The following is a 288,358-nucleotide window of genomic DNA, read 5'->3' on the forward strand; positions in this document are numbered from 1 at the left end:
TCAAAAGTGCTGATGAGAGAAGCATCAAGTTGATGAAGTTGATGAACCAGACTGTTTTTAATGTTTTTTGCACCCCCCTTTCTTCACAATTTGGAGTGCCTAATCATATCACCAACAAAGACTGTGCTCTCCTCTGAAACACGTGATGTCACGCTGCTGCATGCCATAGCCCACTCAATTTATTTTTGTTGAACTCACTCTATTTTTGCTAGCCAGGCATCGCGGATATGTGTGCTTGCGGATTTAGCGCCTGGTGTAAAAGCTCTATCTGCGGATAAGCCCACAATAAATTCAGAGAGGGACCCAGCTGATCCTCCCATCAATGATTTGATATGGCCAATCATGATTGTGGGGGGTAGGGAGTTCAGAACTGGTGTGCTAGCAGCCAGTGTCCAACTTACATCATTGTTGTTAAGAACATGATTGGATTGGAGTGTTAAGCTGCAATACCATGGCTCTAAATTTTTTCCTTGTAACATTTATGAACTAAAATGACATGCAAGTAATGGAAATTAAGCTTCACACTCAATGCCATTTTATGCCTAGCCACTAAGGTGCTTACAAAACTTTGTACAAGGAAATAGCTGGAATTTTAGCTAAAGGTATAAAGTTGATTGGATTTTGTATTGGTTTACACATTTCAGTACAACTGCAGCTCTTCTTTAATAAAGACCTGGTTAAGTAGCTCCACGGACAGCAAATATGGAGGCACTTTCAGGAAGTCAGTATCAGGAGGCGGTGTTTACCGACTGCCGTGTCAACCAATGAAAATCCTTCCCAAAACTCCAAAGTAGCCCCGGGGTTTTCTGTTGAGCAACTTGGGATAATCATCGCACAGTGGTATTTCTGTCAGGGAAGAGGACCACGGGGAACGAAGCGAGGTTATGATTTCTGCCATCGACGTGTGCGGGAGCGAGGTGCGGCAGCTAATAACCGCACGCTCCGTTCTGTCAGGCCTGTCGGCCGGCGGCAGTTCGCGGATGGATGTGAAAATGAAGACGCCGATCAGAGCATCGAGAGAGGCAACCTGGGATACGGCGGATCCCTCCGGGGATAATTAAGGCCTGAAAGTCCTATCGTTGGATGTAAAAATGCAACCATTCCTCACATACTTTACCGCAGTTACGTTAGCGCTACGCTGCAATTGGGTGCCATTCACTGACAGCAATTAAACATTTTAACCCTAGGGGGTCCATACAGCAACGACATACGTACTGTGCTTTAAGGGTGGAGGACAGAGCGTGTCGAGTTTCTTGGGACATAGGACAACATGCTTAACATTTGTTTGTGTTGGGAAACGTACACACAAACCTGACAAGGCTGCATACTGCATACCTGTTTTGGGGAGGAAATCTGGGTAGTTGTCTGAACATATTAATTTCTACTCAGATAATTTTTTTTACAGTTTACGCACACTGGATTGAGCTCCGGGAATTCATTAAGGTGTGTTTGCAGAGCCAGCCATTTATTTTCTGTTTGTTTACTTCCACGCATTTCCTTCAGGACACCACTCTGCTTTAATTGATGCACAAATATCTATTTATCAGGCTTCAGAAGTGGGAGGCCACACATATTAATTGAAAAGGAACTATGGCGGTATGTATGGCAGGCAAGGTGAATGGCTTAAACTCTTGGCCGGTACCAGTCATGTATTTTATGTATTTTAATAAAGCATGGAATTAGTGCTAGGGAGGGAAATTCGCAACAAATACAAGGTGAGACTTTCAGTGAGTAGCAGAGCATGACGTAATTAGAAATAAGAGTGAAATTAGGCTTTAGATATTTCAACAGGCAGAGAGAAGTAAATGTACTTAATCGTGTTGATTTTTAAATTTCCTTAGGCGGGTTGGTTCCTGTTTAATTAGATTTTTTTTTTCTTCTGTATTTATTTATTTATTTTTACACTGGTCCCAACAATTCCATGATGCGCGTGTTATCTAACACATTCACGTTTTCCTGATTAAAGTCTTTCTGGCTAATTATCCACTTTTGCAAGCTTGTTGTGAATTAATTTGTCTAACATCTGCCAGAGTTCTACTGATATGTCATCACTGCTCTGGTATGGCTGAATCTCCCAGTCAGCTCCCAGTGTGAACTGGGCTGCAGACAAACTTCTATGGATACAATAGTTTGCAGTTGACACCTGTTTTAATATTTAATTGTTCTAAACAGTCTTTACACTTAATGGATCATAAATGCATTGGTAGTTATATCCCATGTATCTGACCCATTGACAAGAAACGTGGAGTAAACTAAAGAACAAAAAGAAAATGTTGTTCTCAATTAAAATGTGGTCCAACGCTTACCTTGCATTTAAAAAATATAATACAAATTCTGTTTTAATTTTTACTTTTGTTATTTGGAAAGTTCTTGGAACATCTTTTACTAGAAGTTCTAAAAATTATTATTATTATTATTATTATTATTAGTCCTGTCTCAGACATACAAATTGAATCAACATATTATTATTAGTCCTGTCTCAGATGTACAAATGTAATCAAATAAATTATTATTTCTTTAATATTTTATTAATATAGCATGTCTGAGCATTTGACAATGTTGAAAATTATTTCTTGATTTTTTAAATATGAAACTGAAAGCTTTAATTAATTTATTTTAGTTAATGACGAGGGCCAGTACTGTAGACCTGCAAAGGTTTGGTGTGTTGACTCTGGACACGGTGGCTGTAGAAAAAAATGCTGAGGTCTTCAACTTCTAACGACCAATAGCGGTGCAGCGTCAGTTCGACTGAAGCCAACTGTCAGCCAGAGAGCAGGGAGGCTTATCGCCACGGTAACAGGAGTCTGGCGGGAAAGGGTATGCGTGATAGATATGGGATATGGTGGCTCTAGCTACCCTATCGATCGGTGATTACAGGTAGTCCAGCCCTCGCTGTTTATGGGGGGGGCCTTGATCTCTTGTTCCCTCTTCTTCTCTCCACCTCTTTAGGCCTTTCTGTCTGTACCACAATCACACTCTCTTAATTACTCTGTCCCTGTGAAACTATATCGCTTCTTCTCCCATGTTCCTCTTTCTCGCTCACTCGCTCCCCCGTTTCCTGGCACTCGCTGTATTGCTCCTTCCGTTACTTCCATCTTCCCCTAATCTGTCTTCCACTTTTTTCTTTCTCTCTCCCACCCTCTGCTTTATCCTTTTCATCACTGTCCATCTCTCGTCTCTTTTGTCCTCGACTCTCCACATCCCTTAATTTCTCTTTCCCCACACTCACCCAATTTTCCTTTCCTTTCTCTCTTCTCTATGCATCTCTCTCTTTTTTTTTTACTCACAATTCCTCTCTTGCTGTTTTTTTTTTTCTTGGTCCATGCTTCACACCTCTATCACACCCCTTTCTTCTACTTCTCTTAAAATCAGTGTCATTCCATGTGCAGCATTATTTCTGTCCTTCTCACCATCTTCTCCACTCTGTCTACCTCTCTTACACTGTGCTATTGCAGTACCTCTGGTCTTATTGCCCACCCCCCCCCCCCCCCCCCCCCCGCCCCACACACACACACACGCACAAACACACCTCAGTATGCAATATTAATATCTCGTCTTTGACTTCACTCCCTGCCCATCTCCCTCTCTGGTGCATTAGTTCAGAAATCACTGACATTACACCCATTATGAAAAATGGATGATGCTATCAAAGGGGTGAGAGCTGAATTGGCTGGCTTTCCAATTCACCTGAAGTTGTTTCTCTGCCTTGGGGGGAAATAAATAAATAAATAAACAAATAAATAAATAAATAAATAAATTGGCCTGGCCAATCCTCCCAGACAGGAGGCCAGCGTAACAAGGTAATAATTTTGCTCATGTAAATACCATTTGGCACTGCCATAGGCTTACAGACTTTAATTCAATCAATGAATCTCAAGCACCGCTTTGAAAATATCGATTCCTTCAATAGATCCCTGCGCGCATACATTTCATTAAAGCCACTAAGGATCTCTCCAGATTCACTCCAGCCAGCAGGTCGGGATTCTGCCGAAGATTTTGTACACTGCGCCGCAGAAAACGCGGCCTTGACGAGGAATTAAAGCCGCCATATCGCGGCCTGCTGAAAACTCCCATCACGCACTGACGCTCACTGCATATGCACAGATATACCCGATGCATTTCGCATACCTCCAACATTGTGTTGTGAGCTGAAATTCTGCGTTTATTTGCCTATGTATTTTCACCACCAGGTGATCCAGCGTTCCATAAACGCAAAACGCTGCAGCGCTCGGTGGCGAGGTCACGTGACGCAACGGGCTCGCTGAAGAGAGCCCGGGCCTTGAACTGGAGTAAGTGGTATGGTAAAAGGGTCATGATCAGATCCTATTGATTTTCGACACGGCGGACTTGTAAAGTGCTCCCTTTACGTATGATTCTCTGCTGGGTGTTCGCCAAGCACAGCAAGCAGAAGAGGTACTGATCCCACCTCAGCGTCCTCCCCCTGCCCCATATGGAAATTCATTAGCAACACATTGCTGTACAGCTTGCACGACTAACTGGGCTTCAGCTTACTGAAGATTGCTACAGTGTACAGTAGATGGTTGGTATAAAGACAGGTTCTTTCAAGGCCTTTCATGGTGTTTATAATCCTCATTCAGGATACGAGTGTCTGATGAAAAGATGCGATGTAAATGACATTGTGGTAAAGCATGGTGGACTCAGGTGTGTGTGTGGGTGTGCATGTGAGCATGTGTGCGTGTGTGCGACTGTGTATGTGTCTCTGTGTTAGAACTTCACAATGTATGTAAGGTGATGTTTAGCCAACCCCGGTATATATGACACCTTGTATGCACATTCACACTAATTTATAATACAATATAGCTCATCAAAGGGTTGTGAATGGAATTTAAGTGCTATATCACCATCATACTTTCAGCTATAGAAATGTTGCCATTGCCACAATTGGATGAAAAATTATAATCAAAAATACTCTGATGCCCTTCAAGTGTATATTCAAAGAATGGAATGATAGACTATTTATCCACTGACTTAAGGACCTTTGCCATTCTTTCTGAGAAGCAACCTGCTTTTCATTGCACCTTATTTAACCTCAGCCTTCACCAAGATCATGATGTTACGTACGTGTCAGGAATATACTTTCAGAGTAGCATTATACCGAGTTTGTGTATTTTCAGTCATGTTCACCGTGAAATCTCGGGAATTCTGTACAATCAAGAAATCTTCTGTGCTGTCATGTGACCGGTTCACCCCTAAATGCATTTTCTGGGCATTACAATAACATCATGACACAACTAATTCAAAAGTAGCACTATTCCCTCATTTTCATTATGGCTATGGACAGAAAAATACAATGTATTTATCTATTGTGAATTTCAACTCATTTCAAAAAGGAAAAAGTTTTTTAATGTAGTATCAGGTTCTTGGAATTCAAACGATGAGACAGATGGCTGAAGCCTGAGTCTTCAGAGACTTGGCAGCAAGCACTGCAGACCCGAAGTGAATAATTAGGGCTCAGGACTTAATTGTGAGAAGCACTGTGATTTATCCCTTTTCTCAGACATCAACATGTCTGTGTGTCTCTGTCCCTGCCATTGTTTCCTACTGATGTGGAGTCAGTCATCCACAACCATGTTCAGAGGTGAGGTCCTTCAATTAAAACAGTGGTTGACTTGTCTGCTGAGACTTCCATGCTAAAAGTAAAGACTTAAACGATGACTTAATTGTATTATGCCCAGTATTGCCCTAATTGGATAATAATAATAATAATAATAATAATAACAACTGAAAAGTTTGATTATTCCATTGGCTGACAGATGGCTAAGTCATTCACTATGCAGCCTTTTTGTCCTGGTTTGACTGATGCTTTGTTGCTGTGGTTCCAAAATCATACGCACTTTAGTTCCATCAACTGAAGAGCGTCAGATGACATTTTTAAACAAAGGGTTACGTGAAAATGCAACATTGTCATTTTGGTCACAGCCAAAAATGACCCTTATCCAGGCTAGCAGAGAATAGCACAAGCCATTTTTGAGCCCAAAAGATCTTTGGGTCAACATCAGCTACTCTGTATACCCACATGTTCAGTCCCAATTCTCAGTACAGAGAATATTTGCATGTGATATATATATATATATATATATATATAAACTCACAATTGTTCAGTAAATGACATATGAGGAGTTTTTTGTTATTCATGAAAAGGAAATAACATCAGATAAGTGCAAAGTAAAATTCTTATCTTTCAGCAGGATTAACACAAAGAGTAGCTGTGGCTCGAGAAGATAAGATCACTCACTTGAAAGATGTGAGCGAAAATGAATTCCACTAAGCCTCGTCTTTGTGTGGCAACAAGGTGAGGGACAGACTTAAAACCCCATCAGAATTTAAGACAAAAGATTTCAGTGAAATCAAATACTTTCTCTTCAGTAACATGTGTCCCCTTGAGTCACCTTTTGTGTATTTTTATTAAATGGTTCAGTTAGCATAATTGCATTATAGAATATAGTATATTATTATTATTATTATGTTTCCATGGAGACATACATACCTCAAATGATCTGGAAAATAACTTCAGTCTGTTTTAACTAACTAAGTAACTAACGTCTATAAACAGGTCGTAACATGTAATAACTACCTTACATATCATCTCTTCAAATTTCTTTTGTGAGCCTAAATTCTTAACCCAGATATATGGGTAATATATAACAAGCAGACATTTCTCATTTTTCTGCCGTTCATTTGGGTTCATAACCTCTATAAAAAGCGTCCGCCTCTAACTGCCAATGTTCTCACGGCTACCGCATGTGGCGCCGCGAGATACAACATAAGAGCATAAGAAAATAACCGTTTTGTTTTGTCACCAACTGAATCTCGCGATGCGCGAGTAACGGCAGTGGATTCAAACAAGGCCTGGCACAGTTATATTCTTCAGCAGTTAACAGCCTCACATTCTATCCATCTACGCGGGCCACAACAAAACGAAGGTCACGGGGGAGGGGAAAGCCACGTCTGAAGGAGAACGGCGGATTCCCGTCTCATGTTCTTTTCACGTTTGACCTCCGAATTCAAAAAGTCAATTACATATTACAGATAAGAATAATTGTGTCAAAGGTTGTACTTTTACTCAGTGATAAAAAGAGCAAAAAGGGCAAATAGTTGACATACAGCTACTGTAACAAGCTGACAGTTCCAGTTATTGTAATGTAGCTGAAAAAGAAAATCTTCTTTAGCAGCCACTGAAGCCCTTCGGCAACTGCTGGATGGAATGTATTTATTTATTTCCGTGCTTGTTTTTCACATAGGATTTATGTGTATCGCATATTATGTACGGATGAAATAAAGCCCAAAATTCTCACATACTTTGATAAATAGATGGGAATTCAGGGAGATGGTATGTTCTCTATGTGTTTATGAATCCATAGGTAAAATATTGTTGAATGCTCGACACAAAAATAAATAAAGGAATAAATAATACATGTTAAATCTCTCATGCAAATACAAAATGCAAGCATTATCCCACAATCTATCGGCCTATATTTTCAGTTTATTTATAGTAGTACATGTATTCTATCTGTGGAGTACCATCAGAAGGGGTTTTTCACATAATGTGAAATAATGTTTTTCTTGTCATCGGTCTAATCAAGTCTACCTCTGCTGTCTTGCAGGTGAAATGTAGTACAGTAGTTATTCAGTAACAAGACCATTATCTTCCAAATTGCTACAGTATATGTACAGTGGATGAAGGTGTATCCAAAGCAATTGTTGAAGACACTCAAGAACGTACCTGTAAATCCTTGGAATGCACAGGCTTGATGGCAGCCCTTCCTGAAAGTGTTCCCGGGGCGATTCAGTTGACGCGTAAACAAATGATGGAGATCTGGTCATTTTCACACACTCTGCTCAAGGGTGTCTTCAGCGCCAAAGAAGACCACGCCCCAGCAGTATTTATAAAAATATATTTCACAAAGTAGGAAACAATACAGGGGTATCTTTGAGTACAATACAGAGAGTAAATAATGAAACATACATAAGTTTATAAGCGTCAAAAGCACAGTAGAAAATATGAATTGCAGATAAGACTACTTCATATATACCGTTGAGTCTACAGAGAACTGCAATATACTGTATTGGTACAAATTGAGTATGCACGAAGCTGTAGTGCCTTTCAAGATTCTCATGTGCAATAGCCTACGTGCATAGACAAACCTAATGCCTAAAAGAAAAGCTAAGAAAGTTAGCAGTTATCCTATGTACATGTATTTTAGTCTAATATTATACAGTATAGCACAATAAGCATGTCTGTATCTTTTTCATGGGCTAAGATTACCAGTTTGATAATTGAATCTTCAGTGTTCAGTGGTCCAATATTCATACAAACTAGATTTTTCCAGCTATTGTGCTTCAATGATCATTCTATATATACAGACTGTATGCAATAACCCCTCGCCCCCTCCCCAAAAAAAAAAAAAACCCACACACTTAAATTCTTAACTTAATAATATTCTTATATTCATAACTTAATAGTTTGTCCCTTCTTCATATGAGATCACCTGGACATCTAGGTTAGCTTCAGTATAACAGCGAGCTTGGTGAAAAACGTTCATAGAATGAAACAAGATAACACCCATTTCATACCTGTTACACAAAACCAGCAAATTACATTATAAAATGATGGCCACACTACCGAAGAAACAGCATTTCCTTTTAAGAAAAAGAAAAAAGAAAATCAGTATCTGATGTTTGCTTTTGTAAAAAGGCCTCGTTTTACCTAGAATTGTCTTTACATCCTACGGTCTGTTATAGGCTAATCTTCTTTCAGTGTGCAGCACACACTCGATAATAGAACAGGTGAATATAAAGAATTGTATAAAGCAGGCCAACAGGCTCATCCAGTTTATATAATAAATGTAGCCACTGGGTATCAAAGAGTATCAGAACTAATGCTTCTTAAAGCCAATAGAGAAATCGATTTATCTTTGTGTGTTCATACTTACATTCAATACTGCAATGAAGATCACATATTGCTGTTTTCTGGTTGATATAGTTCATGATCTTATTGTTTAGCATCTTCTTTCTGATTGGTTGGACAATGGTCTACTCTCGATTGGCGTCCTCCAGCGTCTGAGCAAGCCGGCACCCACACGGCACCAGTGAGCGTCCTCCATCTTGGCTCCTCGCGCGACAACCAAGAATCCAAATCTTCATGCTCCAGGCGGTCACAGTGAATGACAAAACACCTCAAATACTGCTAGACACTCACAGATTCTAATTCACACCACAAGAATCATAGACCTCCTAAATAGAGACATTGTTTAGTTTGGCTCAAAATTACAATGCATTTGATGTGGTTGGTGATGGTCGCTAGACTGTCCTCTATGAAGTTGTTTTTTTTTTTTTTTTTTCTTTTTGTTGGTTTTGTTTTGCTCATTTATATATTTCTTGATCAGGTCCCCCTCCATTTTTTTTAAAAATGGCGGTTTATAACTGTCTACAATGTCTGTCTATAACCCTAACAAAACACACACACACATGTATGCAGATGATGTCAAAAGGGCTTCCGCTAGATCCTCGGTCAGGTCTCTTTGTCGCTCTCCCCCACTGAGTAAAGCTCCCCCAGTCTTCTGAAGCGCGGGCCCCACTCTCTGAGGTAGTCAAAGTTTTGGTCTGACTCAGAGGAGGCCGTCTCCAGGGAGCTGAGCGAGCCGGCGATGGAGCCCCGCCCCTCGTAGCCGTAGATCTGGATGGAGTCGTAGGGCGGCGCCGTGGGGTCGTTGTCCGCCTCGTGGAGCCGCACGTTGATGAACTCGTCCACGTCCACGCCGTTGGGGCCCGAGTTCTGGCCCTGCCGGGGCATGAACTGCAGGTCCGGCTTGATGTCCTTCCGCGGCAGGTAGCCGTTGATGCCGTCGGGGTTCTGCAGCGTGGCGATGTCGAAGGCCTCCGTGTCCTCCTCGCCCCCGCCCTCGTCGTCGTAGCGGATGATGTTCTCGCGGACGTCCTCGTCGTCCTTGATTATCAGCGGCTCGTTTTTGTGTCTCCGGAGCGTCACGAAAAGAACGACGATGACTGCGTGGGGGAGGTAACGACAAAATGACAACGTTAGCCATGCGCCTGGATATCACAGCTACTTCAAAGCAGCACATACAATACTGCATTACTGATTCTTTAACTTACTGTGTAATGACAAACAGCAATGATACTGCAGTATATATCCTGGGCAGAAATAAACTAAATAAACTAGGCTTATCACATTTGACTGCCGGAAATTGTTTTATTTTTAACCTCAATTTTGTTCTCCATTAAGATAAAGCAAACAAAAAACTCTCTAGCTCTTTAACTTTTCAAGCGCAATTTTTTTTGTTCTGTTTTTTATAGATTTCCCATTTGTGTAGCTGTACAAGTGTAACATAATATACATGATCTGTATTTGTCTACGAGTTTTATCCTAAGTAATCATGGTATTTAATTATTTATATACCACTAATACATTGGTTATAACGGTTGCCGACATAAACTAATTAAAGATACCTAAAATCTACCACATGCTGTATAAGACGGCATTCCGAGACATAAAAATTGAGTGGTGACGTACCTAAGAGTAAGATTATGCAGGCCAGTATTGCAATCAATGCTCCCATGCTCAGTCCGATCGGCAGGACATAGGCCTCGACATTGCAGGACTGGACGATTCCCTCCCGACTGCAGCCGCACACGCGGATGGTGAGCGTGTTGGTGCTGCTCATTGGCGGGTTCCCGTTGTCCGTGACGATGATAGGCAGGTAGTACATCTCCTGCTTCTGCCGCCGGAAGGTATCGTGTTTGGCCAGGATGCTGATTGAGTTGTCTGCGGTGGGAAACGGGACAGGAACAGGAAGTCAGGGCTGAAACAGGCAATCATGTGTGACTGTAATCATGGGGATCCTGGGGAATCAGGGCTCTCCTTTTTATTTCTACTGACAGTTCCGTGGTTGCCTGGCAATCCATTTACTTTGTAGAAATAATGACCTCACAGATACTGTACAAGGGAAAATGGCATATATAGAGCACACTAGATAGATGTTCTTTGTCAGCCTACGATTAGAAAAGAATAATTGCAGGTGCATCCAGATTTGATGCTAAGCTTCTTTTTTTTAAAATGGCAAATGTGTCATCGATGGCTTTGTATCCAAGTCTCTTGGTGATAGCCTTTCAGAACACTGCTCCCAGGGTTTATGATGTGTGGGGTAAGTTAAAGTTAAGAAACGGAGGATATGCCATACTGTCACTCGACGTCTGACAGCTGGGTGACACCCTACATTTACTGTCTCATATAGCGCTGTAACCGCTTTGTTTTCCGACAGCTTACATTTTCCAGTCCAGATGCACACAATGCAGAGGCAACGCCAAGCTTGGTGAAGCTACAGGCTACCTATAGTCACTGTACAAACCCTTTTCCGTCATATTCTGTAAAATATGTTAAATCTCTCTAACAAAATTCATATAGGCCTTCAGGGTGGTCAGCTGATCACTGGTTGAATGTTTATGTTCTCATAAAAAAACTACAGCCAGTAATATTATTAGTATGTTGTATTAAAATTCATAGAGTATGCACCGTGTTCATCACTATCAGCTAACAAAAAGCTTCAGTGATTCTGTAATCACTCTGGGCTACAACTCATAAATGAATTCAGATTTTAAAGATGACAAACTAAATGCTATATTAAAATGCTTGGAGAAAAAAAATATTCTAGCTGGTACTCAAATGAAAAAAAGTTATGCTTTTGGTCGTGTGTTGAATAAATCAAATTTCATATCATAGTCTGTATCGAGGGCACCCATCCAAGAAAGAAAATAGAAAGAAAATTAAAAAGAACCTCTAAAGTGTAGAAATAATGTTTTTCCTTCTAAACTGGTCTTAGAACATGACTCATTTGGAAATGCCATTGTTCAGTAAATGCGTAAATAAATAAATAAATAAAATGATTTGCAAGCCTGCAGAAAGAGTTCCCCAGTAATCTGACATGGGTGAATAATCAAACCCATTAAAACGTGGCAACCCTTTTTTACACCGTGCTTTCTAATGGGTTTGGGATTGGAAAGGTGGTGTGTCCTGCTGAATTACTATTCATTGGTGCATTGACACTGGAAGTGATTCTTCGCCATGCCATTGGTGAATGTGGTTGGGAGTCATGAGGGAAGAGGAACAGTCGACAACAGCGTCTCCCGCGGCGACGGGGTTTCTGACAGCAGGGCTTCCCCTGCCTCATTTTCATCAGTGACTCCTGATTGGTCACTTGCGCTGTGCTTATACCCAGGCGGTGCATGAAATACAGTCCTCCAGCTCAGGGTCTGCGCAGCTCAACTGGTGGACCGCAGACCAAATAGAGCAATCAGCGCTTTTCTGTACTCTCCTGAACTCAAAGAGTGTGCGGCAGTGATGGGACAGGCCAGACATATAACTGAAACTATAAGTGGGAAATTTAACCTGAAACAATGTGACAGAAAATTGGTTTCAGGATAAATAAATAGATAAAATAAGTGAGGGTGAGTTTTTACATATTTTGCACAGCTTCTGCACTTCAGTGTGTTTTCTCATATCCCATAAACCCCCTCAGCTCTATCCGTTACAATGCAGACACAAGCTACAAAACAACCATAATCACAAGCAATGTTTTATGACAAGCTATTAAGCTCTAGAGATGCATTGCGGCATTTCTATAAACGTAACAGAAGGAACCAAATGTACTGAAAGAAGAAGGCCAGCTGTTAAAGTGCCACAGGCGCTGAAATGGCTCTTATTAGACGCTCCGTGTTCATTACCATTCTCCTTGTGCCCACTCCTCGACACACTTTCAAATTTTGCAGTCCCACGTGGTCCTACGCAACTGACAAATGGAGACTTCATTTGGAAATACGTTCCTGGAAGTCTTGATCTTTGCATGGGCGTGCGCCACATCTCTCTCTCGCTCTCTCTCTCTCTCTCTCTGTCTCTTTGAGGAGTATATTGAGGGGCGGAGAGGAGAAGGAAGAGGGAAAATGGCATTGAAGAAGCTATTAACCCCGAAATGAGTTGAATCGGACGGCCGGCAAAGTGGATAATTGGGTAAAGGTAAATTTAATACGCGAGCGAGAGACGCGGGACGTCTCCGATGTGCCCTCCAACCAAATGTCATTTTTTTTACAGCCTATAAATGTTGATTAGAATAAGCGAGCTCGCCACAGCCTGTGCAAATAAAGGACACCGTTGACGATGGATATTTTACCGGAGCGAATATCAATAAAACAAAGTACGAACAGGCTTTTATTTGCACTCGTAAGCATCCTAATGAATGAAAGGTAAACATTTCCAGGCGCATGGAGCAGTTATTTGCATAAGCTCCGAGCTGATTTATCGTAAATAAGCGAAGCCCTGTTTTTGTTATTCCACGCCCTCAGCGATCGAGGAGGCACATTGTCTGCCGCAGCCTGGCTTCTAAAGGGATGCGAGTCACAGGAACAATGACATTCGCCGCCGCAATGACAGCCTTCATAAGTTATAAACTCTGCAGCGCACCGACTGCCTATTTCGACTTAAAAGAAAAGTCCCACGAATAGTTTATTTCACTGTTCAGTGGTTTACGCAGAGATCCCTGCCCGGTGGGAAACATTTATTAGAGGGAGTGTGAGAGAGGGAGAGAGAGAGAGAGAGGAAGAGAGAAGAAAGAGGTTTTGAGAATTAAAAGCACAAAGCGCCAAATGGAAAAATCTGGATTCCTCGCGCAGCTCGAAGCGGTGCTTCGCTGCGACGTGCTGGCAGCGGGTCACCCGCCTCCCAGAGTGAGCACAACTGAAGTGGTCATCAGAAACAGCCCACCTCACAGGTCTAACCCCGGCCCCTGAGTGGCTCACAGAAGCATAAATGCTGAAAGCTCAACATTTGTTTTTCCCCACATTTTCAAGGTTTTCAGTAAGAGTCCACACAGTAGCGATAGCTCCATTTTAGGTGTACATCTCTGCATTGGCGCTGACAGTGGTGCACTACTAACTCATTGCCTCTCCGGATAAAAACAAACCCAATTGAACTATTTTTTCAATTTGTTTCAGGCGGGGTTTGAACAACAATAATGAGAGCCTTTTAGTGTGCACAGCATATCTATTTGTTTTGCTCAATCATTTGAAATAATTGATTATAACCACAGATTAGCCTGTAATAAAGCAGTAAAACACACATTTGGATAATTATGTACATTGAACTTTGAATAAGATATAACAAAAATCATAGAGAAGTGGTGGACAAAATAGATTTGGATATGGATGCCATCAGTACTTCGTCTGTTTAGTATTCTTTGGAGCTGGAATGCCCGAGAAGAATACAAGCAAAGTGTGTACAGTACATTAGAGAATGCTATGCTAAATATAATGTGCACACTAAAGCATTAATGCTCTGAGATTTGGTTTGGGACTCAGTCCAACACTGAACAGAGACATTTCCCTCACATAACAAAGGGTAACTACACACAAGAATGAGTGCCTTGCTAAGAAAAACACTCTCTAGTGGTACAATTTATATGTTGGCAAGGAACAACAAGAGAGGTATGGCTCGAAGCATTACTACTCAAAACATATTGCACTAGACTGTTACATCTGTTACTAATGAGCCTTTATATTTAATATTTACAGAGCTATTAAACAGTAATGACAAAATTCAAACCTTACCTTGTATGGTAATATGAATTATATGGATGGATATTTTCATGTCAACCAAAAGAGCTATTGATTTTTGCCCTTTTACAGACTTCCTTCTGCTTTTGTGCAAATGGGCTAAATCTCAGGCCAAAAAGGACAAATTAGCTGTCAGTGGGCAGCATGTGCTGATTGCTGAGCATGGAAAACTCTGCTTCTGGTAACAGAGATCTGTGTGTGTGTGTACAGATATGTGTGTGTGTGTTTGTGTGCTTGCATGTGTGTGTGTGTGTGTGTGTGTGTGTGTGTGTCTGTGAGTGCACGTGTGCGCACTTGCTTACAACGCTACGGGCATTAGGAGGTGGTTACACAACAGACAGACAATGCAAGACTAGAAAAGCTAGCAGAGATGACCCAGAGCATGTGCTGGGTGTCTTTGTGGCCAATTCTGCAGCACGAGAAAAAACTGCTTCCACATCATGAACCATATAACGACATCATTAGCGGATTATTTTTTTTGCTAAATCAAGCCTTATCCTTTGTTGGAAAGTGAAGCCTTTTGTGGACCTCTGAAATGTCATCTAACCAGCTAGCCCTGGTCAAAATGTCCTCCACAATCATTTTAAATCTGTGAAGATTTTTCTGCAGCATTTAAGGAAGTGAAAGGTCATACAGTATGTTCGCACTCTGTCACAACATGAGGGTAAGAAATGTGTATGCTCAAAAATGTACCTTGCTTAAGTTCAAGCACAGTTCTAGGATAGCACTTTCCCTTGTGGGACATAAACATCTATAATAGCTGTAGTTAAAAAGGTTTAGTTAATAAATATTCTTGGTGTGAAGTCAGCCTGTGCCTTTTCCCTCTCCCCCCTTACAACATGTGCAATTGCCACCTCGTATTTCCTCATACTTTGTGTGCAAATTTGCTGTTAAGGCTTCGCATTTTCATATCTGTCAGATGTCAGATGGAAAAGATAAAGTTCCCTTTGTGCTTTTCACTGGCTTGGTAGGAAGGAAGAAGAGATCTGAATTTAGGAATTTGCTAAAGAAAATAAATAAATAATCATAAATCATATATATATATATATATATATATATATATACATATAAGATAAATATAATAAAATAAATATATTATTCATGCCAGAACAGATGTGTGTGGATGAAAAATCTTCACCCTGAGCCCTTTTAAAAGACAGTGTAACACCAGACTCTGTGAGAGTGACTTGGGTGGGGGTGGGGGGCAGGTAGTCCACTACACAAATCACTGCATTTTACAGACAAATTTAGAGCCATCTGTTCCTCTGCACCGACTCGTGATGTCACCGTACAAGCAGCACTCATTGTTTCCCAGGAAAAAGAGAAGGTTTGTATCTTGTTCATTCCCTTTCTCAAAACAATACTGCAGTGAAGACTAGTTAATGTCCACTGCACACTGGTCAAGCTATTTGATTAGAAAAGAAAAAAAAAAGTATCACTTAAGTCTGCTTGCTATGAGGCTAGCATTAGGCTTTGTTCATTTGGTCGATTTTGATTCTTTTTTGGATGTTTTTGCACTTTGTGGTTTACCTCATGGGACGGACCTTACCTCCATTGTTTTTAATGGTAAAGTTTGGGTTGTTTAACATTTCAGGCACCAGACTGTAGAGGAAAGAGTGTCCATTTTGCGGGTCATCCCTGTCGACGGCGCTGACGGTCTGAATCACCTGTTTGTGGAAAAGGCAAAGACACAGGGTCACCGAGGGCTGAGAGGACATTACTATGTTTCTCCATCCTTCCGAAACCCACAGAGTCATTGGTCTACGTACAATGAGACTCCTTCCACGTTCGTTTCTGAAATTAAAAACCCTCCTCCTGTGGGAGTCCCCTTTTCAGCAGTTTTGTTTTCTCCGTTCATTTAAATACCCTTCGGGCAAAGTACTTGGCAACAATTTGTAACCGACATTCAGGTCAAAGTTCCGATTCAGCAAATTGTGTTTAAATATTCCTATTGTGCCGTGCCTCGTGAATGAGCTGAATGGGACCTGAGGGACCTGTCTAAGCACGTCCCAAAGATGCTATTTAGCCAGACATTGTTCCTCCAGGATGCCTTGGAAATATGAATAGTTCTGATCATTTCTGACTCTTTTTATTTCGTGCCTTTCTCTTGCCTCCGTCAGCGGGGACCGGTCCTCTTTGGGTAAATAAACGGGGCGCGATTCGCTGCGGCTTGTCCATACTGATGTGTGCATGCCACTAACAGTCGCCGAACGATTTCCCACCTACCTGTCCAGGCTTCCCGTTCTCGCAAAGGAAGGCTTCAAATTCCGTCGCAAACTCCGGAGCGTTGTCATTGATGTCCAGCACTCGGATGGCAATGATAGCCCGCGAGATCTGACTGTGATTTTCTGTTTAAAAGAGGAAGAAGAAGAAAAAAAGATTGTAATAAATTTAAACATAAGTAAGTTGATCGTTACTACTTGTACTACTACCACTGTTACTTTGTCCATGTTCTTTTCCTTGATGCCTGGTGTTGACGGTGAACCAGGTGAGAAACCACACCATCATCACTGAGTTGTTGTGGTTTTTAATTAATGCAAAAATCTGTGTCACCAAAAGAAAAATGCATACAACACATGAGAGAATGAATGAATGAATGAATGAATGAAACAAAAATCTACATCAAATCTACATCAAGATAGAGGATGATTTTATAGTACTTATTTTTGATAATACTTTGATTATTTTTGATAATAGTACTTGATGATACTTATACCAACTTTATTGTTCTGTTTTTTTTCACCCAGTAAATGACCCTTTAATCAGAGACATGGTCACTAACTTTATGACCCATTATCTATTCATTTGGACAAATAAGTATTGAGGAGAGACAGAGGAGTTATAGGGGGCTGCATTGAGCTGTTAATCATTGGCTCACATGATCCATTAACTGTCCTCTTTATTGGAAAACACTATGATTGGCTAACGTAATTTAGAGGTTCATGAAGCCCGGATTTCTCATCCCTAGAAAGATTTGACATTGATTTATTCTGCTCCATGTGTTCTGTCACTGACATAGGACCAACGCCTAGGTTAATGAGGTTAATGACCATATATGACATAAACTGGTCAGTCAGCTATACTGGTTTACTTTCTCTTTTTTTCTATAACAAATAAAAATATACCGGCAAGCAGTAATTACGGGAGCCAAGAACTCACAGCCCCAAATGCCCAAAAGCCAGTGCAATTATGTGCAAGCCCATAATGTATTATATTGATTTTTGATGACCACATTTGGTATCCTTCAATGCTTGGGTAAATATATTGCGATCATATTGCATCATGTTACTTTTGAACATGGGAATTTTAAGAATGTAATTGTAGTTTATGGTTAAAGATAATCATTTTGCGTAGCTATTTTTTTCCACTTCTATCATTGCAATGCCCTGTATAAAACTAAAGTACTATTTCTGCCTGAAATGCATTGCACAGTATTACAGACCAAATCCATTGCAGCCACAAACCCAATGTTTTTGATTAAATTGAATTTGCTTTAGGGCCTTTGTTTGTGGAAATAGTTTGTTTAAATGTCCTTTAAACTCTTGCTGTGGTAATAGTAATTTGACACTGATTAATGCAAAGATGAGTGGGCCTCTCAAAACATCCCTTGGTGTCATTATAACATATGAATAGACAAGACGTCACTTGGAATTCATAGTGAAGAGTGAAGGTGGGAAACCTTGAGCCTTAAGAAATTAAGGTGCGTGTGTGTGCGTGTGCCTGAGTCAGTGGATTGGAGAGACAGAAAGAGAGAGATAGAGAGAGAAAGGGCGAGAGAGGGAGAGAGAGAGAGAGGGAGGGAGAGAGTGATAGAGAGACAGAATAGGATAGAGAGCCAGAGAGAGTTATAGAGAGAGGGAGAGTGATAGAGAGGGGGTAGAGAGAGAGAGGAGGGGAGAGTGAGAGAGAGAAAGAGAGAGGGGGTGAGAGAGAGAGAGAGGCAGAGGGAGAGAGAGAGGGAAAGAGAGCCAGAGAGAGTGATAGAGAGAGGGAGAGTGAGAGAGAGGGGGGTAGAGAGAGAGAGGAGGGGAGAGTGAGAGAGAGAAAGAGAGAGGGGGTGAGAGAGAGAGAGAGACACTGCAGCACTTCAATCACTGCCTGCCTCGGTGCAGAGCGCCTTTCATTCTGCTGCAGCGCGGAAGTCAATCTGATTAGTCAGATGTCATCTGGGGGGCAAGCAGCGGAACACGGTGGCATCTGAGTGGCGAAATCATGATCGAGCGCTACGGGGGAATGCAATTCTTCCCCTTTTACGACACAGAGCCTTCCTTCCCCCCCCCCCCCCCGTTCAATCCAGAAGCCGAGGAACAAGGGCAAACAAGGGCATATTTATTTTAGCAGATTTCTATTAGGTGCGCCGAGCGACGCCGCTATCGCCGGTCGCAGGCACTTTGCCAAAGGGCATCAAAACAAAAGCGGGGAAAACGCGCGCGGCCGGAACGCGACGTGACAAACACGATATTCAGAGAGCGAGGTGAGCAGCCGAGAGCCTTTCCTTATCGAGCCCACCAGCTCCTCTCGCCGCCGCGGAGAGAAAAAACACGCGCCGCAGAGACGCCGCGGCGCGGCGAGCGTTTCGCCTCGCTTTAATTGTATGTGACAATGACAGCACTTCCCCTGATTTACAGAAAACAAGGTTAGCAAATTTCTTTACACGAGCATTGACTGAAAACGGTAATTTCGGCATTATCCCCCCGTGCGATCCTCAGACACAATGGGAATGCAAATGGCGTTTTTACATATCTATAGCGGGCTCCAAAGATTACGCTCAAGCCGCTCAGACCCTCGCATCTTTTTCATCTTCTGTGAACACTGAAATCGCTGCAATTGACTCTGCTGTGGGGGTTTATTAAAGACACATTAATGTACTTAAAGTTCCATGAATTTAACTGCTGAGCTGTTTGCCTCAATTAAAATTCATAGGATTAATGTATTTTCCACATCATTCACCCGAGAAATATTTGTATGCAAAAAAAAAAAAAATACTATTTCACAAAAAGATTCCTAGAATATATGGGCTAGAAATAGGAACAAGTGCTGATTTGGAAATGGTATTGCATGTGCTGGAGAAAGGTCATTTGATCTATGGTGGGACCAAGAGAGACATGCAGGCATAGTTGTGTTTAAATAAAAAGGTGAGCACAAAAAGATGAAACTCACACTCTTTCTGGTGAATAATTCAGCAAGGAAATACAGTTTGTATGCATATAATGCCATTTTCTTAACTAAACGGGGGTTCAAAAATTGGGGAAATAAGAGAAACAAAGGAACGCTGGACAAAAGCGATACTTACTGACTTCTGTGGCTGTCACTGTGATGTTGTGCCACATCTCAGTCTCCCTGTCCAGTGGTTTTGCCAGTGTTATCTTTCCATCTTCAACATTAATATTAAACTGCCTCTCCAGGTCTGTGTGCCGATCAATGAAATACCTGAAAAAAGAGGGGGAAAAAAAGTTTCTTTATCGTGTGTGAATTGTTCATTTGAAATTCAACCGAATAAAATCAAGCCTTTAAGGCCCGTCTTGGGAATGCCTTATTCATCAAGTGGCCCCTGCGGATGAAAATTTGTTAATGCCATGGGAACCCAATAATTATCACCTGGGGATTAATTACCTGCTTCACATTCACAGGAGAGCACATGAAATCGCTGTCAGCTTTTAGAAACACCAATTTGTCTTACGGAAAAGTGGTGTGGACGAGAACCTGTTGACTCCATACACAGGTGGGCTGCCTATAATGAAATACTCACACATAAGCCAAAGTATAGTGCCAACTACAACTCTAAAACAATGCGCATATGGCGGTAGAACAACCAGGGGTGTGGCAGGGGTATCAAACTCCTGGTGGCCACCTTTGTATGCTGGCCGCAATTGTAATCTCTGAATTGTAATAAATCTATAACTGTAAAAAAAATAATAATAATAATCGTTTATTGTAGGATCATTTACATTCTTAAGCCCACATTATGTCAGAAATGGCTATGAGCATATTGTGAAAAATGTCATCTAAGGTCAACTGAAGGAAAAAGAAATTAAGTAAAATCAATGTAAATGGAAATGAGCCAAACCTGAATAGTGTTGATAAGGGGAAAAAAAGGGTAAGGAAGACCTTAAGCTCATGCTTTCAACAACCTTAACTGATGAAGAGATTGACTGCAACAAAAAACAGCACACACAGTGGGCCTAAGAGAACCCCTTCTCTGTGTATCGCTCCAGTTTATTCCTCTAACAATGCACCTGGCTTTCGCCGTTCACTCAGAACGGCAGTGCTCTGGGAGGGTATGGATGCGCAAAGCTGTAATTAAGAGAATTACTCGCTAGCCTAGATTCTGAAGGGGAGCGGTGCGTTGAGCAATGAGGCTTTTGTGCACAAAAGAAGGCGACGAAAAGATGAAGATAATGAAGATGAAGGAAGGTGAGAAGTTCCCGCTTCACTTTCATACAGTGAAACACACCTCGCTGTTCATATCAGTTCCATTTTTACAGGAAAAAATAAACAAATAAATAAATAAATAAGGAGTATATATTTTATATTTACTGGCTGACATGTAAACAGATCAGATCATTCACAATTACAAACTGTTTATATGAATGCATTTGTGTGTGTGTGTGTGTGTGTGTGTGTGTAGTCTGCCTTATATTGCCTCTTTATTCCTTTCTGTTTTCTCTGGTGTTTTGGATGAAGCTAAAAGCTTCCTCCACAGATGGAACGAGAAACAACCTTTCACAAAACCAAGTAAGAGACCCAGATGGATTACCTGTAGTACTCTTTCTCACATGAAACTGACAGAAGTAGAACAGCACAGTTTCAAACCTGCTCACTAAGCACCAGCCAACCCAGTGTTGATTTTCACAAGAACTTGCCTTGGCAACACTACAAAAATATGCATTACATTTTAGATAAAAACACAAGTTAGCAGTGGACAGACAGGGGTTGAAAGGTTTTATTTTGTGTTTTGAATGTTATTTGTCCTCAGTAGCCACAAAAGCGTATCGCATACATAGTCCCATGACCACACCACTACCAGGGAGAGTCCTGCTGGGAAATAACTTCTGGACCTTAGAGAACAGAGGAAAACATTTCATCGAGTAGAAACACAGACCCTAATGAACGTTTTTGGTCTGCAAGGAACAGAGGGGAATGAAATCCTTGAACTTGTCACGTGGGAGAAGGAAGTTGCCCGTGATCTGGAGGTGTTGGTACTGACACAACGCCCTCTGCCCTCCTGGGGCACTGCCCGGTACGCTAAGGCCACAGGTGGTGGAGAGAAAACCGAAATTGGTGTCACATGCAAACACGTCTCCAGATTCGCTCTCTGTTCACCATCTTCACCATCAAACACCGGACCGATTTCAGCGTGCAATGTAACCATAGTCAATTTACACACGGCGTTGTGGCTGTGAGCTTCAACAGACAATGTGACATGCTAATGGGAGGGTCAACAGACGCCACCTGCAGTCATTTATAAACTGATACATATTTCAGACTATAATTGAATTTAAAATAACACGAGCCTACTGAGAATGAAATAGCCAAACCAACAGAATATCTTGTACCCCCATCAGAAAATAATGAAGAAGAAAAAAGTAAGGTATATAGCGTATATAGCCCTGAGAGCAGACAGAGAAGCCACAGTCACCCAGCTGGCTGAGAGGAATAAGAGGCCGGTGATAAAAACGTGTTGCCGTTTTATCGCCGGGGCTTTGATGGGGCTCGGGGCTTTCAGACAAACACCTGCCTTTGATGTGCTTCCCGGGCAGAACACAGGAAGCTCTCCCGTCCCCCGTTTGCGCTGTTTCCGTGACGCAACACCTCCCAAAAGAGAACGCGGTCGCGGCGCTCGTGTTCTTTCCTGCCGCTGAGGGGGTCAAGGCACGGTCATGGCTTTAGGTTCGCAAAGTGTGACACTGCAAGAGGGTACGCTACAGGAAGAGGCAGTTCTGCTTTACTGCTTTATAACTATGCGGGTGAAGGCTACATCCATCCATTATCTATATCCACCGATCCTAGGGGTGCTAGAGCCTATCCCTGCGAGCATTGGGCAAGAGGCAGGAATACATCCTGGACAGGCTGCCAATCCATCGCAGGGCTCTCACACCATTCACTCACACACCCCATGGCTAATTTAGAGTCTTTAACCTATCAGCATACAGAAAGGCCCAGGCTGGATTCTTACTGTGAGGCAACAGTGCTACCCACTGCACCATGTGCTGCCCTTGAAGGCATCAGTGAAGAAAAATAATAATAAGTAAAAACAAGTCCCTATTAGTACTGCTCTGTATTTGGAGGCTTTGAGGTCAGCTGACATAGGCTATTTGGAACTGCAATGGGTGGTACAACCAATAATAATAATAATAATAATAATAATAATAATACGGTATTTATTGTTTTATTGTAAAAAGTTGTCCTGCTATCACATATATTTAATAAATATACTACCTAAAGACCATTTATAGAGGTTATCAACCTTTCATGACCTGACTTATCCTCCTCCTCCTTTCCCCCTTTCCCCTGGTTCGTCCTCCTTATGTAAGCTGCCTCCGTGACTAAATGTTTCACAGGGAAACAACACGAATTTCACAATGTCGCTTTCCTGTTACATACCCTTCGCAGACACCCTCATTTACAAGACCCCGATGTGTCACTTGCAACATGTCTGCCGTCGTGACAAATGCTCGCAGTCTGGGACGCTCTATCACGGACGATTAACTGACAGCACCTTTCGCCTAGGAGAAGGCTGGGTCTGAGAGCCTCGCTTCCGCCCCAGACTAAGCAGAAGCAAAGTGCTCTCTCTAATGCCAAAAGTCATGCATGAGTTGACCGCCCGTGCAGGAAGAACACTGAGAGGTTGCGCTGAGCCGCGTTACAGGAAGACCACCTGAAATTACACTCGGCTGAGCGCGCGAACTAGAGCCGGAGGGCAAAGAGGGAGCGGGAGAGGGAGAGAGACAGAGAAAAAGAGAGAGATAGAGAGAGCGTGTGTGTGTGTGTGTGTGAGAGAGAGAGAGAGATAGAGAGAGATAGAGAAAAAGAGAGAGAGAGAGCGTGTGTGTGTGTGTGAGAGAGAGAGAGAGATAGATAGAGAGAGATAGAGTGTGAGTGTGTGTGTGTGAGAGAGAGAGAGAGGGATAGATAGATAGAGATAGTGTGTGTGTGCGTGTCTGTGTGAGAGAGAGAAATAGATAGAGAGAGATAGAGTGTGAGTGTGTGTGTGAGAGATAGAGAAATAGATAGAGAGAGATAGAGTGTGTGTGTGTGAGAGAGAGAGAGAGAAAGAAGGCAAGAGAGAGAGTGCAGAGAGAAAGAGAAGAGAGAGAGTGAGATGGGGGAGCAGGGGGGCAGCGCAGAGAATGGGAATTTTAAGGCTGAAGAATATCAGACCTTGTGTAGAGCTCTAAGTGGCTCTATGGCTCTAAGTCTTCCCATCACTGCTGCAGACAGTCCATTCACCCACAGAGTAAGCACAATTACAGCCATCATCATGGAAAAACAAACTGCCTGACTGCCATCAGGAGATCTGCCACTTCTCTCTGCTGTGGGTCTACAAGCCACAAAAACACAGACATACTGAAGGCTCAATTGGAAGCCTGCAGGTTTTATTTATTTTATTTTTTCATGTATTTTTTCAGCAAGAACAATCATTTCTAAATCTTAACTATAGTAGAATACAGAATAGTAGAGAAAAAAACTTAAGACTGTGGTATCTCAAACCAAGTCACAAACTGTTATGAGCTCCACAATTCAATGTGGTAGCTAATAGCTGTTAATAGATCAAATCACTTTGATTACCAGCATAACATGTACATTAACATTGCGCAATTCAAATGTACCACAACCCATTTTGAGGCTGCTTTTGATAACAATAATACGGATCAACGTCACATTTATCTGTTATTTTTTTTGCTTCTCTTGTCAAATGTAAAATGGGTGGCTGCCTGTTGAAACTGACAGAACGGCATGCAGTTATTAATATCAGACAGCGCATGGTAATCACGTTCAAGGAGGGGGGTAATGGATGTCCCTTAAGTAGGAACGCTGCGTTCTGTGGTGGGACAATTTATCAGTACCGGGAAAGCGGGCAAAATGGCAGGAAAATGTCAGGTGGCGTCAGAGCCATTAGCTTCAAAGTCGCCGCGTCCCGTAAGCGGAACCCCTCTTTCCACTGGACGCCGGCAGACGCGGGTGTAATGTGACATTAACCACTTTACTGTGCACAATCTATGCCACTATTTCCTTGCTTAAAATGTCATCGTGAAAAGGAAAAAAAATAATAAATCTCCTCACTGCCTCTAAGCAGCCTCTCTGACGCTCTGCCTAATGCTGTTTGCCCATAGGCCCTACCTGGCCTTACCCACACTGTGGCTGTAAAGGCCTGGGTGTAACGTTTTTAGGTGTTTCATGGTTTCTGGGTATGCAATTTTCCATTGATATCTGTACAGTACGTACAGTATTAAGGATTAATGGGGGAATCGTTATGTATTCTTGTAAAGACTTACTAGAGCTTTATGCTCTGACATTTCATTTTAGCGATGACACAGTTCATTGCTTTTTGTGGGTAAGTCTTCAAACATAAATTTGATTATAATGACAACCTCTTTTGGTGTCCTTTATTTATTTATTTATTTATTTATTTATTTATTTATTTAGCTAGTTAGTTATTTATTCCACAGCAGGCATCATATAACATGAGAAATATAATTGACACTAAATTGCAATGTACTTCTCGTAAAATCCACTGTCGAAAGCGCCCGCTGTGCGACAATGCGATTGTAAATAATACGAAACAATGGCTGATTGACTGAAAAATGTCAATTGTCAAATGACAAATGAAGACCGTGACACGGCATCCATCACGAAATCTGAGTGATCTCGGAGAGCTGGCCCTTTCGAGTGAGGGAAAGAGACCAGCGTCGACGTGCCACGAAAGGAGGCGGTTCGGTTCTTCAAAGCAGCTGAGCAGAACATTTTAGCATTCCGGATGAAATAAGGAACACAGTGGTGACACGTGGGCCAGCTGCACACATGGCACACAGACTATTTCAGGGATCTATCATCTGCAGAGAGCAGGAAAAATGCTAATATTTGTAACTCCTGAGACAAAAAAAAGAGAACTTTTTTAGGTATACAGGCTACATAAAATGGACCTCGGCCATCATATCTGCTTCCTCTGTCACTGCAGAATTACAGAGCTTGTTTTCCCCAGAATACACAGAGTCACTGGAGACTTAATAAAATATCAGAGTGGATGCAGAGAAATTGCTAGCATGACCTACACGCAAGGTGCCCTTCTATTTCATTATTTTTTTAAAATGGGTATAAGCGATACCCATATCGCTTATACCCATTACAGCTCACCTATAAGTGAGCTGTAACAGTCAAACTCAACATCAGATTATTATTATTATTATTAGTATTATTATTATTATTATTATTATTATTAATGGGTTCAACAGAATAAAAATCATCATTAAAAACCATTCAACCATAGCTTGAACTTAAGCCTGAGAAACTGATTAGATGTACACGACATGAACAATTAACAATAGTCACTGGTGAAGAGAAAAGTGTTTTGCATTCAGAAACTGACGTGGCAGATTGCAAGAGAATGTAACCTTCTGGGCCATCTATATGCAAATAAGTGCATACTTACAAAGACATGTCAGATGATACTTTGCACAGGGCTGTGAAATGCTGTGAACTATCTCTAATTAGCATGTAATAGCATCACTGTGGTGATAATAGCAATATTGTACTAAACTGAACAAACAAAAAAACATGCATTTCCTTGAACTGAGGTTATTCCACCAGGCATCAGTAAAAGAAAAAAAACAGATTCCAAGGTTTACGCTTGATTTAATGAAGACAGGACAACCAAGGTGAAGCGTCACAGCAGGATCGTGGGTAATAAAATAAAAACGACGTCTCACCTGACTTGACTTCCTGTGATGTCTGGGTCACGGGCGTCCACCTGCCCGATGACAGTGTTGACGGTGGCGTTCTCGTGCACGTCCAGCGTGTAGGTGGACCTGGAGAAGACGGGGGGCTCGTCGCAGTCCTCCACCGTGACCTTCACCGTCGCCGTGTCCTTGAACTGGCCGACGCTGTCCAGCTGCGCGTTGGGCCTGATATTGGTCGCCTCCACCTTCAGCGCGTAGAACTTCTGCGTCTCGAAGTCCAGCCGCTGCGGAAAGTGACGGAGACAAATTTGTTTCACTAACGACCGTCTCGGGGAGAGAGAGAGCAATGGGACGTGATGTTGACAGATGGTGGTGTTTTGGGAATTTTAGGAGCCAAAAGCCACCCTCCCACACTGTAGAGCGGAGAAAAGTGGAGAAAACTTCTAGAGGAAAAATTGGAGCAAAATAAACCTGTTATTTAGTGGAAAGAATATGTGTCGTCCATGATTAATGCTTTATTCATTTGTACACGCAGCAAACACCTGTTCTGAGTTGGAGACATTCCCAAAATTTTAATCTAACAGGGTTGTCAGAAACCTGTTGGACACCAAAAAATAAATAAAAAATAAATTGTGTAAAATGTAATTTATATATTTCTTTTTTTTTGGAAATAATGTTTTTTGGCATGCACTTCATGCCAGTTTCAAAACAAACAACAAAAAGAAACTTGGGAGAAAGAAACTGTCACATCATTATCGTTATGAATAACATCTGCAGTATTTAAAGACAAAGAAAATTTTTTTATTACTGCACCACCATTCACAACTGGTGCCAGAGAATGGCAGTAGGGGTTCTATGGTGGTTCTACAGCACTCTTTGCTTATTATTCTCCACATGTTCAAGCGTCTATTTTACCCACAGTCTTCCAGACCTGCATTCCCTATTCCATGATTCCGGAATAGTGGGTCAAATCACTTCTGTGCTCCATGACCTGGATTTATTGGAAAGGCAAAATGGGTCTTCTCGCAGGAATAAAGTAGCTAAGCTTTGGGAGCTAAGCTTTTTTTTTTTTTTTGGAGTACAAAGGAGAGATGTCAGCTGGAACAGGGTTTGTGGGAAGAAAAAGGGCAAAACTGAATGTATAAATAAATACAGGGTCCCACGGGCCGGTCCGAGCCCGAGTCGGGCTTGGGCACAGCTGTGGCTGGGGGAGCAGCTGGGCGTTGGTACTGAAGGGGCAGTTTTGATGTTTCCTCGCCTGGCACCATGGCACTAACGGTGGCAAAAGTCCTCCTACCGCTTCTGCCACAGTCTGGGAAGCTATTCAGTGTTTATTATTATTATTTTTTTATTTCTCTGTCTCTCTCTCTCTCTCTCTCTCTCTTTCTCTTCTTTTTCTTTAATAATATTAACTTCCTAGCACCCAGAGTGCAGCAAACAGCTGGACGTTGGTAGGGAGCGCGGCTAGCTAAAGTGCAGAGGGAAAATACTTTCGGCTCAGGGTGACTCAATAAAGCCAAGGCTTTCTGAGGTACAGAGGTGGCAGCTGGGATGCCTTTAAGCTCTCTGACATCATTAAATAAAAGATCCTAGCAACTCTGCACAGGTACAACCAGGAATCTATTAGGATCCCAGCAAAAAAAAAAAGTAAATAAATAAATAAATAAACAAGCGCAAATCCGCAATAGCTGCGACCACACATGCGCATACATCCAGGTGTGCATGCATCCACGCACACACCCTCACACAAACATGTGACCTCTTCTTTGGCTCATGACCAACCTTTCCACAAAATCTTGTGCAAATCTGTGAAGCCATTTGTGAGTTAAGCCATTTGTAAGTTTTTATGATAGGCCACGTCCATCGCCACGCCCCCTCTTTGTCAATCGGCCTGAAAGTTACTCAGCTCTGCCTTTGGTCATGACCAACCTCCATGCCAAATTTCAGCCTCCTGGGGCGAAAACTGTGGCCGCTACAGGGTGGGACACTTTTGTGGACCAACCGACCAACCGGCAGACAGAGCTATATAGCTGCGGTCACAGCTAATAATAAATAAATAAACCCTTAAAAGTTCTCTCGCATGTGATCGTGAATTCTCAGTACTGTTGTGCAGATATGCATTGCGCAGAGCAGGACTGTTTCATAAATGTAGCTTTTACACAGGGTGACTGCACCCGTTGTTAGAGCCTATTGCCACACAGAGTATTCTCTCACTCTCCCTCCAGTCCGATTGCTACAGTAAGACGTGAAATGGCACTTTGTCCTTGCATTTGCAAATAAGCATTCAACCCCCTTCCCCTCTCTACCCTCAGAAAATAGGTTATTACGAACGACTCACTGCTAGTCATGACCACCATTTTTCAGCATTGTGGAAAAAAGGCCAGCTGGGGGACTGTCTCGCGTTCATTCGGGGAGCTCAACCTGAACAGCCCTTGAACCTCGCGAATGCACTGATCCGCGGTTTGCTTGTCATATCGACGGGGTACATTCTAAATGAAGAGCCGGCCCATAGTTGTGCTTTCCGTTAACCTGACGCTCAAACGCTGAGAGCAACCGGTCTGGCAGCACCATCCTCTGCCAGATCTCTCCTGAATGCCCCACATCTGACATGGGCTGTGGGGTGGCGGGTAGTACTGAGAAAAGGGTATTCATTTTAGCCAAATGGAAACACAGAGACCGAGAGATTGTTGATTCTCTCCTATTAACTCAAACAACAGTGCTTGTGGTTATGAGCTAATCGAGCTCATTGAGAATTCCAGTTATGAAGGAATTGTCCCAAAATCTTTCACGTCTAATGAATCTCTTTATTTAAACGTTAGATGCATATATTTCATTTCAAGAACGAAACACCTGTACTTTTCAGACTATTGAAAGAGCCTACATACAACAGCATTGTTTCTTTCCTTTATATCGCACAGTCAGCTGCTCATGTGTGAAAATAATTTCTCTTGGCTATTTTCCTTCATTGTACTTGTACATTGTATGGGCTGAGCATGTGTGCAAGAGTCCTTTTCTGTGATTATGCAATCCAATTTCACAGCAGCCTATGGTGTGGTATTCACCATGTGTGTGTGCGTGTGTGCATGTGTGTGACTGTGTGCGTGAGTGTGGATGCGTGCCTGCATGCGTGTGCGTGCATCTGTGTGTGTGTGCGTGTGCGTGCATGTGTGTGTGAGTGTGTGTTTGCCTGTACCGTATGTGTGTGTGTGTGTGCTGAAGGGGCTCTTGATTCACATTACAGGACATCCAAAACCAGCTGGCTTTCTGGGATCCTGAAGGGTCACACAAACTCAGTAAGGGGGTACCAAAGCATGCCCACAGTAAAAGCCAATATGTGACAATGCATATCACAGTACAGCTGGATGTCACTGGTAGCTGAGAAGATCAACACACAACTGCATTACCCAAAACAAACAGACAAATCAGAAACAAATATCAAAACATATTAAAAACTCTGAACACAGTGGCATTTCATAAAACAATTGAAAAAAAAAAAGAAATCACAATGACATTTGACAAAAAAGACAACTCAGAAAACAAATTTTAACAAAGTAAATTGGAAAAAAGAAAAGAAACACAATGACATTTCACAAAACGCAACAGTAAAAGAGAAACCGGAAAAAAAGGTAGGTACAAGCACTGTCATTGCTGATTGGATGTCTATGGTGTCACTCTGGGATAAAGGAAGTTGAGACGGCCCCTTCTTTAATACAGCTCACACCACCCTACAGGTTCAATCCTCACACGAATTCTCAGCTCCTCAGAAATTAGAGTCGGGACCGATGTGGTGGAACAGGAAGAACTGTTTTCAATTAGTTTCTTCTCACTCTAGGAGATTCAGGTAATTGATCTCAGGCCTGGCCTGGGACCCCAAGGAAAAGTAAAATTGTTTCTGGGCTCCATTTAAATCCAGTGTTCAGAGATTAATAATGTTACAAATGCAAACTGGGGTAAACATCAGTTATGTTTTTCAGAGCAGGCTGACATTTACCAACTTAAGGTTCATTGGCCTTGGAAAGGTCAAAACACCAAAGAGGTGTAAATCCCTTTAAATTTTTCTTTCAACAAGTATATTGGATTCCACTATTCCGTAATGGACTAAATTAAAGTTTAATCTCAGTTTAATCTTAAACCGTTCGGTGTGCTTTCAAGTGTTATTCTCAAATTGATACATTGGTTACCCTGAAATGTTGTTTTCCAAGTACTTCAGCTAGAAAAACTCTGGTTAGAGAATGCTAATTATATTAAGTTTATGCTTTTCAGTTTTAAAGTATTTGTGTATACTTTCTTCTTAATCATGATTTATTGGCTTTGTTAAAGTGTTCATTCTACTTTCTGCTTTTCCACCCTCTTTATGTGTCCTTACTTTGCTATGCACATGGCTCTTTCACATCAGGTTTGATCAAGGAAAGGTGCTATGCTGTGCTTTGACTGTTCATTATACAGTGCCTTTCGTGTTGAGGTTGTCAGCCCAGTGTGATTTGTCATAATTCATAGGTGGATAATGATGATGAATGGTATGTTATGGCGTGTTCCTACAGTGCCTATAGCATAAGGTGAATTTTTTAGAGCACGGTTACACTCATGCTTTATATTCTTCCCTACACAACTCATGAGGCATTAGGATTTTACAGATTAATTCTGGGGCTCGCTTACATCAGTCTGCAGTACGTGATGCACAGGGACATGGTTACAAGAAGTTACGGTCAACTATAAATATTTTTTTAGGTACTGAAGTGGCAAATGCAAATTCACATTGACTCTGAATCTCCGGGGTACTTAAAACCCATGTGGTTGACTGCTGCTCCCGGAGGGCCACATAGGTAATTGCAGCCAGACAAATATTCTCCTGAGTCAACCAATTATTTTATACAGAACCAACTTAACTTCCAGTCCCAGTTCTGTGAATGTTTGCGGTTCAATTAATGGAAGCCAAAACTGGGTCTTGATAACAATAAATGTATCACTCTTAAGCATCTAACTCTCATACATTCCTTGTATAAATAAATAAATAAATAAATAAATAAATAAATACACTTGTCCTGGACACACCACACCAATTTAAGATTCAAGGGACATACAGTACAGTATATTTTGGCATGATAACTGTCCCAGGGTAAATGTAATCCAAAAGCCATTTCACTAAAGTCGAGAATGTCTGTATCTTACCTACAAAAAAGAAAAGAAAAAAAGACTTATGGCCGCCATAAAATAAGTTTTTTGGGATTATTGGTTTCTTATTGTACAATTCCCAGTGAGCTTATGTGTTGGTCTTCTGCCTTTAAGTGCAGCCACGCAACTTTGGAAAATCAATAATGCGTTTTTCTGAACATAACAATAGTTTCCCTCGTATCAGACCAGGGCTTGAAAAGACAGTCACCCACCTTCTTTAGCCGAAGGATTCCTTCCTGTGTCTGGGGATCAGTGGTTATCTCAAAAAAATCCCTCTCGTTCCCTTCAATGATGCTGTACGTGGAGCGGCCATTTTCTCCTACATCCCTGTCATTTGCCTTCACTTTCCCTCCCGGTTTTCCGACGCCCAGATCCTCCGGTATTGTAAATTCGTACAAATCTGACAGACAGAGAAAACAAACCGATTAGCACCATGATACTGCCAAAACCTTTACCATGTTGGATGGAGATTCAGTGATATTCAGTGGCTCAGGTATACTAAAAGGAACCTTTTAGCACCTCAGAGATCAAACATGCAGGTCTTTCTCTGTGATAAACAGAGCGGCTCTAGTTATATTGCTTGATATGCCATCCTTACATATTTGTACAATACTCAACATGGAATTCATGTGGATCACAGCTGCAACTTATTTCAAATAAACTGTTACATTAACTGTGAAATGCTATTTCAAGTGTTAATTTGGCTGTTATCTGTTATTCATTTACATCATGTATTTAGGGTGCAAAGCTTAAGGATATTAATAACAAAAACCTCTTTCATGTCAAATGTTTGCATTTGCCTCTAAATGCAGGGAAATAAATGAATCCGTCCTAATAAATGTTTGCTCCCCATCTCAATCATATCACCTACTCTAAGAGTATGAATTAGGCTCTTTGAGAAAAGGTGTGAACCTTTATCAATCTGCCCAGTGGTGAGTACATGATGTTTGAAGTATAGCTGACATATACAGGTCTGTAGCAGTTTTCAGTGCTCTATGCTGGTACACCTTGATGGTCCATTGTAGTAGTCAGACAGACATTATGCCATGGTTAATTTGCAGGTTGGGGGTTGCTATTATAAAAAGTCATCAAACTTCGGCAACTTGGCTACTTTCTTCAGTCTATTTTTTATCATCTCTTCTGAGATCCACTTTTTTGTTCATAAGGCATTTTGATTAGTTTTGAAGCTACGACTTCTCTTTGTCATCTTCTTCACTTGATAACAAGCTAATGTTCAAATTTCACTGCCAAAACTGTCTAGCAGTTACATTATGTATCCTTACATGATAAAAAAAAAAAAAATAGACACATGATATTGGACAACATAACCAGGTATATTTCACAGAAATCTGTGCATTTCAGAAGACACTTCTACTGCCAAAGAAAGTACCAGAGATGGTTTATTTGTGTTTGGAATACATTATCTGCATAAATTTGACATTTATAAATAAAATGAGTAACCATGGATTGGATATGTTTATTGAAACAATGGGATATAATACACATGCCTGGAAGGGCTTGGATATAAAGTTCTTTTTGTGTTTGGTCGAGGGCCAGTAAAAGTAATTGCATTTGGCTCTAATATTTCTGAAGTTTGAGGGTGACAGACTTAACCACAACCACCCAAAATAATGCTCTAACTCAGTTCAGACCACAAACCACAGCACTGTGTGAAGCTATGTGCATTTCCTGGTTTTAAAGAAGAAGTTGGTGCTCCTCATTGCTGGCGGTGACAGTTGAAATGACACATGTGACAATGCAAGAATGCAGCTTACTTTTTGAAAATTTGGGCGGGTTGTCATTGATGTCTGTTAGCGTGATGGTGACGGTCGTTGTCCCCGACAGCCCTCCCATGTGACCCCCCATGTCCTTGGCTTGAATGACGACCAGGTACTCTTCCCTCATTTCTCGGTCCATCGCCTGCAGGGCTACCTTGATGTCCGCTAAAATAGAATCACAAACATATTTGAATGAAAGATTTATTGTAATGCTTCATTTTGGGGGGATTTTTTCCCCTAAGACATCAAACATTCAGTAAAACAAAACAAAGAAACATGAAAAAGACAAATTGCTGCAGTAAAAAGTAATAAATACTAATTTAACATTGTGTACTGATACCTTGCTCTGAGTAGCTATGTATGCCAGTGTTATAAAACTATTTCTTTCTCTATTGCTTCTGGATATTGGGGTACAGATGCATTGAGATAAATGTTTCACATTCTAAGTACAGGGGGTGTCCATCATCTGAGAACTATTTTATAAGCTTTAATAATGACTCTCTGTGTGTAGATATTTGTTTAACACTTAACTCCACATATCTTGCCTGCAGCATAGTGTATTTATTTTCTGTGTAATGTTGACATGCCTATATCACAACAAGATACAAAAATTTTATTTGCTCTCAGTAAAAATATTTCACTGATTATAACACAGGGACACAGCATATCATCAATTATATCAGCTATTTCCTGTTTTGAAAGCAACATTTGATCATATCGAACCTGTCAATTTAAAATAATTTGTAGCAATAGCAGATAATTCATGACTTTGATGATTTTGTTCCCTTTCTCTAAATAGTCCCTGCCCTACCTCAAAGCTTATCGCTTACTCTTATCGCAACAGCAACTTTTTTCCAGCAATCACTTTCCCACCCATAAATTTAGGCAAATATTTCATGCTAATCTTGTATAATATAACACTGATTACAGGCCTAGCAGCTACATAGCACCTTATTTATCTGCACTGCAATTACAAAGCTAAATTACCTTGTGGCCTGCTGAGGAGGAACGGGCCAGAGACTTTAGGATTTATTCCACGGCCAGATCCAATACATTCTACAATGTATTCTAGTAGCCGTCCAGTCTGAATATACTGCCCTGATTCATATTGGCAGAAGAGGAGCTTTTACAATCAGCGCCGCCACAGATTTTTGGTGAGGGCCAATATATCATTTTTATTTTTGGCTGCAGTTCTGCTTTAAACAGTACATACAGTACAGCAGCACAGTGTAAATTCATAAGCTAGTTGGAAATGTAATCCACAGTGCTACTGGATTGATATAAGAATCATCTCGAGAGGAATTAGTAAAAACAAAAAAACTTCAGATTAAAGTGTTGCAATGGTGTGTCCAATATGATTAATTTTGGAGGTATGATTTGACAACAGAGCTTCACCACCTAATTGCATTTCAGACTGAATACAAGGAAGCCTGCAAGTTAATTGAATAAATAAGCAAGCCTTTTCTATATGAAAGGTTAGCTGGGCACAATGACAGATCCCTTAATAGCCCTAGCCGTATTTATAGTGAGACAATTGTGCAGCAACAGCGTTAAAAAAAGAAAAAGGCCCAGATCCAGGATAAAAACCCGAGCCCTGTGTGACCCGTTCATTTTCATTCATCTCTCCAGTTCCGTGGGCACTGCCTCCTCTCCTGCAGGTGGGCTCGGCATCAATAATTCACTTTAGACTGGGGCCCGAGGCTCTCTGAGGAGCGGCGCTCGCCCCCCCCCCCCCCCCGCTTTAAAAAGGCCCTGTTGTTTCTGTCGGGTTCGCGGAATGTTAACGTCGCGGGGAACAGGCCCGAGCCCCCAGTCGCTGCCGCGTGCAGACCGCGTGCTCTTTTAGAGGCGCGCGCCGCGCCGCGCCGCCAAGATGGGGTATTTCCCATCTGCCATTGGGAAACCGCGGTTACGGGAATCTACAGAACAAAGCCGAGAGCGGAGGGATGGAAAGAGGAAAAGCACCGCCGCCCTGCTCTTCTCAACGCCGCGCCCGTAACTTGAATAAATTATACGGAGGAAACCAAATAAGTGCGGTTAATTTCTTGCATAGTTGGACACATCACAGATTCCAAGGGTTGTTTTCTCCTTACCTGCTATTGTTCATTACCACTCATTAAAACATCTGGCTTACTCGAATGAGCCATCTGCTTACGCTCAATAATCATGCAAAGTATGATCTCAGGTTTCTAAATGAGAAACTGTTAACGATTAAATTATTATAATATTTCTTTTCATTTCCAAGTGTTTACACATCAGAACGTCGCGTAGATTGGGCATCATTATGAAGATGTGCGGAACCCCAAAACAAAACTAACTAAAACGATTTCTTTTCATCTTATTTATTGTTGCTCGCTCACCGAATCGCGATCGTCCCATTCTCTGATTTTCATCTCATTTATTATTAATGTAACAGCACCGCTATTTTGTTCATGTTCCTCGCCAATGCGCATCTACTGTAACAACTATTCTGAAAATGCAATTAGAAGGAAGAAAATCCACGGTTAAAATAAAACCGGTTGACAGTTGGACCTGCCTCCCACATACGTCTAGGCAGAGTGGGCATCTCACACAACTGTAAGCCCGGTCATTTCAAAGAATAACTCATTTCAAGGTATGTTTGAGATGACCGCACTTAAAAAATTTTTGGGACACCCACTCTGTCCAGACCTATGTGGGAGACAGGTCAAAGAGAAGATAAGGCACACATCTCAAGCGGATTTTCTTTCTGTGTTTTGATGTATAGACATACTGCAAAGTGCTAGTAATGCTCAGAGTGAAGGCATGCCCCCCACAGGAAGTGACATCACTCCATGGAATGAAAAAATTCTCTATAGGTTTCTGTTATTGGGAAGTTGTACCTTTTGGCTGTAGCTAGTTAAATTTAGCAGGGTAATTACATTTTAATTTTGTTTTTCAAAAATAAACTATAATGACCTTTTCTTCCTCTCGTACAAAAAATTATAATTGGGGGTTTAAATGTCTCTGATTTCCCAAAAACTAACTGTAAGGATGAGCACTTTATTAAAAGCAGAACACGATCTTATTCACTATCAAAAGGCTCCAGCTTGCAGACACAGTGTGCCATTTACCGCTGTTGGGGTCGATGGAGAAATAAGGCTGTCCTTCCAAAATGCTGTACACCAGCCTTGCGCTGTTCCCGTACACCGGGTCATCCGCGTCCGTCGCTGTCACCTTGGTGACTGATGTGCCTGCGGACAGAGGAGGCAAGGTGAACGTCAATAAAACTCCGTGGGCCAATCGCGCGGTCCTGCAGACAACAACAACAACAACAACAACAACAAAAAAACAACCAAAAAATTTTTTAAAAGAATAAAAATAAAAAACACCAAACCACCTGAAATGGCATCATTTAAACTTGCATTTAAATGATATTTTTCTGTTACTAATTATGAAATTCGTACATTAATTTCGGCAGTTTGCATGCGACAAACGGCGACGCGGTGTCTTTGCGCGCGGATCTTGACCTAACCTGAATTAATGACCCCTTCAGCCTGCTCATTATCTGTGGTGGTTCAGCTGCCTGTGGAGCTGAGATAAGGTGGGGGGGGGGGGGGGGGTGGGATTTACGGGCCCGTACAGTGCACTTATGAGACTCCGCGCTCGCCATCCCTCTTCAGCGCCGAATTTCATGGCCCCGCGAACACGTTTAGAAAACTTAATGTTACGGTCCGATGGCGGGGCGCCCTGCCGACCCGATACGCTGGCTAAAAACAATACGGGGTTCCCTTTTACCTCCAGGGAGTGGGTCAGAGCATGCTTAAGTTCCAGTCACACCTTTGTAATTGCATTCTTTTGGAGAATTCAACAGCACCTGACTGCGTTCTCTCCTATCTGGTAGACCATTCCATTGTTACAAAATGAGATTTTATTTACCACAGATCATTTAAATGCATCCATATTGTATTTTCTGTTTTTCATTTTTTAGCCTTGCAGAAATCAGTTTCTATACAGTATGAAAATCTCTTACCTGTATAGCTTCACAGATTTAATTCATGATATATTATTCATATTATGCATTATCCATTATTAATCTGTGTGGTTCTGTCTTACTGGTTCTTGCCTCATCTGTATATTTGCTGCCGACCAGCCTTTTCCTCTGACCCCTTGACTCTATGTGTGTATGGAGGGACTTTTTTATACACTGCATTCAGCAGTCATAAATCAAACAAGGGAATACATTACCCTGCCAATGTGTTTGTAAAACAACTCCAGATTATTCGTTCTTTTCTTTTTTTTTTTGCTTCATGGTTGCCCTCCAGAAATGCATGGAGATTTCTTCACAGATAAAACCTACATTTGTCAGGAGGCACAAAGAAATGAATCACACTTTCATTTGGCTCTGGCACGCGCACGCACATAAACACACACACGCACACATGCACACACATGCACACACACACACACACACACACACGTGTACACACACAAACACACGCACACACAGCTCGACATTCAAGCATGCCTGCACTCACATAATTATTAAGTTGGTTTTTTCCAGACAAATAACAACAGCAGACCATAAAATAAAATAAAATAAAAATAATTTCTGCTATTTGTAAGCAATCTTTGTTTCCCAATGGGAGACAAAATAAGCTTACTGGAGCCGACAGTATAAATGGCATTGTGGCTGTTTTGTGAATGATGCTTTTAGGTGTGCTGACAGCGCTGCTAAGTGCCTGTTGGATTCGACAGGCCAGAGACCCAGCTGTACATGCCTGGAATCATCTATTAAGGAGCTATGTGAGACTCGGCCTGCTGTTGAGAGCCAAGAGTCAACCAGGATTCCTCTCAGGAGAGTAATTTTAAGTCTGATTGACCCAGGGCTTTGAAGTAGGTGGGGACCTGCTCCCCCCTCCACATGTGACCTTATTCAGTTGAATGTAGTCATCCTGAGGGAGAGTTGGGTGGGCTGTGCCTGTGTACAGACTTAAAAACGGACTCTGGGTGTACCCAAAATTGGGGCACTGTGAGGAGCCTGTAGGTGGACACCATCAAAGCAGAGGATGCTGGGAAGGAAAGCAACACATCTCCTTTGTTTGCTTCCTGGTTTAGACAACACGACAGCCCTACCACGAGAGGTAAACATTGCCCGGCTCCCAGCAAACACGGCTTTACACAGCCTTCATCAGGTACAATTTGTGGGTTTCAGCAGGTGAAGCAGATGTGTAAATAGACAAGGCATCTCCCGGAAGGTCTGACATGAATCGGAAAGCAAAGGGATGCAGTCGTGGCAAATACATATCCTGCAGCGTTATTGCAGAGTGACAGAAAAGTACTTTGTGTAAAGAGATGGGCTTGCAACTGAAAATAGGCTTAGAGGATGCTGGTGTTGTTTTCATTCAGCTTCGCAAAGTTATACACTATATCTAACAGCTTCGGGAAATAACCAGCCGTATTAATCATTAGTAGATATGCTATTATCATGTTGTAAGGTGTTGTGTCAAATGTAAGTTTCTCTGGATAATTGCGGCTGTTAAGAAAGGACATAATGTTAGAAATTGCATATTGCACAAATTTCACATTAAATAGAAGCGTCATCCTAACAGTATCCCAGGGTTCCACACGCATAGAGTAGCTTGGTAACAGTATTCTCACAAATATATGTTTTTTTTTTTTTTTTTTTTTTTCTAAAGTCCTTCTAGGGTCAAGTGCTGATCAATACCGACCGCACTGTCCTCTTTCTAACAAAACAGCCCAGCTCCCGTTCTGCCCACGGTCTCATCGAACAGACCACAGGCACCAAAGCAGTCTGACCCCAAAAACCCGGTTTAGTATCACAGCCTTATTATTTCTGACTGAAAGACCCTCAAACGGTCCTCCGAGATGCGCGTTTGTGAGCAATTCATATGCCTGCAGACTGCCCGCAGAAACTCAGCTCTGATGCAACCGTGACTTCTGAGCCATTTGTTGCGGGCTGCCGAACGTGCCCACAGGTACGGTGCGATCTAACGTTCACCGTTTCTTCTGAGTGTGTGTGTGTGTGTGTGTGTGTGTTTGTTGTGGAGAGGGCAGGGAGGTGGTTAGCTGCTGGAGTGCTTTTGGGCCTTTTACTCGCCTCAGAAGATGCAGTGGAACACACATTCCTTTGAACGCACAGGTACTGAGAGTTCCACACCACGTTTTTCCTGTAAATGAACGACCTTTCTATTAAAGTAAAGATCGTGAAGATACGCTTCTAAGGAAGGTATTTCTACCCCTCGCTATAAACCAAAGGTCTGCTGTGAAAATAAATAAATACATAAAAAGAGATTTTTATTTATTTATTTTTAACCACCCAGACGAAATGACTCACGCTCATAGAAACCACTAGACAGTGCCGCGTTGGACATTGTGCCCGAAAATAGAAGTGCTAAGAGAAGCACTTTGTAGACAGGAAATATACTCAAGCCAGTGGATTAAACCACATCCCACTTTTCAGAAGTGGATCGCAATTTACTTATTTATTTAGCTACACATTCATGGATTTATTTATTGATTCATGTATGTATTAGTTGGGATATGGATAATGTACAACTGAAGATAAAAAAATAAAAATAAATAAATAATAAAAAATCCAGTCTGCTATCTTCAAGTGTCCCTTGCGCAGGGCACACGTCCTGATTGCAACAATAATACACAAAGTTTAAAAATAATAAGCATAGGCATTAGCTGTCAAGTGGCCGACCGGGGCCATGGCGGACAGATAGTGCTACCCGTGTCCCCTTATGAATTCCGTACAAAATATTGCCTTCTAGGTGAAATAATCTTCAAAATCAAACTGACCTCTCTCATGCCCTAGTCATGTGAAACATACAGAGAAGAGTTCCAACACCAAATCTTCAATCCTCGATCAGAGCTGCAATGCTAAGTGGGGGATACAGTCAGTGTATGGTAGAAGTGCCACAGTCTTCTGCGAATCCCACTGAACATAAAGGGCTGAACATGTTTGCGAGTGCAACATAGACAGGAAGGTTTTAAGAGTATGTATGTGCTGTCACAGGCCAATATGCCCTGACCATAGCATTGCTCAAACTCTGTGCTTTTCCAGTCTGTAGAACACATAGGGATTCTACTGTTTGATAAACAGCAAATGTGCATACAGCAGATGGTATGTACATCACTGAACTGTTGCGAACTGCATCAATGATTGCTTAGTTAGTTTCAACTTCTTTGAACTTCTTACAACTGGTTCTTTGTTCAAGTTCTTTGAGACTATAGATTTAAGTTTATAAGCCTGGGTGTCCGGATTAAGCCCACTTCAGTCAATATTTGTTTGGTGCTGCTGCTAATTAGGCTATATGTTCAAGTTGTTCACGATTCATTTTGAGTTAATATACATGAAGGAGAGGACATTAGAAGCTGTATTATTCACTGGAGAATCATTCAATTGTAAATTGAGTATAACATTATGTTCACATTTGAATTATATTTTTTTTTTAAACAAATGCCTAAAGAGTGCTACAATTCTTCAAATCAAGTAACTAATTTAGTTGTTTGAAGCAAAACAATTTTATTACATGTGTAATAAAATTGTAATAAAAAACTATTATTACAATGATTGCAAGGTTTTTTGACAGGTTTTATGCTAGGACAGAAAATGACCCCAGTGGGTCCTTTGTGTGAACTAGGTCAGTAACCTCAGATAGAGACAAGTACTAATGGTCACTGCATGGTTTAATTATTTAAACTCCGCCTCAGTCCCACTATTGAGAGCCTATTAATACTTTCACAAACCATTTGACACAGTAGGGAACTTAACCTCTGAAAGCTGGCCTAACTATGGAACAGCGGGTAAACAAAAATTACCGAGCTGTAAAGCCAAGGCAAAACCATAAGAGGAGAGAAAGTGATCAGAAAAGTAGGCTAGCCTAATTGTAGCCTGAATCACAGTGGGACAGTACAGGGTGGGAAGAACCGCACGTCAGCAAGCGAACAACTGGAAAATCTAACATTTGTGTCTTCGTTTAAAAAGTGATTCGTCTTTGGTTTCAACTGATTGTTAGCCGCTTATCAAATAAGCAGCTAAGAACGTACTTCGTAGGCAGATCCATGATTTTCAGGGGTGTGTGAGTACATCATTACCTCATGAATACTTAAAATATAATTTATAAAGTAATGATGTCATTCCACGTGCATGCTTGCTGAATTGGAATACCAAAATCATTCCTTGCTTTCATGTGATGTCCTGTAGAGAGGATTTGTTATATGACATGCAGCATAATGGCTAGCAGTTGATTGTGGTCTAGGTAAGCGGTAGTAGGCATGTGTTCCTCAGATGTGGAGAATGTACTTGAAAAGTCACACGGGTAAAACCTTGAAATACAGGAATGCATCAATAGGAGGGCCAATGAAGTCGGAGAACTGTTGAGAGGAACAGGCCCCCCATTTCAGTCTCTCCGCTCTTAGAGGTGAAATCTCCTTTTCTGAGAATCTCTCTCCTGCCCGCGACTGCCTCATATCAATAAAGATGAGCTTGGCCCCCTTCAATATAGTCCAGGACCGTCCGCAAGTGTCTCTGCTGCCAGGGCAACAGAGCACTCAGAATGCTTGATACGGCACTCTGGGAAACTTGACCGAGCGGCTTGATTTGATGCTTGTCGCACAGACCTGGCGGCGGCTTTTACATCAACGCGTGCGCTCCGGGAGGTGAGGGTGGGGGGGGGAGAGAGCGATTGGCTTAAAACCAGGAGGCGAAGCGGATTTCAGTCCGGCCGCGAAACACAGGAGGACCCCCCGGGCGCCCCCCCACCGCCCCCCCTCCCCCCCCCCTCTCCAGCGAGGCCATGTTCATTTGAGCAATGCTTAGGAGGTGCTTTTCAAGGGTGTCTGAACGCTGCGAGCCAGGGTGTTAAGCCTCATGCCAAATGAGGTCTAATGAGATTTGTCTTTCAGTTTTGCCCCCGTTTCAAACCGCTCCCTCATTCCAAAAAACAGCCTTCTGCTCTGCTTACAAAACAGCTCACTGTAAGTGTCACCACACAGTATATACAGGCAGTTAATCATGTGAAGTCAAGCCTCAGAGGGCAAAAAAAGCATCGAAACGCAATAAAAAACACACGTCTTTTCCTAAGATTTCAGTGCTGAATTTATATGAATTTTTTTTGAAGAACACTCTTAGAGTATCACTGTTTTCTGAAATAAGAGATGAATCAGAATATACACTCACACTGAGGGATGAAAAAATTTCCCAGGACTGCAATGTTATTGAAGTTATTGGATTTGTAATTATGACTCCTCACCCCTAGCACTACACTGAACAACCTTTTCCCCTTGAAATGTTACTAGGAACTGAGAGGGGAAAAAAAAAAAAAAACATTGTGCTCAGCTGCCAAATACAAGACACAAACAAATGTATTTAGTCCCTTAGAGCTGAGATCTTTGCAGAGCTTGGCTAGGACATTCCGCGCGCCTGTAATGTCAACGAGGACATGCACTGCGCCGCAGAAGCGCGTCCTGCGTATCTGTTCCGACACAGCTGGCGCAGATCTTCACAGAGGAGACGGGAGGCGGTGGGAGACGGAGGAACGAGCGGCGTCTTCACGCCGAGAACGAGCCCCCGTTCCTCTAAGACCGAAGCCTCGGGAACGCGGAGCAGCCGCGTCGGCACGGCAACGCGTCGGCACGGCGACGTGTGCGCAGGGCTCGTTAAGGGGAGCCGAGGCCGTTAGCGTGCCCACGAGCGTGTGATGCTGCGCTCGCATTGATTCCGAGGCCTCGTGGCAGTGCAGGCTGGGGTCCCTACCCTACAATGAGGCTCTGCCTTGTATGCATGCCTTGCAGATGAGATCTGAGATCTCCCCGTATACAGTAAATACCGCTGGCACAAAGCAATACTTCCATATTATAGCAAAGGCTGAAGCATTTTTGATATATCCTTGATATATCAGCCAAAGCACACACAGTAAAATGTTCAGTGTTAAAGCAACTCTTGCAGAGTACATATTGTCCCTAGTGGATTCAAATTTACTCTGTTAGAGTTTAATTAACACTGGTGATTTTACTGTGCTCACACGTGCACCGATACGCACACGCAAACACAAACACACATACACACACACAACCACACATGCACACACATGAATACATTCATGTAAATAGTTTGTAAATGTGAATGAGTCAGTCAGTAAATATAAAATCTTCACATCTTATTTATTTACCTATAAAAAAATGTAACTGCACACACACACACACACACACACACACACAGGACTATTTCTGTGTTGTGACCAGTACCACAGTCTGTAGAACACTCCTGCTCATACCTCCTTCACCTGCTGTAAACCAATTATGATCAGCATCCTGGGGTCTCCCCATCATCCAGTCGTTTCATCACAACATTACATCAGATCATGTTCAAAGTGCAGTCAATTCAACCCCTGCTGTCCAGAGAGTGTACACAGTCAGACACCACATTCGCACAGGTATTGATCACAATGACTGTGTATTGATTGGTATTACTGCAATCCTCCCTGCCAGCACAATTAAAATCACAGCCTCTTTTCAGCAGTATTAGTATTCATATATTCTTCTTCCCAAAAAATGCAACACCATAAATCCCACCAGCTGAATAACAATAACCATAGATATTGTCAGAGCATTGCCAGTGTTGAAGTTGTTGAGATAGCAACCAGACAGCCAATCAGGGAAGACACAGCAGCTGGCAATCACCAGTCCACCCCTGTCGCAGGCTGCTGTGCCATGTGTTCCATTCAGCCTGTGCACATGCATCAACAGGTCATTTGGAAAGAAAGAAAAAAATGCAAATCAAAAAGAGACAGTTATTAACTGTTCTTTATCTTAAAGAGGAACTTGTTTTCTATCATTGATTATGTGTAATGCACTATATTCCCAAATAGTCTGGAAGGTATCACCTGTAGTTCTCTTAACACAGGCATCAAAATGTGGGTTTAAATAGCAAGTGAGATAAATGCAGGCATACCAGTGAAAGAACTTGCAGAGAAATGTATCGTATTTAAAAGAACTTTGTTGACACTCCCTGAACGTCACTTCTGTAATACGGCCTCGGAGGCCTAAGACTGGATCACACGCCATATTAAGGACATCGCTGCTGACGCCTGCCCAACCTCCTCCCTCCCTTCGACTGTGAGCAAAAGCAAAAAGTGGAGAGAAAGAGGGAAAGAGGAGGAGGAGAAGGGGAACCAGAATCTACTGACACCAGAGGTTGAAAGTGTCTTTTTTTACAGTTAAGCTTAAATTTCTGTTGTCCAGAAATTTTCCCTCCAGAATTTTCTCCAGACCTCAAAGAGGATTATATTTTATTTTTTCCAGTATGTTAGACTAAGGGTCCATGGGAATTTATTCAGCTTAAGAATGAAAATAGTGTGAAGTGGATGAAAAGTGCCTTCCTGTGATAGTCTGCAGTGACATGAAAATCACTCCCACAAGCTGGAGATGGAGAGGGCACTGCATTGACTGTGAAGTGCAAGGGAGTGTCACAAAAGTGCCCGCAGTGTCACTTTTATGTTGCAATTAATGCTCTTTGATAATACAGAAGAGGAAACCTTGGCTTGAGTGAAAAAATAAAAAAATAAAAAATAAAAAAATAAATAAATACAATAAATAGAGGGGAAATTGGGGGGGGGGGGGTTGACAGATTACAAAAGCATACATAGGGCCTTGACAAGCCTTTTACAGGAAACATGAAGAAAAACAATTAAAAGTCTCTTTTCTTCAATCCTGATGGGTTCCTGAGAAGCCGCTGTTTCCGAGTGTTGTATCATTGATTCATTTTAATTAGTTCCCCGGCAATGTGTGGCCGTGGTAGTTTTGTTGAAGAATTGCAGACTACGCAAGGCTCTTTGTGCTCTTAAGTGCTTTCCAGAAGACTGTTAAAAATTGAGAATATGAGGCATTACACGCTAATGAGTATCCTTATATGATATATATAGAGTGTATCGTATGCACGTGGTCATCATCTAGAAATATCACTGTCTGGGTAGGACTCCTATAACAGGGATATTATGGCACATGTATAGATTATTTCTGCTAAATTACCATCTTTATTGCGATGGAATCCTACGCATGCAAAAATTGGTCCTTGACTAATTAATCTTAGGAGCAGTCACCACAACTAGAGCTAAAATGATGCTTCACACTGTCAAATCTAAACACAGGAACACTTACCTAATTAATACTTTCACAAGAGTACAGTCAGACCACATGACTCAATTTATTCACACCCTAAACAATTATTCCAGAGCACGATGACTAAAGGATGCAGTAAAGCAATAAATTGGAGCCATTTGCACAATTATTTCACGTCCACAATCATCCCCTTCAGTTCTGACTGCTCCTCAGCTATTTTTTCCCTTCGATTACTGCATAATGTTGCTAAAATAAGAATAAATGCCATATAAGGGGGGACAATTAATCATGTGTAAACACAGAATGAAAGTTGCATTCCAAGCAACTTTCATTTTTTGTAGTTAGAAGTATTTGTCAAGAAAATAGATTGTACCGCAGTTGTGGTTCCAGTTTTGTATATGGGGGTACCCGGAAGATATAAAAGGCCTGATGACTACAGTTACGACCACAATGTAACAAGAGGGTTGCTGGTTTGAATCCTAGATAAGGTGATTTTGCTGTACCCATTAATGAGGTATTTTGCTTCTGTAAAATATACTCAGCCATATGGATTCAGCACATAATTCAATATGTTCAGTATGTTCCACTCATTGTCAGAGAGTTGTATTCCTCTCCAGTGGCACCAAAAACACAACACAGCAGCCTTATCAAATTGAAATTGAACTGAATTTAATAGAGCAGTTTTTGACTGCTACTGATTGAATTGCAGTACTTTTTCCAAAATTACGTTAAGTATGAATTCATCATAGTTTGGTGAATCTTGTGCTTTTAGTTTTTTGTTTCTTGTTCCGTATGACTCAAATTTCAATACTAGTTGGCTTGAGCCACCAGACAAAATGAAGAAGGCAAAAAAAAAAAATCACTTCTTTTTGGTTCTTTTTTTTTTTTTTTTTGCAACAAAGTAGGATTTACAGTGCCCCTACTCTATAAAGGCAACCTGCTTAAAATGTCAAATACTGCAAAGCCATTCACCGTCACTATCCACCACTATCAATAGTGTTTGTCAATAGGAAACACTTCTGCAGGAAAATGTGCTGTTCTACTTATTTACCATTTATTTATTTTTTGGTATTTTCAGACTGAGTCACCAGCCTAAGCCTGTTGTACTTAGAAATAAGTCTGAGAGCTTTTGCTTTGAAACTGATGTCGATGGCTCTTTTGCATATGAATAAGCACTGAATACGCGACATCGTCATAAAAAACCACCAGAAGGGCCCACAAACACGGGTTTCCACGGAGCGTTAATGTGCGTTCTGATGGGCACTGGAGTGGCGGAGACCAGAGGCCCAGGAGACAGAAGGGTTAACGGGTTTCCTGAGAGTGTTTCAAAGGTAAGAGCAAACACGGCATACGTGACTAGCGACTGAATGCGTCAGCTGGGGCTAGCGAGGCCTCCTGGGACCCGCCGTCAGACAATCCATCACTGGAGACGCGCACGCGCCCGTACGCGAGCTTGCGCACACACACACCTGCGAGCTTGCGCACACACACACCTGCGAGCTTGCGCACACACACACACGCGAGCTTGGGCACACACACATACGCGAGCTTGCACACACACACACGCGCGCACTCGCACACGTCTGCACATGCCTCATACGGGCAGACATACGGGCACGTGCGCACAAACACCTAAATGGACACAGAGCCATGGACACACACACATTACATTACAGGCATTCAGCAGACGCTCTTATCCAGAGCGACTTACACAACATTTTACATAGCACTTGCATTGAAGCATATACCGCAGCAATGCAGGTTATCTACCTTGCCCAAGGGTTTGATAGCAGTGTCTTCCCTGGGAATTGAACCTGTGACCTTTAGGTTATAAGACCAGCTCCTTACCCATTATACTACACTGCCATCCATTCATATACAGAAGGAGAAGAAGAAGAAGAAGAAGAAGAAGAAGAAACCTGTTACCTACAGTCCTCTATACATTCTGATCTGAGGCAGAACTCAAAGCCTTCTTCCCAAAGATAAACATCAATCTCAGCATACATGCACAGGTCAAAAGTCAAGGTCTCTCACACACACAAAAACACACACACACACACACACACACACAGACAACAGAAAAAAAGTGCTGATACTAAATATGACTTCTGACCGAATACTGACCATTCGATTTTCATCATCTTAATTATCGCCATGCCATTTTTATCATCACTGCTGTTATTGTGAGGGTGACATTCGATCACAGCACGGGGCAGAGATAAAGGGACAACATCACCTACTTGTACCAGCACTTCAGCTGAACCGCACAAAAGTTTGGGCTAATGGGACCGATATCTACTCGAGGGCAAGGGGCATCCTTTTCAAGAGATTTATCATTGGATCTGCTCGACACATCTGTGTTCCTTTCTCAAACGACCTTGCTTAATGGGATTTCATCCTCACTTTTTCCCCCTTCTGTAGGTGCTGTTTCTCAGTCCTCTGCCTCTATGATAAATGTTTCTGCATTTCCGTGCACAATCTACCACTAGGGCATACAACACATGAATCTTCCATTTCGACCCAGCTGGACACACTGACAGGAGATGCAACATCCCTAAGTTCACCCAGTTCAGTATCAAGTCATCATTTCTTACGTTATTTGTGTGTGTGTGTGTGTGTGTGTGTGTGTGTGTGCGTAGGTGTGTGTATGTGTGTGTGTGTGCATGTGTGTGTGTGAGTGTGTTTGTTTCCACAAAGAGCAAATGCATATTTCCTTTGCTTAATTTCCTTAGTTTTCCCTTCCCGATTACTGTTTAGTTTACGCACACTGGTTAGAATACGGATTTTAAAAAATACATTAAAAATAAATGAAAAGACACCATTTGCCACTGGTAGAAATCAGTGCTCTTCATTTGGGATGGAGATTCAGAGTATCCCGGGGGAATACACAGCTACACTATGCAACTCTCACCATTAATAATGCAGTACAAGCTAAAGCACACACAAATGAAAACACTGCAGCCAAGAGCCAGAGAAACTGAATGAATGAATTCATGCACTATGAAATACACACACACACACACGCACGCACACACACATACATGCAGACATGCACACATGCGCGCACACACACACACACACCCACATGCACACACACACACGCACACACACACACACAATCTCTATCTCTATCTCTCTCATAGGAATGACCACAGAAAAAGAATAATGCAGATCAGGGGTCTCAGCTATATGACACCTGATTCTACTTATCACGGTCTTGATTGAGGACCATGAGTAGTTCATTAGTTTAATCTGGTGACTTGAGATCTTGAGATGAGTGCTGGGCTAAAACGAAAACCTGCACCCCGCACTGGCCCTTTTCGAATAAGATTGGAGGCCCCTGATATAGATAGATTGATAGATTGAGAGAGAGACAGAGTGAGAGAGAGAGAGAGAGAGAGAGAGAGAGAGAGAGAGAGAGAGAGAGAGAGAGAGAGAGAGAGAGAGAGAGAGAGAGAGAGAGAGAGAGGGAGAGAGAGAGAACAAAAAAAATAAAAAAATCACTGACACCGCATTAAATATCCACAGCTCTCTGGCTGCATAATTAATAGATGAGGCAAACACGATTTCCGAAAGGAGGCCTGGGAGAGAGAATCCAGCCGTCCCGCGGGATAAAAATAAGCTTTGGCTACGGAGGAGTACCGACTGGAGCGCCAGGCGAAGGCCCTCGCTGAGTTCCTCTGCTCCATCACTCTCCACAGACTGAGCTCCCCTTCCTGTCTCTCACAGCCCCGCTGTCACACGCCTTGTAAAAGCCAATCTGTGACTCATCTGCTTCGGTTTACGCCGCCGACCGCGCTCCTCTTCTCCGATGCACAGTTAACTTGCGCCGCGTAATACGAGGCTCGTAACGCCATGACATTAAAACGGACCATCAAGTAAAATAAAAATAAAAATGAGACCCGATGAATCAGACCCAATCAAAAAACAGGTTCTGGATAATTATGAAACGAAGGTGTCCTCTACACTGTCTGTACCTGGCTCGCGAGCTTTGGTTATAAAATTATATTGCGCCATATTTTTTTTACGTGTGCATGTCAAACCCGGACTTTGCCTGTGCCAACTACGGCCAGCAGGCGCACGCTTGGCTGGGCATAATTTGACACAGATCTCCCTGCACAGGGAGGGATTTCACTTGTTGGGATGACTGTGTCTCATTGCTCTCTAGCGTCCCCTTCAGGTCAATCGGGCCCCCACATTGTGCCTTTCTGGTACACAGACTTCCACTTATTGAAATTACAATGTAAATTCCAAACATGCACATCTTACACATCAACACAGTGGTCGATATAAAGATTAATATCACCCGGTATGTATACCTTACGATGGGAATAACAGCGTGGGTAAGAAGTTTGGTTTTCCCCAAACTATATATAGTAATTAGAAAGTATGGATGAATCAATAGTGCTTTTGACAGAAATGGCCTTGAGAAGGGTATTAATTCATTTAACATTTATCATCATGCCAAATTGCATCCATCACCCATGATTTAAGATGACTAGACAATGTGAAGACATGATAGAGAGAAAGCTTTTCTTCAAGGCCACACAAGCAAAAAAGAGATGAAGGATCATTTAAAATGTTCTGAAATACAATAACATAAAATAGACTTTCAGCATAAAATATATATTTTACAATATTAATAACAAACAATCATTGCAGAATCAGTTGGAAAACAATATTTGCCATGATGAAATTTAATTTCAGCACAAAAGAACATTAAAATTGTATCAACAGGACTTCAACACCATTTCTCACTGCATTCACTGCTAGAACAGCCATTTGGGAGAATCAAACCCAGATTAATATTAAAGAAAAATAATCAGAATACATATCAGAGAACAATGAGAAAATAATTAATTTAAAAAAAAAGAAATATCTGCCATTTATGGTTAAAACACCCTGAAATCAGAATAGGGAAAAAACATACTGCAATTGCAAGGGTACAAAAATATTCCATATCCTGTGATGGTCAAACATACCTCATAAATTAAAGATTAAATCATTTTGATTTGTGGCTTAAAACGCAAAATGCAAATTTGAGTCGAAAACACCAATAATCTACAGCTCCTGGAGTTATAAATATATGGCAAGTTTGTATATATCACATGTGGTACCATTCACCATGAACCCCCCCCCCCCCCCCCCCCCCCCCCCCCCCCCCCCATTGTCAGAGGGAGGTAACCACTACACCCGCCCCAATATCGACTGTCCTGTCAAGGCATATCAAACTCAGCACTCCAACAATCACCATGTCCCATCAGCCCATTAACAAAGGCCAAGCCTATTTACACTCACTCATTACTTTAAGAGCCTCCAGGAGGAGAGAGAGAGAGAGAGAGAGAGAGAGAGAGAGAGAGAGAGAGAAAACCCAAGTGATTCTGCAAGTTCTCTTTTATCACTTATTTTCCATTTCTGTTTCTCCCAGCAGACGACTGTTTTGTCTTTCATTACAATGTGGTCTCTAACAATCTCCCAGCATAGAACAGAACAAATGTCCCGGCCTTATTCCCATGACAACTTCTTCAAAAGGAGACAAACTGGGCTATTAAGAGGTGTAACAAAAACTACATCGCACCCAAAAATGAGGCTTTATGGTTCAGTAGCATTGGTTAGGCTGTCCCAACAATGGCTTCAGGTTAAATTCCCTAGGGCTATAAAAACTGAGGACTTTAAAAACTGAACCGGCTGCTTCTCTGCTTCATGTACCGCGTTAAAAGAAATCAGGATGCTATTCCAGACCTCTGGGCCTTTCTGAGCGGCTCGGTGCCACAGGAATCTGACTAAGGGCCAAGCTTATGAGTCATCAAACATGGACACAAAAGGCCCGGCGAGGCTACACAAAGCTTACGCAAAAATCAATGACGCGCTTCGACAGCTGAAGATGCATGTGTCATCGCTGTGCCATGAGTGCCTTTTTTACAAAAGAGGCCTTTTGTTTCTCTCAAAATAGGGGTGAATATTGACAGTACCTGGATTGTTCTTCCCACACCGAGCAGGAGCGCACCTTTATTTTGGTCCAGTGTCACTACAGGGACAAAAACTGCTTTCAATAATTGTTTTGTTTTTTTTTCTAGCATTTGCCCTTAACTTTAAAGCATTAAAATATCCATTTACTCCAGATGTATGAGTGGATTACCTTTTCTGAATATTCACACCCCTCCCTATAGTCTGAGGGGAATGTTCTTCATCCTAGATCAACACAGCATTCACTTCTTCTCATTTAATATCATTTAAGTTTCTAAAAATAAAATTTCTGGTGATTCATGGAAATTATCGAATGCGTTGCATACACGGTGCACAGTTTGAAATCCTATTCATTACGAGCAGAACGGGTCTCATCAATGAGAGAGTTTCATCAGTGCGGTTACCAAGCTCACCAAGCACGAGGAATCCAAATGAACTAGCGAGAATTCATGAATGCCACTTCAGTTGCATTTCGGGACTCTAATTTAATGAGGGCGGCCATGTGTCTGTTTGCACAGGCCTTGATATTGCAGCGGGACTACTGGTGTTTGGAGGAGAGGGTGGAGGAATAAGGTGCCATCTGTCTCTTCTCCGGTTTATCACCTGGCTCTCCGGCGAAGCAGGCACACCAAGAGGCCCCCAGTGGCCATCTCGTCAGGGTTCGAGTCGGCAAACACGTTTTTTTTTTTTTTTTTTTTTTACCCTTCTGTGTAACAATTATTGTCGTTCACACCTCTTTCGCAGGTAGGGGACGGATTACTCCACTCCAATTACATGAAACATAATCTCGAGCAGACTTAGTTATTTCAACAACTTCGCAATCCCCTCGCGGGCACCGGAAAGCCGCGAGTGCCGCCGAGCTCGCATATGGATCGGGAAACCTGATGGGGAAATTTTGTGCACGTCTCGGCCTTAAAGTCAAAGACTCCATTAGTGGGAAAACAGAGGCAGTAATCCTATGGGATTTGCCCAATCCATGCAAATGATCCATAATTCCCTTTGTGCTTGAAATTCCGACTGAAAGTAACAAATTTAAATCAATTTCGGCAAAAGAATACGTGGAATAATCTCATGAACGCACAATATATAGCTTACACTTTTTCTGCAGAGTCAAGATTTCAATAATAACAATAATTTAAGAATTGAAAATTTGAATGTTTGGAGGTCATAGCCTGGTTGCAAAACTAATGTAAATCTATATTTATAGGCTTATTAGGGATAAAAATGGAAATTGCTTGGAAACTTAATAGGGACTGATGGTGAAAGACGATAAGTTGTGATATATAGTTTACACTCTGTACCTGTTCCGTGGCTTTTGTGCATTTGGTGATGAAAAACAAACACAATAAATAAATAAATAAATATTACCACTATGTTTTCCTTTATGCATTACTGCAGTTTTATCTTATCCATAGATAGATAGAAATACATACAAAATCTCATCCATGTAGATAGAAATACATACAAAATGGCTAGGCCAGGGGAAGACGGGGAACCCCCCCCCCCCCCACACACACACACACACACACGCGCACACTTACACACACACACAGACAAATGCATGGAGACATACTAAATAGGTTCGTGCAGCCAACACTGTTATAATTAATTATAGTTGCAATGAGACACTGTCAGGAAATTTTTCATTAACGTCAGCTTCGATTGCACATTTAGCAAACACTTCCCCAGGGTGAAACTGGGAATTTAACTACAATGGTGTATTCATCCTCCAGGTTACAAACAGGACATGCAAACAGTTCTTCACCTACAAATCTTTTACAACATGTGAATTCCCTTGCGGGTCCGTTTGCGTAAACAGTTGCCTGAGGCCAACCTCTGAAGAGCTCAGCTCACCTTTAAAAAAAAGAGCTTCCTCCTCCCATGTTACTTAAGACTTCAAACTCCAGAATGCATCTCTGCTTCCACATCTCTGACCATCCTCTCAGTCTCTGCGTGGGTGTGTACAAAGCCCTCATTACTACTGCCACATTTAACCTGAGGACATCCGCTGAACGAGAGCACGGGCTGGTTTAATGTGAGTTAATCACAGCAGTTAAAGATCTTTGAGTTGTGTGTGTGTGTGTGTGTGTGTGTGTGTGTGCGTGTGTGAGCATGCCTGCATGTGCATGAGTGTGTGCGTGCGTGCGTGCGTGCGTGCGTGCGTGCGTGCGTGCGAGCGTGTTCATGTGTGTACAGTACGTGCTGAAGGGAGGGAGATGGGCCAGAGCTCGGTGGCGCGCCCGATCCGCGCTCATCACGCTGGTTCTCATAGCCGCTCTCCATAATTAGGTGTGGGTGTCGTACATCGGACTCTTTCTGCCTCCACTGACCTTGCATGAATCCCGACGAGTTAAAGAAAAGGCAAAAGAGCTGAAAAGCAGCTCCCTGGGAAGTCTGTGTATGACTGGAGAAAAAAGGGCCACAAGACAAAAGCCCTTTGAACAAATGAGAAAGCTCACAATCTGCCCGGTGATACTGAGTGCCCAGAATGCAGACATGGTGATGAGCTCATTCCCTTTTCATGGCACTTTTCTGCAAGTACTTCAGCATGGCACAGTACTTCAGCATGGTACTTAACCTGAATTGCCTCTGTGTATATCTGACTATGCAAATGAATAGTATGCAAAAATGTGAGCTGCATATTTAAATAAAATAAAAAAAATATTTGAAAAATGTCAACTGAATCCATGAGTCAGTGCTTAAAAAAAGTATGAGAACTCTTGTTTTTTGAGTTTGTTAAATATTTGATCTCAATTTGGAATGCCTCATTTGTGTGTTCATGCCTAATTTGTGTGTGTCAAAACCTTTTCCGGCATTTTATGGAGAGTTCAGACAAGCACATGATCTCCTTGGAAACATGCTGTGATGTCAAGCCAATGCTTCTCTTTATTCCGCAGGACAGCTGCTCAGCTCGCAGAGTCAGAGGGAAGACATTTTGTTTGTGACTGCGGTCGCCCAGACAACCAGAAAAATGGCTGGTGCAAAATGAAAAATGGATGTCCACTGTCAGAAATAAAGGTACTGTGGAGGTAAGTTTGTGCTCTTTAAGAAACAGATGTCCCATATGTACCTTAAAAGTACAATATTGTTCTATTTGGGTACTAATAAGCACCTTTTACAAGCAAAAACAGTACAAATCAATTTGCCTATGTATGCTGGTTAGGGGTAATTTTACCACCCCATATAACAAGAGTTTGCACCTTTATAGACACTTTTTCATACTTTTTTTTTGCCCAGACACACACTAGGACAGTCCCTTAATAGGATGAGTCACCCATCGATGGTTTTACTGAGATTCTTTTATATCATCTTATTTATTTTCATATTGACAACAATGCATTCTTCTTTCTTTATGAGAGTCATTACTGGAATCACTTTTCCATGTTTAAAAAAAGAAATGTAATTTTCTCAGTTATATTTCGTCCGCTCTCTACTCTCATATCGTTTAAACTCCATTGTAAGACTTTTGTGATGTGAGCATCACAAAAAGCATGTTTGTGTTTTGTTTTATTATTTCAAAGGACCCTTGATTTCATCCATGGCTGTCTCCCACATAACATAAATACTTAACAAGATCAAAACAAGCCTTCCAGAATGTCTCTCAAACAAACAAGGGAACATTGCTTAATGTTTAATTAATCAGCAGCGACAAAAGAAAATAACGATCACAAAACCAACTGACTTCCGTGAAAGAGAATAGACACGGCTGCTAATCCCGATTTGCCCTCAAAGACCGTTTTTTTCCCCCTTCAGCTCAGTGCCGGCAATTTCCTTCACTTTGCTGTCAAAACCCCGGGATAAGTATTGTGAGCATTTCAATTCAGCGCACAACGGCTGGAGAAAAAAAAAAAGAAGCAAAACTTTTGCTCCAAACCACTGGAGGATAAAGGCTTCAAACCTCTGCTGGATAATGGACTATCTAAGTGTTTCTAAATATTAATTCTTAGACAATGCAGACTTCTCGCTCATGGAGGACTGATATTATAACGGAAGGAAGGAATACACACACACACACACACACACACATGCGTACGCACGCACATACACACACACACGCATGGATGTACACAGTTTGCCGTGGACAGTTGGGAGCAAGTTGGGGGAACTAAATTGTTCTTTAAGCGGACGTGTAGGCTATTCTCCAGCGATTACGGAGAATTCTCCTCATAGGTCAGGACCTATGAAAATTACCGGTGGAAATGAGCGCGCCCGTTCTGCATTTCTATGTGAGCTGCATTCCAAGTAAACGATCATGTGCAACCCCTTCGCATGCGCGGATGCGCGGCGCAGATGTGCCGCTGCATTAGCAGCGCAAAATGAGATCACGCTCGCGGGTCATTTTCAGGATATTTATGGGTTTGTGCAGAAAGGGGTTTTGTGCCAAAAGGGGTTTGTGCAGAAAGGAGTTTGTGCAGACAGTGGTTTGTTCAGAAAGGGGGTTTGTGCAGAAATGGGTTTGTGCAGAAAGGGGTTTTGTGCAGAAATGGGTTTGTGCAGAAAGGGGTTTGTGCAGAAATGGGTTTGTGCAGAAATGGGTTTGTGCAGAAATGGGTTTGTGCAGAAAGGGGGTTTTGTGCAGAAAGGGGTTTGTGCAGAAAGGGGTTTGTGCAGAAAGGGGTTTTGTGCAGAAAGGGGTTTTATGCAGAAAGGGGTTTGTGTAGAAATGGGTTTGTGCAGAAAGGGGTTTGTGCAGAAAGGGGTTTTGTGCAGAAATGGGTTTGTGCAGAAAGGGGTTTGTGCAGAAAGGGGTTTGTGCAGAAAGGGGTTTTGTGCAGAAAGGAGTTTTGTGCAGAAAGGAGTTTTGTGCAGAAAGGGGTTTTGTGCAGAAAGGAGTTTTGTGCAGAAAGGGGTTTGTGCAGAAATGGGTTTGTGCAGAAAGGGGTTAAGTGCAGAAAAATGTTTTGTGCAGAAAGGGGGCTTGGCTTACCCACTGCGGACATCTCGGGCACCGTGGCGTGGTAGGGGCCGTTGTTGAACTCGGGCGCGTTGTCGTTGATGTCCTGCACCTTGATGGTGAACTCGGAGGGCGGCTCCAGGGGCTCGTTGGTGTCCCGGTTGATGACCTGCGCCGTGAGCGTGTACTCGGCCTTCTCCTCCCGGTCCAGCCGCTTCATGGCGTGGATGTCGCCCGTCTTCTCGTTGATGGCGAAGATGGTGCCCGCGCCCTCGCCCGCCAGCACGTACTTGATGTTCTTTCCGCCCACGTCCAGGTCCGTGTGGAGCTGAGAAGGAGAGAGACAGAATGGAGTCAGCGGAGACGAACCGTGACCGGAAAAGGCGACGGGCGAAACGCCGGTGGGCGCAACAAAAAAAAAAAAAAAACGAAAAAAAATCCACTTTAATCCAGGACACGGAGCAGAGGGGCTTCAATTTAGGGGGAACCGTGAGGGAAAGTAAGATGTGCTCATTTGGCGGCATGGCTAAATTGCCAGCGCGCACAGCTAAATGCTGAAGACGGAGAGGCAGCCGGGGGGGTAGGGGGGGGTAGGGGGGGGGTGGGGGGCGGGGGGCGGTCGGTGCTGCGTATCCCAGCCCCTGCCATTTCCGCCATAATCTCTCGGTGGCGGGAGCCCGGACAGAACGTCCGCTCTGGTGATGCGTTTCCTTTTCTGTTGCCGCTGACGGCTCGGCCGCGGTCGTCCGGCCGCGCCTCGGCTCTGGGTTGGGCGGGGGTCACCGCGCTGGCGCGGGCTCCGGTGGCCTTGAAACCAGCCAGTTAGCCGGCGCCACGACGCCCCGCGGGCTCGGCTGTCATCAACAGACGCCCGCTCCCGCAAAATGGACGCCTGCCACGCCACAAAGTGGGTCAAGTCGGCAGAACTCCAGTAATGGCTTAACCCTTTTTTTTTGGGGGGGGGGGGCTATTGCCAAGGTATGGGCGGGGTTACCACTCTTGCGTTATCACCCCAGGGGCCAAAACCCCCAAAGAGAATGCAAGACAGAAATAACAATGTCAAAACAAAACCTATATATACATATATATATAAATATATATAGACAACAAGATAGAGAGAGAGAGCAAAATTGCGAGATGTGTTTCGACTGACACAACTCGTTATTTTGGCACATCTACCCGCCAGAAGTCATTACCCTACTTGACAAGCTCGGCGAATGTGCCAGGGTGAGTGAAAGGGACCGGCGTTGACTGTCACCTGCCACTTCCCCTCATGCTGTCAGACATTTACATCATGTATCACCTGCCCAGGGTTCGGGGGAGGCGGGACAGGGAAGCTCTCGTCAACCCAGAGAACTTTGTGGAAAATAAATAAATAACTAAACAAACAAATAAATAAATAAATATATAAGTAAATTGAATTACCTCGGTGAAAAGCTTGGAGAACAACCTGTACTTTTTTTGTGCTTATCCATATTGCAATCAGCAGAACTGGAGAGAAACTTTATTTCTTATTTTTTGTTTATTTATTTATTTGTCTGTGTGGGTACTGAGGGCTTTTCACTCAGTTATCACTAGCTCATTTACCCCGCAATTATCATTAGCTATGTGTTTCCAATTGGAGTTTGAAATGTGCTGCAGGGAAAGCTATTTAGTTGGGCATGCCAGGCACACCCACAAGCACAAGCCACTGGCCTTTACGAGTCGGATATATAAATGCTGGGTTTTATTTCCTTCTGGAGTGACTCTGGGTTCTTCTAAATTAGCCACTCAATCCCCAAGGTAAGGGGTATCTCGGCTGGAAAAATAACAGAGAAACTCTCTCTTCAAATGCAACGCGGCTCAGAAGCTGCTCTTGTTTTTTTTGTTTTTTTGTTTTTTTTGTACGCTAACAATTAGTCGATCCAGGTACGTTATATATATATATATTTTTGCATTCTGCATTGTGACACGGAACACGTTTAGGGACTTCAGTGGCGGAGCGTGTACAAGCCTCTCTGAAGGAGCCCGGTCCTCAGAAGGCATTGTGGGATGATGTGTGCCTCGCACGCCTGCAGTTCATGCGTACGCCGTCTCGGAGGTGCTGTTCACAGACACTGACAAAGCACATTCTCTTTAAATTGTCGCGCCTTGCACTTTTGTTTTCCTAATTGTGCCATCATTCCACATGAAAGATCTCCCTCATTAATATTGCCATTTCACAGCATCTACATTCTGTGAATCCTCCTAAATGAGCCCAAATTAATGGCGTCGGAGTCTCCGTGTTCATGTGTGAGCGTGCGTGTGTGTGTGCGTGTGTGTGCATACACGTGTGTGGGTGTGTGCGCACGTATGTGTGTTTGTGTGTGAATGTGTGTGTCTCTGTGTGGTGGGGGAGGTCTGCGTTTGTGTGTGTGTGTGTATGTGTGTATGTTTGACTGCATGGCTGTCCATTGCTTCAGCTGCCAGTTTTTAACTCATCCTTTGATTGTCTGAGGATAAAGGCATGCACTTTTAACTTGACTTTTATATGCGCTTGCCTAATAACAGTAATGAACAAAAGGTCAAGTGAGGATCCGAAGAGCAGACATCGTTTCAGAATTGGACATTGGCTAAGTAATATATCAGATTATTTGTGCACTCTGTGCTGTGCTCAAATTATCTCTTGCTAAATATACTGACAGATCAGAACATTGCATAAAATTGTGTAATTTCCTGTGTTCAGCATGGACTAATCTTTCTTCCCGATATGGCAACTCGAGGCCTGTCTCATCACTGCATCGTAAAGAACAAAACAAGGAAAAACCCCTACCTATCATTAAGAGGTAGTGAGGATGGCAGGAACATAGGAACTGACCATCTGGTTGTTCCATACAATCTTTAATGAATTCCTCTCTGTGTCTCTCTCTCTGTCTTTCTCTCTCTCCCTCTCAAACTCTCTGTGATTACATGGCTAATTGGAGGTTGTCCCTTAGTCCCTTAGTTCTCCTTGCCACAGAAGCGTTTGGATTTGGACTGGGCCACAACAGGCGCATCAGTGCATGGACAAATTTCTTGAATGGGACACGGCCTAAATGAGGCCCCCCGGTGGTCAGATAAAGAACACAGGGTGGACCCAAGAGCAGTCTGGGTTAACTGCCTGTTCTAGAGTTGTGAGGGTAATTGAACCCCTCACACAGCACTGGTATCCACTGCAAACAGAAAACATGTGTGTGGTCACATCATTGCATGCCGAATTACACACTAGCATTGTGTGTTTCTCCTCACATGAAGACACGGCCTAGTCACAGCAGAGTGACGTAACCTTCCACATGTATGTGCAACTTATGAATATCACAAAGGAAAAATATGTAATTTAGCCTTCGTGACATCTGCGGTGTATTCAATGCAGAAACTGCTGGGTGGTATAGAAAAAAACTTCTTGGTATAGCAAAGCAAGGTAGCTAAGAGAATCAATGAGAGCATGGGAGCATGGAGAGGCTTTTATACGTATATATATATATATATATATATATATGTGTGTGTGTGTATATATATGTATATACATACATACATACTGTATATATATATATATATATATATATATATATATATATGGTGTAGTGTCAGAACGCGAAACATGGGTACAAGTGTGACCAAGAGGGTCACAAGTATGGGCCTTGCTATCGGCGGAAAGACACTCGCTGCCTCCTGCAGTTCATTAGCACTGCAGAAGTAAATCTGAAGGAGGAGGCCTAAATCAGGTTGCGTGTCGCTCCCAAGATTGCACTTGGCCGCCTCGGAGAGCCTCTCCCCGAAAGATGAAACGGGCGCTGTAGTGCCACGCGCACCTCCATCCCGTGACGCATCGCCGCGAACCGGGCGGCGTTACGGGCCCCTCCGGAGCCATGCGTCACCGCCCGCCCCGCTCCGGAGGAAGCGCCGGCGTCGGCCTAATGAGGGACGCCTCGTTCCACAGCCCTCGGCCGCACGCCAAAGCCGCGCGCGGAATTCTACCCAACATTTACCGATAGGCTTCCTGTATGGGAAAAGCTTTGGTCCAGGTAAAAAAATAAATAAATAAAAGTGTATTAGCTGGATTCAATCATTTGTTCTCAACTTCTATTTACAGATAAAGTCTTTACTTTTCCTGTTCGGCTTGTATATGTTCTTCACGGACACAGCAGTCACCAAAGTGCCAATTTTGTTTGTGAGAAGAAAAAAAAAAAAAAAAAATATTTACCATGTGAGTCCGAGCTAAAAACAAACATGGATTGAACGAAGGGCCAATGGGGGGAAAGGATCGAATACGAACCCCACGGCTTGCCATCAGTGTTCACAACAGACTGGAAGAAACAGAAAGGAGCCTTGCATTGTTTTCTGACTCATCTGTAGACTGGCTATCGATATCACACCTGTCTGCAACACGGCTGGGGAACTGAAGGGTAGGAAAGGCCAGGGGGGTGGGGGGGGTGGGGGTGGGGGGGGGTGCGGGGGTCGGGTGGGGGAAGGAAAGATGAAGACGGGCTGGAGGCGCAGACGAGACAGCACCAGGGTCAGATCAAACGCTAAATTAAACAACGGAGGACGCCAAGCCGTCCTTCAGCGAGCTGAACGCCAGACGGCGGGGAGCTCGAATGCACAGCCAGTTCACTACCAGTTCATTCGCCGGCAGTGTCATTGAGTCGCACGACCATAAAACTAATGCCAGCGCTAACACGGACGCTCAGCGCGCACCCTCATAGGATTTCGCTGCTTCCGTCTCAGATCCAGCTCCGCCTGGACTGCGGGCACTGGTGCGTGAGGGAGCATTTATTTTTTTGCTTCCTCTTGTTATTTCTGTGTGGAGAGCAAAAAAAAAAACAAAAAAAAAAACAACAGAATTGTATACATGTTCATGCCCATCAAATCAGGCACCAGAGAAGAAAGTCACACAGCTTGTCATCGTAGGAGAACTCGTAAGCAGGCACACAGCATGTTTCCTGGATATTTGCGAGGAGAGAGATGCAAATGCCAGTGTTGGCATCGTTTCTTTAACTATGACAGCTCTAACCTTGTCAGGAGCTTTTAACATGTCGCCCATTGGCTGGTGTCACGGCAACAACGCCCCGTGCCACAACATTCCGCAATGTGTCGACTTAGCGGCCTAAATGGAAAATATTGTCTGCAATTTCATCAAACCAAAAACAACGCATTCTGAGTGCGCTCGCTTTGTTGACTGCGGCTGGCGAAAAAATCTATTTCCACATAAATATTTCAGCAGGTAATACAGCACCATGTAAGAGCGTATACAACATTTTGTGTTACTCTACATTATGCAATAATAGTTTGAATGTTCGAGGCAGATGGCACTTTGTACGACACACGATATTCTCTGTTATTCTTGGAAGCACAATTTTCTTCCCAGATCCTCCACAGAGAACATGATTTTAGACTCCAATATATGGTTTAGGTTTCATGTTCCTGCATTTCATATTCACATTATGAATGCATCAGCAATCTGCAGAAAGGAAACAAGGACTTTGAAAAAAAATATATGTATGCGAAAGCTCACACTGATGATTTCCTACTGTCATTTCAAATCCTCCATCTGCAGTGAGAATGACAGGATCACAGTGGATTTGACACAAAACAATGTCATTGGACATGAAAAAGCACAGAGGATAGGGACTCAGTTTCACTGTCTGGGGTTGTTATTCAAAATAGTAATGCAAATGTGTATATGTGGCTTTGTATGTCTTGCTTTGAATTCAAAGATTTGCCAAGGAACACACCTATTTTACAGTTATTGCAGAGTAGCACAGTAGGTAAGGAACTGGCCTTTCATTCAGAGACTGCAGGTTTGAATCACGTATGGGGTCTCGTTAGACCCTTAAGCAGGTTGTTTTGAAACTGATTCAATAAAATATGTCATTAAAAATGGATACCAATGGATGTGCCAAACAAGAAAGCTGGGTAAGTTGCTCTGGATAAGGGTGGCTGTAAAGAAAATAATAATAATCAGAGAAAACAATTAAAGTTTCAAAATGTTAATGGTAGCTGTTTAAGTTAGCAAACTAAATACATTTTCAAACTTACAGCCAGCTAGCTAGCACATCAAAATCATTCAAAATATATAGTTATACATATAAATGTTATAGTTGGTAAATAAGCATTTAGCCTATGTAGATAATGTTAGCTGTTCATTCAACCAATAGAGCAGACTATTACCCAGATATATATCTATGAATGTCAGTTAAGCAGCAAGAAAATATTATGTAGCTATAGTAAGCAGTCTCGCTCTTAGTATCCCTACACAAGAATGAGTTCTCTCTTAGCTGTAAACTATCACAATGCTGAAACATCCGCATTTTTTTCCCCACACATTACGAAGAACACACTGCGTAGAACACATCACGTATTACCCCCTGCCAGAACCGTGATTTGCCTCCCATACCAAATCCTCTACTCATTTTTTATCTATTCTGCACATGCCGCGGTGGACCGGTTGGAGGACGGCGTGGGGATAGAAGCGCAATTAAAGAGCAGATCTGCGTTCACGCAGCAGAGCTAATCAAATCCAGATTAGATAGTTTCTCATGAAGTGCAGATGGAACCTGCATTACCTCTAATTCAATGCTGGATTTCAGTATGATGGAGCATTATCTTACACCAGATGGCAGAGCATGGCATTATGATGCATTTTTTTCTCCATTATTTATTTATATATATATATATTTTTTATGAATGACTGAACGGCATTTGCAGATTAGCTCCTGATTCTCTTGTAAGAAAGCAGCGCCGTCGAGCAATGTGTGACAGTGCAAAAAGCTTCACATTTAGTGCAAACAGAAGAGCGGTGGAAATGTGTGGTTGGGAAACTCAACTTGTAACTGCAGGGTATGCTGGAATCCGTGCTGCGATGCAGATAAGACTCTGCTATTGTTTAGAAACTGAACAGTTTCTGCACAATAACATAAACATAGCATAGCTGTATTCATTATGTCATATTTAAGCAGTTCCTTTTCTTTTTTAATAGCAGGCTCACAACCTTCAGAAAATGCATAATGACACAGTATATGCCATATAATGATATACTGTATACTGTTTACTGTACATATGCTTTATTATCATCTGCGTAGGAATGTTGCTAAGACGGTTGACCTTCAGCCAAATGACTATTCAGTTCCACCCGAGAACTGCATCCTACAAAATACAAATCCTGTCATCCTTTCCAAAGGATAATTTATTAATGCATAATATGCATAATAAAATATTTCAAGTAAAATTCAACTGACAATGTAATTTGGGTCGATCCCGGTCTCCAGCAGAACAGGATGCAGTGCTAACCACTGCACTAAAGATGAATTCCCCGCTAGTGTAGTGGTTAGGTCACTATCGGACCTGCTGCCCCCGCTTAATTATAATATAACCCTTATAAACAGGGTGTCGTAAGATGGGTCTTTGAAAAATATATTACCATGACAGTGTATTTGAACTTGAAATGAAAGAATAAAAAATGAAATGTAGTCAGAAATGTTTTCAGTGTCATGTGATTATAAATGTATGTTTTATAAATGTATTTTCCTTTATTTATACACACATTTTATTAAAACTGCCTAACATACCTGAATAATAGAGAAATAGATAAGATAAACATATTTTGTAATATATTCTTGTAATTGGTCCTTGCAGACAATATATTGATGTGTATTGCAAAATATATGTTAAGTCCTTCTATTTCAAATATTGCAAACAATATGTTGGCATGTGTTGCAAAATATACATGAAGTCCATCCATATATTCAAATGCATTGTTTCATATATTACATTATATTTTCCAATACATGTTCCATATATGTGTGCCCGTGGTCAAATTAATAAAGAAAAGCATTTTGAACTTAATGGCATGTCTACTGCCTCTTCAATGCACTCAAGTTCAGTACTTTGGTTTAAGACCGCATGATTCTCTGTCTTGCTGTTTTACAGTCTTGGGTGTAATATCAGGGTATTAGAAAGCAATTTGTCTGCCGGAAGAAGACACAGCCTAAGTAAACACCATCTGAGACTGGCCATGTGTGTATTTAACGTTCACATTTAGCCACTTTCCTCCCTGAAAATACTAGATTTTTTTTCCCTTTCTTTCCCCCATGTCATTTGCCATGCAGATTACCCCCCCCCCCCCCCACACCCCACACACACACACACACACACAACCCCCCTACCCCCACCATTTTGTGTGCTCATTATCCAGAGGCATACATAGCACTGAGTGCCTGAAGGAGTGGCAAAGGTCCTCACTCAAGGCATGTCTCTAACAGCTGCATGTAATCGAAAACATGGACCGTAGACTGCTTTAAGCTGTCAAATTCACACAGTGTGCCTGGGCTCTTTGCATCTGCCAGAATCATATGAATGAATGAATGAATGAATGAATGAATGAATGAATGAATGAATGAATGAATGAATGAATGAATGAATGAACGAATGAATGAATGACCGGATGAATGAATGAAATAGATATGGATTGTGCATATCCAATTTCTGCTTTCTCTGCACTGTCCAGTTCCTGACCATTGCTGTGTTGCATTGTTTTAAGAAACACTTATATGTTCTTTCCATCTTTAATCTTTGTCAATAACATAGCACTTCACTTTGTTTTATGAATGCTAAATAAATCATGAACAGCAGCATTGCAGAAGATACATTTGTGATGGTCAGTGCAATCCATGTAAATCCATGTTTTTAAATGATTTAAAACACAGAAAATATTTATTCGCTCTATGTATGGATGAATTTCAATATTACGTTATCTAGCCTTGTGTGGAATCATTTCATAGTTCTTAGTGCCACTCAGTAAACCTTGATGCCAAAATAAAAAAGAGATCTGATGTATATTTATCTCAAACAATACCACAGCTCAATGTTATAAACTAGCACTAATAAACTTCCTTTTACACTCGCACTTATGTTGTGCTAGTGCCAGAATATTTGGTAGATGCACCTAGGAAAAATATCAGTTGATCATTGCACATTTTGTTTCCCAAACCCAAGAAGCAGTTTTTTTAAAAAGTTAAAAAATGCATTAATAGAAAGGTGCATACGCAAGTTTGCGTGCGATCTTGAGAAGCATTTGATGCACGTTCGTTATATTTCTGACACAATTGCATGTTTTTTTTGGGGGGATACAAAAATCAAACGCCTTTTCGAATGCATTATTTATGCATGGGGAACACCGAGAAACAGACTATGCAGAGCAGTCACTTTCCTTTATCGGGTGCGAACGCAATCTCAGTCTTGCTAAAAAACGAAAACAGGTTAGGCCTTTGGGGTATTGTAAATGCGAGGACGTGCCGGGGAGAGCTTAGGGGTGTCTGTGTTCTTTAAAAGAATCATTTCGCAATAGGATGCAAGGCCTGGATTCCCACGGAGAACCTGACGCTGACCAGGGGACGGCTGAACACTCGTTTGTTTGTGAGGATTGCCCGCTGCCAGAGTGAAGAGATTTCATGGCACTCCGCAAACACATCACCTGGGGAATCAACACATTTTCCTGCCGGTGATTTCCAGAACTGAAATTGGTTTTGTCACGGCAGGCCAAAGAGGGAATTTGGGATTCGGGGAGCAGCCTTTTCGCAATTCTCTGTCATGATAGCCCCCCCATAAGGTAAAGGTAAAGGCGAAAAAAAAGACTTATTTATTTATTCGTTTATTTGAGTCTTTGTTTGTTGGTTGTTTTTTTATTTCAAAACTTGTTTTAAATTTATTATGATACTGCATCGCTATAATACTGAAAATGTATGCAATATTATGCAGGCAAGCAATTCTGGCACTGGCTGGGAAAGGACCAGTTTTATGCACTTGCATACAGGAAATGCAGCACACACACACACGCACACACACTCCACATATCTAAGTGCAACAAGGGTTTGATTCTCGGAAATGTTTTTAGTACAAAAGCTGTGTCTTGGGACTAGTAATGATGGCATGCAAAGGCATCCTTCAATGTCACCGTAAATTATGCCAACTTTTTTCTCATTCTTTTTTTTTTTCTTCTTGTTTTTTTGTCCTCTGCAGAGCGAAATGCCGGCACAAACAAGACGAGCATCATTTCTCTGCATCAGACTGGAAAAGGGGGCTATCACCGGCAGCGGCCGACACCACCCACACCACCCACACCACCCACACACCCCCCCACCCCCCCCCCCCCCCCACCTCCTCCACCCCAGAGACGGGTGGGAACTTCCCCACCCATCTGCCCCTCTCCTCGCTCCTGTCAGCCTGGGCATGGAGATGGATTCTCCCCGTCACGCGCACATTCTCCCCCTCCTGTGAGGCGGAGTGGGGTCATAAGGGAGGCCCCCCGGACCGTCATCAATCTCAGCGCCGTCTGACGTCCCTGTGACATCTCCAGCAGGCCCCAATATCCATTTAGCCAACTGGATGGGGGGGGAAAAATCATGGCTTCCCCATGAAATCTTAAAAGGAAACGTATAGAAACTGTTTCTCTATATGTTGAGACAGCGGAACAGGTGGTCCCGTGTTCCAGCTGGTTAACACTTCCTGGATTCTAGGAATTAGGATATGGATTTGTTTGTGATGTCTTAAGAAAATCCATGCCAGCAGCTCCAATGAATAAGGCCTATATGGCCTTGTATCTAAATTCAAACAGCTGATGATTTGAATGTATTCTGTCAGACAGAATTAATGGATTTGATCAACTGCCAAATACATTATCTGGGGGTGGATTTAACTTGTTTTTTTTTTATAAATCAAATATATCAGGCTTCATTTCAACTTTTGAAAGAAAGGTTAACAGGCTCAACTCACCAAGACCATTGAAAGCCTCAGGAGAAAAATATGAAGAATGCAGTCAATTATACATTTAATCATTCGGTAGCAAATGCCATCATTGGCCATTTTTTTTCCTGGAGGAATCTCAAGTTGTTTTTTTTGGCAACTTTAGATTGCAAATGAAAGTGAGACACCCTTTTAGCCATTCACTCTGTACTACCTGGCAACACACTTGATGACCCTTTGGGTATTGTGGAGTACTTTATCGTCCTATCATAGGTCTGATCTGTTCTTTTCAGGGAAACACTTATACTAATATAATTTTATTACTACAATATATATATATATATATATATATATATATATATATATATACATACATACATACATACACCTCAGTCACTTCTAATCAGGGCTGAATTTTGTACTAAAAAAAAAGAATTACAATTCCAAGTCAAATCATGGACTGAATTTTGGAATGTTACTGGTGACATGTTAACTGCTTTTGTGGATTTTTAGTCATCTTGGCCTCACAGCGAGATTGCTAATCATAAATGCTCTATTTTGACACATAAGTCACAGCGGGTTAATCCATCTTGTGTCTTGTTATTTAAATGTGACAGAATACCGGAGGCACTGATATTAGGGTTATATAGCCAGGAGCTGTGTATTCATATTTTTCATTTCAATAACAATGGCCACAGAACATGGTAACAAATTTACCCTGTTAGTTTCCCCTGCGGTCTGAGGTTCCTGTTTGTTTAAATTGTAACTGCCAATAAAAGGTTACTTTAATCAAACTAATCTGACATTGTTTTATGCAAATAAACCCCCCGAACAACCCCCATTTTAGGGTGCGGGAACACACAAAAATACATGACCGTGTTGTTTGTGCAAAATGAAAGACAGCAACAAATGTACAGCCTCTCTGGGGTTTGTTGGTCCTGTCAGCTTGCAGACATGCTTTGATGTTTCCCATATTGTGTCCATCCTGTGAAATCTACAAGTGCACAGTGTGCGTTCACTTTCAAAACTGGTGAAGGAAAACTGAAGGTACCTCGGAGGAACTCTGTGTCCCTCCTTAATGGGTCAGCAGCCACATCTACCATGGGCTGTCTTTGCAGACAGCTTGTAAAAATGGAGGTGTGTATATATATATATATATATATATATATATATATATATATATATATACACTGTATACCCTCTTTGTTTTGGAATAAAAACGTATATTCTCTTTAATTTGTTTATTTATAATCAAACAATTTCCATGGGGTTAAAGTGCATGGTTTTGCCCTGTAGAAATGACAGACCTTTTTATACATAGACCCCCACCCCTCTCCCCATTTCAGGGCACCGTAATGTTTGGGACAAAAACACATGGGTGTTCCTGATGAGTCAGGTGTGTTAAATTGCTTCCTTGTGCAGATATTTCAGTATCTAGTCTGGATTCTAGACTTTTGTTTGCCTTTGGATTCTGTTGTTGGTGCTTGATAGCATGTGCTGTGCCAATGAAAGTCAAGGTAGCCATTATGAGGCTGAGAAATAGTAATAAGATTTAAAAAAAAAAAAAAAATTCTGAGACATAGGCCATTAAGAAGAAAGAGAGCATTGGTGAGCTCAGTAATCACAAAGGGCCTGGGAGGACCCTACAGTTGATGACAGAAGAATTCTCACCATGATGAAGAAAAACCCCCAACACCTTTCTGACAGATCAGAAACACTCAGGAGCCAGGCGTGGGTGAGTCAGTGACTAATGTTGGCAGAAGAATTCAGGAACAGAACTACAGGGGTTACACTGCAAGATGCAAACCACTAGTTAGCTTCAAAAATAGGATGACCAGGGCAGGTTGCTAAGAAGTGCCTAAAAGAACCTACAGAGTTCTGGAATGGGGGGCAGGGGAGGAGGAGGAGGAGGTGGAGGAGGAGGAAGGGGACATATAAGAAAGTGCTGCAATGTCTACACAGTGAAACCAAAGTATATAAATATACCATTAATAAAAATTAAATGAATGAAAATTTTGGAGTACAGAGCCAAATCAAGAAAAAAATATGTATTTCTCCTAAACATTATGGACCTCTCTGTATGTATTTCCATCATATGTGTGTGTGTGTGTGTGTGTGTGTGTGTGAGGCTGCATGTATACAGAAATATAAAGTGAATTATGTATAAAAAAGAGAAACAAGTTTGTTCAGCGTGTGTCAAATTAAAAATGGTTGCCCCCACCCCACCCCCAAAAGCCTTTAGCAATGCAATACCCTTCCTTTCTTCTGTGCTGTGGAAGACTACGCTCTCGTCGCTTATACACTACCCGCAAAAAAGAAACAATGACCGTGCCGGTGCTGTTTTAGATCTGTAAGATATTATGCACACCCCACATGTATTATAAATGGAAATCTGCAAACTCATTATGCAACCTGAGAGGTTATCGGCGGTGTGTGTGCACCTCCATTACACCTGCAGTAGGAATCATCTTCTGCCTTGTTCCAAATACAGCCCTTTCACCGTCCCCGTTTCGACACACAGCCGCGCAAACACGTGGATTATCAAATGGCGATACCTACTCCAGATGCATATTTCCGTGGCAATTAGAGCTGAGGAAAAGGCAAAAAGTACTTGTTGGTGAGAATTCTATAAAAAAAAAAAAAAAAAAAAATCACTTCGAATTTGCATGAAAATCACTTACTGGCTCTACTGAACAGTGGATCCCAAAACACATATCCAGTCACATAAAAAGCTTTACTCAGAGGTGTGCATACTAATCAGATGTTAAATATTGCCTTTTATTTTCTTTCTCCATATTTTATTATACAATACAGTGTTTAGAAAATGAACAACAATATTTTTGTGCAATAATGGTGTACATATCCAGACTTGGGACTTGGTTAAAATGAGATATAAATTCAACTCCTCTATAAATGGGTAAACTATCTTAATTCCACAGTGCACATAGAGGCACACACACACACACATATACACATGCACACACACACACACACACACACACACACAATCTATGCGGACTGTGGAATCGAGAGAGTTTATCCATTTACAGAACAGTTGAATTTATACCCCACACAGGCCATATGTAATAATGATCCACTATTCTAACCTTTAGCATAAGAATTCAATCTGCCGAAGTTAGTCACTTAGCCAGCAGGCCAGCATATGCAGACACTTAATAGCACTCCTCTTCAGTCCCTCCAGTCCCCGTGTAAATCACGGCGCTTGCAGAGGCCGGAGCTCGCAGGGCACTCTCTCTGTAATGCAGCAGTCTCCCCAGCCATGTCTGCAGGGAAGAGAGAGAGTCTCCCGTCTGCTCTGACACCGACATGGTGAAGTTGTCCTCAGGCAAGGACTCCCCCCTGCTCCACCCCCGCCCGTCTTTCCCTGCGCTCTCTGACTTTGCCCAAGCCGGGGGGGGGGGGGGGGGGGGGGGGGGGGGATTGAGGGGGGATTGGGGGGGGGCAGCCACGGAGTGAGCTGCCTGCTTCCTCTGCCAGTCACTTCAAATGATGGAAAGCAGAGCCTGCCGTCGACCGCTGCCCGCACAAAACCGATCTGCCCATCATGTCAAACGTGGTTCACTTTGCCTGCCCCATTCCTGGCAAGGCCTCAGTTTGTGTCCTTCAAGTCCAGTAAAACGCACAGCTTACTGAACTGCCAGTAGGTTCTGTGGCCGTGCTCATAAAAAAGTCATTGTCTGACATTGCTGCACGCAGTGCAGAGATTCACAAGAGTGAACATCACAAAATCAGCCAATTTTTTTTCCCAATCACTCAAGAACTGAAATGGACTGTTACATTGCCAATTAAATATCTCTTATATTCAGTAAATGCACAGTAAATGCACAGACTTTGAAGCTTGCATTAAAACTAAATCTGTTGAATTACACACACACACACACACACACACACACAAGCATACACACACCTGTGGTTTCTCATTCAGATCGACTCTTCTTCAGTCGCAGTCATTGTGAAAGGTGCACGCAAGCCCACTGTCTAATTTATTACATGCCTTCATGTTCCGATTTTGCATCCTCTTCATTACGCGCATCATCAATAAAACAGATAATACCACTGCCAGATAATTATGATAAGCAGACTGCTTGTGTTTGTGTTTAGTGTAAGGCTTGGAATAAAAAATGTAAACAGACAAACAAAATCAAACACCAAACAGACACGACCCCCAAGACAGTTAGCTACAAACAGAATATTCAGAAAAACAGCGGAGTAGAAAAACATTCTTGCCTGGAGTATCAGATTTTTGCCAATTTGCTGCACGCTGTCATGCAAATCAAGTTTCGCCACCAATTTTCACTTGCTGGGATTTTTAGAGGGCTTTGTTTGCTTACTCCATTTCTTAACCGTGCCAAAATTAAGCCAATGACAAGTCAAGAGCCTGCGTAAACAGAAAAACATGAATGTCGGTGTTGTAAAAAAAAAAAAAAACACTTTGACTTGTCGGCACTTGCATATAAAGGTCTGTTTACACGTCCACGTCACATCCCACATTAAATTACATTTCATTGGCAGATGCTTTTATCCAAAGTGACGTAGTATTAGTGCATGCCAAAGGACATTGGAATAACTACAGAACACTGGTCCTAAAAGATACAATTTTCATGTAGTATCAGTTATCCATGGCCATGAACATCAAGTCGAGTTCACGCAGTAAGCATAGGCTAAGTCAGTAGTTATGGCAAGTCAAGCTAGAAGTGATAGGGGTGTGATAAAGAGCTATAACACCAAGATCATTGTACAAGCGGAACACAAAAATGCTATATGAAGATATAAGTGTAAAATGAAAATGCTAAAAGATCGAGATACCAGGATACATGTGATATAAGACAGTGATCCGAGATTAGGAGTAACCCTGTCAAGGAGTAGTGTTAGAATTATTCAAGGTACAATTTGAAGAGATGCGTCTCCAGACCACAGAAGAAAATGGGCAGTGACCGAGTGGTTTGTAGAGGAATGGGGAGTTCGTTCCACCCCTGGGGTGCAAAGGTGGAGAAGCTCCTTGGTCAGGACGAGCGAGAACCATTCACCCGGATGGCAAGAAGTGCACTTATGAAGAAGAAAGAAAGCTCCACATTGCTGCACCAGTCTTTCACCTACCAAATTAAATCAGCCATTTTATTTTTCTTGGGGAGGCAGTGAGGGAGGGAGGGGGAGAGATAAAGAGAGAGAGAGAGAGAGAGAGAGAGAGATAGAGAGAGAGAGGGGAGGGGAAAAGTAACTCAACTATTACATCTATTCTACTTTATTACCAGTCTTTTGGGAGCGCGGAAGGACAGGTTTACAGCAGGCTATCAGTTTACATTTTCCCAACAAGCTTATTGGAATTATAATTGTGTTCTGCGGTGCTTTCCTTCGGAGCGTAGGTCTGTATAAAGGTTCTGCCGCCCCAAAGAGATGAAGAAAAATGAAGCGCTCTTGGAGGGATTCGATTACTCGTGTGAAAATGCTGTCACGCCGTATTTTTTATTTTTTATTTTTTGTTTGTTTTGTATTTTCTTTTTCTTTCTTTCTAGGCAAGTCACACTCCTTAGCCAAGCTATATTAAAGGGGGAATAGGAAGGGAGCATGCACAAAGGAGATATTTTCCAATTACGGTCTGACGCCTTTGCAGAAAAACAGCACTGTATCCGTGATTGCGGATTATGAATGAGATAATTACAAGCCGCCCGGTGCAGGGGAAGCCACGGTAAAGGAACTTTATGAAGTATATTAATTGCTTATTGACTTCTCCTGCATATTAAAGAGGGGCCCACAGCATTTTCAAGGGCAAAGGAGATGTAACAGCGGTTTATTCATTTATTTTCCTCCGGTCCCTTACAGCTGGTTCAGTGGATTGAGCTGCATCTGTATTAGCAGAATCCTTCCACATGACATGTTTTATGTCTGCCAATTTATTTGACCAGACACACAGCATACACTATTAAGCTTCTGCTACTGAACGTATAGCGTGATTTATGCCCATTTGTTTTGCTTTCGTACAGGTTTTTCGCTTTACTGTACTGTGAATATTAGATTATATGAGTGTTTATTTATGATTGTGAAGCAATGCATGTACGTGTGCAGATACTAGTATTTCCATGCACATGCTGCTCGATTGGCACATCCTGTTCAAGTGCGTGGAGAGGATGGACGGTCTCGTATTGAATCCATGTATCAAATCAATTCCATGCCAGTAATGAGAATAACCATCAGCCCTGCATAGATGCGCATTAATTGGCTGTAACATTGCCCAGGTAGGGAGGGATTCGGTGGGCTGGATGATCATATCTCATCATTAAAGCATCATCAACGTCCTCAACCAATCAGACGTCTGCGGTTTTCCTGAATGGCTTGCATGTGAAATGACTGCTTGAGATCAGTTGGTACACTGCAGAGTGAAGAGAACTGAGAGTCCACAGCTTGTGTATCACAGTGTGCTTATCAAGGCTCTAGAACATTTCATGGAGGCAGCTGCAGTGCTGACTGAATTAAGAATTATTATTATTATTATTATTATTATTATTATTATTATTATTATCAAAATACCTCTGTTGGAAAAATGTATCTGTTTTAATGCCACATTATGTTCCTCTGAGCTAACATGTAACTGCTCATAGAAAGGGCTATTAATTTCAGCTATAATTATCCCTGCAACAATCATTGGCTAATTACTCTCACTTTAAATTTGGTGTGACATTGCAACTCAGAATCTATTTAGTTATTGTTTATTCTGCAGAAACCCTTTAAAAGATAATCAAATTTAAGTGCAAATAAATAAATAAATAAATAAAACGATTCCAAAGCAACATCTGCCTAGTGTAAAATTCTCAAAACCTTGGGGTGGCCTACTACATTAAAGTTGGTCTACTCAAAGCATTTTTAAGTGTAATTTTACCTTCTCCCTATTACTTAAACAAAGAGAGACAGATTATATTTGTTATTCTATTATTCAGTATGGGCTAAACTAAACTATCTTCCAACAAATACCTATATTTCCAACTTAAACACACAAAAAAGTAGTCAATTGAACTTAAAAATAGTCATTTGTAATGTGACTGGCCAGGGTCACGACATAACATTTCAGGAACTATAGTTCCTGGGAAGCTCTGGGTGTCTGACTGCCTCAAGCAAACACAACATAGTGGCATCAAGCTGTAAGAAGCACATAAAAAAGACACAATTTCCCAAAGTGCAGCTGGTGGACTTGGGCTTCAAAGCAATACTCTAGACATACTCTGACCATCTGATTGTTCGTGCCTCTCAAAAGCACAAGCCAACTAGTGTCCATGTAGTGTTGTTTTTTCTGTTTTTTTGTTTTTCCTACTGACACAGTAGGTTGCTGGTTCAATCTCCAATGGGACTCTGCACTAAGGTACTGCCATGTAACATGGAATGGCTTCAGTTAAAATCCAATTGGTAAAAAAAATATAAATAAATAAATAAATAAAAATGTCGCTCACCAGGATATTGAGTCAATTCATGCTTCCAAAAATAACCTTGTTAAATGCCTGTAGATCATTGACTGACACTACAACCTTAAAGGATCATTAATACCAGAAAATTATGCTTGTGTCAATCATGTACCCTACTTATGCATTATGCCTGTTTCAATGTGATTAACAATGGACAGTGGGCAGCCAGTTCATAGGACACAGAGAGACCCTGTGGTGTATTGAGTAAAGCACCACGGCATGAAAAATATCTCACTCACTGTGCCTATAAGCATCAATAATATGTATTGCAACATGTAACAATTATAAACATTTACATTTAACTAGGTAGCAATACACATCTAAAACAGTACTAGCACGTTAGGGAGTTGGCTGCATAAGTTAAACACCATGCATTTAGACTGTAGAAAACTAGTGATGTTCTATCTAGCCAGAATGAATAAGTTACATAGCGTAACTATAGCTATTGTCACTGTAGCTAGCTACTTAACATGCTGCAGCTATGCTCTTACTTTTAAAAATCAATGCATGGCTCCACGCAGGCCAGTCTAGTCTTTCCACACCGATCTCGACAAAACCATTTCAATGTGGACCTGAAACAGGAAAGGGCCTTCCCCAAACTCTTGGGGAAGCACAGAATCGTCTAGGATGTGGTTGCATGCTGTAGCATTAAGATTTGCTTTCACTGGAACTAAGGGGCCCAGCCCAAACCAGTAACAACAGCCCAAGACCAAGGGGGTGTCCAGATACGTTTGGTCATATCATGTACCCGTTACTGTTTTTACAGTTCTGTAATAAGATGGGGGTTTTAGTTTGACTCAGCAGTAGTGTGCAATAAACACAATGGCTGGTGTTAGGGGGCCTCCTAGCAGACAGGGGGCCCTAGCAAAGCAGCACAACCTGCACCGCTGGTAATTACACCACTGCACACGTAGTTACGCCACAATTATTTACCACTTTTATACCTATTAATCAATAAAAGGGGAAGTTTTCAGTTGTGTCCCTGTCCGCATCTATTACATTACCCTATCCCATTATTCTCTTGATATTTAATTACTTGCTTGGCAATTCGCAAATGTTTGCCAGCAAGAGGAAGCTACATATCAGTGGTCTCTCTAGGTATGCAAATGAATCCAGAAAGCAGAGGGCACGCAGCATCTGTATTGACTTTTCCTGTTTTCTGTTTTTACAGTCAAAGGGAACAGAAGAAGCCCAGATGACTTCACAGAACAGAAGATCCAGAGTACAGTACCATGAACGAAAAAAAAAACAAAAAAAAAAAACATGTCTTGTGGGTTTAATGCAAGCTAAACGCATGTAAACTCAAGCTTAACCCTCTAGGCTAATTCATTTTAAGACCCCTGGAGCGTGAAAAACAAGCTCCTAATGGTCATTTGTTGCAATTATTTTACATCTACTGGGCTTGCTTTGCTTGTTCCCAGGGGACTCCCGGGGAACGGCACGGTGGCTCGCTTGCGCGAGAGCTCGCGATTTATTGCTCTGCTGATTGCGGCACGGGGGGATATGAAAACAAGCGCGCGCGCGGATAAGCGTGTGACGTTAGCGGCCCGTGAAGCAGCGGCCGTAGCGCCGGCGCTATACACAGATCCGATGAAAGCCCTGACACTTTGGCGGAAGTTTCTGAAAGCTAGCGCGCGGCGTTGAGATATGCCTCCTCCCGCACATTCTCAGTGGAGCCCCCCCCACCCCCCCCACCCCCCGAGAGCATGTTAGCTGAATCCGATTCCGGAAAACGGGCAGAGTTTTCAGTTAGGTTCCAGCACGGGGCCGCTGTTCACTTATGAAACGTTTTTAATGATATTTATATTTATTACACTGGCCCAAATCAAATAGGATCCTTTCCAATCACCTCACAAGGATAGTGATGATTGCCAAAAACTGAAAAAAATATTATTATTATTATTATTATTATTGTTATTGTTATTATTATTATTATTATTATTAATAATAATAATAATAATAATAATAATAATAATATATTTTATGTGCACACGCTATTGTTTTTGTGCTGGAGCCTGAACGTGCTCAGCAACACAATTAAAATCACAGTGGTTGCCCAGCAGCGCTGATGAAATAAAAATCAGCGGGTACGAGCGAACATCACCCTGAGTTATAGGAGCGTCCTTATTACCCTCCGTCAGATTAATAACCTCAGGACCCCCGCAAACTGAAGAACCGTAATCCACCAACGGGTGTCAGTAGCTGTTAACGAGGGGAACGTCTTCATTAAGTCGGGTTATAGATAATGTTGTAATTTTGCATGGTTCCAGCATGCCTGCACGAGAGACATTTAATTATATGTAATTATTCACTTCTAGGGAAGATAGCTGGCGCGAATTAGCATCCGATGGACGTGAAAACAGGAGCGTTAAAACCTCCCAGCGGTGGCGTGCCCAGGGTATTGTCTGCAGACGAACGGAGAGCGTGCCTCCGTGCCGGCCAGTAATTACACAACCTGAGACATCAATGCGGTATTTATGAAAACACTTCACATTCACAAAAGGAGAAGGTCACTTCGATAGACGTGCTAGCGGTGTTGACATTCTGCCGGGTACGGCACGGGCACCGAACGCGTACAAACGCGAGATAAGCAAACGTGACATTGCGTTCTTTCTCTCTATTTTCTCTCTATTTTTTTTTGTTTGAAAACAAGGACACCGTAGCATCCGTAACAAAAACCCATCCTGTTATTGACAAACATACCATAATATCGTCGGGATGGGAGAAAACAAAGAGCAGCGATGGCGCAGAGCCAGAGGCGAACGAGGGGAAAGCAGGAGGGTACGTGGATCTTCTGCGCTCAGCCGTCCCTCATGACTTCTGTGAGCGGTTTTCATGAGTCATGGTGGTATGTGTGCTTCTTTTTAGGTTTTTCTTTTTCTCGAGGCTCAGTTTGTACTCCATAAAGCCCAGTCATATGGGCGCTAGCTTCATTGCCGTTGCCTTTTTTTTTTACCATGTGTTGTTTGCATGCGTGATCCACGCCAAAATTACCTCACACGCACAAAGACACCAGTGGCTAAATTGAATTACAAAAATCTCCATGGAGCAAAAAAAACCTCTTTGCTTCTCTGTGCGGTGACTGTTCAAATCCTACATTCATATCCTTGTTTGTAGTTTCTTAATTGCTTATGCTTAGTAGAGTATAAACAAGCCTTAATACTCTATCACTGCATAGCTGTGTGTGTTTACAAGAGCGGGAATATCAGATCCCATCTCTTGCATATATATATATATATATATATATATAATTTTTTTTTTCTATTAGACTTGCTGCCAAATAATACTATAGAAACCAGTAACTTTCATATGTGGATGAAGCAGGAGAGAAGTGGTTTTCACAAAAGTGACACTGCTCCTAGTCTCACAATACTGAATTTTCTTCCTCTTAATACACTGGGTTCAATAACACATCTGTTCTTGTATTGATAAAACTTTCAACGTTTTTGTTTCACTCTTTGTCACTTAGGCCTATATATGATCAAACTATATCTGACAGAAACATCTAGATTACGATTGGAAATTAACATAAATAGTTGAAGCTAAATACCGAAGGGTGTGATAAAAAAGATTAAAAGGATAAAGTGAAGTGACATAATTAAAGTAAAAAGGAGAAAGAAGACAGAAAAAATAAAAGACACAAGGACCAGATAGAGAGGGGGGAGAGAGAGAGAGAGAGAGAGAGAGAGAGAGAGAGGAGAAAGAGGGGGAAAAAAATCAATGTTCATTAAATCTTACCACTGTACATGCAGCACGGCTAAACCTGATGAACTTTAAGATATAGAGCGATACCTTGGGGATGATGTATTTTTATCAGTGAGTACTCTTTTTGTTGTTACTTTTTCTTCATCCTTGTACTTCAAGCTTATGTTCCACTGTAGTGGTCTACAACAGCGAACATGCTCTCAGATTTCTAAAATAAGATTCCTAAAATAACAGATTTTCAGATAATGCACATTAGCATTTTATGCAACAAAAAAAAAAACAGTGACTTAGTCAGTAAATTAATAAAATACAGTCCTCTGTTCCACAGTCTCAGTGCCAGTGTGTGTCAGACCTGACATTCATATTACCAGGCAGGTATGATTCATTAAACAGTTATCATCTCTCACTTCCCTGCCAAACACTGAACCATCATTTTATTAAGAGCCCATCAGAACCTCGCAGTGGCAGATATTTGGCACACTGAGGTACTGAAATAACAAAATAATCATCATCACACACACACACACACACACACACGTGTGCATGCATGCACGCACACACACTCACACACACATGCACACACACATATATATATATAGTATTGTCTCTCCCTCCTATGCCTTTATGACATCTCATGATGAATAATGTTTTCATTTATTTATTTATTTATTTATTTATTTATTTATTTAAGAATTAGCTCTGACTTGACAAAAAAGTGATACTGGCATGTAACTTACTTAAAGGACAAGGCGCTTGCATGCACTGATTCATTACAAAAGTCAGATGAATTTTCTTTACACATCACAAATTGTATTTGTTCAACAATATTATTACAGAGAGGTATTCTTGTTCTAAAGGTTAGAACCATGGCCTGCTAAGCTTCGTATGTTAACCGAGACGGCCTTTATTCTCAGAGGAAGCTTTCGGTTTGTAATTCAAGAGATCCAGATAATTTGTTTTTGCAAATGGCAGCTAAACCCGTTTGGCTGTCTTGGGGTAGGACCTCTTTCGATACTGTGTCATCCACAATAGTTTGGACAGCCACGCAGGTGCAGGGTTAGAAATGACTCCTCCTAGTGAGTGCTTCTTCGGTGTTCATGCCAGAGATACAGAATACTGTGTCAGTTCTTTAATTTATTAAACTGTTTTTTTGTTGTTTGACTATGATACAGTAGACCCTCAGAGACATGACCCTCAGAGTTGACTGGCCAGTCAACCGAACAGGGTATGCATAAGCAATGACAAAGACATATGCCTTTCCAGGCACCTTATAATGAATTAGTGAGCAGGGAGCAAATTTTCCAGGGAGCAGCACAGCAAAACAAAAATCGGTGTTTGCTTGTGTACAATAAAACTTTTTTGACACATTGACAGGTACATTAATTTCTTAACGCTGTTAGGAGCAGTTTAAGCTGAGCTGAGTAGTCAGACCACCATTCCCCTTTCAGTGTTCCCTTGCTGATGCTGTCTTTTATGACATGGCAAAAATCATCCACAGCTTTCTCCGAACTTTCGCTTTCTATTTCGCCCCATGCATCCTACTAGCTTTCTCTGTAATGGACACAGATACGTTGCAATCTTTATGACACTGTCTAACAGACAGTAAATGTTTCAAATTGTGAGAAGGCAAGACAGGTAGCTTTTTTTGCCAGCAGTTGTCAAGTACTCAGGTAATTATTATGCTGTGTAGCCTATATGTTGGAATGGTGACCATTGTAGTGACATCCCACTCACAGATTTGATTATTGGTTATTGATTAATGAAACAATTTATGGCTACACAATGAGAGCATTTTTACAGAATAGGGCTAGAGTAATGTAACATTCCAATAAATTATTCAAATTAAATGGATAATTTGAGTTTATTTCAAAAGCTGTTTGGATCAAACAAAACTAGACAGGAATCAGAGAATAATGTACAGTCTTGTGATAGATTTTCACTGATATAGGTAGGCCACGAAAACATATAAATGATATCAAAAATTTTATGAAAGACTGTTTGTTACATATAACAAAATTATATGTAATTGCCTTACTTTGTGTTATCTTTGAAAGCTACAAAAACTTTTACGTAGGTCTACCCTGCACCGCAAGTTTTTACCCCAACCTCAGGGTTAAATGTAACATTTCAGTCTCTGCACTTTCAGTCAGATTGCTAGTAAATGGTACATTCCAGAAATCTCATTGTGGTATGTAATTATAGCCAAGGGATGTAGGTTGTCTGTATTAAAAAATGATTAATCTACCTCTAGTAATGTTTTCAGAATTGAGCCAAATACGAAAACCATTATTCCCCTGCTCTCCCGTACTTTGGGCTCAGTAAGTTATGTAAACACAAATCGAAAAAAAAAAAAAGAAAAAAAACTGCTTGTCCCACGGTTCCTTCAAAGGACAGATTTGTCAATTATTTTGAGCTAATCTGAACATCCACTGGTTGAGTGGGCTGTCGCCGAAACCCGCTGCCTGGGCAGGAGGTACATTAGCAGAGGCTAATGACAGAAAATGACAGTAATCTCATGCCACCGCAAGCTGCTCAATCTGCGGCACACAGGCCCGGCCAGCGTGACCCCCGTCGCACAAGGACACGGCGCGGGCTCTTTGTTGTCACAGTTTATGGAGTAAGGTCATTAAAAGCGCGGCTAACGCTGTCACAGACACCATTCATACCGTGTGCGAGATGAAGACCGTAGCGCCGTGCAAACAGACATTACAGTGGGGGGGGAAGAAAAAAAAAAACAATGCCATTTCACCACTGAGCTGAACTATTGAAAAATGCAAAGGCAGTGCAGAACAGATGATTCACAATCGATTGGCATTAGTACCATTACCCAGAGTGGGAAAATATGTCAGCTCCAAAAAAAATAATAAAATAAAAGAACAGAGAGAGAGAGAATAGGGCTGATATGGCCAAATTGAGCGGCAGCAAAAATATACCTTCCCCGTACGTGGCTGGGGCGAGGAATTCATCACAGGCAATCTGCTTCATTCCGGTGATCTGTTCGTCGGCCCGGTCCTGCCGGCACGGGGCCAAAAGGTCTCCTTCTGCGCAGAACCGCGCGCCCTTCGCAGAACCCAGCCGGGCCGGCGGCCGCGGAAACTGCTGACGGTCAGGGAGCGGCGCGGCCAGAGCCCCGCGTCAGCCTCCCCGGGGGGGCGCCCGCCATTACGACGCGCAGAGTAATCACCGTAGCAACTGCGCCCAGACGTGAGCCCAAAAGTCCATTCCAATGATTGCGTTCCCTGCACGGTACGGTCGTAAAGCTTGAGTCATAAATTGGCTTCCCTCACAAAGCTATATTGCCAGATCAAAGATATGACCAACCCCCCCCACCACCCCCCCCCCTCCTTTTTTGCAGGATTTTAATGGGTGCAGGTTCAAGAGGGTGAGATGCTTTAAGTTCAGTAGTGTTCATGGCAAGGCTCATAGAGTCTTTTGTGTGTATGTGTGTGTGTTTGTGTGTTTGTGTCTATGCATTGCTTGTACACAGCAGGAAGCATTGCTTGTTTAAGTAGGAAAACTGCCAAGGCAGAATTTGCATACAATAAAACAAAACAAAAAAAAAACACAAACGTGGCAATAGAACCAAACCATGAAAACAATCTTTTTGAAATGTGAGCTTTGTTACAAGATGCACAGATTTTTGCATGGTAATGCGTCTTAGCATATTTGGTTTTGCTCTGTGGGCTGTGTGTGGTTCATGACCTAAATATCTGTTTGTGTGTGTGTGTGTGTGTGTGTGTGTGTGTGTGTGCGCGTGCATTTCTGTTGCCGCATGCTCATCACCCCATCACCCACATGCCCCCCCCCCCCCCAAACGGCACGAAAACATTTTCACAGCCTTTATTATGGATTCCCAAAGCGTTCCGGAAGAGAGCAATGAATAGCAGTTGACACTGTGTGGATTTCTTCTCCCCAGCTGCCCAAGCCTCTTGTCTGCATGCAGAGCAGGGGTGTGTGGGGAGGGGGGGGGGGGTGTTGAGGCAACGCAATGAAGCCTCTATCTGTGTCATCATCGCCGCGGCGACGGGGTGATGCCTGGGCCACTGGACTCAAGCACAGGCCACACTGGCGCAGTGTGATGGCAGGGGTGCTTAACTGTCACCTCGCCCCCCCCCCCCTCCCCGAATGAGCCATGCATGCATCTGCGTATGGACCCGCCGGGGGGGCGGGGGGGGTGGGGGTGGAGAGGGAGGGGGAGGAGACAAGGGAAGCAGCTGGAGAGGTGAGAAGAGGTGGGAAAAGAGAGAGAGAGGGAAAGAGATAAGGGAAGCGAGGGGCAGGGAGGAAGAAGTGGAGTTGGAGGGTCATGGAAAGGAGAACATACACAGCAAAATATCCAGTGCTAATCGACTCCTGAACTCTTAGAGTCAGAGTTGAATTAACGCCGCACATTTCGCAATGGAGGGAAGACGAAGGACAGAGAGAAAGCAGCAGGGGTGGGAGAGAAAGACAGGAAGAGAGGTCAGGCAGGAGCAGGGGCGGGGGCAGAGCCGAGGCGGGGACAATGAGAGCAGTACTGAGGCGGAAAAGCGCGCACAACAAGGAGCCATTTGTACATGCAGCACTGCATACATTTTTAATGAAACACCTGATGGGAGTCATGGAATTGTGTCGTCTGTAATTAAGAGATTGAGTCTGATTTAATCTAACCGCTAGGCAGTTATCATCGGGCCTGAAAAACAAATTTACTTAGCGTTGCCTATTTTCCTTAATTACGCAACAAATTCAATATCGTTATTTTATTTTATTTATCTATTTTTTTGCACGTTAGACGTTACGCGTTTTAATTTGTGTTATGCCAGGGAGTCAATACTTCAGCTCTGAAGAAGAGCTGCATATAGAGACTTCTAGGCGGGCCTGTGTCTATACAGTATCTGTATATTTTGGTTTATAATCTCACTATTGCACTTAAAATGAGAGAAGCAGAGAGAGAGAGAGAGACAGAGAGATAGAGCTCTATATGTTTGTGCATATTTGTTTTGTATGTGTGTGTGTGTGTGTATGTATGCATGTGTGTGTGTGTGTGTGTGTGTGTGTAGAGAGAGAGGCATATCTGAATGAAACAGCAGAAGGCAGAAGAAACTATAACCCATTTCTATATCCTACTACATCTACATTACTATGTAAAGTGGATCATTGAATTTCCATTGCTTATAGAGGTCCATCTCTTTATGACCCATTTTAAAAGCAAAATGTATATTAAATGTATTCTATTAACTTACATGACATTAAAAAAAATTCAAACTTTCTGAATGGCCATTTAAAACGCACGGATGTGCGTTTGAGCGCGGCGAGCGATTGTCATTCAAGACTCGCTGCTGTCATCGCTGATGAGCACTCCCCTAATAGCCAGCCCCGCTCTCACTTCCCACCCTTCAATCACCCCGGCGATCGATACTCATTAGAACCCTCTCCGACTTCATTCTAACCCAGGCAAATGCAGATTAATGCACGGGAACTCTCCGGATTACAGCGGCCATCGGAGATGTGCAAAACCCTGACGGTGTGTGTGTGCGTGTGTGTGCGTGTGTGTGTGAGAGTGTGTGTGTGGGCGTGTGAGAGTGTGTGTGTGTGTGTGTGTGTGTGCGGGGGGTTGGGCAGAGGTAGGGGCCATGGTGTTCTTACAGCCAGCCTGGAACAGTTGTACCCCCTTTCCCCCCTGCCAGGTGTTTAGGTGTGACTGCTCTGGTACTGCTGGATAACTCAGGGAGATGTTAAAACCAGCCTGCAGACAAAGTTTGCCAGCACGACTGTGAGCCTGAACAGTGGAAAGGTGAGTAAATGAAAAGAAGTCAGAAGTCCACTGAGAATGGTCTCTGTTTGCTGGCAGACAGGATCATGTTCTTAGAAGATGTCCTAACTTGCAGGTAGTGTTTTTTTTTTTTTTTTTTTGTAATACGTGTGTAGGCACATGGCATTGTTCTAGGAGGAGAACAAGAAAACAGTGCCCAAGGTAAGGGCTCCCTTTTATTTGATTTTATTTTACAGGGTGGGAGTTGAGCTGGTTCCAGAAACAAATGAATCAGCTTGATAAGGGTCTTTGGCTGGGTACACGTGAAGGGTATGTACAACCAAATAGTCTCATTGGGTTTTATTTATTTATTTAATTATTTATTTTTATGTGCTATTTGTTCCCCTGGACGACTTAAAATTAACTTTGTAGTCCAATTAGATACGTGAGCTGAATCATAATGGCTATCTTAAACTGCCGCTCAATATTCACAGAACAGCCCTAGGTGGCTTTAGAGAGCCTAGTTTTTCACGAAGACGTTCTTTCAGCCAAGCTCACGGCCGGGCGCAGGCTTAAGCGGGATCGCACCTGTGATTCTACCCCACCGGCTGCCACCGCGTGGCCCTCACCTTCAGAAATCACAGAGGCGTCTTCACTCATTCACTCACTCATTCACTCATTCATTCATTCATTCAAAAAAGCGGCACTGAAATGAGTACATTTCTCAGAATTGATGATGATGTGAAATGAAACGTCTCTTAAGTCATAATATTAATATTTTAATATGTTTACGCATGTGTTGCCTTAGAAGCAAGTAATGTTTCCGTGGTTTCAGTCTAAAAAGGCCTTTTTTAAAAAAAAATGCAATGCTCACTTAGAAAATCTGTCAGTTTGATTTTCACCAGAGGCTAATAAGGTATCAAGCTAATCAAGCAAACATGCCGCAGAACCAGTGATACTGAAAAATATTGTAATGGTGGGTAATGGAACGGAAATGCAGTTTGCCTGTGCAGTCAGACCAGTATTTAGAGCAACATACAGAGTATCTCTCTGCAAAGATGACTTCCATCTCTCTCTCTCTCTCTCTCTCTCTCTTTAAGTCCAGACCTGTCTCTGTCCTGGCATATGGATACACAGTGACAGGCAACCATGTCCACACAAAAATGAAGTTTTTCCTTTTTTTGTCCAAATGAGACAAAGTTCTATAGACACATCATTTTTCTTTGCTGAATTAATAATCAAAGCAATTTCTCTCTTTCTGTTTGACAGACTTCCCAATCTCACGGCCCAGTATGAATCACTGAATATTAATAGGTCTTTATCAGTGCTGTTTTTTTTTTGTTTTTTTTTTTTAAATGCAAAAATACATCGCCATTTTTCTGAGATAAAAGCTCAGGACGACAACAAAGAGATAAATCAGGATCTGCTTTAATTTGTATATGTCTGCTCTACAACGTTTGGCATTGGGTTCTGTCATTACTCATTTATGATGAACTATTATACCAACCCTACTCAGAAAGACATGGAAACGAAGGCGGCATCGCAGCTGAGGCACCCTCCCCCCCAGCAGACAGCATGTTCAAACCCAGGCCATTCAGACCAAATGGATCTTCTGCCTTCCCTGCTCTTTATTAATGTGCAATGATAACACTGTTTTTTTTTTCTCCTTTTATATTCACAATTAATTCAACATTGTTTGTTCAAAGAGAAATGAAACAACACTTCACAAAATGGAATCATTCCAATCAAACAGAACAAAAGGCTTCTAAGGAGTGCATTACAAATTCAAATATGAAATTGCACATGGTATGAATAGGCATGGAAATGAACAATGAATAAATAAATAAATATTTTTTCAATTGGTTCATTTATTTTTTTACTTAAAGTTTGGCTAATAGTGCAGGTTGACTTACAACGAAAATCACGGAAAATCGTCAACAGTGAAACAGTTGTGGTGAATTCTGAAATAACAAGATTTAGCTGTTAATTATTTATTTATTTGGATTTCATAATGTTAAATATGATGGACAGTATGTATATATTTTTTGCTACTAAATAAATAAAAAATTAAAATAGAACAGTGGCTTGCAACTCTATTGAGACTCCACAGGTAAAAAAATAAAACACGAAAGATTGCAAATTAGCAAGCTAGCCAGTTACATTTATTTAGCTGAATGTAATCAATCATAAAAAGCCATTACATGGGTTTCTGGGTAGATGACGTTATTGGCTAACAGTTTGTTTTTTGTTTTTTTTTTAAGGCTAGCTAGCAAGTTATGTACTGCCAAATAGACTCCATTCTTGTTTTGTGTTATTGATAGCTCTAATTATGAATCCATTGGGTCCAGTTGGCTAGGTAATATGCCAGAAAAATCCATTGTAAAAGCTCATTGTAAAAAAAAAAAAAAAATGAATGAAGCCAGTGAATCCAACTTCGAGAGCTATCTTTCTGAAACCTTTGTCCAAGGAGGCCGTTCAGAGAGGAATGACATCTTCAAGTAGGCCCTGCCTCTGGAGTCAGATTCCCCAAGTCTGAATCTGACATTGCACATAAAATCTATGAGAACACTATTAGGCACTGTTACAAACTCAATCTCTTTCTCTGTCTGTCACTCAGACCCACACTCTCCCTCTTCTCATCTTTCTCATCTCTCTTCTTTCTCTATCCTATATGTCTCTCTCCCCATATATCATTCTCTCTCCCCCCTCTCTCTCTCTCTCTGTCTCTCACTCTCATACACACACACACACACACAAACACAAACTCCTCCTCTCTTCCCCTTTTCTCCCCGCACACCTCCACTTTTACATGCATGCTAACGGCTTCAGCTTCCTGTCAGTGTGAATCCTGGGAAACCTGGTAACTGACAGGACGGTGGGTACACTCGGAATTACACATCAGAGGGCGAAGCAGCAAAATGCATGTGATGGAATGAGTCTAATCTCTGCCTGGGGTTCTGTGATAATCAGCCCATGAGCACAAGCCCACAAACACAGAGATCTGAAAAGTATGACCCATTTTATTCACACCTCCTCCTTCCGTTCCATTCATGTTTACAAGAGGCACACGGTGGCTTGCAAAAGGGCAGGAGCTGTGCATGTGTGTGTGTGTGTGTGTGTGTGTGTGTATATACAGGGTACTGGCGTGGGTGAATTGGGGGTGGGGGGGGGGGGGGGGGTGAAGAGGTTCTCAACCTAAATTGGCCACATGAAACACCAATCTCACTACAGAAAGAAATGTATTTCCACCCTTGCAAGCTATGCTCGTAAAGTAAAATAGCATTAATACGAATACAATTGTGACACAGTGAATGGTGTCTAACCTACACCAGCCAAACTCTACAGCTGCCTGTCACTCAGCACTACTAACCAAGCCATGTGTGGGCGACCATCCATCACACTTAACAACTGCAATTACCAGTCCTGGTACTTCACATTACAAAAAATAGAAACAAATGGGGGCAAAGATGTTCACTAACTAGGGGTGCAGTTTGCAGAGGATATTTTTATTTTGACACAGAAAGCAGAGGAATGAATGAAGTGAATGGATGTGCCAGTATTCAAAACTTGAGATGACGTAGCTGCATGTTGAAAGTGAAGAAAGTTAAATAGTGTAGGAACCATCAACCAACTTCCCGGGTCCTAATGGCACAGGTAAATCACAAGTGCAGTAGCAAACAGTTGCACTCATTTTTTTTTTTCCAGGTAAATGGAGCTTAAGATAATTTACTGACGGTGCTGTAGCTGCTGAGAGGCTGTAAAGTTTGAACCTGTTCTACAAAGAGCAACCCATCAGACAGACTCGAGTCCTAAACAATGTAAACATCTAAGCAACAAAGCTTTCTTCTTTTTTTCTCTCTTCCCACCTTACCCCTCACTACTATTCCTGTAACCGTTGATGCCATATTTATATTATCTGGAAACATAAAATAATTATAAATAATGTATGTACTTTGCAGTGGGAAAGAGCTGAGACTGTGCCAAGCTACTCCACTGAGAGTGCTACACCTAAGTTGCATGAATGCCATTTGGTCGGAGGGTGGGGAGAAGACCAGATTCTCCACGTGCACCCTCATCTATTATAGACATGCATAACAAATGTTCAGCTTACTAAATTTCCACATGATAAGCTTCCTCACTAAATCCAGCTGATAAAGGGGGTCTCACAGTACTCACCCTGCCAACGAGAATTGGGTCAGGTCCAGAGAACTCTTCCAGCACAAACATTTGATTCCACACCCATCCCCTCTTGGCACGACTCAGAATTCGTTGTCCCTCGGAGGGCTCACGTGAGCCCCCAGATCCAGTTTGTAAACTTTTCGACTGGTTGTTGAAGGGAGCCATGGAAACATGAAGGGCGCACGTAATCCACATGAGCAGCAATGAAGTCCACAAATCTGCCAGCATCTCCTCCGACCGTTTTGGCATTATTTCCCGAGATAGTCCGCTCTCCCGCCGACGCACATGCACGCGCAAAAGCACGCTCGTGGGAGAAAAAGAAAAAAAAATGAAGAAAATTTTAAAAAATGAAAGGGAATGGTTTCTTCTAACCACTTCCAGGGCGGGCCTCAGCGTTCATGTTCGGACGGAGACTGCTCGCACGGTGGGCTGTGCTTCCTCGGGCAGAAGGGTGTCGTTCTTCTCGCCGGACTGTCCATCCGTCAGCTCATCAGCTCGCATCACCTAAAGGGAAGAGACGAACAGACGGGCCTTGCTGAACATGAGGAAGCAGACGGCGGTGTAACGGTGGCGTGAATGTTAACCAAACCTGAGAGAGAGAGAGAAAGAGAGAGACAGAGATCCCAAGGTCAAAAGGACTCCTTACAATGCACCTACAAGTATATGGAATGCCCCTCTGGGAGACCCACACATGCACAGGAAACATCAACCTAGGTTGAAGGCTTTAAGTTGAAAATCGATTTGAATGATGTTCTTTTTAAACACAGTTTTCATGCCGTTCTGTGGAAGCTGTGCTTGACCACAATCCAGACCAACTAATTGAATACCTCCATTTGCACTATCTGGACTGACACGTCCATCTTTACATGAAGTCACTTCTTGCTGTTTACATACATCTGACATGCTGCAAAACCACACTGTGTAGTAGCACAGTTGGAACAATGAATTCTGCATGTTTGTTGTAGAATTTTCAAACAACTCTCTAAGACAGTAGTTACTCCAATAATTGCCTGTGCTGGAGATTGCCACAAAACACTTTTCATCCATCCTGGTGACTGTATATAAATGAAATTAATTGCACTGTCTAAAATAAGTACAACTCCATCATGCATTTGAGTTCCCCACGTAATTAATTAATTGTAGTGAACATAAAATATGCTTTGGGCAATGTTGTTTGATGTTTTACCAATACTTCTGAGAAGTACTGGATATTATGATCACTTGCAACTAAAAATGTTAAACACTTCCCATCATTATCATTATCATTTTTATAAGAAATAAATATTGCCACAGTAAGACGATGATGATTATTACGCCTGGAAGGACTAAAGGGCTCGTATCTGTCCATCAAATAGCATGTTGTGCTTCTTAGCAGCGGCTTGCACGAGCCTGATCAGTCCTCATTTACCTTTGCGCGTTATGCATAGTAGGTAAATTCATGCTCAACCCCAGAACGCATCAGCTTCGCAAGTACTGTATCTTCGAGAAACATATTTCATTTAACCAGTTTCTCTCCTCTGAAGTTTAAACCAAACACTTTATGTGGCACGAAATCGGTGGTCAGAAATACAAGCAAAGCCTTTCTTAAAACATAATTACAAAGACGCAGGTGCGTTCAGCCTTTCGCCGTACATAAAGTCGTTCCTTTAATTCAAGCATTGGCGTTGACAGAATATAAATAAATTTCCGGCAAAAACGAAACAGAATTATGAATTAAGAATACTTAATGGATCGCAGTGTCCTCCCCCCCACCCCCCACCCATTTTTTTTTTTTTTTTTTTGTATAGTGTGGGATGAAATTTGGGGCAGTTTAGAATACAAATGACAAACGGAACATAGATACTACTGTTACTGATCCTGCTACTACTAGTACTACTAGTACCACTAGTAATAATAATAATAATAATAATAATAATAATAATAATAATAAGAGCGAAAACAACAATAGTGATTTAGGTCATTCGGGTTTGTGGTAAACAAAATAATAACTCCATCACTGAAACAAACAAATATTCCTAAAATTGCATGTAGCCGATGCAATTGTAATATGATTCAGTGATCCAATGATATGTTTATTTAGAAAAAACAATAATAATCATCGCTGCAAAGGCAAATCTCTAACAAAAGAGAAAAGGACACTGAGCACATTTTACAAAGTTGGCTTTGCAAAAGCGGTGATTACACGGAGCACTGCGGCTAGTTGTCGCGCTGGTCTTAGTTACTGAACACAGTGCGGCGTTGAACCGCTATCGTATGCAGATAAGTGACCTGATCGAAATGGTAGCCAAATACTCGAAATGCTTGTAAAATAATAGGAAAAAATGGGGAAGCTGGTTGTCTCGAAGCATTTTTCCCTGGATGGTGGGGACCTCTCTTTGAAATCGCCAATAATGCCTTCAGAAATCATGATTTCCGTGCCAGCCTTATTTATTACACTGCTTCCAGGCGCATTTCCAAAGTATTCAAAGCCGTCCCTCTAGTAATGGATTAGAGTACCGACAGTGACCAGCCAGGCGAATGTCTGACACCGATTTTGATCAGATACGAAAGGGGGAAAAAACCACAGTGTTTTAAACACTTCTTTTGTCCACGTTTATCAGCACGACACTATGTAGGAAAAAGGCACGATGCTTATCAAAAGAGTAGACCTGAGCTACGCACACGCTAATAACTGTTCTATTTGTGGGGATAAAGGACAAACATGGTACAACGACTTAATTCAGAAAAATAGCCACCATTCTCAACTAAAATAATTTAAGACCTAAAGGCAGAGGAAGCATTATATCAACACTGCGAAATTCGGGAAGACCGAAACTCAACTAAACAGAAGTGATTCGCTGTAGTCGAGTGATTTCAGCACCACAAGAGCGGACAGCTCCTTCACAGATGGAGTCCTCGGTCGTTTTTGCAAGAGATTCATAGTGCTGCGCAAACAGTAAAAGTGTTACTGCACACATTCCCAGACAATGAAATCATTCTTTCGGAGAACACTCATCAAGGCGTACAGCCTTTGGCTAAATGAACTGTGTTTAATACGCCAAACGCATTATCGCCAGGACGTCGCTTTGCTCTGCAAAAGACAACGCAAAACAACCGCTCTCATCCCGCTACCTGCATCGAACACAGTACCTTCATGTCTGCATTGAAAGTTAAGCCTGGTCTTCACGTATCGTTTTCCTTCTGCACATCACTTTGAAATATCCGCCAAGACACAATTCTTTGAAATACGAAAGCTGGACTTTTTTGTCAGTTACAAAATAACTTGCAACGCATGTCTATCGTCCAGTACAGCTGTCAGGTGTCTATATATATTTTTACAAACCAATTAATTTTAACTACAAGAGAAAAAAAAGATCTTTGATGCTAGGGAGTGATCAAACAGACCGAAACCCGACGATCCACACCTAAAACATTTGCCTCAGACATCCATGCACCTGTTAATGTTTGACTGTATACTTACTCGCTTGTATCCAGTCGTCTGTATCATAGTAAGCTTCACGCAGAAGTATCCTCAAGAATGGTCAATGGTCTATGCATTTTTTATTTGAGGAAAGAGATGGAAAAAAAATGAACAAAAAGCAGGGATACAATTAGAATCCTGTCAGCTAGTGCAGTACCACAGCGGATCCAAACCCTGGTTTGCTAGACCGCTGAATGCGAGCTTAAGGAGATGTGAAGTGTTTCGCGCGGGGAGCCTCCCCTTCACGCGCTCATTGGGCTGATGAAGAGGCAGGTCCACCGTTTGGAAATTAATGCACGCGCTCCGATCAAGGCAACGCACGCGCTCTGATCAGGGGAGTGAAAGGGAAGTTTTTATGAGACGTATAGACGTGGTCTTCCAGACACGGACATCGCCGAATACTTAGGGGGGGAAAGGGTTACATACGACCTCAGCCTCTATGCGTATCTCTTTGCATTAATTCTTTATTTTGTTTATTTGGCCAGGACCGTTAAGTAAATCCAAGTAGACTGAAGGGTTTGCTATGCGGACATTTCACTCGCTTTGTCATGCTCCGCGCATCAACCTTGTCGAGCTACTCTCAGGTAGAGATGAAAACTGCAGCTAACAAAAGCAGATCTCAGATCATCTGCTGCATGTTCTTTTCTTGTGTTATATAAACGGTACGGGTGTCGTTAATCTGACCTATCGCTACACACGTAAAAAATGTTTTTTTTTTTTTTTAACGCAAATCCTACTTTATGTTACGCACATTTCTTCCTCGTGTGTAGCCTACGCTGCGTGGACCAATGTGGATTTAGTCATTTTAGTTTACCTACATTGTATGTGTGTGTGTGTTTGTTGTAAGCAGGAGTGATTATAATTATTGATACGTGTCTCCAAAGTGCCTGTGCCTTCATCCAAGGCATTGCAAAACACAACAGGCTAGTATTGCAACATTACACGGGATTACACTTGATATTAAACATCCATAAACCTTTAATCTTATCACCAGCAACTGAATGCCTGTGCTGGGCCCTAACAATGTAGGCTAGTATTCTCACATGCTGACATACAGGCCTAAAGTGTATGCTTGCATTTGGTAATACATTTAGTTCAAAATGAGAGCTGAAAAAATGCATAGTTCAGTATTCTGCCATGGTACATAGGGCTAATAGAGTGTCACCTCGAAAAAAGAAGGGAAAAAATCTATTTTAATTCACTTACTTTTGCTATCTATATGTACAATTATCTGACATTTATGTGGAGTTTCTGTGTATATCGCCAGTTAAAGAAGTCTGTATTAAGCCCGTGAGGGCGGAAACGGTGTTGTTATATCTACTCAACGCGACACTGATAAAATGTGCGAAGTAGGTCAGACAAAACTGCGGTGTGTAGCGGGGTTGGGAGTAGTAATCTGGCTGGGCTCCTGCAGTTTTTTATTGTCGGGCTTCCCCTGTGCGGCGTGGTGTGTCATAGAGCCCTGCTAAGACGTGTCCACGGCTCCGTCTCACACCGGAGCCCTCTAGTGTGCAGCCGCGAAGCAGTCGCGAGACAGACAGAAGCACTTTCGTAATAGACAGGGAGGCCTTTAGGGAGCGGATGTTATCAGACGTGGTGTTCCGATTTTAATCAAGCTCTGGGTGTGCTTTGCGATGGCGGGCTTTTTTGTTCATATTTTAAACAATTTATGTGACTTCTTTTGAATGAAAACAATGAATGAAAATGAAGAAGAAGAACATTTATTATTATTTATCATGCTGGCCTTTTACAAATTAATACATTTTACTAATGCAAACATGGCACTTTTATTATTATTATTATTGTTATTATTATTATTATTATTATTATTATGGAATAATAATAAAGATAAAGTATAAAGTAGCTTCCGTATCTTTTATTTGGCTACCATTTTGTCCAAACAATTACTAATTGTTAGATAAATACTTTTGAATGAAGAGTTTCTGAACTCGTGCAAGGATATGTACGATTGATCATGCAGAGATTTTAATGACGATGAAATCTGCTGAAATTCCTGGCACAAATTTTCCATGAAGTTGGGTGTCGATGATGGGTTGTGCAAAGCAACTGGGCAAATTTCAAAATGATAAGTTTACGCACCCCCTTGCGGTGAAACTTGTGCCCAGTAACCAGTAAGCACATTTGAGCCACAAGCAAATCCCAAATTGAACCAATACAAAGTATTACGCTCTGCTGCTATTCATTTTCAATGAGTGAAATCACCAACTCAATCACAGCATAGAACAGCTCCAACCATTTTGTAGTTTAAGAAAACGTACTCTTCCACGATCAGAAAATGTATCTTCTAAGCCATGGCTGAAAGGAAACAACAGCCTTTATGTACAGATCTCATTCGACATCTCTTAAAATCTCTCAAAATCAAAATATATTCACACATTTCAAGCTCAAGAGACAAGCAGACTGTCTCTTCTGACTTTGTGTTTATGAGCAACAAAGCCATGCTTTCTGTAGAGTCTGAATCACTTACTGTGTGTTCCAACTATTCTCTCACACAGTCATTTATTAGTATTGTTCAATTCCACTACTAGTTATTGTGACAGAAAATGTTTCACTTGTGATACTTTTTTCTCTCTGTCTTTTGGCAGCTTACGAAAACAACATTTTACACATTTTCTTGGGTGACCAGTGGCTTTTTACCCCACGTTTACATCAGCATAGCTGGGTAGTTATTCTTTAAACAGTAACTGAAGTACACATAGTCCCAGAGCATGCATTCATGTAAATTTGATTATTTCCATCCAGAAAAAAACACAGATCTCTCAGTTCGGGCCTGATTCACCAGGAAAGCTGCATTTGTCTTTTAAGGCTGTCAGGTGACTCATCCCGCAAGCCCACTGAGTTTCAGTGTAGAGGTGTACACCATACGCTGTGAAGCTGAAATTTTCCAGTGCCATTTTAGCCAACACTCCCACAGTGTGGCCCACCCTTCACCTCAGCATTGCCCAAAACCGGAGGGCTGCAGTTGCCAGAGTTTCCTCTGTTTTGTCACAGACGAGCAAATCTTTTTTTTCGACTGAACACAAAGCCAGTGCCGGCCGCTAGCGCAAGAGTAGTAATGACTGTGCAGCTCAGCTGTTGGGCAGCAGAGTGAATGAAAAGGTGGCTGGAAGCCTGGTCCTCTGAAGAGGGACTCTGTCCCATCCACGTCTGCAAAGGCAGGCGTCCGAAACTTCCAGCCATCCCACTTATGTTGGTTATGAACGGGCTCTGGTGAAACTTCGGTTAGCTCAGCAAGTCAGTGGAGATAGCGGAGCTGCGGTTCCACCCTCCCTAGTTCAGAGGAATATTGGCAACGAAAACCTGTTACTAAGACTCTTGCTTATTGTGAGTTTCCATGAAATGTAGTTGGCTTGTTTGAAGTCAGCCACTGTATGACATTGCAGATAATTTTTTTGTCTCTAGTTCCTGTAGCATTGAAGAGTTTGGGTTGTTACTGGATAGTCTAGATGTAAGTATCTGGCATTCATCCAGAATCTGTTGGCAAGAGATAGTGAATGCACTATTCTGCATCAAACACAGCAAAAAAAGAGAGATTATACAGATGCAATGTAACCTCACTGATAAAAAACAGAAAGCTGCTCCACCAGTCACAAAGCATGCTGGGAACAACTAGTTGAATATTAACAATGGTGCCTGGTAGATACTTCATGGCTATATTTCCAGGGCCGCTGTGGGGACCTCTGTGGGATTTGCTAGGCAGGGCCAATAATATTTCCACCAATCGCCATTGGCGTTCTTCTATTGTTTACTACCAACATGATCCATGATTGGTGAAGTTCCTCTCTGTTTTCTACGAGTAAGGTGATGTTGTGATGTCCCTATTTTATTATGCCTTATTCTGTATGTGGAAACGGCTTCCCATGACGGCCCTTTGCGTGAGATACTTCGCAGTGCAGACATCAGTCCTGAAATCTGCTCAGTACACAGCCTCCAGTTAGAGTCGTAATTCATTTCCTTTTTTTTCATGTGCTTTCCATACTTTGTGATAAATATTTATGAACAGTTATTATGTTCGGTCCTTATAAAGAAAGAAAATGAATTGCTAATGAACACCCTTTGACAATATTGTTTAAATTATTAAAGCATAAGTCCCAACAGCGCTCATTTTAACCCAAACAAAACTAATTCAAATCATAACATGTTTGATGAGTGAAAAGCCACCAGAAATATATATTTTTTTCAAATAATCTGGAGGAAACAGCACAAGAGGGTAACAGAACTTTTCGAGGCAATGGGATGAAAGCTGGAGTAATCAAATGATATTTTCCCTTTAACCAAAAACAATGCAAGATTTGTAACAGTGCAGGTAATAACTTTCAGTGACAGTATTCATGAAGAAGTATGAAGATAACACAATGCCTTCAGAATGTTTGATTTCCTTGATTGCATAGACTGACATAGATCATTTACTACCTCAGTTGACTTGCTTACATGGCAGTCACATACACAGGTATCCAATCAAGTCTATCCATTTATGTATCTGGATACTGAAAAATAATTATCATATGATCAAGGTTGGCAGAGAGGTTGCAGCCAAAACGTTCTAGACCACTTCAGTCAAATTCCTGACCCACGGTTTCCCACAATTCCACTGGGTGGTTTGCGGTGCCCATTGTGAAACAGTAAAAGAGCTGAAACAATGGTGCCAGCTAGTAAGAAATAAAATGAAAAAAAGGGGGGTATAAAGGACATTGCCCTGTTTGTGGCAAGTTTCCGGTTTTTCAGTCTGGCAGCAATGCAACAGCACATCTGTGATTAATTCCACCAGCATTGCGCTAACCGGTGATCAAAATGTCAGGCGGCTTCGAGAAAGGCAGAGCAAGTGAAGGGGAAACAGCCTTTACAGTCTAGCCATCCTCAATCGATCATTGGTTACTGCTTTGTCAGTGGAATTAATCACCAAGCCAGTGTTGTGTTACAGCCCGAACTGCTCCTTTAGGCTTTAGAGTTGTCACAGTGATCCAAGATGGCAGCCGACAAAAGCTCGCAGAGAAGGACTACTTTTACCCACCCCTTTAATTAACTCAGATTCCAGTGAAATACAATCAGGCTTTGGCACAAGTTCAATCTACCCACTATGTGATTTGTCTCCTAGTGTGTTGTGAATTTAAACATGGCTTACATGGCTTATAATCTTATTTTAACTTATTTTATCTTATTTTATTTCACTGATACTTTCATTAGAGTAAAAGCACACAATAATAATAATAATAACAACAACAACAACAACATGATATTCAAGCCATAGGTTACATCCCCAGATACTTTGATGCAGATATTGGATGGTAATGAATAGCATTTTGCTAGAATACCATTTTGCTAGTGTTTGACTCGAACGCTATATTCACTGTAAACAGCTTGCAACATTTTTCAATAATCTCTAAGATATGTTTACTCCTGTGTTGTTGGGTGTGCCAGAACTGTAACCAGAGCTGTTTCCCATCATACACAGCAGCATAGAGTAGCAATTCCCTGCATCCATATGCTCAGTTCAGCAGTATTTCAGTTCTAAAAGTAGTTCAGAGAGTTCTCAACTTGTCCACAGCCAGTATTTCTTAAAATTAAAGCATTTTTTTCCTAGTATTTTAAAGTTGTATCAGCCTATTTGGATACAGTTTGCATGCTGAATGTTCTGTCTGGTTAATGCCACATTAGTGAAAGTTCCTATTTCTGTGATATTAAGTAGGGTAATCTTCACAGGTCTCTTGTGTGTAGGCAATGTTAGCCTCGCCCATTTGCAACACTGCACAAATGTTTCAATGCCAGGTTCTCAAGAGTGAGCATCTTTCTCCCTTAGTGGACTTCTCCCTCTCCCCCTTTTTGTCTTTATCAATCCTTCTCATATTCCTTTCCATTTTTGCATACTGTCCTCTTCTTTCCTCTTTCTCTCCTCTCCTCTTCCTTTCCTTACTTCATTTTTTCTTCACTGCCCCTTTATCTGTTCTCACTCACTGGCTCACTCATTCACTCACTCACCCAGCTCCATTACCATGTAAGCGCATTGCCCACTTTGATCTCACGCCCCCAGGTGAAGGCAGGCAGGCAGACCGCACGTGAACCCAGCGCAGCATTGCCACGGAGACGGCGGTGGGGTCAGTGCAGACGGCATCGTCCGCATGCAGACCATTCCCCCAGCTCCTCCCATGCTGAGACTGCCCTGATGGACTGCAATCAGCCTGGCCCATCCACTGGTTCCCAGGCAGATGGGAGGCTAGCAAATGAGCCAGACCAGTCAACAGATAATTTGGCATTAACGCCAACGCCGTTAATGTCAAGGGTTGCCTTCACGTCTTAATATTAATTTCTGAACACATTAATATGCAAAACAGCCACTTTGATCAGGGAGTCTGTTCCTCCGCATGTACTCTAGCATTTGGCTGCATTGATGTTCGTGTTGCCTGATTAGTGAGAGGGTATAGTTTCTGACTGAATTGCTCTCTGTCATTGATTAAATAAAGCATGAGCAGTGTTGATGCTTAAATTGTATAGCGGTTGGGGACTCAAAATGATCTCGGCTTATTTGTGATGTATTATTAATTGCGGGAGTTGTAAGGTCCTGGTTTAATATCTTTATTTGGATCTAAAAGGCAAGCAATTCATGCCAGTCTGGATGTAAACAGTTTCTGAGCAAATAAATAATGAAATTTAATGCAATATACCAATGTGTGTTAAAAGAACTATCGAGCAATTGCATGGATTGCCTTACTGCCAATGGATTATTACCTCTTCAAGGTTATACGGCTCTATATTGAGAGTGTTGTCATGGCAGCGGCAGAGTCAGGCTCATAGCCTAAACATATGGCCCAATACCGCAAAGTCCTAATAGAAAGTATTTATTGATTTCATCTCAAAAGCAACATGAAGATAGCCTTCCTTAAAGTATCTTTTTTCAGATTCTGTAATAACAGTTGCAGGCGAGCGACTCCACACTCCATTAAAATGTATGTGCCTTCAGAGTAATGGTGCATCTTTCACTTAAATAACAAATAAAATTGCTCTTTCTGACGTGAAAGTGAACTCAAATCTCTCCCCTCCACCAGCACACGCTTTCAGGATGCTATGTATATACATTTTTAAAAATGGCCGTGTCACTCAGAATTGGCCTTTCTTTTCTACTTGCCTCACAGGTCTATTTGCCCAACCAGAGCTCTTAATAAACCATGTCAACAATGCACATTTTACAAAGTGTCATCTTTCAGACTTAGCTGATAATATCACGTATAGCAAGACGTTTTCTTCCACGGCAGTGAGCTCCTGCCATTACTTTACTTCTATTGCAGGGCAACGATGGCAAACTACAAAAGCACCTTGTCTTACCAAATGGTCGTACGTGCTTTTTTTCCCCAAGTCAGTTGTCAGGAAGACCCAAATTCAATTAATTCTTCAATGAAAAAAAAAATCTAATTAAATAAATAAAATCCCATAAAGAACTACAGCAATGTTGCCAGTGAAAAAAAAACATTTAATGAAGTGATTTAATGAATGAATTAATCTGTACATTGTTTTCATTGTATAAATCCAGTTTTTTAATTATTATTTATGGGATGGCTTTGCATGATGACAGTGTTTTGAAAAAAACAAAACAATGTGGATGACAGTGTTCTTCTTACATTGTGATGACCAGGAAACACATGATGTTGCATAACTATAAACAGATGTTCAGAAGTGTGTACAAAGAGCAGAGGGCAAAGTAGAAGGTGTCTTACAGTTAGCCTGTATCTTGGCAAAATCACTTTGTCAAATGTGCCAATTTGTATGCATGATAGTGGTCATGTTGCATTACAACTTTACTGAATTATAATCATTAGACTGGAGACAAAAAAGATAGGAAGTGCCATACTTTCACAAATTAATAACACCAAAAATCACACACAGACATGCACATGCATACAAACACACAAACAGGATGGCAGTTTCTACATGTAAAGATGATGCAACATGCTTAGCATATTAATATTCTTAAAAGTCACATTTTAATTGGTAGCAAATTAAAGTTAATTGCTTTTTACATTGAGGGTTTGAAAGCCCCACAGATAATTAACTGCAGTGTTGAGAATTTTGATATGTTGACATTTTGAGAGTGAACAACCTGAATTCTAAATGAACAAAATAACTAAAATCTTAATCATGCAAATTGAAAACACGGCAGATTTGATTAACAAAGTTTTGAGGTTGGTCCTCATATTAATTAACTTCCAATTATTTATTTATTTCAACCAATATTGTGTTCACTTTATTCCAATTTGCAATAATCAGGGTCACAATGCTCAAGCACATGAACCAACAAGGAAAAAAAAATGAATAGAGATATTTTCATATTAATTCAGCCACAAGCTGATTGTATAATAATGGACTCTTATGCAGATACATCCGCAAGTAGTTCATTAAAAAAGAACGGGGGGCTGTGCCTTCACTAATGCTTCGGTTTGACTCTGTTGTGGTTTGTCCTGATGTCCGTTCATGGCTAGGCCTGAGAACTGTCATTATACGTGTGCACCTTGAAAAATGCACATCAGTGTGCAAAAAAATAAATAAATATTGGACTTGTGCAAGTGTGTTTGACTCTGCATGACCTGTGTACGCAATGCTCACAAGTGTCTATTGGGAATAGCTATGGCGGCGCTAGTGTTGACGTTGTCTCTGGAGTACCACAGCAGTGTCTGGGTTAAGCTCCAGCCACACCCCTGACTTCATAATTGGATTATTTACATTATGAACGCAGGTAACTCTGCGCTGTAAAAACTCAATAATTCACCATTCAGATTCTGATCAATCAAACTGCAATCATGCTCATAATAAAGCAAGCAAACAACCAAACAAACAAACAAACGAACAAAACATCTCAGGCACTGCTGGAAAATGGTTTCTTACCCTTGCTGTAGTGCTTAGGGAGTTTGATATCCAGGCAGGGTACCATTTGATTATATAATTAACACGATTACTTTCATAAAAATCAAGTCACAATTTTGAGTAGCAAAAAGTCAAATGCAAAGCTACACAATATCAGTTCACTTCATAGGTGCTGTTGACAGTATTGCAGCTACACTTAAATAAAATCTCACCAAATATTCAACCAAGCTAGCAGACAATATTAAAGTGTGCGTCATGCCAGTTTACTTGCTAGAGGCATCTGTCAGGCTAAAAACAAAAAAAACAATGGCATTTAATAGCTTTCTTAATATCTTCTGGATATTTCATATGTATTAGTATAAGGGCATCTGATTAAGTTAATGCTCTTACTTAGTAATGTATTCTCTTCATTGCCAATTTTTGTCGCAACGTGCCTTGGTCTGGCATGCTGGCAGACAGCGCTGGACAGATTAGTATGGCCAAATGAGGCACTTTTAATAGGGCCTGATGAAGATTTATTTTTAGACCATGAGCGCTGTTCTAAAAGTAGGCTCCACGGCAATAAATGAAGAGGTGCCGTGCTGTAATAATGCTATGGTTTGTCTTCAATAGCATTCATTAAGCGGGGTACTCAGGATCGTCAGAGAGGAAGTGAGCAAAGACTCATTATAATCTGTCTCCATGTAGATGTATGCTAATTGTCCTGCGAACCGAAACAGAATGAGAGACAAACGATTGAGGAAGGAAGGAAGCAAGTTCAGAACAAAGGGATTTCATATTTCGGACGGTCACAGCAGGAAACAGGGCGGCACGGTGGTTGCAGTGATGTTGCCTCAGAGCAAGAAGGTACGTGTAGCATGTTCTCCCCGTGGCTGCGGGGGTATCCTCGGGGTACTCCGTTTCCTCCCACAGTCCAAAGACATGCTGGCATTAGGCTAATTGGAGACTGCGATTTGCCCGTAGGTATAAATCCCCTCGTGCACTGTATGCTGGAATAGGCTCCACCCCCTCGTCCCTGATCAGGATCTTGTAGTCTTCAATCTGACTCAAATGAGCTGGTCGAGAAGGAATAGCCACGGGTTTCCATTCAGAACTGGATTTGAGTGGGGGGAACCAGGCTTAGTGTCAGCCATTGCATCATGCACAAATTTAAAGGAAAGCCCTGTTATAAGTTTATTATGAGGTTTTTAATAAATGATTAGGGGAAAGGGTAGACTGTTACTGGACTTTATTTCCCGCTTTAAGGAAATATTATTGCTTTAAAAAGTAATGTGGTTCTTTGATGTTAAATAGGCAGAAACACAAAGGCATTTGGAAAGCACTAGAAAGAATAAAAAGTGGAATTATACGTGAAGAATTTATTTCAAACAGGAGGGGTCATTTTATTACCTGCTGGGAGCTGCTTTCTGAAAATGTACTGGCAAGATGTTTTTGCATCAACTGTCTTACTGAGCCACATTCAAGCTGACTGCAGGCGAGACACATTCACGGCAAGGAAAGCAAGTCAGTGAGGTAATCACAAAATAATGTCCGTGATTCCTTATCTGGGGATCAAAATATGATCACAATCACCAAACACCAATATGATTATGTCAAGATCGTATCATCTCAAGATTTCACCTTATAGTTTTTGACATTGTCCAATAGTTTTCTGGGAATCACTGTTCACATACCTGTCATTTACTCACATTTCCTAGAATTTAGGAAACACACACACACACACACACACACGTACACACTCACTCACTCAGATATGTGAATCATTATGTTGTTCCTAAATTCTTTATTCTTCATTATTTTGAAAAGTTTAATACAAAATGACAACACCAAAGTCAACTATCAAGTTAGATTCATAACATTCATTTTACCATTAAATAGACTGCATGACAATGTCAATTCTCCAATCTGTGTCATTAATTGCTAACTTACTGATAGGATGCAGTTTCATGTTTTATTAAATAATGAATGTGGGTGTTTTGAGCTAATGATATTAAATTGAACACAAACTATCTTCATGAGACAACTATAATGGGCTGCCACACTCATCTAATGCAGGAATTTAAACTGCTTGTTTTTTTGGGGTTTTTTTTGACAAGCAACAAACGCTACAGCGGACCAATACGCAGACTTCTTATTTCCTCAGATTAAACGGATCACGAAGCTGAAAGATTGATTGCCCAAGTCCCGACTCCATCTCTACTCCACCTTCAGCGCAGCGTTCAAAACAGCACGTTTCCTCACAAGTGCGTGAAAACGCAACAAAAGATAAAATGTCACAATTTGCAAGAAGAATGCAGCAATTACCTTAGAGTCCAGGCCCGACAGTTTTTATAACAGCACCCTATTGATTAAATGCAATTTACAAGTTATTGCTATTTCAATTACACACTGCAATTAGACTAACGGATCGATTAAACTTGAATCCACTTCTAAAATTCAAGGTTTGATTTGTGTACGCCTGCATAGCATTGCATTGCATTGGCTTAAGAATGTGAACCAACAACAAAAGTAGGCGTAATAAAAGTAGCGATTTGAGATAAAATGTTCCTTGTAGCAATGCTGTTGCATTCTGTATTTTCTAGTGAAATCCCCAGCCACCACATATACCACCACTGGGACTACTTAACATAAAAAGTTAAGCAACTTCAATAGTGTGTGGGCCTGCAGTAATGAGCCTTGTATTGCTGAATTAAAAAAAGAAAATAGTGTTTTGCACAGATGTACATTAGATTCTTTGTAAATTAGCTTTGACTGTTAACAGGAACCCTGCAATTAATCACCAATGCATCTGCCAAGTAACAGCGGCTGAAATTTATAATACAAACATGTGGTCTGTTTTCCAGCATTTATTCAACTCATTTTTGATTGAGGTACATATTGAAACATATTGCCTTGTTTTCATATTTATTATTAATATTATTATTATTATTTTCCATTTAGCTGACAGACATATTCAGGCCTTGGGTGTGGCACTTCAACGTCTAAATGTTGTAAATAAAAGCAGACATTAAAATCTGTAATACCGTTGTAACAACATTATGTGAATGTTGTGAGAATGTTTATGGTAAACTTATTATGATTTGGCATGACCTCTACCAGTCTGAGAGAGTTTCATTGTGATCTTTGATGTGCCTCACTCAAGTGAAGAGAGCTTTGAACAGAGTCTGCATTTGAAGTGAACACAAAGACCACATCAGAAAAAAGAGAAACATTTTTCAATACCACTTTGACTTTGGTACTTGGTTTATTTTGGTATACAAATATTCAGTCAAATGTCCCATCTCTCGCTGTGTCAAAAACACAAAACTTGTCAACATTTGACACATTTGAAAACGATTTTCTCCGTGCCTGAGCACACACATCATTGATTCTCTTAATCTTCTCTCTTGCTGTCTGTTAACTTTATTCTGATAGCCAGTCAAATGTCACTCCATCATGAAGCCCAGAATAAAGAGTGTCTTAAAAAGTAATCAATAACCTTTTCTATATTATTCATTTGTGTTGCCTTATCCACTACTGTGATATACACATGTTTGGCTGTCTGGAAATATACCAGTTCTTTCTACTGAATATCTATTTATTTATTTATTTGTTTATTTTTATTGACTCACTTGATTTATTTATTGGGGATGATTCAGTTCAGCATTATTGCAAAACAAAAATAAATTGCATTTAAAGCATACAGCCAAGGGAAATTATGTTAGATTAAGTGTGTCGACATATTTCTGTCAAAATGGTTGCATTTTTGTTTGCAGTTTGGCCACCCTTGTACTTTAGCATTTAGCGTGTCAAAAACAGGTGCTTGTTTCATCCCTCTTGGTGGGGCATTCCACAGCTGAGTCCCTTCAGTGGAAAACAAGCGACCAGCCAAAATATGTTTTACACTGCACCACTGTGCGGCTGTTATTCACTGTGCCTCTGGTGGCAGTGCCGCTGCCATTTTGCTGCCTGCTATAATGCATTTGCTCAAGATTAATGGGGCCATGTTACGCAGACGTTTTAAAAACAAGTTTCAAAAGGCGGCGTTGTATTTTGAATTTGTGTTCACTGTGGAGTGGGCTTGTGTCATGCACTTAGAGGTAAAGTTTTGGAACTTGCTAGGTAGTTAATTAGATATCACAGCTTATCTTATTTGAGGGAAACCACACTTTAAAATTGTAACTGTAAAAAAAAAAGAGCTTTGCCAACTTTGCCCATGTGGCTTTTTACCACTCTACTAAAAATGTTTTGTTCTGGTAAATTAATTGCACCATCTAGAAACCTGATCTGGTGGGTATAACACTACAATGACTTTGTTCTAACATGCAATTAGAGGGAAAAAAGCTTTCTGTCGGGCTGAGATAATCATTAAGGAATAATATTACAGCTAAACCTCAAGTGCATTGCTTCCTTTAGCCTCATATGATCAATTTGGCAATACGAATCCGCTGCTCTTGACTGCTACTAAAATGTACAATGAATGTCCAATGATTTTTGCTTATGTCAGAGGGCTCTTGCCTTTGAAATGAAATGTACTCCATACCACAATCCCATTGTGTGTTTAAACAGTGACACCTGTTTGAGAGATTTAAAGCAAACACAAATGCCCCTTGAATGGAACAATCAAGGAACTTTGGTTCATTAAAAAAAAAAAGAAGAAAAGCTGTAAAACGATTTGTTTGTAAACCTAGTCAATCCCACTCGGGGCCCCAGGCACACATTCTCGAATTGGAGTCCGTCTCATTCGGCTATAAAAGACGACTATGTTCACCATTTTGCTCCTACATTAATCCCATAATTAACATTTCTGATGTGGAAGTCATATCCATTGTGAGGATTTATTTAATATGGGAATTGATAAAGAGAGAACAAAGACCAGACCATTTCACATTTTTAAATTAAGTTTGTTTTTTTCCTGTAATCCCTCTAATTAATGCAAGAACTTAACAGCCTCTGTGAATGCAAAGGCCTGCTGAATAAAATTAAATGAGCGATCCCAAGGTCAAGCAAGTTGACCAGACCAGACCAGACGCTGGATTAATGTGTGGAGCACATATACTGGTCTGGTTTCCATCAAAACTTTTCTTTAATAACTTGGTAGTGCTATTTTTTACATGCAAAGCTTTGCAAGTTTGCAACAGATCACAAATATTAACTCTCCAGGCATTTCATATGAATCCAGGCAACTGTGATGAGGTGCAATTTGATTTATTTTTATGTTTTGTAATCAACAGAAACTCTCTTGTAACCAATACCTATTAATGTCACACACACAAATGGCAAGGTGTTAGGGAAGAGAAAAAAAATGCTGTCAAATTTATGAGATTACCATGAGGCACAATTCCAAACCTGTGACCCAAGGCTTGAATTTAATCAAAAGGTGTCCATAATGCCGCTTTACAAGTAAATACTATTGTTACATATTGTCTTCACAAACCCGGGTTGGTAAATTAATTTCTGCTGAACTCACCAAACCGTTCCTGAAGTAAAAACTAATGATTGCATTTAATCTTGAGTCATAATAAATGATCCCAGGGATGACTGTCCGAGATGGGGACAGAGATAAGAAAGAAAAGAAAGATGGATATGCGCGCATTAAAAAAGAGCAGCAGGGACGAATGTGAGGGCAAAGATAAACAATTTGGGCACATTGATTTATCAAGGAGAAGAGTCCCTGTGACAGTAACAAGACCGATTGAATGAAGGTTAGCCTTTACTCACGGAGGCAACCCATTTGCCAATATCCATCATTAGAAATTCGGAAAACACCCAGAACCACCTTCGCTTTCCCGTTTTCAGCGAAACCGTTTATAACGAGAAGCGTCACCCCGAGGCGCACGCGCAGCGACCGCAGCAACAACGGCGGGCAGGTTTACGCCCGCGGGACGGGGTTCGCTCAAACTTTACGGCCGGGAGTGCCTGACGAGTTCCCGTCAAGGACACCCAGCCCCCCCCGAACCCCCACCCCCCCCCCCACCCCCCCGCCCCTGCTGTCCCGTTTCGTCAAACGGGTCGGAGCAGCGTGAGAGCGTAGCCGTTTGCCAGACCTTGAAACCTCCAGACATCACCGCAATCACCTCGCCTGTCTAGAAAAGTTTCCATCATAGCACAGCCCCTTCACAAGCACAAGAGCGTATCCCGCCGAGCCTCTTCCTCCCCAGACGGCGGGAGTCGCGGAGGACAAGCGCGATGCAGCCGGGCCGTGGCCCGACCGTTACTGCCTTCTTTGTCCTATTCACAACTTCCCCAGCATGAAAAGAAGCAGCTGTTGACAAAGTCGCTGAATCTACCCTTTTGTAGATATAGAAATAATAACAGAAACAGAGAAGCACTTGATTTAGGATGGAAATTGTGGAACTCAGTCTCACATAACGGTAGATATTTTGATATGCCGACAGTTATCCAAGCTAGTCAACAATTAGGTCTTCTTATAAGTAATGGTAAATGGTAAATGGACTGCATTTATATAGCGCTTTTATCTAAAGCGCTTTACAATTGATGCCTCTCATTCACCAGAGCAGTTAGGGGTTAGGTGTCTTGCTCAGGGACACTTCGACACTCCCAGGGCGGGGATCGAACCGGCAACCCTCTTACCTCCTGAGCTATGTCGCCCCACGGCGACCCCATGGCGAATGGAAGTTACAAATAGTCACAGTAGTTCCAGTGCCATGAAAAAAGTATGTTTCTTGGTTAGCAGTGGTTTTCATATTGCTACTCTCCCATGAATCCCATTTTTGCCCAGTCTCTTTCTTATTGTGGAATGAACTTAGCTGAGGCTAGAGAGGTCTGTAGTTCTTTGGATGTACTTCTGAAGGACAATTTCGGCATGCCAGCCACTCCTGGGAAGATTCACCACTGTTTCAAGGGTTCTCCACTTCGAGATAATGGCTCTCGCTGTGGTTCCTTAGAGTTGCAGAGCCTTAGAAATGGTTTGATAACCCTTTCCAGACTGATGTCTTCCAGACTTTTTCCCCTCATCTCTTTGGGAATCTCCTTTAACAATGGCATAGTGTGCTTGTAGAAATGTCATGGTGAATACTTCACTCTGATGGTAAGGATCAATATGAGTGAGGTTTAGATTCAACAGGGCTGGCTGCAGTCAAGCCTGGCTGTATTCAGCAAATGCGTTTGAATGGCACTGTATGCTACAAGTTTAACTTAAAGGACATCCACGATTCATTTTTGAACAAGCATAAGTTGTTTGGTCAAATTATTTGCGCACTTTCAAAATTCAAATTCAAAATTGCAAGGAGAAATTAATTGAAAATGAATGCAAGGAAAAGTGCTGCTTGAAAAAAAGTCTGAGGTTTAGCCAACATTTATAATAATGGCATATCACAAGCAAGCGCAAGTGCTTCACAATCACCAAAAAAAATAAAAAATAAAAAATAAACAAAAAAGTGAAACATAAGTTTTACTTAGCTTCTATGTTGCAGAGGAAGCACTTTAGGTAATGTTGAGTAAATGAATGCCCTACTGCGCTTGGCATCTTTTCAGAATTGATAGAGAAAGAACTTTCTTCAGGTAAAACACTATTAAAATGAAAAGTTCCATAATAATCCAGAACCTTATTAAAAAGGGATTTTATTCCTTTAAAATGGATTGGTAGCTTAGATTGAATTCAGGTGTCACTTTATTGTGATGCGGTGCAAGACTGAGCTGAGAGGGTTTTTTGTTTATTTGACTGAACTCTACCTTAAGATGACTTGGCGGTTTTGATTGAATCCAGGGGAATATGTCATCAGGTTGGGAACCGGAGGGCAGGGGAGGGAAATGGAGGGAAATTAATGTCACTCAGCTAAAATGGACCAGGTCCAGCTTCCAATTTACTCCTCGATGTGCAAATGGGAGGCCGTCTCCAAGGAGTTTGCCGGGGAAAGTCTATTAATTTCCCATGTACATGTTGACAAAATCGCCATCAGGACTACGGCTTGAATATCTCTGCCGTGGGGGGAGGTAAAGGGATGCAATTAATCTGCGTGAACTAAAATATACTTCTTTTCATTAATCTTTTATTGTAAATGAGGAAAGTAATTGAAGCATCGCCACGGCGTCAGAGGGACTGAGATGCCACAGGGACCTGCTCCTGAGGGCTGTACTGATTGAGCATTACATATCTAACACCAATAATTTATGCTTCATTACCTTTTTTTTTTTTTGCCTGGAGATATGAATTTCCAGGGCACTTGAATCCTAAATAGAGACCTGACAACTGAAATATTATTGGCGGGAAACGGTTTTTTTTTTTTTTTTTTTTTGCACAGAATTAGTCGTGGCTGATTCCGGGCGTTCTTCCGGCCCGCCCCCTCCGACCTCAAAACAACTTTGGCCGTTTTCGATCACTTCGGTCATCGCTGCGGCCGCGCGCGAGGGTTTTACAGGAAGCCGTCGTGAGCGCGGCTGGAGGGTAATGGCGCGGTAATTCCGTCGGAGAGTCGCGGGGCTGATTTATCGAGTTTCTCGTGCGGTTTGGGGATGCGGGTTGCGGTGGGGTGGGCGGGCGGGGGGGATGGGGTTGGGGGGGGGGGCGGGGGCGGTTAGAGAAATCTCAGCTGCGAGGTCTTTGTCAGCTCCGTAACAATGCCCTCGTTCTGCCGTTCAGCGCCGGCTTGCGCGTGAATAAAAAACCCGCGCGACGCTGTCACATTTCACTCAGACGCCGGATTAATCCTAGCGTCTCTGGCACGCTCGAAACCGAGGAAGGCAACAAAACGAACGGCGGCAAGCGGACCGGCGAGTCGTAACATTACTGTCTTCCAAATGATTTCTGCAGAGGTGTATCAAAGCACGTCGCCTCGGGGCTCAGAAGCACTGCAGCGCTGATTCCGTTCCGCGCAGTAAAACTGACAGAGTCTGCAACCCTCCAGTCAAGGAAAAAACCCATATACGCCACCGTGAACCCTGTCAATTTCCAGGATAATAACAACCAGACAACAGAGAGCGTACACAAGCTTTACAGCTGTACGTGCCAATCACCAGGCAACAGAACTCCAGGAGGCCCCGCGCATAGGCTGCCTGGCAGCGGCTGAAAGGCTTCTCGCTGAGATTCCATCACGCTCGCTGGATGACGCGGGTCCACGCCCCGCGCCAAACCCGGGGGCCTGACGGGACCGAGCGCGTGCCAACGCGGCATCTGTCCGCCGATCGATCGACAGCGTGCCGCTCGCGCGTCCCGGTCACAGTTCTGCCGCTGTAGTGGGTTCATCGGTCCTTCACGCCGCTCCTCTTAAAACCCATTTAAGCCCGCGGGCAACTAAAGTTGCCGAAGCCTCTACCACTCATTTACCATCTGTGAATATTTTTTGGTTGACTATAGATGCTTATGTAAGAAATCTCTGGGAAAAATCTGGGCATTAATGGGTTCAGGTTAAGGTCTACTTTATTGTCTCCCAAGGTAGAACATTGTCTTGGATCAGAGAGATCCTACTGTATAAAAGAAAAACAAGACATCTCACATTTCACGTTCGCAGTTCATACATTACAATATAAACGTTAAATATAAACATACGCATATCGCCATGTTACCTCCATCGTCACATCTGATAAGTGCAAAAAGATAAGCACTGTGGATGCTAAGCTCTAGCCTTCTTGAGCATGAGTTAAAGTATTAAAGAGAGAGGTAGCACAGCTGAATGCACTAATTATGTGTACACAGCAATTGGATCATGCTTTGTTTATAAGGTGACAAAGCAGTCCAATGGTGGTGAATTAACACCTGTTAACTCATGTTCACAAGTCGACTTCACCAAACTAGCATCTAAGCGCTAGCTAATTAATTGTGGTAAATCCTGCCAGTAGTTTACGATAATGTGCATATGTAAATGCGTAAACAAATACCCCATACATAAATAACACTAGGTGTTACTTTTTTGTTCTTGAATTAAATTACATCATTTGCAAGTCATAAACTTAAATCATTTGGTCCGCATAATAGGTAAAGTCTAAACCCAGGGTATTCAAACTCGATCCTGGGGACCCTCTGTGAATACTGGTTTTCGTTCAAACCACAACTGCAATTCCACAATTTTAACAAGCTGTAAAAAAACATAAAATAAAAATTGTAAGTTTTGCATTTCATGTTTAGAGAGATTATTTACCCTCTTAAACCATAATATGTCAGAAATAACTATGCATGCCATGAAGAATAACAATTCCATGTTCCCATTCTGCTTATTGTGCCATATTGCAAACAAGTGCATATAAAGTGATTACAAAATTTAACGGATCAAGTTAAATAAATAAGCTCCTAATTGGTGTAGGTGTGAGCACGTGGCCTGTAAAGCTAACCATTTGGTAGATAATGAAGAGTTCAAAGACAGACCAAATGATAACGAGCCAAACTTGCAATGTGTTGATAAGTTTAAGGGAAAAGAAAACCTATGCACGTGTTCAACAACCTAATTAGGAGACTATCATTTCCCCTCAGTCTTGAATTTGATCAGTTTAAATGTACATCTCTTTTATGCAGTTATTTGCAATATAGGCTACTGTAGCACAATGTGAACATGGGTCTTTTATCTTAATATCATGCACAGCTATTTCAGACATAATGTGGCTTAAGAGGGTAAATAATCCCTCTAAACATGAAAAGCACCTAATTAAGAAAACATAGCAGCTTGTTACAATTCTGGGATTGCAACTGGGGTTGGAAGGAAAACCAGCACACACAGAGAGTCCCCAGGACCATGTCTGAATACCCAGTGCCTAAATAGATATACAAGCCTCTGGTCCTATACATTAAAATGTTGTGTTAACCCTCTAGATGTACATTTTTATTTTGATAGTGTAAATGTAATCTGTGTTGGACTCAGAACTATTAATATGAATCAAGTAAAATTTTGTTCATGATAAAGTTCAACTCTTTATGAATGTTCCAGTGTATTCTTTTGGCCCTTGGTATGTAAGCAGGTTGAATTAATGTTGTTTCACTTTATTGCCACTCATGCAGTTCCTTGGTCGGAATTTAAGAAGTCTCCCAGGCGGGATCATTTGCATGCATTTTGGGTCCTGCTCTGTGAAAATGAATCCTGGAAACTAAAAAAATATATATTCCTTCATATCTGTATTTTTTCAGTTATTTATTTATTTTAAGTGGTGATTGCTAAACTCACCAAACTATTTGTAAAGAGAAAAAAAAAAAAAAAAAAAAAAAAACATTGGTGCAGCCATGGAAACAAGCGCATAAATAATTTAGTGGTATAATTCAGTTTAGCTGACTGCTTGATTAAATAATAACTATCACACTGTGCAGCGTTCAGAACTGTAGGGAGCATGTAATTTACTACGTTGACAAAATAATGAACTTGCATTTGCCTCTGACAATTCTGTACTATGGTAATGAACCTTGGAGAGCAAGGTTTCAATGTTCACCTGGTGGGGTGTGCTATCAGTTAGCACTGGGTGCAGTGCACTATTTCAGAAACTCATTAAGATAATATTGTTATATCTGACAGCACTTTTTCAATACGATCACGCGAACAATTTAATTGTTGCCACTCTGTGACTGTCACGCTGTATTTCATGAAATATTAAGGCAACTCTGTAATATTAAAACTACTTCATAATTGAAAAGGTTATTAAAGTCCAGTGCAACTTCCGAGCAAGGGCTGCATTTCTCCTATTTTCGCAGAGCATCTCAAAGACAATACCCAGCAACAGTGCACGGATTGACAATAGTCCCCGCTAAGGATTCAATTCACACCATGCAGCTGAAGAAATGCACTTGAGGTTCGTTTTGCAAAACTGAAACAAAATTACTTAGGGAGGGAAATGTATTTATTTATTATGGGTGGTGGTATGGAGGGGGGGGGGTGTAGGAGTTAGAAGACTTGTGCTGTAGAACTACTTGTTTTATATGAGTTTTCTTTTTTATCTAATCAAGCAAACTTTTTGGTATTCAATGTGGCACGGCAGGCTGTTTTTGTGGCCATGTACCCAACCACGCTCCAGTCGTCTTTTGTTGAACTAATTTATCAGTAACATATACTGTAGAACTGATGTTCGGTGCAATTTCTGCAAATAATATATGCAGCAGAGACGGAGGCTTGAATTCAATCAACATTTGACCTTAGCTTTGTCTCACAAATAAATTGAAGTTCAACTTTTCTCCACAATAGCTGTTCGTGTTGCATTTTACTCACTGCTTTTGTTAAACATGACTAATGTTTGAATTTAATTATGACTCAAGGCTAACGACATGGTATGACTCAATGCAGGCCAATCATTTGATCATTATTTGAATGATTTTGAAGTAATTTTGGTCACAAAACACAGAAATGAAATATTAATCAGAGTCTCGGCTGTGTGAATTGCACAATATGATTTCCCAAAACTTCAATGTGTTGTGTCACAGTGCAGGTCTCCTGTGCTTTGAGTGGTATAGATTCTACTGCATATTATGTTTTCCAGATCTCCTGTTATTAATTACCCTGCTCAAGGAAATAACACTACTGCTCCATCTGAGACATGCACTGCTATTTAGGAATATTGAATATTGACGCGGTTGCTGTTTGTGTGTGTGTGTGTGTGTGTGTGTGTGCGTGGGTGTGTGTGCGTGTGTATGTGTGTGCGTTTGGGTGTCTGTTTGTGCGTGTGTGTGTGTGCATCTGCGAATGAATGTGCGTCTTTTTTAGTCGTACAATGTGTACAGTCTCATTGCATTATATATTTATGCTCTTGTGTGTACACACACACACACACACACACATACATTTTCCCCATCTTTCCCGTTTCCCTCATTTACCCCACCCGGGTTTCAAGGGTTAAAATCCCTTCAGCCTCTGACCCCCTGGGTTCAGAAGAGAAGCCCACAGGAACAGCCACACACGTTAGAAACAAGACAAACGAAAAATAATGAGGATTGAACAGCCTGTGCCAAAGCCACACTTCTCTCAGCACTCGACAACATTTCACATTTGCATTTTTAAGTTCAGTGCTTACCACCCAGTGTGCCAGAGCTCTGACATTACTAGCCTCTAGCCCCACTTCCCCCATTCTGGACACACTCTAGAGCCGACAAACAAAATGGCACAAACAACCCGCAGCGGTCTGCACAATAAGGAGGAACAAACAAGAATTTGAGAACAGAAAAGACCAGTGCCCTGCTCTCTCCAGCCCCTCCGCAACCCTATATTCTCTGTCACTGGGATTGAATGTCCTGTTCACTCTTAGCTGCCCATTTCGAAGCCTCACCTCCACTCATCTTCAACGACTACCTCCTAGAGTGGAATAATTTTTCTTCAAAAACCCCCAAAGGAGACTAGAAAACCATGTAATCAATACTCCTTACACGGCTGAACAACAAAAAAACTAGACCATTAAGACCATTTTACTCGTATTCTATTTTTAAATTTGAATATGAGTAATACGGTGCAAAATGTAGAACCATAGGGTGCGAGTGTAACCACCCAATGACTTAGACTGATCAGAGGCAGTTATATTGACCATAGCATAACCGAGTCTTTTTCTTGACTAAACCTCCTTAGAGCCGACCTCATGTGACTGTCGGTTTATAGATGAAGGACACTCAGGGTTTTAGTAAAGCAGACATGCCACGACCTCTTTGCCTTCACCTGTGACCCCCCCCCCCCCACCCACCCACCCTTGACCTCACTTTCATCTCACCCCACCCTCCCCCTGTCCTCCTGATTTGTGCTCGGGGGCACCCTGGCCCCGCCCAGTCTCCTCGCCCGGCCCCTCTCCCGCGCCAGCGCCTGCTCGGTGTTAACAGGAATCATCGGCAGAGAGCGGCGGGGTGATGACGCCCTAATGAAGATGAATATTCACCGGGCTCGGAAAGGTTCCTGGAACGGTTCCCAGGCAGAGCTCGGCACCACGGTCAATTGGCAGCGGGATAAAGAGGAGGCCCAGACTGCTGTGGAAGCATAGAGGCACACACACACACACCTCAACTTGCAAAAAAACAATCATTTAAAAAAAAAACGAAATAAGAAACCGACCACGACAAACGATTAAAATCTGAGGTGACCCTGCGCGGCACAGTCAAGCGAAAGCGCCGCCCCTCCCTGGGTTTGGGTGAGGACATCGCCGGGCGCGCCCGAGTTTCTGGCAGCCTGCGGACGTTGCTTTGGCCGCGGGTTCCAGCCAGGTGAAAACGCCGTGCTAATTGGCGGGCTGGGGCTTCGGGAGGCCCTGCCACGGAGTGAGAGGCGTCACCGTCGCCCCCGTTCGAGAGGACAGGCCGCGCTAGCCGAGCGCGGAGCGAGCGCCGCGTCCGCGAGCCATTTAGAATCCTGTCGCCGGCGGAACGAGGAGAGCCGACCCAAGAGTGTCATTTATCCCGTCCCACAGAGGGTGTTAAGAGGCGGGCCTACAACAGCCCTGCGAATCCGCAGCATTTTTCACGCCTGCCTTTGTCACTGCTCGGATGATGATGCACAGTATCGCTGAAAAAAAAGAAGAAAAGAAAAAAAAAAAAAAAGCAAGAAGCCACCGGCTCATTTCTTGATACAGATTGTAGCTGACATTGGTCCTGCCATTTTTTTTTTCTTCTCCAAGCATAACTTGATTAGAATGTTTCAGATGTGCTTTTGGATTCACAATTTATCAGTCCAGAGGAAAGCAATGAAATGCATTTACAAGAAAGAGAAGGGTGATTTCATTTATATATTTATTTATTTATTGTGATTACTATGAATACAGAGATCTACTGTCACTGTTAACAGTTTGTTTTTTGTAGGTTTTACATATTAGATAACTAATTAGTTAGACCACTCTGTTTCCTCTGTTTAATGCATTTATTTTTGTGTATCCTGACTTTGAAAATGTGATCTCTTATTGTCCTCATTCGGCAGTGCAGGCAATAGTGTTAATAAAAAAAATGACCCAGCGATCATCTGCAAAGCTCACCCGAACTGCAGTTTGAGTTTTTTTATTCTTCTTCTTCTTCTTCTTGTGTTACAGCATCTCTCACGGACAGAGAGGAAAGGGATTACATTTATTGTTGGCACCGCATTCCGACAATCGGTTGATTATTCAGTCAGACTTGAACAGTTCCGCCACCGATTACACCGTCGAGAATCTCAGAAAAAGTGCTCCGCGAGTCCATCAAAGTGTGAGGTTCGCCTCCTCACAAACTCGCGCGTCACATCAAGCATGTTGAAGCCCAACAGATCAAATCCCACAAGGCTTCTGTCAACATGCACAGAGGCAATCTACATATAAAACAGCTTTCCTGGACCAAAAAACCCCTCAAATTTTCTGAAGCTGACAGCGAAATTACCCTGGAAAACCATGCACGCCACAAACTTTCAACTGCCTTTGAAAGCGCATGCATAATGAAATGCAATTTTATCTCCAATTTACCATTACAGGTGTAACTGCAAGCAATTGCAGCAGCAAGTTAAAATGTGTTAAACACATACAGACTTTCTTTACTCTTGCATTTCTAATTCCAGTTCCTGGCGCATGACAACAGCAACACAACATCAAAAAAGGGGGGAAAAAAACTCGCTCTACTGTATAATATTACCATTGTTCACGGAGTAATTCTCCAAGGCACTCGCAACAGATTCTGGGGGTATAATGTATGAATGGGCTTGTCTTTAAGGGAGAAAATAAATATGTAAAAAAATTAATAAATAATATTAAATCACACACACAAACACAGAGACTTACGAAGTTATACGGAGGCTGATTTTCCTGTAGTAACTAACAGATTAAACCTGTTTTTTTTTCTCTTCAAAAGCCTCACACATAAGCACAAAAGTCCCATGAACTGCTGTTTACAAAAAGTGAGAACTGGTCAGCATGGAGAAGATAATTAAAAATATAGAGATGCACTGTGGATCCAGTTTTGTTAATGTTCTTGTTCACGCATGTTGATACAGCAGTATGATGAATCTCAGAATGCTAAGCAGGATGTGGTTTATTGGCATGACCATGGCACAGTTCTTAGGCTCTTTCTCCTCATGTATCTACTCAATATCAGCCTGGGCATGCTATCTTACCTACAGCAAAAAAAAGGATCAAAGATATAGGTTCCCAAAAGACCTAAATTATAGGAAATCCTGTATGCTTCACATGTACAGTAGTCAGCATGTGCATTTCTGTTGTTTATTGCTGCCGGTCAAAAACGCATTGCAAGAACATAAGTGCGTGCCAAGCCACTAATTGGTCACATATGTAAATGGAGGCAAATTATGGCTTTTGGTAGAGGAGGTGAGGGACCGGCATGATACACTACAACTCCCAGGGGCTTAATTCCCCATGGCCCTGTAATTCTCCAATGTACGTACGATTCAAAGATCAGATTCTGTATTCTGTCAGGTCTGTGTCACAGAGCACCTCTCTCTCTCTCTCTCTCTCACACACACACACACACACACACACCTTCAAACACACACTCATGCACAGCAGAGAAAAGCCATTTGACACAAGTCCCAGGGCTGTCCCTGCTCTTGTTTCTTAATGACAACCCATTTGGTGTGTGTATCGATTTTCTGTGGCACTAATTAAGAGTATACTCATTAATACATTCACAATATATTCTACATTAACTTTCCAGCTAATTTCTTTCTTTCACTGTTTCGCCCCGTCTGAAAGGAGAAAGCTGTGTGATTCCTGCTGATAAAAAAAAAAAAAAAAAAAAGCATGACTCAATGATTAGAGTTGTTTGTGCTTGTTCTACCTTGACCACTAAGGCAAAAGGCTCGCCCACTGTAACCACAATTACCAAAACAATTCATCAATATGATGACAGTACTCTCTTTATTGCTGTCACCATCAAGCAGACCTTAATTTTAATGTCTGTTATCCAATTTCGTGAGGGCTTTTTCACCCAGGGTGATTTTGTGTGATCCCTGTAATCTCATATTCTTCTGACCATGCATGGTTTGCGATTAAAGGGGACCAATAATATGTGACTGAACTCTGCCTAGCCTTATGCAAATGTTTTATGGGTAGGGCCATGAAATTCCTTTCTGAACATGACCAAGGAGAACCAAGGAGAAATATCTGCATTTCAGGCCTAACCACCAGGCACCACTGTATGTACTCTAATCACATTAATTTGTTGTGGACAGTTAAAGCAACACAACAAATAACACATTGAAGGACCAACTGAGGAGCTGGTTGGCATATGGTCAACCCTAACCAGGTTTGTCTGACCTTATTCAAAACACTATGGTGTGTGCAGGTTTAATGTTCCAGGCCAGGTATAAAACACCTTCATTCACCTTAATTCATTCACCTCACACTGAAGACAATGATTGGTTCTTACATTTAATCAGGTGTCATAATGGCAGTCAAAAGCTTGCACCCCCACCAACCCTTTTGGATAAGATCAGACACCTCTGAGGCAAATGAATGATTAATTGAGAGCAGCAAGGCGCTACCATGTTTTGACTGCTTAAACGTGGCATTAGAAAGTCCTGGAACAATCTATCGGTACTGGAAGATGGAAAAGGTTGTGCCCCTAATCGTGATGCTGCCTATCCACATTTACTTGCAGTGAATCTTCACAGAAATACTCTGAAAAAGGGTTTTTTTTGTATTCAACATCTTACCGCCAACAGAGTTGCTATAATTGGCATGTGTCGGACTGTTTTTCTATCTACAGATTCTTAAACGAAATCACAAAACTCAATTACAAAGCAATTAAAAAACAGATTACGAAATGAATGCATGACCTTTGGCAAATGTAAGCTGGAACCAGTAAGTAAACTTGAGAGAAACAGCACACTGATGTCACAGTATGATAACATATGGCTTCAAAAGGCTTCATGCCCACATTTAACAAATTCCGGTGCATTAATTCAATGAAAAGACACCTCACATACATACACATCTCCAGTGACCAATGCCATAGTCCTTATGACTATGAATGAGAGAGTGCACATTCACCCAAAAATAAAGATCTTTTTTATTTCTTCTATATCTTTTCTTAACAGATCTCATCACTGGCCAGGGTCAGTAAGCTTTGTTTCTGTTAGATCAGGGGCTTTCAAAGTATGAGATAGAGAGCCTCCCCCCTTCAGATGAAGCTTGTATAATTGTCATATTGTGTCTTTGTAAGGTCATTCCACCAATGGTGTAAATATGTGATACTATGTCACATGTTTAACTACAGCATGGTGCACCAAATGGGTATAAACAATTCACCACTAACATGAGAAATATATTTATAATAGCTGTGTATACTGCCAGCCTTTCTGCTGATTGCAAATTACAGTCTTGCCTAACTGAAAAGGTATATCACTTTACATATTTTATTTAAAACAAGCCAGAGGCGTAGAGGTAAAGGCAAGTATCTTCTGAACTGTGCTAAGATGGCAATATGAATAGTATATAGTTATATAAGAAGCAGGTCTTACTTTAACTAAGTTGATAGGAAACAAGCATCCAAGGTATCAACACAGCAGACCAATCAACCAAACCATCATGCTATGATCAGATAAAATGGCATAGCCATCAATGCCAATTCCAGCTTTATGCAGCCATAGAAACAATGTTTTTTTGTTTGTATTAAAACTATATTTTTATGTTCCTTTCATTAAGGAATTTAGCATATTTGTCTAGATTACATTCTAGAGTAAAACTAGGGTCATTCTAGATTTAATTTGGAGCTCGATTAGGAAGAAAGCAGAAGAGCGTCAAGCAAATAGTTGCGCCATCTTTACATTTGCATCCTCAAATTTACGCCAGGCTCGAACTCGAACAACCCCGAGAGTCTCTGAACTACATGACCCAGCAAGCTGCTCCACACACGGAGAACTCTCGGTGTAGAAAGACAAAGAGAGAGAATGACTTCCTGGGATCAGTGCGGATCCATCAGACAGCTCCATCCGTGAGAGCTGCTTCCTCTCAGAACTCTCAACTTTTTTCAGGCACATTCTTACAGCATCCAGAGCTCTGCCACTCTTTTTGGATTCAGCGCGTCACCCAAGCGGAACAAAATGCAGGGGTACAAAGGGGTTTTGATTTGGCAGCTTCGCTAATGCCACATCCCCCCGTCTGCGCAAGCTGTTGGGGGCTAATACGGATGGGCAGAGAAGCTCAGTCCACGACAACATCAACAGTAAACAGTAAAGCCTGACCAAAAAGACAAAAACAAAAAACAAAAAACAAAAAAAAGCAGAAGAAAGTCTAATGAACAACCGGGAACAGCTTGCAAGGCGTATCAGACGATGCAGCAGCTTCAAAGTGTTCAGACAGGCAAAGCAGACTGCTAAAGAAGGCATGCTGTTTCCGGAAGGTGTGGTACGGTGGAGCTAGCCCAGAACTTTAAAACGAGTGGAGTAAAAAAATAAAAAATAAAAATAAACTAATAAACAAATAAATAAATAAATACATATAAAACAAAAGTAATGTTATTATTATTTTTTTTTTTTTAAGTTGCGATAACAAAGAAAAGTGCCAATGATTCATCTGCAGTACAAAAAATAAGCCATACGGCTGGATGGCTTTTCTCATGACTACAACCTACTCCATTTTAAAAAGAAAGTATTCACTTACGGATTCTACTGTACTTCTCATAGAAGATAGAAATGTGGGGTGGGGGTATCCAATTTAGCTCAATCTTTGGCTTCTAAAGGCTACAATGTTTTGCTTATAAAAAAAATGCAATGTTTTTTAAGTACTATTTTTTCTTTAATGCTTGTTATTGCTAAACTGGTCAAACGGTGTGCCTGAAGAAAAAGATCATTTACAGATGATTGTATCTGAGGATTAAGGTCTTTATGGCTGAACCAGTCACCCTGTGGACGTGAATAAAAAACCTACCGGTGGAATGTCAAATCCGGGTCTTGATTTCCCCATTGTCTGCAGTGCATTAGCACGAGGCGTGAGTCTCAGGTAAACCAATTAATTGTCTGACTAACAGCATACTTTGCCAGGCGTGCATGCTCTTATGGCTGAGCGAGGCCCCGGCTCTCCCGGGAGAGAGAGAGGTGTTAATTACCACCGCGCCGCGCGCTCAGAGGCCGAGGGGAGGCCGCTGTTTCGGGAGAGGGCGCCGGCTCCGTGATTTGATCTTACACGGCTCCCTTCCGTTTTAAGATTCAGCCCCGTTACCGATGCAGGTGTTGCTCTCGACCCCCCCCCCCCCACCCCCCCCCCCCCCAGATGATGCTTGAATGCTAATGAGCCTCTGTAATAAGGCCTTTGAAGTGAAAAGCACACAGTCGCTGAATCATAATGCTCAAATCCCCTCTGAGTTACTCCCGGCTCCCGCCGACACGCGTGGCGTTCGCGAGGTCCGCTTTTTTATTTTCCTTCTTCTTTTCTCACCCTTTCCTTTTCCCTCCGTCTCTTTTTCACCTCTGTTTCGCACCGCCCGTTCGCCTCTGCTTTTCATCCCCCCCCCCCCCTCCTCATCCTCGGCTTTAGCGTTCCGTCCGTTTCATCAGCCTTCCCCCGGTCACCGGCGTGCGCCGTGCGAGACAGAGGCCAAGAGAAATCTTCTGATGCAAATGTGTGGAAAGTGCAAAGCGGTGGGAGGGGTGAGAGAGAAAAAGGGGGATCCACAGGCAGGGGGGTGGATTACCAGCCCGGGCCTCCGAACGCGATGCAGGCAGAATTCCAAATCCCGGTTTTTCCAGAGGGGGCGGACGAGAGAGGCGGGGGGGAAGTTAGCTCGCCGTTTCTGCAGCCCAGGTTTTTAGGACCGTTCAGGCTCACCGCCCGACCCGAACTGCCTGCATTCACAGACCGACTCAAATTCAGAGCAGCTTGTTTCTGCCTTTACATGGAAGAGCTAATGCCTCATGATAATTGGAAGGAGTAGAGGAATAAATTGACTTGAAATAAACTAACTTTTAAATGTTCAGCATTTACCACCATAAATATATACTTGAGATATTATTCGTTAGTCACCAATTTCATGGTTTAAACAACAACAAAAAAAACCTTCTCTGTGTGTGTGTGTGTGTGTGTGTGTGTGTATGTGAGTGAGTGAGTGTAATCACAATGAGAGAGAACCATGGACTTTTAAAGTGGATAATTCCATGATGCCCTAGCAGTGTTTTAAAGGAAAACTTGTTACGAAAACAATCATTTTTATCTATTTAATTAACAAGTAAGTGCACCACAGAAGCAAAATTTCATCTGCCATGCGGTAGTCAGATTCCTAAAATTACCCAGAGTGCAGTGTCCTTTATTACAGGCAAGTCAGCATTGGAAAGAGAAAACAGCCATTTTAGCCGCATCATTACAGACTATTTGTGGAATATGTTTGGATAAGCTTTCCTTCTCAGCGGGACACAGAAGTAAAAGCACCTTTATAGGCTCAGCTCCCAGCATTAAACTAAATGAGTTTTCACAGCTAAATCCAAAATATGTGTCTCTCTGTAAACATGCCATTTTGTGGCAAGTGTCCTCTGAGTCTGTAAAAAAAAAAAAAAAAAAAAAAAGCAAAATAATAACAAATACAGTTTCCACGTTAAAATGTACACAAAACACAGCTAAACTGCATTAGACGGATTTTAATACGCACACAGGAGCTGGGAATTCAGAAGCAGCTGCTCTAGATATAATTTAGTTTGGATTAACAAGACAGGGAGGGGAGGTTACACGATAGCCACCCAACAGCAAAACAATATGTACATTTTAGTATTTGTGCCATAAAGTTGTGTATGACTGCTATCATGGCATTTTAACTACCTGTGCAAATGTTGTATAAATAAGTAGATAGATAGATAGATAGATAGATAATACTATTGCTGTTTTACTTTTCAATGTAAAAGTGTGTATAAAATGTGAAACACACTTAAAAAAGATCAATTTATTTTTCAATTTAATTTTCGAAAAACCATTACAGTTAGTGCTGTCTCATTTGGATTTTTCTTCATCAAAGCACTGAGACCTACAGTAAATCAATAGCAGTAAGTTAGATCACTGAGTACTGAATTAAGAGATGTTAGAAATATGCAATGCCAAAACATCTTTTAGGGTATTAAGTACCTAAAGCTACAGAGGTTGCACACAGATACAGTAGGCGCATTAACATTGTCCTTGTTTGTTGTGTCTGCATACTGCTTTGTAGTGATTCGGTAACACACTTGACCGTGACCCTTGCTGTAAACATGTCTGAATATATACAGAGTTTAACATTGATCAGCAGGCTAAAGTAACCACAAGTTCACTCTGACTTTCCACTACCCCTTACAGTGATGCATTCATTCTTTCTCTCTCTCTCTCTCTCTCACTCTCCTTTATACAAAACAAACAGTCCAACAAAAAACAGACTCAAATGCATACATATGCAAGGCCTGGGTGCCATTTTGGATCAACAGGTCAGAATGACGTCACAATCAAACAATCGCGGCTGGACAGACTGATCACATGACGACTGAGTACGGTGCGTCCAATAAAACCAGTGCTCCTGCGTGTATTTTCTGCTCTTACATAACTGCCAGGGTGTCTAGACGTGCGGGCGGCGTGGTCTCTAAGGGCACCTCGGCCCAGCCAACCCCACCAGGGACAGACAGGGAGAAGGCCTGCAGACGCAAAGGAACACACGTGGAATCAGAAAATAAATTCTAAAACTCAGACTGTTTTCTTCTCGTGAAATTCATTTACCTTGGGCTGTGAGAGACGCGCTGTCCCTCTCGGGTTACAGCCATGGCCAGATGTTTATAACTCCGAGTAAACGTGTTGTGCTGCAAGTTAGCTACACAACTTTTAACATCGCTGTCGTTCTGCAACAGAGCGGCAAGTAAACGCGCAAAGCCCTACGTATCTTCCCCGCGACAGAGAACCAGCACAGCTCCCAGCTTTCAGGGTCCCTTCATCGTATCAGCTACAAGGAAAGACCAGCTTCTACAGACAGCACAATGGAGATCCAGACACACTGCCCAAGCCAGAGTTTCATTGGACCAACAAGTCACGCGGCGCAGACGCAAACCCACCTAAGCCCCAGCAGTAAGACAGACAACAATGAACTATGAAACTATGCGGTTGTTCCCTGCACTTGGAACGGTACTTCTCCCTAGGGTTTTCAACACACTTGTTCCTGGTTATGGTTATACACTTTGTTCTGCGTCGCTCTGGATAAGAGCGTCTGCCAAATGCCTGTAATGTAATGTAATGTAATGACAAACATCCAGGCGTTAGCACAGAAAAACTTCAGTTTGTTCGTTATTTTCCCTGAAGTGTGTTATCTGTTGTAGTTAATGAGCTTAGAGCATATCACATTGCTTGTTAGTTAGCCGCCTAGCCCTGCATAGCTAACATATATACTCTATTACTGACACTATCTTACAATCTGCCTTCCCTTAAACCGAGATTTGTGCATGACACCTCTCCTGCCCTAATATCTACTCATTTGACATATGGTCCCATAGAGAATGCCAAGGTGCACTGAGATTAGCAAGATGCAGCTAACATCCATAGCCCTTTGTATACGCTATTCCCCTGGTTCCCAGGCCATACTTAGCACCACATGCTAAAAGCTGATTCATATTTCACTCCGTCAGAGGAGCCTTTGTTCTCTCCTGCCCCACATGTGCTGGTGAACACACGTTCACACATGACTATACACACACACAGCACTTTAGTCCCCTATTTATATCCGCTTATTTCTTCTTCTTTTTTTTTAACCTTGCCATGGGTCAGATTTATTTGGATAAACGCTTGAGCCTACCACCTCAAAGAATGTATGCAAGCTGTTTCATTATTGAATGCTATTTTAATAATTAATGTAATCATGATTTAAGAATTAATTTTATGAGATTGATTTTGCACCATTTGATCACCGCATGAGGTAATATATATATTTATATCCCCCGCATGTCCAAAATACATGCTAGATATAATGCGAATACAGTGAAATTGTACAGTATTTTTTCAGTGTGTGAATTGACAATGAAACAACGTCATGTAGAGAATAGATTCCCATATTGCACCTGAGGTGGATACAGGCAAGTCATGAAAATATAATAACTGGACAAATAAAAGAGACATAAAACAAAGCTAGCTTCAAAAAGGGAGCACCCGTCTTTGAAATAAATAAAAATACGTGTTGGGACAGCTGTGGGACTGACAGTAAGCCGCAGGAGAAAGCCAACCTCTAAGTGAAGGCTGTCTAATCCTATTGATCCCCACATCAGAGCTGAGACTGAAGTTCTTTTAGGTCTCGGGGGGATGTCGATCAGCATCGCACGGTGCCATACTGCACCAGCGTACTTGGCTGCCCCAAATCCACTCCACGTCCCCCCCCCCCCGCCCCGACGCACACAGCCAGCGCCATCGGGTCAGCGCGGACCCCGAGATATCCAATCGCGGTCCGAGTGTCAAGCACGTGACGGACGGACGGACGCTCGCACGACCGGACCGCCGGGGACAGAGAGTCAGAGGGGGTATCTCGTGGGCTGAGAGTCGCGCACGTGATCACTCGCGCGACTTCCCCTCATGGGTCAGAAAACCTCATTTGCGGTCGCTCACACGAGTGCCCCGCACGGTCAGGGAACCAAACGCGGTCGCTCGTAAGACTGCCTGCTCGGGCCAGTGCGTGAAGCATGTGGGCTCTTACACAATCGCCTTTCACGCTCAGAACGATGTGGTCACTCACAGGACTGCTCCTCGTGGCCAGATAATAGAATGTGGTCACTCACACGTGTGCGTGCGTGTGTGTGTGTGTGTGTGTGTGTGTGTGTGTGTTTATGTGCATGTCTGTGTGTGTGTGCATATGTACGTGTGTGTGTGTGTATGTGTGTGTGTTTGTGTGTGTGTGTGTGTGCATATGTAAGTGTGTGTGTATGTGTGTGTGTGTGTATGTGTGCATGTGTGTGTGTGTGTGTGTGTGTGTGTGATTCTCAGGCAACATTTTTTTTTGTCAGTGTCAGCAAAAACTTGAACAAAGATGAACTAGTAATTTCTTAGAATGGAAATTATGTAATACTTGCATACATTTCTTACACAAAGAGTGCTTTGGCTGTGAAACTAAATTCCACCTTAAGTCTTAGGCAACCTACATAATATCTCCATAAGCGCAATATAATGACATTCAGAACTCATGAATATTCACACTTTCAGAGGACCCCAGTCCTAATTTTAATTCCAGCTATAATGCACACGAAACAATATTAATCAATGCTTTCAAAATGATATAGTGCTTATGCAACTACTCCACTTATACCTTGTAGCTATCTATCAGATAACCAAGCAAACTTTATTTTCAGTATTTTTCAACCCTCCTGTGTCAGCTATTTCCAGCATCTGCCTCCCCCTCCCCATCTCTACCCTGAAATTCCATTATTTTTCTCTCTTCCTTTTTCTTTCGCTTTGGGGTGCAGGGTAGGGTTTGGGGGAACAACAACCTTTTTATCATGGCCAGGTGCAGTCCTAATCCTGGAGTCTGATTCCAAGTTAAAATGGGTCAAATGACTCAATGTTTAAATGCTAGTTAAAGCATTTTACAATAAATGTCTTCTTTACTCTTGCATGGATATTTTTTCTAATATTTATACTATATTATATATTTTTCTAACATCCTAGATTGTGTGGAAAAACCTGAGCTTACAACACTATAAATGTCTTATAAGTTATATAAATATATATATATATATATATATATATATATATATATATATATATATATATATATATATATATATATATATATATATGTATATATATGTATATATATGTTATAAGACATGGAAATACCACCAGCAAAATAAATGGCCCTCAGTCATTCTTTCTGACAGGAGCCGCTGATGTGGCCAGTGTGGGGCAACCTGACTGAGCATGACCCTCAAACCGACCTCCACGACCTTGGGGTCTGTCCTTCCGGTTGGCTGTCCCACAGTGGCTCTCGTCCATCCACCCAGCGGAGGTCGCTGTCGGGCGCTCGTCAACCGTACCTAGAGCTGGCGTCACGAAGACCAGAAGTCTGGCTCAGGTTCCTCGTAACCTTGCAGTCTTGGCAGTCTTTCCCCGGGAAGTCAGGAATGGCAGCACCAGTCATTAATAGGTGAGAACACCCAGCCTTTTATGTGTGGGTTTGACTCTGATTAATGGCGCACGGTTCAGGCGTCCTCTCACGTAAACAATACACAATATGTGTGCCATAAACCACCCCAGACAGTTTATGTCGTTTACCGCTTGCAATGTGGAGAAGTCTGCAGTCCCTCTAGGGAGTGTCAAAACACATGTTTCCACGTGGGGAGGAAACAAATTTGATCTCCGAGGTAGGAGAGAAAACAGACTTTTGTCAAACTCGCTAGCTGTGGTCAAGCAGTAGTATATTTTCTACTGTCATTTTATCGTTATTTGCAGGAGAATGAGTGACAAAGCAATAGTGATATCACTGGCTGGAACAAGTCCCGCCCACCACACAGACACACGCACACACACACGTACACACATGCGCACACACAAACACACCTGCACAGACACACGCACACACACACGTACACACATGCGCACACACACACACACACCTGCACAGACACATGCATGCACACACATGCGCCCACACACACACACACACACATGCACACACAAATCTGCCATGCAGAGCTAATTCCCACACCTTCTCTAACGCTCCTAACGATCGGGGCAGAAATGATGACTCAAAATTATCGACTTGGATCAAAGCCATTAAAACAAGAACCCAGCAGTTTGCTTTGTCGTCTAATTAAACATCAGAAGCAGGAGTTTAGGAAGAAATTTTAGGCCAAAAGACTGACGGGGAAAAACAGTGCATTGACAATTTAATAGTTCAAGAGAAAAACTGTCTCATGGCACAGTATTAAGAGATACTCAACTTGGATCAAAGATGATATATTCATATTTCAGGTCAGAACTGCAACCTCAGTAGCAAGTGAGTTCATCCAGCATACACACCCACACACACACATGCAGGCAAGCACGCACGCACACACACACACACACACACAAAGACACACACACACACACACACACAGTACAGAGGATACTGCAGTAGATACATTTTATGTTTAAAGGATTATTTTATGAAACCCACAATATCACTGCTTATAATTATTCTTTATTGTTTGTTGCTACATGGGGAAATTTTCAGAGAACCCCCTGTCTCATCACTTTCTGTTTCGCTATACTAATATAAACAGCACAGCTTCCTCCTCCAAGCATATGCTCAATCTAAAAGTGACCAAGGCAGCAGAATCACTCTGATGCAGTTGGACGACTCGCCTGTTCAGACTTCATCTTAATTCACCTCCTATCCTCCACTCTATAGCACTCCCTCCTTTTTTTTTATAACAATTCATTCGAAATTATGAAAATACATTATTTTCATTTATCAAATTAGTTATGCCACCTGTGGAAAAGCACCACGGACTACAACCGCGGAGACTCTCGAAGCGCCTCGCGATTATCAGATTAATTTCTACGGTTTGACAATGAAAGCGATTGACGGGGAGCGTGAAAAAAAAAAAAAAAAGAAGATCGCGCGCGCAGGGCTAATGGGCTCACAAAAGCCACACGCTCTCGAAAAAGGAGAAGGAAGCAGGAGGCGGGAAAGCGAGAGCTAATTCAGCTGAATAGCCATTTAAGGCTGCTACACGAGTAGCCACGCTACGGCCAAGTCAATTAGAGGAGCCGCAGGCAAAGCCCTGAAAGTGGTTAATGACAGCGACAGGCCAACGAAAACTCTGGCGGGCGGTGAGGCGACGGCCTGGGCTCAATCACTGTGTTGCCCTTATCTGTGATTCATAATTAAATGGCAAGTGTTAGGCCTGGATTCAATACACATTTGCAGCTGAACTTTGACTCTCAGTTAAATGCAAGCACCGGTTTTTTTTTTTTTTTTTTTGTTCCACACGCAATTTTAGTGAGTTTCAGCGAGCACCGAAATGTACTTGCCAAGCAGTGTAAAAAAAAGTGAAAGTAAAAGTCAAAAGTTAAGGAAAAAACTCTTGATTGAATCCAAGCCAATGTTTGCATCTGTGACATTATACTGCAGGGCAGAGTCAACCCCCACGCACAACCCCCTGTCAGCACAGACGCTACAGACAAGTGGATTAAATGAGAAATACGAGCTTCTTAATTTATCATTTGCTTGCTGTAAAGGGTCTAAGTAACTCATAATGTCATTTTCTTTATAGCCTTGCATATTCTTACGGAGTTTACATAACAGCACGCAAAATGTTCAGAAAACTGAGAATCAAAGCTCTGCACAACTTTGGGTGTAGACACATAACCCACAGATATCACTATTAAAATTGATGTTCTCTCTCATGGATCCAGGGGAATACTATAGCACAGTTTGTATACTATTTGTGTTGTTCACTTCTTAGCCACAATCTCTGGTAAAACCGTTTCACTTTCATTACATGAAAATGGAGTTTTAAAGATGACGATAATACTGTACACGTTATTAGCTCTGTGAAGATTGTTAGTGCATTGTACGTGTAAGATGCATGTGTGTAAGAACAGTTATTTCCTTTCTCAATCGTAATGTGTGAAATAAACAGAGTGCTAAATTGGCTAGGTGTCTCGTTCCCTGTGCATTCTCCACACGTTTCTCTCACGCAGTCTCCCTCCTTCCTCCTCCCGATGCTCCAGCGCATTGCATTGTCACTGGAAATGATACAAAGTGTCTTTGAGGCATTAAGATGATGCTCGCTACCCTTTAACTGCATCCCAGAGAGTCCTCCCAAGGTCGGGAAGCAGAAAGCAATCGCTCTTAGTGCGAGCGTACACATCTAGCAGATAAATATAGGGTGGCTTTTAGCAGATGAGCTGCAGCCCTATCAATTAAGATCAGGCCCAGGGTCTATTAGGCTGTCGTGAAGAACGCGACGACACTGCTCCATCAATGTCAAAGGTAAGACGACCTCATACAGTCGGGGGGAAAAATAAGCGTCTAATATGTATAATGCAGTGCTTTAATAAACAGCTTTAGCTGTACCATCATGATAGATGTAAGTGACACGGGTTCCCTTGACTGGAATAACATTGAACCAAATGAGCAGACATTCTTGTTCAGTCAGTTGAGCCCTGCACGACTGAGAAGAGGATGAAGAGGATGAAAATGTGTGTTGCTTGCCCCTACATTACATGTCCTTTTCTAGCATTAGGTTAAGTGTACCTTTCACATGCAAATGATGCCCGTATTGCAATAAAGTTAGTCCACACAACATTCCATAGGGAAACCTAAAATGAAAATAAATTATGTCATGTTAATGCAGAATTCTGTGTTTTTTTACAAAAATGCAGGAAAACAAAAATACTGCACTCTATAAATTCATATATTCCGAGGTATTTTTTTTTGTAAGATTACAGCAAGTGATGACCCCAGCTTGAACCACACCAGCATAATTCCTCCTGTTTCTGTGAGCCAATCGTTTTCAGTGTCTGACATTTGTGCAGCTTATTGATCATAATATTTACGCAGCCGTTTGTGGAATTCCAAGATTCAGAGAGAAAGCACTTCACTTGAATGAAAATTCTGAAATGAGATGTCACGCTCTAGATAGCTTTTTTAAGATAATGCATTTGATTTGTGTTCTGAGCATGTCATCTTTGCATTGTAGCCAATTAAAGCTCTGAAACATCCAAAAATGTAACTCTACACACTAAAAATTAAGGCTAGTAGTTGCCTACTGCAGTAAGGTTGTACTCTGTATAAAGTGCATTTTGATGTTTGGGACACGTTACCTCCTCTGCAACAAACCATCGATTTGTTGCAGAGGAGGTAACTTTTTTCATGCCTGCTGTAGCAAGGTTACTATAATGTGATCACTAAATGCACTGTCTTGTGCATTAACAGGTTGTTAATGTTTGTCACTGGAGATCACAAAATTGGCCTTTCGAAGTTGTATAGCTGATGACTTCTGGGAGGACATGCTATATAATGGGATGTTTGATGGTATGGGGTTTTAAGTTTGCTTCCTCAGGTTTGTTGCATAGATTACATCTCAGCTGTCTGATTTTAATTCAGTTATTTCCCCGTTATTAGGGTTAATAAGTTGCACCTGTCATGAATGGAGGCATACTTTATAGGGAAGGGTGTTGCATTGTGGGTTTGGGTTTACGTGAAGCCTGTGCTCTGCTCATCTTGCACTTACTGTAGTCTTCTGTAATATTGATTTAAAAAAGAAAGACTCAGTTACACAACTGTGTTTTTTGTACCACCATAAGGTGGTGGAGTTGGAATAGTTAGAACGTGACTGTATTGCCATTAGGAATCGGAAAATGTATTACAATAGAAAAACCTACCTCGTTGGCCTAACCACTTTCTCACAGGCATGCCCAAAAAATTATTTCTGCCTATACCACTGTAGCTTGCACAACATGAGTCAATAAAACATAAATCGCACTTAGGGGCTTTTATTATTAACGTGTGTGGCAAAAAATCATTTTGATCAGAATCCCAAAATGTTACCTTATTTCATCTTGCTTTTGTTACAAGTGTCATAATAAAATTATGAATGACATTCATTTATAGTGCCATTATTGCAAGTTGGCATACTATGGAAAAAATGGTTATTTTTATCAGAACGCTAGTGAAAATTTTGAAATGTCCTGTGTTAGACAGCACTCTCCACCACCATCATCAAAACACCAAATGAGGGAATAACTTTTGGAAGAATGGTGTTCCATCCCCTCCATTAGAGTTCCAGTGACTTGTAGAATCTATGCCAACACCTTACTAAAACACTAAGTCCTTTCATTTGGAGGCATATAGACATACCTTATCTTAAGCAACTCACCTGTGTAACATCTCTAATAAAAGTTAGGAAATGGAACATCTCTCATCTTGCAGAGAAATAGCTGCGTAGTGTGCCTTGAACTGAGAGATCAATTCAGTTATCATATAAAAATACCTTGACTTGCTCTACCATATATGGTGTCTGATTTAACTTGCAGTTTGATAGTTCGTTTACATAATTATTGGAGCGGACAGCCCGCTGATCGTTGAACGAAATGAGCAACTCCGTTTGGAAACAGCCGGCCTACGCGCATGCAGTTTAATGGGAACGACCGGCAATACGGTTTTAATGCCATCTCATTTCACAGCAGAAATATTTCATAAAGCGTATCTCGCCGGCTCGTTCCGTAAATCACGTTGTGGGCAATGCGGTCGTACAGTAGAGCCGGGGCATCGCACTGTAAACCGCGGTTATTCGCCCTGACCTTGAGCCGCGGGTCATTACCGCAAAAAGACCCGCAAGCAAAATTGGAAAACAAAAAAAAAAAAAAAGTGAATAAATGTAGTGGGGGACAAAAAACTCAAAAGGGCACAGGGACGAGTCAGAGGAAGGCTTATTGTTTTTGTCTCTTCGCGCCTACGGAATTACACTTTCAGATGTCCGGGGCAGAGTGTGGGGGGGAAAAAACGAGTCCGTCCGAGTTTATCAAGAAATAAATCTTGTCCGGAGCCAGGCGGGGGACTCGTTCTTCACTCATGACAAGAGCCACACCGCTTCTCCGGAGCGAATAAGTGGGCAAAAGAGCCAGGGCTGTAAAGCTGAAGGTCATGGCTGGCATGCAAGCCAGTCATTGATCTGATATTAGCAAACGCGCGGCTCTGTCATCTCCTCTCAGAACCGGGTAGGCTAGGCTGTCTCTCTGAAGACTTTCTCATTAAAAGGGCAGACCTTAGCACGGTGGTGGCTGAGATCCAAATGCCACCTTACGTCCAGGAGGAAAAAAAGAAAGTGATTTGTTGGTTGGACACTTGGCGCTACTCCATTGTGTAATCTTTCAGAAGGAGATCAAAACTTGAAAACAATTTAATACGTGTATGAATGTGATTGGTGTATTAACATATGAACAGATAGAAAACCTAAAACAATATTATGCTTTTAGATAACTGTACACACTGCAGAGCATATACAGTAAGTAAGCTATGCACACTGGTGGTGAGTGAGGTGAGTTCCCACTCATCACTGTAAAGCACTTTGAGCATTCGTAAAAGTGCTATATAAATGCAATGATTCATTAATTAATTAATTCATTCATTCATGTGCATTTATTCACAGTTCTCTTAACGTCCTGCCACAGCAACTCAAGGGGGTCTTGGTCTGGCCTTATAAAAAATTTAAAAAAGACTTTGCTAATAACTATTTCAATTTCAGATGAAATTAATATGTAAATAGAAATGTATCCTTTGCTGTTGTAAATATGCTAAGTAAGACGTCCCCCCTCATATCTTTACTGTCATATGAGGGGGGGAAATATAAATCATGTAAACCAAAACTCAGGTTTCAATAACACCTCTACAAGGTTGTGTAATCATCTTTATTTCTCCCAGTGAAATGAAATATTCTCCAGGTATACAGAGTGAACGGTTAGAAGTTATTAATTTCTCACCCAGGGTGAGGGTGGGAGGGTTGTTTTGGCATTGTTTTATTGGGATCGCTCATTAATTCAGTGCTCCAAATATTTAATGAATAATGTATCCACAAGCAGAAACACCTTTGGTATGCACAATGATTATTTCAGCAGAGATAACAAATAATTTCCACTTTGATGACTGTATTTCAATATTCCTGATATGATCCTTTCAGAATACTTTTTAATCACTGGTTCCGTGTCATAATTCCTTCCCGGTTAAAAATAACTCTTCGGAAATGACTGTCCTTGTGTTAACTCATTCATGCATTATACATTAACTGCCATTCGATGCATCTTTGTTAATGCAGGTATTTGGGGCAACAGGCTCTGGACACTGGATGGTGGTTCCAAATGCAAGATCAAATGTGGCAATGCATCATATGTCCTCAGATGACTGTGCTAAAAACCTGCAGACACAGTTGGTTACCACAGATGTTGTTATTTTGGATCGGGGGTAATGTCAGGTCCTAAAATATAAAATATAGGCTACATTTCATGGAAGACTGGCTCAATCTAATAAAAAGAGGGATGCACCCTGCGGCCCATATCGAATGCTGATGGTATCTGCGGCGTCTGTGGCCAGGATGGTGGCCTCACGGTTACATTTATTTAGCAGTGGGACGGTTTCGTTCAACAGGATATTCCTCATTAGCCTCTTCTTCGGTCAATGCCAGTAATGCAAGGACCTGTGCCAGGTGAACAGTCCTAAAGCACAGCAAACGCGGTTAAACTCAGCTATAAAAATAATAATACTTAAAGACTAATATGCTAATCTGAGCTTCTTTGTACTTTATTATGCTTGTTTGCAAGCACTTAATAAACAAAGGAAAATTATCAGCCTGTGATCAGCGTGTCTGAAAAAACAGATCTGGCAACATATCTTCTGTTTCCCAGAAAGATCCAATAAAGTGTTTAGAGGGTGTAAGGAATCTGTAATTTGTATTTTGCAAAAGCTGCAGACATTTGCAATATTCGGAGTGCACAATCGGCTGGGGAACAGTTAGATGTCTGGTGTGTTAATAACAAAAATGGAACACTGATGCAAGCAGGGTAACTGCAAAAGAACATTGTTTCTTTAGTCACCATCTCAAATAAATTTTTATTTATTTATTTATTTTTTTAATGGCCATATTCAATCCCACTGTGTATTCAGAATCAAACCAAACTTTGTTTATACAGTGCCTTTTGCAAAGCACATAGCACCCCCCACCCACCTTTCAGAACACCATAATGTTTGGGACAGATGGTTTCACAGGTATTCAAAAATGGAATGGCCAGGTTACAGTTTGCTAACAAGTACCTAAAAGTACCCTGGGGGGGGGGGGGGGGGGGGGGGGGGGGGAACTGATGAGAGCAGAATTCTTTTGTGTGGAGGCCAAAAGGAACTACTCAAGATCTGAAGCAACCCCCTGCATCTGTGTAACATGGTTGTGGGGGTGTTACAGTTTGGGCATGTATGGCTACTACATGAACTGCCCCACTTATCATTGATGATGTAGCTGATAGCAGCAGCAAATCTTTTTTTTTTTTTTGGGGGGGGGGGGGGGGGGGGGCTTGGGATTTTTCTTCATCATGGTGAGAATTGTATGATCATCAACTGTAGCGGTCTTCCTTGTTCTACCAAGCCCCTTGATTACTGAGCTCACCAGTGCTCTCTTTCTCCGAAATGAACTTGCAAACAGTTGATTTTGGAAAGCCTACGGTCTATATAAACAACACTAATTGCAACACAATATGGTACTGAACATTTTGCCATTTTACTGCATCCTTACTTTGATCTGTAAAATAAAACCTATATTGTTTATGCACTGGTGTACAGTTGGTAATACTTACACAACTACTGCAAATATTTGCCCGTTTATTACAAACTATCAATTCTATATATAGCATTGTAGCTTACCCCAAGTGCACACATCTTGCGACTGTGTTAGACTTTACATGCATGCTGGGAAATATTTAAAAAGGGCTATTTGCTTCGCGGTAACCAATTTAAGATTTAATATGTATAATAACTACATCTTGAGGCTCAATAATGTGCATTCTAATTTCCATATAAAGACACAGCACATTTCTATTAATCCACTAAATTATCCTGGAGGGGAACCCATTTTGAATTTTCAGCCTGTCTCTTTTCTATTAAACAGCTCTCAGTAGCTGTCCTTTTCCCTGCCTTTCCTAAAGGTCTTTCGGTAATCAGTGTATTTACCATGTCTCTCGCAAGGTAGTGTTTAATCTCATTTGTGTTTTCAATTCAGCCTCCAACCCCAACCCTACCCCCATGCAGTCCCTAAACATAGTTTCTTGGCCGGCTTGTGGTTTTAATTCCTACACTGAGCCAGTGGGACTGCACACCCTGTGGCCATGGTGGGATTCTAACCAAAGGCCATCCCTCTCTTTAATTAGGCCCTTTTCGTTTGTGCACAGACTAAAATAACCTCTGTGGCCATTCCTTCCATCATATCGGACCTAATTCTAATTAGGCCCCTTGGAATATTAGCTTTTTTTTAATTTACATTTTTATTCTGTTCTCCCTCATTAAGAAAGCAGACAAATGCATTTTTAACTTTGTGGTGCCCGTGACACCCACCCCGGCCGTCTGCCCAGTCAGGAGCATAAAGGAACACCCCAAAAGTAGGCTGCCAACTCGAGCGCAGGAAGGAAAAAGAAAAGAAAAAAAAAGACTATGATATACGATTAGCCTCAATCCCCCTCAACCCTGGGTAATTAGCCATGTCAACATCAGGGGGCCATTTCTCTCTCCGCCCAGCCACAAGACGGTGTTCTCTCTGCCTGAGCGAGTCCCTGCTTAATCGAAACTTTCTGCACCAACTGGTCATCGTCATGCCAAGATTTAACGGCTGACCCCTGGCTTCATTTCAGGGTCTTGAAAAATGCAGAAGTTATAACGGAGATGTTCTGGAATCATAGCAAAATAGAAATATAGCAAAATACTGTAGCTCTACAAATAATTGGAAAATCGAAAGAAGGGTGTAAAATGATATCACAAATCTCTCAGTATGAATAAATCTGGGTAAAATAACCAGAATAAACAAATGACCTCATGTAAAATGTAGCATTAATAAAAAACTGCAGAGGTTCTTGCTTACTATGTTAAATGCACTTTTGTATATCACTTTGGCGAAAAACTGCCAAATGATTAAACTGCCAAATGTAAAAAATAAATCAAAATCTAATTAAGAGTACAATAATTATTTCACAATATATATCACTGACCGTTCATTGATCACACCTTGTCATTTCAGCTTGAATCGAAGATAAATACGTAATATGTAATCATACTGTACAGTAGATGGATTGTCTTAGTGTTCTCCCAAATTGTCAGATGCCATGACAATCTTCCTGATAAAACATACTGTCCAGGAAGAGAGTTTTTTTTTTGTCTCATTTTTAAACATTTTATTATCCGAGGGGGACGATATCAATAAAGGAATGAGATGACGGCACCAGAAAACGCCGTTTCCCCGCACCTTTCCCGTGTTTGCTGACACACTTGGGACCGTGTTAAGATCTGATGCCGCAGCACCGCCGCGTCTTTTCGGGGCTTCAGAGATGTACATTTTTTGTTGTTTTCTTTTCTTCCCCCCCCCCCCCCCCCCACATCTAAACCGGAGACATCTTCAGTAGCCGGCTCTGGGGACGACGGGCGGGTGTGATTCCCGTCGCCGAGGCTTGATTTAGATAACGGCTCCGTTGCCAGGGGTCCGTGGACGCGCTCTTTTTTCGCGGCGGCTTCGCGAGCCGCCCGCGCGTCGTTCCGCGGCGCTTCCCGCGGGAAACCCGCGCCACTTCCTGTGATTTAAGGCGCGTCGCTCGGCCGAGGGCGGGATGAGTAATCGAGAGAGAGAGGCGCGCTTGTGTAGTGGCAGGCTCTTATCCCAACATTCATAAATTATGAAAGGGGGGGGAGCAATTATGGGTTTTTACGGGAATTAACTGAAGGAAGCCAGCTCGGAGGTAGCAGTTGGGTCGGAGTTTACTTCCTGCAACGCACCTGGGCTCCTTGTAAGTGGTGGATGTCAATTATTGATGTCTGGCGGCATCTGTGGAGCGCGTCTCCCACCCGTGCCTGCCCGCAATGGGACTCAGCATGTAAATGTATTGATTATTAATGTGATAATGAGAATTATAATGCTGAACTCGCTGCAGCGTGATGTAAAATGACGAATACACAGAAGCCTGGACACATACCGCTTTGACCCTTCCTTGGACGCATTTCATTTCAATTTTAACGTCAACATATTATTCATACAAACAGCTTCATGGACATTTCCATTCCAGGCATTTAGTAGACACTCATTCAGCAGACACTTATCCATTCATGCAGCTAGAAATACATTGAATTGTGCAAGGGCAGGGTCCTACCCTGCAGTCAGGCCTGAAATCTATTGGTAAAAACCCAGGTTTCTAACCCCAAACATTAAACTGCCATTTCACTATGTGTTTTTTTTTTTTTTACTAAACACATTGCAGGCATTTATAGAACTAGCACTTTTTTTCTCACTCCTATAGTTTTACTCCTGCTATAAAGTGTTCCTTGTCTGAAACATTAAATATTAATCCAATCACTGATTGTTTCACTGGCCCCTGCCCATTTATTTACATTGTGTGTGTTTGCACGTGTGTTTGTGCGGGTGTGTGTGTGTGTTCGCGTGTGTGTTTATGTAGGCGTGTGTGTGTTTGTGTGTATGAGTGTGCACGATTGGGGGGGTTGGGGGTACAGTTGCACTCACAGGATAATTCTGTCACAGACACTTGGCTAAATGACACGCAGACTTTCATGGAAATATTTCTGCAGCGCTTGTATATTAAAACGGAATTAATTAAAGGAGTGTGCAATTTAAATGGAGTTCTCCTGTCACAGGGTGCAATCCATTTTATTATAATGGATGAAACACCATTTTCTTTTTTTTTTTAGTCCTGTGGCTCTGTGAGAAAACATGATTAAAATTTAAAGATGCACATCTCCTACAGCCATGCATGCCTTTAGAGGCTCAGATGGAGCCGATTCCACACAGATTCGCCCATCCAAGTCAGAGGCTCGGCGTAATATCTCAAAAGCATGGCGGTACATAATTGATCACTGTTAGACCGAAAGCATAATTGCCTCAGTAGGAAGGATCATGTTGAGGTGATTCATCTCTCCATTCTCAAGGACTTTACTGGTAGTAGACCGCTTGTGTCATGTGTCTTGCTATCCATTTAACAGTTGTCAAGCCAGTTTCCACAATCAAACAATTTGCTGCAAAACCCTGTTTATTCTTTTACACATACTGAAAGCTCTGCATCCAGCTATCTGAACTGCAAATACCCCTGAAGTAGCAACAATACTAATAAAAGTAATATTTTGAAGGTACATGAACTGTTTTATTCAATTTCCCCCCCCCCCCACAGTGTGGTGTACACAGACAATCGAGCCTAAATGCTGGGAGAAATCCAGTCATGTCAGCTTGAACCGAGATCACAAGTGTGGATGGGCCATTAATGTACTGCACTTGTCAGTCTGTCAATCCTGATTAGAAATTCACATTAACATTTAAATGAGGGAGTCTGATGACCCGGCAGGTCACTTACGTGGGCGGTGGAAATGCGGGAGTTTAATATTTGTAATATATTCGGCTGCTCTAACATGAAGAACAGAAGTCAAAATGCCAAGTTTGACCATTTGTTGTCTTATTATTTAATAAGCTATATTTTCTGAAAAATGCTATTTGTCTTTAGACATGCATTTAGATTTTGCATAGTTTTCATTCAGTTTTGAAGCAAATTCAAGCTTTCCCACCATCTAGGTATACAATCATTAGATAGTGCAGATGTTTATTCAGAGCACATTAGTGAGATCATCAAGACCTAAGGGGTGGGTGTCTGCTGGGTCTGCATTGTTTTCGGGGTGAAAAGAGAAAAAAGAAGAGTTTCCATTGCAGTGTATCCAATGGTCTTTGAATGTGTGTGAGTAGGACGGGGACTTTTCAGTCGAGCACTGTTGGGATGGGTCTTGAATCAATCAATTTTCTGGTGAAAGAAGAGGCAAGTTTACCAGGTCTGTTGCTCTCTGAATGAAATGGGGTACTGGATATGTAGAATAAAGGACGTATAATCGGAAAGCACACTGTGAAACACTTGAAAGTGATTACATTTCTCCTAGGTGGTTTAAAAAAAATAAATAAATAGATTTGTGATGTAGCGTCCAGAAGTTTTGCTTAAGTAGCCTGACACATCCATGAGTTTCAGCAACACTGACATTTCCCAAAGATTCTTGTAAAGATTATGGTGGCAGGACTTTCTTCCATTGTTTTCACAGCAATACAACTGGCAACACCATTCTGAACAACACAAATATGAAAATAAAATAATAAGAAAATGTGTAGTATGGGTTATTGGCAGTCCAGAAATCATTGACTCACTCAGGAAGTAGCTAATATATGTGACTAATTACATCTATGCAGCCCTGGGAGACATTAGCCTTTAGACAATAGGCAAATTGTAAAGTAGTTTGCAGAGGGACAGCAGCTTTGGACAGATACTAAGCCTTTCTGTTCTAGAGTAGAAGGGGAGAAGAATAAGTAGCCTTTCCCAGTAGTAGTAGTAGTAGTAGTAGTAAATGGACTGCATTTATATAGCGCTTTTATCCAAAGCGCTTTACAATTGATGGCTCTCATTCACCAGAGCAATTAGGGGTTAGGTGTCTTGCTCAGGGACACTTCGACACGCCCAGGGCGGGGATTGAACCGGCAACCCTCCAACTGCCAGACAACCACTCTTACCTTCAGAGCTTTTTTTCTCAATTGTATGTTTCATTGTATGTATGTATGTATGTATGTATGTACCACTTATTGTAAAGCGTCTTTGAGTTCATGAAAAGCGCTATATATAATAAATTTATTATTTTTATTATTATTATTAGAGCTATGCCGCCCCCCTAGAAGTAGTAGTAGTAGTAGTAGCAGCAGCAGCAGTATTAGTCGTAGCAGTAGTAGTAATAGTAGTAGCAGTAATAGTGACAGTAGTAGTAGCAGTAGTAGTAGTAATAGTAACAGCAGTAGCAGTAGTAGTACTAGCAGTATTAGTAGTAGTAGTAGCAGTAAGAGAAACCTGTTACCCTCCGCAGATACGCATTCCTGCTGCTTGCAATTTATCTTTTTCTTTTTCTAGTTTCCTTGAAGAAGCCTCTAGTTTTAAAGAACTGGACATATACATGATAGGCTCAGCAGTAGAACCACTCCCATGATCTCAATGGTCGTAACCACAGCGACGACACTTGTGCTCAAGATAAAGAACATGTGAGCTTTGTTTGCTGCCACCTCTTCAGCTGAAACGCCAGTGCAGCACAGAGGAAGCATCACTCACTGTTGGAGGAACAGCAGAGAATTCATCCAGATCACATCATCAGTGCTGAACAGAACTGAATCTGGGGCAACCAGCCATTCAGTATGAACTAGCATGTAACCAATTCAGTAAATACAATAAATAGGTTTGAAGAGAAACCAGGAACATTAACTATTATGGGAATACACCACCCAGTTAGCTGCAATGTGTAGTGATGCATGTAGATGTAACACTACACATTACAAATGTAGAACAATGAATTATGATTTTAAAGTGTAACATTATGGCTATTGGCATTATTGTTTCGAACAGCAGGGCAGCTGATAAGACTCATCACTAACAGTGTATGGTCGTGACTCCTTCTGCGTAGGTTACAGGATAATGACACCAACTGGGCAGATGTCGGTGTGTGTGTGTGTGTGTGTTTGTCTGTGGGTTTTACGTGTGAGTGTGTGCGCATGGATGTCTGCGCACGTGTACGTTTGTGCACGCGCTCTTGCATGTGTGTGTGTGTGTGTGTGTGTGTGAAGTCAGAGAGAAAGCTATTTATCATAATATCTGATGTACTGGGGACAAAACCCATGCTTTTATTCATGACCCCTGTTAGTACAGATGGGGCCCGTAAAGTGAGACAGCACTGATTGCATCATGCCTGCTGCTGCCAGTTATTTGCTATGGCATTTGAAATGCAAACAGCCCTGGCATTCTAATTACGAGGCACTATGGGGAAAGGCAGCTTTCCTACAAATGAGTTCCTTTGCCGCTTGAATTTTCTGGAGGCCAAACAGCAGCAACACAAAAAAAAGCAGGTGAGACGCTGACTGCTTTCATCTCCCTCAAAAGACTGGCAGAGACAGAGAAGATGTGTTCATCCACTGTTGTTAGCCAGCTACCAAACCAATGTCTGTGGGCAGCTTCACTGAATCAAAGTGAATCAAGTTTATTGAGTAGCGCTATCAGAACTCGTTAGAGTGTCTAAAGCTGTTGATTTTTAAGCCTTGCATCAATGCATGTGTAGATGCAGTCTTACTTCTTTGTTAGATATATGTTTAGTGTAGTGAAAACTGTGGAAAAATACAGAAATGATGCCCATGCTGACCTGGTTATGCCGTACATTTTCTCTGTTTTATTTTCAGTCCACAGGTGACACAGTATTTGTTCTCTTTGTTCATCTAATGAATGCACATCTACTGTAACTCATCCCCAGCGTAAATTGCATTGCATTCGCTAGATCTCTCTTATATAACATTTGCTTGCAGTATTTCTTGTTTACTGTAGCTAGTAACAGGGCCAAAGACTCATACCGAAACAATGATAGATTCGAAACAAAATGCAGTAATGCACTCATAATGCATAAAATAGTTCATTCGATATGGCGACATTGCACATACTAGATTCAGTCCATCTAGCAATGGTTAAGAGGCCAGTGAACACGGGCAGTAGTTCAAGAACCATTCGGGTAAACACCGATTACTTGAGACAAATGCTGGTTGCCGTGTTTGTTTACCTGTCTGCGCCTGCATGAACACAGGCAGCGAGGAGATGCTCCCAGTAACCTTCAGGTTTTGTGATGTCCTAGCCAACGGCAGCTCTTGGCTGAAACGTCGAATGCAGTCATGTCGAAATGCGGCTTTCTTTCAGGCTAAAAGAACATTTTATCAAGCACGAATGTAATGAAACTGCTAAAGTAAATATAACAGACGAAAACATGCTGAGAACAGTGAAACGGAAAACTTGATTTCCTGCTTGCGTGGTGTCTGTGTGCGTGTGCGGTGTGTGTCTGTGTGCGTGTGGTGTGTGTGTGCGTGCCTGTCTGTCTGTGTGTGTGCGTGTATGGAGTAGGTGTGTGTGTATGTGTGTGTGTGTGTGTGTGTGTGTGCATAATGCGCTCCCCCCGCCCTCCTAGATTTCTCCTAGGACTAAGTCTTTCAAGCTTCAATATTCACATCAGTTACTCTTTGCTCCAAGCAGCCCTTAGGCAAGACTTCAGAGTCATTGAGCGATCTCTGGGTGAATTTACCTTGTAATTACCATATACTGCCTTTCTTAAGGATATCTTAAGGATACACTGTAAGTTAGCCAAACTATAAGTTATTAGCACCAGCAAAGACATTTGAGCAATACTAAACACATCAAGAATTAGTTCCTCTCGTAAAGCTACCAAAGCATTAACTTTAGCCAATGTGAGTTTGAGCGTCATATCATTAGCTCTGTGTGCAAGGCTCCAAGGTAATACATGTGCCAGTATGTGAATTTAAAATTCATGATTGTTGATAGGGTACTAATCAGGAAATACCTAATGAAACTTGATATGAGAATGTGTAAATTCCTGAATATACAGAACTCAATATTTATTAAAATGCAGAACTGACTGGGGCCGCAGGGTTGCTCATGCTGTTGAGGTCTAGTACAGTGTGAGGATCAGACTCATAGACTGGGGAGCTAGTCCGGACTGCACCAGTGTGGGCTGTACCCAGCATTCCAGCAGGGTGACATATTAGCCGTAGCGCTGCCAGAGGAGGGAGGGATTTCATTCGCCGGGATGCCCGTGTCTCATTGTGCGCTAGCAAACTCCGAACCCGCTCCTGTCAATCCAGCACCCACGGTCTGCTGACACAAGCAGGACATGAAGTGCTGTGTAACTCCCAGCAAACTTAACTGGTCCACTGAGGATAAAACACAGCCAGCGGTTTAAAAAAGTTTTGGGCGAAAGTGCGTTTGTCTGCAGTCTCCCGAAATTGACAGGAGACTGAGTCTGAACATGCAAATTGGGCATTTCAAACTGTGATAAATAGGAAATAGGAGTGTATATATATATGTGAAACATGGTGATGATGATGGGTTTTTTGAGAGATCACTGGCATTCTGTAATTGCTTTTTTTTCTGAGGGTTTCAGATGGGAGGCATTCGCTGCTGACTCACTGATACATACTTACTGGATGTTATGAATGCTTACAAGACCAGATAATGATGCAAGACCGCGATGATTTCTGTAAAAGGAGCAGAGTTATTCTGAGAATGAAGCGATAACCATGAATGGAATAATGGATGAATAACCACGAAGGGCAAAGTGTGTGAGACAGAGTGTGAGCACAGGCATTGGTGTGTGTCAGTGTACGACGTGTACTGTGAGCCAGAACAAAAACCTGGCAGTTTGTGGTTTGTGCGTGCGTGTGTGTGTGTGTGTGTGTGTGTGTGTGTGCATGCATAAATACACAGGCAGCTACAGCTTTTAATTCTTAATTCGCAAGTTATGTTTGGGTTTAAACCTGTATTTTGTGTTGGCCACTCATTTATTGACCATAAATTGATTTCTTTCTTTTTTTTCACAAAAATCTGTACGATCAGGAAGATTGATCACAGGGCAAGGAAAAAAGAAAACGCTTTGTCCATTTGAGAAAGTAGGCCACATCACAGTACTTTTTGATAATGAGTGCCTTGACCTTTTTTGATGGAGGGCATCAGTTTTAAGTCTGACTTTGTACATTAGAAGCCAAAGGACATTGAGCAACATGATTGTTCACACACTTGAGAGCGAAAGAGCAGTGAAGATCCTGCATTAAAAGTGTGGGAAGATAGCTGCTGTCAGCCATTACACCCAGGTGGAGAGAGAGCAGGTATCTCTTCATCCCTTTATGTGAGACTTCGACCAAGCAGCAATTAATTCTCTACTGAAGGAAAATCAAACAGAGTAACACCTCTTCCCTCTACACAGAGGACCGCAATAGCCCAAAGCGAGCCATTTGGGGTTTAAAAAAAAAAAAAAAAAAAGCGACTCTCAGCATGGAGGTAAGGGAGGTAGAAGGCTTCACAAAATCTACCCTTGGATAAAAAAAGGGAAAAGCTTCAATCTGAGGGAAAAGCACATAGCCTCCAGCTTTTTTCTGGCAAAGCTTTGACAGAATGTCATAAGGTGGCCATAATTCTCCCCGGGGAGAGTGGCTGAGGAGTTCCACCAATCGCAGCGCAAGGGGGGGAGGGGTGGCTTTCATCCCGTCTCTTTAGTGCACCTGTCTGACGGGCACCTCTAGGGCGGCCCGCTCCGATAGAGGTCGTGCGAGCGCGGCTGCGTTTCGAGCTTCGCGGTGCGCGGTACATTAGCTCCACGGAGATCACAGGCACGGAGGAAAAAACGAAAAGGGAGACGGGCGAGAGAACGGACCGCGATCAGCGCCGCGTCGCTTCATAAAGAGCCCGTCTTTAAAAAACGCGCCTCTGTCCGGCTTGAACGCACTTTGCTGTGCTGTGCCATTCACGCTACAGTGGTTCTGCCTTTGGTCAGCAGTATAAAGTATAAACAGTCGCAGCATGGGGCCGGAGGAGGGGGGGCGGGGGGGCGTGTTGATGAGTTTGAGCGGACACCCGCTGTGAATTTGACATTGACTCCTGAACCATGCTACGATTATGCTGGGGGGTGTGTGGCGCTCCCTTCTGTGGAGGCAGGTGTGTGGTGCTGTGCTGAGGTGCAGCTAAGTTCCCCGTCCGAAAAAGCAGCAGGGACATTGTACCCCTCTTAACCGGACTATTTTCAGTAAGTGAGCAGATTTTAAAGCCATATTTAACATGTGCAGTAAACAATGGTCTTTGTAAACCATAGATATGGAGGCACTGTACAGTAAATGAATAAGTTCAGTATGAATACAATACTGCCTCATGGTCCGCATAAAAATGGATAGCATTCAGCAGCTGCGAGCTTCATTAGTAATGCTTAATTCCAAGGCAACAAGCGGAGGAAGATTTTTTTACTTATTTATTTTTTACATTTAATTTGAAAAGAATGGTTGGTACAAATCCAAAATCCCTTTGCTCTTTGTTCATTTTCATTTCCGCAAAGGCTGGGTATTTAATGAATTCATTTAGTTACTTCCTTATTTATTTGTTTTTGTGTTGTCGTGTTAAGAAAGGAATCATCGTTGAGTGCAATGCGTGGCAGCAGTGTGGGTTACATCCGCTAATATGAGATCTGGGGTTGACAACAGAGGAAAAATTGCCCAGAGAGCAACAATTAAACATAATGACATGTGGTTCAGCATGTATGTATTTTTTGATATTCTTTAATTTGGTCAGGATTGTGATCACATTATGCACACAGTACTAATGTATCTGATGAAAAACACGTTTTCAGCATACAAAAATGCCAAGTTACTCGCACATACAAAGCACTGTCTGTAAGTCATTAGTTTAAACTGGCGAAACCTAGGCCTACCATTAAAAGGATTGATATCAAAATTACGCCAAGTTACAAGATAAAATATTGACTTCTTACTTCACACAAATTAAACAAGTAGTATTCCAAAGCAATGCTACCCAATGTTTCCTAAATTGTTTGAAGTGATTGTGGTTATTTCTGTAGGGAACCCTGAAACAGGGCCAACCTCTCAGTGCTGTATAGGTATGGGGCATACCTGCCATCCTAATACAAATGTATAGATGCTGTATATAGTATATACTGTAGATTGACTGTCAATACACTGTAACCTAAAATGTGTCAGATTGTCAGTCCACATACAGGTGAGATTGAGGGATTTTTGTCATGTTGTTAATCTAACAAAACATTGTTTGCCAGACTACTGACCGTATTGATAATTTGTATTATTGAAGACGGACGCATCTGATGCTATGTCATGTGCCCCTTCTGTTCAAAAGTGTGGCCTGGAATAGACCAAATGCTTTTTTTGGACTTTTTTGTTTCATTCACTTGAGCATTTCACAAGCATATTTACCTGTCAAGATTGAGTAATGTTTTTCTATCTCCGCCTTTTTTTTTTTTTTTTCAGACAAAGTTTGTTTAATCCATATGCATATCAATGGAAAGTAATAGAAAGTGTATTGGATTCCACAGAGCTCATTTTAATTTTTTCCTTGGCCAGTGTTTGCATGCTAAGGAGTTGTGAGAAGGAGGGGACATGGGGCTGACTGACTGGCACCCCCTGGTGGCCACATTGGGTGATTTTATAGGGTAAAAATGTATAGCCCCAGAGGATAGGGGGGAGGGGCTGAGGGAGAGGAGCTGTCACACCTGCGTGACCAGATACCAGCGGATGACAAGGCTCGACCAAACGGGTCATGGGACACGTCAAAAACAGCTGACAGGTAGTCTGGGGCGCAGATTTGCTCTTTTAATGCTAAATATATCCCTCCCTCAATGGTCCTGATCTACAGTGCTGGCATACAGTCTTTCTAGCGCCTGATTTTGTGTCACATACACTATAAAGGCCAGCGCAAATGTCAACGGCAGCTTATCATGATGGATCCATGCACACACACACACGCTCTCCTCACTCACACACAATAGCACACACGCACACACACACACTCAAACACCTCACTGGCACACACACACACACACACACACAATTTCACTCACTCGCATCGAGGCATCGTGTACGGTTTGAAAAAAAAAACCCTACGTAATTACAGAAGTGAGATGTGCTCTCGGTCGATGCTCAGTCTCCTCCTTGGCCTTATCAGGCACAATCCTGAGAGGGCGGAACACACACAAAAAAAAGCTCTCCCTCCATTAACTTTCCTGTCAAAGGTGACTCCATCGCAGGTGTGTGCCCGTCCGTTACCGAATCTTTACCGCTGGATGGGTCCCGACGGCTCAGCTTCGCCGGGGAACAAAGGCGAGCGAACCGAGAGGCGGCATCAATTTTTTATGCCGCCATCATTTTTTGCTTCACTGACCTATCACTAAGCAACAGCTGGTGTGCTTGACACGGCACGGCGGAGGGAGAGGACGCATGATGAATATAAAAATAAATAAATGAGGTGGGGAGTGGGGGTGGGGGGGTTAACTGCTGGGGTCAGAGGCGGCCCTCAGGCCTCTGTGAAGGGGCCGTGCACCACGGGGGCAGGGGCAGGGTGTGGGGGAGGTGCTCTGATTTTTGGCAGGTTTAATGTCTCTCTCCACGGCTCTAGGCTCATCCATGAGGGCTTTTGGGACGGGCTTACAGGGCAGGTGATTTGTGGCCAACCGCTTGTTCCCCCCCCCCCCCCGTTCCCCCTCCTCACAAGCTCTCGGTGATCCAAGCCAGAGCAGATCCACTTCAGTGTCCAAGGAGGATGCCCCTCCCTCCCCTCCCCCCACCCCCACCTCACCCCCTAACCCAGAGTGGGTATATCCCGCAGCGACACCTCTGTTTGGTCTTCAGGAACGCGAGGCCCCCCTGCCAGCACAATCAAAGGCTCCCACGCCATGCTCCGGCACCCCAGAGGCAACGGCTGTGCCAGGGGACATAATTATGCACACACAGAGGTATCTTTATGATTTCTGATAATATGTTAACCACCCTAATTGAATTAGATTCGCAGCAGTTATTGCAGGATGTATCAGAGATCAATGTACGCCAGCAGGTACACATTATAATTTTCCATATGCTGGCAAGAATGATAATGGTTCCCTTAAATAAAATATGCTTGCTTCGTATTTCACTCTTTGATGTCAGGTTTAATGTAGGGGTCCTGTACCTGAATTGAAGGTCTAAGCTTAGGGTGTCAAATGTCTTTCACATAAGGTTTTTTTTTTTTCTTTTTTTTTTTAGCTTGAACACCTGTGTTTCCCAGAATAACTATCAGAACATTTCTTGATGAGTTAAATACCCTTAGGCATAAAAGAGGTAAGTGCTGTCTTTGTCCTTTAGGGTAGTTTGCATCTGTGGTCAGAAGGTAGTGGTTTGTCCAGGACTAATTGGTGGGAAGTGTCAGCCAGTATCTTGCAAATGGGATTAAGGACGTACTGTTTAGACAGTGGTGTCAATTTCTCCAGTGGAGCACTTGAAACTATAAAGACCCAGAGTTTCCTTGGAAAAGCCAGCACCACACCGAACCATCTGCACTCCTATTTGTTATTATATAGTTATTTGTCAGCTTGTAGTTGGCTACACCTGCCTAGCCCACGTAGCTAATGAACACACTCTATTGCTAACATTTACTTACAATCCACCTTCTTTTTAACCAAGATCTATGCATGTGATTTCTCCAGTGCTAATATATACTCACTCTGTATGTGGTCTCATATATTTAGAATGCCAAGCTGCACTGAGATTAGCCAGACGTACAGTCGCTAACCTCCGTAGCCCTTTGCACACACCGTTCCCCTGGTTTCCGGGCCATATTTAGCACCGCATGCCAAAGGCTGATTCATAATTCGCTCCAGCAGAGGAGCTTTTGTCCTCTTTTGCCCCACTTGTAGCGGTGGAACACACATGACTTCGTACACACACGCAACACTCCAGGCCCTGTCCATATCCTCCCTTAATAAGCCTTTTATGATTTTAGTTTTGATGTTTGTTTGTTTAATACATTCTATTTTATTAATTGCGTGAACCCGGATGATGCCAATTGGTGTCATAATCCCTTTAATCTCCCTCGAATTACTCTCATTTTTTTTTTTTTTTTTTTGTTATGTAGTGGAGACTCGTATGCCTCAAATATGTCAAATTGACCGAAAATAAAACGTTTAAAAAACATGACTACATTTCGCAAAATTTAGGCAGTTTCATCACCAACCGTACCAGCTGCTGAAAACATACCCAAAGCACACAGCATGCAGCTCCGCAGTTCTAATACTTCATAAACATGTTTCAGAAATAAACCTTATCAGTATAATTACCAACTGCATGCCTTACTTCATTCTTACAGAAAAGATTATGGTTTGGGAGGTGAAAGTCAAAATGCACTTTCTGGTGATGGAACTGTTTTTGAAACTGACAAATTCACACTATTATAGGTAATGTGTTGTTTTTATGGCTTGTGCAATGAAATTGGCTAAATATTTAATGGAGAGTTTTATCTAGATCTTTTATAAATTACTTTTTTGAGGGTAAATGGCCTACAGAAATTTGACAGCTTATTTTGAGGACTGGGAAAGGAAACATTTTCTCCCGTTGAACTACCATGGTATTTAAGACACGTGCAAAGTGTGTTTGCGCTAAATCACTCACAGATGAATGCAGTGATTAAAACAGAGACTGATTGCAGAGATGATTTATTGTCAGATGCCTCCCTTCTTCAATCCTCGGTGTATTAAGCCATGTGAGGTTGGAGTATGTGCAGATAAGTGGGCACTGCTGTCTTGTGTGCGCCTGCAGGTGTGCTATTTGGTTGCTCTTGCAAAAAGTGAGCATTAAAAAGGACTGCATTCCATTTCTTGCAGTGACAGTAGGAAGCGGCCTCAGAAATGGTAGTTAGGTTCCAAATGTAATAAAGGTTACATTTGGAACATTCTTAAGGAATATTTTATTTGAATGAGCTTTGAGTAAGGCATATTTGTACTTCATGAACATATTATGAGTATTGTATGGGTCTTTAGTTGAAAGCCATGCTATTAGATTTTGAAAAAACATACCTTTACTAAATCTGAGGTCTGTTTTGTACCTTTATCTAAGGCACTGCAATGGTTTCAAGTCCTGAAAATGATGCAGAAAGACCTTGTGTGCCCTCAGTAATAACTGAGATGGGATGTATTCAGGTGCAGTTAGAGACTAATATCGGGGGGCATTAGCCTCAAACCAGCTACTGCTTCATGTTTACAGTAATGGGCTCAAATAGGCTTCATGTTGGAGTGCCTTTCGACAACTGGAAAAAAAAAAAATGTTATACATGGTTTAGTAAACTACTTTTTTTTGCAGAACATCTTACCTGCCATATATCTGTTTAACAGGTGGAGTTTCACAGCAGTTTGAGTCTATAATTCACATTTAATTGTGAGTCAAAGCAACAGACACATGTAAATACTGAGACGAGACATACATTATCCAAGTCACTGTTGGTATTAGCTTTCCCACATTGATAAACCAGTGTCCTCACCACTGCACCACGGCAAGGATCACAACCGTTAATGTTGTGTTTAGAATACTTTGAAACTTCGCCGGGTCAATGTAAAACAAACAAGCAAACATCTCTCAAAGAAGCTGCCACTTCAAAATTCCTGTTCAATCGCAGCTCTTTCACCAAGCACAAAATTCAGAAAATCCATTCTTTAGACTTTGCTTTCAAAGCTGGGCCTGCTAGTTGGTACGTGTCACACAGAACCGAAAGCCTGAAGTAAGATGACATTTCTTCAGTCTGTCACTGATCATGGAACTGACCCCCAGAGTTTTTCGAGAGAACACTTGAACGACAAGTCTGTACCTCATCACAAAGCGCTTTGGCAGCTTTCTTTAACTCTCTGTAGAAGCTGCTGTCAAAATCTTGCCATCAAAATCATATTTAATTTAAAGCATACATTTATGTTTTATTTGTATTTATTTTTTGCCTAGCCTTGGCACCTACTATTATTCTGTTGTTGTTTCATAGCAAACAGACAAATAACATATTGTCAGAAAGGTCTGTTCATGAGCTTTGATAAGTGATACGCACATGTATGCTCATCCAAATACAGTTACACAAAGTCACACAGACCAAACAAAGTGATTCATTTCTGAATAAGCATGACAGTTTTCAGAGAGATTTCCGTTATGCTAAGAGTAAAAAAAAAATCTGGGTACATTTCCTGGAAACGGGAAAAAAAAAGAAAGATGTGATGCAGTGTCAAGGTGAACCAATGATATCCAGCGCGCTAACATCATGATGCCTCCTCATCTTCCTCCGAATCCAGCAGCTCTAATCAGTGCTGGGGAGAACCTCTAACAGCCGCAGTGCTGGGAAAACCACTGAACGCAAATTTCTCCCAGAACATCGGGGGGTCCGAGAGAAACCATCCCTCTTTTCCCGACGCCGCTTTCAAGCCCTGCCCACACGCCTGCTATTCCCCCACAGCTCCTGTTTCAAGGAGGGACACAAGAGAAGCGCGCCGTCCTATTTAATATGCACAGCGCTCCGCGCCATACCAGGCAGTTCAGTTCTTTCAATCAGTTTTCAGTCAAACGCATGAAGAAGGCTGGCCAGATGTTAGTCTCTTCACATCCATGCGAGATCATTTCTGTGTGTGTGTGTGTGTGTATTTCACTTTTTCTGTATGGGTTAGCTTTGCAAGAATTATTTTTTAAAAACTTAACTTATCTTATTTTCAGCATGTTTACTAACAGCTCTTCAGTAGACAAGTAGCTGTACAGTACAGGCAGGCCCGCACAGCTGCCAGAATGGTGGTGGAGTTACAGGAAAGCTTTCAGCCCAGTGTTTCACTAGACAGGGGCCAACAGAAAGAAGAGGGTGAGGGACCAAAAATAAAATTTTGTATAGGGCCCCTAAAAGGTCAGGGGTGGTCCTGAGTACAGGTAATCCGATGGGAATTTTAATGAAGGAAAAAAAAAATCTGGACCAATGTACTCTATCAGAATAAAAAAATCTATCCATAACGTTGTTATTTTATGACCTTTATTTCCCACAGTAGCTTTGAGCTTTTAAAATGAACACTTGAATTTATTTGTAAGTACATTTACGCAAAACAAACTTTGACTAAGTCTTGGCCTTCTTGAGTGAAACTGAAAATGAGTCGTTCAAGCTGGAATTCAGACTGGAAGTATTGGGTTAAAGGGGAAGGTTTGGTCTCTGTGAATGCATGCCAGCAATTAGCCACCGTATCAAAACAAAGTCCTCAGGCACATAAATATAATCTTTTAACCTATCAAAATAAATAAATAAATAAAATCAAGTAAAAATTAAAATAATAAGTACACAACACTTCAGGCCCACATGCCATGCAGCAGCTGGGTTCCTTTTCCAGGAAACAGTGCTTTTGCGGCTACCTAAATTAAAACCAACAGAGCATTTTCATTCAGTTTGAGTGCTTAATATTTATGAAGGCCTCCCTGAAGTGTAATCCCCATGATTCTGCTGGCTGGATCTGATTCTCAAGCATTATTGCAATCCCCCTTGACCAAAACCTTTTCAGTTTCTTCATTTATTTATTTATCTATCCTTTTTTGTTCTCATAAAGAAAAAGAAAAATAAGCTTTTGATATGTGCTGAGAGGTAGAGAATTGACGGCAACTGAACTTGAAACAATGGTAAAATAAAGGAAAGAAATAAAGCTTATATCATTGTCTTGGACAGTGATTTTGTCATTTTCGATTAAGCTAATTGGGTTTATTACTGACTCAAGGACCCATTTCCATTATGCTGCAGGGTACTGGTAAAACCAGTATAAACCAAAGTAACAAGCAATACATCCAAATATGTTTAGACTTGTATATATTTGAAATTGGTTTCAGGCAAGATTATATTAGATTGAATGTCCAACCACTGCACCATCTCCCACCCAATTTGGGACCCATAGTAAAAGATAAACAAATGTTCTATCAAATGTCAATCATCATCACTGGCTGTATTGTGCTGGCGTGGGGGATGTGTGTAGGCTAAGTATGTAACCCTAATACTACCAAAAGACACTCAGATCTGGAGTTAAAAAGTTAAACGTTTCACCCAACTTTTCAACTTCTAAACACATTGTTTTGCAAAAAAGTGTCCCAAAGCAACGAATTAAATTGAAGAGGAATGTACTATGCTGCTTGACAGACCTAACACTATATCGTCAAACTCTTCAACTATGTGCTGTTTGAAGCACTACATCCTCAATCTTCCTTTTGTATGTACTATGACACTTAACATAATGCTGTTGGCTATGTGCTGACTACTACTCTTGGTTGTGACACTGATGAATGAACATTGTCTCTACTCCTTGTCTATTCTTTTAAATTTCTCTAGGTAAGGATACTGGCCAAATGTCTGAATGAAATAACCCTGAGTCGTGGTTCAACATCACCTGGGGAGCTCAATATCCTTTGTCGATCACAGATAGATGGTAACTGTAAGTACACCTACTACACGCCTACATCAAATATATTCCCAATACAATCAATGCACTGCCAGATGTGACTACCTTGATCATATCATCAAGGGTGTGATTGTGACAGAAAAAAAGAGGGTAAGGGATAGGTCCATAGGGTGAGAGCTGAGAGCTGGAGAGAGAGAGAGAGGGAGAGAGGGAGAAGGAGAGGGAGGGAGAGAGAGAGAGAGAGAGAGAGAAAGACAGAGAGAGAGGGAGAGGGAGGGATAGAGAGTCATCATTGCTTGATCTCAAGCGTGCAAATTAGAGCACCCAGCAATCAATAGCAGAAGGGCTGTGTAGATTTCATTATCTGGGAGATGTGTCATGCTAACGGGTATTGATGGGTTTGATTGATCAGTCTTGTTTTAAAAACGTATTTTTCAGGGCTAGATGCAGAGTTTGTTTTCTCCACACTAAAAGATATTTTATTCTGAAGCCTCAGAGGTTGGGACACTGAGCTTAAACAAGATGAAAGAGCCCCTGGGCCTCGTAGGTTCAGGAAGGGAGAATTTTTTTTTTGCTCCTCTTTCATTCAATTATTCTCCCATAGGTATCGATCCTGTTGGGATTTCAAACTACTCTTAAAATATGGAGGGGGGGGGGGGGTGTGGCTATGTGTGTGAATGGGGGAGGAGCTTGTGGTTTGCATAGCTGATATGTCAAGCCATTTTCCATCTAAAAAGAGCCAGCTGACTCATGAAGAGGGGTTTGGCCTGCACTGGGCCAAAATCTGCTTCTAAGAAATGTTCAACTGAAAAGAAACTACCAACTGTGGTGAGTAATGATACGGCCAGGTTCAAACTCGGGGCTCACAGTCGAGAGGCAGTCACGCTAACCACCACGTTAAGGATGAAGCCACCTCCAGCAGCGCAGTTAGGCAGCCCCACTAGCTAATGGCCACACTGCTCCCGCTCGTCACCAGGGCGTGCCCTCGCACGCGCACGCCACTCACAGGCCGCCGTCCTTTGCGAGGCACCATCAAAGCCCCGCCTCCACTTCCGACACCAGCGTAGTGATTTCAGCGAAGGACCGACCAGGCGGATCATTTCTTTGAGCCATTGCTCATCCCTTATCAACAGGAAGTGTAACACACAGCTTCAGAACAAGCACAGGTCTAAGAGAACTGGCAGGAGCATGGGCTGCCTGCTCTTTGAATGCACAAACTGCCGCCCATATTCAAATTCACCAAACGTATAACAGCCAAAGCCTAACTGGCTATCTCACAGTCCAATCCCAGAATAACTATGCTCAAACAAGGAAGTACCACACACGCACATAAACTATACACAAGAAATAGCGACTAGCTAGTTATTCAGCCCGCTACATAATATTATAAATTGTATAAAATATATTATAAAATATAAAGTTACCTTAATGTCTAGCAACTGTCATACCAACTTACGACAACGTAAGATGGCTGCTTATTAGTGAAAAGCCCACAAACTTTTTTTCATACAAACCTACTCAAAACAATAAATGCATCTCTAAAAATATTCAATGAATACCCTGAGCCGCACTCCTTGAACTTGTTTACAAAGTTTTTTGTTTGTATTATTGAAAACTGAGAGTGAAATTTGAAAAACGCCCACAAGCAAACAGGAAGTCTGACTGACTGCAAGGCCAGACGAAATGCAAAAAAAAAAAACTCCTGTTCTAAGGAAAGCCAGGTTACTTTAGGTGCACAAAAACACATAACAACCCAAAGACAAATGTTATCCCTCCAAGTTCTAATAAAAATGGCTATGACCATGTGTTTTTAAACAACTAATGCTTTTACACTTATTTTTGGTTTGTACCAAGAAATATTTTATTTATTCCAGGCAAATTCTTCAAAATGTTCTGCAAAATAATAATAATAATAATAATAATATTTCCTGTGACTGATGGCACAGCGATGACGTGTTGCCCTCATGACTTTAATATTTTGGTATTGTCCAGATTGATTTCAGCAGCTGCCCATTGGATGTGTCATTAGGGTGGTATCAAATGATTAATGGATATAAAATAAATACATTGGAAGATCCTCATTCGTTAATTGCGTGTCACATTTCATCAGCGATGCATTTAATCATCGGCCCCATGCAGATTGATGGCTCCGGCGATACCTGCGTGGCGGGGCGGGGGACAGCCGACGGGGTCTGCCGCTGTTCCGAATGAGCGCTCGGAGACCCGCTAAAGTGACACTTTTCTGAGGAGGAGCCGCGGAGAGCCAACTGCGATTTCCAATAAACACCTAATGGAGTAAAGTCATCGTCTAACTTCTGGAGCCGCCTTAATCAGAGCATAACTCCCAGACGGCGGAGACGGGTAGCAATCCGCGCGCTAACCGAGGACGGCGTTGTATTGATAAATGTGCGCTTTTGTGTAGATGATGACTGTCCTACTTTATCCTCTGACGTGTTCCATGGGAAAGGCATGCTTATTATAAAGCAAGGAGTTGAGTAAAACACGTGTGTATGTATCTGTATATTACGCAGGGAAATATTCTGGCTTGAGGATATCTTCAGCTGGACACCAGATAGTTCAGTGCGCACACAATATCCATTATTCATTATGTAATAATGGAAAAAAAGACACTTTTATAAGACATCACCTCAAGGTTTATTTTATGTTGTATTAATTTCACATTTCTCTAAATCCATAAATTGGCAAATGATAAGGAAGTTCCACTTGTGGTTTTTTTTATAAGAAAATGGACCTGTTTAATAGTAAACATGTTAATCTTCATATTACAAAATACAATAATAATAATAATAATAATAATAATAATAATAATTCCACAGAATAATGAATGAGATCTCCAGGTGAACACTGGGTGGTTTCATAGCTCATCCTGTAAAGCATACTGTTCTGTTTGGAATAAGCTCTAGGAGAATATTTAGCTGTAACAGCACACTATTGCTCATATGAACGAATGCTATCGAGCTGCGCTCTGAGCATTTCTCTCCGTTCCTTTTGCGAGCGCAGGTCACAACCGAGAAGAGCGCAGGTTTTTAAAAAAATGTGTCAGTGTCACAGATGTTAAGGACCGGCACAAAGTTTTATTCACGCGGAGAGACCAGCAGGGAGAGATGACAAATGGTAGGGGAGAAAAGCATCTGCGGAGACTCTCGTGGGAATCCACTCGGGGGGAGGTGAGGAGGGTCAGGCTTAATCCCCATGAGGCAGATACTCCATTCATCACTGTCTCGCATGGGTCCCAAGTCAATTACAGCTACATTACCACAAAACCCACATCACTCTCAGTCTGTGTTCAAACATTAGCTTCACTCATGACACATTATGGGCGGGTCTTTATGCAAAACCTGCACTCAAAAACATTTTGTAAGATGGCCCAACACGTAGCGTCATCCTGGGCTGTCTCTCCATTCCCCAGAGTAGCCAGAGTGAAGTTGGTCTCTGAGGATTGCCCTTTACTGTACGTGTATAAGTCATTCTTCACATCAATTTATTTTCAAGGGTCTTCGTGTTGTTTGTGACCAGACATGGCCGACATGCATTGAAATGCAAATTAAGTTTTGCAATTTGAGCATTATCCTTGTGACGAAAATACTCTTAAAACACTTTGGCAACTTTTTGGCATATTATGACATTGTTTCCATCTGAAGTATAATCATATTGAATTCATTAAATAAATTCAGAAGCTATCGCAATAGAAATATTACAGTCTACGGTAGCTTTACAAATGGATTAAAGTTCCACATGAAGCATATGTCTTCCACATTTTGTGTAACTGGCAATGAAAAATAACACCTACTTTAATTAGATACTCACTGTGAATTTGATACCCCATCTTTCTTTGCCCCACCCTGAGAGATCTAATCTTTCCAAAGCTCATTGGTTCAGAATTTCAGAACCTTGCTATGCCATTGAGCAGTTAATATGATCTATATTAGTCATACAGCACAGGGCACATATCTCCTATAATACGAAGAGAGGTTTAGAGAAACTTTTCATTGTAGTGTATCGATCTTTGTGGCCATGTTTCAATGAGCAACCCTGCATTGAAATGAGCTTTTATGATTAGTCTGAAGTAACTGAAGTTTTTTTTTTTTTTTTTTTTAATTAATATATATTTTTTATTTTATTTTAGGTATATTCTAAAATGGTCCAAACAGGGCTTGTATAAGAACTAGTAGTGAAGCCTAAATCCACTGAAGCTTAAGGGCCTGCTTAAATTAATTCTTCAAGGATACAGCAATTTCTGGATTGCTTGAGCCTAAACAGAAATTAAATAAATAATTTAAAAAAAAACATAAATAAAAAGGAAGTTTACATTGTTCAGTTATATAATTATTTTTCTGTCTCTTCAATTAAGAAACAAATGTGTACAAGTCTGCTCTTCATGCTAATGAATATTTAACGCAAGACGTGACCTTGTAGAACAAAATCTCATCGGAAATTACTTCACAAGTTTAATGTAGTAGAAACGGCAGCATTTAATTACTGACATTGGGTGACATGAGCTGGCCCTATATGTTTACAAAGATTAATGTCCAATGCAGCGACCGGAGATTTCCTTGTTAAACATCCGCGTTGGATGTAATGACATTGCCCCGTCTAATCAGCGACTCTGTTGCTCACACCCGCATTCTGCAGTCGCCTCATGTCCTCTCTGAAACATCCATCTAACGGCGAGTAAACATGCATCTGAAAGGGGATTGTTTTCCATCAAGGACAGCGGGCCGTGAGAGGGTATAAAAAGATGAAAAAAAAAAAGATGAATTGAGGGAAAACATGAAGCACGGTCTTCAGCTCCGATTCACGTGTCCTTGGTCTTCGTGTGGAAGGGGCTGGATGATGCCGGCTATTTCAAGCTTTGAGAAGGAAGTGGACGACGGAGGAAGGGTCTGAAAGGAGAACACGGGGGCTTCCTCTGCAAGGTTAATCTCGTGCTCACCCACAAGCAGCACGTCGCCACGACAACGCCCCCACAGACACATGCCTAACACGTGTTAAGGGTGAATTAACCTTGAGGAGTTTGCGGGATTCTTTTTAAATACACTTCACGGCACACGCATGTGTCCGTTCCCCTAACATCTCACACTAAAGGACAGAGAATTCATTAGGCAGATTAATTCTCAGGGAAGGCTGATTGTTTCCCATCGACCTTTTTCTCAGGTCGAGAGGGGGAAAAAAAGTATGATTTTTTTTCTCTTTCTTTTTTCAGATTGAGACAACTGATGGTTCCTTAATCACATACGATGAAACTGAATCACTGAATATGCCATGTTTATTTATTTCAGAGACACCGACTAGGCTACAAGGTAAACATTTATGGAGAAATTCATACTCTCTAGCATGGTTTCACTCAACATTTGTCCTTAGGCTTTAACTAAATGCATTTTCCCCCTTTCTACCTCGCAGACAGTTTGACAAGTTAATATTGGTGATTACCAAACTCCCCAAGCATTTGCATTAAACCATAAGGTTCAGGACTATCTTTGACTAAATCCTTTCCCGCAATTCACTACAGGCTTTAATCAGACTTAGAAGATTTACACACCTACTTAAGCATTCTTGGCTAAGTCAAGGTTAGGCATGTTGTATAAACAGGTATTCAAACCTCCTTGCACATCTGCTTGTCACTGATATTAGGAGACACTTCCTAACACGCACCAGAAAAAGTACATCTTTTACAGTTCTATGGGCGAACAAAAATACTGCCATGGGAATTCCTCTTATACTGCCTACTCTCTGACTCCTATAAAAGCAGATGACACTTTTGATGATGATAATAATAATAATAATAATAATAATAATAATAATAATAATAATGCACCAATTAAAGACCTCATGAAATGAAATGGGTTATTTGAATGAATGGGAAAATATATTGAAAGGTTGGTTATCTCTGTAAAATTTGTTTAAGTATTGATTTTACTCCTCATATTTTCTTTCTGTATGACCATTGTGAGGAGAGTGCATTCTCCTACCTCATGTGTTGAAATAAGGAGCAATTTTTTAAAAATTATAATAAAATAAGCCAATTTGGATGAATTGTCAGATGAATTTTAACCTAGAAACCATAGCAGCCACAAACAACCGAGGCTTTGCAAAGTTGTACTAGAATCTGACATTACGCAACATAACCACAGCACAACCATTTAAATGCAGTCTACCATATTAATGCGCCCAGGGAAACACCATCCCTATGAGGCATGGCATGAACGCTAATCTGTTGTTTAGGGCCACAAACATTCCTGGGCCACAGAACTGAAGTTACATGTTGTTTTGGAATAACGTTTTATTGTACGGTATTGTTAATTATGTCATCGGCAATTGGTTCCTCGGTCTGAGATTGCTTCCACCACTCCTCCTCCCACCAGTTGGCTCTAACATTGCAACTGAAATAACTTTAGAAAATGTTTTTTCTTGATAGGAAGGATTTTGTTTGTGTGTGTGTGACAGACAGGCAATATTAACTTGATTTAATATTGAATTACGTTGCTTTGAATCAAATTTTTCTTTAAATAAAATATGTCATTTTTAGTTTACAAATTGCTGCATTGTTTGAATTATCCAGGGTTTCATATAATTTGACAGCTCATGATAATGTTTTAACAACAAATTAAATTAGCTTTTGTACAGACACAGACAGCCAATGCTTTAGTACATGCACAGCAAGCCAAAAGTAGTTCAAATGCAGGAGGGGTGGTGGATGCTAAAAACAAAACAAAATAAAATAAAAAAAAACACATGCCTAATTTTGGTAAACATTGCGTTTTTTGAGATAATTAATGAATCATTGATTAATATAATATGTACGCAGTCATTACTTACGTGGGAATGGGGAAATGAGTTCAATTTACTGATGAACAAACTCATTCCAAACTCATTACAATACAATATAATGGACATTTTAATTCATTATTCAAACTATATCTATAAATATATATATGCTACATGGCCAAAAGCTTGTGGACACCTGACTAAGGAGTTGGTCCGCCCTTTGCTGTTATAACAACCTCCAATTTTTTGGGAAGGCTTTATACTAGATGTTGGAGCATTGCTGCAGGGATGGATTTGCTTCCTTTCAGTCAGAAGAGCATTAGTGAGGTCAGGCACTGATTGGGCAATTAGCAGTTGGCTGTCCAATTGCTCCCAAAGGTGTTGGATGGAGTTGAGGTCAGGGCTCAGTGCAGGCCAGTCAAGTTCTTCGACACCGATCTTGACAAAACCATTTCTATCTGGAATTTGCTTTGTTCTCGGAGGCATTGTCAACAGGAAAGGGCCTCCCAAAACTGTTTGGGGAGCACAGAATCATCTAGAATGTGATTTTATGCTGTATCATTAATATTTTCCTTCACTGGAGCTAAGCGAAACCCCAGGACAGGGGGTGTCCAAATACTTTTTGCATGAAAAAAATAAAAACATTTAATTAAACCCACGTTTAGATACACAGCATTTACTGATGGACCTCTTTAGATATTCCACCTTTCTGTGTGAACAAAATGAGTGTGAATATACTTATCTCAGTGAGACACACCCATCACTGGCTCATGCATGCATTTCACTCTGCTTCACGTTCCCTTACTAAGAGGGGAAAAAAAGTAAAATACAATGGCTCGACGGTTCTGAAGCTTAGACATTATTTGACTGTGTTGGCCAGCCTGGTGCGGTATCAGGAAATATCAGTGCATTTAATGCAAAACCAGCCCTCAAAACCAGTTTCACATATTCCACAGTGCGCCTGTTTAACAGTCAGTAATTCTGGTTAAGCTCTGCATAAAAGTATGGCTTTTATCCGTTTTTGTCAGGTGTGTTCATACTTCTTAGATAAGCAGTAGTGTGGGGGGTGGGATGGTTTGTTGATGAGTTCGGGGGCCAGAAATCCACAGCGAAGCAGCTAATACACCTGGTATTTAAATAATCCCCGCGTTGCTCGGGCTGTTTGATTCTTTGTTCGGTTTCGAGAACGCCGTCATTATGCAATCCGCACCATCAGAGCAGAGCGAGGTGTTGGGGGGGGGGGGGGGGGGGGGGGGGGGGAAAGAGAGAGACGTACGGCCTACCTTCTCCCCACGTCCCTCTCCGCGGCGCACGCAAGAACAGCTACATCCACAGTCTCCTCTTTATCTCTGCCTCCTGATGTGTTTGAGAGAATCTTCCCATCCGTTGCTCTCAAAAGCCTTGTGATTCATGAATAATCAGGCTTGATATATCAGGTTCAGGGCACAATGAAGACTCACTCATCCCGTGAGAAACGCTCAATAATTCATGGCTGCAGTAAGAGAATGTAGGTGAAGCCTATCGTATTACCATTAGAGCATTGTGGAAGTGCGTTTCCCAGGGTCTTCGCACGTTAAGCTACTTTAAGGTCTGTTTATCCGGAAGCCTGAAAAATATCGCGTTGTTGTTGTCATTACTGTTGTTGTTGTCGTCATCATCCTCTTTGCTTCTTTATTTTTTTCCCCACCCTCTTTTCAGCTTATTTACCAGTTACTATTATAACCCAGGAGCATGTTCTAGACACCCCGAAGCTATTCGGTTTCACAGAGAATATGGACATGCTCCAACTCCAACACTGAACCTACTGTCCAGGTTATAGATATCAGCTGTGCTTTAAAACGAACAGCAACACAGTAAATGCATTCAGGGTTAAATGAACTCTTACAGAGTACAAATGGTCCCTATTGGACTCATACGTACTCGGTACGATTTGAAGTCATACTGGGTATTTTACCGTGTGGCTATTATATTGTCATTCACTGGCTATGGATTTTTGCAAATGCAAATACAGATGTCATTGGCAAAAGTGCTTGAGGTGTCCATGCATATGGAACAATGAAGTGTCAATGTGATTGGCTACTTCTGCTTCGCAGCAGAAATCGGTCATTGCATTGACACCTGCTTGGGCCTCACGATACGTATTATACAGGTCTCATCCAATGTTTCAGAATAAACAACAGATAAACAAACCAACAAACAAATTAATGAATGTATATTTTGCACAATACATTCGTTAAAACCAATAGTTTGTTTTAAGGGAGCTGAAACAACCATCAGCGATATTTTGTCAGTCATTTCATTTTGACTTTTACGATGAGGGATATGGCTTTCCCATCTCCTGCAGTAGCATGCCTTCCTGGGTGGTCAAATATTTTAATTCTCCGTTCTGACAGCACGCATGCATAAATAATCAGCTAATATGCAATTGTTAGAGCATTTTTTAGGTCAAATTAACACAAGCAGGCCCCTCTACACACTTTTCCCCATCTTCCAACAAGCCTCAGGGCCAAGAAACAATCACTTATTCATGGGTGACAGAGGAAGCAATCAGGAACATTTGGACAAAATGGTTATTGTTATAACTTTTGTTTGCCTTATCATTCTTCCTGTTCTATATATAAGCAGCTCCAACAAATCATAATACCTCAGGTCTGATTAATTTACTATCAGAGTATCTATTAGTTTAGCATCTGACACGCGAATAGATATCTAAACCATATCTAAGGCAGACAGATGTCAAAACACGGGCCTGTAACCTTGGGGTCCGTCAGATTCCCTGAATATTTCATGAGCACATGCTTAAAGATGATGCATGTATGGTACTTTAAATTTAATGCCAAGCTACTTATTCAATTAGCTTGGAACAAAACAGAATTCATTTCCCTGTGCCCTAGCTCTTTGCCGAACCAGACATGCCCACAGTAATTCATCCTGGCAGCAGTGGCACGAGCATTCAAAAAGGATTGTGGGACTGCCCCACAAGACTGTGGGAGGGTCATGATCACACACACACACACACACGCAGAGAAAGCATTACGCTCTTTCTCTCTGATCAGATTTTGTTGGGAGTATGACATAGTCACTGAATACGAAGATGAAGACAAGTCTGTGTTTGTTGTGACATAACCGAAAGCACACTAGAAATAATCATGTAGATTAAATATTATTATTTGCAGAATCCACACAGTGGGGCATGACAAACAACAACCTTTCCAATGTTCATAGTTGAATAATCCCATCGAGGTCACTGCCAGGAAAAGGACATCGGCTTCCCCTCTGCTGGATGATAATGGCTGGTATTTTGTATTCCTTCTCGCTTTGTGAAGCAGAAACTGAATCACAGGGCTCACCCGACTATACAAATCCAACTGGATATCCAGTGGGCTGTTCAATCACGTTTTTATTAAACACTGTCTTTTGAATAAGGCATTAATTTAATAGTTTATTGTAAATATGCAGTGATATATTTTATTACATAAACATTTTATTGTATATATTACTCACAATCAGGAAATTAAATCTTTGGCTGGTAGCCTGGGTTCAATTCCTTTGTGAGGCACTGCACCTTCAGTGCTTAAACAGGGGTATGGGAGTAGCTCCAGATAAGAGCGTACACTTTTGAGGGAAATAATTATAATGATCCAAGCCAATACAATTCAACTAATAATAACACTGCTAGGGAATCAGCCTGGCTAAGATTAGCTTCATTGTTTTTGGTTTTTGCAAAATGGCATGATGATGGGGCAGTGAGTTATGTTTTCCCTTGTTTCAGTCTATTCACTGCTTGCATGCTGCAGCTCAATGGGGTGAGCAAAGTATCAGCCACTGAAGCCCCACCACATGGCTCTCCCCCCCCGAAATATCTGCCTGTTTGAACGGTTCAAATAAGGGCAGCTCGAGTACAATCCAGCACATTTCCACCACTCTTTATAGCTCTACCCTTTTAATTTTGGAGGGAGGCTAATTTCGTTTAATCAGGAGGGTGATTTGTGGAATTGTGCGAGTGAGCGTCTGGCTGTGATGAAGGTCCGCAGGCAATGAGGCCGGAGTTGAGCTGGAAAAGCCCTGCGCTCTCTGCAAACGGCTTCATTTCTTACCCAATTCATTCCAGGCAAGACCCTTCAGGGATCTTGAAGACCAGGCCAGACGCAGCGCTAGACTCTCTCAAGACAGCAGGTAAAATGGCAAGCCAAGATACAGTCTTCAACGGCCTTTTCTTGTCACCAAACAGTCTCGGCGTCCTCGCTCCCCTAATCTTCAAGATGGCCGCCCCATCTAGCCGTCTCTACTGAAAATCAGCTCGGAGGGCACCGGGATGCGCGCTTTTCGTAACTTTCCTGGCGGTGACCTCCAGACTTGGCGGTGGACGGGTTCCGCTCGTCTGTGACCTCCGCAGCTGTGATTGGAGCGGGTCCCGTGCGGGCTCGATTCCAGCCCGGGTCCTCTCTCCCGCCGTCCTCTCCAGGGGCAGGCGGTTGGCGCGCGCAGCACAGAGCGGGCTGACCTGCGGCGTCTCTAAATGGAGAGCTTGGCTCGCGTCCACGAGCTCTATCAGCGAGCCATCGGACTCTCCAAATCCCCGGTGCGCACCTTCAGCCCCGTCGCTGATCTCTCGCACTTCAGTGCCGCTGACAACAATTGTCACTAACGACGGAAACTTGATAAAAGTGCCTTGGACTGCGGGGCCAGACCGAGGCACTTCAGATTATCTCTTATGTGCCTGTATGTGCACATGTGATTGGCATCCTCTTTAGCTTTCCAGCTATTTGTTCTGCAGTCAAGCTTACCTACTTAAATTTGTAGGTAAAATATTCTGTTCACATGAACAGAAATTAGATGTTTACGTGTTCCATTCAACCATGAACTCACAAAATAATGGAAGAGAGCAAAGTCAGCATCATTGACTAATAGAATTATGAGGTGTTTTCCATCCACAGGGAATTGTATGTTAATTGTGTTTAACACCTCAGTGAAACAAAAGTGCAAAAACAAAAGCCTTTTTTTTCCAGACTCTACCCAATGCATGCAAACCTTTTGATTCAATAGGACATGACCTTCTTCAACAATACTGTCTATGCCTTACACCAGTCAATTATTAACTGCACTTCTTTCATCAAAAACGCTAGACCCTTTCAATCCAAACCATAAGAATGTTAGTGCTGACCTAATGTCTCACTAGATATCCAACATGGACATCAATGAAATGGGAAACAAAGTTCAGCATTGCGAAACATAAAAAGAAATACATGCTTGCTTTGCTATTTTGTTTTAAGACAACATAAACAGATAATGTAGAAAATAAACTGTGTAAAAATGCGTATAAGGGCGTCTTAGATGCTTGAGTGGTAAGCAAACACTGCCTGAATCCATCAGTGTACAGGGCTCCGGTCCTCAGAGATGAGCCCACAGGCTCCCTGCATACATAAAGCACGAAAAGCTTGAGAGGAATGCATGCAAATGAATAATTAAACAAACAAGCAACAAGCGAATCAATCACAGCAGTGTGTGTCTGTGTGTCTGTGTGTGTGTGTGTGTGTGTGTGTGTGTGTGGAGTGCATATACTGCGGCACATATATTCCCCGATCATCTGTTGTCACTTAAATACAGTCAGACCCACTTCCTAGGACTAGGTTAGGACAGGATGTGTTTTAACTTGTGGTGTAAATAAAATCCACGTTGTTGAACATTATTATTGTGGCTCTTGGTTGTATCTTGGTCTTCGAATGTTGTTATGGCCAATAGCTCTAAATGATAACTCTGAAGTACTGAAATTAACTGAGGGATGGCTCTGTACTGGTATAAGCTTGAACCCTGGGGGTTACCCCCTTCGTTGGTCACATTTAACATGTATGTACCAGCATGCCTGGAGCTTAAAGGCTTGTTTGCTCAAGGCTTAGCTACAATCAATATACATCTTAAGGTTCAGAGTCTCGCAAAGCCACAAAGGCCAACAAAGTTACAGCATGTGGGGCAAATTCAATCCAGCCACTACAGATTTTTATCTTTAAATTAATGGTTCCTTAACTTTCCTAGCTCTTTTGTGTAGAGAATCTCGAAAACTTTATCTTGTTTTTTTTTTCTAAATTAAAATTTTATTTCTTCTTATTATTTTTACTTTTTTTGTTTGATTTAAGAAATATAAATCTGTATTTATCACGTACAACTACAATATAACAGCCTGAGTGAAAGCCTAATACTCCACGTCTTCCTCAGACATGCATTTCGGTTTTCGGCAATTAGTCTGACTTTCCTTTAATGCTATCACTTAACCCGGAGAAACACTGATAAACTGTGCTTTCTCTGCTTAATTGTCAAGAAATGTGCGCTACAATGTGCCAAATTAGTCATCCTAATTAAGCAAAGAAAAAACGACCACGATTACTCAATGTGTTTATTCGCCTTAGTTTTGAGGGGATAAAAAAAAAAGATCGCAGCTAATATTGCGGTCACTGAAAGGCCTGTAGCTGCGAGGAATTTTAGTATGCATAGCAGAGCATTCAATCATTATGAAAGTTAGTTTTTTTCAGTTACTGTTACTTTTCTTATCCTTAATTGAGCAGAAGAGTAACACCATGCCAAAGCAAAATTGCATGCCTACTGTTCACAATAGTGTAATAATGCCAGGGGAGAAAATGCACATTCTTTCAAAAAATGAACATAACACTGCTCATAGAATTGTCTTAATGGTCTAAAAACTGCTCTGCGCATTCATATCTCTGGATCTTCGTAAGTGCAATCAATGTCAATGCAATACTGAGGCCTGTATTAGCACAATCAATGAAGCATACATTGCATCTAAATTGCCCAAACTAATTTAGCTTTCACTTTTTGTAATGAATTTATGTCATATGAAATGTACTGAAATGATTTGTGTTATTTCCGTTTCTCAAAGTTAGGATGGCTCCAAGGGCCCTGTCTGATAGGGGCCCTCAAACACTTGTGCTGCAGTTGTGCAGGGAGGGACGGCCTGGGCCGGCGGGGCCCAACGCGAGGATCTTTTCATGGGGCCTAAAATCCCTGACAGTGCCCCTGCCTGCATATGCTCATGACCTCTGTGATACCATGAACATAAATTCAACACACATATAATGGGAATGAGCTGGTGGGATTAATATGATGGCAGCACTGAGCAATATTCAGCTATAATGAGTTCACTGCATTTGTTTGCATTGCAAAAATGTTGCTTGACTGCCAAGTAGATTCTCTGCAAGGGGAAATTTTGACTCTTTCCTCTTAACATTCTCTGGTAATAAAAGTATGTCAGGCTGTAAACGTACCGTCAGCTAATTATGCGATAATTAAGTATTATTGTGTCACGTGTTAGCATATATGCGCTTGGCTTTTAAGTTTGTAATCATTAATTCTTTGTATTCACACATTAAATGATCATCCATTAGCAGAGAGGAACCATTTTATGCTTTGCTATTATTTATTTATTAAATTTTTTTTTTTTGTTGAAAAATGTGTGCTCTAAATGATTGAAGAAGTCGAGGCAGGCTTTCCACAATGGAACTTTTATTTCACCACTCTTAAATCTGGTAAAATACGAGACCACTGCAAAGAAAAAGCACCATACGGGCTTGACTTTACAGAGGCAGTCGCCAATAAATAAATTATACAGCTGTCTGTTGTCTATTTGATTTATCCGATTCTTAAATGCTCTTTCCCCTGTTTCCTGCAGTTATTATCACCCATTCCCTGCGCTCTTTAAATATTTATTAAATATTAAATATGGAATGATGAGAACTTTTCTGTACTGTTCTTCAATAAAATAACGCTTTTCATAAGAAAAGTTAGTCTGCTGTCCAGTCACTGTACTTTTCAATATTTTACAGGGATACAGAATTGGAGATATACAATGAGAGTAAATGCATCTATCGAAAACAATGGCTTCCAAGGCATCTGCTACAATGAAATATATTCAACTTAAATTAATTTATTTCATTGAATATTAGACAATTCAGTCTAATATTTTATGCAAAAACAAGTGACTGCCAAAAAGCACAAGGGCTCAGACATTTATTTGAGGGAAAATTTAATTTTATCATCAATTTCATAATGCTATAATGTGCATAATTGCTCCACAAGGACTCACACAGAACGTATGAGCTAAATGCTGGTCGATTTATATTAAATTTAATGAATAGTTGTTTAATGAGAAAGAACAAAATTGCAGGTTCAGATAAAACCTGGAACTTCTTAAATGATATTATTTTTAAAGCCTTTAACTTTGAAATGCATGTTAATATATGCCTACTCTGACCCAGACAGCAAATTGTGAAAGGGGATACAATCTGCATGAAATTGCTCTGCCATGCCCTGAGTGGAGAGAATACTTAATGCAAAATGAATTTCTCTGCAATTCTGCTTGAGACACATTCAGTGCTTCATATTTGGACTGAGTGACAGACTCAAAAAAAAGAGAGAGAGGGAAAAAAAAAACACCTGTCACCTGATAAAGTTCAACACTGCACATCATCGTGGTCTTTATTGATATAATTTCTTATGACTTTATTCTGACAGAAACTGCTGAATAAATTCTTCAAATAGTTTAATTATATTTGGAGGGTATCTTGTCAGTTTTTTTTTATTTTTTTATTCTTTTTTTTCTACAAGAGTTCATGTTAAGAACTAAACTTTTTCATGCTTAGAGATTAAAATAAAATTGCAGACTTGAGTGTTCAGCATGAACAGCAATTGAATAATGTCTTTTCAAACTAATATTTAAAGGTGTCGTATGAATTATTTTAAAAAATAAATAAATAAATCCAGAATAAAACATGGTGGGAAAAGCACCACAGATTATGTTTATGCCGTCTAAATTGCTCTGTTCAGGCCAAACCATTGCTTATAAACAAAATTACATCACAGTGAGTGACAAATTTAGGAGTGTGCTTCAAAGCTTGTTACCATAATTTTTTTTCAGTAAACAAGCCACCTGCTCCTATACAGCCACAAGCTCCCTCAGCTTCTGAGTCCGAGAAAAGGAGATAGGCTAGCTAGGTGAGTAGCTATTCAGTTTACTGAGCCAACAGTCCAGTTACTCACTCAAACAATTTAGCAACTTAATAAACTCTATGTATTTCAGAACCACCATAAAAAGTAACACTCAGCTGTTCCCATCTCAATTCCAAATGATGCTTTGAACATACAGTAACTAAAAAATACAAGTATGTATGTATAGTATTGGGTTCACCTCGTACATATAAACCACACATTAACAAAGTAAAAAAACAACAAGTTTTTTTTTTTTTTTTTTTTACAAAGGTAATACCTGACATCGTCTACTACTGTTCTTCAAACCATAATAAAAGAAAACAACTATATAATAGAGAGCATTTAAAATCCACTTACAGCTCCCCTTGCAAACTCACCACTGTACTGCTCTCCAGTTTCAGAATGCTTTCACATTTGATAACTATTGCACATTTATGGCTCTAGAACTCCATTATCAACTACAAAACAATTAACTCCCTCCAGTCTATGACCTTAAACCATGTTACTCTACAACTAGACAGTCTAGTGTCGGATGCACTGGTATCAAAATCCTCTAGACTGCCTAGCTACAAAAACAATTGTGGCCACAGATTTTTATGTTTTCTGATAGACTCATCCTCTATTTATACCTTTAAACTCTTCATCAGCACTTTTTATATGACCTTTTTCACCATATTCTACATTTTCCTTACAATTTTTCTTTTCTATTTCTGCAGGAAATGCACAGGAAAATGCCTAGATTCTTTGGAGTGGTGTGGCCCAATGTAAGATATTTTCATGGGGCCAAAATACCTGACAGCGCCCCTGCTCCTGTCACTAAGAAGAAAAAAAAAAAGAAAGAAAACCATAACATGGAAGGATCTATGGTAATCTGGTAGATCAATGGTAATATCTGTGACATCACTACGTCCTCCGGGACCAGCATAACATAACATGGGCGTTCTTAGTGTGTGTTCCCCAACAGACCAGCCACATCATTTGTATGTCAATTTTCTACTGGATATAGTTCACATCTGTTGCAACTAGCATGAAGCAGCACTTTAAGTATTTGTGCGGTTAAAAAAGAATCAGAAACTTTCCTTCCTTCGGAATCTCTGAAGATTAGATTAATTCTGAGGGAAAATCACAATGCTCTATTTATAGGGCAAAATTGCATTATTTACAGCAGTAATTAGTCTTCTGAGTGACAGCTCTCTGACTGACAGCGAGTCATCATTTAGAAAATGATTCAGTGAACTGACGAGAGCTTGTATAAAAATGGCAACTTGCCAAGGCTGACTTTATGACTGGGTCAATTAAAAATGACAGTTATCCTGAGCCGTCATGGATAGAAAGACGATAAGCAGGTCATTGTGTGTTTGTCTGGTTCTTTGATTATTCTAAAAATAAGCAACTGTTAACACGCAGCTATCTCTGTGGACTGTCTGCAAAAAAGATCACGCAAATAATACATAGACACATCAAAATCAAAGTAAAAGATCAAAATTTCCCTGATATGGATGGAGGAACCTGAAAAAGGTGGGTTTTCAGTATAGGTATAACTTCTGGAACAGGCATTTATGATAGAGTCTGTGATGACCTGACAGGAAACAGGTGTGGCCCTCCCTCTTGAAAGTCAGTTATTTTTTCATTTTCAAGTTGAAATTAGACTCAACATAGTAACAACTCCTTTATAAAACACAACACTTTTATAATCAAATGGTACAGGAAATTCATATCATGTAAACTTAAATACCATGATTTATCTTTATTGCTTGCAACAAGCAATTGCTAACAGTGACTTGTGGATTAGTCATGCTGATTCTCGTCTACAGAATATAGTGTATATATCAGGACCGAGGCCTCTTACGGGACAATCTTAAACTAGCATACCACCTGTAGCTCCCCATGTCTGTGGGCTCCCGGGTGTCATGTGTACCACCAAAAGGCAAAGCAGTACTGGCACGGCCTACATCGCACCACGATGCTAACGGTGGGGGCAATCGGCAGAAACCGGGGATCGTACTCCGCTGCAGTACCGCCAAGAGCGGCACTGACAGTCCCAGTCATCCTGCGACGATATACACATCAAGAAGAAAGATGAACCAAAGCCCAGTGGCGCTCTTCGGCGTGACGGATACAGCAGGCATCACGGTGCTCACCATCTTTACGGCAGCTGCCCGTGCGGCATCTTTCTGAGAGAGCAGGGGAAGTGCCCTACAGCTCAAACACCAACACTCCAACCCTCCGTCATGGCTGCCATGCCGAGCGCAGGTACGGTCAGGTCCCCCGCGACAAAGAGGGGCCACTATCCGCGGAAAAACCCCGCCGAAACGTGAAGGGTTGCCCTCTGCGACTGCAACGCGGGCGGGAAGGTGTTAACGGTATGCGTGTCTTGTCTAAAAGCCAGTATGCCCTGAATGCAAGATTTGAGTCACATTTGCATTCAGCACTGCTATGTATGTTTGGCCAGATTTGACTTATATATTTATGGCTATGAATGAATCACTCGTGTATGTATATATAAGGCCACTTGAGGGGTAAATCAAGACATTCTGTGAGAGTACATTCTTATTTAGCATTTGACTGTAGAACGTCTGGGTAATGACTCTTTCCACAATCATCGCCATGGTTTATACTGTTTGACGATCAGGGCTGACCAGGCAGGAGCAGAATAAATGGTAAATTATATAGCCTTGCCTACAGGGAGGAGCCATCCTATCCCCCACGACCCTGCCCAGGATAAGCGGGTATAGATAATGTATGGATATCAGTAGTAATACATCATATTTAATTCATACTACACTAACATAGCACTATTTTTTATAATGGTAGCCTTATCGCAGCTGGTGTTATTCATTTGCCCCCTAGAAGAATGAGTGAATGAATGAATGAAATAATGATTTAATGGATGGATGGATGGATGAATGAAATCAAAATCAATGCAACCTGCTAATTGCAAATTTGAAATATCAAAATATGAATGAAAAGAAAAAAGATGGCAACCATTAAATAGAGCAGAATTGTGTTTCTTTAATTAATATTTATTTCCACAGGACCTTTAAACATAAAATATTGTGTTCAGTGAAGTTAATTCTCGGAAAGCTTAAGGAGCACTTTAAGAATGATGCACTTTAAGAATGACACACACATTCTTACTCACAAGGACAATGAAAGCATACTAATGTGAACGAGCCAAACAATTTATGTGTGTGTGTGCTCACTATCCCATTATTACTCTATTTGCAGTATAAGCAAACATTTAAAGCATTCACTGCTGGATGAAATGTCAACAAGATAACATCATTGCAAATGAATCAATAAACATAATTTGCTTAGCTTTGACAGTTTTAGGAGTTTTTGCTGACACATCCTTAATTTAAAGAAAAGCATGACCTCCACCCTCAAAATAATCTATTGCACTATGCTTAGATGTGAATCAGACCAAATGATAGCATTTGTCGCTAGGCAAATCATCTCAAGTAATGGGGACAGATAAATTAACTCCGTGACCATGGGATATAAAGGCTTTTTTTTACTTCTCTCTGTGCCTCTGGCATATTTTGTGCAGTGATATTTCATGTTTTACTGGTTTAGAAAGTTGTGTTTAAGTCCAATATACTGTATATAAGTGCAATATACTGTATGTATTATATATATATATATATAGAGAGAGAGAGAGAGAGAGAGAGAGAGGCCTTATGGAGGGAGAAGTTCGGTTCCCAAAGGTAGCTTGTCATGAGAGTTAGGTGTAAATCGGCAGAAATAAACAGCGGATGTCTGGATTGAGCCGACACGACCCGGTGATATAAACACACACACAGGCTGGGGGGATCCTGACAGTCTTCGTTTGTCTGATGATAAGCTCCCCATCCCCATCGCCACCGCCCACCGTCCCACACCGCGTCCTTCAGGACTGGGAGCGCGGCGATCGCGGTCAGCGAGGACGTTTCACACAGGTAACGGCAGGACCCCTCGCCAAAGAGCCGCCCGTCATTCTGGCCTACTACCTGTCGCGCCTGGGAACGGGGTCCGCTCGCAGCTGCACTCTAAAAGAAATGCGCGGCTGCTGGCGGGGGGGGGAGGGGGGGTGGGTTGGGTATGCAATCCGAACCCCAGGTGCAACCCACACCCAGTGCAAATGCATCAATCATCCCGCTCTCTGAGATAATTTATGTCCTGCACAGAAGGCCACAGATTCAATCTCCAGCATGTTCTGACTGTCATGCCCAATGCTTATAACTGTCATCAGTCTTCATCCCAGGAATCGTTCCTCTTCTGTCACACCGATTATTAATGTTACACTTTACTCCGCGTGTAATTAATTATGACGAGGTACATTCAACCACTATGGGGCCTGAATATGATAAATTGCTGTGTTTCAGATATCTATATTGATCGGGAACTTTAAGTAACTGTCTGATTCCGATTCATGTGGCCTGATGGCTGAATTATTTCTCCTTCATTAAAGTTAGTCAGGACCATAAATGCATCTGACTGAAAATGGTATTTTTGCCATTACCCACAATGCAGCTGATCACTATGCAATTTCTGTTTTCAGAAAACAGGATGCTGATTTTGACCGGTGTATTCTGGACGTACATAGTATAGAAAAACTCAGGTGAACTCCATTGTTGTTACACATTGCTGTGATTATACAGCAGGTCTTTACATGGAATCCATGTTCTGACTTTGATATACTTTTAATCTGGTATTGACAAACCCCCAGTCCTCGAACAACTTAATTGGCCAGACATTTGATGGTACTCGGGCTGCAATTGAGTTTTTAAGTGCTTTTCTTTTTGATGACCTCTTGCTGTTGACTTCAACGTGAGAATTATTTGCTAACAATACATACAATCAGCCTAGTTTGGCCAACACTATTTTCATTGGTTAGCTGCTAACATTAGCTTTGAAAAGATGTTTCCGGACAACAACCCTGATGCTAGCAGATTTAACAATGTTTAGAATTTTATGCTGCTTCCTTTATACAAACCAACAGTGGCTGCATTACATATTTACATTGTTTTTTTCAATTTCATATACATTTTTTATATGTAAAATGAGTTAATGTTAAAGTTTTAATTTATTAATCGGACTATGTGTTAAATGGCATGGCGATAGTGTGTGTGTGTGTGTGTGTGCGTGGGCATGTTTTACTATCTTTTTGAGAACCAAATGTCCCCACAAGGATGAAAAGATGAGGAAAACTATGCAAGGTCCCCACAAGTTCAAGAGGCTGTTTTAGGGTTAGGACTTAGGGTTAGGGTTACAATTAGGTTATGGTTAGGGTTAAGGTTAGGCATGTAGTGGTTGGGGTTAGGGTTAGGGTTAGGATTAGGGTTAGAGGTTACGGAATAAATGTAAGTCAATGGGAAGTCCTGTATAGCAATACAAACGTATGTGTGTGTGTGTGTGTGTGTTTGTCTGTCTGTCTGTGCTTGTGTTTGTGAGTATAATTTCATCCTTTTCACTATTTTCCTCATGGACTGTAAAATGGAGCACACATAAAAGTTGCACAGAAAAGGCAATTAAGAACCAGTGAAACATGTAATTTAATCAGTCCAGAGTGAATGGCATTATGGGTGTGAATGGAATTTTGACTTTCTTCTCGCTAGATAAAGTTATTGTAACACTATATAAATATATATTTTGCGGAGTACAATTATATGGATGAAGGAATGTTTTTACCCGGTTTAGGATTCAAAGGACAGGATAATGGCAGAAGCTAAGTTGTGATTAATTGTCCCGTCCTTTTTCAAAGACAGTGTGTCACAGTTCTATTAGGGCGGTGATCACTTGTATGGAGGTGTAGCCATAAATTACTACTGCAGAGACACAGATCAGCATCGAGTTGTTTCATCGCAACTTCATCTTGATTTCTGCTGCCGAGTCCACCTCAATTAAGCTTTCCTCTCCACGATCCATAAAAGTGTGCCCTTTTCATGTCCAGCTAGTCATAATGTCGATTCCTGCCAAATTACTGCAAATCACAAGGAAAACTGGCAAAGAATACCAATATGGAAGAAATGTATGTGTCCTAAAACAGTTAGCATAGTTTATGCAATTCAGTTTTCTTAATCGGGGACATTAACCAATTAACATATCACTGTTATATTGCATAATAAAAAAAACAATGAAAATGTCCCATTGTGAAATGAATGAAAATGAACACAAAGTGAAGAACTGAACGGAGTAATATTTGAAATGCATTTGGTGTGTGCGTGTGTGTGGGTTGAGTGTGGGGGGGGGGGGGGGGAGAGTGACGTTTGGGGTTGGGGTTAGAGTTTTGTCTCTAGAACTATCATCTCGGTTCTGGATACTCATGCATTCTACCATAGTTCCATTTCTGTCTTTTATCAGTTTACTCATTTACGGTATTTAAAGAGATGGCTCCACATTTTGCAGCTGTGCATCGTTCTCTTTGTGCTGCAGGCACGGTTTCCAGGGATTAAACTACACAACTGACTGGCGGCCGCACGACATTTAATAGGGTTTGTAATAGATTCCCTACGCTTCCCATAATCCTGTGGGGGGGAAAAACCCTGGCAATTTTTATTTATTTATTTATTTATTTATTTATTTATATTTATTTTTTCCCAGGCTTCTCATGTCAGTCCTTTTGCCTCGACATAGATTGCTCTATATCAGATACAGCCTTTCTGCTGTTTCTCTACGGCACATAACTATCAACACTACGCTTCATCCATTCTACACACACAATGCAGTTCACCATTCTGCCACGTGCATTTTTATACAGTAATGTCAATGTCAAGGCGAAATCTCGACTGAAATCCAGAGCCATTCAAGCCTTTTTTTTTTAACTGAAAAGATCTTTTCTTCCTGTAAACTGAAGTTGAAATATGTGCTTTCTTTTTGTGTTTTTTTTTTTTTCTAGGAATACTGGCTTCAACGTGAATAAAATAAATAAATATAGATAGACACTGAATACCGAGTAATTTTATTTTGTTTTGTTTACACATTCTATAAAAAGTAAATGAAGAAATGACCTCCAAGCAGAAAATAATCTATTACACTAAGCTCGTGTCAGTCATAGAGGAATTGATAATATTGGTAGAAATGAGTCATAAGCAGATCCAATAGGAACAGCCACAGGAATGAAGCCACGCCCCCGTAGCCACCTGCGCTTCCTCATCTAAATGTACCGCTGCTCTTCCCTAAGGGGGTCTCATTTCAAAACAGTTCAACAGCTCTCTTGAATCCTATTGACACATCCTAAAAAAAAAGAAAAATAAAACAATTGTATTTGCTGACAGGAGCAGACCCCATTAAGCCAGTCTAGACTTGACATTTACCGCAGAAGGTGTCCAGCGCTGCTTCAGACCCGAGGACCTCGAAGCAAATCCGAACGAAACCAAACCGAAATCGTGAGGTCAGCGGGACTGCGCGGGCGAGAGAAGTTGACGGCGCGTTCCAGCGACGACAGCGACGAGGAGTATATTGCTGCGTGTTAATGCTCTGCAAAATGGTCTGGATGAGGCAACCCTACACTGGTGACGTCACTGAATTAGTAATGATGCACTGGCTTCTGAGTAATGGAATGGTAATGGTATTTGGTGGCATATAACACACTGTAGTGATTTCCCTCTGCCAGTGAGCTAATATGAAATAAAATGTAGCCTATACCTTTCCAGGGCTATGGGGACCTCCATAAGTGTTTTGAGAGCTAAAATCCTTCCTCTGGGAAATCCTTCCTTCTTCACAGTTTCTGCAGCTATCGAGTAAACCTTGATAACACATTAACCAATAAAATATTTCCTGTTTATATACTGACCGGGATGTTTTATGGCCAGAATCAATATGAGCATATTGTATGTTCAAATTAATATACACACAGTTGTATGCATCATAAAATAAAGGCACACTAAGAAACCTGACACACAAATCCAGAATAAAAAAATATTTAAAAAAAAAAAAAGCACAAATACAGTATTTATGTAGAAATTATGGCATTTCTGCAAAGCATCAAAATGAATGTATAGCCTGTTATAAAATATTGTATTTCTGTTAACCGCAGGTAACATATGCAATAGTTTTTCCTAAGACATTACGGCATTATTAAATTATTAATAGATAAATAATTTGACCATGCTGTAAATATATTAAGGACACTTTTGTGCTCCACCATCAACTGAGGCTTTGCTATGAGAAAGAAAATGGAGGTTACATGAGGAATATTTCCTAATTTCCCACCCTTTATACTTCTTCATAATCATGTGATTCTCAAGAATTTAAAGCTTGTGCTCGTTATTATATCATTGTGCATTTGCATATATGACAATTCTCTCTTCTTTAAAAAAATGTGTTATTTTTAATTGCTGTACAATGTATTTCACCAAACTCATTACAACTATGAAACTCATTTTCTTCTTTCCCTTTTTTTTTTTTTTTAGAATAAGAAATTTTCTAAACTTCCAATACTTAGAAAACACACGAACACACACAGGCACACACACACACACACATATAAAGCAAGCTTACATTTCATTTTCTCAATATGGTTCTTCTAAATCCATTGCTGTCGAGTGGATTTGGACAGTTTGGAGACCACGGAGTGCTGATCTAGTCAGCTCAGCGCAGCTGAACTTAACAGAGTCCCATTGCTCAGCGTCTGTCACCAGCAGCCAATATTTTGTCTCATCACGATGATCGATGGCGGTATCACCACGCCCTGACGCCCGACTGTGGATCGGACTCGCCAAGCGGATGAGTCAGCTCGATTGATCCTGTGATTTTCAGGGCAGGACACTTCTGCTATTTGACAAAGTTTGTGACAGTTTTCCTTTGTAAGGGTCAAGGAGATACAAATGGGGCACCTCACCAGGGAGATTCTGGCTTCTTATTCCGCCAATGTATTATAATTCGCTATAAAAATAGAGTTTTGTGTGAAGTAAATCTAAGGTGAGAACAGGGACTAGTTTTTCATTAGAGAGAAAACGTGGTGTATCAACATCTTATTTAATTTTGTAATTTAGCTTTTTATAAGGCACAGTGGGTAAGGAACTGGGCTTGTAACCGAAAGGTCACAGGTTCGATTCCCGGCTAGGACACTGCCGTTGTACCCTTGAGCAAGGTACTTAACCGAAACTGCTTCAGTATATATCCAGCTGTATAAATGGATACAATGTAAAAATTCTATGTAAAAGTTGTGTAAGTCGCTCTGGATAAGAGCGTCTGCTAAATGCCTGTAATGTAATGTAATGTAATATAAGTGTGTATGCTTTGCATGTAAAGGTGTTGAATATGCCACCACACTTACGAGACTCATTTAAGCAAAAAAGAAAATATTGCAATGTGCATTGCATAAATTACATCGCGTAGCTGTAAGAGCAATGAAAGACAAGCAGAAGGTAAGCACTTACACGTGTAGAGCCTTAGTCTGAAACAATATGCAGGGGAATTAAACATCTAATTAACTATGACAGGAGTCATAGTTCAGTGCCACCACTGGTGTTTTGCTTTACTGTGTATAATTTTTGTAACAAAAAATAAAATAAAACAACATAACAGAACTAAGGTAGACAGATATAATTTGGAATAACTCATTTTAAATCCCTTCTTTTCAAGCTTGAAAGAAACTGAAACTCAACTTAAACAGTTGAAATGCTGAAGGAAGAACAAATGCTTAATCCATTAAATCTGAATGCGTAATTTCTCAGATGTAGAGAAAATGCAGCTGAATCTGTACAAACAAAACAAAAGAGCCAATATGAATCCAGTAGCTTCAGAATCATTAATGACCGAGCTGTCTGTCGCAAACAACCTAGCGCCTGTAATTGTGAAACGGAGGTTTAATCACAAGCATTCACGTACTGCCTCAGTTGTCTTTGCGCACTTTATCGTTGCGCACTGACACACCGTCCCGCGAGCGCTCTTATCAACTGACGGCTGCTTGTTTTGCTCGTACAGTAGCATCCGCCGATCCGCTGTCTGTTTAGATGCAAAGACTAGTCCAGACACCTCGATTCTGCGTTGAACGCATAAACTCCCACGTCTCGGCCGCTCCAGCTTTAAAACGCGCACGTCAGCGAGGAGAGACGCGGATCAGAAAGAGCCGATCGGAAGCGCCAGTCGCTGCCTCGGCCTGTTGCTTCCGAGACAGTTAAAAAAGAAGGGGCGTAAACGCTGTATGTGTGTAAGATGCACGACGCGTTGTGAGACTGCACAGACTCTGTAACTCACTGACAGCAAAGCAGGCATCGGCGCTGCTTGTCGTCGAGGTCTCTGCGCTGTCTTGATCCTGATGCCCTGCCACTTCACGCGGTCCGCCTCAGTCCTAAAAAGAGCCTGCTTCGCACTTCAGACAGTCAGGCATGCGCTTCTGCTGGAGAAAAGACTGCAAAACATGAGATGGCCAGTCAAATAACTTTAAACATGCACAGGAATACATCACACATTGATTATTGATTCATGACCAATGATGAATTATTATTTAAATGATTAACAAGTTTTTAATTATAACTTGCTGGGTGGACTGTCCGCCATCTCAAAATCACATTGTCTTGTGCAGAAGGTCTTCTGAATACCAATATATGTACGATTCACCCATCAACCACTCTCTTACTCTTTAATCATCATTTCATTTTATTATTAATTGTATTGTCTTGAATTGTATTAAATTGTCCAGCTTTGCATTATTAGTCTTCTTTCCCCAGTAAAACTATGATTTTGTGCAAAACAGAAAAGGCAGTTCCACTAATCATATGGAATGGTATACTGTGGATAATTACATTGCATGTGTTGGTATTTAATATGAAACTGCATGGTAATAATGAGCTTAATCAAGAGAATCCTTGGTCATTTAACTTACAAATGGCAACCGTGGATCATAATCATTGTCTTCAGAAACGGATTCAGTGATTCCTTTGGTTAATTGACTTGATTGATTGTGATGGGTTCAGCAGCAGGTGGCTGCGTGACAGTGTGATCCTGGAAGAAATGAATGTCTGTGAAATGCAGGTGTGTAATAGGGGAGCGATCTACATTTGAAAGATCTGTGAAACCGACTTGTTTGTAAAGATATTGCAACGCGTTACAATATAGACAGATAGACAAATTACTGCCACTTTCAGACACAAACATGTTGCTGCGAGATGTACTCATTATACTTTCAAAAACAGTGACCACATAGTCACAATTTATTGCAATACATTCCGTTTCGGTAAGGGATAAGGGCATGTTCTCATAGTAAATATGTTACAATTTTTTGATTGTTTGCATCTGTGTGTATAATACATTAAAGTAAAACGTTTCCCTTTATTTAACTCTAATTTGAATGTCTGCCAAGCATATGTAGTTAGCTAATTAGCAAACACTACCTGCAGAAAGCACTACATGCTAAATAAAAGAAGTTAGCTAACTTTAGCCTCCCCGTCATTAGCAAAGGTTTCAATGTCATTTCAAGCGCAGGTCCTTCTCCCCCACAGTCTAGTAGAGTCGCCCACTGTGTCCTGCCTTGTCCTATTCCTAAAAATAACTTCAACGTAAATTGACAGCCTCAGATGTGGAGTAACCACAAATGTAAATCTAAGTGTTCAGGCCCCAGAGTAAATGTCATTATCGGTGTTGTTCTGTAAGTCCCTCGGCGTTTAGCCACCGCTCTCATCAGAGATTCACCTGAGCGAGTGTAAACTTTTCATCCCGAAGAGGAAATATGCAGCGCTACACGCCGCTCCTGCTCCTCACACCCCGGCCCAGGCCACCGGGCCTGCAGCCGCCTTCTCCCACGCCATCGATCGCCTGACTCAGACAGAAGCCGCGTCTGTAGCTTTGATCATCGATACGCAGGCCAGCCTCACACTCCTCACCTCGGTCCTCTGCATTGATTTGAAAAGCGAAAAAAAAAAACAAAAAAAAAAAACTACAACCTTCCTCAGACAGGGGTAAGTGATAGTGATGATGCGTCCTCTGGTTCGGAAAATCTCCTGCCCTGACCTTCCCTGCTGGGAGCAAGCTGGAACTACAGGGGCCGCCGCTTTGACCCTAACGGAGAGCGCACGTTGCTAAGACACCCACATTTACACATGCAGGCATGCATATTCATCAGCAAATCCACACACACACACACAGACACAAACGCATGCATGTGCACGCATGCACACACACAGACAAACACACACGCATACACACACACACACATGCACTCAGACAGAAAACATTACGGAAAAACTTGCATTTTAATCTCGTCTCGCAGTTAAAGAGGTTGAATCCTGAGGTTAATCCCACAGGGATTTAGTCCAGAAACTGTCATTTTTTTCTGTCATGTGTGCAATGAACTTTAGCAAATATTACATTTTGTCACCCAAAATGTCACCGGTTGGCAGCGTCTGAAATAGACCGTCGTGCGTCTCTCGAGCTTAAGGTCAGGGAGGACCGGAGTTGGATAGACTGCTCCGCACGTCAGAGCTCGCCGTCACAGGTGTCCTTCCAGACGTGATGGCAGACGACAGCGTCACACAGACCGCTCGCTTCCTGGAAGGTTTCAGAGCGCCGGCCTGAGAGAATGGGTCTAATAATAAAGCAGCAGGTGAAGCGTGAGGACGGAACGGGTGTCATTTTGGGGAGTCACCGCGAGGAGATGCGGTGTATCCACGGAAACAGGGCTTTCTTTGCAAAAACCAATCAGGTCTGGACTTGAAGAACAGAGGGTGTTTCTCTATGCTGTGTATCAATAAATAATAATAATTGATGAATGAATGAATGAATAAATAAATAAATAAATAAAAATCAGTGAAAAAATCTGATTTAAGATGCAGCCTGCCATCAGATTTGTAAGGTGTTTGGTGGTTGGCTCTGAATTCACGCCGGTTCAAACTTCAAACAGAAAACACGCACAGCTCACAGGTCTGCCATTAAATCAGCCTGCCTCCGAGGACACAGAGCAGCCACACTTCCCCTCAGCACCAGGCTTGGCTCTTCTTCCTTTTTTTCATTTCACATTATATACTGCACATCACAGCAGCACAGTGCAGAATCAAAATTTCACTCACATCTAAAAGAAAAAAAAAAAATATATATATATATAAACTAAAAATACTTCAAAATTTCAAAAAAGTATTTTTCACTTGGATCCCAAGTTGCTTGAAGCAAAACATGGATTAGGGGAGATTAATAAATGTCAGCTCTAGAGACCAGCACTTCTCTCTGCCAAGAAGGAAATCAATAACAGTTTTCCCCGATAAGAGGACAACAGAGCAGGCCAGCTATATTGCCTCATGCAGTGCTCTACAGTCGCTGACATTCATCTCCATGTAGGTTCGTCCTCTGCTGTCACGCCGGTGACCTTATGCAGATGCTAACCCTAAACTAATGAGCAAACACATTCCATCACTGGGCAGTTTAGTCCCTTTACGCGCGCGCCCGTAATCGCCAGGGATACCGAACAATGAAAAGCGGAGAAGCATTACTACTATTCTGAGAGTTTGGCACTGGAATGCCATTTATTATTCAAAAGTAGTTTTTTTTTTTTTCTTTTCCGTCTGAAAGGCCCAATGTGGGCCGCTCAGCTGAATGCGCATTATGCCAGATGACGAGCAGACCAAGCTGACAGGCGTTGGTCCCCCAGCCGGGCTCACAAATTACTGCTTTCGTAAATAGAGAAGCAAGGTTTCAGCGACGTTATCTGCATTGTAATTACAGCATGTCTCACACAGACCAATGCTCACGCGGTACCGCCATTGCATTTATTTGGTTATTTATTTATTTTCACACTCCATGAATATCAAATACTTTCAAACTATGGTTTAAATACAGCTCTCCTGCTGGCACACACACACACACACACACACACACACACACACACACACACAAGCAGACACACATATGCACGCACGCACGCACACACGCATTCACAAACACACACACACACACACATACACACACACTCGCGCACGCACACACACATGGTAGGCAGCACGGACAGAGGGCTGGATACCCTCCTGCGGTGTGTGACTGCTGGCTACTGTAGTTCTCACTTACAGTTTACTCATTTATAATCCAAGTAGAGATATGGCATTGACAGACATTGCAAACTGCTTTTACAAAAGAACCAGACTATGATTTCCATTGTCTATATGGAGACTATAGACAATGGAAATGAATAGCCTACCATAAACTACATGTAGTTAATAAATAATCAGACGTAATACGCCGGATTAGTCCAATAGCTGAAGGAACTCCAACTGTGTATTAAGCAAACAACCTTATTTAATTTTGCACTTAATTAAAGACTTTGATATTTCGGTCATGTTAGTGCTTTGGGGGATTATGCAACCAGTCTTTTGGTATTCCTAACTTTAATAACTACAATTATTGTCTCTCTGAATTTTTTTTGTTTATTTTCAGATGATTACTCCGAAGATACACAGCACTGCCACACTGTTAACTCTTACATGCATAGATTTTATTTCATGTTGCCTTGAAATTTAATAATGTAACTTCCATTTATGAATTGTGCACTCCATTGCACTGGTGCTCTGATGGAGTGCCAACAACAGATGTTTACATTTTGATTATTTACTTTTTAAAAATTATTTTCCTTTGTCCCGTCTTTTTAGATTATGCATCCAAAAAAAAAAAGCTGTGGGAAACAAGATTAACATAGTTCAAAGTGTTTTTGATGAGTGTTTTCGTTGATTAATCAGTCTGATTAATATTTTAATCCATGCAGCCCTCAGCTTTAACAATAAATAAATAAAAATAATTACAATATTGGATGCAGTTTGCTTACTGTGCTGAAATACTTCACTATAGCACATAAATTTATACCAATCCTAAACAATTATTGTTGGAAAAATGAATACTGTTTGACTGTTTGAAATGATCTATGATGCTCCTGTAATTGGCTGCTAGCAAAGACAAAAATTAAAAAGAAAACAAATGTAATTTTGTAAGATCAAACTGTGATCCAGTAGGTAGGCTTAACTTTCTCCATAGAGATTTATTGTGTGTGTGTGCGCGCATGCGTGCATGTATGTGTGTGAGAAAGACAGAGAGAGAGAGAGAGATACAGGGAGAGAGAATGCAAAAAGTAATTATTAAAATATTAACTTGAAGTGCATTTTAATTTCTGTAGGATGGCACAATGACAGTTGTACAAATTGTAACACATTCTGGCAATATCCTCGCTTGCTTCTCTGATTATAATATAGAAACACACTGTCGTCCTTTCTCCTGGGCTGAAGGACAATGCATCTAAAATGAACATCTTCTCTGTTTTAATAAATACAGAGAGGAATATGCGTACCTGGGATTTAATAAAGCACAGACCTCAAGGTGACAGCCAACAGCAGTCATTTAAAAGCATGAGCTGTTCAGTCCCATACGCTTCCTAAACATAAACATAAACAAAACAGAAAAAAATAAAAAAACTCCAAATAAATAGTGGCAACCTCAAAGATTTACATTTTAAAGAAAATAAACTCTGACAAATGTCTCTGTTTCCCAACAGGGCAAACTCAATCAAATTGCGATAAAGGAACTTGAAATAAAATAATAAACGGATAAAATAAACATTTTGTGTTGCTCCCTGTTCTGAGCTTAGCAGCCTTTACAGCCTGTGTGATAAATAACTATACAATTAAAACTTCTAACACAAGCACAATTATGACTGTGTGGAGGCAATTAGTACATATGTCCCATCACAAGAGTATTATTTAACTAATGCTGTATGGTATCTGAGGAACACAATTACAAGGAGGAAAGGCAATAATTTTAGTGCTAATTACCATAGAAATTACCGCACTTCTAGTGCTTGAATAATGCTGTGATATTAAACATTCAATGCACAGTTACTGCACACTGCTTAGCCAGAATAAGAATTCTAGCTCTGCACTCGCTGCCGAAAGCAAGGTTTTTTTCCCCCCCCTGCATTCCCTTGATTTCGGGCCACGCAACTTTGGGCCATTTTGCTCAGAACTGACTGGTGCTTTCATTTGCCCTGTGCCACTTCTGGTTTGCCCATTCAGGAAGGAGACCGGTTGCTATGCTCTGTATCCAGTCAGCTCTCGCCATCTCTTGGGGCCCAAAAACAGTCAGTAGCAAACGGAGAATTCAAGAAAAGGGATAGTCAATAGTGAAATGTGGTCTACTTAAGGTGGCATGTGAGCTTGATGATTAGAGAGGATTCATATTTCGACCAAAGTAAGGAGTAGAAAGGAGCAGTGGGCCTTTTTTATTCAGACAAACAAACGGAGACAGACGTTAATGACGGCCAATCTGCGGTCCAATCAGATTTGCGTCAACCCAAGGATGCCCTCACCGCATGTCAAATTGAAAACGAGAAAATCGGGGAAAAAATGTGATGGAATTCTAGTGCTCCCCCCGCCCCGCCCCGCCACACCCCAGCCCCTCACCCGGGGGTTTCCATGGGTGGAATCTGATTTCACTACCCCAAGCTGATGCTGCTCAAAGGATCCATACAAAAAAACACAGCAAATTAGATTGCTGGACTGCAAATGGCGGTGGTTTGCTTCCTGTTATGACAGCCACAAAGCGCTACTTTGTCCGAGTTGAGCAGCGAACGTGCCAGAGCGGCTTTCACTCTAAATGTAAATGAGAGGGATTTTAGCAGCACGGTCAGATAATGTATGGGGAAACCGCAGTGTCTCTGCCAGCACCCATGAATGACAAATGCTGTTAGGAAAAGGAAACGTACACTCTGACAAACAAATAAGCGTGCGCGCGCGGAAAGCCAAACTCATGTGCACACAAACAAAACGAAACAGATTCACACAAAAACGTGTAAGCTCACATGCACAGTTATGCGCACATGCACGCACGCACGCACACACACACACACACACACACACACACACACACACACACACACACACACACACAGGCCTCCTTGGAATGTCTTCACAGCAGGCAAGGCTGTGTTAATAAGTCAGGCACTTTTTGATAGGCATGGATCCTTCCCAAACAGCAGGGGGCAGCGCAAGTTCTTGCGGGGGGTTGTGGGCGGGGGCACCAGAGCGTGCCGGGTCAGCATGAGGAACTTGAGTAGCGGGAGCGGGCGAAACGCAGCTGCCACCAGCCGAACCCCTGTATCCAACTCCCCCACACCCCCCGCCGACCCTCTCCAGGCGACTACCAATCAGCACCTCCATCACTGCCCACATAACAAGATCAGTTGACAGTTTTTAACCAAGCCAACAGCGGAAGAGGAGTACTCCTGGGGTGCTCTCTAAGAATGTGCTCTATTCTTACCCTCCTCTGAGACCTCTTTCAGACCATAATGACTGGAGTCTCCAATCACTCAAAAAGCAAGCAACTCATCACAATCCCTTTAAAATGGCACCTAGAGTTGTCTTTCGAAAGAAAAATTAATTATTGGACCGCCTTTTGATTGAGCAGAATAAGGAATTTTAAAATAGTCTCGTGAAAGGTCACAGACTTGGCTCAAACATTGTTCTTTTTTTAGATTTTATTTCAAAGCAAAACCATCATCGCCACTTGATCCCCATTTTTCCAGAATATGGTGTTCGCTTATAACGATTTCACGAAATAAACCTTTGGATGGAAAATAACCTAAACTGCTGTTTTAACCTGAGATTGACAGGCTATGACAGGGCACTGGTGGCTTGGTCATTTAGTAGCTACGGTAGTAAATCAACATGAAGCACCCTGTATAAAGAGCATACTTTAAAGCATACAAGCATTGTGATGGAGGTAGCATTAGGGTCAAGGGCAGGGTGGCATAGCAATGGCGCTGTGTACACTGACACATCAATTGAACGTCAATCACCCCGTGATCGCTAAAGGTCTGGACGTAGATCTACAGCGCCTGAGTCAGCACTTAAACAAAGTCTATTGGGAGGGTCTTAAGAACTCAGCACACACTGACCTCCAGACAAGCTGATTTCAGGCTTTTTTTTTTTTTAAACTTTTTGTTTGGCTCTGACAAAGAAACCCCAGATACTAGTGTCACTCAAACCCCCACTCACTCACTCTCGCTAAGTCCGTACCTCCTCCAAAGGAATTGCTGGGATTGTGTTTTACCGCTAGATGTCAAAAAGGCAAAAGTACGTGCCTGTTCTCACTCAAGCTTTCGCTTCATTTTTGCTCCCCATCCCTCCCCCTTCCTCCCCTCCCCCCACCCCCTACCCCTCCCGAGAAACACGACATCATTTCCTGCCAGTGTTCTAATGGCTGAAGAATCGGCGGTATAGAGAGAGAATGGAAGCGCTTCTGCAGGAGAAAAGGATTGCTTTTGGGAAGCGATTACTAGCTACAGTACAGCTACTGCATCCAGTTTCGATGGGTACGAAAGGTACATTTCTTCAACCAATAAATACATAAAACTAATAAAAAACAGACAAGTATGGTTAGATTAAACAAACAAGAATACACTCATAGTCAATATATCAATTGTGTAATCATACAAACCACATTGACGTCAATATTATAACACTGTAAGGACTCATAATAAGGATTCAACTGAAGTAGCTCATTATTTGTTTATATGCTGAACGTTAACCGTCGCCATATGTAATGCAGGAATATCATATGTTCACAGGAGGGGGTTCTAATCTCAGGAGGTCCCAGATCATTAATGATGTTGGAACTGAAACCCACTGATTTCACGTTCTGTTTTAGGAATTCATTTGAAGTTGTTGAATATTTTTAATTCGATAATTTATTTATTTTCTGTTAAAGACAAATTGCTGGTGTCACGTAAAAACCTTGTATCTTCAAAAAAACTTTCTTTGTTCCATTTAGCAACAAATTAAAGCTTAGTCACATGGGGTTTTGAAACAATTTACTTGCTGAGTTCTAATAATACACAAACTTTTTTTGCACAACACTGACATATTTTAGTAAGCTGCAGAATTTGTTTATGTTGAAGGATAATTGTGCTCATTAAAAATCACTCGATTTATTTTATTGCATTTTATTTTTTATGTTTCATTTTTCAAGTACATATAATAGCAAGTATATTTATATGCTGACAGTTGCTATCCAATTTATTTTTATTCATTAAGTGGAGTCCTAAACGTCTGTGTGTGTGTGTGTGTGTGTGTGTGTGTGTGTCTATGCGGATATGCATGTGCGTAAGGGTTTGCTAAGTGTCCCCATGAAGGCAGATATTATTTGTCATCGTCTCACAGAGACACATCCGTTTTTTTCTTATTTATTTCTTTATTTTCAGCTGGAGAGGAGGTGAGAGGGTGCTCCACTGAGTGGGGTGGTGGCAGTGCCAGTGGGAGAGGGAATGATACTTTAAAAGCCCTGTCCAAACCTGACCGTGCGCCTCTGTGACTCTCTGTCCCGCTCCTGCTGAGGTTCCCTATAAAAGCTTCTTTTATCTCTTTTCAGATTGGTCCCCTGGGAAGTGTTCTTTCTCCAATTCCTGCAAATCCACTGGAAGATTTATTGACTTTGTGTGTGTGTGTGAGAGAGAGAGAGAGAGAGACTCTGTCTGTGCCCTACTGGGAATTACTCAAAATATTAACCTTTGCTAAGAAGTTCAAATATAATGTATTTATTTATTTATTTTAACTTTTTTACTTCATGCAATGCGGTTAATGTGCCATACAATCAATTATGTCACCCATAGAAGTATAATGGATACTATCTTTTATTCCTAAGTTTATAGAAGTGATTTAATTCCACTAAATGAAAGACAGATAATGCAGCACTAATGGACAACAAAGGAAGTTATTAGTGCTGCACTGTTTCTTTCTTTCACTGCTTCAGCAATACGGAAGCCTCCCAACATGAACCGTGTTTAGAACTCAATTACCCATCGGAACAAAAGACGCTGGCCTTCAGAGGTAAAGTGTTTGAGCGGGAAATAAATGGCGCTGCGCAACTTTGGCTTTGTTCAGCAAAACGCTACCGACGGCAAGTTCTGCAAGGTTGTTTGGGTCATTAATAATTACACTTAAATGGCTCCCCTCTCTGCCCCCCCCCCCACCCCCCCTTGCTGAATAGGATAGGATGAAAGCACACATTAAAGGAACGTCAAATAAAAACAATAATTGGAATCAAGGGAAAGCCTTGTGGGCTGATGGAAAAAGAGGTGTCGTTTTTATGGTAATGCTTTTTTGCCAACACTACACGCACGCATGGCAAATAGCGATGATGGAAATCACACAACCATTCATTTCCTGCCCATTACTGTTAGACAGTAATTCTGTCTGCCTTAAAATCACCCAGAAATTGGGTATCAAAGCTTTTAAAATGAAAAAAAAAAAAAAAAAACTACAAAACCAGATCCTTCCTGGTGATATTCTGCCAGACCCGTACTGTAGCCATTATCTGGTTTTTTTCAGTCTCTGCAGCAAGTGAAAAGCATGACCAGTTGGGTTCAGGCCAGGTGATTGAATTGGCCAGTCAAGAAAATGCGACTATTTGGCCCTGATAAACTACTTGGTTGCTTTATAAGTATGCTTGGGCTCATTGTGCTGCTGCAAGCTGAAGCACCGCCCAATGAATTTTTAGGCATTGGATTCGTCCAGATAAGACGCTTCTGTAAACCTCAGAATTCATCCTGCTGCCATCAGCAGTCGCATCATCAATAAAGACAAGCACGAGCCATCTTCACTGGCAGCCATACATGCCCAAGCCTCAATGCTACCTCCGCCATGTTTCCCAGATGAAGTGATATGCTTTGGGTCATGAGCAGTTCCTTTCTTTCCCCATACTTGCCTCTTTTAATCACTTTGGTGCAGGTGATTACCCATATAGTGTGTCCATAAGACTATTTTTAAAAGTACTTTTTAGCAAACTCTAATCTGGCCATTCTGTTCTCCAGGCTAATCACTGGTTTGCATCTTGGGGTGAACCAATTGAGGTTATTAGTACTTATTATTATTATTATTATTACTATTATCATAATCATCATCCTGGGTTTGAATCATGGCTGCAGCCTTTCTTTGTGCAGTTTGTATGTTCTTCCAGGGTCCGCATGGGTTCCCTGCAGGTAAAGGACATGCAGGCTAGGTTAACTGGGATGCCTAAATTGCTCCTAGGTGTGAATGGTGTGTGCGCCCCGCAATGGATTGTCAAAGTCCTTTTTTGTTTTTCATGTATTTTAGTGATCTGTAATATGATTACGTTTTTTAAGACAGAAAAACCTTTTTTCTTGTCAATGCTAATAGCAAAATTACTTCGAACACAGGAATTAGGCTTCACTGTTCTTCTGATTTTTATTTTTATTTTGTTCATTTCAGAAATGGTAGCATGGCACTTTCTACCAATTTCCTCAAATAAAATGATGCGCACCATAATGCAACAACACATTTGAGCGTATCCAATTCAGCTTATTCCATCCTTTCCTTGAAATAACACTGTTTTCAGAAAGCTTTCAGTTCAAAATGCCTGGAACATCACCCTGCATTTCTGTACGTTTTGTTCATCTCCTCCGTTCTATGAATTAGGAGGACAATTTTCAATCACATGCTCAAAGACACACGTACATACACACATATATGTGCTTGGATGTGCTATATACATCCGGCCATGCATTAAGACTGCAGTAGCAATGACCAAAATACATTTAGGTCAGGGGATAGTGTCTTACGGTTAAAATGTAGTGGAAAACTTGGGAAATAGAAAAAGAAAAAAATCACTTAGAGAATAACTTCTATAAACCATGCTAAGGCTATGAGGCGCATTGGCACGTGCATCACAGAAGGACTGAGAGACAAAATGAATACCAGTGACCTCCATCATAGAGCTCCACAGCTCCTCAATGACCTTTGTGCCACCTAAAGACCTACAGTATACTCTGTACTTATGCATGCATAGATTAGATGAAAGAAATGCTTTTCAAGTTAGACTGAACTCAACACCCCCCAGGTTCGCTCCCATGTGGATCACTGCTCATTTTACCAATATTCTGTTACTTAAAACCCACTTCTTTAGCACTTCCATCAATCTAAAATCTAGACTCTTGAGTTGCCATATCTACAGGGAATGTGTCATAATAATAATAATCATAATAATAATGTCAGGGTCGCGGGCGGTGCTGGAGCCTATCCCAGCGTGCATTTGGCAAGAGGCAGGAATACATCCTAGACAGGTCGGCAATCTATCACAGGGCACACACACCATTCACTCATGCACTCATACCTATGGGCAATTTAGACTCTCCAATTAGCCTACCTTCATGTCTTTGGACTGTGGAAGGAAACCAGCGTACCCAAAGGAAACCACACAAACACGGGGAGAACATGCAAACTCCACACAGAAAGGCCCGGGGATTCAAGTCCGGAACCTTCTAGCTGTGAGGCGACAGTGCTACCCACTGCACCACCGTGCTGGCCCAATGATAATCATAATCATAATAACAACAATAATACAACAATTTCATAAGACAACATATTCCATGCGTACAGTCCAGTCACGGCGTTTTTGACGAGTGTACAATGCTTGGTGTACAGTGGCACCGGAGTTACAGCTTGCCCTGAGAAGAGATCTTTGGAATGATCATTAATCATAAGAAAACATGATTGATCTAAAGTTACACTAGGTGGACTTCACAGCTTTTCCAAAGATGACAAATGGGAAAACAGAGGACACCTCGCTAGACTCCAGAAGCAGATGTGGATGATGTATTTACAAATACAATACAGTAGATATCTGCCATCATGTTTAGTACGCACAATAGTTTACAGGCCAGCTAAGGATTCACCATTCACCACATATCGGCTTGTAACTGGTCGTGTGTACGGTGCATTTGACACTGTTATAGGCTATATTTGCACCTATTCCGTTAAAAAAATAAATAAATAAATGAATGAATGAATGAAAAAAAACACCCTCTACCAACGTAACTTCAATAGCTTACTGCATTTTTCTTTATCTATTATTGTTTCATTCATTCATTTTAAATGGCCAAGTTAAGAACCTACAATGGTGATGTAGATTGTGGTATAAGGCAATCTTCCGCAACAAAGTGAGTCAATGCCCATCCCGCACTGCTAATCACAATGCACTGTGCACCTGTTAGCACTGCTCTTTCAGTGTACAGCCTTATGACATGAATACTGGACCCCGTGGTGAGAAGGGAGGATTAAACAAAGTCCACATCGTGTGTGTGTGTGTGTGTGTGTGTGTGTGTGCGCGAGAGCAGAAGAGGCATGACGAGTAAGAGAATTGTTTTGAAAAGCATAAAATAATATCTGCTTCTGTCATACAACTTTGATGCCTCGTATAAAAGAGCCTCTTATGAAAGATCAAAGTAACACAGAAAAAGGAGGGGGGGGGGAAGCTAATTATACCATATATTCTGAATCCAGCTGAACATGTTTATGCTCAGTGGAATGCAAATAGTGACATGGAATCTGCAATGCTCGCTTTACCTAAGTAGGAGGCAGTAAATGGCGCTCTCAATATAGAGGACATGGTGTTTGAGAGTACCGAGACCGCACGGCTCTTCTCTGATTACTCATGACACCGGTAAATTCCTTTCCACGGTATCATCTTGTAAGGCACTCGTTTAATTCGTTCATTCGAGGTCTGTTCAGATTAGCCCATTAGTTGAATTATCTGGCAAGAAGGTAGATTAACCAAGACATCCTTCTTTTGGAGCATGAATCTGTGCCACATAAATATTATGTTCTTTTTTTTTTTGTTTGAAAGCTATGGTCCTGGCTGTGTGGAAGGAGACTCAGAAAAAGGTTAATCTGCAAATCTGACAGCAGTTAAATGAGGTAAAGTTTTAAAATGCTTCACCATGAATGGGGCAAATACTTAGCTATTTTTTTCCCTCTCACTGTAAATGTTACTGAACGAATACATCATTGTGACTGGCCAACAGAGGTAAAGTCAAGAAATGCTGCACAGTAGCCTGGATTTCAATGAACACGTGTCCTTAACATTGACTTAACTTGCAATCTGCAACAGAAATATTGGGATGAAGCAAGGACAATATTCAACAATGAGAAAATATTCATCATATAAATAAATGAAATAAATACAAATTCAATATAATAAGGAAGGCCACAAAGGATACAACTAAGCAGGCCATCCCTCCTAGGGTTTACGCCAGGATTTACGAATCAGACCATGTGACAGAATCTGTGTGGAAATGGTGGGAACCGATACACTTTGAACATGTGACTGTGGCGCCAGTTTGCAAAACTGTTTTAAAAGCACTTTCCCGCGGCATCATTACACCTTGTCCATTAATGTGAACATGGTCTCAGAAGACGCAGTCAGTCATGCGGAGCGCACCGTTCTCTCTCTCTTCCCCCCCCCCCATTATAATCCAGTGTCAAGAGGAAGAGATTAAAGCACATTAATTCAAGTATCCCCCCCCCGATACTGAAGAGCAGTTTTTTGGGACAGGTCTGGGAACAACCGCAGTGGTCTGACCTCCTATTTGAATAAGTTAATGCAACGGTGTGTTTGCGGAAGGGAAAGAAGTGAATCCTATCTTCTCCGAGCAGAAGGGAGGATTTGCTTCCCTTTCCTCTGTCGCGGGGAACGTGGCGGCATTATCCTTCCCCCCCCCCCCCCCCCCCCCCCCGTTTATCGTGTTACCGACTCCGCCGGTGTGAAGCTACTTCTGAGGCGTCTTCGTAAACGCTCCCATAGAATGCTTTTCGGAAAAAAGTAAAAGCGGATCATTGGTGTACGGACGAAAGGTTCAATTACGCATTACATTGCTCCTAATAATTAGGGCACGCGCCATACCCGCTATTCCTTATGTAATGTCTGCGCGCCTTCGGGATTAAAATGGCAGCCATCCAGACATCCTGCCCCCACCTGGATCTGCATTAGAAACGCAGGGCGTGCCGTTGCGCTGCCATTCATGCAGCATACAGTAAGGCGATAATGAAAGTGAAACCAGACAGTAACAGCAGCGAGGTGAGGAAAAAGAAAATGTACAAAACCGAGGGAATACGTGTTGACAAGGATATTACAGTAGGAAAGAAGAACCCAGACAAAGTGTGCCATGTTAAACGTGCCCAGCCATTTAACAACGTGTCTTGTGAGGACTACTGCGTTGGAGGGCGTGTGTTCGGTTCAAAATTCTATTTTGAACCCAGGAAACTTCTAATTAATTCCATGCTCTGATCCTATTTCTATGTTTCTTAAAAAGAATGTTTTAACATCGGGTACATTTTTTTTTTAGAAAGAACAGCCAAAAGTCGTCTTTATCTTAGCGTACACACGTGCTATCGCTCGCAAAAGGTGAACAAATTCCGCCCCGAACCCGCGCCGTCTCCTTAATCGAGTTTAGATTCACCGCGACTGTGCCGCAGCGTGACAGGCTTCCCATGCCTGTCCTTATTAGGCAGGGGAAAAAAATAAAATAAAATAAAAAATAAAAAGAACCTGTCAGGGTGAGAGATTAAAGGCGGGCGCCGTTAGCGGTCCCCGCGCCGTAGCGTAGCGTAGCGCGTGTTTGTGCACAGATCAGCGCTCTGGCAGCGCTAGCGTGGCCTCTTTGTGAGCGGGCGCCTTATCGCTGTCTGCTGGCGGGTAGAGCGACCGCGTTCCCGGTCACGGGCTCCCCGTCCCGCGATTGAGATGCGAGGGGGAAGTTATTCCACAGCCTGGGGATAGTGCCCCCCCCCGTTTTCTCTAACGCTATTTACTGCGGAGGTGATAGTGTCGCTCCTTCGCTCGCTCGCGAAGGAACGATCCGGACGCACCAAGCGCGTTGCGTCCCGCCCCCTCTCCGAGGTCGTCCAGCAGGTGGACCGCGATCGCGAACGAACAAATCCCTCAGCATTGTGACGAACGTGTAAACGCTCTCCGCCGCGGTAAACCTGCTGGAGATTCAGATAAAGTCATAGGGCAGCGCTAGGAAACAGGGGAGAGAGAGCAGCGGGAGGTCTTCTGTCTGACTCAGCATTCACCATTAAAGGCCCAAATGCAGACAAATACTAAACAGAAATAAAAATTATCATCCTTGTTACTGAGTGCAGATTTAAAGGTGAATTACATAGATATACTGCCTGTATAGCCTAATGCTTGTGCTTTTGTATGTTTGTACTTCCATTTTTTAGTAGTGTCTGTTTGACATGGCTGTATATTTTCTAAATAATACTTTTTTCATTTTTTCAGGTATTTCTTGGCCGACCCTAGCATTTCTCAACACACCTAACATGACGCTTTTGAAGGCTCAGTGGAAAAATATGAAATTGAGTTTTGTTCTATATGCTCCCTCTGAAGCAATATTTTTTTGTTAGCCTGAATTTGTTTCAGAAATGGCCACATTTATTGTGCGATACATAAATGATACACTCAGACTCACTGTTTCGGTTATTCTACTGAGGTTCATACTGCCCCTCTGTTGTCAGGCTTTTTTTCCATTGTTAGTGAAGCCTCAGAATTATTTGTAAAGCACTGATCAAATGTATAAATGACAGCACCCACAGCCCTTACATATTAATTAACACAATAGCAGATGTTCACATTCCCTCTGCTTGGTCGACTTATCCAAAAGCCTACTGACCTTTATAAAATACTATGCCCTCACCAAGTTACTGCATCCAGCTGGACTCACAAGTGCAAGAATGAATCGTGTCCTCCTCCAGGGTTAACAGCTAAGACCAAATTTGTCCGACATTTCTTAAATTAAGTTACGAACATTTTATGCCGAGGCCATAATTCAATGAAGCTGAATCGCTCTCTGGCCCTTAACTTTCTTCTTTTCTTTTCAATTCTTTACAAAAAAAGAACAAAAAAACAAGAACAAAAAAACATTATGATTTCATAGCTGGTGAAGCGGAACAACGAAACCAAATTGGGGACCTGAGAGAGTGAAAGTAGTACCGCCTAACTGATTCCTCTCTCAGAAGTGCAGGGCAGAGCTTTGTGCGGTTAGATTGGATGTGGCCCCTCGTGCCCGGGGGGACGGTGACCGCTGCAGGGGTGCGCGGCGCAGGTCCGTGAGCGGCCGAGGTGTCAGGTAATGATGTCCAAGCGACTGCGCCTCCAGCCGAGAGCCAGCCCCAGAGCTAGCCTGTCGCACTCAGTCTCCATTACCTGTTTGGCCAGCTCTCTCTCCGCTGCCACTTAATTTCATCAAGACGGTGCCCACAAGGGGTGTTCTCTGTGTCTGTTTTTCTCTTCCCACCCCCCCCCCCCCTCCCCATTTCTTTTTTTTTTTTTTGGCAGGTAGTCCTCTAGGTTAGTCCTGGGGGTTGTTTTTTTCCCGCAGAATTGAAAACCCATTTGTAAGATCCAGCGTATTATTTTTTATTTTATTTCTTTTATATTTGGACTTGAGAAGTTGTTCCTCTGGCGAGCACAGTGCCTGCATCGCACGCGGGGATCCTGCTTTGCCCTCTAACCGTATATTCTGCACATAAATCTGAGGTCTCCACTTACGGTCACCGTGGTCATGTGACCTCTTCTGTCGCAGTAAGGGAATGATTTCCCAGCTTGTTCTTCTACGAAGCCAACATTAAAGCAATGTCATTTCTAAACGGCTGACCAACACTGATACAGCTACTGTACGCAACTAACTTAAAATGCATTAGAAATACAATACAACGAACGGCTACATTCTGAATTAATGGATTTCTACCTCAGCACTAGTACAATTATGAGACACTTCGTGTTTTCTATCTGCATATAAGCTACAGATAGACAATTAGAAATGATTAGAAATCACCCTTTTGTACTCGTGCCAGTGTTTACAATCCCAGTTGTTCCTAACTGCAAAGCTTTCCAGGGTCATTCAGACAGTCATATCTGTAACCTTGATCACCACTGTGCGCTTCTTAAGAAGCAGTCTTTGCAAAGTTCTGGTGCTGCTCATGGGCATAGCCATCGCACGGCAGTGCTTTGAACGTGTCATTTGTCTTCAGACCATGACAAGCGGGAGTTCAGTCACAACACCTCAATCGCAGTAATAACGAAATGGAATTTATTTGTATGCCTCTGTGCACGAGTGCGCTCTTGGCTAATTTAAATACAAATGGGTTTAAGGCTTTTGTAAAACTGGGTGATTTTAAGAATTCTTTAACATTTGAGAACTGGAGCTGATTTCAGTCCATACAACAGCACAGGCGGAAGACAAGAGCAGCGATGCCAACATATTAAAGCTGGGGGTCAAGCTGTTGAGAAAGGCTGGGGCATTGGTACAGTACATGGCACACCATAGCTGATACCTGAGCAAACTAATACCACTACAATTCAACTTTAAAAAACTGATTTAGAATATGTTGTCTGTTTTATTTTAAAATGTTTGTTTATTTTTTTTCAGTCAGAGGTTTTCTGGTAATATATTAAGATGAGAAAGGACCTTGGTATTTCATGGTTGTCTGTTCAACAAGAAAATAAAAATGAATAAATTACACTGAGCGCGGTAGTTTTGGGTGGTCAGTTTTGTTGGTCAGCTCTCCCATGTAAAACAGCCTTTTTTGAACCTCGATATCTCCACCGTTTCATAACCTCAATGCCAGTTCACAGGTGGATTACAATTGCCATGGTCTCACCAAATACGCCGCGCCATTACTGTGTTGAGGACAGGTTACACTCGCAGAATGACGACACAAGTATTCCGGTGCCACATATTTAAATGAAAAAGCAGTTCGTTTTAAGCCTAAAGAAAAACTTGCTTAGCTTGCTACTGCGCACATGCTATGTTACAATACTGTTTTGTATCACTTCATTTTTCCCTAACATAAATTAGTTATCTCATTAGAAATAATTAAGCGCCGTTTTTAGAACATGCAAACAAGCATTACAACAAAGTCACAAACCGACCGGAGCTTCGCTAACTATGTGAGCAAGAATATAGCCTGAGGCTAGCACACAAGCTATGTTACTACCCGGTTTAGCTGACATTATTTAACAACATTTTCGTGCATAAGCATGTAACAGTCAACAAGAATTTGTACACATACAACGACATTCAAAACTATTGAAAATACGTGCTTCATACCGTCTTACCTGCAAGCAAAACATAAACGTTTTTAGTAGGTGGGGTACATAGACACTTGCTTAGCTTGCTACAAAACCAGACTTCCTGTGCCGGCGAACCCCATATTGATTGGTGGCTACTGCCATCTAGTGACGTTAGTTGGTATCGCAATAGCTAATAGACGTAGATGTATTCAGGTAATCAGTCTGAAGCCAGGTGAAGGGGACTAGAAATAATATCGCCAAAACCAACCACAGACATCACTTTGCCGACAGAACATATCTAGGGCACCATAGATACCCCCTAAATGTGCATGATTTGCGCAAACTTTGTTCAATTTACACTTGACGGACGCTGACACAAGACCCCTCATTCGGTACATAGCATACAGTTTTTAAACTAGTGTGATTAATTGATAGATCCTGCATTAGAGTGTATATTATAGCGTGCATAGTGTATTTTGCCTTGATCTGTTAAGGATATGAATCTAGTTTTAAACTCATAACTCCATGTCACATAGTTACTACAGATACTGGAAAATATATGCACTCATATATTGTTAAGTCGCTCTGGATAAAAGTATCCAGAGCGACGGGGATAAGCTCAGCTGAAAGACCGGTAAAAAGATTTGTGGTCCCAAATAGGACACGTGTTCATGTTGGAAATGAAGCATGCTTAATAAAAGTGCAAAATTGCTGTCTTTAATATCCAAAATTGACTATGCACTGTACAGAGCAATCTGTCCAGTGGTGAGTACATGTTGTTTGAAGTACAGTAGACATATACAGGGCTGTAGCAGTATCTGTGCTGATACTCCGTGATGGAGATTTTCTATGATTAATAAATAAACACATTTTTAAAACCAATGAATACCAATGTACTGCAATGTAGAAAATGTGTGTTTTTTTTTTTGTTTTGTATCCAGTGTCATGTCGAAATATCCGAGGCCTGGTATTGTTAGGACACTGGACTATTGAATTCTTGGTGGTTTCAGTTGCGGCCTTGAGCAGTGCTCTTGACCCTCCATCGCTTCTGCAAATGGATTACAGCGCTTGTAAAACGTAAAATTGTGGCCATCGTGGCCATTTTCCCCCCCGCACAAGAGCCTCGTCTAAGCAAATAAATGCGGCTTTAATGAGGCCGTAAACAAAGAGTGCACAAACAGAGGCTTATAGGGTAGGCACGGCCAGTCAGGGCCCGCACGTTAACCGCATTTACGGACATTCAATAAAAGCCACGCCGCAAACCGCACACTGTCACTTCAAGGGCAGTGGAAAGCGGAATTGTGGGTAGTCATCTCTTCTGTTGGGTATAACTATATCAAAGTTACACAGAGGTGCTCAACGGCGGTAACTTTTGGCTGAATTTACCACGGCGCGATGGCGGTGCCCTCATTAGCATTCTGGCAACAGGGCCGGGCGGAGCCGGAGTGAACCGGCGTGAGTGACAGGAGCCAGATGGAAGGGACAGGGAGTGACAGATAGCGCCGAGCAACGGGGCCCAGGTGCCCCCGGGGCCAGGAGGGAGCCGGAGAAATGAATAGGAGAGACGGGTCCCACAGCCACCCCCTCTCCAATCGCGCAGAAATACACATTAGACTGAAGATCTCGGGGAAAGAGGAGAGGCTCTGACAGAACCCATCACGGTTTTGATCATATCTGCCGGTCAGAGGACAGCAGTTGAATGCATACACTTCACACTTCTCTCACTCTCTCTCCCTCTCTCTCTCTCAAAAAGAAAGAGCCCTCAAAAAGTGCAGCGTATTGTAGAAGGTCTATCAGTATCTATATCTGTATGGATGCATGGGAAACGGCCATACCTATTGCTTCTGCACTGGCTGTTGTTTTACAGATATAAACAAGGAATAGTGCAGGTCATCAGTTGTATATACAGCATATATATATGTATATATATATATATATGCAATGTATGTGTCATTCCACATTTTTATGAATGTAATGATGACATAATCTGTTCTGGTCATGATGATATCATGAACTGGATAGCCAGACGTTCTCAAGCGCGTATTGTTTTATTAATTGTTTGTTTTAAACTCATATAGACCCACGTACCAGCGCTCACAGACTCCACGGCAGGACTGGCGGTAACCCGGGTAACCCCCACCCGGTGTTATCGGCGCTCGCACGCGGGCGACCCCGATCGAAGGCGGGGGGGGGGGGGGGTTGGGGGGGGGGGGGGGAGGGCCTCGCCGTAATCCGCGAGCTGCCCTCTGCCCAAAACGCCCTTTTGTAAAAAATCTGATTACCCTCCCGGGCCCCCTTCCCGCCACCGCGGATGACGGTGACGGGGCAGCGCGGCAAGGTGCCCCTGGGCTTCCCCTCCTGAAGGTCACCCCGCGCTGCCCCCTCCCCCGCGCTGCCCCCTCCCCCCCCCCCCCCCCCCCCCCCCCTCCCCCGCGCCCCACGCCAGGCCTGTTTACCGCCGCCTAACAGCAGAAACCCAATTACTTCTGCCTGCTCTGACAGCAACTTCTGTAATGCCTTACCGGGCGAGTCGATTCATATAAATCTGTAGTCACGGCCAGACTCAACCCCCTTGACCCAGCTGAGGTGGGGGGAAAAAAATAAGATGATTTCAGCTTTACAGTACGGCCTCTTGGTTAGTCCTAGTCCCAAGGTGGAAAGAGAGAGAGAGAAAGAGAGAGAGAGAGAGAGAGAGAGAGGAGAGAGAAAACAAGGCAGTCAACCAGATTTATTTATTTCTCATAATAAATGTATGATTATAAACCTGCCATTGTTATCGGAGCAACGAGCAGCCCGCTGTAATGTTTTCTGATTTATGGATCGGCCGCCGCCGTAGCCACCGGTATCCGCCCACGAGCGCCTGTGAAGAGCGAGCGCTGGGGTGCTAGCGCTGTTCTCAGGTTCAGAGGATTCCCAGCATTGAAAGGGGAGGGGTGTGTTCAGAAGCCTGGGTGGCAGCTTTGCGCACTTCAGTCAAAAGGGACCAATGGGAAGAGGCCGATCTCTGAAGAACCCCCTCGCCTTTTCCACAAAGTGGAAAAATAAGAATAAAACAATAAATAAAATAAAAACCTGCTGCACCTGCACACTCTTCCTCCACTCAGCAGATTTTCAGAAAAGCATTCTCCTCCCTGCGCGTGCTCTAAGACTGGAATGTGTTCTCGGTCTCAGATCTGCACAATGATTCATGATGGAGCAAATTATTCAGAGAGAAACTGCAGAACAGGTGTCAGCTGAGGCCATCCAATCAGACAATTCCTACCGTCGCACAAGACTCAAGCAAGGCTTGTTAAGCAGTGTGAGGGACGTCCAGAGGGCTACTGTCAATGCCAGTGTTTTTAAAAATATAAAATGCACCCCCAGCTCCAAGTGGAGCATTGTGTAATATGCATGTCATTTAAAAAAATAAAATAAAATCATTTATAAACCTTTTGTTTCCAGGGGCAAAAGATTCAGTACAGACACTTAATGTAAAACCAGAGTCAAATGATTTACATGGACTGTAAATGAAAAAGAAAAAAAGTTGTGATGGCAAAAAATGTGTATGTGTGTGTGTGTGTGTTGTGTATGCGTGTGTGTATGCATGTGTGTGCGTGTGCATGTGTGTGTGTGTCTGTGTTGTACTGTATATGCGTGTGTGTGTGTGTGTGTGTGTGTGTGTGTGTATGGGTGTGTGTGTGTGCGTTTGTGTGTGTGTGTTTGTCTGTGCAGAGCTATAGCATACTTAACACATCTGATTTCCCTCCTCCCACATTGATCAAAGTTCAGTTAACACTTTGCGTTAATGCCAAGCAAGGTACTTCCAAACAGGACGTGAGTTTCGCCTCCTAGACAATTCACCAGCCTTCTGTGCCATCTAGAGACAGCTTATGGGACTGCCAGCTGAATTCTGATCACCTGTAATAAGTCCCCTATTCATATGAAATCAGCCATTGTGCATCTGCCTTCCTTTCCCTCCTAATGCCTAAAGCATTTTACCATCACAGTGCGAAAGCAGCTCCCGCTCCTGTTCCCAGGACGGCGTTTTAAAAACCCGGCTAACGGAGGACCTTGACTCGCGGGGGTATTAATGGCTTTTCGGATCATGCCCCCCAACGAGATTGGCTGCCAGGAAGGTCCATTTGTGCGGGAGGAAACGAAGTGCTCGCGCCGCTCCGTCGATGATTTATGCCAGGCGTGCGGCCACTAGCCCTGACGCGCACCTCATCAAAAAGCAATCACACAGAATAATCACACGAAACTAAACCCGCCTTCATCCTCAGAGCGTGCGGGGACGTTGCGTGCAGGGACACCTCTCAGTAAACGGGGGGGGGATTTTAAAAGATTCCCACTGTAACAAATAACCTCAAGAAAATGAAAGTAAACAAGGCGCCTGTTATTCTGACTGCCGTATTTGAAATGCATTTATTTAGACTTGCATTGCTCCCTGTTATAAGGCCCTCAGCATGACCTACAAAACACTGCTCCTCTGCTGAAATAATATCTCTATTTATGGTTCTTTTGTATTGTGCATGAGCAAAGAAAGGCACTTAGAAAACTTCTACAACTTATGTATTGCTTAATTATTTTTTAATTTGGACTCTCATTTTATTAGTAAAAATCATGAATAAGAATACTGTATAGTACATTGGTAAATATACATGCATTAATGAATAAATAAATAAATATTTATTTGCTATCCATTTCATAATAAAAATCCATTACTGTTATGAGCACAGCTGATGATTCTCTCATCTTTGCCTTAGATGTTTGTATGTTTACCAAAACATTTAATTTCTTCGCTTGTTAAACCCTCATTCGCAACACAAAATGAATATGCATAATCAAGGCTTATTTCTTTTCACTGCACGTCTCCGAGTGGTGTCTTTGAAAGCAGCTTAACGGAGTAATAAAAACACAACTACCAGATGGACAAAGATCGAACATCTTGTTTGGACACAACGCAATTACCGATACGACAAAGCCATCAGGTGAAACGAAGGACACAACAGAAACAACAAGAAGTATGAAAAATGTATTTTCGTGGGCACATATTTGAAATTTGGAGCATCTCTCTGTTACGAACGGGGAAATTGGATGAATTTTTTAAATCAGCAGGGACACGATCTTGGATATTCTCGTCGCGGAGAAAATGGGTCACGCTCCAACTGCGCAAAAGCATTGGAGAAATAAACAGGGACTGGGTGGAGCAACAGCGAGCCGCTCCATCTGTTGCACGGGCGAGCCATGAAAAGAACAAAGTTGGAAGAGCGAAACGGGGAGGATGTAGCGAGAGCTCGCCGACCGCCGCCGCCGCCGCCGTCGCCACGTCTGGCCGAGCTGGCACCGCCAGGCGAGGATAACAAGGCGGGACAGGTGGCGGAACGGCGAGTGAGCACCGCTATCCGTTCTGGCTTCCGTTTGACCCTTCGCCCCAATGAAACTCTACGAAGCGCGGGCGCTCGAATACGGTAAACGATCGCGTTTCCCGCGAAGCTCAGACCCAACGCTCCGTTTCGTTTCGGGGAAAAACCCCCGGGTGCCGTTATCGCCCTCGCAAAGGGGGCCGAGAGGGCAGTTAGCACGGCCTAGGCCATCTGCCCCTGCTTCATCTGCCCCTGCTTCGACGCGCGTGGAGAGTCCCCCACTGGCCGCCCCGGCGCTCAGTTCTCAGGTAAGAAGCCCCGAGCTCAGCCGAGCGCCCTTCAGCGGGCCTCGGATAGGGAGCCGGAGAGGCGAGACCGTCGGAATACCCGCGCGCCTCGCGGCGTTTACCTCGCCAGATGTGCGCGTCCTTTTATGTGTCGGGAAGGAGTTGTTCGCAATCAACTGCCACGGCAACCGCGAGACTTTACACGAGAGATCAATCAACTTCCAGCGTCGCAAACGCTGCAACCAGACACTCTTTTTTTTTTTTTTTCTTTTTTGTGGGGAGCACAGCTTGAAAGCACTCCGAAGCTACGATTCAATCAGAACGCCGGTTTCTCTCTGAGTAAACAACCCTTAAAAAAAACGAAGAAGGATTTAAAAAAAAAAAAAAAAAAAAATTGCAGCGAGCACAAATCTCCATTCTGCCTATTTATTTTCACACCCGTGTTAATCACGGCTGTATCCATGGCTGCGGGGAACAGATTGTGATTGATGAGACAGCTGGACTGGGAGAGGGAGAGATATACTTCAGAGATGGTCCTTAACTCCAGCCTGTGTTATCTCTGTTTAAGGACAGTGAAGTGAGAGCTCTGTCCTTGACCGAGGGATGTTGCAATAACGCTCTGGATGAGGGATATCCTGTTAGGGTCAGAAGGGCCCTCTTTTTCCTCCGACCGACCCGCTCAAGTGGAAACTGATCCGTCCTTGGTACTCTCTCTCTTTTTACCGCCGAGTCTCGGCGCCACAGCCGCGATTAGGGCATCAGGGCTTGTGATTGGTTCAGTATGCTGGGGGAGGGGGTGGGGGGTGGGTGTAGTTTCTCACACATTGGGGGTTGAAGGGGTTGGGAGGGGGGGGGGGGGGGTGGGTAATAATGGCCCTCCACTCTGGGTGTTGAAGCAGCTGCTGGAGTCACCCATCATTGGCTCTGCCTGGCAAAACCAGCTGGTCACCCCCGCGTATCGCCCCGCCCCGCGTCGGAGAGGCGCCGCGATCGGCCCTGCCCCGACGCGGCTGGGGCCCGGTTGTTGTTTCCACTCAGTCGGCAGGTGAGAGGCAGCATCTGCTAGCGCCGGCCGCGCCGTCGGCCTCAGCGGCGCCCTGGAACACCGCGGGCCCGAGGCCAACAGCCACCCCGCCCTCTCAGACCCTCAACGGCTCAAATCGAAGGTTTCCGAAAAGTTTCGCACCAAAAAAACAACCGGCAAACAAACACAGGAATGAATGCGCAGCTATCAGCGACACGTGGGATGCGATGAAAACTGAAATAAGACTCTAAATAAGTGAAATAACTAAACTGTTGTAATTATGGCTGACTAGTTGACTCAAGTCCCACAGCAGCTGCCTCTGTTAATCATCTTTAAGAGCGATTCAAATTGATAGAGTGCTGAAGGCTACTGAAATGGTCTAATTGGTATCAGATTTCCTGTTCAGACAAAAGGCTTGTAAGGCCCTGGGAATCACTGGAATAATACACATCCACATTCACAATTTAAATCATGATTGTTGCAGGTTAGCATAGTTCACTTGCATTTAGTTGCCGTAGCGCTGTTGGCATGTACACTAGCTGCAGCTGAGAAGTATTTCGTCCAGGTCTGGCACTCTTTCTTGCTCCTGTTACTCAGGTGGATGCGCTCATTGCATCTTGCATTATAAATCCCTCTAGATAAGGGGATCTGCTAAATGGATGCAATGCAACGCATCCGCACTCATGGTGTATGAGAGTCAGTGGTTTACCCGTTGACTCTCAGGCCAAACTGGTCCACGAAAGATTGTTGATGTGCTCTTGATAGGTTCATGACACCCTAGAAGGTCACACCGAATGGCATGACAAAAAAGCAGTAAAAAACACAGCATCACAATTGGCATGTGCACATTTTTATCTGTTGCGTTAAATTTTAAATTCTGGTGGCACAGTCGGTATGCTGTTTTTACCAGGAGTAGTCCCTGTGTACGGTTTACCTTCTGCAGATGACAATGGTGGGAATTTAGAGGGATTAGCAAAAAAGAACGTAATAGCTGGAAACTGAAACTGAAAGCACCGAAAGAGATACAAGGAAAAAATAAATATAAATATATATACTTCTGCCACCTAACACGATAGCTAGCAAGCTGGTTAAGGCAGCTGCTCGATCAGTGTCAATCAGAGCTAGGCTGAAATAAATATCAGTGAGCATATGCCGATTTTCCTAGATAGATTAGCCATGCCGTCATTAGTTTAATTTCTATCCAACTAATAAACAGCTGTTGGTTCCTGTTTTCTAAAGGGAAGCAGTGTGGCGAGATGCAGAGGAGAACAGTCGCGGTTCAGGTCGGGACAAAATAAATGGCTTGGAACAGGTGAGAAGCAATCTAAAAACATTGCTTCTGCCATCACTGAATTTAATGCTGTCACTACCAAGCAACAAACCATAACCGCTACCATACAATGCTGCACATCTTCTGTGCTGGTCTACAAATTCCAGTAGTCACTAGAGGAATATTGTTTCTGTAGATTAAGCATAAATTAAATTGTTTTGAAAAATTAAAAGAATTATATGCAGTGTATGGTATCGTTCAACTGTAAACCAACTGGTGTAGTATACGTGCTGTAAGACAACACACGCCTGATGATGAACAATATGCATGGGCATGGTTGTTTATCAGCATTGAAATATAACAATTCTACAACCTAAAGTGAGAGTGTGATATTTCAGTGAGTGAAATGACATAAGAGCACTTGTACTGGGGGAGAGGCAGGAATGCACCCTGGACAGGTCACCAATCTATTAGTATTACAGTTTTTATTTTTTAAGTAAAAAGAAGAACGATCTCACTTTTATAATTCACCTTTTCCTCAAATTTTCTCAATTTTCACACCACATTCAGTATTTAGGACATACCTCTGCAGAGAAAACTTGTTTGGAATACAACTATAGCCATATGGCAACTAAATACATCAGGGGTGATTGGATAGTTAGACAGCCAATAGTAAGAAAGAACCTTCACATGAGTGTTTGATTGACGAAGACCTTGCTGGTCAAAATGTTGCAGTAATACATTTATTCATTTGAAAGCAGATATTTCAGTGTGGGGACATCTTTCTTACTTTTGGTTGTTTATTTTGTTCTGCACCTTAGCCCAAATTGCCTCAAGGCCTCAAGTTTGTTAACCAATGCCTGAAGAGAAATTCCAACATTTACTTCTGTAACAGTGCATTTATGATAGAATTGCTTTATTTTACATACCACAGTTGTGCGGTGTCGCCTCATATCCACAGACTTCTATATAAATGTGGGCAACAATTTATTCTCCATGGCCAAATATTCAAGGAACATTGACAACTTGAGTAAAAGTCTTTTACAAGACCACAACCAAACTGCACAACCGCTTCTATGAGCTGATGTGCCACAAAGACAACTTTAATATCCTGCGTTATCACAGCTCAGTAGAAAATACGCCAATATAAAAAAAAATGTTCTTTATTTATAAGAACATATTCTCTGGAATGACTTTCCTCCAAGATTGCAGCTGGAGGTTAGACTATTTTTCAAGATTTCATTGAAAATCCCTAATCAATCTGTGCATCCTTAAGTATATGACACATGCTTCTGCATAAAGAAAATAAGCTTGCCCAAATTTCAGGGTGACATCACTAAGAAGGAAACAGAGCAAACTATTTGAGTTGACATTGGGACCACTACTTTATAAAGAATAAAAAAGATGCCAAACACGTACCATTTCTTTCTTTTTTTGAGTCAAAGCTGCATATGCTCCAAAGGCCTGCTTCTGCTCAGTTCACTTACGTTTATAGTGTTCTTGAGGACAGAGATCTATACTTTATTCCTGTCCCTGATACAACTTAATGTGCACAGTTTGAGTTTAATCGCTACAGCTGTGGCTCTGGGCTTGATGAAGGGCGGCAAACATTCCTTATGACTTTTATCACTCATTAGCTCTGTTTATGTAGAGTCACACATATGGATATGCGTGCAGATACACAAACATATACACACACACACACACACATACACACATACATGCACACATGCACACACACACACACACATGCAGATACACACACATTCACACACGCACACACATACACACATGCATGCAGATATACACACACACATACACGCACACATTCACACACACATGCATGCAGATGCACACACACATACACACATGCATGTAGATACACACGCACATGCACACACACATGCATGCAGATATATACACACACACACACAGTCACATGCATGCACAAATGCACGCACACACACATGCTTGCAAGAATCTTTAGCACCAAATGTAATGTTTTCATATCTTACATGACTCTTCTGTTTATCATGGCTCATTTTACAATAGGTTCCTAAAGGCCACTGAATGTTTGGCCAGGCATTTGAAATAAAACCTCTAGTTCCCTCGTTTCTATGGATTGGATTCCCCCCCCCCCCGCCTTTTTTTTCTGTCCATTTTACCAATATCAATTAACATGCTGACATACTGTATGGATCTGTTTACAAAAAGTGATGAATGAGTTTGGAATTTTTAATGGCTATTTTCAGTCTGCAGAACATTAAATGTTATATACAAGTCTGGATTGCTTGAAAGCATAGAATTAGAATCTTGCTTTTCAATTAATACCATACATATGAATGTACATAAATACGGTGCTTCGTGGGAACAAAGCAAATGCACTTCATCAATACTCAGGAATAATAACACCTGAGTGAGCAGTCATGAAAAACAATACCCTTCAGCTTCCTTCTATGTTTTCTTCTGAACATCTGCGCATACAATTACTGTGCGTGCACAAAAAATTAAACACAAATATGAAAAAAATGTATTTAAAAAAAAAAACCTTTTGGAATTTTGTGCATCGGTATTAGAACAACTTACACCTCCCAATAGAAACAGCTAATTTTGGGGGTTTTCTTGTTTACGTGCGAGATGAGTGAAGGCTAGCTGCAGGATCCTCTGTTTTCCACCGGCCCACGGTGCAGCCAAATCTTGAATATCAAGAGGCCGCCGTCTGAAAGCTCAACGAGATTGCATTTGACAGCTCGAGTTATTTATTTATTCAGAACGTATTTCGGTGGAACCGCGCCAAACGAAGAAGAAAAGCCTCGTTCCGCGGGCGTCCTGGCGGCAAGGTTAAACCTGCGACGGTCGCGGCGCGCCGCTTTCCGCCGTCGCACGCCGTTCGTAAACACCCTGCCCTTCGTCTGCCCGGGCGTCCTGTACATCGGGACGAACTCTCTGGACAATTAGTTTATGGGTTAGCGCGGCGTTTAAAAAAAGCTCTGTTTTCATATCCTCGCAGGACTCTCTTCATAATTGGCCATATGGGCTTGTTGGGATGAAATATGCGTTTCTGGGAGGCAGACGCGCGGGGTCGTCGCGGGCTCGGTTCGGTGACTGTTGTGTCACAACACGTGCGTCACCGGCCGCGCCGAGCTGCTTTACACGTCCGAACCGTCCTCAAAACTGACTCGTAGGGTCTGCATGAAAGCTAATTAATTACCATAACACTGTATTGCTATTTTCATATTCTTTAATACTCAAACTCATATTTTTTTTTCCCACCACACTGGGGGGCAAACCCTCCTTATAAAGCCATTAAGGCTGAAGGAATGATGCCTTGCATTGTTCTTGTTTTTTTTTTTAACAAAACACAGCAATGACACTGAGCTAAAAAAAAAAAGAAAGAAAAGAAAACTGCTTAATTTGATCATACTTGCCCAAGCTTGTTTCCCCATAATCAAACGGTCTGTCGCTTGTGCCAGTAGGTTGATGCAGGGTCTCACTGCTTCTCCAGGATGAGGCTGTGTTCCAAAGATACCATTCGGTCCGTTGCTCCAAAGGAAAGTCCTCAGCATTGGAGTCAGAGCATAGATGGCCCGAGGGCTGTTCCAGAATGCCCTCAAACTGCCTCTTTATGCAGGGGAAACCCTTACTTCAACTGGCACGTAGCATCAGAAAATGGGATCTCAATCCAGAGTCAGTGAAACTGCTTTTGAATATGTAACCATTTGCAGCACAAGATGCCGCCCCGCCCCACCCCACCCTGAAACAGATGTTGAGAATAATATGATGGAGCAACTGGAAACATGAATAGCTCCTTTTAATGCAGTATTCATGTGATGCTAAGTGTACAATATACAGATCTCATCTTTATTGGGCAACAAAATCTTTATGATGATGGGTTCACTGCACTTCTGTTAACTCATTTGTGACTAGCTTGCCATCCCAGAAACTTCCAGTGAGATGTATCATTCCACAGTGTATGCTAGTTTAGCGACACGTTATCAATGGTGTTTTTATGGTGCATTCAAAGCACTACTTTTTACTACTTCTTTGCCCGCCAATAACTCGGTACCTTTTTGGGGAATACAATGGCATCTTCAGAAAGAAAAATCCCTGACTGACGGTTTGAGGGCAGGGTCTGCAATCTTGGCTTTGCAGAGACGCAGAGTCCAGACCAGCTCAGACCCATGATACTGTTTAAACTGATCGATTTACTGCTGAGTAACAAGGAAAACCAGAAGACCCATCAGTGTCTACAGGTCCGAGGTTACAGGCCCCTGTCCTTGGGGTAGTATTGAAATGCAATGCAAGTAGATGCAAGACCAACTCCCATCCTCCCACAGCACTGCAACTAGTCAGACATAGATATTTCTTTTGGCTTTGTGATTCCATCTTTGAACAGTGCCTTTTAATTGATGAAGGTCATGTGTATTGTTCCAGTCAGAAAGACTTTCTTTTCTCTATCGCAGGAATACATTTTCTCAGCAAGTGTCTCTGAGTTCATAATCACTCCCTTCCTTCAAAACACAGTTGAATGCTTTTTCACCCTTATCACATTTTGAGGATGTGTGAAAATAACTTTCGTTCCTTCTGTTAATTACTGAATAAGAGCTGAAAAGAAAAAAAAAAAGATGACGATGTTTGGTAAGTTGCTTCAAATTCAGAAACTTTGAAAAAAGTTTTTTCCTCAAATTACCCGAGTCTGCCTATGAATTTTTATATTCAATGAATAAATAAATAAATAAATAAATAAAGTTTGTAATAAGTGCATATGCGCTCTCATGGGTCCATTTTGCTTTACAGCATGCTATAAATATACTGACCTGTTGGTGATTAGTGGTGATTAAGTTTTTTGTCTCTGTGTTTATTCATGTCAAAGCCTGATATGTTGATGCTTCTGTTTGACTGGGCTGCATGTTTGTGCATGCAGTTTGTGTGTGTGTGTGTGTGTGTGTGTGTGTGTGTGTGGTTGTTGTTATTTTGTGTACGACTCCATTTTCCATGGCAGAAAAACACGTAAACAAGTTGATCCATTTGTTTCTGGCGTTCCGTTTTGGTTTCCATGGCATCACGACAATTCACAAGAGCTGGGAAACCCACAAAGCACACAGTTCATCCTTGCCTGCTCTCGTAAGACTGCTTTGATTGCTGATTGAGGAGAGAGCTCCCCTTCAGAGATCTCAACAATACTGGAGCCCAGACTGCGGTTCATATTAGGCCTACCATTGAAAGGCACAGAATTATGAGAGGGGTACTGCTTCAAATACTGCATCCTCACCGGCACCCACTGTAGGGCATACATGATAATGAATAAATAATAAAACATAAACGTTTTCAGCAACATGGTTAAACATAGCTTCCTACCACACAACTGCTAATATGATACATGGTGTAAACTTTCCTAATGACTAATGTGTAAATATACCACATTCACATAGCCGGATACATCTAGAATAATTTCATATTCAGGACCTTCCTCACGGATGCAATGATTGTTTACATTTCAGGTGCCTTAGCCAGTGAACAATGGCTCAAACAATTTACCAACCGCAAACACTGTGTTCTTACGTTCTTTAAGTATTCTTAAAATAAACCTCTGACTGAGATTAAATCAATGTTTTGTTTGTTTTTTGTTTGTTGTTCTTAGCTGTGAGCCACAATTAATTTCAAGTGCAAGTTCAAGTACATTTTGTCACAAGTACAGTTGATGAGTTCAAGATCGCTGACCTGAACTTGCCAGCCTGTTTGTGAAGGGGAAAAAAGACTAAAGACAGGGGCTCAGATTCAATAAATTCAATGTCCCCTTTACCTTGTAAGTCAAAGTTAAGAGGACATCGAATTGATTCAATCTAGGCTCCCCGTTTTTCTGTAGTCAAAACAATAAGCACCTGTTCCCTGTGTAGACCCACGAACACAGAATCACGATGCAATTCCTTATTTACCGCAGTGGCTTACCAATAGAGGGTGCCACTCAGAGACCGATTATCTGATCAATTCATTATAGATGCCTTTCTCCTGCACCGCTAGTTTAAAGTGACGGTTCGGAAATCAACCAGCCTGTTTATTGAGCAGGCGGCCAGGAATATTCATGTAATTAAGATAAATGAAGTAGGCGGTACAGCCATTTAAATCTGACCAGAAAAACAGTTTTTATTTATTTATTTATCCACTTTTATAGCCATAATCTTTTTTTCAGATGTGCCCAAGAGACCTTCCTTTCTGTTGTTTGTGCATGTTTCTCATCATCCTTGACCTGTTCCCAAAGTAGGAGAGTTCACTTACTCTTCTGAACTCACTGCAAAGACAACACTCCCTGCTTTAGCATCCAACTCAAGCGTTGCATGCATTATGACAACTATTTTGAGAGGCTAAAAGTGATATACATAATATCTGCCATATGACCATCACCTTGGGCAGGGCTCGGTCCCTGTTGGCTTCATTTATTAACTTTATTTGCCCTCTATAAATAAATAAATAAATAAGTAAATAAATAAATGATGTCAACAGGGACCAAACCTTGTTCCAGGCGAAAGTCATTTTATTTATTTGGCTCAATGCTCTGCAATTTCAGATTTGTAATAAAACAGTTTAACTGTGGTTAAAGTGCAGATAGTCAGCTTTTATGTAAGGGTATTTTTATACATTTTGGTTTCACCATGTTGAAATTACAGCACCTTTTATACATTGCAGGCATCACTGACACATCCACGCCTGCTTCTTCAAGAGTGTTTCTACTCTGTCGGACAGGTCTTCCTTCCTACAAGACCCTTTGCATTTCTGAGCTTACCAATGCTGTCTTTATGAATGATGTTCCAAACGGTTGATTTGTGTAAGCCCAAGGTTTGGCTTATGTCTCTGTCAGTTTTTTTTTTCTTCTTCTTATTTCTCAGCCTCCTTGACTTCATTGGCACAGCTCTTGTCCTGATGCCAATAACAGACTCCAAAGGCAATCAAAAGCCTAGAATCGAGACTAGATACTAAAAGCTCCCTTATACCTGCACTAAGGAATCAATGACTAAGAAAAAACACCTGTCAAGCCATTTGTCCCAAACATTACGGTGCCTGGAAATGGGGGTGGGGAAGTACAGAGCCAAATCAAGAAGTATGTATTTGTTATGGACATTATGGAGGTAAATATCCCAATGCATCAATATTAATTAATTTAGCATTTAGCAGCCTAGCTCACAACTAATTATGAATGAGAATTCTGTTATGCTTCTTGGGATGGCATGCATCTTCACATAGCCAAAAAATCCAAATATGGTTGGCCCCACCTCGGCCAGGGCTATATTCCCAAACCCCATTTGCATAATGGAATTAAAAGAGCCTTGCTGTGTCTTTGGTGGACCATTAGGCAAGACTTGTAATTAGTGGCTTCTGCCCTTTCCGTTCATTAATATGCAAATGAAACGTCTGCAGACTGTGAAATATTTGGCACAAGGCAGGAAAAATGCCAGAGTGATTATCAAGCAATTTACACAGAAATTGTCTATTTTTAAGTATTGTGCTTAAGTGTTTTTTAAACTTTTCAGAAGAAAAAGTGCACAGCCTATGAGTGGGTATTGCTGTGAAGTTTGTTAAAACTAGAGGCAGTGATCAGTAATGCTGAGGGAGTGAGGCTTCATCAAGTCCGTAATGGATTGAACAATAATTTGCCTGAAAGCAATGACTTCTTGAACCAAATCAAAACACTCTCTATCACTAAACAATAAAGCTGGTTCAACTAAGTGACATTACGCCTCTATTCTCTTTGTAGTTCATGAAGACACACTCTGGCAACTGCATTAAGCAGACTATGCTGTACTGCACAACAACAACAACAACAACAATAATAATAATAATAATAATAATAATAATACATCAGTTCAACTCAATTCAAATAATTGAATTATTTCCTTCCAAGGTATCCTAGGCTTTCACTCTTTTCAGTTTAAGGTTCCAGGTTGGCACTGAATCGTAGCCCACTGAGCCTAAAGAGAATAGAAAAAGGGAGCAACTTGAAGCAGATATTTAAAAACCCCCACCCAGTGAAAGCTGAACTGCACCTTTTTTATATTTGAGGTTTTTCTTCTGAAGGCCGAGTTAGCTGGCATTGTGGTGTGTGGGAGGGTAGGGGGCAATGGAGAGGTGCACCCCAATCTTAGTCTTTAAGGGTAACAGTTTGTTTTGATGCCGACAATTTGGCCGCGTGTTAGAAAGCACACGGCGGTCATGCTGAGGGCCTTCAGGGTTTTCTCCGTACAGTAATCTATGGCTTGCCCGCCCAAAAGAGCAGTTGTGGCTCCCCCTTATTGGTCGTTTCTTTGGGGAAAAACATCTTTTAAACACCACTCCAAACAAGCTGCTGCCACACATGGTTGATTTTCTCTGAACAGGCAGCTTCGCTCTCAAAAACCTGGACCACTCTCGGTGGCTCAAATAACAAGCCGGCTGGATAATAGCAGCTCGCTTTTTTGTCACCTCAGTTTTACTAGGGAGAGGCTTCTCGCGGGCCAGAACAAAACGGGGTGCCACTTGATATTAATTATCCGCACTTTGTCAGCGCATTTTTCCTTCGGCCGCTAAGTCTCACAAAACATCTGCATTTCATAAGCATTTTACCGTCTCTACGGTGCTTTAATGACAGGGAATAATTTCAAATATATGCCGTCTGTCAGCGAGGAACACTGCTCGCAGCCAAAGAAATATTTAAAAAAAAACAATCAGGATCGCAATATTAATTGAAAGACAACAATGCATTTGGCTTTGGGATTTCTGGAGGATTGCTGCGGTAATACAGCAGACACCAATGCAATGGGCTGGGTGTTGCAGGAATGCTCAGCAGTGAAAATATGGTTTACAGCACTTCATTATGCAATATCTGCACAGCATGATCCGTATCTCGAGTATCTTGGAATTATGAGCACAAGAATATTCATCTTCCGGATGTAAATAACCAGCAGTGTCTTCAAGTGTCTGATAGATGTGTCTTTTCCTGTTCATCGTTTAAATATATTCTTCAAGAAGACCTACATCTCCCGTCCAGTCCTTTCGCTCATTTCCACACACACTTATTAATGCATCGTGGTCTAAGAGAGAGGAGCACGTCGCCCGTTCGCTAAAATCGTCTGCCGCGATTTGCAATTTAAATTGTGCCTGTTTGAATGGAGTGGCTGCTGCCATGAATGCAATTGAACTTTTTAAACGTGTCAGGGCAAGCTCCCGCAGAAATGAACTGTGGACACGGCAACATTAATCAAGTGAGAGAATGAGCGTTGCCGCTGCTATCTGAATGGGCTCCATTAGAAAAGGTGTGACCCCAGGACTGGGGACAGCACTTTCTTTGTTAAGCCCGGCAAATTAAAATCTAAATCCAGTCCTGATTTGACGGGACGCCTATTGTGTTGGCTTTGTGCAATGACAGTCAGAAAAGAAAAAGAAAAAAAATGGTTTACCACTTCAGCAGACATTTCTGCACTCAAAATTAGCCAAAGTTGACATTCTGGTTATGTGGACACATTTGCACCTTCATGGGCCGCTGAAGTCTTCTAATATATATCTGTCCATGTACTCCCCAGCCATTTGCTATATGTTGAAGAAATCTCACCGTAGTTTATCAGGCAAGATGACTGTTCATGCAGGATTTCAACATCCAACCTGCTTTTTTAAAGAACTGTAATGTCTCAGAAATGCCAAGCAATGGTTATCGGACTGCTAGGCTAGTAGATCTGGTCCTCGAAAGAAGAGACCTTCCAGATCCAACAGCTCATTTTAAAATGTTTGACATCATCATTCTGACGAAAGAAGAAACTTTAAAGTCTTTGGCTTGAGAAGGAAGAGTGAGGCTGGTGGCACTTTATTTACGAGCCAATCAACAGGCTTTGTACTCTGCGCTGAAACAATATGGCCTGCATTCTGTCAGGGTGCTTCCTTACCTGTGACACGTAATTAAATGCAAGTTTCATTTATTTATTTATTTATTTATTTATTTATTTATTTATTTATTTATTTATTTATTTATTTATTTATGTATTTAGTTAGTTAGTTAGTTAAATTAATCGAAATGAAGAACCTTTATTCATAAAAACTAAGATTTTTGTTTCTTGCTTGATTAACAATAGCTCAAAGGCTTTCATCTGCCCTGTACAACAAAATTAAGCTTGTGTGAATATATGTCATGTTTTTTTTCTTTCTTTCTGTTAATTTGCATAAGAAATCACTTGAAACTGAAAGGAAGCATGTGTAAGTCAGTAAGCATGGAAACCCTTTGATGTGATGTGTTTTGAAGTTATTGGCTTCTGTGGATGACTGAATTTATATCCAATGTTGACAATGGTTTTTGAAGGCTCTGTAAATGTATTATATATTTATATCAACTTCCAGAAAACAGAACAACCTAGAAATGTCCTTTAACACTTAAAACAGATTTGATCCACAGCATTGTGCACATGTGCACTGTGTAGCCTATGCAAAACCTAGATTCCACAATAACATCAACAGAATACAATCCATAATGTGATATAATTAGCTTCATTCCTAAATAAAACTCTCTCTTTTCACAACCCATTTTACCCATTATCTGTGCTTTCAATCGGCTCATTTAGATTTTGTGCAAAATATAGTTTAAGCTGTTGGCTTATGTGTGGCCTGGTAATTCAAGCCCTACACCCTTCTCTCTAGTTTAATATAATAAAGTTTCAAGCAGCATTCAATTCTCATACAAGTAAAAGAAAATTGTCCTTGGTGGTGGTGGTGGTTCACATTTTTCAGGAAGGGGAAAAAACATTTCTTACTATTTAAATGTGCTACAGTACATAGCCTACAGAGCTCTGCTTTTGTTTCTGTTCACTTGCAACATGCATGTGCAATTCATCATCCCGCATTTATGAATAATGCAGGACAATGATATACACATACAGCAGAACGGTGGCTTATTTATTTCTGGCCTGTGTGATAGGAAATATCGCTGGGCAGCCGGCTGATTCTACTGGAGATTAATATTTGCCTACAAGAGTCAACATTTACCAACATGGATTGATCACAATGTCCCTTTCCAATGAGACAGGCGTGATGGAGATTTATTTAGATTCAATAAAGGGGTCTCTGATTCCACACAAAAAAGCACATATATATTTATATTTACCTGATAGCCAGTGATGACAGGTGAGAAGCTTTCATCACATCAAAATAGGATGGAACTGTATGTGTTGTCTATCATTTTTAGCATCTTTAACCATAGAGAACAAATTATTTCTTGGTTCATAACATTAAATATTATAAAGTCTATGGTAGCTCCACCTGTTACAGGGTTCATTCTCTCTGATTAAAATCATTACAGCAGCTAGTTCTGTTGGCACTTCCTGTCTAACAGAAATGGTACTGCATGCACAGGCAGCCCCACCAGATGGTTTTAAAAGCAATTCTCTTTAAGAAGTGAAGAAATAAATAATTAAAATTGATAAATAAAAATACAACCTAAGAGAAAAATGTGCAAACAGCAAGTTCTTATCAAAATTGTGCCTTCTCAGAAGCACAAGCATTATTATTATTATTATTATTATTATTATTATTATTATTATTATTAGTAGTAGTAGTAGTAGTAGCAGCAGTAGCAGCAGCAGCAGCAGCAGCAGCAGCAGCAGTAGTAGTACTACTAGTAGTAGTAGTAATGGTAATCGTATTATTATTATTATTATTATTATTATTATTATTATTAGTAGTAGTAGTAGTAGTAGTAGTAGTAGTAGTAGTAGTAGTAGCAGCAGCAGCAGTAGTAGTAGTAGTAATGGTAGTCATATTATTATTATTATTATTATTAGTAGTAGTAGTAGTAGTAGCAGCAGCAGCAGTAGTACAACTAGTAGTAGTAATGGTAGTCGTAGTATTATTATTATTATTATTATTATTATTATTTACTGAAGCTTTCAGTTACTGAGCCTTCCTCAGATCCCCACTCATTAAATGAATCCTTGCTGAGAAAGCCGTTTAGCTCCTGGTACGCCTTGGCAACTTTATGTCTTTTTAAAAAGGACAAAGCGTAAGTGGTTAGCAGTACAAACCATTTAGAACACACACAAACATATACTCACAGGCACACACACACACATACAAACACAAACACTTGCACAAATATATATTTATAAATATATTTACAATATGAATTTGCTTAAGTAGCCTCATGACATATGGGGTGAATCTGCCGCATTTAAAGGAACGGCAGTAGGTAAACAATTAGCATTGGAGACCCACAGCGACGAGGTTCCCCCTCTTCGTCATTACGGCGCCGTGTCTTTTAACAGTTTAGCCCCGCTGTTTTATGAATTCTGAATTACAGCTCGTTAATGTGTCATTTGCATAATTGCACGGAACGGGGAACGGCGTGAGGGCGCGCGCGGCGGACCGACTCGCTGCCGGGGAGGAGCAGGAAGCGGAACGTTCGCCGGCCGCGTTTTAACAGCTTGATTGCTGCTCCGCGCCGCTCCTTCCTGTGCGGCGGCGTGCGGCGGCGTTCGCCGATGTCGCGCGTTAAAATTATCGTCTGTCCCCAGCATGACTTTTTACCACCACAGAGGAAAAAAAGGGTGTTGTTTGCCAAGCCAGCAGCTAGGTTTTTTTTTTTTGGTGTGCGTTTCCCTCCATTTGCCCGAGCGTAGTCCTGTTTAGATGAGCTCTTCAGGTGGAGACATACTAGGGGCTGGCCCACGGAAAGCAGGGGCTGAAGGCCTGTAAAGTGACTAATTATTTAACTTTCTGGACAGGAGGAAAGACCCTTACAGGAACCGCCTGACAAAATCTGATGGATGATCAGCCTACTGTAATCTGGCACAGGGCTGCTGGTAATAAGAGTAGGACTGGCTCGCAGGTAGGGCTCTACACCACATAAAGAAAATAATAATAATAATAATAATAATAATAATAATAATAATAATAATAATAATAATAATAATAAATCAGTTCTCAGGAATTAAATCATTTCTGTATTCTTTTCCATTCCCACAAAAACGTATGATTTAATCACATCGGAATGTCCAAGACATATGGAAACAAACTCAAAAAATGGAGACCTCAGGACTTCATTACGCAACTACGATAAGAGTTATGAAGCAGGCTTTCTCTCTGACAAATCTCTGCGAGCTCTAATGTTTTAATCGCTTTTACAGTATTGAGGTCAGCCACTGGCTGAGACAGACTAGATGAGCAACACAACTTCTGTAGGTTATTTGTAAGATAAATGCACGATTCAGAAATAGATGACAGGTGTTTAGCCCACCTATAAAATGCAATTAGCCAGCAAATGAGGCTGTGAGGAGCTTCCTGGCCAATGAGCACGAGTCCAGCGAGTGACAGCCATGGAAACGTGAAAATGACAACGCACACAAAATCTCCAAATGGCTCTGTCAACTTCACTCAGCTAATGAATGATGAGCGAGGCTTCTTTCAACCGCACATACTTAACCTCCCATCTTCTTCTTCTTCTCTTTTTTGTGCTGTGAATCTGCTTACCCATAATTCCGGCTCAGATATAATCAATTATCGCTACCAGTTCATGACACAGTCAAAGACAGATAAGGCAGTGGTGTAAAAAAACTGGAACCTTCTGTGTATGCTGGTTTTTCGTGCAAACCACAGTTGCAATTCCAGGATTTTAACAAGCTATTATTTTTTTGTTCATGTTTAGAGGGACTATTTACCCTCTTAGACCACATGTGTCTCAAGCCACATATGTCTGCATTAACTAAAAAACAAACAAAAGAGGTTACAAAAGTATTTAACTGATCAAGGTGAATCAATAGGCTCCTAATTGGACCACTAAAACTAATGTGTCAGATAATGAAGAACGGGAAGACAGTAACAAGCTAAACCAGAAAAATGGTAACAAGCTAAACAAGCATTGTGTTGATAAGTTTAAGAAAAAAATAATAATAATTAATTAAGCATGTGCTCAACGACCAAATTAGGAGCACATTGATTCCCGTTAGTCCTGAATATGATCAGTTAAAAATCTTTTTTCTCTTTTTAATGCAGTTCTTTGCAAATCTAGCACAATGTGAACAAAACGTGTACTTTTTTCTTAATAGCATGCACAGCTATTTCTGACATAATGTGGCTTAAGAGGGTAAATGATTCCTCTAAACATGAAAAATACCTAATTAATAAAAATAAATAGCTTGTTAAAAATCTGGGATTGCAATTGCGGTTGGAACAAAGCCTAGCATACGCAGAAGGTCCCCAGGACCGAGTTTGAATACCACTGAGATAAGGGATTGGTACTTGGGAAAAGGTCAGCCAGTGAGACAGCGGTGACAGGGTTTAAAAATCGGGAAAGGAATTATGAAATTTGAATTTGTTGACGGTCCCTCGGGCTGAAGGCTACAGTAGATTTCAATATCACGGGGATCATTGTTGACTGTTCTGAGCCTGATAAGAGTTCAGTCCCGGGCGTTATCCTCCCTTTTCAAATCGAGAACGATGCAGCGTATCCTGATGCCCATTCACACTTCATTCCAGCTGACAGACCGGCAACCGTTTGTAATGGATATTTGTGTAAGCGATGCTTGAACTTAAAAGAAATTAAATGCCACCGCACAGTAGCGCTGGTAAAAGCGGTTCTGTCACGGTAATTATGAGCTTCTAACGCGCCGCTCTTGTCTATAAATAAACAACGACAACCAGGAATATGGCCAGGCCCGAGCCAACACGTTCTTCGCGCGGTGATATAATACAAACTGAAAACCCCCAGGACTGGCTTTTGAAGCGAATTTGGCTGGACAAAGTGTTGACACCAACTACCCTGCAGGGACACAGGGGTTCCATTAATGGTTGAAAGGACCGTTGCTATGGCTGCTTCAAACCGTAAACAAGGCATAAAACCGTTTGCCTTTTTGTTTAAAACCTAAAACTAGAAACAGAATGTTTAAAACCTGATGCTTAGATGGAGACTGGGCAGTCAAAGTAAAAGCAAACAGGCAATAATAAAGGTTTTTGATATCAGTCAAATCACGCACACACACACACACACACACACACACACACACACTCGCGCGCGCACACACACAAACCATGAACCATGGTTAAGAACAAATGATTGAATTCAGGCCATTATGTCTATGCATTTCACCTGAATCCTACAAGAGCACATTCTCTGAATGGCCATGCTGTCCATGTGTCCATCCTTTAAAAAAAATGTAAGTATCTACATACACAGACAGCAATCTGAGAAATTCAGATAAAGCATTGGCTGGCACGCCCACCACTCCATCGCAAGCCAAATGGCGTCCCAAATATCGCCGCGCCAAGTTTACAATCATTTAGCATCGATCCGTCAGGTTCCCAAACGCCTGCTCGGTGTGTGAAAAGAGAACAGATGAGTCTCGGAGCAGCGAGAGACAGCCGACTCCGAAGGCTCATTATAACCTAAATCATGAACTGCATACACTAGATCCGACAGACAGGAAACAATGGGAGGGCTATGTAAAGATGAGAACTGCCCACCGTCTACAGCTCGCTCACAGTGGCAATTCATCGCGAAGCAGTGCTCCGCATCTTAATCCTCCCTTATTGCTCTAATCCCATTGCTGCCGCGCTCAATACAAACTCCATTTGTCTTTATCTAAATCGAGTTAAAAAAGAAAAAAAAGAAGAAAAAAAAAGAAAGAAAAAAAAAATCATATTGGATGTAACCGTGCCGTTGCCTTTTTGTTTCTGACAAATATCACTTGGAAATCTGATTACACGAACTTACGCTGGGGATGGTAAATAAGCATGCTAATCCCTCCATTACTTCTCCTGGATGTTAAACTCCTTGAGTTTCAGTTATGTCATTGATAATATGATTACGGTACCGCGCTGGTTGTTCTGTGATTCTGAAAGACAGCAGCTGGTGCTGCATGTGCTAAACTGTAAAGACCACCAGGAACAAAAGTATATTACTATAGCAATATAAAACAAAATGTATAACAGGATTACGTGTATTCCTTTTTATTACTATTATTGATTTTATTTATTGCCTTTACACTTTTTGTTAATCCAGGTATGAATACTGATATATGTATCCAGTCCCAAAGGAATTCATGTGTTTAGTTTCTACAGTGCATTATATTAATTTCACACAATTTAGAAGCATCCAATATCAGAATGTACCCTCCAATATCCAATAAATTTCCTATACTATTTCAAAAAAAAGAAGGAGCTAGGTCGTGAGGATGGTAGCTAAATATATTAGTTGAAACTAACAACAGAGCACACTGTTTTTTGTTCAGACACATACACATATCTGGAGTGAAGATGATACCGTTGAGCACAATAACAATAAACAACCTTCTATACACTGACATCTCAGGCTGCTATTAGTTGCACAATAGCAAGATCTGGGGTTAAACAATATGGAAGCTGTGCATTCTTTTTTTATTCCCCTTTAATTTAAACACACAGGACCTGGTGTATTATTTTAATAAACCGGATATTTGAATTTTAATTTGTTCATCCTGCTTTATTTTTGATTGCCATTGTGTACTACACTTCACTTACCAAAAAATGGTAAAACTTCACTTGAACTATAAGTCATAAAGCCCACATAACCATGCCATAACCACGGTATGGCAGCAGTTAATGAAGAGCATCTTATCACTAGCACACAGAGCAGATTTCAAGATAACTTATACAAAACGATTGGGAGATATATGTGATATGTTGGTGTAATGACATCAGCTCAAATACACTCTCAGAACTGGTCATGACAGGTGTTAGGCAACATTCATGACAGAGTAATTTTGGGTTTATGAAGTATAGGTCAAGTCAAGTGTTTCTCCTTGTCAGTCTTGTTATTAGCAAAAAATTATATCATCCTGTGTTTTTAAACATATTGCAGAATCACACAGCTGATTTTATTTATTTATTTATTTATTTATTTTTTAATTATCAGCCAATAATCTCAGGCCATGAAGATGACTGTTCTTTTGTTAAACGGCTTTATGAAAAGCTAGGCCGATTGCACCAACGTCGACAGCATGTCTCATAACCGATTTGGCCGTGAGGCATTATACCACAGTTGATGAGGCTTTTTTAATTGTTTCGAAAAACACCCAAATGGGAGAAATCACTATGGAGACCGCAGCACAGATTGGCTGACTCCTCCGTCCTTCCATGCAAAAGAAAAAAAGAAAAAAAGCAGCAGGAGGGAAGCCCACATCGCTTAATCATTTTTTAAACACGCCGAAGGATTAGGTTTCCAAGATTTATGGTCGGAGCGGCGAGCTGCTCATGGCAAAACTCTTCAGGGTCTTTTTTTTTTCTCCTCTCCTTTTCTTTTTACATCCCCTGTTTTTTTTTTTCTTTTCTTCTCCCCTCCAAGTTACAGATGTTTCACTTAATTTGCTCCAGGGCTCCCCCGAGTAGGTGAAGTAGGCCTGCTCTTCACTACAAGCTTCATTTAGTTCTGTCTGTCTTCTCCTGAGACACAACACAAAGACACAGGGCCTCTCTTGAGGAGTTATTAGTATACATAGAAGAGAGGAAAACTGAGAGGAGGAGGAGGGGCGGCGTGCCCCTGAGGAAGAGTGCAGAGAATACCTGTGTGAGAGGATCTATATGTCAAAAACTGTACTCACCCGAAAACAACACTGTGAAACAGCCTTTACAAAAATGCTCATTTTAAATTTTAAATTAAATAAAATTGATTTAGTGGATACCTCGGAGAGAGAGAGAGAGAGAGAGAGAGAGAGAGAGAGAGAGAGAGAGAGAGAGAGAGAGAGAGGGTGTATATGTGTGTGTGTGTGAGAGAGAGAGAGAGGGAGAGAAAGAGAGAAAGAGAGAGAGAGAGAGAGAGAGAGAGAGAGAGTAGAACAATAGATAATTAAATAAATACCAGGCCATTATTTCCTAGGATAGGCTCAATTAGATCAGATCAATCTGTATGTATGTACCTATATTTGGGTATCCTTATTGGATGCAAAAACCTCTCTTTGGAGAATTAAAGTGTGTTTGGGGAGTGAATGCTGACAATGCTGTGTAGTCTTTGATTGTCTTTCTTTGGCACAACCTTTCTAGCAAGCTAAATGGTTCAGTGAAGCAGAACTGCTAGTTTCCCTCTCAGTCAAGGCGAAAAATGACAAGGGACCCTAAAAGTCTCCCTAACATCTGTTTTAGAGAATAATACCCTGTCACATACACAGCGCTACAAAGATTTACTGCAGGATAGCCAAAAGAAAGCATGTTGACGCATTGCATCAAGTATCCTGATAAAGTGAGTTAGTGGGTCAGTGTACAAATGTAGAGAGCTGCACAGATAGTTTTGTCAGCAGGGCTAAAACTACAACTTCGCAGAGATGGGCATTGTTTAAGTAGTTCAGTGATCGTGGGGGTGGTTAAATAAGTGGACATTCAAAAAGCAGGTTCCATTTGCAAATAAATAAATAAACTTCAAGTGTTATGTTATGTTCTGGTGCTAGGGACAGGTATGATGTGTGTGTACATGTGCATGTGTGTGCGTGTATATGTGTGTGTGTGTGTGTGTGTGTGTGTGTGTCTGCGTGTGCTTGCATGGGTGTGTGTGTGTTTGCATGGGTATGTGCATGTGTCTATGTGCATACGCATGTGTGTGTGTGTGTGTGTGTGTGTGTGTGTGTGTTTGTGTGTAGGTGTGAGTGTGTGTGTTTGTGCAGGTCTGTGTGTGTGTGCGTGCATGTGTGTGCGTGTGTGTTAGTGTGTGTACGTGTGTGTGTGCAGGTGGCGGCTCTGCCTGCAGATCTTATTAAAACCCCGGAGTGTGAAAATCACAGGCTGGGTCAGCTCCTTGGCAGCGTTTATGAGGCAGGTTGCTTTCTGCAGTGTTCTCTCTCTTTTTTACACCCAGTAAATGGCGTCGCCTGGGCTTTCAGGTGAGTGCGGCACTGCGCTGTCACAGAAAGCCTCAGCAGAGCGCTGCTCTGGCAGGACTGCAGGTCTGGCACACCCAGCGTCCTTTTTTCACAGAGCGCGCGAGGACTTCCCAGCAGCCCCGGCTCCACAGCTTTCAGCTAGCTTCTCATCCGTGTGACACGTCTGAAAGGCCACCCGGGGCCTTGTTATTCTAATGCTCAGAAATTTACTGCACGGTTGGAATTTAAACGTGTTTAATGACGTTGTGTAAATCTCGACTATTTTGACACTTTCATTATCATTAGGGCTGGCCGATACGGCTTAAAAATAGCGCCTTGATAGTTTTAAGCTTCTCCCCGAAAAGCGATGCAAATCTCGACATTAATGCGTTTTCTGAAATAGCTTGACAGAGTGATTATGTACTTAATGTAGACAACCTTTATTTCGTGCAAATTTCTGCATGGTATGCCTTTAAACTAATAAGATACTAATAAGATACCCTCAGCATATCCGGTGTCAAAAATAATAGAAATTAAAACAACATGATAAATGTTATCTGTTGCGCCGTTAACACAAAATTCATTAACAATGATGTGCAAGGTTTGTTAACCATGGTTCTGAAGGCAGTTTCTGAGCAGTTTCTGATCAGCCCACAAGAATCCGCTGGTGGACTGCGTATAGAAGAACGCTCCTGGAGTAACTGAACGAGCACTCACTGTGTATTCTGTGCTTCTGGTGTAAATTCAGGGCTCGTTGCTCCCGTCCTCCATGTTTGCTAAACAGACATGTCTACTGTGTGCTGCATAGTTACGCAATCAACTGCCCGGGTCATTGAGAAGCTAATTTGGCCACATAAACAACGCACAGATGTAAGCACGATACTGTATTCTCTGTGTAGCTTAATTCTTTATCCCCAGACAAAATTATAAAAAAAATATTATGTTAATATTTGATGTATTTCCCAGCCCTCCTCATCATCATCTCTTATTTTTTAGGGAAAAATGTCACCTCTTGCTCAGTAATCAAACCACACATAATAGTCACTGGAACAGATTATAGTTTAGTTGCTTTATTCAAACACATCAGTATTAACAGGGAGGTTAAATTATACATCCCAAAGCATTACAACCGCAGAGACCAAACTGTTGCTGAAGAAATGACGAAGACATTTTTTCCAAAATAAACATGCCACCAAAGGAAACAGAATTCCATGCAGCAAACGGAATGGAATGTGTCACACTTAGCAATGGACAGAGGCAGATCCCCCCCCAGCTCAGTGCAGCCTGAATGGCTAATTAAACTCCACCCAAACAGTGTCAGGGAAGGTACTGGCCCACTGACGTCCAGGGATATTTCCTTTTGACCCAGGTCCAGCGTGACTACCCAGGCCTCATCTATCACCAACGCCAGCTTGAGCTATTAAAGCTGAGGGTCTTTGTGTCTCTGTGATTAAGGGTCATCTGGCCCTGATTCTAACTAATGCTAACTTGCTGTGTCCTTTTCTGTGATGTTTAATTGAAGAGAAAGTAAAATAGCAACATTCTGTTTGTTGAAAGTCATCGCCTTCTATTATGATTATTATGATTATAATCACTATTATTACTATTATAGCAGATGTTCTCATGACAAGTAACTTTTCAAGAGGATCTCCAGTAGCAATTACAGCTTATTTATTTAGGAGTGGTTTGCGGATCGCATGCAGGATTACAAGGATTAGCCATTTTGTAAATAGCCTTACAGTCAGTAGCAAGAATGGGTGTATCATTGGGGCTAGTGACGGTGCCATTCCTTGGCATGGTAAGGTGACAGGCTGTCAACTGAGCACCGGTGTTGCACAATTGTGAGCACTGTGTCTCTCAGTGTTCTCATAGTCCTACAGAACCGTGCCAACGCACCTGCCTCCGGCACATGAACCTAAAAAAAAACAACACACGATTTGAATTTATAATAAAGTCCTGTGTTCTATTCTGGTCAACGGGGGAAACATTTTTTGAATGGTACAAGTGAGTGAAAGCTTTTTTAAAGTTATTTTTCAAAGTGATGGGCTGTTGTATTTAACTCCAGTGACAAGCCGGACCAAGTCAGAGACACTCACTGTGGCTCTTGACTAACCTTTAATCAGTATTTTATATTAAGACATCATTCCATTCCTCCCATTTAATGAAGCTAGACTCAACTGTAGACAGTTCGAATGGAAGCTGGCAATAGGTCAAGCACATGCCAGGTGAGAATACTGCAGATTTATGAAGGTCTAAGTTCAGCACAGCAGTAAAACACACTTAGAACAATAAATAAATAAAGTAATGCTTATTAGCAATTATAATACTGGAGACAAGATGGCATACTTTAAAATAAGATATTAAAATAACACTCTGCTGGCTCTTCTCTCCTTAAAAAAAGGAACTTAGATTAAATGAAACCTCCTTAACATATTCTCAGCAGACATAATTCAGAGTAGAAATAAATGGACTGCAGGAGAGAATGGAAGGAGACGTCCGCCTAACCACACCCCCCACCCAACCCCCCCACCCCCCCACCACGGCCAAGGTCAATTAAAAGAGGACATGCATTGGCAATCAAAACTGACACCAAAGATTGACTGTGGTGATTACAACTATGCGGATGGGAAGCCTTAAAGGTTATTAATCATGATTTATTGAATTAATTAAAAAGTGAAATAGCAATCCGCACCTTAAATATGTTGAATAAGTCCTGGAAATTAGAATGAATTGGCTTGTTAAAATCCTCACTAATTGCAGATTCTTTTTGAAGAATAGAGTGCTAATTCTCTTGGATCGATGAACAAAATAATAAAAATAGCTTTAACTGTAGTATTTTCTGTAATGTGTATTATCCATTGATGTTATTACTAGGGATTGTAGATAAAGGCTCTTTTTTTTTCCATTATTCATCATTATCGTTTGTTTGAACCCCAGCTTTTCTATCACTAGAGTATCTAGAATTGGAACCTTTTTTGAAAAGTTTTTATTTGGTTTTTTTTTTCTTGACAAATTATAACAAACAATCCTACAATGTGATTGCCTCAAGCCAATATTAGCCAGCTTTAAGTTTGTCTATAAATGGTTTTACTGATGAATCGTTCTGATGAATCGAATCGAATTAGACTTCCAAGATACATAAAAACATGAATCATCAGAGGAAGCGATTGTTTTTTTTATTATTTATTTATTTTTTTTACAAGGCTCTTCTCAGGAAGTTGAACAGACTTATCTGGCATCAGAGCGTAAACTTCAGGGACATAACACGCAAAGACGCCACACCGCCATACATGACAAGCATCATTCCCATGACCAAGTAGCATATAACAAATTACACTTAGCGCAGAAGTCCCGTCTCTGTTACATGCAAGAATGCGTAGATTTCACGTGTATACGTTGTACAAAATATGATTATGTTTACATTTTTTTTTTATTAAGGAACACATGGCAATTAAAAATAGTGTGAAGAACGGCAAAATTGTTTTATAATATTAATGGCAGAAAAGAGTGATGCTCATTTCAAATGAACATCTGTGGGTTCTCTGCATGGTGCAGGGCGCAGCGCTCTCCCGTTCTCGTACGGTTATTTTTCACACACTAATCACCCCGCATATTTTAAGTCAGCGTGTCTCTGTGTCATTTCTCTGTACCTCCTCAAATTACTCTTTTCTCTAATTAGGCCAATGAGTGCGGAAAAAAGAGAACACTTAGCCCCCTCCCATAGCATTCATTTATTTCCCCTGATTAAAATTAATAAATAAATAAATAAATAAAAGCACTTAATCTCGCATCGGTGCGATTCGCAGACGAGCGCGTTGCGCGCGCATACGCCCGCACGCACATTCGTGCGAGCGCATATGCATTAATGCGCATGTGAAGCAGATGTGGGTGGCCATTATTCATTTGACAAGTGGGTTGATTCAGTTTTTTTTTTGTTTTTTTTTCGTGTTAAGCCCTCTGGCTTAGAGGGTCAACGGACACTGAGGGGAATTTTCAAAATGACGCCAGTCACCAGTGGAGGGAGGCGAAGCCGGCTTTCCCCATGCATACTACATTACCCATAAGACAGGCGGAGGAGAAGCATCCGTCACCCGGGCCCGGCTCAAGCCCGCGGTCTCAGCGGAGACGGACCCCGGTAATAGTGCATTGTGCTTCGGGCCAGTTTTTTTTCGAGCGTGAGACCAGTGCGCTCGGCGCAGGATGCGGTCTTTGCCCTCCATCAGAGAATCCTCCCCCCCCCCCCCCCCCCCACTCCCGGCTTGCGGTAAGTCGACATAATGCTTCCCCCGGTTCCCAGCGGCCATTTCAAATGGGATCAAGCTGTCAGGCCTGGGAGGAGGGAGAGTACTTTAAGCTTGGCACGCAACTCCTCCCCCCAAAAAATAAATAAATAAATAAATACATTAAATAAATAAATAAATAATATCTATTTTATATATATATGTATATATATATATATATATATATATACACACACATACACAGGGGTCAAATCTGTTAGATTGCAGCTGTGTTGGATTAATAAATAAATAAATAAATAAATAAATAAATAAATAAATAAATAAATAAAAGCAGATAAGTGCCCTGTAAAATGACAGGAAAGGTGATACTTTGCTTACCCAGTGCAGAATTCACGAGTCACAGCACCAGTTCCAACCTTTTCTCCAGAAGAAGGCACCAAAGTCAGCTGAAAAGGTGAAAGAAGAACTTTCTGTGTTGCGGCACTTTAGCGTCCCTTGAGCCGTACGTTTTTTTTTTTTTTTTAGCCGTGAAAGAAAAAATGTTGTGAGTGCGTTGATTTGTTTTCCCGATAAGGCATTAGCGCATTGTGTTCTCATTCGGTGGACGCCGCTGTGATTGACAAACTGTAAACCATAATCAAGGGAGAGACAGAGAGCGAGGGAAGGAATCCCTGAGGGGCATCGTTGTAATTAAACGTATCTGATGTTCTGTACGCTTTCAACAATGGAATCCGCACAATATGTGCCCTTCCAATTCAAAGCTTTGTGAGATTCGACGCTATTTTGCAAACGACCTCCAGCACAAGGCTGCAGCATTGAACCAGAAGATAGGTCCACTGTATTTACTGTAAGAAGCTATATAACAATCTGAACCTGTGTCGTGTAAATGCGTAGTCAATGGCGCCATTCTAACTGGAACCAGTATCCACGTAGGCCAATTTTATACATGTCAAATACAATTTCTTATCAGTGATGGGAGACTAAGGTATTACTTATCTAAATACTGCATGCATTGCCATTAGCTGGCGTCTATTCATATCCATTTCAATATTCAATTGCCTTTGCATATTTGTTTCACTGGCGGCACAATGTGCCTCGACAGGAAATTGCAGAAGCTTCAATGGATAAGCAAATGAATACACGAGGTAGAGCCATCGCGTAGAATGTGCTCACATTCTAAAGATGTTTGCAGCACAGGCAATGTAGACTACTGCAACTGCCTGCAAACCAGATCTAATAGGACGTGGACCTGAAACACCAGCAATTTCACTTCATTCTCACTGCTCCTTTGCAAAAAGGAGGATAAATGTTTTGAAGTTAATGTTTTGATGTTTTTAGTTTATCACTATTATTTTAATGGCATGCTGCAGATCATGTAAAAGGCCCATGACCCCTAAAATAAATAAATGGACATCCCATTCCATACCAGCATTGCATTCAAGGTCAGAAATAGAAATAGTAAACATCTTCAGTGCAAATATGCACATGTGTGGTACGTGTGTGTGTGCATTTGTGCATGTGTGCGTGTGTGTGAGTGCGTGTGTGTACATGTCTGTGTGTGTGTGTGTATTTGTGTTATTTAGAAACACATTATGAAATAGTACCTCATGTTTTTAAGTTATTTTACAAACTTTATGAAAACCTTATAAAGTATCAAGTATTACTGCAACAACTGCAGCTTTGCTGTTGGTATTTGAATTATCACATGCATTTCTGGGATGTATGGGCCTAAACAAGGATGTTGAAGAATGTGGGACGTTAAGAATTATCAACCAAACACATAATGACAAAAACAAACTTTAAAAATGAGGAAAATAGCTCTGCAAACAAATGCATACAGTCAGGATGGGAGGAATATCCTTGTCTCTGACAGCTTTATCTACCAAAAAAAAGAAGCTCAACTGGTTGATTTCTGTCAACTTAAAACACTATAAAGACTTCAGCCCGTCGGGTAAACACCTGTTGCTGGCTATGCAGGCTGCTCACTACATTCACATCAAAAGTAAAATGGAAGAACCGTCCGCCCCAAACTGCATTAAGCACATCAGTAGCTCCTTCCTGCCTCTTACGCTGAATGGAAATGAAGTCTATGCCACAGAAACAAAATCAGAGGTGTCAGAATTCAAAACATTTTGTAAGCCATATCAAAGGAATGCAAACCAAACTGAAAATACTGTGGTTCCCTAACGGCAGCCCATTTCAAGCACTGATTCTATTTATTTAGCGTCCGTGTTTTCCATTTTTATTAATTTGCTTATGTGTTTTTACTCACTGCAAAACACAGGCCAGTGGAGTATTGGTACAGATTATTTATTTACTTACATACTTATCATTTTACATTGACAATGGTCACATTTCACTCATAACAATTTATTAATTTATTTATTTATTTAGTATTCATTCATTTATTTATTTATTTAGGAATAATGCACAGGTTTTTTTTTTTTTTTTTTTTTTTACTGAAGTCAGAGGAATTAAACATCAGCCATGCATACTAAGTATTTAATATCTTTTTTTTTGAAAATCTCATTTCCTCATTTGAAAATGATACATTTTAATGTGAGTATATGGCCTCTCCTTCTAAAGTGATGCTAAAACTTGCCTCCGCACCAGCCAAATCTATTTATCACAGTGCCTGTCATGCATTTTATCTTTGATGCAACTGACATGTTCGGTGTCACAGCTAATTACCGGAGCAATACATATCCACATCAATAAATGCCCGGACAGCACAGGAGTGATCTGTTCAGTAATGACTGGGGACAGGTCTTAAAGTTTGAAAGTCATGCATATTAAGGACCTGGCTGACTCTCGCCCACGAATAAATAGGCCTCAGACTAAATAAACAATGGATTTTATTGGCCTAATAAAACACGCCATAATGGTTTCTCAGCTCTTTGTCCACCGGGGGTTGCTCAGTTTGGAGGTGCTGTGTCCTCACCGTTCCCACATCAGCCCTTGCCTGTTTTAATATTTCCTTGAATGAGAGGTTCAGCACTTTCGCCCGGCTTGATATTTACTTTTTTTTTTTTATAACTCTGTAATAACTCTCCTTTGAGCTCCTTGGTATCCACAATTGGAGCATCTATTTTATAGCAAGCATAAACATGTAAACAAGTGAGGACATAACCTTGGATTTCTGGTTGTACAGGCTACCCATCGATTCACCAACTCAGATTTGGATGCTGGGTAGCAATGAAAACATAGTTTCAATTGAATTTTTTTTTTGTTGAAACTTTGGACTAAATAAAAGGCGAATATTGCATTGCAAAGTTACAGTCACTCGAAACAAGTAGTTCTGCAGTTAATGACAATAAAAAATTGGCTGCATATATCCCAGTTCTGCACCAAAAAGGAATAAATGTCGGCACCCGCGAACTTGAAAAATAACAGGGCATTTCTGAGATGTGATTAGTGATTGCAGCCCTCACCCTCACAAGCACACAAATCCTCCTGGCAGGACACACTTTATTTTGGCACCTTCAGGACTTACTGTAGCTTTAACACCGGATGATTCCCCTCAGGAGAGAATGGAAAACGTGGCGAGACCATGAATGTGTTCAGACTCACAACTGGTACGAAGAAGGAGGAGGCAGCAGGTGTAAGCTGGTTTGCTTTGCAAGATAATTAAATCTGATGCAGAGGAACTTCAGGTTAGTAGTGATTGATTGACAGCAAGGTGTTTATTGGTCCCACTGTTTGATTTTTCTATTAAGCTACACTGTCAATGATTCGAAGACCGGGACAAAGGTTCTCCAGAGCGCTTTCATCTTTTGTTTTAAGGTTACCTGTCCCGCTTATCTTCTCTTGGACAGTTTTCTTTTTTATTTCTGTTGTTTTATGCACATCATCTTCACATTTACAGTAAATAGCCAGCGCTGTCTCAGCTGTGGACCCAATGCTGGGAGATGGAGCTGGCCTGTGCGTCTGGAGAGGAGCCGGCATAGGGCCTGACTGTGCCACCGACTTCAGAGAAGTGCTCTATTCTGGTTATCTGTCCCCATTCAAAGGCATGCACACACACTATCTCTCTCTCTCGCTCTCTCTTATATACCAACACACACACACTCTTCGGCACCAAAACACAGACACACTCTCTTTAACGCCAACACACATACATAAACACACACACACACACACACTCTCTCTCTTCCACACCAACACCAACACACACACACACACACACACACACACTCTCTCTCTCTCTTCAACAACACACACACATACACATACACTTTTACACTCTCTTCCACACCAACACACACACACTCTCTCTCTCTATCTCTTTCTTCCACAACACACACACACGCACACACACACACACACACACACACACACACATGCACACAACTCCCCTTTCCCCAGTAGTCTTTCATCCTTTTTAGAGGTGGCTGTCCTAGTTAATCTTCACTGGGATAAGGACAGGTTTACAGTACAAACTGTATGTAACTGTCAATTGCCTTTGATCTCAGATAAGAAAAACAATATATACAATGTATAAATACAATGTCTTTGTCAGATCATTTTCAGTTCAAAGGTTTACAGTCAACCTAAAAATAACTTCCCTGTGAATCTGCACCATATCTATTTTCAGTATGCACATAAAATAACTATCAATACCTCCTATGTTTGTGAGTTGATTATATCAAAGAGAAACCAAACCAGGAGCATAACAGTAATACAGTGATAGAATGTGAAAAGATGGTTGCAACCTGGTGAGACTTTTAAAAATTGTATTTCTCTGCTTACCCCTAACTCCTAATTTTGTCAACATTTGAAATCGAGTCAACTGCCGCCAGCCAGATAGCGAAATCGTAAGAGAACCTGAAAATGTTTTTGATTTGAGTTTCCTGGCCTCAGGGATGTTCTACCAAAATGTGAGGCTGAACCACAAAATGTTTAGCTGCATGAGGTTCAGCACGAGGAAGTGGAAAGTAGCGGAATGCTTTTAGTCCACAAACAGATGTTTATCGATCGTGATTTTCTGCTTTTCTTTTGGACAGCCGTAGTCTTGTGAAAATAATATTTTGTGATGTTTACTGATATGCTAAAAATCCAGCCAAGCATATTCATGAGAAAGACGCGCGTGTGCCCGCTGCAGTGCCGTTTGCAGGGAGAAATCTGCTCACTTCCTGCTCCTGGTGTCCAGAGTCCCTACAGCACAGCTGCAGGTGACACTCACAGAAGAGAGCGGGGAGGAGAAGGTGAGCTGACATGTGACATTAGGGCAGCGCTCGCCACCACAGACAAATTAAATCTGTCAGCCTTGCCCACAAAGAATTCCAACTGCTTTCTATTGTTGGACCGCCGAGGCCAAACTCATCCATTGTATGCATGGGCGTGTGTGTGTGTGTGTGCGTGTGTGTGCGTGTGTGTGTGCGTGTGCATGCATGAGCATGTATGTTTGTCTATTTAAATTTATCTGTGTGTGTGTGTGTGTGTATATATCCATTTGTGCTCCATATATCCTCCATTTTGTAAATCACATTGGGGGAAGAGCTCTGACAATGGGAAGGATGCCAGGCCCAAGAGCACAACAGCCATCTGGGTAATACCAAAGAGAGAGGATAGAGTTACTAACAGCATTGCCAAGAAGTGCAGTATTTAATCCTGTCAACTAACCTGATGAATATATTCAACTTTAAATTCAACAAATACAACCTGACACGTGCATTCTGTACAGTGTAGCATATTCAGCTGTAGTCACACTAAAACAAATGTTACATGTGGTTAAAGTGCAGCTTCTCTGCATTTATTAAAGCATATCTTTATAAATTTTGGTTTCACCTGAAGAAATTGAAGGACTATATATGAATATATGTGAATGGTTATGTTTTATTTGATTTGCATCTTGTCAGCCTTCTGTTATTAACAAACACTGAGCTTTAAATTAATTTAAAGTGAAAACAAACTTTAACTAATCCACTCTTTGCTCTGGTTAAAATGTTTTTTATTTTCCTTCTGATTACAGGAAGGTGCATTCCTTCACTGCTCAACAGATGCCGTCGCGGCAAACTGGAAAATGTTCAAAGCATTCTTCAACAGCTGGATCAGAATTATGGTGTGAAAGATGCGCTGCTGTCATCTCTAATTTAACACTCCAGCGGTGCCTTTTGCAGTTGACGAGATAAATTGAGGCCACTTTTGAAGGGAGGGGGACCTTTTGCCACCTGCTAATTAATGGCATGGAGTCCAGTCTGTGCTTTTTTTTTTTTGTGTGTGTGAGACTGACTAGATTGGCTCGAGACAGTATTGGGAGGAGGAGGAGGTGTGCGTGTGCACCTTGGCGACGACCCTCCAACCTTTCTAGAGCACAGCTTGCCTGGAGCCATTTTCTGCATCTTGGCCATGTTCCAGAAATCCAGCTTTGGCAATCACCTGGGTACACATCTGTCATTATACAGATCATTAATCGCCATCCCACTTCCACTCACAGCCGCCTTCAGTAAAGCAAAAACACAAGTCTTGGGAAATTCCAACAAAGCTCCAATGCTGCAAAACGACAAAGGATGAACCAAGATTAGTTTGCACTGTGTGTGTGTGTGTGTGTGTGTGTGCGACAGAGAGAGAGAGAGAGAGAGAGAGAGAGAAATGCTGGCCTGTATACTGTATATTTCTGCCATAGGTTACATCTGCAGCCTTTCATCTTCATGTCATTGAATGCATCTGAGAGCAATTTGTGCTTTTAAAATGCCAATATTCACAGCGCTACTTGATATTCACAATGGTGGATTTGATGTAAAACATGAAACTGGGTTTATCAATGCCACAGCCGGCATGTCCAGGGGGGTCTTGGCCTGAGTGTTTGCATAGGTCCTTGAAATTGACACATTCCTCCCTGCTCCTTTCTATGAAGCCTTGTGAGTGTGTGTGTGTGTGTGTGTGTTTGGTGATAAGCAAGTTATCATACACAGCACAGGTGTTATCAATCGGTTTTGATCCACAGACCCCCACCCAGACTCAAAGGCATCTTAGAGACCACCATCGTAAGTTAAAAACAGTTATTTTAAAAATGTAAATATAGTGATTGTATATCAAGTCTGGCCTGGGACCCCCTACAGCACCTTCAGGAACCCCTAGGGGTCACTCTGTTGAAATCCTAGGCCATAGCAGATTAACTTCTTGTCCATTGCGTGGAGAAAACAAAATGAATGAACGAAGTTACATTACTTTACTGGCAACTTATATATATATAAATTATATTTTATTTTTTAATTATTTATTTATTTATTTATTTATTTTTACACAGTATACCTTTCTACAGCCGAATATATACTGGAGCAATTCAGACATAGTACCTAGCTCAAGGGTAGAATGGCAGGGTCCTACCAGGGAATTGAACCTGCAACCTTTGGGTTAAAAGTTGGCTAGCATGTTATGCATTTTCCATAGCATTAGTCTGTAGACCATGGTGTTGCTGTGGAGGAGCTTTTACCTTGGCTAATTCAATATGAAATTCAAATTTGAACTGTGACTGGATTACTGGAACACAATTGTATTGATGAATAATACATAGTAATAAATGTAAGTATTATAAGTCATCCTGGATAAGGGCATCAGCTGAACAAATAATATTCATAAAAAAATAATCTTTGGAAAAGATAGCGTGCATAGAGAAATGTGCGTTCACCCTAAGCCACGTCTCAGAATGCTGACGCGCTTAGAGTGCCATCTACTGGAAGAGCGAGTATATGTCTCACCCCACTCTCACAGGCAGTTATACAAAAAGGTGTCACTCGCAAGGGTATCCCTGGGCGATCTGACAGGTGTTCTGCAGTCTAAGGAAGGAGGCCGGGGGGGGGGGGGGGGGGGGGGTCAAGGAGATCAGGTGCTCCGAGCAGAGACGGACACACTCCGTCTCGCGAAAGAATTAACGACAAATAACCTCCCGCCGGTCGGGCTTTGAGAAACAAACAGGAGCGTCGATACTCCGCCCTTTTCAAAAACAAGCGTTGGGCAGAGTCGGGCTGAGAGCTCAGACAGTCAAGGCGGTCCTTTTATAAATATTTGATGCGCTTTGATTTCGCGCGGCGCGGAGCGTCTCCGCGTCCGTCCGAGAGTCCGATCGGAACCCGCGCGGAGGCCTCTTTCTGCAGAACGATCTGATGAATCCGCCACGCCGCCACCCGCGAGGCAGCAGGTCGACGCGGCAACTTCGGAGCAAATTACTGAGCGCGTCGAGCCGCGGCTGTGGCGGCATAATCGCGTCTTGCTTATGCGGCCAGGTAAATGTGAGTCAATAACAAAATCACAAGTCACCCAATTGATTTAAATTGTTGTTCCTTATAACAGCGTATCGATTTTCATCGCTGCAATGTGTTTACAAAGAAAAAAAAAAAAACTAATTTAGAAAGAGGTATGTTATTTGTTATGCTCCAGTGAGTCTCAGATGATAACTGGATAGACGGACACTACTGGAAATGACATTCTTTAAACACCGATCACTTCGCACATTGAGGATGCATAACCTGTAAAGCTCTCTTCAGTATTTCTAAATAAGTTCATGGTTTTTTTTAGCAGATATAGATATATGTAAATCTTTTGAATGCAATATTGTCATCAAATGACATGTTTCATTTATTTATTTATTGCCTACGATCAATACTGAAAACCAGGGACTTGGAAGTGAAATAGTTGCCATTGTGGTCAAATGATTGTAATGTCTTGAATGATTATCAGTAGCTGTCACCAGAAAATGCAGCAATACAGTAATTGGGGGAACCAGAGGAAAATAGCCATGAAACACACTTAGCCTGGCCGCATTACAGGGGCTAGCAGCCATTCAAGCTTTGCAATTTGTCCACAACTTCGATCGGCTTAGCCTAACATGTCATTTTTTTGTCATCACTATATATATTTTTATATCTCTATTTAAGATATAAAATGGGGGGGGGGGGGGTTTCAGGAGTACAATGACAAATAGGTTAATCAGAAAAAAGAGACTCATGAGAAACATTCACACTGGAGATAACATTCGGAGATGAGCGCCACGTCGAAGCACCGCTTGGCACATCGTTCACAGCTGAGGACTGGCTTTCTGTTTTGAACAAGCATGAATCCATTGATTTTGCTCCTGGAATAAAAGTGCTTTGATCCCTTTCTCCCATGCTGTGCCGAAGCCATAGAAAGTCAGGTGCTTCTCAAAATACTTCTGAAGGAAACCTGCTAAAATGCATTACAAAACACAGGTGAAGGTAAAATGAATGTGTTTGCGATGCGCGAGAGGGTTGAGCTCTCGACGTTACCTTACTGAGGCCCAGCACTGTTTGTGACCTAAAATATTCACCTCTGCAAGAGGAATGTTTTTTTTAAATATATTGTTTGAAGGAGACACATGACAAATTTAATGTACTTTGAATTGCTTCACTGCAGTCTAGATGCAACTTATCCAGCTAACTAAATTAAATCAGAAAATTATCATACGTTTGTCACTTTTAAGCAAAAACCTGGTTAAACAGGTAATCAATAAAAGTTCATAAAAAATGTAGTTCTGCAGTTTTTGTTTTTTTTTTGAAGTGGCAAATGTGAATCTTATCTCATGAATCTTTTCTATCATATTTATATAAAGCAGCTTAACATTTATAGAGCTCAAGCAGAATCTTACTGAAGAAATTTAGGCAAAGTTCCTCATACCAAGATCACACCCGCTGTGGGCCTACCAGGATTCAAACCAGCAGCACGCTGACTACAAGCTCCCAACTGCTGCGTCTCATGAATCTTATCATTTTTTTTTTTCTTTTTTCTTTTCTATCCTTATATATAGCATATAACTTAGGATGAAGCTGCTTTTCTTTTAGTTCTAGACAAAATGTAAGTGCCATTGGTGCCTTGGGTCTTTTACAGTCTTTCAATTGGCTATGAAATGGAGATATTTCGATTGCTGAGCAGAATGAAATGCATAAAGACTACAGAAGAACCAAATCAATGTAGGACCCAGGGTGTTAAAGCATTTTGATCAATTGCTTTAGTGACACATTGAGTAGAGATATGAAATATTATTCTAAATGACTCTTAATTGTGTTGGAACTGCTAGACACAGATTCTATAGCCCAGAAACATAATTTGATTGGAAGGGCCAAAGTGCTTATTTCAAAAAGTACTTTGTGAGGTCCATAGAATGAATATGTCCTTGGCACATCCAGCTATACACGCTTCAGGACAAATATTCCCCTTTTTTTTTGCTAAATCATTCAGTTAATTTCAGTGTGGTTCATTGCAATGTTAACTGCTTTTTTCCTAAATAAAGGATGTTCTCTTTTTATATTGGTATGCATACCACATTACTGTATTTTACTCAGTCAATGTAAGAGAGCACTGGCAGGTACAGGCCAGCGAAGACATAGGGGGTCCAGCAGCCATATGCAGGGGTAGTGGCTCGATCTCCTGCCCCTTTGCCCTGTCAGGCTTAAAGAGCCCCTTTGAAAGGGAAATTCATATGTAATAAAAACAGCTAACACTCTCAGTCACAGATGACAGGCTCCTAAATTTAAAAGACACCCCCCCTGCCTTTTTTTGAAAAGTGGTTGCACCCAAACCAAGCTAAAAGAAAAGAGAGACAAGATATCTGATATGCATTGAGAGCACAAGATATGACCAGTGTGAACGAGACCTGTAGTGACCATAATAACACAGGTACGTGCACACTGACAGGTACAGTGTGCACGTACCTGATTTCCCCAATTGACTGATTTCCCCAATTGCTCATGGATTCAGATATCGGAAACATGAAGGAGTTGACGTCCCATTTCCTGTAAAGTCTGAATATTGAAATGTAGGCATGATGCGTGGTCCAAGTGTGGTGGACATGTACCTGTAGATGACAATAAATAGTGTCCTGCACTCTCAAAAAAGAAAACCTAAAAAACCTACTTGTAAGAACATGAGTGTGCCTTTCTCAGAGAATATGGAGGATACTGAAGAAGAGCAGTGTTAGATAGGAGGATGCCCAAGCTGACAAGAGGAGAATGATAGTTCCTGTGGTGTTGTAAAAGACACGGCATCAAAGAGAGAACATTGAAAGGGGAACAACGCCAGCCAAGGATGGAATTACATCTTTTATTGTACACCGGTAGGTTCCATTGATTTTGTTTAATTGTTTTGTTCCCTCACCCTTGGACCTTTGTCCTGCTCTAAAAGATTTTTCCAGACACTCACAGAATGTTTTTATTTATTTATTTATTTTCCTTTTCTCGGTTGTACAATGAAAAAAATGACAACCAGCAGCACATTCTGCAGTTATTAACAACAAAATAATACATGCCACACTTGATTTATGTTCATATACATTTTCCTCACCTTAATGCATTCCCTATTGGTTGAAAAAATAAATATTCAATATGAACATTCCCTGCTGGTTTATTGATCTTGATTTTCATAAAATCATTTGCGATTGTTTGTATTGTATTCATGCCTGTGGATTCATCACGGTGCATATCTCTCTCCCTCTGTTTGTCTCTCTGTAGATAGACAATGGCCTTAAGTAGCACCCTATTACTGTATATTTATTTTTGGATCTGAAGAGACCTGCTGCCTGTGTATCTGATGAGTCCTCAGAGAAGCTCCTTTAATGCCGTAGATGACAATTAATAATGAATAATGAATAATCTGTTCAGGGAATCTGTTGCGGAAATTTGTTAAGGGCATAAGCTCTTAACTGGAAAACTGTTATGATCAGGGAATCAATCGTTCCCTGTGTTATCGTCAATAAAACATACCCAAACTAAAACCATGAAAACAATATTTCCACTCTTGATGGGGGAAATTCAGGTCTGATGTGCTTGTCTTTTGTTATTGGTTGGAAAAATTCACTATGTCATCAGCTGCTTTTCTAAAACCAGTTTGACGCTTCAAGACATCCTCCAACCCATTTTTAGTGCAAACGAGTGCCGCCATCTTCCAGTTGGCTACAGCACGAGGCTTCACGTGACAGTCGGCCATTGTAAACACCGCTGCCCTGTGGTCGCGTTGATAAGGTCGCACCGACATCAGAACACAGCTCAACGCAATGGTCTTAATCTTCAGGAGATAATCAGGAAAGGTGCCTGCTCTGTTCCCACCTTGTGCCTTAATAAACAAGCCCGCGTTGTAACAAAAATAACAGACTGCAGTATCAGTAAAATCACTAAAATAGTTCTTCACACCTACAGTGACCGATAACAACAGCACCGCTAATGACAGACTAATGCTTACACTTTGTGAAGACATGCTTACACTTTACAAATCTAATTAACAGATATGGTTTACAAACACATAGGGAAATAAAGAGTTTAGGTCAGATAACGTGTTTAAATGTGTTTATGCGGTGCCACACAGCTGCTGCAGTCCGAAGCCATCACATAAAAACCCAACGTGTGCTCAGATTTGGAAGTTTAGCTATGCAACAGTGCCCCCTGTAGGAAAATGCCTGACATTGTCACTGTAAACACAAGAGAGCCAGCATTTTATTAAAGCATAGGTGAAACTGGAAAAAAAAAAAAAAAAAATTTTGTACGCCAGGCTAATCGTGAGCAATTGAATCACTCTGTTTCATCTAATGTGGTATATGTTTATCTAATAGATGGCTTTCAAGATAAACATTCATCTCGCAGTTTACTATGTCACACCGTAGGAGTTTTGACCTTTTAATAGATTAGTTTGGCTTTGCTGTTCCATCATTCAGACAGTGAGGAACAACACCGAGTCAACTATGCCATTATCTTCCATTTCTCACTGTAACAGTTGTGTTTAAGGGTTTAAGGGTGTTTTGCTCTAGGTATGCAGAAAAAAAGTGTTTTTTAAACATCAAACATTAGCCATATTTCTCTGTACGAGAAAATTAAATGAAATAAAAGGCAGCAGAATACCAACATCTGTCTTTGCAATCTAAATCAATTTAAGCACTAATGTAGTATAACAGTTAGGAAACCCAAAGGTTGCAAGCGTGGTTCCTAGCTAGGGCTGCCACAGTACCCTTGAGCAAGGTACTTAACCTGAATTGTTAAGTGGCTTTTTTCTTCTTCTTCATTGAAAAATTATTCAGAAATGTATGTTAAAGATCCTCGTACAATGCACTCCAAAGAAATAACAATCTGTGGTACATTTTCTGTATAATTTACTGTCTTGTTTGTAGCACACTGCATGCAGCATTTTCCTACATGTAGACACCTCACCTCCACCCAAGTCCCCCCCCCCACAGAAATAGGACTCATCAACTAAAGATTGCTGTGATGCATTTTTGCAATGTGCTGTTATATAGGTTCTCCACAGCATCCAGCATCTCCTTCTGTGATCTGAAATTCATGGTCACTTGTAATCGAAATGCAGAGGAAATATTTCACTGTTAATAAAAATTTAAAAAATTGCTCAGTCTGTGTGCATTATTGGGAGGAACCCCAAAATATTGGACGGAATAGACGACATTTTGATAAACTTCAGGAGCACTCTTAGCATGCAACACAGTACATGTCTCTCCATACAATGTGTGGTTAGCGTGAACACAGCCACTGCATTGCTGTAAGGTGTTAGCTGTTCCATCCTATGAGGAAACCCACACCCCACCCCATTCGTGCTTCATTGGAACGTCCTGATCTCTGGAGTCCCTGCAGACACACGCACTCTGGTTGTTTTCCCGACGTAATTAATTGAAGATTCAGATCCCCCGGTGTTAGGTTAATCGTACAATCTGTTCCCCCGTACCTGGGTGTGCAAGTCTTTGGTGGCGCTAAAGACCGTGACAGGACTATCCCTCCTTGAGGGACCAGGCGCCGGGAGCTGGAGGAAAGTCGCATTTCGGTTCAGCGCAGCAGCTTTCCCACGAGGGCACCGGCCCACGTTCGGCAGTTTGCGATTTACTGCATAATATCTTCTCTCAAAGAGGAGGATATGCCATGCCCCTGTTGTCATGGGGTAGTGTGGAAACAATGCAATAACATTGCAGTGGCATGCAGTCTGGTACTGTGTTTAAATAACTGGAGAGTTTCACACGAAGAGGTTGCAGGTTCAAGTCCAGCTCTTCCAGTACTGTTGCAGATACTTGGCGATTCCAAATTAAGGTGGAAACTAGACATGCTCAGTCTCATGTTGGGCAGCAAATTTATTTATTTGTTTTTCTAAATGCAACTGTCCAGTGGTGAGTGACAGGACTAATGTGGTGACAAGCCCAAAACTTTTTACCAGACCGTGTGAAACTTAGTGGATGGTTCTTCAAACAAATGAAAAACAGATCAAGCATGATTCAGCAGACATCCAAGGCATATTCCTTTCCCCATGAATAAATACAGGGGAATTGGTATTGAAATAGAAGGCATAATCTGGCATTATATGGTATCAACCCAGCAGTCTTTATTGTCCGTCACTTTAAAATTGAGCCGTGCTTAAAAGTAATCCCCTGGTTTCCTTCTGCGTACAGGAACACTCTCAGTATTTCATCCAGTGATATGAAGAATCAGACTATAAATGCTTTTGCTCTGTGAAGTGGCAGTTATCCACTACACTTCCATCAGACGGTCAAGGAGGTCATTTTTTTATCATTTATACTAGAGACAGGTTGTGTTACGCAACATTTTAATAACTCATGTAACATAGGGACAGTTTGGGCAGGGCTGATGTATTCAATTTATTTATTTTTTTTCAGGCATGGACAATAACAATATCTGAATTTTCACTGGGATTAAAATCACAATGTATGTGGACATATAACCTATTTCTTCACTCTTCTGCAGTAATGGCCACTGATTGGCATTGCAATCAGAAAGGACCACATTCCATTTGGGCCATCGTCGCTGATATTTTATGATGAGCCGTGGGTCGGCTCCGGAGAAGATCACAATTTCCAATTGGACCACGTGCCGTACGTTCAGCAAATGAGCCCGCTTTCACTGTGGGTCAGCGCAGATCGGCCATTTTCATCCGAAAATCTACCTGGAGGAGGTGAAGAGCAGTGCTGAGCATTAGGCGCAGGAAGACCGGAAAAGAGCGAACGTGTTAAAAAACGGCAACGCGTCCAGAGCCGTCTGGTAAAGCCCACACACATAAATGATCTTTATTATCTCTGCAGTTACAGTGCCCTGCGCGTAATACCACTGAACCGCACTCGGCCTGCTCTCTGCGTTCGGGGCTGAATTTTATTCACGCTGGCGCCGGTTCCCGGAATCGCGCGCCGTATAAATCTGCACATGCCGCTGTTTGTCCGTACGCCGTATAACACTTTCACACCGCGGCGCGTTAAAGCCGAGCCGTATCTGCCGGTAATAATCACAGAGAGGAAGCCCGCGTGCCGAAGCGGCGAGCGCACCTGACCGACATGCCTCAGGCACGGCGAAGCGAGACTTCATTACCGGCAGAGGTGAGGAAGTAATTCATCCTCCTTTAATATCGCTGACCCAGCAACTACTCAGGTAGGCCTACTTAAAACCTTCCTCACACACCCTTTTCTAAGGGCATAAATATCGGTCTAGGTAAGCACCGATTTAAAATGTGTGTTAGCCTTGCTTCCATAATTTTATAATTGCTCTGGAGTGATGACACACCACAAGCTCAAGGGGATAGGTTTCCAGTTTGGAATATGTAGGGAATAAAAGGTGTACTGCTCTCAGCACTTTAATAGGCAATGAACTTGCGTAGTTCTGTAAACCTGTTCTAGCTTGTTCTAACTTCCAAACAAATTGTAAATGTGCATGTGTAGTGTGTGTGTGAATGTGTGTATGTGTGCGAGTGTGTATGTCTGTGTGTGTGCATGTGTGTATGCGTGTACGTGCGTGTGTAATGAAACAATGCATTTCCTACACATTGAGTACAAAAGCCTATATTTCATTAATCCACTGTATAAATCCTATCAATAATCTAATTTGTTGATGGAATACCAATTTCTTTTTAATCTGTGCTAGTTTCTATGGTTACACCTTTTAACAGACATTGCTGTTTTGAGTACAGCCACTAGATGTCACTGAGAGAACTGAGTATCTCATTCTCCAACCTGGCACAGCTTTGATGAGAGGAAATGCAAGGCTTCTTGAACTTAGAAACCACAACAAACAAAAATAACAAAGACTTAAGATAAAATCTTGTGTGTGATTCATCAGGGGCGAAAGGCCAGCACGCACAAGGGTCAAAACTGTGAATGGATAAATACAATTTATTTATTTATTTATTTGTTTATTTAAGAGCCGGCATTTTTCCCACAAGAACAAATATGAGTGATAACATGCTCTTCCACTAGCCTTTTTAAATCACTTCTCCATAAGCAACAACTAACACTGTGTCAGAGCCTGGCCTTGGACTCTCCAGGGACCTCTGCTTTTTTACTGAGGCTGCGCTGCAAGCCTCATACTGTATCCACATGAATGTGAAAGCACACGGTGTATTCATCTGTAAACCAGAAGGCTGGAAACTGGAACCCCTGTGAGAACGCATCAGTGCCCTGGAACAGGAATGAACAGCTATCGCACAATAAGTATACAGCTGTATACGGATAACACATAGAAGAACTGAGGCTCACCGTAGATAAGGGCGCTAAGCTCAGGAAAGAAAAAATAAATAAATAAAATAAAAAAAACCCTGAATCACAGCACAATTCACCCCACTTGTCCTCACTGCCAGGAATGGGAGGATCGCCATGGGCGTGGCCGTATGACAGTCCGTAAGAAAGCCCTTCAGCAAAGCTGGTGTGGAGGTGTATTCCAACATCATGCAGGGGAGAGCACTGCAGCAGGAAAACAGCTGTGGTGGTGGGGCTGAGGGGATGGCATTCAGTCTAAACACAGTGGGTGCCCTTCTTCTTAATTTAGAGCACCAAAGCCGGAAAAGTAATGCAGCTTATTTCAGATCTTACACAGTACGCCATATCCCCCTTCATCCCTCAGCCTGCCAAGCTGCAGATTATATTTTAGTGCTGAAAAGAGAAACGGCGCTCGCTCGAAGCCTGACGCTAGGCTGTGAGACGGGAACGAAGTGGTGCCTTCAGCGCTTGTGTCATGTACGCGGGCTAGCTGGGTGACGTGACGGAAAGTGCACACGCAAAGGGAAGGACGCCGGACATCACAACCGAGCGACCGGAACCCCTGGGTTCCACCGAGCCCACCTTGTTGAAAGACCCAGGTCACAAAATAGGAGACTTATGAAGAAGTTTTAAAAATTTCTTTTTTTTTCTTTTTTTTACATTATATTATTATATTACAGCAGGTAGGAAAGGGTAAAACATACTTTTACATTTTCATTTGGCACATTTCTTCATTTTTAATGGCTCCATACCATGTGCTAAATAGAACCACATGCTGGTCTTGACCTTGTAATGGAATTAAAGCCAGCCTCTGGTTTTAAAAGCCCAGTGCTCATTGCTCCCACCAGGCTATGCATTACTACCATTTAGTATGAAATAGCACGCTGAGCGAAAGACGCTGGGATTGTAATATATTCCGTTTTTTTTAAAAGGTCAATGTCACCATGTCTTTTGGGCTAAACACCATCGCCCTCAGTCCATTAAATAACGTCAAGGCAGCAAAACCCATTAGGGCAGGAAAAAAACAAGTGACCACGCTAAAGCAAATCTACAGTACGGTCTGTAGGTATGTGGACATTCGCACAATTGTTGTCGTTTTGGCTCTGTACCCCGTTACATTGGATTTGAAATTAAATCATTAATATTTAATATTAAAACGCAGGTTTTAAAAAAACTGTCAGCTTTATTTAGAAGGTATTTGCATCTATATTGAGTGAACTATGTAGGAATTAGCACCATTCCTATGCACGTCACCTCATTTTAAGGGACCAAAAGTGACGGGCCATTTGGGTGCGCAGCTGCTTCTTGACCAGCTGTGTGTCGTTGCATCACCAGTTTATGCACATGGAAGCTAACAAATGGTCTAGAGTTGATTATCATTTTGGCATTTGTATGTGGAGTCTGTTGCTTTTGTCTGAACACGAGGAACAAACAAGTGCCAATGCCAGTAAAGCAGGCTGAAAAATCACAAGTTGATCAGAGACACGGCCAAAACACTGGGTGTGTCAAAATCAAATGTTTGGTACGTTGTTAAGAAGAAAAAATGCACTGGTGAGCTCAGGAATAGCAAAGACCTGTCAGACCATGGAAGACCACTGTAGTGGATTATCAAAGAAAGCTTTGAATTGTGAAAAAAAAAACCCTTTTCAATTGTCAAAAAGATCAAGAACATGTTTCAGGATGTAGGCACAGATGTATCAAAGCCTACATAAAGAGAAGACTACACGTTCATAACCTCAGAGGGTTCAGTGCTAGATGCAAACCACTGGTAAGCCTCAAGAACAAAATGACTGTTACAGTTTGTTAACATTTAAAAATTGTAGTATTATAGAACCAAGTCTTACGGGCAGATAAGATGAGTATTAACCTGTACCGAGGTGTTGGAAAGCTTCCAAACTTGGACAGCGCTTGACATTGCAGCAGGACAATGACCCCAAGAACATTGCTAAAGCAACCAAGGAGTTTCTCAGGGCCAAAAACTATAGTGTTCTTGACTGGCCATGTCAATCATCTGACTGCGGAAGACAATACTGAAGGCAAAATGAGGGAACTTAAACAAACAGGAACAGAAACGTAAGCTGACTACAGTAGAGTCCTTCCAATAAACATGGGAAGATGCCCAGCATCTGGTGATGTGTGGATCACCAACACCAGTTAGTAAATGGTAAATATTTCCAACCAAGTCCCAAATATGATGACTTAATTTAAAACTATGTTGTCCGATTACTTTTGGCCCCTAAAATGGGGGGACTATGTATTATAAGGGCTGTCATTCCTACAAAGATCACCCAATATGTATGCAAATGCCCTTAAGTTAAACCTGAAACCTAAACCTATTCATTGTTTCTTTTCAAATCCAATGTGCTGGAGTATTGAGCTAAAACAATAAAAACTGTGTCCCTGTCCAAATACTTATTCAGTAAACTATATATGCTTTACAGTGTTAAAACCAATGTGAAAAGCAACAGAGGAAAGAATGCTAGTCCACGCTGCCAAAAAAGCAAAGACAGCAGCTCTTGCTTTCTAATAGTCCATTAGACCCCCCACTGTGTAGTCACCATCAAACAGCGAACCATGTGAAGTACAGTTCAACGAATTGACAGTTAACCCAAAACAACAAGCACACCATATAACATAATACAGATAGATTCATGAGCTTAAAAGAAAGTCACCACCACTCATCTTTTAGTGGTTGCATTGTTTATTTGTCTCAAGCTGCACAATTGCCTTCCCTGGGGGAAAAAAAAAAAAAAAAAAAAAAAAAAAAAAAAAAAACTGAAAAGGGAGGAAGCCAATGGACACAGCGGGCATGCTGGGTAATGTTGGAGGAGGAAATTTAAACTGTGAAATCTGAATGGATAGTAATATCAGTCTGAATTCTAAAATTAAAAAGTCTACGCGAAGTCAATTTGCATTGTTCGGACTGTCCCTCCTGCTCCGACAACCTCCTAAACACTTTATTAAAAGTTCACACGTCTGAAAAAATTACGCTTCCTTCCGGCCCTTGAAATAATTAATGAGGACCAGACCAAGATAATTAAACACTATATTCAGTCAGATGACATACGGGCTAATCAAAATTATAACTTATTTATGAATAACAAGGTGTTGAATCGAGTCTCCAAATAGACTCCGCTTCAGTTGTGTGTGTTATTTAGAATCAAAGGGATGCAAATGAAATCAATACTGACTCATTTGGGAACAACTCTCCATTCCCGAATTAATCCTGCTGTCCAATCCCTTCAGGTGAAATGTGGTGGGCAGGAGATTTGCAACATGTATTCTAAATTCCAGATTTACTAAAGGATCGCAACTGCTTTTCCAGCACCAAAAGCAGTCGCTACAAGGTCACAATATGTATGTCGGATTTACTAAATGGACACAATGCGTGAAAATCACTATCAGGATGTATTTTGCAGGGATAACGTCACTGCAGCTTTCCTTTTGATTCACAGTTAAATGAGTCCATTCATATGCACACCTAGAGTGAACACGCTAAAACAGGGTGGAGATTATGTAAATTAGACCAATTAAGTATCCCGTATAATTTACTAAAGCATGCATTAATTGTGACTCCCCTCTTCGCGTTAGAATTTTTAGAACTCCTCAAGGCAGGCGGTAATTTGCACTGATACAGCCCATAGCTCGTTCACAGGATGCTGGAGAAGGGTGTGGGGCGGTACACACATCCTCAGCAGCCAAATCAGTTTCTCTTCTGGGCTGCATGGGGCGGAGGTGGAAGGAATACATGCTCTGATGCACAACGCTCTGGAAAGGGGATTTAAAATGTTTCACGCGTGTTTTAGGTTACAATACGGTCACATGAACTGGCATTAACTAACGCAGTTGTTAGCCACTAACGACTGAAAAGTTAATATGTACAGGTGTGTTCATGTATTTGTACATAATTAATTCGTAGCAACTACATTAGTTAATGGGATAAAAAAAGCTGTTAATTTATTTGCTAATGTTAACTAATTACACGTTTAACATACGTTTTTTCATTTCATGAAAACCCGTGCTAAAACACCCTGCATAGTAACCTATGCCTTTAAACAATTTAGACAATTTAGATGTTCAAGCAAAAAAAAAAAAAATGCAAAAATTGGCATGGATGATGGTAGATTATCACATAGGTATACATTTTAGGAAGAGCCAGGACATTTTGGGTGGTACTGCATGTTAATCTTCCTCTGGTGAGTAAATTGACTGATGTTTTGGGGAAAGGAGCATCGAAAGTTAAAGACTGTCAATGTCTTTGTGGGGGTGCACTAGAACTCTTCATTACCTCTGCCCGCACATACATTTGTTCTGAAATTTACTAAATATTTTTCTCATTAAGCACAATGTAATCTTGGCAAAATCTGAACACAACCACAGCATGCTCCTCACGTACAACATGATGGCATATCTCTATCTCGCTCTCACTCTCTCTCACCCACACACACACACACACACACACATTGATTCCTAACAGGCTAACGTTATTTCCTTGTTTGTTGCTGTTGGGTTTGATGTAACTATATCTCACAGACCTTCTACCCCCGCTCTTGTCAGTTCTACAGTCTTCTACTCCACTCTGTTATAGTGTAAACTAATAGAATACCTTGACTGACAGTAACAGACTGTTGTAGCAAAGGACAAAACCAGATACCATGCCAACATTGTCACAATCTCTTGAGGGGTAGGCCCACAGAACAGTATTCAGCTGTCACTAAATATGGGAGGAACTGTACACAATAAACAAGGATATGTTACAGCTCCTGCTGTCATACTGCTATACTGAAGACACAGAAGCATCCATGGCTCATGAAGAGTTGAACTCGCAAGGAAGGTTTCTAAAGAAAATAACATCGAAATACTGCAAATCTTGTGGATGTGTCATATATTTGGACTATTATTATTTATCTGTTTAAAATCCCAGTAGTTTGTGAATTTGGCTTCCGATCAGACCACTGTTTCAGTCTAGTATGAAACAGCAGCATCAGTTTGAATATACTGATACATAAAACAAAATCGAATAAATAATAAATTCAAGTTTATGAAAATGAGCAATACTAATCAGCTTCTTAATTAAATTGCACAGATGTTTGTGTGGTGTAATTTATTGTAGAAATGGGTTTATACTAAAAATTAATATACTGTTTATTTGACATTTATTGATATGTTAGTATGCACCCTTAGCTAGAGGATGTAAAATCCCTACTGCTACTGTGGACCCTTGCTTTTAGTTGGTTAATGACATTTTGGACTTGAACTACAATGTGTGCTTTGTGTAACATTAAGCTTGCATTCTGGGCGAGCCTCATATTACCACAGTCCAGTACGTGAATGATGTGGACAGAATTCACAACAATTATTCAGAATTTTACTGAGACTGCAGGATTCAAACAAGCGCTTGACTGTTTTCCAATGCAGTGCTGTTAATGAAAACCAAAAATATTATGTGTAATTAATATGAGAATATAATTATTGCTTAAATTCATGCATATCGGCAGCATCGTATTCGTTTTTCAGACAAACCCGTGCATACTCCCTCCTGTCTTACATTCCCTGCATTGAGAAACTTAGAAAGGAACATAAAGCTATATAAAACAGCAGGCTTTACTTTTGATCACGGTGAGAACATGACGGGTGTCGCAAAGTGCCAGATCCCTTTGGAATAGGAGCAGATCACCTCCCTTAGATGAGAAATGCATTGCTTGTTGCCTGCTGAGCACTATGTACCTGCCAACTGTATCAGAGAGAGAATTATTGTCTTGGGGCCCAGAGTTCTCATATGAAAATCAATACCAGAAGAAATGCTGACAGATATCTCCCTGGCTAACTGCAATCTATTGTCCATTCAACAGTATAATCACACGTATCATTTTGCTTTTACGAAGTCAACAGGCTGGATATGAATTTGGCTGAAAGTCTTAATATGCCCAGCTGCTTTGTGTAATCAATATGGCTCTCCTTTACACCATTGTTATTAGCTTGTTGCTTGTGCGTTGGCCTGGCTTGTTGACAGCAGGTTCAGATTCCACATTTTGATATCCCAGACCCTATACAGTAAAATGTCCAGTGCTAAATCAACTGTTACAGAGTACACACGGTCCCATTCTGCTACAGGAGTTGCAATACGCCAAGCAAACACAATTGAATTATACAAAACCCTGAAATTTGTTATCTCTGAAATATTAGGAAGCATTGTTTGGGACAATGTAACACCACTGGTCCACAAATGGTGCTATGAAAGGGCCAAAACTCACTTGGACAAGAGGGTGAGGTTTTATTTATTTATTAATTTATTGTTACAAATAAATACATTTAGTATTCCGTGAACATCGTTTAGAAGGACTAAATACTTCGCAGGTCCAGTCCTACTCTTTCACAGGCCCAGTATGTTTGTCACAGGGCTCTCTGCTAATGCCAGGCTGCTTAGACAGTGACACAGGAAGACCAAAGGGGACTGATTTCACATGCAGCACTGCCATCTAACAGTTCTTAATTACTAAAAATTAATATGCCCACACAAGCACTGCCGCCTAATTAGAACGGGATTCACTCCGCGAGTACACATATTTATTTATCACCAAATTAACATTTATTAAAATCAGCTTGCCCCTTCTTATTCAGATACCGCCATTTTCATCTCATTACAGCAGTTCGGAGTTTTGATAATGAGAATTAATTTAGCAGGGAAGGCCACTGGGACTCCAACAATGCCCAACTCCTGATTAAGTTTAATCATGAAGTGACACTCCAGTAAGCACAGAAATTCTGCGGTGTCTCAGGTGAAAAAGGACATGCCCGACACCAGAGGACAGAGATTTGCCCGGGAAGACGAGATGCATCGGCGCCGCCATTTATGTCCTCAGCTCTGTGCGCGAGGTCGTCTCCTCAGCGGACAACCCATCACCTGGTCGGCTTCACAGAGACGGAGCAACCGCTAATTTACATGAACAGAACCCTCTCTCCCGTTTGCAAACAAATCACTACTGCTGACTGCAGAGTGAGTGGAGAAAAATGAAATATACCCAGGGTGTTAGTATGTAGGCTATTCACAGGCCATACTCTGAGGTCACATCTTATCATTCCATGTGCTGATATGTGTGTTTTGTTATCTTGCTCATTTAGATTTTTATGTACGAAAAAAAAAAAAAAAAAACCCAAAAAGAACAGTAGTTATGGCTGGTGGTAAAAGTACTAGAGGACCTAGATGACTGTGGAAGACAGAGTGCTCAAGTAAACGGGTTGTTCTTTCTCACAAGCCCCAAACTTTCCCTTCGCCTTCATGTGCCCGTCTCCCACAAGTGATTTCTGACAAGTGCATTTTTCACTCTCTGCCATCAGAGTTTGGGACACAAAAAAAAGAAAACAGCTGAATTATGCCTTCCTGCTTCAAGGGCAAAAAGTCTGGCTTTTAGAAGGTGCGGAAACTAACAAGTGTGATTTGTCCCTGTCTGCTAATTCATGGCTGTCGACAGCACAGATTTACTGAGGAGGTGTGACAGAGAGAAAGACTGAGGGGAATCGGTGTCTGTTCCTCTCTCTGAAGAAAAAGCATCAGAGACTTTTCTTCCTTCAAGGCTTTTGAGTTCATATTAGCTTGCATTCTACCTCCAGAATAAGTGGACTCTTGTACGGAATTGAAACTGGCAGAGGGGATCATTTCCAGAGTTATTTCCTTTGAGAGCCATTCAACTATTTACATTGAACATTGAGAAATATATGTATGCCAATATTACATTTTCCTCAGCTATTCTTTCTCAAAAAAGTTAACTCTTGCTTAAAATTAGCTACCCCAAACAATAATAGCTTGTTTGAATGTCTCGTCATTCCCTCAAATGAAATGATGTATAACGCAATATGGTGGCCTTTAGATAAACAATAACGCATAACAGAAAAGACGCATGACTGACAGGTGGTATTAAACTGTCCGTGAACTTTGCCCCAACCCCCTTCTTAATATATAATTATATTTATGGCTTTACAGAACCATCCGTATTGTTTACATTCCATTACTGGATGACAGGAAACCCTGTCAGTGATTTGTCTTGTCAAAATCCACTTTACTGGGGACAGGAAATGGCTGACTGGACGTAGCCACACTGGACATGTCGCATTTAAGAGCGACTGACCAATTCGCTTTATGTTTTCCCAGTTCTCCTGGCTGCATGCTGCAAAACTTGAAGGGGAAGGAATGCGTCAGATTCAGTTTATTTAAAGGGGATATTTTCTGACTTGATAATTATTGATATGGTCAAGATGGAATTATCAATATTTATGGAATGCTTTTTGAAATTTCTGTGTAGTGAATTATTTACATGTGCCAGATTTGAAATATAAAGGCGGATTGAGGTGCATTCATTTGAGTGGAAATCAGAACAGAATTCAGAAGTTGAAAGTATTTTATTATAAAAAGCAGCCTAGGATGGAATACTTTGAAGCAGAAGTGGAGGGATTAAGTGAAAATTGGTTTGATCTCCCAAAATAATAAAACTATGGATGAAAACCATTTAGATACTGTGCTGGCACATGCAGACATACAAATATTACAGTGGAAATTATATTTTAAAAGTCAGCTTGGTTCATTAAAGAAAAAAAAAACAAACAAACTATGACAAAAGCAGTCTTGGGGTGGTCTCTGAACCTACAGCCAAGCATGGATGTATTCATCACGCATAATAAACAAACTTTCTTAACATTACTGATGCCACAGCCAGCCCCTTCATAAATGCATACAGAATAAGTAGCTGTATCATTTTATGGCGTATGTTTATGAGGATATTGATTTTATTCTGAAGTACACAGTTATTATACTGTACTGTGCATTTATAGCATTGTAAACATCATACAGAAGTCAAGTCTGGCCAACTGTTTCTTCAGCTACTCTACAGGAGAGTGTAAAGATTGATGTTTTTAATAAGCCTAAAAACTGAAACATTATTGGATCACTTCACTTTCCTGCATTCTACATCATGTACATCCTGGGCTGACCTACAGCATTCATTAAATATTAACCTGTGCCTGTAATATTGGTGTCTATGGTAAACTCCCCAATGTGCATTATTGCATTTCATTGCATCATATAAAAGCTACCGTCACTGTTAAATGCATTGTGTTCAATGGAATCAGGCTTGGATCAACATTAGTATGCATAAGAATACAAAATGCACAAAAGTGAGTTTGTAGCCTCTCAACCCTTAATTCAGAGCCTTGGTTCTGCCAAAATTCTGCTCCTTGTACCAGATGTGGGTACACAAAAAGGGCACCAGTGGAATTGCTAATTTTATCATGTGCAACGAATATGCTTCACCTCTATCCAGTTTGGCATTTTTGTGGTCTGCAGTAAACCTGCTTAACGATATGGTCTGGGCTTGTGGGAGTGTATCAGTGAAAACATTGGGTGCTGTGCCTTCAGTTCAGTGTCTAATGGTTGTTACACAAGGTGGAAAACTGTTGAGGAAGCACATAAGCATCTAGAATGTGACTGTACACTGTAGTATAAAGATTTCCCTTCAATGGAACTGTGGGGCCTAGCCCAAACCATGAAAAACAGCCTCAAATGGTGTCCAGATACTTTTGGCCATATAGTGTATGTTAACAGGGCCTATGAACTATTTCGTATAACTCACCAATATTATCCTCTGCCACTGATTGAACAGAAATTCAAAACTTCCCAGGACCCCTGAGATAAAAGCACTTATGCTAGTTCTTCTGCTAAATTTAAAAATATATCCTCAAAGCCATTTGACACTTCATAATGTATCCTCAAATTCCCTCTTGCAGCTACTATGACACCGAATGCTATTTTGCCAGCGTACGCAATGACTCCTGCAATTGGTTGTGGCAGTGCTATCTCCGTATTATCACTGCTTCTTGTTTTTATATGGGCTTTTGCAAACCACACAATTCTATTCTTTATACCGAGTTTACTCTTCCAAACATAGCCAAAGCCCTTCTCTGTCCTTGTAATATCTGTTAACTGCTTTCGGAGGTCCATGCCCTGTTTGATTGACACATGTCTGTGCTTTCAATGCTGTGGACAGTTTGGCCTTCAAAAATAACATACTCCTGAATGAGAAGTATAAATGGAGTATCATAATTGTATTATTCTGTGATAAAGAATGAAAACAACCAGGACTTGGTAGTGTCCTGGAACATCCCTACTGTATATTTACTGATTAAAATGCCTAGTTTTAATCTTTCCTTCCACTACATCAAGTAGAACTGCATCTTTAAAAAATGAATTTGACAATTAAAGCACGATATCCTCAAATTCCCTCTTACAATATGGCATTTAACGTAATTGCATGTTTAAGTAAGGGCATCACCAATGGGTTGTGACAGCTATACTGGTAGCCTCTCTGCTCTTTGTCTAAAGTTCTGTATGGGCTTTCGTAAGCCGCTCAGGATCAGAGCATCTGCTGAAAGGATAAAGGTAAATGCACTATCAGCCAACTGTACATGCAATCTTAAACCACACTTGTCTCCAGTGTGTCTATCGTGAACATAAAGAGTTATGAGTTTGATGCTGGCATTGAAATTTGGCACCCACTACCTCTCTAGTTTGCATCCGTCATTAACAGTAACGGACCATAAACAGTGGCACAGCAATGGACTGATGTTGACTGATGGGGTGTGCTTGCAATTCACGCGGCTTCAGGTCACAGAAACCGTGATAAGCCCTGACATTTTACCTTCATTTCTGTGTTTCCACAAGTAAATGATTGCCATATGTTGGCACTAATTTGGCTTGGATCCCTTTTCCTCGTATGTGAAATGGATATTAATTAATTGATTTATTTATTTATTCAGGGATGAATGAACCTTCTGAGGCTGTGAGCCCAGCAGAGATTTATAGATGTGTGTTGTTGCCTAAGGGGTTTCATTGACTGGCTTTCATCTTCTCTCTGCAAACATTTGGTACATTACACATATATGAATCCATTTTCTGTGTCTGGTTAAAACTTAGAAGTGGGGTTCAGCATCCCAGTAGAAAGAGTGGCAAAAGAAGGTTTTGTCCTTTATCACAGTGTGTAAACAGTGATCCCTTCACTCCTTCCCAGTTCAAGGGCTGTTATATGCCTGATGTTCATTGTAGAGGCTGGGGTTCCGGAGTTTGCCATTCAAAGAGGGCAACAGTGTGCAGTAATGATCGGGCCATTGAACTATGAACGATCAGGTTATGGGTCACAGGTTGTGGGTTTGCTTCAGAGGACAGAAGTCCCTTAAAAGGCAAGTCAATTAATCTGGAAGTGTTGTGCACTACCAGGAAAACTCTGGCAGAGATAAATACGTTTTCTTTGGGTTTTTTTTAAAGTTGTGCTACCACTAGCAGAGTTTAACAAAGGTAAAATTCACAACATTACAGAACTTTCTCTTGGTGATTGGGGAAAGATTGTGGTTACTGATCTCGGAACTGCTTCCAAAACCTTGATCTCATAGATCTCACAGAACATTGATCTCACTAGAGATCACAGTGTCTGCATAAATTCCCACAGGAGGACTGAGACAAACCCGAAGCTTGTGGAGCAAAGCTTGTGACTTCTCAAGAGAAAAAAAGTAACTTACTGTAACTAGTTGCTGGCTTAGGTGTTGAAGATCAGCCTGATTCTTCATGAGATTGTTGTGGAAGAATCTAGAAGAGCAGGGTTTTTAATGCAAAGCACTGCTTTGTGGTCCTCACATGGAGGGTGTAACCAAAGATCCTGGTGGATTGGTAGGGGTGGGACTGAAGTGGCCAAGGGTGATGAAGTGTTGAAACAGAGACTATTCAGCTGGCACGTAGAGCCAGTCTTTCTGAGATTCTGGAGGGGGAAAAAAAACACGGTTAGAAGATTAAGGCTTACATCCACCTTGACATTCCACAGGGTCCTAAACTAAAGAAATGAGTCAAGGAGTCAGACGGTGTAAAAGAGAAGGCAGTCTGAGAATCTATCAGTGCCAGTAGGCGGTCTCTAAAAAGCAAGCGGGCCCTTTAATCTCCAGAGGGAGGCAGGGGCTGTGCATTAACATAATCATCTGCCCTCTATCTGTGTGATTCGCTCGAGGGTGGAGTTCCCGGGCAGCCGCCCGTTTGATCCTCGCTGGAATATTCGATTAGCGGCTCTGTTTCCTCCGTCACATACCTGCGCTCATTAGCCGAGTAATGGTGTCTCCACACCCTGTGTGTCATCCACCACTGTTCTGACACACCCGACACCGAGACCTTTCTGTGCGCAGAACATGGCGGCGATTGGCTGATTCTTTCCCTTAGCGCAGTGCCTTGATTTTTGATATGCCACGTTGTGCATATATCCATATTTGAACCATTTTACGAGACACAATTCTTTATTTTAAGAAGATAAAAATTCAGTCTGACCACACATCCATGTGCCAGTAGCATAGTGTAATACCCATAAGTGGTCTGTTTTTTTTTACTTCTCTAGGGAGCTGTAGCTTTGTGACAAGCTGATAATCCAAGCCTGTTTTGTTGTAAAAATCTCCAGTAATGAATAGTGAACTGGACAAAATACTACCTTTCATTTCATTAAGGTGTATTCAATTGGGTGAATACACACTGCGACAACAATCCATTTTCAGATCAAAGTAAAATCTATATATACTAGGGAGCCCGGTGTCTAGTGATACAAGGAACAAGGTCAATTTTACGCAAAAATAAGTAGGCTAAATAATTTGCTACCACTTGTTGTATAGAGTTAAATATCTCCTCTTTATAGAACAGCATTGTGACATCATCGTGGCATAGGCTAAACATACACCGTAATACATCATGTGGCAACCCATTATATAAGATTTTTCATCACGTTTCATTGTAACATATTATCATTATTAATTTCTTATTTTACTCTTTTTTTCTCATGGGTATTGGTGATAATGTGGTCTTGTTTTCTTTATTTTCTGTCCCGTGTAATAAAGGAGAACCCAAAAAAAAAAAAAAACTCTCCCTCTTGCTTTTTCACTACACACACACACAGGCAGACACACACATACACACACACATACACACGCACGCACGCGCACACACACACGCCCAATTCTTAATGGTCTGTCTTCAATTGTTGATAAATACTCACAGAATATTTCTCTAATTGCTTTTCCAAGCTGTGCTCCTGCCTCTTCAATAATCAAAGTGAGTGCAAAAGAACAGGGAAATTTCCACACAGGAAACAGCTGGAAAATGATTTCCATTTGCACACCATTCATCCGGGAGTTATGCATTCTGCACCGCAGTATGTATATTTGAAACTGGGCAAAAAACTACAAAGCTAATGACGGCGACTTACCAGTTTTCATTCATTTGAAGTGGTGCAGCTCAACTTCTGCCTAGGAAATGAAATGGGGAACGGCGAGATTAATGGATTTTCAGCTTTTTCCATTTAGCATCAACTGATCCTTTCATATTTAATGCATTTTTAATGAACAGATCTTTCACGGTAAATCTAAAGCTAATTTTGTAAGTTATAAATTCTGAGCAATGGTTAGCTGGAACATGTGGTCCCTTGATTACAATTCACAGATGGCCATGTTCTAGTGGCTGACCAAGGATTTTTAGCAAGCCTCTGTCCTGTTGACCAAATCAAATCGTTATTTACAATTACTCAGAAAAAAACAAAAAAAACAAATACACATTAAAAAGAATATTACATAAAGGCCTCTGCACATGCCCAATGCGTTCAATGCATATCCTATTCAAAAGCCAAACAACCACATTTTAGTCTCCACAGAATATCACAGAGGAGTCTATCTATGAGAGCATCATCACACATCAAGATCCTGAATTGTGTTTTACTATTTTTAAAACAGGTTGAGGATAGTGAGCTGTTTCTTTTTTGTAGTGTTGAAAGGTGTAGATGGGAGATGAACACCATAGCTTCAGGCTAACGATGAGCTTCAGTTTTACTAACATTGGAGAGTCCGCGCGCAGCTCAGGGGTAGACTGGATGAGATCAAACATTTAAGCCTCTATCTTTTCTCGGCCTTGCATTGTTTTACCGTCATTATGACTGCTGATGTAATAAATAAATAAATATGTTAGTGTAACTGTTGTTTACGGTACACGTCAACGCCGTTCATCCACCTTTTTAAAATTAGGCAGTTTACTTACCTATTCTCCATTTAAGAGCGTCGATTAACCATTTTGTTGCAGTTTTCCACAAAGTTACAGTCCGCATTTGGCAAACGCAATGCAAAAAATACGACTCATTGAAATAAACTAGGGACACGAGCCTCCTCTACCATAGATATCGTCATATACGTCTACATCTATTTCCTCTGCACATGTCTCTCCAGAGGCTATTGCGGCGCCATTGTACTGAATCAGGTAGGCTACTTTACTAAGAATTTGAAATCAAATAATTTTACAAGATACAGTTGTATTGCTACAGTTATTAAAATGAGTTTATGAGATTTTTTGAAACTTGTTTTTATGTTTCTCATGGTTAGCCTTGCTAGGTCTGGAATGTACATGAAGCTAGGTAGCTAACTAGCAAAATGGCTAACGTTACCGTTTTGAGAGTATGTGAGAGCTCTACAAGTTTGGATCGGTTATTTAACGTTGTGTTAAGACTGCATCAACCCTTTCATTCTCCTGCTGTTGTTATCCCTGGGTAATGGTAAGTATTTTCGGTCATTCTGTAGCAGTTTATTTTGTTTCATATAAAGTTGTGCCTTTGTGAATACACTATATTTTCTTTGCATTAGTTTCATGGGCTGTCCAAACGAATTTTACTGAGTTAGATATAGGCTAGGCCTAATGCTCATGATAATTTCAGGTTTTTGATCACTTCCACTTATTGATATTCTTACTACATATTGATTGTTTTTCCTTGGTATTATCCATGCAAATTGAATACAGACACCACATAATTTAAGGGATTGGTGTTATTTAACTGAGAACATTGATATTGAAGAAAGATGGAATTTAGGAATTTGTTATGAGAGGGGACTGAACTGAGGGTACAGTTATGAACAGAATTATTTGAGTGAATTGACACTAAAATATTCAATGGGAAACAAATTACAGGAATTTATCATGCCAAGCGTCTGAATTGATCTGAAGAAGGGATTGGTGCCAGTTAGGTGAATAGTAATTAGATTGTCAATATAAAACGAGGGCCAGCTCATTTTTGCAGTCGTGTGAACCAGGCTGCACAAAGTTTGGCCCCCCCGATGTGGCAGTTGCGTACACCAGGATGGAAAATGAGCACGTCCGGATTTTACCCCCTTTGTCTTTTTCCACTACAGCACTAATGGTAACGTTTGGCCAGACAGGCTGAAAGACTACATAGGTAGCCTTCCTAACCTGTTTAACACGCAAACAAAGATGTACAAAGTATGACACCAATTGCATTTATGACTGTGAAAGCAGCTACATGGCATATTTTTTTAAAGATTAAATTATTATGGCTTATCTAAATCAAAGGGTTATTTCAGGATGTAGTCTAGTCTAAGCTAAAGCGCTATGGATATTGCTACTGATGTTACATACTGTAGACTCGGTGAGATCTTTTACCCCCTGTCTGTGCGCGTATTTACAGTGACTTCACCATGAAACTCATCTGTAGAATACTAGGGTATAGCTTTAATCTTCACTTCCCAACAGCACCTCCAAAAGACAGGAGGTGCTCTATATTGCATACATCCCTAGGACAAATTGCGCAAAGTATTTTAGAGCTACCATTTGTTTCTAGGAAACAAAATTCTTAAAGCTGCAAGCCACATGGGCTTCACATACTGTACTTCAGCTTAATATCACTGAATAATAATAATAATAATAATAATAATAACCTCAACAACAAAACAAAAACAAGCAGAGAGTAAATCAGCCTACCCTCAATGCTTATTCCATTACATTGTTAGTGCATTATGATATCATCAGAAGTGGTATGAGAAAATGAATCCTCCATGCAGGTCAGATAATAAGCACACCGTTGGGACTGGATATTAGAAGGCCATGTTAAATTTGACTGCGTGTGTCTCTCTCGAGCCTTGTTTAGGCTGATAGCTTGGTAATTGGTTTATGGTGCTATATTAAGTAAGGCTGCAGGCTATTTGAATTGAAAATTCTCTATCCTCTGGAAGTCCACTAACTATGCCACACACGGAGAATGCACTTAGTGTGTCATGTTTGTTTTATAAACAGTCATATTCTCATCGGTTGTCTGTGACATGAATGATTATCTATGTGTATTATGTATATTAGATATCCTAATGACATTTGTAATATGTTTTATCTTATGTTATGTTTTATATAACATAATTACTTGAGATGCTTTGGAATTTTGTTTTCTCAGTTATTGGATCCGATGAAACCGTATTCCATCTGTCTAAATTGTCCAAATGTTCTGAAATACTGCATTGACATTTCTAGGAAAATTGGATGAAGAGCAACTACACACAGCGTGTATGTAAAAATTGAGAAACGAGTTAGAGCAGGAGGTGGTACTCTAGTAAACCTGATGTTTTGGCATGCACGCGTTGCGTGTAAGTGTGTGTGTGTGTGTGTACCCACATTCATATTTAATGTGTAATTTCATTGGCCTTTTACAGCAGGATCCATGAATTATGTTAAATATTTTCAGCCATAAGTTTAATGCTGTGGAAATGCCAAAGGATGCCTATCTCATGAGAAGGAGCTATGGACACATACTGTGTTTAATACATTGCTGTATCTATTGCCTGCTGGGCCAGACTTAGTGGTTGAAACGCATAATTACCCTGGTTGCATTTTAGTAGTGGATCTATCCCATATCCCATAGTACATCAATGGAGGAGGCGGAGTGCGGGAGGAGGTTCATTTACTGATTGACGCCATGGATTGCGTCTGGCTGGTCAGTTAGCATGAGCCATAATGGACCTTTCATGCTTAAGTGTGTTGTTTGGGTTGCACATTTCCACCGTGGTGAATTCAGCTCAATATTCCCTCTAGCACAGGAAGATGCTGACTGTTACTACAGATATCTTTCTGGAAACCTGACAATGTAATAACAAATAAAGGAAGTAATTAATTCATTTTACTTAATTTGGTTGCATAACATTTAGTCAGGTCAAGATAAATTCCACTTGTGTTTATTGCAAATATGGTCTAGTGTTTAATAGCATTAATCATAACCCTGTGCTTGGACCCATGTAATTAAGTTTGTTGATTTGGAGATGCATGACCTACGGGTATGAACAGGCATCAAAACGCACTCCAGATTAGGCCTATATGGTTGCATATATTGCGGCAGTTGCCATTGATCTTTTTTTTGTAGATGGGTCTACACAAAGAGATCTTGATTTTTTTTTTTTCCTACCATTGTACTATTAAATAGAAACTAACATGGAATCCATAATTCTAGCAATTGTTGGTCCAGCTCTAGTGGCTTCTGTCTCTGTGGCTTCAATGTTGTATAAAAGGCTAGCCCCTTGTATTCAGTGGAAAAAAATGAAACAGATGTAGCATTTATGTAGCACCACATGGCCTGATACAAAGCTTGAGCAAATACAAATACAGATGGCAAAAGCAAATAGCCTATTAGGAACAAATGTAGGAATTTTTGACATTCAACTGCTTTATTTATATATGTCATAAAATCAAAATCAAGTATGGTGATATTCATTTAAACTGTTTCTTGTAGTGTTATATTTTATTGATTGATTAATTTATTTCCTTTTTTTTGTAGCCTTTTATTCAACTGCATACCCCTGTAAACTGGTTAAGTGTGTTTGACTGAATCTCAGAGATTGCTTATTTGGATAAACAGCATGGATTATGACAGTGTAGAAAATGAATAAATACATTATATGGGCAATAAAAAATTAAGAAATTGTTGTTTTGTATGATTCACATGAAAGCACAAACACTTATTTGTCTGCATCAAATTCTGTGCATTTAACCAGCTGCAAGCGTACTGAAAACAGGAAATTCCCATTACAGGGCTATTATCAGTGTTTTATTTTTTCTAGCGATGCATACTTATTACACTATGCAACGAAATGCTTTCTGTGTAAATCGGCTATAAATACGTTTTGTACCACAGATGAAAATAACTGATGGATATCGATCTCTGTAGCTGTAATTCATTGAGATTCAAAACTAGTTCTACTAAAAATGTGATTGTGTTTCCCACCAGAAAGATACAAAGTTATAGCTAGTTTTGGATGAAATTACGTTTTAGAGATATATCAAGCAATATCATTTCACCAGTGAAGAAAAAAGGTTCTCTAAAAAGATGGGTTAAAAAATCCCTTTGGGTGCTGGAGCAGATCCATGTTGTGCTACATACTGTTAGTCAAAATGGGAGGACAAGAGCTCTTGTGATTCATACACTGGAACATGGCGCTAGTTAAAAGTTTCCACTATTTTTACAAAGTCGTCATTCCAAACGTAAATCACTGTCGCTCACATTTAATATTTCCCTGAGTTTTTGGGCACAATCAGTAATAAAGAAAAATCTTATGAAAGACATTTTCTGAGTCAGAGGCAGATTTAATTTAAATACATATAACAGTTTCTAAAAAAGTATGCAAAGTATAAAAAACTTTAAGTGGAAGTGCTGGGAATATTTATGCACTAATAAATTGTAACATGACCCAGAGAGTGGAGGCAATACTTTGTGAAAGTTGAAAAGGAGAACAGAGGGTACTGCATGTCAAATCTGGTTGCTGTCACTTAAGTGGAATTTATTCAACGTTAATAATTTCCCGAAGAGCCATAGCCTGCCAGGTTAATTGTGAAGAAAACGCAAGCGCCCTGCAGGTACAGCTATTACCGCTTAAAACTTTGCAAATTGATAGAACATTTTAATTTGTGTTGCTGCAGCAATTTGCACCGCATAAGTGAATTTGTGAAGTTCTGATATTAATGAATTTGTGTAGGCACTTGCGTAATTTGCATGGCATTCGCATAGAATGTGTGAGGATGAGGGTGGACATAATTGAATAAGAAAGAAGAATGAGTGTGAACTGCTGAGAGTTGTTGGGGGGGAGTTGGAGGCGGAGTTGTGGGTGATGAGGTAAACTGTAGATGTCGGGCTGCTGGGTAGCCTGGTAAAAGCGTCGCTTGGGGTGCATGAGTGAGCTCCACAGTCTTGGATTGAATCTGACCCGTGCCATTGCCGACTGTGGCCGGCAGCCCCACAGGAGCGGCACAATTGACTTCATGTCACTCAGGTACATAACAGGGATGCAGTCTGTAAAGATATAGCATGTTTCATTGCTCAAGCAACTCCTGCTAGCACTCGTGGCTAGCTGTCTATGCACATGTATGATTGGGTTTCTTCCACCCCTGCTCTGCACGTTGCGTGGCTTGTGGCTGCAGTGTGAAAAGAAGCAGCTAGCTAGCAGACGCATTTTTTGGAGGAGAACGGACGATTGCCTTCACTCTGCTGAGCTGGCAGCAGGGGGTGTATTTGAGCATGCCTGTGCAGTTGTACATCGTTCATGAATTGAGCTTTCCAGTTGTTGGGTGTTGGGGGCGGGGGGGTTGAATTAATTCAGAAATGTAACATTTTATTTATAATACTGAACTATCAGCACTATAAACTGAGACTTGCTGACATTTAAAACTGCAAAGAGGGGGTTGAAAGTGACGGCCCCTGGCTCCTTTGTCCCTGGCCAGAGGACAGGCAGAGCAGTATGGCAGGGAGGAAGGAGGGGAATGAAAAGAAAAGAGCTGGGGTGGGGTGGGGGGTGCATAGCCTGCACAATAACCTGCACAGTATTACATTATTATAAATACTGTTCAGCCTGCTATACTTTTTACCAATATGATTATGGTTGCATGCATAGTTTCATTACCTAAATATCGTGTGGATCCCTCCCTCCTTTCAAAAGTGTTTTCAGTAAGACAGTCAGTAATAGCCAAGGCCTACTCATAGCCTCAATCCACTCCTGTTTGCAATGCCTGCAAAGGGGGCCACGCGTGTACAGTATGCAGAGCAGCTAACAGTGTCTGAGGATCTTGAACACATCAGCATTTGATGATGAGATGATGTAATGATATGGCTCTTCAGGGAGGTGAGGTAATGATTTGAATGGGGAGAACAGATTACAATGGCAGTTTTGGCTCGGGCACTGAGCTTACATCGAGGTAATTTATTATGGCCACTGTCATTGGCATTTCAGTAACTGTTGGTGGACCTCGTACAAGATTCCTGTAGTCTCCAACATGGAAGTCTACACCACTGTCCCCATGAGTCTTCAATAATAATTTATTAATTTATTTAAAGTTTTTTTTTTTGATTTTATTTTAAAGTTCAAAGCTCATAATTTATGTTACCACATGTTTATCTTCAGCACCTCTTTATTATTTGATGGTGTTGCCAGACTGGGGTATATTATCAAGAAAAAAAGGGGGATCAGCCTGTCCTTCATCATGGAGATATTTACAGGAAGATGCTCCTGCATTCATGAGGTGTTCTCTAGGAAATGTTTATTACTCAATGAAGCATGACGGCATGCACTGCAAGATTAATTTTTCAATCTCCACCCATTCCAGAACCTTATCAAACTAAGAACTGTGAAAATATTAACTTGAGAGTGTGATGTCTTCTGATTATTTTATTTATGGAGCATTAACATATATGTTAAGAGCGCTGCTCTAAATAACATATGACTCATAGCATTTTGCTGTACTTATAGAATGTCCGTTGTCCTAACTTGATTTCCATTGTACTGTGAATGGGATGAATGGATTTCTTGATACGTTGTCATTCTTACCCATCAGTCGTGTGTTTTACAACAGATACCTGACTGGACCCCTCAAAGGGCACCTTATTTCAACATGGCAGTTTATGAATGTGTGGGTTGCTGTACAGATTACATTAGCGAGGCATAACACACACAAACAGACACACACACATGCACACACCCACATGCACACACACACACGCATACACACGTGCACACCCGCACTCATGCACAGGGACCTGAAGAGCAAGAGAGGGAGGGAGGGAAACCCATTATCTATGACCTTGACGGGTAATTTATTTATTTATTTATAATTTATAGTTTCAAAGCTGCCCTTAAATCCACAAATTGGTTAAACTACCAGGGTATTGATGTGGTAATGAAATGAAGCCATTTTGTTTGAAATGGCATCTGCAGAGATTTGTGTTGGTGTGCACAAGCACTGAAAAATGCAGGCCCATGCTACATCCATTACAGTTACAATCAAAAATAGCAGGACCTGCAGAATGTTTATATAGCCTAATTAGTTTATGATCACAGACGCACATCTGTCCACGAAGGCAGAAAAGTGTCACAAAAATACCAATTAACACAAATTAATGAAAGTTTTTTTTTTTTTAAACTTTGCACTTTGTCACATGACCAGCCTGCTTTATTTCTCTGCGTATTTTTAACAGCTGTGATGTGTCAGTTCACTGCTCACAGTTAATTTGTGATTTGCCCCCTGGCTGTAAAAGTATATGTGTGCTTGTTTCTACAGTGCACAGCCGAAAGGAAGGGGGAAGTATCTGAAATGATAATGGATCCTTATAGCTCATTTCAGAGCTTAAAGAACTTTCAGTGAAGGGCGACGAACTCACCGGAAACATTAATATGTATCACACACACTGATGAAGCCCGCCAATGATTTTGCATTTTTCATGTCTATCCCTGTTTCAGTCAGAAACACACTATATGTGTGTGTGTGTGTGTGTGTGTATACTTGTGTTTGGGTGTGAGGTGATTAGTTAAATTAGTAATTAACTCAAATTAGATAAAACATAATCATTCCAGGTCACCATAGTATTCACTTATTTTGAAATTATGCATATCCTGCCAAATCAGTCTGTTCTGGTCTGGGCAAGCCGGTTTTAGCCTACAAGAAAAGTGTTGCTAGTAACAGTTTTAAATATATCTGACAAATGTTCAGCATCAGTCTCTATAAATAAGAGTGTCTAAGAGGAGTTGGTTTTGTAACTGTAGAACAGTTACAGACATTCATTATAGAAATTTATCTTCAGTCATGTGGCTGTTAAGGAATCCAGCAGTTCATTTAGGTAGAGTTTTTCATGTGTCTCATCCATTTTAAAAAACATCCCAGAGTGAATTTGGTTCCAGCAAAGAGAATGAAAGATATGGACCTAAGCGCGAGAGAGTCTTTGAAATGTTATGTAAAAAAATGAGACATTCGGATTCCCCCACTTTGGTGCCAACTGTAAGGATTTTAGCTTTGGTTTATGGAATGACTGGTATTTGAGGCAGTGTTGTTAGGTTGGTCAGCGTGGATTAATAAGTGGAGAAATATGGGCCTGTTATCTTTAAGCTTTTGCCTTTTGTTATAAAAAGAATTTGCTAGAAAATTGGAGAAAAAGCTTTTAAGCTTTACATGAACTTCCAAATTATTTGCATTCTGCTGTGTAATTTGGGTGCATTCAAAATATAGTTGCAATTTCTGACATCCCTTTCAGTGATTACAGAACTGGTAGAACAAGCACTTGTGGTGTACAGTTTTGCATGATATAGTCATCTGCTGTCATATAGCCTAGCTTTTTTGGCTATGATTTCTGTGGATCTGTGGGTGTTTGAACACAAACAGTACAGGGACACAGACCTTTACTGGAGGCTATTAGTGCAAGCCTAAGTCTATTGAAACTGTCAGGTTGCTTGTGTAGCTAACGTTACTATCCCGGTACATGTATGATATTTGCCTTTTGACATACAATGTGCATGGACTCATGTAACCTATGAAGCCTTATAAACAGGGGAAGACATAGGCCTCGAAGCCTATGTGTTGTCTGATGAGCACCCGCAATCATTTTCATAAGTTGGCACCTATGCACAAACACACTACCTGGCACCACACAACTTTTAGGGCAGTGTACAAATTCAGCAAAGGTGTAAGTGAAAGTTTTAATAATCAATATGCCTTACATATGCATGCACGTGCACACACGCACACACACACCTCTGCTTTTATGGTAGCATACAGTATGAATCCCTCCTGAGTGAATCATTTCTAACGGTTTCAGCTCAGCTCATTTTAATAAATTTGGCCCGCAATCTACCCTACACCCTATACCCCACTACATCTTTTTAAAGATGGCAAACTTTGGTAATTTAAATTGACACTTTTAATTTCCCACTGCCGTCAGCTTAATTTAAATGATGGATTGCTTTGTGTGAGTATAATGAACTTTTGAAATCAAGAAGGAAATAGTGGACAAGCTATCAATTAAATAAACCTTACCGTGGGCTTCATTAATCAAGGAGGAGAGGTTCCTTCACCTCGACGGAACGAGAGTCCTTTCAGTCGAGAGACGGGCGAACATTAAAGCGGCGAAATGTGGCGCCTCTCCCTCGCCTAACAGCCATTTAATGAACAGTGATGGAGGATCTATTTCTGACACTGTGGCTAATCACGTGCGGACCCCGCCGTCAGCCCTGGACAATAAATACATTCGTTCCCGCGGTGATGGATTGGCAATTTGCGGCCGCTCGCCACATCGGGATCGCGAGGGCCGGGAGTCTGATTACGGCGGGAAATAAACAAGCGGGAAGCAGACCCGAGAAGCAAACGTCCAGGAGACCTGCTGGAAGCAGAGGCGTGGCCATGGGAGAGGGATGGGGGGCACTAATTTTTACGGCCTGTCCTAGGGTGGTCCTAGACAAGAACTTTGGGGAGTGAATACTGTACAATTAAAATGTGTAAAAAAAAAAAAATGTTTCATTATCTTTTTTGTGAAATGTGTTGCCCAGGTATGGCGCTGTGGCCCTAAATGACTGCATGGAGTGTTTAGGCCAGTGGCCAGTGGAGGGTTCCCATGAACTCCCACCCAGAGGAATATGATGGTGAAGAAGCATGGTAGTCTGACATGAGAACTCCGTCTATGCAAGTCTGTGCTCTTAGAACAAGTCATTAATATTTATATTCAACTTAAGCTGCTCCATCCCTTGTGCAATCGCAAACATTTAGAAAAAAACTGCAGAAAAGTGTTTTCAACTTCCTTAAATGAGCAATTATGCAGCGTAATGTTTATAAACAAATTACAGGGATCATTGGTTGCGCGTGGTTTAATTATGTTCAGGCACTGAGGAAACGCTTGAATCTGGAATCTGAATGGGACATTTGCAAAGCCTATGGACATTCAATTAATGTATGTTTTGAAGATGGCTCTGCTTGTCTGAAGGTCAAACACTTTAAAGATGCAGGCTCCCTTAAAAGTAATTCCTGGTTATGAGTCCCAGGATGTAGCTGTAGAAGGCTGAATTCAGACAGGGAATGTGCATAATTTCTGTTTTTCATCTGCACTGATAGAGACGGGCGAACAAGTTGATGTCTGCAAATATATTTTTCTGTGAATTCATAGATTTTCTTTCAGCAATATAAGACATGATCAGCCTTTCTCTCCCTGTGAGTGTTTTCTCTCCTGTCTGGACCAAAGGCTTTGCCATGGCGACGGCCGCCCCTTCCTCTTTTATTCAAAATCCTAATGAGTCTGAGGTAGCACACAAAGGGCCACTAACTGCTCTGTCTCAACCACTGAGTGACAGCTCTGTCATCGCTTTTGAACTTCCTCGCTCTTTCATTAGCAGCTTGGCACAGGCAATCTCTCTCTCTCTCTCTCTCTCTCTCTCTCTCTCTCTCTCTCTCTCCCTCTCTCTCTCCCTCTCTCTCCCCCTCTCCCTCTCCCTCTCCCTCCCTCTCCTCGATCAGTGTATAAATACACTACTCTATTGAACATTATGCTACAAAAATTTATGTACATGCTCTATTCTTTTTTTAAATTATTTTAAAAACACCACAAAGGTGTGTGGATATATAAAATGATGTATGTTTCTAAATGTTTTAGATTTTAGATACATATAGATGGGTACAAAATACCATATACTGTATCTAAATAAAAAAAAACACAGTGCCGAGTAAAGAAGAACCCTTCAGAGGCGTGATTTAGTGAAATGGCTGACGGGCGAAAGGCAGTGCGTGGCGGGTAATGGCGGAGCGGGGCGGGGCGGCTGATGAGAGGCGTCCCGCGGCCGAGCCGAGGCGGCGCACCTGGGTGTGCGCGGGGGAGCAATCGGCACGCTCGTTTCCAGCTGCAGCGGGACCTCGTCCCGTCAGGTACCCTCGCGCGTGATTGCGTCTCTTTTTCCCAGAATTCAAGTGCGGCACTAGAGCAGCGTGTGTTCGGGGGTGGGGGATGGGGGTTGGGGGGGGGGGGGGCGCGCATCATCCCTCAGAAACTGATTTTCAATAAATGTTCATTTCTGCTACAGTCTAGCGGCGGTCTGAAAATCAACAGCGATTGTGTGGTTTATTTAAAACCGTGTGTTTATTTTATGTACTTTTTTTTTTTTTTTATCCCCAGAGATACATTAATGTGTACTAGCAGGTTACATGGAAGGTCATAACTGTACTGGGATGCACTGGCAAAAATGCACCAGGGCATACGAATGTCAGTTAAATCAGGATGAAAATTGGAAATTTTCTGAAGCATTCTGTCAATATCTGATTTGATCAAAAAGCCATGTATTTATTTATTTATTTATGCATTCATTCATTTATTTATTTATTTATTTATGTCTTACTCTAGTCAAAAATGAAAAAAATTATAAATGACATCAGTTTTGTGTCCGAACAGTCTTCGAGGAAGGCAGTGTGTCAGAAATTCTTACCTTTCTCTCACCTTTACAGTGCTAGCAGCACGGTGCTCAGTTTGAGCAGTGCAAAGGGTGAAACATTGTCAACAACAATGTACTTCTTTCCATCAAAGCCAATGCCTTCAGTGTAATAGACCTGTCTGGCAGCGGATGCATTTTGCCGTCTTGCTTTTTTTTTTTCTTTTTTTTTTATCAAAGGAAAGTGCGAACCGCAGAGGGGAGAAAGCAACACTTCAGTTCATCGGACCTGAAGGTCAAGGTGCTCTGTGAATGGCTCCTCCACACTCCTTTCAGCGTGAAGCGCGCGAAGCCAGTACGGGCGCCGATGGCCACGGTGTTCCTGTGCCTTTCTTCCCCCCCCCCCCCCCCCCCCCCCCCCCTTTCTTTTGTTTTTGGCGGCCTCTCTTGTCTGTTCACATCCCGTCAAATGAGGTTGTGATTCTCTGAACTACTTCGGCTCTTTGAAGAAAACGGCATTCATCCGTCTTTGTGTCTCTGTGGCAGGTCCACGTGTCGTCTGAAGATGAGCATTTTTGGAGGACCTTGGAGCCGGCCTGAATGGAGGCTTGAAAGGGCGAGAAGATGAAAGCTTTTTTTTTCATCCCCCCCCTCCCTCTCCACCTCTCCTCAGGAATCTGACATTACCTCAAGAGCCCAACAGCGATAAAATAAAACCTGGCCTCATACAAAACAATACTTAATCAGGTTGCCACATTCCATTTGTTCGTTCGTTCGTTCGTTCGTTCATTCGTTCATTTTCATGCAGCGCGTGTGCTTAAAATAAAAATCCAGAGCATGCCATTTTTATTCATTTGGGTATATCTTTAATGGATTACAGTGGGTTTGGGCCTTTACTTCTGCAGTATCTGCAAAAAAAAGCATGCTTAAGGTGCTGTTCAGATCAAAGAGGTTTGCGTTGCTTTCAGGCTCTTCCAGAATAAAGCCCGTTTGTTTGTGGGGGCTTAAAGAGGTAGCACTAATGAGGCCTGCGGATGCAATCTCTGTAGAATCGCACTGATGAACAAAAGAACAGTGGCAGTGGCATTCTAATTTCAAACAATTTCATGCCAATAAAAATGACCAAATTGCCAAAATCCCCTAAATAAATTAATAATTAGGAAGGATTCTACATAAGAATTGCAAAATGTTTTGATACTGTGCTCACTAAATAATAGTAATAATAATAGTCTCCATTACAAGCACACGTGCCGCTCGACAACCTGTCATAGAAGACTGTCAAATGTATAATTTTAAGACTCAAATATGTGAGATACTGGTTATGCAAGATATTATAGATACACTATGTACATAGTTTACATATTGTACATTATAATAAAAATGATGTATTTCTGTCTAAGATTCAATACATTAGCTCATTCAGTATTCTGGAAAGAAAAGGAAAAAATAAACGGATACACAGCATTAATTGATTATCCATTTCATAAACGTGTCACTGTTTGGACTGATGTAAAATGGAGTGATTTGTTATCACGATAAATGCAGAGTGATGACGAGCAGGTCAGATCGAGGTGTGATGACCTTCTCTGGAATACAAATCAATCTGAACAAGAGGCCTCGTCCTAGATTCACACTGAATCCCCCGAATTCACCCTCCGATGCTGAGCCGTGAAGCCACTCTTTCATCGCTCTGGTGGATGATGCATGCACATAAAAGACTTTGACCTAGAAGCCAACGTTTGAAAAAAAAGAAGTCTTCTGATACTCCAACAGGGTAAGCATCTTAAAATAATGTTTATCACTTTTTTTTTTTTATCCCAATACAGAAAACGAATATCCACCCAAAGGTTAGCTAGGTCTGTGTTGCCGACTCTTCTCACGCCTACCCCTGTTGTTGTTCTTGTGACGGATTGTTTACAGTTAAGATGTGGAAGGTGACTGCGTTCAGGGCTGCTGTTCTTTCTGACGTTAAGCTGTACCTCCGATTATCCAGTCTATACCCAACGTGTTCTCTGATTGCAGTGACAAACAGCTGCCTGAGAGCATCTTTACGATGTATGCAGCAATCAGTGGGGTGATGAAAGCTCACAGTCCTTTAGATCTCTGCTGATGGGAAGATGGAAAAGCAGGAAATGGCCTGAACACGTTTGAGGATCGGGTGTGTTTACTGTTACGTGCCCACACACAGAGACACGCGTGCCCACACACACATACATACATGCGTAGACATGCACGCGCACACACTCACAAACATGCACACACACACACCTTTAGCTCAGTTCCCTTTGGGAGTGTACAATGTGTGCAGGTGCGACAGGTGTGCTCTCACAGCCCCACACTCAGCACCTGTGTCCCTGGACAGGCCAGTGGGACGTCCCTACAGGGAATGGCCATTTTAGAGACATCCCATCAAAGGTCCTGGTGTGGCTGTCTTCAGGGCTGACCCAGGTGAGTATAAGTACGCCCTGGTTTACAACTGTCACTACTGCACAGGGATAGAATGTCATCCATTAGCTTAATAGATTTACTTGTTTTTACCGCAGTGGCATATTGGTTAGTGGCACCACTGTTGTACCATTGAGCAATGACTGTTCTGCATCTAAATGTTTTGCTGGTGTACAGATTGTTGGGATATTCCAGTAATATGATACTTGAAATCATATTGTCTACCATCAGTTTAGAGTGTAGAATGGGAATATGCAGTATCAGTTTTTATTTATTTATGCATTTTGTAATGAGCCTGAGTAAGTTGATAACGGTAACCAGTCTTGGAGTGGTACCTGTGTCAGAGAGACACATAAAAGGAGGAAAGTGTGCTTGAGGGGGAAGTCCGCGTGTTCTGTCAGCCAATTACAGCCCGAGATATATGGCATTCTAATCCTTTCGCTCTCGTGAGTTAATTTTTCAAACCCATAACCTGCCCCAGTGTACTGAATTAAACATATCATTCTCCCATTGGTTTTCATTAAACACTCCTTATCTGCAGATAGGAATATTAGTTGCCCTGCACCCCATGTCTTCTTTGCCCTCCTGAAGATAATAGAAATGTTTAATAAAGCTATGAAAAAGTTATGCAGCTGTTCTTGGTCCCTTGTCGCATAATAATGAATTGTTCCTCGCTACCTTTAAGGTTTAAGCAGCAAGATTCCCTGTGCTATAACTGTAGCAGGGTTTCTGAGAACACAGAAGCCTATTTTCTCAGGTCCAGAGTACACAAGGTGTGAACCATGCAAGTGATTAAACTCAGCTAATCTTAAGAAAGTTTGTGCAAAGTCTTCAATGTGTGTGTGTGCGTGCGTGTGTGTGTGTGTGTGTGTAAAATACATATTTTGTCATTTCATTCCATTAGAAAATACAGTTTGATTGCAGGATATGTGCACAATGAGCTCGTGACTGCGTCGCCTTGGTGTGTATACAGCACATAAAAGGGGTAATCAACTGGATTGAAATAGCGCCAACTGTACACTGCTGTAAAACAGAGTATGCAATTATGCGTATACAGATATGACAAATTAACCAAAAATATCAATTAATCACAAAAAAAACTGTTGTCTGTGAAATGTTTGAATTTGTAATGAAATTGATCATCCCTAACGCTAACACCAGCCTTCTCTCCATCAAGGGGTATCAGCACATCTTTGACGGCTGCTACAGCTCTACTGTATATGTCTACTGTACTATAAAGGACATGTACTCAGCACTGGGAAGATTGCTTAAGATTCAAACCTTTTCTCAACATGCCCAATTCATACTCTTCATATAAAATTCAAAACATCATCATAAAACTAGTATTAGATTGTATGGTAGTGTATCAAATGTTTGTATCATATTTTCTATAACACTAAACTGTATGGAGTACAGCACCATAGGTGTGAGAAATATTTCTCCAAAACATAGCCTACCGTCCCAAACATACCCTGTACTGTGTCTACAAGCCCACATTTAATACTATGGCAATGGCCGACCATGACTCAAAGTCACCATTTAACACTAGCAACAGCTAGTCTAAGCTAAGACATCAAAAATGTGCATTTGCAACACACAGGCAGGTGACAAATTAAAGGAAAAACCAACAAGTGTCTTAGTAAGGTGTTTGTGGTTGGTCAGGTACAACATAATGTAGCTATACCAAAATTGTTAGTTGGTGAATCTGTGGTGATTGTAGTTCACGTGCAAAATGGCATTGAGATTGGTTTCGGAACGACAGACATCGAGGTTCAAAAATCGCTGTTTTACATGGGAGACCTGACCAACGTACGTGAACATACCGCTACCACGCTCTGTGTAATGTATTTTCTTACAATTGGTATTTCTTACTATTGCTTTTACTTAAGTTAATATTTTATATTGATATTTTGTTATCCTTTTACTATTACTATCACCCTGGCTGTTTCTAGGTGTTCCAAGGTGTATTAATATATCATCGGTTTGTGTGTAAGTCCGTAATGATTGAAGCGGGAATATTTTTAACAGATGTCTCCGCAGATGTTATTTCAAGCACAAGGTGGTTTCTTTTCATCGATGAATGATTTGAGATTGTCCGACTGATTAATTTAACGACAGCTGTAAAAAAAAAAAAAAAAAAATGAAATTGTCAAACTGAAGTGTATAACCCTCAAGGTCAGAGGTAATGAGTTTCTCTCTCATGTCGTTATGTGTGTGTGTGTGTGTGTGTGTGTGTGCATGTGTGTTTGAGAGTGTGTGTGTGCATGTGTCTGTCTGTCTGTATGAGTGTGTGTGTGAGAGTGCATTTCTGTTTGTGAGTGTGTTTGAGAGAGAGTGTTTGTGTGTGTGTGTGTGTGTGTGTGTGTGTGTGTGTGTGTGTGTGTGTGTTTGGGTACTGCCATCCATGATCCCTGTCAGAATGTCCCTGAAATGACAATAATTCAGCTTGTCATCTGGAAGAAGGCGTGTGCAAGCGTGCACATGAAGAGGGGGAAGCAGGGGGTTTGAGAAGCGAGGGATGAAGCGCTCTCCTCCTGGGGGACGCGTGCTTCAGAGCGGAGGTAAAAACCCACGGTCCAAAGAGTCGCATTCTTCCGTCGTTTCGCGAATAAATGAACAACGCTGCCAAGTGCGGGGAGGCGTCGTCGCCCGTGAGCCCGCGCCCGTGCCGCTCTCCACGGAGAGCGAGAATAGCGGAGCGGACGGCGCGCTTCAGAAACGAGCAGCCGCCACCGCGGCACGGGAAACGCGGCGAGCGAGAAAGCCATCTAGCAATCAATTAGCGAGGTCTGCGCCGCCGACGGAAGGGTTTCGGGCGCCATGGAAGCCGTCCAGCTGGTGCCGCTAATGAAGCCGGGAAAGACGCCCGCCTCCACCTGCACCCTGCGCGGAGAAGACGAGGGAGCCCGGGGACGGGAGCCCGTCGGGAGGCTGGAAGATTATTCCGGAGTTTATTCCCACCCGCGTGTGCGCGGCGAACGTGACGCTAACTGGAAAACGCCGCTCGACTTGGCTTGGGCCTGAGCAATTTCTTCAGACATCTGCGGTCTTCCTTCCCCCAGGAACCCGCAGTAAATTCATGTGAACGTCTCCGATTAGCACCAGTGTGTGGACACCGTCAAACTATGCCATTTCGCCGCTCAACAGATCTTGGCGTGTCAAAATTGCGTCCACTTAATATTTTGTTGAATTGCGGGACCAGGAGGAAGAAAATTGAAAAGGGTGCTTAAAAGGCCGCAGAAACCAAACGAGGGAGAGGCTCAGCCTTTGAATCGCTAAGCGATGTTAGAGCGGCATTTGTGCTGGTGTCCGCTGTGCTTGCTTTCATTTCCTGACCACTCCATTACCACTCATTATCGTCATACTGATTGGAGCATCAATAAAATATGATATAACTTGTTAAAATTCAAAGGATTATCCTTTCGCTTTTCAGTCTGCACTTCCAGTCCTCTACTTAACTTTGCTTAACTTTTGTAATTATTATTTTTATTATTATTATTCATTCTGATTAGGCAAAAACATTGTGATATCCTCTCATCATTATGATCATAAAGTGCTTATTGCCCCATTATTATTATTATTATTATCAGCTTCACTGTGTGCAATAGATATTATCCCATGGAAAGTTCTATTTAATGAGCTAAAGGATGACTTATTAGTCATTGTGTTAGGGCCATTGTATATGGACTTTTGCTCTCAATAATTTTGTAAGTTGTTTCTGCCGACTTAACATAATTAATATATGCGCACACAATATGCACCCTTACATATTATGAAGATTTTTCCAGTAATGCCAGGGCACCGTAGCACTGCCTTCAGGGTGATTCATTTAAAGTAATTTTTGTCCTAAAATGAATTGTTTTCAATGGATTGTTTTTTGGCTGGGAATTCAGAGCAGGGGTCACTAATCAGATGGAGCAGGGAGTGGAAGCACCATATGAATGTCCTTGGGTTAGTTTATGTTGGCACAGCGGAAAAGGACGGGTATACGAACGGGAGGATGAAATGCAGGCAAACAGACGGAGGAGTGCGGAGTACTGGGAGATGCATTGCCTGTGGCTGTCTCCCTCTCCTCTCCCCCAAAACATATTTTAAAACAATAACAGCATTGCTGGAACCGCACTGGTGAAACATGCGAACATGATCCAATGTATTTGGAAAGCATCCTTTATGGACCCTTGCTGATAATAGCATTATTGACCTATGGCAGGGATTCTCAAATCTGGCCCTCGGGGGCCAGTAGTACTGCTGGTTTTCTTTCCTCCCCTCCAATCAGGGACTGATTTAAATCTGACGCTCCTGGTAAGTGTGATCAATCAGTGAGATTATTGGCCAGGAACAGAAAACCAGCAGTACTAGTGACCTTGCGGACCAGATTTGAGTATCCCTTGCCTGTGGGAAAACCCAGATCCAAGATGAGTTAATAGTTAACATATTTTAAGACTGGGTACTCATAGTATTTTTCTGAAGGGAACAGCAGTGCCAGCACATTTAGGACTTCCCGGTACCGTTTTATTATCCATTATATGTGGGGACAATAGGACTGCAATTCCATAGGACTGTGGGGCTGAGTTCCCAGCTGCGAGCTCCAGCACTGTGATTCAATACTGCGCAAAGGAAATGTGTAGCTATAGCAATAAAAAAAGGCAAACAGCATCCTCCCCATTCTCTCTATTCCATTTCCTCTCTCTCTCTCTCTCTCTCTCTCTGGACTCCTTCTCTCGACTCGCTCGCCCCACTCTCTCATGTGCAGCCCGCCCGCCGGGAAGAGCTTGCACGGCCTGCTCAACGGAGCTAGGCAAGCTCTCATATACTCTCAGCTGTCAGCCACGCAGTAAAGCCCGATTTGTGTCTGACGCATCCGTGAGAGTCACGAGGGTCCGCATGGCCAAAATGGTGTCACGTCAGCAGACGAGGCCCTGCGTGAGGGTCCCATGCACACGCAAAATTTTGTAACTACGCCAAAAATTCAACATTCAAACAACTCAGTAGCAACACCTCTTTCCAAATATAAAATGACACTCACTCACAGACATCCACAAACCTTGTTGTGCATGGTTTCATCGAAAACGACTTTCTACCGAGATACATCAACTGTGTATACCCATGAAAAGTATACTCAGCCAAAGCATGGGAGTATTCTGAGGTGTCAGCATTGTTTTAAAACATTGTTTCAAGCCAAGTTTCTGGTAAACCTCCCGACCACTGTGAAAAATATCTTGCCTATCTTTCGTGTTTTAGACGTGAAATGAGTCTTCCAGCTTCCAGAAACTAGCTTCTCCTGCTCACATCACAAAAAAGTGCTGAAAAAAGAAAAATAATAACCACCCGTACCCAAACAATTTCATAATAATTACATCAGAAAACATTCAAATCAAAACTAACATAAAAGAGCCTAGCTCTCAGCATGCAGGATTGGCAGGGTAAAAAAAAACAAAAACCAGCACATAGAGACTCTTGATCTCAGTGTTCTAAAGAGCCCGCCACAGGTGCAGCGAGTCGACATTTAGCCAGGGAATATGGACTACAAGGGGAGAGAGAGCACCACACACAAAAACAGTGTTTGCATGTAACACGGCTGATAGCTAAGGTCAGTTTATGAATCTTCTAACTCATAATTAAAGAAGTGCCTTAAGGGAAAATATTTATTTCTTTATCCCATCCATCCATTGTCCGCTTATCCTGGGCAGGGTCATGAGGGGTGCTGGAGCCTATCCCAGCATGCATTGGGTGAAAGGCAGGAATACACCTTGGACAGGCCGCCAATCTATCACAGAGCACACACTCCATTCACTTACCATTCACTACCAATACACACTCACACATGTGGGCAAGAGTCTCCAGGTAGGCTGCCTGCATGACTTTTGGACTGTGGGAGGAAACCCACGCGGACAAGGGGACCCAGGACCTTCTTGCTTCGAGGCGACAGTGATACCCAGCGCACCACTGTCTATATTTATTTATTTATTTATTTCAGCACAATCTGTAATATATGTACATATGTAAAGGAAGGCATATAGTACATCTCAGTGACAGCTGTAGAATTCAGCACGTTTTATTATTTTTTTATTTTTCCCCCTGTGGCAATAAACACACGGCGTTACAGAACGTTAATCAAAAATGAATGCTTTTTTTTCCCAGTTATGAATATATATAGAAAAATACCAATCCACTGATTCATGTACAACAAACTAGTAATTTATCTCTGAGGGAATGGTTATTGTTGAACATAATAGTTCATGTTTATTTTCATTCATATTGTTAAGACGTTTTTCTTTTTTTTAAACTTGATCAAAAAAGGAAATTTGATACCTGATTCAGTATAAATGTAAATTACATTTCAGCATATGACACATAATAGGCCTCATTGATTAATGAACCAAATCTCCCCTTCCACCAACCCCCTCAAAAGGGAGAGCTGGGCTCATTGTTAATAGTAATTGTATTCAAGGGCACTGGCTGATGCATACAGCATTCTCTCACATTTAGAAGAAGGGAGGAAACGATGGTGATGTGTCTCACCTGAAGGGACTGAAGGCTGCTTTCGCCTGGACAAACTTGCCATTTACAATCCAGGAAAGCTTTCAATGGAAGACCTGGGCCTAGATTCAATCACTGCTAAGTTAGAAGATCTGGAAAAGGTTTCGCTATTTTAACTAAGGCGTATTTTAACTTAACTATCCTTAAGAATGATAACATATTCACATGGGTGCATGCATTTAAAAAATTCTAATTATGGCTTGCTGTGTTTCTACACAGTAGCCAAATAGTTTGTCTATAGCTAACCTAGACCTGAAAACATGACGTTATGAGGCTTATGACGTTAGTCGACCTATCATCCTTCATAGCTAGTCTGTGTTTTAAAACGATCAAATTCGACGAGATTGCAAAAATAAAATGAATGGGAGTGAATGAGAACCGTATAACTGGGAGAAACAGCGCTGCGTTTAACAGTCAACAGGGACAGCTAATGTTGCTAGCATTCACGCTACACAGATACAATGGGGTAATCGCCAGAAAATGTGTTAAATCAAAGTGAAATATCCCTTTAACTCATCGCTGTTAAGTCAGTTGCATTTATTTGTCTGGAGTATTTTATTAATTTATTTTTCTTCTTCCCCTTCTCATTATTTATTTCTCCAGTAGTTCGAATAGCATTTCTGAAATTCCTGTGCCTACATGTGTTGTAGCCATCACATGTAGACTTACACTTCATGAGTGTCAATGTAACGTCTGTCAAAGATGGTAAATCAAGATATAGGCACCGTAAGTCATCAATATATTGACGTGTGTAGAGTGTCTGGGGAGCCAGAACACATAGGACCAAGAGTAAGTATGGAAATAAATAAATATAAAAGCCCGAGGACATTTATTAATTCTCTATGAAACACGGAAAAGGGGGGAGGGTGCATATATGAACATCTGCACTTGCAAGAGAATTCTATATGTATGTTTTTTTTTTTTTTAACACAAGCCAGAGAATCCCCCGAGGGAAAAGGTTGAACCCCAAAATGACAAGTTCACAGCAGAGTTTTGGACAAAATCAGGGGAGAGACATCCCTTCCCAGGGCTGCCTTTATCACCTGAGTTACAGTGACAGGGTGCAGAGACCGGTCCCTTTCACAGCTCTCTGGGGAGAAGGGAAAAAAAAACCCACAAAGAAAAAAGTTTTGGCAAAGCACGCGCTTGTCTGTGTCCTCTGGGCTTTTCTTCTAAGCCTGCTTTTTTAACGCAGAGGGAGGGCTGCTTGCTGTCTGAAGCACCATGACTAGACAGGTCTCAGCTGTGGACCCTGTGCATCAAACAGGCCTGTCCAGAGAGCTGATGCGTTCTGTCAGGGCATTGCTTGGCGGAGGGTGAGTGGGGCTGAGCAGGCGGCAGCTGCTTTATTCTCCCACGTCTGAGAGAAACGCTTGTGCCTGCCCCTGCATTAGCCTACTCCATCACAGACCTGCGCACACCGTTTGGGTGGGAAAATTGGCGGAAGAGGAGATGAAATCAAGTATGACAACGGAGACCGCAAATCAAAATGGCAGCCTGTCAGACAATGCCTGGATTCGTTCTCGACAAAATGTGCTCACCCCTTGACAAGTTCAGCGTGCTGGGTTCAGTTAGGACATCCACCAGGAAGTCAGACATGCAACTAATACCTACTGAAGAAACATTCACACTTGTTTTCTTTCAGTGAAAATTCCAGTGTGTTAATTTAAAGGTAAACAATGGACATGCAGTTCATAACAGGGACCTGTTGTATTTACTTGCCATATAGTTTACATTGTGATTACGTTTATATGTTGCAGCTTTTTAAAATGCGAAGTGAATGTAATTTTTTTTATGAAGGCAATATCATTTTGGGTCGAAAAATATAATTTAGAAAACGAATAGACACAATCAAGCAAATTAGTCTAAGACTAATGTTGATGTTGGATGTCAAGCTTTTATAGTTTGGTATTTAGTGGAAACTCTTATCCACTTATCCGGAGTGAGTTACAAAGTATCATCTATGCCATGCCACTCAACGTACAGGCCTTGATAATTAGGAAGATGAAATTGTGTTCTGAATAGGACTGAAGAGTTGTTTCTATAGTCGTATGAAATGGATGGTAGTGTACCTCTGTCAATGTGCAAAAAGACATCAAGAGGTTTTGGAGATACGGGTACACAATACTACTCATAATACCAGCAAATATAATAGAGTGCCTACATATGTGCCTGGCCCCCTAATAACACATTTGTCTCCATCAGTAGATAGATACACACACACACACAAATTCTAGCAGGCAACATCTATTCTGCACGTATCTCTTTGAGTATTATCATCCATGTGAATTCATATGCCCACCTCACACCACATTTATTCTTTACCTCTCTCTCTCTCTCTTTCTCTCTCTCTCTCTATTTGATTTCCATTCCCTACTCCTACTAATTAAATGAAGATATATAACACTTCTGACAATTCTCCAAAGTACTTAATAGAGTATAAATTATTGAAACCCTATTATCTGTGACTATTATTAATAGAGCACATTGAGGTGGAATCTTTCCCCACAATCTGTCAGGATCCAAACATATCATACCCATGTGCCATACCCAGATCTCCCCAAATATTTACATCATTTCAAGGATTCTAATTCATCTGTACAATCATCAAGCTGCAATTATGCTTCTATTTACATAAGCATTCCACGTGAGCAATTGACTTCTGTCTCTGAGAGATTTGGCTGTAGACAGACAATGATGTTGTGTGCATATTTTACATTTGTAAAACGTGTCTGAGGTATCTAAAACGATGCCAAATAGCTTGAGTTATATTGAAAAAGATGCAAATATATTATTATTATTATTATTATTATTATTATTATTATTATTAATAATAATAATAATAATAATAATAATAATACTAATAAGTCTTCTGGCAATACAAGTAATAGTAATAGAAATAAATAGGAACATAATGATCATAATTTTAGAGTATTAGAATAAATCATCCATACTATCTGAAAATCAGCATGCAGGTTTTGCAGTTGGCCTGCTCTATGCATTCTAAATGTCAATGGAAAAGAACATACATATTCGCCCTGCTCACAGAAGCTGTTACCCATGCTTTCAGTTCAATCCAATCAGAAAAGCTTATTTCTGGTAAGGGGATGGTGGGGTGGAGGGGGGATGCAGAGTGATATCCATAACAGGCCCGCTGGTTGTGGGGGGAATGGGTCGTGGAGCTGAATTCTTCTCAGTCTGGCGTGACTGAACGCGGTATCAATTTGGCAGCCACGACTGAGGGAACACGATATACTGGAACTCATCTCCTCTGTATATTCCTGGTCAGCCATGTATACCCAGGCAAATCCTTAACATAGGACATGAAGGGAAGGTTTAAGCTGGGGCATGTGTAATTCATTCTCTCTCCTCTCTCTCTCTCTCTCTCTCTCATGCTCTCTCTCTCTCTATCACTTTCATGCTCTCTCTCTCACACTCTCTCTCTCTCTCTCTCTTTCTCTATTTGTGTGTCTGTGTGTGAGGCAGGAAGGTGAACTGTAACTGAACATCTCTGATCAAACGGTTAAAGCATTGTATCAGTGAACGGTGATATTACAGAATCACAAGCATGAGGACGACCTAGAGAGGGAGAGACGCAGCATTAATGTAATTAAGGTCATAGTACTGTGTGTAGGCTGCTCTTAAATGCCATGTACCTGAATCTAAATTCAACACGATTGTCACCTGGTAGATTTTTAAAAACCAGCGCAGTGATGGCCTCACACCCACGACAGAAGAGCAGTACTTTAACATCACCACAAACGTTAATGAACGAGGTTACTGGATTTCAGTGGAAATTTGCAATGCATGGACATTTGTCTGATAAACCTCAATGGTGGAGACCTTCTCAACGAATGGAGATTTTTATTTTTTTTTTTTTTGTTTCCTGGGATGGGGTGCAGTGGGACACCTTTACACTGGCAAAGTGCAGTCCACTGCTCCTCTTCCCCCTCCCCTGAGAAACCGCTCAGATACAGGATCACCTTTTAATAATGGGTTCCTGACCCGCTGGGACGTCATGTCGCGTTGACAAAATTTCCAGTGACAGGAGCGGTCCCGGCCAGGGGAACAGCTTCCTTTGAGGGGGGGACCTCTGAACCCGCTCCGTCTCGCTAAGTACGGCTGTGTGTTGTCGGCAAGGTGGTTCCTGTCACCGGTCGTGGTGAGGTGTGTGTCAGACTGGGGCTAACCTTCCCGCGAGGAGCAGAGGTGTCTCGGTAGAGGGGGAAAAAGAAGAAAAAAAAAAGGAATGCAGAAAAAGGTTCAGAACCAGGGGTTCAGATGTAAGAAAGACCTTTCTCTTACCCCTGAGAGTGACCTACTTTTCTCTGCACTGACACGAAGGAAGCCATGGAGCAGCATGGAGGTTCTACTCTGAAACCTGATTTGGCTTTCTTTCTTTCGCTCCAGCCGCTGAGAATACTGTGGAATCGCACCATTTCGACTGGCACAAATTATGGAAACGCTGCACTTATACGCATAGTTTGACATTTGATGCGGGACTTTTCAACGGCTTTGCTTTTTGGCATAATGCAATACGTAATGTCAACATAAAACAACACTGAAGAAATAATGAGCATTTATCTTAAGTGAGTAACAACAATCACGTCTTCCTATATGCATTAGTTCATACCTCCATAATTGAGTAGTAAAATGTAACTTACTGTTGGAAATTTTATAATAATTTTTAATATGTATTTTTTGTCCAGTATTTTTTTCTTTATAAAATGATAATATTTATGCGAGAAAACCTTTGTATACTTCATTTCAAATTGCTGATGCCTGGTCCACTTGTGGTCAAGAAGAACTATTCTGAATACACGTTTACAGATGAAAATGGCTCAAAGAAACAACAGAACTAAGGGCATAAGTAACATTTTTAGGAGTACCTTTGCCAGGTCACACAACAGAAACAGCGGAAATCAGGTCAGTCACACAGATACAAAGCAGGATACTGCTCCTGGAGCTTAATCACATCACAGATTAGGCCACCCTACCAACCTCAGCAGCGGGTTGAGGAGGGCAGCTGTCAGAGAAGTGACCCAAAGGCCAGCTACAATACTAACATAGTTGTGGAGATCACGGGGCGCAACAGTACATGGATCAACAATCTCTTCAGCACTTCACATATGTGACCTCTTTGGGAGAGTGGCAAAACTAAAAAAATGTCTGAACTACTTCTGAAAAACGACGATTTTTTTTCCAGAAACCATGTTGCAGAACCTGAGACCTGGAAAAAGATTTTGTGGTCTTATGAGACTAAAGTTGAGCCTTTTGGCCTGAAAGCAAAGCTCATCACCCAGGCAACACCATCAATGTCTTAAAGCAGGCTGTTAGCAGTTTCATGCTATGGTATGCTATTACTTTTCACAAAAATGGACTGGAAAAGCTTGTTGCCATCAAGGGCAAAATGGATGGAACAAAATGGAAGCAAATCCTTGAGGACAACCTGTTTCAGTTTGCGAGAGATCTGCATTTAATGCAAAGATCAATGATCTAACAGGACAATGACCCTGAGCACACAGCAAAAACTATGATGGAAAGGTTTAAAAATGATCAGGCTAATATTTTGGAATGGCCAGCCCAAGTCTGAACTTAAATTCAACTGAAAATCTACAGTAAGACCTAAAAATTGTTATCCTCCAATGCCTCTTGGCAGAGCAAATTTGCATGGAGGAACAGCTAAAAATTCCAAAATCAAAATGTGCAAATTCTGTGCAAATATACCCAAATATGCCCCAGCCAAAGAGGGGATTGTAAATATTTCAATGCATTTTTTACAGTATAACAAGACGATGTTAAAAATAAAGTTCAAGGGGTGAATACTTTCCAAAGGCAGTGTAGATATATTGACTGTGAGGATGTCTCTTTTACATCAAGTTTGATCACCCGCTATTGCTTCTACAGGTTACTTTCTACAACTTCTTTATGATCTTCTATCCAAATTATATCTATATCCTAACTTACGTTGTTTCCATGAAATGTGATCTATAAAGTCTATTATGATATTCCCATTGTCAAGAGAGCTCACATCGGATAAAATCTGATTTGAGTGACTGCTGGCATCTCACCAATGCGCGTCTCCTTTTTTAAATATTTTGACAACGTCACGTTATTCACATCCTTCCATTTAACATTTGGATTTGGCGACAGCAGATGTCAAGTCCGCACAGTAATTTGAATTTCTTTGCATATAAACTCTGTTTTATTTAAAACTTACATTTTCTCTTCGTATGGTAAGTCCAATTTATGTCTTTTACCCTTGTCGAGTGTCACAAGCGTCATTGTCAAATAGGAAAAAGCTCCACACTGGCTTATTCTTCTGTTCCTAATATTTCATGTTATAATGCAAATCCACTATTAAAGTTTGGTGCAGAAAGCCTGATCCTCTCGTTTACATGTCAAGTTCAGGGATGGACAGAAATGCTATTTCACTTCTAAAGCTGCAGTGCTTTCCTGCACACTACCCAGACAACGTTTCTCATATTAAGGTCTCCCCAGAAATGCAGAAGTATTTTAAAGAAACTCAGAATTAAATATATGATCACACAGGAGATCTGAGGCTTGTATATAATTTTACCTTGACCCCTGTGTGTAGTGATACGAAGTCTTGCAGTATGTGAATGGGCCACAGAAAGCAAGTTGTTTTGTTACGGTTATACACTTTGCTGTACGTCGCTCTGGATAAGAGCGTCTGCCAAATGCCTGTAATGTAATGTAATTTAATGTTTCCTTGTTTGGTAGAACCCCCCCCCATGAAATGAATTTCCAGCTTAAATGTGTCATCAGTGTAAAAAATGCAGTACTAATGCCAAATTCATATTCTGTTCAGAGAACAACCCCAGGTGTCATCACTGGTAAGGTGTATTTATGAGATTGCGTATTCATTGGCGGGTTTATTCCTTGATTTTAATCAGCAGTCCGGGGATTTCACGCAGCACGCCTTGCTTGCCCCCATTTTGACGGCACGTTTTAATTTTGATGAATTACTTTACCTCACACCCCTTCTCGCTTTCCTCTCCAGTCGTGAGTGTCTCTGCTGACCTTGACCTGTTCTGGAGGAGAGGGTTTCCTGGGCGTTTTTTTTTGGGGGGGGGGGTGAGGTTGTGACGCTTGATCCCGAGTGTAGAGGACGTGTACAGGTTTGTGAGGTCTTTTTATCTTGATCAAGGGATAATGTGTACAGGGAGAGCAAGAACCACATGCGAACAAGACAGGATTGTAGCGTAGGGGTTAAATCTAAGAGGATCGATTAAAAGAAACCATGAGATATGGTTGTTTTTTTGTTTTTTTTGCATATACATCGTGTCCATCTTTTTAGCCAGTTTATTTCAGAAAGGTTTTGCCTTCTCTTTTTATCAATGCTTGGGGACACAGGTGAGTTTAACAAGGCAGAAGCAACCTGAATTGAAAATCTTATTGAGTATTAAATTTAGCCCTCATAAACACTAATCTGTAATAAGAATAATAATAATAATTACAATAATAATAATAATAATAATATCAAATATCAAATATAACTCTCAACTCTCAAATAGCAACAAACCTCAAACGCTTGGGAATGATTCCAAGTCCGTCATTCTTTAATTTTCACCTCAGAAAACTTCATCATGTTCAAACAGCACTTTGGTTCTAAAGCTTCTTCTGGCTGGGAATATGCAGTGAGCTCCCCAGTGATTGGGACAAAGACTTTTTTTTGTATTCCACAATTTTAGATTTGTAATGAAACAATTCTCAAGTGGTGAAGGTGCACATTCTTAGCTTTAAGGGTATTTGTTTATTCACTTTTATTATTTTATTTTATACATAGTTCCCCCATTTCAGGGCATAATAATGTTTGGGACATATTAATACTATGCAAATGAATGTAGTCATATTTTTGTACTTTGTCGCATATCCTTTGCATGCAATGACTGCTTTAAGTCTGTGGCCCATTGACATCACCAGCTGCTGAATACCTTCTCTGGTGATGCTCTGCCAGGCCTGTACTGCAGCCATCTTCAGCTCCTACTTGTGTTGGGGGCTAGTTGCCTTTAGTTTCCTCTTCAGCACATGAAACATATGTTCAGTTAGATTCAGATCAGGTGAATGACTTGGCGAGTAAAAAAATGTTCCAGTTTTTGGCTGGTTCTGTGATTCATTCTGCCACTGCTATCAGCTGTTACCATTATCAATGAAGACATATGTGCCAGTACCCGTGGCAGCTATGCTGTACATGCCAAATAATAACACTCCCCACCACCATGGTTCACAGATGAGGGGGGAGGTGCTTGTTTTGGATCTTGGGAAGTTCCTTTTGGCCTCCACACTTTGCTCTAGCCATCACTCAGATGCAAGTCAATCTTGGTGTCATCTGTCCACGAGACCTTTTTCCATAACTCTGCAGTCTCGTTTGAGTCCTTCTCATTATGGTAAGGACAGTTTGGCAGTCATCTGTACAGGTCTTCCTTGGCCTACCAGGCCCCAGATATTCATTATTTCCCTACTGCAGTTTAACGAAAGGATAATTCCAGACACTGGACCAGTTAGCAGAAGATGGGCTCCACATCTAAGCCTGGCTCTTGCCCAGTTTTTTTTTTTAAGCTCACCTGCAATTTTTTGGGGGGCGGGGGGGCTCTGGCATACTCCTTCCTAATTTTCCTATTTTTAGGTTTTACTGTTTTCCTGTAAAGCATCTTACAAATTTGACTGGATTGAAATTTCATATATCGAATATGAAATTTTAGTCTACATTTTGAATTCAATATATAGATTTTATGAAAGGTTTGTGCAGATCAAATGAGCCATATTCGTTTCTGCCTGAAGCACAACTGCTGAGTTACCTGGAGTT

The 288,358-nt window shown here is 41.5% G+C and overlaps 1 protein-coding gene and 2 long non-coding RNA genes across 8 annotated transcripts; 1 reads left to right on the forward strand and 2 right to left on the reverse strand.

The window, feature by feature from the left end:
* Positions 1-7,899: 7,899 nt before the first annotated feature.
* On the reverse strand, positions 7,900-178,960 carry LOC118228406 (cadherin-8-like). Of its 3 annotated transcripts, none has more exons than XM_035419925.1 (12): positions 178,901-178,960; positions 88,278-88,784; positions 56,490-56,784; positions 36,580-36,699; positions 33,485-33,652; positions 31,922-32,109; positions 26,568-26,821; positions 19,934-20,070; positions 16,867-16,988; positions 16,190-16,307; positions 10,553-10,804; positions 7,900-10,026 (listed from the first exon to the last, which is right to left on the reverse strand). In XM_035419925.1, the coding sequence occupies exons 2-12, from the start codon at positions 88,527-88,529 to the stop codon at positions 9,533-9,535; spliced, it is 2,400 nt and encodes a 799-aa protein (XP_035275816.1). In that variant the 5' UTR covers positions 88,530-88,784; positions 178,901-178,960; the 3' UTR covers positions 7,900-9,532. The 3 variants fall into 3 exon arrangements, with proteins under 3 accessions (XP_035275816.1, XP_035275815.1, XP_035275813.1); XM_035419924.1 differs by lacking the exon at positions 178,901-178,960 and adding an exon at positions 91,741-92,049; XM_035419922.1 differs by lacking the exon at positions 178,901-178,960 and adding an exon at positions 91,741-92,049 and having other exon boundaries at positions 88,278-88,869.
* LOC118228408 lies at positions 53,551-66,577 on the forward strand. Its single transcript, XR_004765482.1, has 3 exons — positions 53,551-53,597; positions 54,460-54,580; positions 66,471-66,577. It is a non-coding gene; the product is annotated as an uncharacterized LOC118228408 (long non-coding RNA).
* A 46,406-nt stretch (positions 178,961-225,366) lies between the features above and the next one.
* LOC118228407 lies at positions 225,367-259,263 on the reverse strand. 4 transcript variants are annotated; one of them, XR_004765479.1, is made up of 5 exons: positions 259,103-259,263; positions 258,282-258,321; positions 256,567-256,802; positions 228,909-228,976; positions 225,367-226,204 (listed from the first exon to the last, which is right to left on the reverse strand). It is a non-coding gene; the product is annotated as an uncharacterized LOC118228407 (long non-coding RNA). The 4 variants fall into 4 exon arrangements; XR_004765480.1 differs by lacking the exons at positions 225,367-226,204; positions 228,909-228,976 and adding an exon at positions 238,832-238,946 and having other exon boundaries at positions 259,103-259,258; XR_004765478.1 differs by lacking the exons at positions 225,367-226,204; positions 228,909-228,976 and adding an exon at positions 243,117-243,428 and having other exon boundaries at positions 259,103-259,256.
* Between the last annotated feature and the right edge of the window lie 29,095 nt (positions 259,264-288,358).

The sequence above is a fragment of the Anguilla anguilla genome, chromosome 5 (genome assembly GCF_013347855.1).
Source record: "Anguilla anguilla isolate fAngAng1 chromosome 5, fAngAng1.pri, whole genome shotgun sequence".
In the NCBI taxonomy this organism is placed as follows: Eukaryota; Metazoa; Chordata; class Actinopteri; order Anguilliformes; family Anguillidae; genus Anguilla; species Anguilla anguilla.

Coding starts and splice junctions, on each gene's coding strand:
- LOC118228406 (XM_035419925.1), bottom strand. CDS start 88,529: ATGCCAAAACGGTCGGAGGAGATGCTGGCAGATTTGTGGACTTCATTG. Junction 56,785..88,277: donor ACCCAATTCTCGTTGGCAGG/GTGAGTACTGTG, acceptor TCTCCTTCTCAG/CTCCACACGGACCTGGACGT. Junction 16,308..16,866: donor AGAACGGGAAGCCTGGACAG/GTAGGTGGGAAA, acceptor TTCCACAAACAG/GTGATTCAGACCGTCAGCGC.